At 41.1% G+C, this 228,264-nt stretch overlaps 6 protein-coding genes, 2 long non-coding RNA genes and 4 other non-coding genes across 15 annotated transcripts; 5 read left to right on the forward strand and 7 right to left on the reverse strand.

Annotated features, from left to right (window-relative positions):
* Nucleotides 1-9,107: 9,107 nt before the first annotated feature.
* On the forward strand, nt 9,108-89,018 carry LOC124277663 (RANBP2-like and GRIP domain-containing protein 8). Of its 3 annotated transcripts, none has more exons than XM_046713410.1 (16): nt 9,108-9,500; nt 13,307-13,374; nt 15,773-15,886; nt 16,136-16,179; nt 35,388-35,434; nt 36,004-36,063; nt 40,292-40,360; nt 41,511-41,672; nt 42,012-42,142; nt 55,167-55,296; nt 58,613-58,784; nt 76,353-76,555; nt 82,729-82,863; nt 83,491-83,554; nt 88,453-88,601; nt 88,902-89,018. In XM_046713410.1, the coding sequence occupies exons 1-16, from the start codon at nt 9,429-9,431 to the stop codon at nt 89,001-89,003; spliced, it is 1,722 nt and encodes a 573-aa protein (XP_046569366.1). In that variant the 5' UTR covers nt 9,108-9,428; the 3' UTR covers nt 89,004-89,018. The 3 variants fall into 3 exon arrangements, with proteins under 3 accessions (XP_046569366.1, XP_046569354.1, XP_046569362.1); XM_046713406.1 differs by having other exon boundaries at nt 9,112-9,500; nt 88,857-89,018; XM_046713398.1 differs by lacking the exons at nt 82,729-82,863; nt 83,491-83,554; nt 88,453-88,601; nt 88,902-89,018 and adding exons at nt 66,704-67,286; nt 67,764-67,997 and having other exon boundaries at nt 9,109-9,500; nt 76,353-76,496.
* Nucleotides 20,287-21,279, reverse strand: LOC124277704. Its single transcript, XR_006898897.1, has 2 exons — nt 20,768-21,279; nt 20,287-20,349 (listed from the first exon to the last, which is right to left on the reverse strand). It is a non-coding gene; the product is annotated as an uncharacterized LOC124277704 (long non-coding RNA).
* On the reverse strand, nt 26,438-27,162 carry LOC124277710. The gene is made up of 2 exons (XR_006898901.1): nt 26,919-27,162; nt 26,438-26,500 (listed from the first exon to the last, which is right to left on the reverse strand). It is a non-coding gene; the product is annotated as an uncharacterized LOC124277710 (long non-coding RNA).
* LOC124277686 lies at nt 31,205-32,047 on the reverse strand. 2 transcript variants are annotated; one of them, XM_046713425.1, is made up of 2 exons: nt 31,328-32,047; nt 31,205-31,286 (listed from the first exon to the last, which is right to left on the reverse strand). In XM_046713425.1, exon 1 carries the CDS (start codon nt 32,034-32,036, stop codon nt 31,344-31,346), a length of 693 nt encoding a protein of 230 aa, XP_046569381.1. In that variant the 5' UTR covers nt 32,037-32,047; the 3' UTR covers nt 31,205-31,286; nt 31,328-31,343. The 2 variants fall into 2 exon arrangements, with proteins under 2 accessions (XP_046569381.1, XP_046569376.1); XM_046713420.1 differs by having other exon boundaries at nt 31,205-31,275; nt 31,317-32,047.
* Nucleotides 89,019-89,725: 707 nt separating the features above from the next.
* On the forward strand, nt 89,726-94,080 carry LOC124277950 (E3 SUMO-protein ligase RanBP2-like). Its single transcript, XM_046713672.1, has 3 exons — nt 89,726-91,710; nt 92,396-92,754; nt 93,557-94,080. Exons 1-3 carry the CDS (start codon nt 89,786-89,788, stop codon nt 94,078-94,080), a joined length of 2,808 nt encoding a protein of 935 aa, XP_046569628.1. The 5' UTR covers nt 89,726-89,785.
* A 47-nt stretch (nt 94,081-94,127) lies between these two features.
* On the forward strand, nt 94,128-109,203 carry LOC124277958. Its single transcript, XM_046713683.1, has 10 exons — nt 94,128-94,236; nt 97,211-97,327; nt 97,697-97,872; nt 100,100-100,172; nt 100,392-100,522; nt 104,715-104,842; nt 105,853-105,982; nt 106,459-106,552; nt 107,979-108,197; nt 108,530-109,203. Exons 1-10 carry the CDS (start codon nt 94,128-94,130, stop codon nt 108,541-108,543), a joined length of 1,191 nt encoding a protein of 396 aa, XP_046569639.1. The 3' UTR covers nt 108,544-109,203.
* An 8,863-nt stretch (nt 109,204-118,066) lies between these two features.
* LOC124277968 lies at nt 118,067-119,047 on the forward strand. Its single transcript, XM_046713697.1, has 2 exons — nt 118,067-118,101; nt 118,237-119,047. The coding sequence occupies exons 1-2, from the start codon at nt 118,067-118,069 to the stop codon at nt 119,045-119,047; spliced, it is 846 nt and encodes a 281-aa protein (XP_046569653.1).
* A 1,887-nt stretch (nt 119,048-120,934) lies between these two features.
* LOC124277977 (RANBP2-like and GRIP domain-containing protein 8) lies at nt 120,935-176,955 on the forward strand. The gene is given in 41 exon segments (XM_046713708.1): nt 120,935-121,104; nt 122,358-122,425; nt 123,522-123,635; nt 123,987-124,030; nt 128,653-128,699; nt 129,269-129,328; nt 134,064-134,132; nt 134,898-135,059; nt 135,398-135,528; nt 136,284-136,413; nt 138,120-138,289; nt 140,032-140,045; nt 140,206-140,788; nt 141,266-141,499; nt 142,572-142,773; nt 143,116-143,250; nt 143,819-143,882; nt 144,733-144,881; nt 145,129-145,305; nt 146,004-147,508; nt 147,665-148,012; nt 148,014-148,125; nt 148,128-148,181; nt 148,183-148,647; nt 148,933-149,382; nt 149,384-149,409; nt 150,101-150,459; nt 163,332-163,429; nt 163,431-163,509; nt 163,691-163,756; nt 165,642-165,758; nt 166,282-166,446; nt 166,762-166,878; nt 167,362-167,537; nt 170,426-170,498; nt 170,713-170,885; nt 171,776-171,903; nt 172,889-173,018; nt 173,571-173,664; nt 175,710-175,928; nt 176,262-176,955. Coding segments are annotated over 41 exon segments (7,593 nt in total). The 5' UTR covers nt 120,935-121,032; the 3' UTR covers nt 176,276-176,955.
* A 27,441-nt stretch (nt 176,956-204,396) lies between these two features.
* Trnat-agu lies at nt 204,397-204,470 on the reverse strand. Its single transcript has one exon. It is a non-coding gene; the product is annotated as a tRNA-Thr (tRNA).
* A 1,845-nt stretch (nt 204,471-206,315) lies between these two features.
* Trnat-agu lies at nt 206,316-206,389 on the reverse strand. Its single transcript has one exon. It is a non-coding gene; the product is annotated as a tRNA-Thr (tRNA).
* Nucleotides 206,390-212,840: 6,451 nt separating this feature from the next.
* Nucleotides 212,841-212,914, reverse strand: Trnat-agu. Its single transcript has one exon. It is a non-coding gene; the product is annotated as a tRNA-Thr (tRNA).
* A 1,847-nt stretch (nt 212,915-214,761) lies between these two features.
* Nucleotides 214,762-214,835, reverse strand: Trnat-agu. Its single transcript has one exon. It is a non-coding gene; the product is annotated as a tRNA-Thr (tRNA).
* Nucleotides 214,836-228,264: the final 13,429 nt, after the last annotated feature.

A 228,264-nucleotide genomic window follows, 5' to 3' on the forward strand; every position in this document is an offset into this window, starting at 1 on the left:
CTCGGGCAATAGATTTCACAACTTTCAGATTGTCAGTGACCTGCTTAAGATGCTTCTCTGATTTCTCAACACGAATTGGCCTTGGCGCTAGTTTAGTCTCAAATGGTGGACACATTTCCAGCCAAAGAACACATTCCATCATCATTATGGGTGATTTTAATAAATGTTCTTTAAAATATGCACTTCCACACTATTTTCAACATGCAACGTGTCCATCCGGGCGAGACCAGACATTGGATCTTTGTTACGGCAATATTCGTGACGCTTACAAATCCTACGTTAAACCGCCTATCAGGAACATCAGATCATAACGCTACCCGTCTTGTGCCAACCTAAAAGCAGAAGCTGAAGTCGGATAAACCTGTTATCAAGCAGGTTAAATCATGGACCACTGAGTCACTGGATCAGCTGAGAGGGTGTTTTGAATGTACTAATAGGGATATTTTTGAAGGAGCATGTAATACTCTGGACGATCTAACCAACGCAGTGACAGACTACATTAAGTTTTGTGTTGATAATATACTCATGCCAATGATGGTTGTCACCCCCTCCCCACCCAACCCCACACACACCTCACACTCCCTCCCACACACCTTCTCCAATTAAAAAAGTTGAAGGGGGTGACAACCATTATTAGCATGAATATATTATTCCTCTTAGGACAATCAAAGTTTACCTTAATAATAAACCGTAGGTCACAAAGGAGTTAAAATCTTTATTGAATGAAAAGAAACGAGCATTTTGTTCAGGTAATATTCACAAAGTTAAAGAAATACAAAGGGATATTTTATGTCAAACGGCAAAATGTAAATATGAATATATAGTTAAAATTGAAAAAAAATTTACCACGAAGGATTTGAAACATGCTTGGCAAGGACTTAAGTCTGTAATTGGGATTAACAAACAAACAGCAGTGTATTGATGTTCAAGATAATCTTGTTTTAGCTAATGAATTGTTTTATGCCAGATTTGACTATCATGATTTTACCAACGATATTGATAACATGTATTCATCTTTACCCTCATCTGATGACTTAGTAATTTCAAGAAGTGATGTTCTGTTGTCATTTAAACAACTCAAAGTAGGCAAATCTTGCGGCCCTGATAACTTACCTGGTATTGTTTTGAAAGAATGTGGAGAGCAACTATGTGTCTTATTTCAGAAGATGTTTCAATGGTCAGTTAGTTCAACTGTAATCCCCACTCTCTGGAAAACTTCCAATATCATTCCTGTTCCGAAACGGAATAATCCCGCCGTATATAATGACTATCGCCCAGTTGCTTGGACATTGATAGCGATGAAGTGTTTAGAAAGGGTTATATACATTTTGTTAACCTATGTTATATTTGGGACTACACTTTCTTAGTAAAGTACAGATTCTAGTACTTTTTGGGTTGAGTCCCATCCGGGATTCGAACCCACACCCTCAGAGTCAGGCACCTAATCGTCAGCAGACAAAGTCAGACGCCTAGACCGCTCGGCCATCGCGTCTTCCACAAAAAAAGGAAGTCGGACAACTGGTAGTCTAGACTGCGACTTTGTGTACCCCTCTGATAAGTGTTAATTGGCACGGCTCCCACGGCGGAAGCTATGAAATACACAATGCCATTTCAGAACCCAACCCAAAAAGTACTAGAATCTGTACTTTACTAAGAAAGTGTAATCCCAAATATAACATATGTCACATTTGACTACTTTCTAAAATGGCATTGTGTATTTCATATAAAAAAGTGTTACTTGATGTAAGTCATTTGCTAGATCCTTTACAATTTGCATATAGACCAGGGCGTGGGACGAAGGACGCAACATTAACCCTCCTGTAAAATACTTTCATCTGGAGACTTGTAACAACTATGTAAGAATCCTCTTTATTGATTTTTCTTCCGCCTTCAAAACCATCCAACCACGCCTTTTGATGAGTAAACTGTTTAATCTAGGCGTTCATAGCAACATTATCAAATGGGGTAAAGCAGGGTATGAAACTCCCAAAAACTTCAGCCTGACCACAGGGCTGGTTAGATAAAAAAAATTGCCAGCCCTGACCAAAATTTAGCTGCCCACAACAAATACTAATTTACCTATATACTCTATTTTTACGAGTGAATTAACAATGATTTATAATCCTGAAATATGATGAATATCTTCATATACATGTATAAATTTTAACCCGATCGTCGGGCAGGTAGATTTGAGAATCTGGCAGTCCATGTTGAAAATATCCCGTCCCGGGCGGTGGGGCAGGCAGGTATTTAGTTTAGAAAGGTTTTACATTATTTATTGACACATGTAGCATAATATCAGCATAACATTAATAAAGCATGTAGCCAAGTTTTCATGTAATGGCAATACATATATCTAATCAACACAAGGTCACATAATTAACAAAAATAACATTATGGCAATTTACACAAGTTCATTCGTTCATAATTTACACAAGTTCATTCATTCATAATTCACACAAGTTCATTCGTTCATAATTCACACAAGTTCATTCATTCATAATTCACACAAGTTCATTCATAATTTACACAAGTTCATTCGTTCATAATTCACACAAGTGCATTCTTTCATAATTCACACAAGTTCATTCGTTCATAATTCACACAAGTTCATTCGTTCATAATTCACACAAGTTCATTCATTCATAATTCACACAAGTTCATTCGTTCATAATTCACACAGGTTAATTCATTCATAATTCACACAAGTTCATTCATTCATAATTCACACAAGTTCATTCGTTCATAATTCACACAAGTTCATTCGTTCATAATTCACACAAGTTCATTCATTCATAATTCACACAAGTTCATTCGTTCATAATTTACACAAGTTCATTCGTTCATAATTCACACAAGTTCATTCGTTCATAATTCACACAAGTTCATTCGTTCATAATTCACACAAGTTAATAATTCACACAAGTTCATTCATTCATAATTCACTCAATTTCATTCGTTCATAATTCACACAAGTTCATTCATTCATAATTCACACAAGTTCATTCGTTCATAATTCACACAAGTTCATTCATTCATAATTCACACAAGTTCATTCATTCATAATTTACACAAGTTCATTCATTCATAATTTACACAAGTTCATTCGTTCATAATTCACACAAGTTCATTCGTTCATAATTCACACGAGTTCATTCGTTCATAATTCACACAATTTTATTCGTTCATAATTCACACAAGTTCATTCATTCATAATTCACACAAGTTCATTCGTTCATAATTCACACAAGTTCATAATTCACACAAGTTCATTCGTTCATAATTCACACAAGTTCATTCTTTCATAATTCACACAAGTTCATTCATTCATAATTCACACAAGTTCATTCGTTCATAATTCACACAGGTTCATTCATTCATAATTCACACAAGTTCATTCATTCATAATTCACACAGGTTCATTCATTCATAATTCACACAAGTTCATTCGTTCATAATTCACACAAGTTCATTCATTCATAATTTACACAAGTTCATTCATTCATAATTCACACAAGTTCGTTCGTTCATAATTCACACAGGTTAATTCATTCATAATTCACACAAGTTCATTCGTTCATAATTCACACAAGTTCATTCTTTCATAATTCACACAAGTTCATTCGTTCATAATTCACACAAGTTCATTCATTCATAATTCACACAAGTTCATAATTCACACAATTTCATTCATTCATAATTCAAACAAGTTCATTCGTTCATAATTCACACAAGTTCATAATTCACACAAGTTCATTCATTCATAATTCACACAAGTTCATTCATTCATAATTCACACAAGTTCATTCATTCATAATTCACACAAGTTCATTCGTTCATAATTCACACAAGTTCATTCTTTCATAATTCACACAAGTTCATTCGTTCATAATTCACACAAGTTCATTCGTTCATAATTCACACAAGTTCATTCGTTCATAATTCACACAATTTCATTCATTCATAATTTACACAAGTTCATTCATTCATAATTCACACAAGTTCATTCGTTCATAATTCACACAAGTTCATTCGTTCATAATTCACACAAGTTCATTCATTCATAATTCAAACAAGTTCATTCATTCATAATTCACACAAGTTCATTCGTTCATAATTTACACAAGTTCATTCATTCATAATTCACACAAGTTCATTCGTTCATAATTTACACAAGTTCATTCGTTCGTAATTCACACAAGTTCATTCGTTCATAATTCACACAAGTTCATTCATTCATAATTCAAACAAGTTCATTCGTTCATAATTCACACAAGTTCATAATTCACACAAGTTCATTCATTCATAATTTACACAAGTTCATTCATTCATAATTCACACAAGTTCATTCGTTCATAATTCACACAAGTTCATTCGTTCGTAATTCACACAGGTTCATTCATTCATAATTCAAACAAGTTCATTCGTTCATAATTCACACAAGTTCATAATTCACACAAGTTCATTCGTTCATAATTTAGACAAGTTCATTCATTCATAATTCACACAAGTTCATTCGTTCATAATTCACACAAGTTCATTCGTTCGTAATTCACACAAGTTCATTCGTTCATAATTCACACAAGTTCATTCATTCATAATTCAAACAAGTTCATTCGTTCATAATTTACACAAGTTCATTCGTTCATAATTCACACAAGTTCATTCATTCATAATTCACACAAGTTCATTCGTTCATAATTTACACAAGTTCATTCATTCATAATTCACACAAGTTCATTCTTTCATAATTCACACAAGTTCATTCGTTCATAATTCACACAGGTTCATTCATTCATAATCCACACAAGTTCATTCGTTCATAATTTACACAAGTTCATTCGTTCATAATTCACACAAGTTCATTCGTTCATAATTCACACAAGTTCATTCGTTCATAATTCACACAAGTTCATTCATTCATAATTCACACAAGTTCATTCGTTCGTAATTCACACAAGTTCAAGCGTTCATAATTCACACAATTTCATTCGTTCATAATTTACACAAGTTCATAATTGGTGCGGACTGACTGGTTGAGTCACAGAGCTTCTGTGACGACGCTCTAAAGACAATAATAGGAACAGAAGATGACTTTGAAAAATGTGGCTATATGAATATGATGCTTATACGAATGAATGAATGTGTTCCTGGCAATGTCGCCAGATGGCTTGTGTAAGATGGAAAACACAGCCGCGTAGCTTGACATCGGGGAGGAGTCGATCAAATCAGTCCATGTGGCAGCTTCGAAATCCATCATAATGCATCGGACTTGGGGTGGACGGGGTAGGACGTGCAGCATCTTCGTATGACTTTCAAATTCCAATTTCAAATCTTTCGGATTCTTTGGCCGAAGTTTTTCTCTACACCTGTTGGCGATACGAGCTAAATATTCAGGGTTGTCTCTGCTCCCGGATGGCAGTATTGGATCTACCATATCGCTGGTGACATCCTCAGCTATTGACCTGGCAGACTTAAACATGTCTTGCGTTGCAGTCCTCTTCACCTATAACAACAAGGTTGATTGATCCAATTAAGAATCAATTCAATTCGTTAACATCTACCAATTAACAATTAAGGATGTTCAATTGACAATTTAACTAATCCTAATTAGGAATCAATCAATAGAAAGTACTACTCACCTGAGCTCTTACTTGAACTGAAACAATTTTGCCTGCCTCTGCTGTGTGGCTGTGGTTGTGTTTGCCTGGCACTCTGTCTCCTGTTGAATTGGTCTCGGCAACAGTTGCCTTACAGGGACGTTTGCTACATCTGTAGTAAATCTTATTCTGAGTGACCTCCTGAAAGATGTAATAATATAACGTTAATATAACGTCAAAAACAATAACATTAAATATAGAAATATCCAGGTATAGTATGGTTGATACAATAGGATTAAGATGTAACAATACCTTTATTACGTAGGTGAATCCATTCCTGTCTACCAGCTTGGGTTTTGATTTCTGTGAGCCGTCCGATACCAACGTGTATAGAGGATCTTCCACCTCCCGCTCCTCCGCAAGAATATCCTCCTCCATTGATCTGTTATGTCAATAGAAAATTGTGTTATTAAAATACATAAACTTGAAAATATATAATATATGGTGCGGTCCCAGTGGCGACCTCGGGAGCTCGACCGACTCGACCTCGCAAACTTCTCGACCGGTCTCGACCTGGGGGGTATCTCGACCTCAAAACGACCTCAAAACGACCTCATTACGACCTTTGTTCGATTTTAGTTCGACTTCAGTCGACCTATCTCGACTTAGGTCGGCTAAGTTGAGAAGACCTATACTCGAACAGCTAGACCTGTATATCGACTTAATTTCGAATTAATTTCGTCCTAAGTCGACCGGCCCGACTTCATCGCGACCTGTGTTCAACCGGAGCGACTGGTTCTCGAAGGAAATTCCATTTTTCTGCCGAGTAGACCCTTGGTTTCCAAATTGTATAAATTACAGGGTGCATTTTCACCACGTACCCATTCAATTAGAGGACTGCATAGTAGTACCATCACCATCAGGAACCTTGACGTAAACCTGACGAGCCCCGAGAAGCGAAGGCTGCTTACCATTTGGGTGCAGATAGCCTGGCACCTGCTTGAACTGGTGGATGACCTGGAGAATGCCAACCCTCATCCAAAGCCAAAGCCTCAGCCGTAAGCACATCAATCCTATCCTTGAAGCCTTCAAAGCTGAGTATTGGTCAGATGAGTGGGATCAGAGTAGATGGAATACTGTAGCCCGTGCTTTCAAGGAAAGGTGGCAATTTCCATATTGCACCGGTGCGTTTGATGGCAAGCACATACGCCTCAAGAAGCCCCCCAAAAGCGGGTCCCTCTTCTACCACTACAAGAACTTCTTCTCTATTGTCTTGCTGGAACTCGCGGATGCCGACTACAAGTTCCCGTGGGTCAACGTCGGGGCCAAGGGATCAGCATCAGACGCTGATGGTCTTCAACCATTCACGAGATCGGATGGAGGGCGATGACCTTGTATTCCCCGTATGGTGTGCCATACTTCATCATCGGAGACGATGCCTTTCCACTCCGGCCCTGGATGATGAAGTCCTTTTCCATGCGTCAGATGGACCCCGATCAGCAGATCTTCAACTGCAGGTAATTATTCTTTTCCATAAATACCTAAATCAAATTATAACTTAGTATCTTTGGGTGTTTGCAATGTTATCTCAAAGGTTTTGAATTTTGAATGCATTCGACTTAAAAATGTTAAATTTGTGACTTTTGCAGACTGTCTCGGGCCAGACGAGTGGTGGAGATTACCTCCGGGATTCTGGCTATAAGGTTCCCTAAACAGATATCCCAGGCCTGCGTCACTTTACACAACATGCTGAGAACGAGGAACCGGAACAGTCAGATGAACCTCATAGACCGGGGAATGGGGACTGTTCACTCACCCCAGGCAAGTGGCGCTCCTACACACAGCTGCTTGATGGGGATAACCGGGGTACGAGGAACGTTACCCCACTAAAGTGTACTCTATTATTTAGGACTACTTCATTTACAAAGGAACTCTTGTTTGTTTTTTATATACACTATTTACAATCGGTAAATGCGAAAAAAAACACAATCAAAACTAACTATATACATGATGAACAAAACAAACTTTATTACAATCGTACAAGATGTATTTACAGTTACACTTAGCAATGGATGGGAAATACAAAAAAATATCAGATAAAAAAGCTTTTAAATCTTGTATTGGAAACTCATTTAAATATTTTGAAGGTAACCTTTCACATCAGTATAAAGTGCTCATGACAATATATGAGTACCAAGTTCTACTTCTTAGTTTCACTGTCCTTGCTGAGAGTCCTGAACATGTGACTGATCCTCTGAGGTGTGTGTAGGGTCCAAGAGACCGCTTGGCAGGTACAGAGATATACCTGCTGCAGCACTGGAGTCAAAGCTGGGGAAGATACCAGCCTGTTTCGCTGCTTTGCGGCGTGTTGGAGAGGGTGGTGTGCTCAGGGTGGACCTCTGGGTGGCAGCAGGTTGGTGTGGAGATGATGTGCTACCACTGGCTGCCGTTTGGCTTTTATGAAGCATCTGGGAAGATGGCGACCATTTATGTGGTCGGCGCGGACTCGATTAGGTCGTGTTGAGGTCGAGATAGGTTGACTTCAGGTCGACTCGGTCGACTCCAGGTTGAGTCCAAGTCGAGTCCAGTTCGAGTTGGTCGACTCAAGGTCGAATCGAGGTCGAGTCGAGGCCGAGTACAGATCGACTCTAAGACGAACACAGATCGGCATGTCAGGCCAGCTCGACCTTCAACTCGACCAACTCGACCTAATGTCGACCTAAACTCGACCTTTTTTCGACCTACCTCGACCTATTCTCGACCCCATCTCGGACCGAAGGTCGAGGAGGAAGTCGTGGAAAATCTTTGACATGTCAAAAACATTTCAAAAACTTGGTAGACCTGATTCGATCTGACTCGACCTGACTCGACCTAACTCGTTCTGAAACTCGACCAACTCGACCCCCAATTTGGTGTAGCGTGAGGTCGGCACTGGGACCGCACCATTAACGCCACAACTAGTTGAGCAGTTTTTACTTGGTCACTTGCAAGAAGAAGTAATTTAATACTTTAGCATTTCTTTGTGTATATTTCGCAACAAGATTGTATTGCTGCTCTAATTGTGACGTGTGCTATTTAGGAACATGAATCCTCTCAAGATGAACGGCATCAAAACAGATTTGACATTGAACTGTCCGCTGGAAAGTTTTCGTAATTTGGGGCTGGTGCTTCGGGTCCGATATCGACCGGAAATTCCCGAGGTTACACGAGTACCTACTACCGTAAAGTGGTTCGCAATTCACTTTACAACATCCAACAGCTACGGTAATAAAACATATTAAGAGGTGAACACTGAACAGTTAGTTAGTATATAACCCTAAGGATCGTAAAGGGTGCCATACCCTAACCCTAAACCCTAACCCTAAGGATCGTAAAGGGAGCAGCGAGGGCTGCGCCCGGTAGAGCATTCTAGCCAGTATATATAACTGTGTCTAATAGAAACCGATATTAGCAAGTTCCATCACACACTGTTCCGTAATAAACTGTCGTAAATAGGTCCAGTGCGAGGGTGGAAACCGGTGCGCAACGTGCGAGCGGAACGCTGTCCAATTCAAACACAAGTACGAGTCGAATGTCAATATTCACAGCGCTAGTAATCTATTTATATCCAAACACATAAAAGGAAAATGTGTTTCGTGTTTAATTAGTCATCGTTGAGATTTCGCTCTTTCAGACGCTCTATACACTACAGTGTGAAGCCATACACGTTGGTTGAGGGCCTCATTCGTGGAAAACCGTTAGTGATCACAAGAAAAATGGCGGAAAATTAAATGCGCCGCATACTCACATGTTCTGAAGAAAATAGTTGAAAGTGAGAAGCCTGAGACCATGTTTCGAACGAAGCAAGACGTCGATGGACATGCTGCAAATGTGCTGGGAAGAATCAAGAATGAAAAGGAGGTGAGAAAGAGAATAAGTTATGTCATCAAGTTTTACATATCTACGCTCTTAGAAGTCTCGAGATACCAAATAGGCCTACTTTCCATTTCATTACTTTAACTACAGTCTAATCCCGATGAGTCGAATCGCTGGGGACCAAGTAAAAGATTCGGCTTATCGATGTATTCGAGACATAGGTATGTCTATGAGGGTAGAAAAAAAAGATGATTCAATATTGAACAATTCCTTTATTCAGCACATCATATCTAAATATAGCACAACAATACATTAGGTGACATAGATAATGGATAATAATGGATAATGGAAACAAACAGTATACAAATGAGAACACATTTCAATACTAGCACAATCAAACACAAAATATATTTACCTCTTAAAATCCATGAACAAAATCTATCGGCAATCGATAGATATACGTACATGTACATGCCGCCATCTTGAATCTTATTAGCAGCACCAATTAACTTCTCATTGACTGACTTCGGCTTATGTATACAAGATTACTATTGTTTGAATCTCATGGGACCAAATTTCCATTTCGAGTCATCGTGTGTATTTATGAGACGAATAGTGTAACCGGAAATCAAATGATGACAACAATAGCAGGGAATGGTCGGGACCGACAGATACTTCGTGTTATGCATAATATTCGAGACACCGGCATTCGACTCATCGGGATTTGACTGTACTTTCAATCTTTATTATTTACTCTAAATGTAACACGTTATTCATTTATCATAGTATTACAGTATTATGATGTAGTGGAGTAGTACGAACAATAACAACAAAATTGAGAGGACTGGTGCTTCAAAAATGCGAAGTTTTGTGGACTATATTGAACATACTGAGGAATTAATAAGTTCGGATTGGTTAATTTTTCAAGAACTTTGAACGTTTGTGATAGTGGTAAAAGGAGTACTGCACTTTACCAGGTGCACTATTTCAGATTATTGTAACCCCTAACCCTAAGGATCGTAAAGGGTGTCTAACCCTAAGGATCGTAAAGGGTGCCTAACCCTAAGGATAGTAAAGGGTGCCATACCTAACCCTAAACCCAAACCCTAAGGATTGTAAAGGAGCAATTAACGCGATATAGCAAGACATCGCTGGAGACGCTGCGGGATTGCGCCCCCGTAAAGTGCATTCTAGCCGTGGTAAGAGTTCCTCCCGATCCCCCATCCCAAATGATATTTGTAAATATACTAAAATTATTAAAAAAACAACAATTACTAGAGAACTCACAAAATGACTAAAAGTCCAAAATTTATGTTAGGTTTAGGGTTGGGGGAACGAAAGGAACTGTTTCCGTGATAGTGAATGGCCTGGTTTCAATCACATCTGGTGAAAGGAAGGGAATATGGACAGGTAAATACAAAGGGAGATACAATACAATGTACTGTACATTTTTGAAGACTTGCACCTGATGTATCTAATCGGTGGGATGATTCCACACTAAAAAGTGTTTGGGGGGCTTGTAGAAATTGCAGATTCCTTCCAATTTTAGATATATCCTATTGAAATCGTGTGGTTACTGGTCTTAATACACGACTTCGTCTAGCTGATAATTTTGTGAGGCCTCCTCTTTGTTGAGAAGTAGAGACCTCACTTTAAGATGGGGAATTGTGTTGTTGGGGAACCTTGAATAGAGAAGGAAACCGTGAGCACAGAATTGTGACGTGATCCGTTTATTTCTGGAGTGCAAGTGATGCATTACAGAACAATCAATAAGATTGTATAATAACATAATATTTATAAGAATTCATATACCGTGCAATGTATCAAATAAATGAAACGGAAGTTTGATAATGTAAGATATTCATACACAGTAAGTACTTTTAAACATTAGAATTATTGCGGTAATGGCTTAACAACATTTTACAGTAAGTATGGTGTCACATGTTTTCTTATTCATAATAAACTCATACAATGAAACACATGTGACATAAAGACAATTATACATGAGTACAGGTTAATGATACACAATGTAAACAAAAGGGGCTCCTGGTGGATAGAGAGTGAGTGTGGCCGGAGGCTACTAAAAGCAATGTTCCACGAAATATCTCAATTAACTCCAGGTTTACATATATAAAAGGTAGTTTGCGTGATACGCTGCACCTAGCCTATAGTTTAACATTGTCCATTAATGACTTGATAATTAAATCAAACAACACATTACACAATATACATTACAATATGAACTCTACAAATCTGACACATTACATATTGTAAGGGGTGGTAATCATTTAGATGCGTCGCTTGTAATGAAGGGAGACAAGGTCATGTCTTAACATACCAGTCGCAAAGGCGATACAATGATTACTTTTGTGAAATACTATTTGCCATAGCAATTCTATATTGCAGTTTACAATATAGTTTAACGTAATTGACCTAAACATTGCATACAAGTCTGGAAATACACCTTGTACACATTGGTCAGAGTAACGCTTATGTTACATTATAATAAAATAACTAATTACAATAATACACCCGTATTGCATATAACCAAACACATGTATACATCAATAAGAATTAGTGAGCTGCTTACCTTGAATAGAGAAGGAAACCGTGAGCACGGAATTGTGACGTGATCCGTTTATTTCTGGAGTGCAAGTGATGGTTAGGACCTACACCTGCCCTCCATATATACCCCTTAACCCGGAACACAGTCATCTCGTGCCACGCACACAGTTTCCATACAAGATGACCAGCTCGCATGCCAAACATAAACCATCTTTGTTTTAACTGCCTATGTCCATCGTATTGACAGCTATGACCGGAGGGAAGAGTTACCTGTGCACAATAGCCCCACTGACTTTTCACATTTTATTGCACCGCAGTGCAGGCATAGATTTTCCGTGCAGTGACATGTTTGCCTAAAGCGATCACTGCGTATAATAAACCAAATGTATTGAGGGAGCATATGTTTGTACCCAAAAGAATTTAATATTATATCTATACGATCGCAAACCAAATATTTACAATAAAGCTAAATTAATCAATTATATTTTATATATATTTGCTTAATTTTAGCACGATAACACTATTTTGTGGGTTTTAAGAAACCTTCGTTGTTCCTTTGCTAATTGCATGAACACAATATATCCCATTAACTTATGAATGACAACTTTATCTTAAACACAAGCAATCATCCAATATTTAAAATTTACCAGTACATTGTGTATGAGCGTGAGTAGACATTCCCTTAAAAAATATAAACCTGTGGTATTTGCTTCTACTTAGTTCTAGTCATATCTTGCAGAGCTCCAGATAAGCTGCATATTTGCGTATAATACGCTATGGAAAATTTGAAATAAACAATAATCCTAAAAAATTTACCTTGCCAATTGAACATTTAAATCTCAGACTTTTATTCATCTCAGAATGAAACTTGTTTAACAAACGATCATAGTTTCAAATCACTATTATTGGTTTGTATTACAAGGGGGTAAGCGCAGTAGTTGGAACAGTGAAACAAATGCTTGTGCAGTACGTGATCAGTGTTAACTCAGGCCAACCCAACTTGCTCTCGGTGTTTCATTTAATGTACATTCCCCCTTGTAATACAAACTAATAATAGCGATTTGAAACTATGATCGTTTGTTAAACAACTTTTATCCTCAGTTGAATAAAATTCTGAGATTTAAATGTTCAGTTGGCAAGGTAAAATTATGAGGATTCGCAATCTTAATTTCACTTTATTTGATTTACTTTTTTGTTTAAAGTGAAATTCATCGGTACGTTTTCACTGCAAACAGACTATAAGAAGTTAATTGATAATGATTTGATCTATGTATTTTTGTTGACAGAAAAACTCAAGAGGCTACCAGATAGCAAGGCTGTATTTTTCTGTGTCTGAATATGAGGTTGCTAAAAGGTACATATGAAATGAAAGGCCTATAGTTATGAGCAAGTTATCATTGATCATTTTCATTTGTTGTATTTAGATATGTCAGGCTATAAAAAATAAATGTTATGGTTCCGATTTCCTACATTTCAGAACTAGGGTAGGTAGGTTATTTTATTTTATTTTTTTGTTTTGCAAAATATTTTTACATTACTCATGTGTCAGAAAATAAATTGAATTTATTATGTCGTGAGTAAAATTGTTAGGCTCGGTGGGAATATTTAGGGTCGATCGGGAAATCGGAACCACAAGCTTTTTTTTTTAGGCCTCAGTGTAATATATGGCCACTAGGGGTGAAGCGGTACAGTACGTATTGCGGTACAAGGCCTTCGGTCTGGACCGTTTCGGTTTGATATACTGTAATATACTGCAGTTCTACATACTGCGACTGTCTCCGTGGTGTAGTGGTTAGAGCGTCCGTCCAGAGAGCGGAAGGTTGCGGGTTCGATCCCCGACCGCGTCATACCAAAAGACGTTAAGACATGGTACTTGTTGGTCCCTGCCTGGTGCTCGGCATTAATGGGTACAACAAGGACTGGTCGGCTCGGAGTCAGTATAATGTGTCTAGGTGGGGTATTCCTGCTTCACTGCGGCATGGTATCTCAGTGGGCTAGCACTATAATACCAGCTCAAGTCTGGGCTAGTATAAGCAGCCGCACATACACACACATGCACATCGCCATATGAGCGAAATATTCTCAAGCACGACGTTAAACCCAATTTCACCTCACTTCACAAATACTGTGGTTCTACTAATACCACGATATACAGAATTTACCGTTTCACCCCTAGTGTCCACATTGCACTGGTGGTTTGAGAGTTGAGGGTTCCATCTAAGTCCCCAGCTACAGGTATGTAGAAAGGGGTCAATCAATGAATGATGTGGTCAGACTGACTGAGTTATTGATTGCATGTCTTCATGTTAATATTTTCATTGTAGGACTAATGATGTATGTCAATGATATACGATAAATATACAAAATAACAAAGCAAAGAGTGTATTTGTCTGTAAAAACATTTAATGGGCAGATTGCGTGCTGTCTTTGGCACAAGTTCGTTTTGGTAAATGTTAACATTGCTTTTGTCACAGTAGTTAACTTAAGATATTATTAATGACACAATTTTCATTTTGATAATCTTTAAAAGTTCTTCCCATCAACATTATCCAACTATCGATTTGTTTAGCCTGCACTGTTGCTTGGATATTCTATTATGGATGATGATCAGCATGTGGTCAGTTGTGTCTGTATTGTTAAAGGTCACATGCAACGTAAAACACAACTTTGCAGATTCTGATACCTTTCGGTATGGACTTACCGAAACAAAGCGTCAAAAATGCAAATTCAACTTATAAAGTTGAAAAATAACGCGATGAAAAAAAACGCGCGAAATCGGAGTTCAAACGTTTCACTAATTTTCCCCAGATTTTTCTGGGGAATACGGGTTTCAACAGCTGGGCTGCGCTCATAGCACGTGCGCAGTGAAATAGGTTCGCGCACCTTTGAAGCGGGCTGTCTGGTGAATACTCGGTGAAGGCTTTGGTGTGAGCTATTTTCATAATGTTTTGTTGATATCTCACAGGCGCGAGCTTTTTATATGTTATGACAGTAAATAAACTGTTTATATAATTTCATTTGTCTATTTCACCACACGTTCTTCTTACCGAGTCACTTTCTCAGTTCGATACTTAAAAGCAATGTCATTATTTAGCGTTGACAGAATTTCTAACTGTGATATAGATATGTCGCTGTCACAGACAAAACTCAATGTCTTGTTTTATTGACACCTGTGTGTCTGCCTGCCTGTCTGCTAATGACAATATTCAATACACAACTGCGATCACTGACCACATGCAATTTGAACTTAACACCAATCAGGCTATACACCATAAACAAAACGCATTGATTTATGGCCCGAGTTCGGTCTCTGTCACATTATGTAAGTACACAGACAGGCAGGTGTGATACTTGAACAAATGACATGTTATGATGTCTGTTGATTGCAAAATGTTATACACAAAAAATGAGCATGTACTAGTATTTACAAAACCCAACATCTCTATATATACACACACAATGAGCCGTGAAGGAGGCATCTGCTAATGAACCAGCCGTTACACTTGAGTGCACACCCACCCGCTCTGACTGGGTTCGGTATCCCGGCTGCTTCGTTTCGAGGGAGGTAAACCCAAGTACAAAATATTGCACTTTTGATTTGCGATTATACGCTTATAATTTTGTTTATTTGTTTTTTCATAATCAGCAATGCATATTATATGTCATGAAGAAGTGATAATTGTGTTTTAATTATGTTTGATTTTTTGGTTGCATGTGACCTTTAACAACGAATTGCCGCTTCTCCCCTCCAGGTACCTGTCATCATTCCTGAGTGTGAGGGAGACGGTGCCTCAGGCACACAAGCTCATGGGACACATCTTCCTTAAGACAAATGAAAAGGAAAAGGCTTTGGAATGTTACAAGAGGTAGTGCCATGTAGCATCCGTTTTGTTTCATTACAGTCTTCTTAGTTATGGACATTCTATTCTTTTAATGTCAGATGATATTTACGAGTCGCCAGTTCTTGTCACTTTACCCATACATATTGCATAACTTGGGTTTCTTATAATACTTTTCATTACACCACTATGTCCCACTTAGCAAATGACAGCAGTATTAACTTTTCAACACTGATTTAGTCAGCATGAGTGCATCTCACCACTGTATATTTTCAGGGCCCTGGAGCTTGATGGCACTCAGAAAGATTTGATCATCAAAAGTGAGTTAATTTTCAAACTTTTATCGGATTTATTAAGTTTTAGGTGTTAGCTTTGGTGGGGATTCCAACAGGCAAGACCAAGTCAGTTTATGGTCTAGCTGACTTGTCTGCTGATCCAGTGCTATATGTGTTAGACCACCAGTATTGCTGTGTTGTTCAATTTCAAAGATACTGGGCCCTATTCTCGAAAGGATCCTAGCCCTAGGATATCCTAACTTTGATCCTAAGGTCTAGGATAGGTGTCCTACCTTATTCCCGAAAAGTATCATAGCGCTAGGATATCCTAACTTAGGACAAATAATAGGATAGGTTCTGACTTGTCCTAAGTCTATCTTAGTGGAAGTCAACATGGTGTGGTTCTTGTTTGTTCACCAATTTTGACGTTGTCAAACAAAATAACTCGCCTAAATTACATTTGAATTTACAACAGCACACAGTTTGGATGAGTTAAGAAGAGTTTTTTTAGTTTATATTATCAATTTATTGGTAAAGAATAAACACACTTGTTGCAATGCACATATTCTTTAGATCTTCAAAAGAGATTTGTTCAATTCTTACCTATTCTCGGCCATTTAATCACAACATTGCTCTTTTCTGTCACATTGCCGTGAAATGTCAAGCTCAACTGTTTATAACTATAATTAATTATAATTTCTTCTAGATCTACGAAGTCCACCAAAAGCTGAATTTCACCGCTTTCAAGCTTTTTACTTCGATTTCTAGTCTTACCATTTATCTTGTAAACGAGAATGTAGTTGGGTTTTTATGGAATGAATCATGGGTAATATTTAGGTGAATCCGCAACTCAGTGAATGTTTTTCTATCTCACCTACTGAAGAGCTCGCTATCCTAGCTAGGATCGGTAGCTCAAATTAGGACAGGGATAGGATCGTTTCGAGAATGGGTCTTATCCTAACGGTATCCTAACTCCTGTCCTAACTAGTTAGGATCTGTCTTAGCTAGTACACTTTCGAGAATAGGCACCCCGTATTTTACCTTTTGAGTGAGAAACGAATATTACTGAGTGCGGCGTCAAACTAAACTCCCTCATTCCCTGAGTGAGAAACGTTTTGATATTTCATTTACTTGTGAGGGATATAGTATTCGACTCTGTCCGTCCGAACCGTTGACTAGATTCTGTTCATATTTGGCACCTGGGTCCCAGTCAGGTTTGGTGACCTTGACCTTTATTTCAAGGTCACAAGGGGTGTTTAAAGTCTTGCCCTTGTCAGCGAGATACCTCAGGAACCATTCTCTGGATTGACTTCATATTTGACACCAAGCTTCATCTGGGGACGGCACAGGGCCCAGTTAATTTTGGTGACCGTCACATGATTTTTCAAGGTCACGGTGACACTTCGAAGATTTCAGCATGTGTTTGTTAACCTGCATGTTAAGATTGTCAGCAAGATATGTCAAGAACGGTTCACTGGATTTTTTAATAGACTTTCAAGACTTCTCTTGAATGTTTTTTGATAAGCAATTTCATTATCATTATCTTTGCATATTTCATACACCACGACATTCATGTCATGGTCAAAGTGAGTCTTGAATATGTTTGTGTGTTTGAACAGCTACAGAGCAAGATATCAAGAGAGGTTGACTCATGTTTTTGTTGACATTTAACTTCATTTTAAACTAACCGACCTTCACTTTCATTACTTTTTTAGTTTGATTTGATAATTTGCGGCAGGGGATTATGTCGCCTTAGTGACGTCTGCTCGTTCATATTTGAACTTACCTAGTAATGTGTGATTGTTGTGAAGTACTAGTGATGGACGGAGGAAACAAGGTCCTATATATTGTTACTACAGTCGTGACCCGTTTATCCGGGCGCTTATGGTTTTCTTGAAATTGTCCGGTTAAACGAATTTCCGGATATCTGAACCACGGAAGATATGTAAAAAGACATACAAAGAAACGAACTTAATAGACCTCAGAGGTAATCATCAACAAATAAACATAAACATACATCTTGTAAACATCTTGTCAAATAAAGTATTCAAGTCAATAACATGTGCGAACATACCTGTACATGCATCTGTCTGTCAAATGCTAGCAACCAATCACGAAACAGTTCTGATGTCCTCCACGCGTTCGCCTTGTTCCTGTACCTAACATAAACTCCCGGATTAAAGTCACAACCAAAACAACGGGGACGTCTTGCCTTGCCAATCACAACTGTTAGGGTGCGCAATTCCACTCAGTAAAATACGTGTGTAAACTTTACTGACAGCTGCTCAGCCATCCTGATATACGAGAAAAAAATGCATATAATTTAGCGTTTTGTATTTGAAAATGACCGTCAGGTTATCTTTGCTATATGAGATGTGTCAGCTCCCTAAGGATCTGAAAGGTTGCCATACCCTAACCCTAAGGATTGGAACTCAATATTTACTGTCTTTACTAACAAAGTCATCTTCTCTTGTTCGTTCATGCAAAGTGATATGTAATGTCATTTTCTTACCCCTGAAAAAAAGTTTCACGAAAGTGTAACCCGTAGATAAGCCAACACCAAAACTGGACCTCAAAGATACTGCTTATCTACAGTAATATATGGTATCCAGAAAGTTTGACAATTGCACGACGTGAAAATAACCTACCGAAATTGTGGATAGTAAGCACAGGGCTCGAAAATTCCACTCGTCCGCTCGTATTGACGAGTAAAAATTTGTTTCAGGCAAGTGAAAAACATAATTTGCCTACAGGACGAGTACGTTTTCTGACCCAACTATTTTTCAAAACAATAAGTTTAACATAGTATAATTCCCGATTAGCAGTATTTTCAAATTCTCCGAAAACTAACCGCAAAGTTTAAGTCTTGATGTTCGTTTGGTATCCTTTTTCAACATATCGCGTGGTTTTGTAACCTAAGTGCTCCGAATATCCTGACTGGCTATAATTAATAAACTGACCAATGAGAAAAATCGTCACAACATGAATGTTGTCGGATCAGCTTGAAAATTGGGAATTCCCTACTTGTTATTACCGTAATCAAAGTAACGATGTTTCGAGATAATAATTAAACAAATTTAATAAACCGAAGAATAAAATCAATAACAGTACTCATAAAAGTTGTCTACAGAACAGAACATTTTATTCTCTAAAAACCCACCCACGGTGGTACATGAGAATATAAAGATATACAATTTAACATAAGTATACAATCAAGATGGCGGATAATAGAGTAGTTAGATAGAGTATTATTATCACAATTCGTTTACAATTTCAGGGCATTTGACAAGGCATTTAAAAATTTAGCTAGGTTTTTCAAATGCTTTGGTTTCTTTATTGAAAATAGTCGTTTCAGTTTGAACAGATTAGGCCATTCGTAGTAATAATTTGGAATATACATTATCTGCTGTTGGAGAAGAGCTTCGCATTTAAAAAGGTAATGGAATTCGTCCCCAACAGACGGAGAGTCGCAAAGTTTACAGAGTCTATTTTCTCTAAGAGTGTTGTACCAGCGTCCTGTTGTCACAATGCGAGATAAACCAAAGGTGGTGTTGAAATAAATATAATTTATTTCAAAACAAAATGAAATGGAAAATCAAGAAAAGTTAAAATATTCAGCTTGCACACCCCTTTCTCACCTCAAATACATTCATCCAAACATCTCAGTCATATATCACTCAAATACACCTTCAGTACATCACTCAAATACACACTCAGTACTCCATTACACCAGCGGTACCCAATACACTCATACTCCTATACACAATACACAAATCAAATATAGGCATACAAATGAAACATTTACAAAAATGTAATATTCCAGTCCATATCTATTTGACGATCGGCTCCTATACAGGAGGTTGCACAGATTAATGGTATGTACAGTTCACGTCCTCACGAACACGGTCACACCCTGTCTGACGATACCCTGAGGCTACCCTGCCCTCCATACTTGTCACTGGACAACGTCCGGTCACAACACTGGTGAGAGGCACTGGTGAGAGGCATCGCTTAGCTGGTCAGCATACTTGGAGTTGACCCGCCACACTCAACCGGCAATACCTTGAGGCTACCCTGCCCTCCATACTTGGCACTGGACAACGTCCGGTCACAACACTGGTGAGAGGCATCACTTCGCTGGTCAGCATACTTGGTGTTGACCCGCCACACTCAACTAGCCAGCACACAGGCCGTCAAGCCAATACGGCCCCGACACTACACAAAGACAAAGTACTTGTTACACACACTTGTTTACGTCTTGAGCGTCACATACTCAATGTACACTAATCATTCAATTCACAATTCGAATGATTATACACACTTACTACTCGAGTGTAATATACTCAATACACAATCATTCAACACAATACAGAGTATTAAATACTAAGAATGATAATACACAGAGCAATGTCAGCATAATTACACTTAGAATAACATACACGTGTTATTCAACACAGACAAGTGATTATGCCTATACATACTCACTACAGTGACCAACAATTGCCATGTTTACATTTCGCCTGAGTGATGTTTAAATATCAACCTATGACCGACACTGTGCTATTCAATTCAACATTATGGACATAAAAATACAATCTAACAATTTCCATAATTAAATGCAAAATTTACTCACGCCATGATAATTTTCCTGGCTCAGCTTTCACACCGTCGCTCCGCTCTATCATATCACGATTGCACCCGTCACATCAAACCGTCCACTTTTATGACTAAGTCGCAGAAACTGCCTGCTTTTCACGTGCAATATCACTTCGCACACAGCCCAACTGCACGTACACTCACTCAACCGACACATACAGTTCAACCACACTATAAGAAACATCCAACGTATATACAGCTCAACCACATGTGATCTTGACACACCTCCCATCCTTGATAATTATTTGCAAAATAATTATATACACTAGGACAGATCACATTGGAGTTTTGAATACAGGAAAATAAACTCACGGTGGACACCGGCTCATGAGATCGGCCCCGACATTCTCCACACCCTTCACCGCTCTGATACAGAATCTGTACGGCTGCAAAGCTAAGGCCCACCTCATAACTCGCCCGTTTGCCAACTTAGCCTTGGTCATCCACACTAGAGGCTGGTGATCTGTCTCTAACAGAAATTCCCTCCCATACAAAACCGGCTCAATTTCTGTACACCCCACACAATAGCCAAACACTCTTTCTCAATGGTAGAATATGCCTTCTCTCGGTCCAGCAACTTCCGACTGACATACATAATGGGAAACTTCTCACCCTCATGTTCTTGTAATAGCACTGCTCCAATGCCAACATCTGATGCATCTGTCCGCAACAGAAATGTCTTTTCCAAATCCGGCAACTTTAGAATTGGTGCACTTGCCATGAGCTTCTTCAACGTCTGGAATGCCTGTTCCTGACTATCAGTCCAAACAACAACATTAGGCTTACCCTTCTTTGTCAAATCTGTCAGTGGAACTGCAATGGCTGCAAAGTTTGGAATAAACCGCCTGTAGTAACCAGTTAAACCAATCAAAGATCTCACCTGTTTCTTTGTGGTTGGTCGTGACAATTCCAAGATTGCTGCTAACTTCTTACTGTCAGGAGAAATATTACCTTGACCGACAATATGTCCCAGGAATGGTATAGTATGGTACCCAATCATCACTTTTGAGGGTCTGGCAGTGATATTGTACTGACGTAACCGACTGAAAATAGCTCTCAGACTTACCATGTGATCTGCCCATCTATCAGTTCATTCAATCACATCATCAATGTAACTGTCTACATGATCTACCCCTCTAAGGACTTTCCTCATTAACCTTGTGAAGACTGCTGAAGCATTAACCATACCAAACGGCATAACTGTCCACTGATATAGCCCATCTGGAGTGATAAACGCTGTATATGCCTTACTTTCCTCCTCCATCGGAATCTGCCAATAAGCTTTACTGATATCAAACTTAGACAGATACTGACACTTACTAAGCCTTGCAAAGAGACTTTCTGCCAAAGTGACTGGTTCTGAATCAAAAACCGTGATACGATTAATGGCTCTGTAATCTGAACAAAATCTGTAACTACCATCTGGTTTCTTCACTAGCACAATTGGAGAAGCATAAGGTGAATCTGAAGGTTCAATAACACCTAAGTCCAACATAGTCTGTATCTCTGCTGCAACAGTCTCTCTCATATGATGAGGTATTGGATAAGGACGTGACCTAACTGGATCTGAAGAAGTCAACCTGACCTTATATTCCATACAGTTGGTCCTCCCCGGCAAATCTGTCAAAACATCTGAAAATTCTGCCAACAACTCCTAACGTCTGTCTTCTGCACATCCGACAAATCTTGAGAAATGTTCACATCAAGATAAGTTTCCTTAGCCGTCAAAGGTGGAGAAACAATCTCAGGCAAATCCTTCTACATCTGACTCCACATTGTCATCTCCCACATCAACAATGCCTGTACAAACATACTGTGGTAAACTCACACTCACATCACTGACCACTGTACTACAGCTACTAGATTCCCTGTCAATATACTTCTTGAGTAAGTTAGCATGATAAGTCTTCAACTTATCCCCAACTCTAACGCGATAATTGTCAGAACCAAAACTCTCCTCTATCACAAAAGGACCTTTCCATTGTAACAATAACTTGTTGTGATTGGTAGGTAACAGAATTAACACCTTATCACCCGCTTTCATCTGGCGTACCTTCACCTTGCGATTGAAATGCTTCCTGTACCTGCCTGATGCCTTAACCAAAGATTGATGAGCTACCTCAATTGTCTCCTCTAACCTATTCTGTAAGTCCAACACATACTCATAGGTTGTCCTAGTCTCTGGATCTGGAATATCTTTTGTCCACAATTCCCTCAACACCTGAACAGGCCCTCTCACTTTCCTGCCATACAACAACTCGAATGGAGAAAAATCCTAGACTTTCCTGAGGTACTTCCCTGTAAGCAAAAGCAAAGCTGATAAATAACGATCCCAATCAGTTGGTTTTTCAGCACTTAGCCGCTTTAACATCAACTTCAGAGTGCCATTAAACCTCTCAACTAACCCATTACACATAGGATGGTATGGAGTGGTGGTTAACTGCTTGAGGGACAACAATCTACTAACCTCCTTCATGACTGATGACGTAAATTGAGCACCCATATCAGACAACATCTCCTTGGGGACACCTACCCGACTAAATATCTCCAAAAGAGCCTCTGCAACATACTCAGTTTCTATCCTCGGAAGAGCTACAGCTTCAGGATACCTAGTCGCATAGTCAACAACTGTTAGGATGTACCGATTGCCTCTATCAGTTACTGGATATAAAGGACCAATCAAGTCTACGGCTATCCTTTCGAAAGGTGTAGAAATTAATGGCATCTGACCTAAAGGAACCTTGCCAACCTTCCCCTTTGGAATCGTACGCTGACAAACATCACAAGACAAACAGTGCCTCCTAACATCACCTTGCACACCTGGCCAATAAAATTGTGAAATAACCCTGTCCAGCGTTTTCTTCACACCCATGTGACCACCCATCAAAGATTCATGACACACTTTCATAACCTCTGACCTCAACTCTGTAGGAACAACAGCCTGAACAACAGCCAAACCATCATGACTCACATACTCACGATACAACATCTCATTCTCACTGAAATATCGTGACACACCCTTCTCCGTCATCTTCTGTCTACCATCTTGCACCAACTTCCGGACTTTGTCTAACCCAGAATCCTCCTTCTGTTTCTGAATAAACTCTAGCCTACTCAAGGAAATGCCAACAGACTGAAATGTTTTCATTGGTTTCATACCTTGCTCCCTAACCTTCCTCTGACGCCTAGTCTCTACAGCACCAACAGCTTCAACAACCTCTACTACTTCCTCTTCAGGTAATGGATCCTCAGGAGCCCTTGCACCTGGAATATTCCCTAACATAACATCAAACAAAGGAGTCTCCAAACATGCTGCCTTAACTGTGCCCTTGTAAAATGGTGAATCTATAGGAACCCATGCTACTGGTACAGTACAAACCCTACCATCACCCATGGTACAGTTATGAAGCTCACCTTCCACAAAGCAATCCTCATCCACAAGAGATCTCTTGACAACAACTCCATTACAGCCAGAATCACGCAAGACATTCACTGAATGGCCACACAGTTTACCAACACGCACTGGCATAGTCCCACACATATCACACATCGTACCTGACGTTGTACCTGACGTCACTAGAGCGTCATCCTCACCTGAATGATCTGTAACACTAGTATCACTTCCTTCCACACCTTGAGAATCTATCTCACTCTTCTCTCCTACTTCTACAACTGGCTCACCGGACACATCACTGACACTCTCAATGACAACACTACCAGCACCTGTATTGCCCTTAAGTTTGGACTTCCACTTAGAACAAGAAGATGCCATATGTCCCAAATCACCACAGCCATAACATTTCCGCTCATGCATCGGCACAAACGTTCTGGAATCCCTCTTCTCACTCTGTACTGACTTCTTCACCTGACTATCTGAGCCCTTCTTGAACCTATCACCACCCTGACTAACTGGATGAACAGATCTACCCGTAACACCTTCCCTAGCCTCCACAAAATGTTCTGCTAACCTAGCCATTTCCCCAACAGACTCTGGCTTCCTCTCCTTCAAGAAAATACAAAGGCCTGTACTAACACCATGCAAGAGCTGCTCCCTCAACAACAAATCTCTAATTCCCTCCCAAGTCCTAGCACTGCCACTAAGATCTACCCACCTATCAAAATAATTCCCAACTCTAACTAAGAACTGAGTAAAAGTCTCACCCATCTCTATCCGAGCTGTCCTGAACTTCTGTCGGAACCCTTCCTCAGTCATCTCATACCGCTTCAGCAATGCTTGCTTTACCTCCTTGTAGACCTCCACCTTGTCGGGGTCTAATCGAGAGTAAACGTCAAGTGCCTTACCCTTCAATAAGGTGCTGAGAAAGGTTGCCCACCGAACCTCTGGCCATGCCTGTGACTTGGCTACACGCTCAAACCTTTGTAAATAAGCATCGATGTTATCTCTCTGATCATCAAAAGGTGGCATCTTAGGCACATAAGTAACAAATGGTGGCTTACCTTCCTGCTTTATACCTTCACCTACAGTACCCTTCTCCCCCCTCTAACTGCAGCTTCTTCTCCTCTAAGTCTAACTTCATGCTCTCTAACTTCATAACCCTTTCCTTTTCCTTGTCCTCATTCTCCAATCTAAGTTTCTCTATCTCTAGTTTCTTCATCTCCCGAACCCTTTCCCGGTCATCCCGTTCTAATCTATCCTTCTCCCTCTCCCTCTCTAAATCTGTCTGTTCCCTTACAAACTGCTGTAAATTCTCCCCTGTATAACCTAACTCCTTGCCCAATTTACATATGCCCACTAAATCCATAGTGAAACTAAGCAAAGTATCTACAGGTAAAAATGTATACTATCTAATACAAGGTAAGGTTTGAACAAAGGGACCCGTTATACCTCAGCACCCTACAGCCACTAGTACCAAGCAATGAAAAATGTGAAGGAAACCAGGCGCACGACACCCAATATACGAGCGTACCACACTCATACGAAAAGTAATTTGGAAATGACTAAATGAACCTACATATCTCACATGTGACAAAAAATCCCACCGCTGCCACCAAAATGTCACAATGCGAGATAAACCAAAGGTGGTGTTGAAATAAATATAATTTATTTCAAAACAAAATGAAATGGAAAATCAAGAAAAGTTCAAATATTCAGCTTGCACACCCCTTTCTCACCTCAAATACATTCATCCAAACATATCAGTCATATATCACTCAAATACACCTTCAGTACATCACTCAAATACACACTCAGTACTCCATTACACCAGCGGTACCCAATACACTCATACTCCTATACACAATACACAAATCAAATATAGGCATACAAATGAAACATTTACAAAAATGTAATATTCCAGTCCATATCTATTTGACGATCGGCTCCTATACAGGAGGTTGCACAGATTAATGGTATGTACAGTTCACGTCCTCACGAACACGGTCACACCCTGTCTGACGATACCCTGAGGCTACCCTGCCCTCCATACTTGTCACTGGACAACGTCCGGTCACAACACTGGTGAGAGGCACTGGTGAGAGGCATCGCTTAGCTGGTCAGCATACTTGGAGTTGACCCGCCACACTCAACCGGCAATACCTTGAGGCTACCCTGCCCTCCATACTTGGCACTGGACAACGTCCGGTCACAACACTGGTGAGAGGCATCACTTCGCTGGTCAGCATACTTGGTGTTGACCCGCCACACTCAACTAGCCAGCACACAGGCCGTCAAGCCAATACGGCCCCGACACTACACAAAGACAAAGTACTTGTTACACACACTTGTTTACGTCTTGAGCGTCACATACTCAATGTACACTAATCATTCAATTCACAATTCGAATGATAATACACACTTACTACTCGAGTGTAATATACTCAATACACAATCATTCAACACAATACAGAGTATTAAATACTCAGAATGATAATACACAGAGCAATGTCAGCATAATTACACTTAGAATAACATACACGTGTTATTCAACACAGACAAGTGATTATGCCTATACATACCCACTACAGTGACCAACAATTGCCATGTTTACATTTCGCCTGAGTGATGTTTAAATATCAACCTATGACCGACACTGTGCTATTCAATTCAACATTATGGACATAAAAATACAATCTAACAATTTCCATAATTAAATGCAAAATTTACTCACGCCATGATAATTTTCCTGGCTCAGCTTTCACACCGTCGCTCCGCTCTATCATATCACGACTGCACCCGTCACATCAAACCGTCCACTTTTATGACTAAGTCGCAGAAACTGCCTGCTTTTCACGTGCAATATCACTTCGCACACAGCCCAACTGCACGTACACTCACTCAACCGACACATACAGTTCAACCACACTATAAGAAACATCCAACGTATATACAGCTCAACCACATGTGATCTTGACACTGTTTCTATCGGTAAATTGTGGTTTGATAACTTAAATCTAAGAATTGGATTATGTATAGATTTGGGAAGGAAGAGGTAGTTTTCAAAGCATAGATTGTCTTTAACATTTTGGTAAAATTTTCCTTTCGGACTAGACGCTAGTTCACATCGCCGTGGTTGTAAATATTGATCTTTGAGTACTGTTTCTACTTTTGAAACCAAAAATTCTGATGAACATAGGAACGGGTAATCATACATTTCTGAGAGTCCGCAATCATCTAAGATCCGTTTGACAAATTTAAACCATTTCAATTTAGGTAAAGTGTTTGAAGAAGAAGGTATAATGAAATTGAATAAAAGGGTCGATAATTTCGTTTCAAGAGTGTTTGTAGCTAGTTTATGCCAGTATGATATTATTCTTTTATATATTTTAATATATAGCGGATATCTTCCTAATTCCCCATAAAGCATGATACTGGGGGGTTGAGTTTCGAAGACCACAAGCATATTTTAGAAATTTTAAGTGAGTTTTCTCTATTGTCGATAGACATTCAAAACCCCATATTTCTGAATCATATATTAGTATAGGGACTATCATAGTATCGAAGGCTGATATCAGACAATCTAGAGGTAAATTCAAATTGCGGGCTTTTTTCAACAGCGAAAACATTGCTTTAGTTGAATTTTCCACTAAACTTTTAATTGCTGTTACAAACCTTCCATTTCGATGAAGCTTGATACCAAGATAAGTATAACTATCAGCAATTTCAATGCGCTTGTCCCCATAAGTAAAACATAATTTATTCTTTGGATGTTCAGAGGGCCCACTTCCAAAGACAACTATTTTGGTTTTAGACAGATTAACTTTCAACTTCCACTGGGTACAATAGTCATGGAAAGCATTTAGGGACAGTTGTAGATCATTTGGGGTTTCACTTATGAGGACAGCATCGTCTGCATATAAGAGGAGTATGGGCCTTATCATGTTTGTTATACTATTTTCATCTACTTGTTGTAAGTTAATTCCAAGACAACCTTTGCTATAAAGAAACGATTCCACATCATTTATGAAAAGTAAGAATAATAAAGGGGAGAGGTTTTCACCTTGTCTCACTCCTGTGTTACATGGAAAGTAAGATGAAATATGGTTATCTAACATAATGGTAGATTTTATATTATGATACATATTTTTAATGAGGGACAAAATTTTCCCACTTATACCATATTTGAATAATTTATGCCATAAACCAGCTCGCCATACAGTGTCAAAAGCTTTTGTGTAATCAATGAAAACACAATATAGTTTTCGTTTGGAAAGTTTAAGAATTTCAAATAACACATGTATTACAAATAGGTTGTCGCAAGCAGAGAAACCTTTTCGAAAACCTGACTGGGACGGGGATAAAATATTGTTTATCTCCACGAAATGTGAAAGTCTTATATTAAGAATACTAGTGAATAGTTTTCCAAAACAACTTAATATGGTAATGGGTCTATAGGAGTTTGGGTCCATGGGGTCACCTTTCTTTTTATAAACAGGTTTAATTGTGCCTTTAAGCCAACAACCAGGAACAATTCCGGAAGTTAGTATCAGGTTGAAAAAAGTAGTCAGAAGTGGGATTATCTTTTCTGAAGCGTCAATTATAAAATTATTTTCTACCAAATCTATTCCAGATGCCTTATTTCTTTTTAGGTTCTTTATGGCAGAGGCAATTTCATCACTTTGTAATGGTATCGTTGAGAATATTTGTATCGAATGCAAAGTTATCGCTATCGTCATTCTCAATGACTTCATCCTCACATTTCGTTTCATTTACCTTTTTAAAATATTCATAAAAGTCACCAATGCTTGGTGACTGGTTTGTTTTTTTACACTCCCGCTTATTTAGTATTTTCCAGTATTCTTTCGCTGAATGCTTTTTTTTGTTACGAAACTGTTTAGTTGTCTCTTTAGAAAATATTTTAATACATTTATCCATACATTTTTTATAAGCACGGGACGTTTCACAAAACTTCTGTCTGTGTAACGTAGTTTTAAATTTTCGAAAGTCATTTTTAGATTTATGAAATTTTTTACGCATATTTCTACATTCAGTGTTGAACCAAGGCTTGTTGATTCTACCAGCTTTCGATTTGGGAAGTTTAGCATGAGTCTTCCTTACACCGAATGTTTCACGTGCAGCATCAACTAGCACGTGCGCTATGTCAGAAGCGATGTCATCTACCGTATCTGGGTCAACCCCTGACTCACACGCTAACTCTGTGCGTCTTTGAATGACTGATAGCTTTTCAATTTTCAAGTTTTGACAGAACGTAGCAGATTTTTCAATATCATAATGGTTTGGCTTACTAGTTTGGAGGATTTGCTCTTGTACCGGATTACTAACGGACTGTGAAGTACTGCTGCACGTGGCGGTTTTTATTGTAAAGTGGACAGGGCAATGGACATCAGAATATAGAGGTGAGAAGTCAAATAGTTCGAAGTCTTTAGATTTTTACATAGTTCGATCAGTTTAAATCCAAAATTGTTGCCTTTATCATCGTCTTGAGAAATTCTATCACGAGAAAGGTTTAGATCATCAAGGATAAATTCAGGGTTTATTTCAGTGTTCATTTCATCTAGGTCCATATCGAACTCATCGACAATATGTTTGTCTAATGATAGGAAGTCCTTCATATTATTAGTTCGTGCATTGAAGTCACCCATTAGGGTAGCATAATCACTAAGAGATAGGTAGTACAAAAGTGACTGTTCTATTTCATTAAAAGCATCATTATTTACATATTTTGAACCTTCGGGTGGTAGGTATACTATGCCAATATACATATCTTGGTCTATATGAAACATATTTTTATCTATTTGTATCCATAATATATATCTGTAATCATTTTTTAATATTGTGACATATTTTTCATATTCAAGTTTTATGGCAACTCCAATTCCACCAGACTTTCTAGCTGCATTCGCTCTGTGCTGTATATATATTTCATAACCGTCTATTTTTATGTCATCAAAACAATCTGTTTTAGTTTCTTGAAAACCTATGATATCATGGTCTTCTATGAGGCTAACAAATTCATTATATTCAAGTCTTTTTCTAAGACCACACACATTCAGGTTAAAAAAATGTATTACACTGTTACAATCATCATCATCATCATCATCATCATCATCATCATCATCATCAACAACCTTCTCAGCTTTATTAACATCAACTTCATTATCAAGAGCATTGCTATTAACAACAGCATCTTCATCTTCATCCCCATCATGACCATTTACAGTTACTTCTACTGCTTTATCTACTTCAGACAAGTTGTCGATAACAGCATAAATTTTCTCATCATCAGGAATTGGATTGATATACATGTAACACCTTTCATAACTTGCATCATTTTTTGTGATATTCTTATGAGAAGAGTTATTGCTGGTATTGCTGAAAGTATCAGCAGATATGTTTGTGCTTCGGCTTGTCTCCAAATTTGGTTCAACTAGGTCTATATCAGCATTATGAATGCACACATTTGATGTCACAGAGGAGGTTATAATATGAGATGGACTAGGGGGTTTATATGCAACATATGTTATGGTATTCTCTGAAGTATTAATGTCACTTGCATTGTTGTCAATTGTCATGACTGGTCCTTTGTACATATTTGTAATGTCACATTGTGCAAATGGCCTTTTTGGGCTTTCATTCGATAAAATTATAGAAGATGGGTGCGTTACTAGGAAGTCATTGGTTATATCCTTATCAACATGTACTGGTGACATGGGATGGTTATCCGCTTGAAACGAACGAGTTATATTTGAATTCTTACATATGAATCAGGTACATTGTTGTCAGAGTTGTAAGTTGGGTTGTTTTTGTATGTGTCTATGTCCGTTGGAGACCTGTCTTCAGCTACGCACTGATCAGTATGCAGGTTTTGACCACCGTGCCTGTCCTAGGGGATCCTTCGGGTGGATGTTACAGTTGGGCGTCTGTAAGGAGGTGGGGTGGATACCTCTTGTAGTTTCCTGTCTACATATAGTTTATCTATGACCATGTAGGCCTGTTTACCTTGTCTCCTGGCATCTCTCAGCAGGGGCATGAGCACCTCCCTTCGGTATTGGGCGACCTCATCTGGAAACTGCTCCATGACACTGTAGGGTTTACCTTTTAGGCGACGAGCTGCTCCCTTTACCGTGTCTCTGTCTCATGTGTATATAAACTTTGCGATGAGGGCGCGCGGTCTCATTGTTCCTCCATGTTGTTGTTTAGCTCCGATCCTGTGAACACGTTTGAACTTCATGATATCACAGTCTACTTGGAGGTGCTCCTTAATGAATCCCTTCAGCACATTCTCGCAATGCTCCAGGGTAGGCTGGGGTTCTGTTTCGCGGATACCAGTAAATATAAGGTTGTCCCGCATGGACCTACACCTGAGATCAACTGTGTACTCTCTCAGAGCGAGGTGGTCTTCCTTTAGGCGCGATATGTCGGGTGCACATGCATCCACCTTACCCCTCAGTGATTGTAGATCCGCTTCTAAAACTGCTTTATCTGCGTTCCATCTATCGAAACCATCACTGATGAATCGTGTGCTTGCTTCGACTTCAGTTATACGTGTTTTAATCCCATCGATCTCCTGAACTTTCAACTCAAGCCTAGCCATATTTGCCTTAATAGAACTCACATCATGTTCAATAGCATCGAGCTTAGCGAGTTTGGCATCCATCTGCTCCAACTCTGCTAAAATGGCTGCCGTGTCGGGATTGTGTTGAGTTTGCTGAGATTGGTGGTAAAGGTTTTGTTGGTACTGACCTTGGCTTTGCATATACACTGGGGGGAATGGTGGTTGTGTGTAGACCGTGTCCAGGGAACTTCTCACAGCTTCGCCTACGTTCATATCGACGGGGCGTTTACTTGCCGAGTCAGACTCGGTAGCACTAGTCGAGGATGATGATGTTTAATGCTAAAAATGCATGAAGCATTTTTGTCAATGGTTATAGCCTAGCACGATACGTCCACGAAGTTCCATTATATACGTATAGGTGGTGATTCTTTGCGTAACACGTTCAGAATAGCATGCTTTTACCCAAAATTTCGTCTGAATCTAAAAGTTTTCGTTTACGAGGATACTATCCATTGCTGCAATATGATTGGCTGCCTTAGGTCACATGCATAATTTTGTCCAATCACGATCCTCATAGCAGACTGTGGCAGAAAAGCGTCATTAGAAACCAATCTTTATCCAATAAAATCGCTTCTTACAACTGCGAAAATACTCTTGGCAAGGGTGCAGTGATATTTGTTGGATGTTCAGAGCTTTCGAGCGATGCCTGCCATCAAATGAATTGCCTCACATGTTATCCGTACGAAGCTTCCAAAACGGAGGTATTTCACGCTGTTGTATCACGTTACCGAGTGGAAAGCCACTGAAATCGGGAAATAGACAACCATACATATTATTTCAGAAATCTTTTTATTATTCCCCGCAACGCGTTTTGCGGGGGGTATTAAAATGGACTCCGTGCGTGTGTGCGTCCGTCTGTGCACATTTGTCTTTTCCGGTACAGAACTCTAAAACCGTTCAATATTTCTTCACCTAACTTGGCACATAGATAGATCTGGTGGAGTACTGGTGCCTTTTGGTAGTTTTGGAATTCTGAATAAAACTTTTTTGGCGTTTCCATGGCAACAAGTTCGACTTAGAATGAAATTAGTGGTAGTGCTCTTTTCCGGAGCTGAACTCTAAAACCGTTCACTATTTCTTCACCAAACTTGGCACATAGATAGATCTGGTGGTGTACTGGTGCCTTTTGGTAGTTTTGGATTTCTGAATAAAATATTTTTGGCATTTACATGGCAACAAGTTTGACATAGACTGAAATTGGTGATAGTGCTATTTTCTGGAGCAGAACTTTCAATACTCTCCTTCCACTTTTCTATATACACACCTAAATATTTGACATAATCATAACTCGCAGACATAATCATGAAGAGTATTTTGCCATTGCTGGGGATATTGATGACTTTGTCTTCTTGTAATAATTTTCCGATTACGTAAAAATGAATATATAAAAGAAAAGGTAAGGGGATAGTATGACATGTTACATATGGAAAAAAATCGCCGCATCGTGGTTTATCTGGAAAGTAAGATTGCATTTTCATTAAATATTAACTTATTTACGTTGTAGTTGTATTATTTGAATAATATGATAAAAACTATATTTCATATTTATTAACAGAAGTATTAGACCTTTCAAATGGTGTATAATATGTAGTCGCAGTAATGTTTTACAAGCTGATATTTTCCTTGGTAAACACAGGCTTCCTCTAAGATCTCAGGGTCTCTGGGAACTCGGTGTCATGGTAGAAAATGCCTCTGGTCGATTGATGTTGAAAGAGTTAAACGGATGAGGTGGAAATTTCAATTTAATCTAATGTTTTAAAAATCCTGTCATTTATTAAACGCACTTGCCAGGTGTCATTGATATTTTCAACCAGGTAATATAGTTCACTATTTCATCCTTTGTTGTTCCCCGCCTCAACGCGGAACGGGGGACTATGTATTCAGCGGTGTTCCGTACGTCCCGATTCTTGTTAACGCGATATCTGATGAACTGTTGTAACCAATGTCTTCAAATTTGGTGACAGCCTACATTGGGAGATTATGCAGACACCAGTCGATTTGGGTGACCCTGACCTTATTTTCAAGGTCACCACAACACTTTGACCACTTTTGAAACTGTTGTTAATGTGATATCTCATGAAATGTTGTACCCAATGTCTTCAAATTTGGTGACAGCATACATTGGGGGATTACCCAGACACTAGTTGATTTTGGGTGACCTTGACCTTATCTTCAAGGTCACCACGACACTTTTCACACTGTTAACTCTTGTTAACGCGAAATCTCATGGACTGTTATACCCAATGTCTTCAAATTTGTTGACAGTTTACATTTGGGTATTACACACACACCAGTTTTTTTGGGTGACCTTGACCTTATCTTGAAGGTCACCACGATACTTTGACCGCTTTTTAAAGGCGACCCAAAAATAAAAAGTAGTAAATATAGATATTCCATTCTTTAGCGGCGGGGAACATTGCCATATCAGTGGCAAACACTTGTTGGGTATACAATATCCACTACGTTGATTTGTAATCCGCTAGTTTTTCTCAGATATTTCAAATCTGAACTGTGTATCGTCTGTAAAGCCAAGGGAAGTAACATTTTTCTTTTTCTTTGAAGTTCAGCTATCTTAAATGGTGAGCGAATTAGCAGACAAAGTAAATAATGTTTATTGTAGTTCTATTCCTAGCAAACATTTTGAAATAAAATAATTTTAATTTACTTTCATTATGTTGCATAGGGCAAGTACAATTTTGGTAGGACGAGTGGAAATTTCATATATCTCGCCCTGCAGGGCGAGTGCAGACTTTTAAATTTTTCGAGCCCTGAAGCATCAACAAGGCTCACGTTTCTGTTGTAAGGATAAATACCAATCTTTAGTCAATATTTGATCCCCTCTGCTTGGTGTCCGGTCCTCCTCTTTTGTAAGAGTTAAGGGGGATTTCCCCATTAATCCCAAATTCCTGAATGCAACACTGGATTACTAATAAGACGGTATAACATGTACACTCAGCACTCCGGTACTGTTACTGAACACACCTCTCGAACCGATTCTAGGAAACCAGTGGGCAGTTTCGCTAAATTCCAGGAACGGCTAATGGGTGCTAACAAATTGGAATGAATTTTCTGATTCTGCAATTCGAAATTATACACTGAACTAGTACAAGTGTGATTTATTACGTGTAAAATTGTTTTGAATTGAAAGTGTATCGGTTTATTAACATTTTTGATCAGTAAAAACACAAACTGTGTTTAAATTAGAGATTTATAGAACACCTCGTTTTCTTAATTAACTGCATGGTCACATGGCTCCTAATTTGCTACAGCTATGTTCATTGGTCATTGCCAAAATACAAAGATACCAAGTATCATTGGCTGAAATTTCATTTTGCATAATTCAAGTGTATATTATAAAGAGAAATTTCACCTGAGAGACAAATTCTGCCTGATTAAGGGGTTGGAGGCGCAAACCAATAACAATCAGTACAGCAATATTTCAGTCTAAATTTGGTAACTATCTGGACATTATATTTTATTTTGTTTTGTTGAATGGATATAGTATTTATATTACTTAGTGAGTAATTATTAAAGATGAATCAGCAGTGTTTTGTTCTGTTACAGTTTGTGAGCTGTGTACACAGGTAGCAATGGATCCAGAGCGAACTCGGGTGAGTTTTCTACAGGCAGCTTGCAGGAAATATCCCTCTCAATACAACGGATGTAAAGACAGGCAATGTTCAGGGATGAGAACTTTCTGTGGAATTCCATGGATTTGATCGCGCTGGGGTCATTCTTGTTAATTGTCAAAAGCTGCGGCCCCCAAGATCCCCGGCTCATTTTCCTTGTTTTCACTCGTACCCATTCTCATCCCTGTATGTTTCAAATAGTTCCTGTCATTAGCCAGTTAACCTTGCTGTTACATGCCACAGGGTATCCAGATCACGTTACCATATGAAGGATGACTTCACTAGATACAGACAGCACTGGGACATTCTCATTGCTGAACACGGGCTTTCCTCTTTCTCCAATAATATATTTGTACAATTACGTCATGACAATTTCAAAGACAGTGATTGTCCTGGAAAATGATGCATTTTAAAACATTGTAGGATCTCTGCAAAGTTGTGGATATTGTTTCGAAAATTTCTCATATGTTCCAAATGTATGAGAAAAAACTAGGTAAACCTGCTTGGTGAGTGAGTTAACATGTGTTATTTCATGTTTCTGTTTGCTATAGTTCTGGCTGGAGAAGGCAGAGCAAACCTGCCCCGGAAATGATGTTATCTTCAGACTGAGGGTGAGTTGGGACAAATAGCCACTCTCAGCGATTTTTGCTACCACTTGACAGCTGAGTCGTGTATTTAATTGTTTCGGGATTTTGGTAAGCTAATATTATCCTTATGATATGACTATCATCTTATGCCAATAACGTAAAGCAACAAGGCAAGTAGTTGTTAAACATTTCTTACACAACCAAACCTATTTGTTATGTGTCACTGGGATGACCACCCAAGCAATTAGCACCCGTGAAGGTCTGGGTTAGAATATTGATCTTCAGTACCCCATGCTTGTCGTAAGAAGCAACTAACGAGATCGGGTGGTCAGGCTCGCTGATTTTTGGTTGACACATGTCATTGGTTCCCAATTGTGCAAATCGGTGCTCATGGTGTTGATCACTGGATTGTCTGGTCCTGACTTGATTATTTTCAGACACCCGCCGCCGCGTTAGGGCGGTGGGGTAGTCTAGTGGTTAAAGCGTTGGCTCGTCACGCCGAAGACCCGGGTTCGAATCCCCACATGAGTACAATGAGTGAAGCCCATTTGTGGTGTCCCCCGCCGTGATATTGCTGGAATATTGCTAAAAGCGGCGTAAAACCAAACTCAGTCAGTCAGACAGACCGCCGCCATATTGCTGAGTGTGGCGTAAAACTAAACTCACTCTCTCACTCACTCACCCAAGCAAATATCTGGTGGTAAGTTGCAAAAGGTGGAGTGGTGGATTGGTTTACTGTGTGTCAATGTACCCCTGATGGGATGGATCGTTGTCATTGTACCCCTGATGGGATGGATCGTTGTCATTGTACCCCTGATGGGATGGAGCGTTGTCATTGTACCCCTGATGGGATGGAGCGTTGTCATTGTACCCCTGATGGGATGGAGCGTTGTCATTGTACCCCTGATGGGATGGAGCGTTGTCATTGTACCCCTGATGGGATGGATCGTTGTCATTGTACCCCTGATGGGACGGATCGTTGTTATTGTACCCCTGATGGGATGGATCGTTGTCATTGTACCCCTGATGGGACGGATCGTTGTCATTGTACATCTGGGATGGATCGTTGTCATTGTACCCCTGATGGGATGGATCATTGTCATTGTACCCCTGATGGGACTGATCGTTGTCATTGTACATCTGGGATGGATCGTTGTTATTGTACCCCTGATGGGACGGATCGTTGTCATTGTACATCTGGGATGGATCGTTGTCATTGTACCCCTGATGGGATGGATCGTTGTCATTGTACCCCTGATGGGACTGATCGTTGTCATTGTACCCCTGATGGGATTGATCGTTGTCATTGTACCCCTGATGGGACGGATCGTTGTCATTGTACATCTGGGATGGATCGTTGTTATTGTACCCCTGATGGGATGGATCGTTGTCATTGTACCCCTGATGGGATGGATCGTTGTCATTGTACATCTGGGATGGATCGTTGTCATTGTACCCCTGATGGGATGGATCGTTGTCATTGTACCCCTGATGGGACGGATCGTTGTCATTGTACATCTGGGATGGATCGTTGTCATTGTACCCCTGATGGGATGGATCGTTGTCATTGTACCCCTGATGGGACTGATCATTGTCATTGTACCCCTGACGGGACTGATCGTTGTCATTGTACCCCTGATGGGACGGATCGTTGTCATTGTACCCCTGATGGGACGGATCGTTGTCATTGTACATCTGGGATGGATCGTTGTCATTGTACCCCTGATGGGACGGATCGTTGTCATTGTACATCTGGGATGGATCGTTGTCATTGTACCCCTGATGGGACGGATCGTTGTCATTGTACATCTGGGATGGATCGTTGTCATTGTACCCCTGATGGGATGGATCGTTGTCATTGTACCCCTGATGGGACTGATCATTGTCATTGTACCCCTGACGGGACTGATCGTTGTCATTGTACCCCTGATGGGATGGATCGTTGTCATTGTACCCCTGATGGGACGGATCGTTGTCATTGTACATCTGGGATGGATCGTTGTCATTGTACCCCTGATGGGATGGATCGTTGTCATTGTACCCCTGATGGGATGGATCGTTGTCATTGTACCCCTGATGGGACGGATCGTTGTCATTGTACCCCTGATGGGATGGATCGTTGTCATTGTACCCCTGATGGGACGGATCGTTGTCATTGTACATCTGGGATGGATCGTTGTCATTGTACCCTGATGGGATGGATCATTGTCATTGTACCCTGATGGGACGGATCGTTGTCATTGTACATCTGGGATGGATCGTTGTCATTGTACCCGGATCTGGGGATGGATCGTTGTCATTATACCCTGATGGACGGATCGTCGTTGTCATTGTACATCTGGGATGGATCGTTGTCATTGTACCCTGATGGGATGGATCATTGTCATTGTACCCTGATGGGACTGATCGTTGTCATTGTACCCTGATGGGATGGATCGTTGTCATTGTACCCTGATGGGACGGATGTTGTCATTGTACATCTGGGATGGATCGTTGTCATTGTACCCTGATGGGATGGATCGTTGTCATTGTACCCCTGATGGGACGGATCGTTGTCATTGTACATCTGGGATGGATCGTTGTCATTGTACCCCTGATGGGATGGATCGTTGTCATTGTACCCCTGATGGGACGGATCGTTGTCATTGTACATCTGGGATGGATCGTTGTCATTGTACCCCTGATGGGATGGATCGTTGTCATTGTACCCCTGATGGAACTGATCATTGTCATTGTACCCCTGACGGACTGATCGTTGTCATTGTACGATGGGATGGATCGTTGTCATTGTACCCTGATGGGATGGATCGTTGTCATTGTACCCTGATGGGACTGATCGTTGTCATTGTACATCTGGGATGGATCGTTGTCATTGTACCCTGATGGACGGATCGTTGTCATTGTACCCTTGTACCCTGATGGGATGGATCGTTGTCATTGTACCCCTGATGGGACGGATCGTTGTCATTGTACATCTGGGATGGATCGTTGTCATTGTACCCCTGATGGGATGGATCGTTGTCATTGTACCCCTGATGGGACTGATCATTGTCATTGTACCCCTGACGGGACTGATCGTTGTTATTGTACCCCTGATGGGATGGATCGTTGTCATTGTACCCCTGATGGGACGGATCGTTGTCATTGTACATCTGGGATGGATCGTTGTCATTGTACCCCTGATGGGATGGAGCGTTGTCATTGTACCCCTGATGGGACTGATCGTTGTCATTGTACATCTGGGATGGATCGTTGTCATTGTACCCCTGATGGGATAGATCATTGTCATTGTACCCCTGATGGGACTGATCGTTGTCATTGTACCCCTGATGGGATGGACCGTTGTCATTGTACCCCTGATGGGACGGATCGTTGTCATTGTACATCTGGGATGGATCGTTGTTATTGTACCCCTGATGGGATGGATCGTTGCCATTGTACCACTGATGGGACGGATCGTTGTCATTGTACATCTGGGATGGATCGTTGTCATTGTACCCCTGATGGGATGGATCGTTGTCATTGTACCCCTGATGGGACGGATCGTTGTCATTGTACATCTGGGATGGATCATTGTCATTGTACCCCTGATGGGACTGATCGTTGTCATTGTACATCTGGGATGGATCGTTGTCATTGTACCCCTGATGGGATGGATCGTTACTCACTGTGCCAGAGTTTTTGGATTGTCTGATTCAGACTCCGATATTTTACAGGCCACCCTATTATATAACATATGTAATATTTGGGATTACACTTTCTCAGTAAAGTACGGATTGTAGTACTTTTTGGGGGGTTGAGCCCCATCCGGGATTCGAACACCACACCCAATCGCCAGCACACAAAGTCAGACGCCTAATCGCCAGCACACAATGTCAGCCGCCTAGACCGCTCAGGCTGGAAGCCGCGGTGGCTGAGCGGTCTAGGCGTTTGACTTTGTGTGCTGGCGATTGGGTGTGGTGTTCGAATCCCGGATTGGACTCAACCCCCCAAAAGTACTAGAATCTGTACTTTACTGAGAAAGTGTAATCCCAAATATAACATATGTTACATTTGACCACTTTCTAAAATTGCATTGTGTATTTCACACCCTTATATAGCTTGAATGTTGGGTTGAACAACAAGCAAATGAAAAAACATGAGCAAACGTAATTGGGTCACCATATATTTTGTTTGTTTTTATGATTTATTCATAGGAATCACATGTAGACACAACTATTGCCCTTAGTTGCAATGCTATATTCTTCTGCAGGAGATGATAGCCCAGAACAGCGGTGATGAAAACTTCAAGGAACTAGAAAAGCTCATCATAACAGAATTGGTAAGAGCCTCTATACAATCATGTAAATGATAGTGTCACCTTCAAATAGTACCCAGCATCAAAGCCTGTCCATCATCTTTGTATGAGTTACATGTGTCAATAGTAGTATTAGCTTCATTCCTACAATGTCAGTTCAGTTGGTATTCTCTACATGAGAATTCCAACTGAACTGACATTGTAGGAAAATAAATGTAGAGAATACCAACTGAACTGACATTGTGGGAATGAAGCTAAGTTGACTTGTGTTTATATTGTAACTACCAGTTATTGGACAACATTAACAAAATATTCTATTTATTATATTTTGATCATTGTTTATAAATGACCTAGACATCGAGTAAGTCTGCATTTTATTACAGAACCCAACAACAGTCTAGCCCTTGAGTTCCAGGCCCAAAAGTGATATTCTACTCAGTCAAAATACCATTTGTATTTTCACCAATATTTACAGTATTTCACCCTTAAGAATATAATAATATATTGTAACTACCAGTTGACCCTCAGTATTTCACTGTCTGAATTGAGAGACTTGTGATGTGAGATTTAGTTCTGAACAATGTGTTGATGTTGTTATTGAGGTGGCAACAAGGCAATCAAATAAACAAACTCAAGCGAATGATGATAATAAATTTAGGAGGCCCCTAAAAGTATTTTATGTGCTATTTTGCAGTGTTTTGGGGAAAAAGTATGTTCGGATAAACTAAGAAAGGTAAAAGGTTAAATGTAAATAAGGTTAAATGTTGATGATCATCCTTAAATAATGGACTGACCGCCTCCGTGGTGTAGTGGTTAAAGCGGAAGGTCGCGGGTTGGATCCCCGACCGCGTCATACCAAAAGAAGTTAAAATATGGTACTTGTTGGTCCCTGCCTGGCGCTCGGCATTAATGGGTACATCAAGGACTGGTCGGCTCGGAGTCAGTATAATGTGTCTGAGTGGGGTATTTATGCTTCACTGCGGCATGGTATCTCAGTGGGTTAGTACTATAAAACCAGCTTCCGTCTGGGCTAGTACAAGCAGCCGCACCTACACATACACACGCATGCACGTCGTCATATGAGCGAAATATTCTCAAGTACGACGTTAAACCCAATTTCACCTAACCTCACCTTGAATAATGTTGTTTCAAAGAGCACTGTTTGTTGTTGCAGACACAACGCCCAGACGATGTAAGTCTACGAGTGAAGCTGCTACACTTGTACCTGAAGTCAGGGAGGCTTGACCATGCTTACAATGTGGCTGTCCAGACTGACCGCACCATGGCTTTCACAGACAGTCCGGAGTGGTATGAAACTCTTCTGGATGTCTACTATGTAAGTAGCTTGTGTTTGCAAACAAAGGGATATGGCAATAGTTCTGAAATATGTCAGTTTGGAAGCACCTTTTGTTTTTCGATGTTGCTAGATGATCAGTGTGTTTTACTAGTGAAATATGTAAAACCTATTCACTGTATCTGTTTTTGGGGGTGTCAGTTGTCTAAGGCAGAGCTAATGATTTTGATTGCAGTGCACATGATATGTGAAATTAATTAACAGTTAGATCATATGATTCAAGGAGTTGTAATAAATAATGGTAATTTTTTATCTACCAGCTGTTTTGGAAATTTTTTGTTTGTAATTTATGTGTAATCACTTTTCATTTCCAACTATTAGGCGTACAAAGGGAAGAATGGTTGCCGTGGAGACCTTGGGTTCTACACTCAGTTCCTGCACACTCTGAGGAATGTTGTGTACCTGCGTCTTTGTTACAGAGAACTTATTGCTTGTGCTGAGATTCTACACCAGTAAGTTACATTATTTTTCCTTATCCTGACTCATGCTTATTTGCTTGTCTCCTTCCTCTTGCGAACACCAGTGGAACACTTGTATCTCCTATTGAAGCTCCCTTCTATAAAAACAGACGTAAAATCACCACTCACCAAGAGTTATCTGTCTGACCGTTTTGGCGGGAAAGCGGCGCCACCGTACTCCCATGCTTCACTCTCTCCTTCTTCGCCCTGTGGGCAGGTTGTGAGAGCGCCTGTGTCTCCTATACGGCACTATATCCTTTAATTACTTAAGTTATTCTCCTCTATTCTACTTTAATAGAGGTTTAGTTAGTATTCTTCAACAATATGGTTTGATATTTAATCGTATTTAGCACTGTTTATTCACGGAATTGTCCGTGTTTGTTCAGTTGTTTACATTTCATGAAAACCTATTTTCGTTGTAGGTTTAGATTCGCTGCTGCAAACCCGCATTGATTGTGCCCTAGCTGCACAACAACATGTACTTCCAGCTACAGCTGTAATATTTATCAGCATTTGATAGAAATTCAAATTAATAAATATTTTTTCTCTGTACTTAGACGTACTACCGACAAATCCAGGTGACTTTACAAGTCATGGATAAACTGGCTGAGTCCCTCACGAGCTGTCTACTGCTGCCAGACGACTTACTATGTTGGCTTCTACAGCGTACAACCCCTCAACGCAGACGTAGAAGAAGAAGCCATCCTCTACGCAGAATGAAGCCTCACAGACATCGTCCCGATGGCAGTGAGATGACTTCATGATGAGCCGCTGCTGATCATCCCAGAGATACAGCACGCAGTCCGAGGTCGGCAGATGAGCGATCCCTGAACCATATCGCTATCAACGCAGAGAGGGCAGCTCTACAATCATCGCGGACGATGAAAGGGAAGCCATACTCTACCCAGAGAAGGCTTCACACCCCTCAGATGACGACCAACTCTACGGGGACGTCTGCGCAGACTACAAGGACTTTCTCTGCTGAGATTGTCCCGATGACGGAACAGGGACTCTACGTTGATCAACCGATCATCATCCCAGAGGTTCATCCCAAGAAAAGACCAGTCTCAGCTACGGTGACTTCAGCGCAGATCTCCACTCAACCCGAGGTATCTACACTGACAACAGATGAGCGTCCTGTGGGCCTAGTCGCTATCACCGTAGAAAGGGCAGCGCTGCTACCACCGCAGACCTTCAACCCAGGGGACGTTATGCAGCAGTTCTCCCAACATATCATGGAGATGATGGAGCAGCGTTACGGCCTGGACAAAGAGGTCCCGAGCCTTCGCGAAGGCTCCAACGCAGACGTCGTCTCTGAGGGACCCTCCGTCATCGTGACATCTGGCAGCAGATCTACACTGCAGGACCAGCCTGCGCGAAGGTCGACTCAAACATCCCCTGCAGCGGACATGGACGATCAGCATTCGCGAAGGACGACTCGGTCATCACCTGCTACGGATTCGGACGATAAGCATTCGCGAAGGAGGAATCGCCCATCCCTGGATACAGAATCGGACGACCAGCGTTTCGCGAAGGCGTTCACGAAGGACCAGTCGCCATTCCCCAGATGCGGAATCAGATAATCAGCGTTCGCGAAGGCATTCGCGAAGGACTTCAGATACAGTATCCAAGACATCTTCCGCATCACGCAGATTGTCGAGGGATGCGCCGAGACATTCGCGAACCCACAGTCGCTTATCTCCACGCAGGTCACCCTACAGACGCAGCTCCCCGGGCCACTCGCCACTCCGATCTCCACGCCGCACGCAGGTCGTCACGCAGGTCTCCACGCAGATCCCCAACGAAGCAGAGACATCGCAGTACTCAGTCCCTCAACTGAACTCTACATGCCGTCAACAAGCCTGCGCGAAGGCATTCGTGCAGGCCATCTACAACACAGAGACAACGCAGTACTTAGATTCTCAACAGAACGCTACATGCCTTCACCGAGCCTGCGCGAAGGCATTCGTGCAGGCCATCTACAACACAGAGACAACGCAGTACTTAGATTCTCAACAGAACGCTACATGCCGTCACCGAGCCTGCGCGAAGGCATTCGCACAGGCCATCTACAACGCAGAGACGTCGCAGTACTTAGCTTCTTAACAGAACGCTACATGTCGTCACCGAGCCTGCGCGAAGGCATTCGCACAGGCCATCTACAACGCAGAGACGTTGCAGTACTTCGCTTCTTAACAGAACGCTACATGTCGTCTACAACTTGCGCGAAGGACGGCGCTATCCTCAGAGACCGTCAACAGATGATGAACCTAATAAAGGATCTTCAGGCCGACTACCTACATCAAGGGCATCAAATACGCCTCGCAGATCATCACGGGAATCACCATTTCGGAATATATTGCCAGGAAGGCAATCCCGGACTACGAGATGATTACCTACACGCAAGGCGCCATACAGTCACACCACGCCGACCACCATGCAGATTGCTACGCAGATCTTCAAGGTTATTAACGACTGGACCTAGCGTCACCCTAGAAGAGAAAGATCTTCGTCGGTACACAGAGTGAAGGGCATGTCATAAAGTTCAAGAGGGGTACTCTTGTCCGAATTCATAACCGGCACGGATCTTCAGACTGAATCCAGGACGGGATTCACATAGATTGATATATCTACTTTAGAAGACTCATGACCTTATAGAGATCTTCACTTCCGTACAGATCTGCAAATATTCTCACTGGCATGGTTCAACAGCAGCCTTGCTAAGGCTAGGTAACTACATACTCGTCAACGATTCCCTGAGTAGAATTTCCAACAAAGTTCAGCATTAATTCTACAATTACGACGCTTCATTGAGATAGATGTATGCAGTCTACAAAAGCAGCACTTACAACGTGCAGATTTCAGCTGATCATCTGTATAAAGGGCGACGACATTATCTTCAGAACTGAAGTAACAGTCACAGCAGCCAGGAAAACAGCCTACCTACATCGGTATTACGCGGCGAAATATTTCGCGCTTTTACCATTCAACCCTTGATACAGGTGGTCACTCGTGTAACTCCGGAAGGCTACGGACAAGACCGAGAGGTGATCAGATATTAACGGCGGCACTAGATTCTACAAGGATCTTTTTCCTGCTACACCGGTGACGTCACAACACAGCAAGCCAAAGGAATCAAAATGCTTTATTTTGATTGGACCACGAGAGACAACGCCCTGCGCAGAGGTCGGCTGTAGTTCACAGGTCAAGAAGTGGGTTACACGTGACAACAACCTGTCAGCGAGAGAGGAAGGCCTCAATTACAGTGCAGTTAGGCGGGACCTACGTGATTTGGCTGTCTTCACGAGGTAAGAGACCTTCCCTGTCATCATTGCAGCAATTCATCAAACGAATTGCAGTAATATACGTTGGACAGGCGTGGGTGTCGGAAGCCAGACGACTTTATATAGACTTCACACCGATGGCAGTCACGGAGCTGGACATCGCTTCATTTCCCTTACGGACACGGCAAGGGTTTCAAGATCGTAGGATATAGATACAAGTCCTTGTATCTCAAGCACTGCGCTCTCCGTTATTACTACGAAGTGGCAGAGTCTGTTGGTTCTTCTCACGTCAGCACAAGACATGATACACAGAGGGAGTCTACCACTACACCCACTACAGGTCTTCGCGAATGTATGACTGGATGATCCGGACCCCTTCGGACTCCCGGACAGATTAAATCCATATCTAATATGGTGGACTCAGAGATCGGTGGGTCGCAGACGCACCAATTTAGCAGAGCCGGAGTATAAGACGCATTTCTATGTGGACGCATCTCTCCAAGATTGGGGAGCACACCTCGACAACGATGTGTCAGCTGGGATATAGACCAGAGCAGAGAAGATCTGCACTTCCACATGCTGGGAATGAAAGCAGTGATAAACGCCATACTCCACTGGACCAGCATTTTGTAGAATGCTCATCTGACGGTACATACAGTCACCTCCTCAGTGGCGTTCTACATCCACAGAAGGATCAACAAGGTCGGCGAACCATCTGGACCTCTGCTTTCCACTGGCTAGCATAACAGTCAACCTGAATGTCCACATCAGAGCATGCCACATTCTAAGAGCCAAGATGCACTATCCTGTCCAACGCAGCCATTCTCAACAGACTGGATGCTACATCCAGAGATCTTCAAACAGATCATACGAGAGATGGGAGCACCATTAATAGACCTCTTCGCCACAAAGGTCAACTGAGAACTTTCGTCTCACCAATACCAGATCCACGGGCATGGGCAACGGACACGCTAAGCATCTCCTGGCAAGGACTAAACGCTTAAGCGTTTCCACCACCAGCTCTAATACCGAGGGTGTTGCAGAAAATCAGTCAGAGACCTACAACTACTTGAGGGGCGTCTTACTGGCCAGCGAGAATATGGTTCCCTATTCTCATACAAGACCTAGGACTGCCTCAACTGCAACTACCAGATTGGACGAATCTACTAGTACATCCTCACACAAAGAAGGCGCACGGCAACCCAGAGGTGTTCCGGCTACACGTGTGGACTGTATCAAGGCATGCTTGAACAAGAGAGGATATTCCGCCAGGGCAGCGAAAGCAGTCACACTAGCTTTACGCAAGTCTACACAACTTGTACGATGACAAGTGGCGAAACTTCGAGACATACGCTTCGAGGACCGGCTTCACAGCCATGAAAGTGACACATCCTCAAGTGGCGGACTACCTTTGTCACCTAGACAAACGAAGCGGTTAAAAGGGTCAACACTCTCAACATACCTAGCGCCATTGAGCTCAGTTATCGCTATGAGGACGAGTGCAACTGACGAAAGTACCAGAGTTACTGGCCTTACTACGCCCTTTTAATTGGAGGACCAACAACAGAGATTTAAAACTCTGACGTGGGACCTCAACGTAGTTCTACGACATCTCACTAGTGACATCTACGAACCATCACAAAGAACATCATTTGAGTTCTTGACGCAGAAGACGCTGTTCCTGATAGCTTTAGCAACAGCAGCAAGGATGTCGGAAATCCATGCTCTGGACTTCGAGAGAACACGATTTGATGGAAATCAAAACATCGTGCATATGGGACTGAGATGGGACTTCATAGCAAGAATCAACTGCCAGGTCATCCAGACAGACAGTTCCACGTCCCAACACTATCATCAGTCCTTGGCCCACAGGATACGCAGGACCTATCCTTGTGGCCAGTGAGAGCATTTCAAGTCTACCTACAAGATCTAGGTCCAGGAGACGGAAATTCAAGCGTCTTTTCGTCCCGATATCGACAGCAACACAGACGGAGGTCTTCCGCACTAAGATATCAAGCTGGATCAGAACTGTCATACTTCGGGCCTACAAAGCAGCCTCCAACCCACATGAAGTTAGAGCTCTGGCGTCAACGCTCGCTCTACATGGGAATCGCTCTATCAAGACGATAATGGAGGGCCGCTTCTGGAAATGGGACATGGTGTTTATCACCCACTACCTGAGGGACATCGCCACCGAGGACGGCTCTGGCATTCACCATTTCGGCCCTCTTGTTGTAGCACAACAACTGACAGTCCCACAAAGGCGCTGAGACGGAGTCTCGCCCTTTTATCACATGACTTGCAAAAAGCCTACACTCAGGAGAGTTCAGCTTTAGAGTCTATATGCACGTCTAGAACAGACTAGCATAAGTGATATGACCCAGTACTTGTAAATTTTTCCTTATCCTGACTAATTAGTACTCACCACGAGTAACCTCCCTTCCTGCAAGCGCGGGAACGAGGGCGCCACCTCCCACCATGTGCCTCACTCTCTCCTTCTTCGCCCAGTGAGCTGGACGTGAGAGCACCTGTGTCTCCCTACACACTATATCCTTTATTTATATTTAGTTTAGTACCTCTTATATTCATCTAAAGAGGTGTAACTAGTATCCTTATTCAACATGCATTGATAATTATTCGTGTTTCTGCTGCTTTATTCACGGTTCGCCGTGTTTGCTCAGCAGTTTGCGTTAATGAAAATCTGCACTGTTTGTAAATTACGTTACTCTGCTACCGATCCGCATTTAAGATGCCCTAGTTGCATTACTCCATGCTCTATTGTTTCACGCTGTAAATTATGTATTAATTTGTCTAATTCTGCCTTTGATAAATATTTATATTCCGTCTTAAGACAGACGGCAGATAGATCTCGGAAACAATCTTCAGTCATGGCTAATAGATCGGAGTCAGATATACCCTATCAACTGTTGGCGGACGACCCTCTACCGTCTGGTGTTCCGCCTGAGTTTCCTTCGGGGGATAAACGTGGGACGCAGTCCGCTATATCCAAGAAGCGACCTGCATCCCAGGACGTTCCTTCATCACAGTCTAAGACTAGAAGAGCTTCCAAGTCGTCTCAACGTACGCTCCGAACCCCCAGGTCTACAGCTTTGTCAAAAGGGAAATCCACGAAGGCTACAAAAAACTTTGCTTCTGATATTCTACCTGTTTCAGAATTATGTTATATGATGATGACATTCCGATTATCCTTCCAGATGTACGTCATAAGAAGCGACCAGTATCGGCTACCGTCACTTCAGCGCAGATCAACACGCAACCAGAGATGCCTATGCTGACGCCGGAGATTATAACTGAGGGTCCCGTCACTATCACAGAGAGGACACCCTCAACGCCAGCGCAGACTGTCCCAGATGACCTGGTTAACCAAATCATGAGATTGATGGAAGACCAATACGGTTTACAAAGGCCCCAGAGCCACGGGCCCCAGAGCCCAACCCATAATAAGTCATACAGGGCCCCAGAGCCCGCCTTGACTTCGCGTAGGGCCCCAGAGCCCACAAACGCGCCTCCACGAAGGGCAACCCAGCCCGTAGCGAAGCCTTCGCGAAGAACGTCCCAGGCCGAGGAGCGCTTCGCCGAGCCCACACCCTGTAGAACACAGAGGTCGTTCGCGAAGCAGGCGCTCATATAATGATTTGGACTCTGACTCGATACCTTCCCGAAGGCCTTCACAAAGGTTAAGTGGCTCCAAGTCAGCTTCACCCAGAAGATCTAGAAAGGATACTTAGAGAGCTTCGCGAAGCCTCCAGCGTTCGCCGAGGAAGTCTCCTCCAAGGTCTCCATATACTAGCCACTCGTCAGTCCGTTCACCACAATCTTCTCGTCGATCTTCCTACAGATCTAGGACTCCACCTCACTCTATTATATGTGATCCTACGTCAGAAGAGGAAGAAGGTATCGTATTCTCAGATGCAGAAATTAGATACTGGATGGTGAATGGATTAGAACTTGCTTCCCCGTCTAAGAACGAGAATTCACCTCATACTTACTTGATGAAGGATGATGATGCAGACACTATCACCTTACCTCCTATTGACCCGATTGCAGCGGTCCCAGCTAATCTGGATACAGCCTTTTCCAAATCTACGAAAGTTCAATCTACACATTTCCCGGTTTTCAACGCCAAGAAATTTGCAGGGCACAATATGGACTCCTTTTTCAAGGCCCAAGATATTGATGACAACTTTAAGTTAATCAGTGATGCAAAGTCCAGGAATTACAGAATAGACGATCGCAAATTAGCTCAGTTGGATACCATCTCTTGGAGAATGTTTTTTGGATTGAATAGATCTAGAACTGTTAATGAAACTCTCATCACCAAGTTCAAGGATTCTACAGAGGAGGAAGATAGAATGATCTACTCGGCTCTACTCATGCAGAAAAGAGACCATCAATTTCTTACAGAGCACTTGTCAGCGCTTACTGAAGCTACTACCATGGCTCGTCGTCAGGGTCTACTAGCCTCCTGCTCTTGGGATAAGCAATTTACGGAATCTCTCTACGCAGCTCCATGGTCATCGCCCTTACTTTTTGGTGGTAACATAGACAAGGTCTCCAAAGAAGTGTCTAAGGACTCGAGAGAGGTGCTTATGATCAGGTCCATGTATACCTTAGCGAACGTCATTAAGCAATCATCCCTGAGATACTCTGGCAACTCTAAATTCTCTGGACTACAGAAAGCACGGGACAAGAAATTAGCTACAGCAAAAGGTCCCAGGGATTCTTTTCGTCGCCCATACAGCAATTTCAGAGGAGGATCAGCAAGAGGCAGATCATCCAGAGGTTCCCGCGGATTTAGACAATGAAATTCAGGTTCGGAACGACTGGAGTCTTCCACCCCCAGCCGTTCCAGTACAACCTTCTCAAGTGGGTGGACGCCTTCAGCTGCACTGGGAAAACTGGGGAATACTACAAGATCCTTATGTATCCAACATCCTAGAGGACGGATATCTAATACAACTCAAGGCCACACCTCCGTTAACAGTCAACCCTTCAGGGTTTGACGTTCAACCGGCACAACTACCTATGTTAAGAGAAACAGTAGCTACTCTGCTAAGCAAACAGGCCTTAGAAGTTCTGGATCAACGAAACATCGTACCAGGTTTCTACTCCCCAGTTTTCCTAGTGCCAAAGAAAAATTCCAAGGAAAAGTTTCATCTCATATACAACATGAGCATCTTCAACAGAGAATATCTAAGCAAACCACCAGCGTTTCGCATGATACACTTACCGCAACTTCGGCACTTAATTCGTCCCAAAGATTACATGGCCAGCATAGATTTGCAAGACGCATATCTACACATTCCGATTCATCCCAACTCAAGGAAATATCTAAGATTTATCCTAGACGGGAAACATTACCAATGGAAGGTACTTCTCTTCGGAATCTCATCGGCCCCTTGGGTATTCACAAGAGTGACCAAGCCTATTGTCTCATACCTACATCGTCAAGGTCTTCGCAGCGCATTTTACCTAGACGACGGTATACAAGTGGATCCAGATCCACAGCGTCTCAGACTACAGCTGAACTTTATAATCAAGTTACTAACTCAACTAGGATGGTTAGTAAATCTACTCAAGTCGGACCTAGAACCAACGCAAGATCTGCAATTTCTAGGTATACGATTTCTAACTGCCCAGAATCGTATAGTAGTCCCGGAGGACAGATGGATCAAGATCCAACAATTAATCCCTCAAGCCTTACTCTCTCCGCTACCACTACGACAGTGGCAGAGCCTATTGGGACTACTCACATCAGCTCAAGACTTGACAGTCAGAGGCAGGCTTCAATTACGTCCGTTGCAAGTCCTCATCAATGCGCATCTCGAGGACCCTCTACCATTCAGTCTACCAGATTACGTCAAACCTCATCTACTCTGGTGGACCGAGAGATTGAATGTTTGCACAGGCGTCTTCTTAGTAGAGCCGGTATCGAAAACACATCTCTACGTAGACGCGTCACTCCAAGGTTGGGGAGCCCACCTTGCCGGCAAGACAGCGTCAGGCCTATGGAGCAATCAAGAGAGCAAATGTCACATAAATCTGCTAGAGATGCAAGCAGTGATAAACGCCATAAGTCACTGGAGCAACCTACTACAGAACGCTCAGTTGATGATTCACACAGACAATTCAACAGTGGCGTTTTATGTGAACAAACAAGGCTCAACAAGGTCACAGAACCTACTGGCTCGATGTCTCAGATTATTCGATCTAATCGACAATCTAAACATACATATCAGAGCTTGCCACATTCCAGGAGCAAAGAATGTATTAGCAGACGCTCTCTCTCGGCCACACCTACCGTCGCCGACAGAATGGATGCTCCACACAGAGATATTCAATCAAATAATCATGGAAATAGGATCTCCACTAGTAGACCTATTCGCCACTCGATTCAACAAACAACTGACAACATTCGTATCACCAGTTCCAGACCCACTAGCATGGGCAACGGATGCACTAAGCATATCGTGGGAGGGACTCAACGCGTACGCTTTCCTGCCACCAGCGTTAATCCCACAAGTCTTACAAAAAATCAGTCAAACGCAGAGCCTCCATCTGATTTTGGTCGCGCCCTACTGGCCAGCGAGAACGTGGTTTCCAGATCTCATTCAAGGAATCGGACAACCAATTCTTCAACTTCCACAACGCTCCAATCTATTGATACATCTGCACACCAAACTAGTGCACAAAAATCCAGAAGTATTCCAACTTCACGTATGGATTGTATCAAGGCATGTATGAATAAGAGACGTTATTCTGCCAGAGCGGCTAAAGCAGTCAAGCTTGCCCTGCGTAACTCAACTCGCAACTTATACGATGACAAATGGCACAGTTTTGTCAATTATGCTGCAAAGAAAGGATTTACAGCCAGATATGCTACACATCCTCAAGTGGCGGACTACTTATGTTATCTACGACAAACTAAGAATCTAAAAGGCTCAACCTTGTCCACTTATCTTGCAGCTATAAGCTCTGTCATAACTATGAGAACGGGCGTCAAGTTAACAAAAAACCCTGAGTTACTCGCTTTGTTACGAGCTTTCCGATTGGAGGATCAGAAACGGAAGTTTCACGCTCCAGCCTGGGATCTAAATATAGTGCTCCAACACCTCACAAGTGAGGCTTATGAACCGTTAGAATCTACATCGTTTGAATCACTGACCCAGATAACCTTGTTCCTGTTAGCACTAGCTACGGCTGCCAGGATGTCAGAGATTCATGCATTGGATTATGAGAGAACACGCTTTGATGATATTCATAACATCTATCATCTGGGACTACGATGGGATTTTATAGCTAAGAACCAATTGCCAGGTCAACCAGACAGATTATTCCACGTCCCAGCTCTCTCATCCATACTTGGACCTCATGATACGATGGATCTATCACTTTGCCCAGTAAGAGCACTGAAAATATATCTCCAACGATCCAAACAGAGGAGAGCTAAATTCAAGAGATTATTTATCCCTCTATCTACAGCTACGCAGACGGAAGTCTCACGTACTACTATCTCCATTTGGATCAGAACTGTCATACTACGTGCCTACAAGGCTGCAGGACTCGACCCTCCAAGAGCTTCTAATCCTCATGAAATTAGAGCGCTAGCCTCAACTCTTGCTCTACACAGGAACTGCTCGTTGAATACCATAATGGAGGGTTGTTTCTGGAGATCCGATATGGTGTTTGCCAACAATTATCTGAGAGATATCACCACCGAGGACGTCTCAGGTATCCACCATTTCGGTCCCATGGTCCTCGCTCAACAGTTGACAGTTCCACGGAGAAGATAAGTCTACGGAGTTTGCTATTATATATATTTAGCTTAAGTATCATCAATTCTTAAGCTCAGTAATATGGTCACATTTTATAAATGAATTAGCTAACAAACTCTACGGAGTTGGTTACTATTATATAGCTTAAGTTAAAATATATCTAAAGCACAGTACTATACTCATATAGCTTAAGTTTATGCATATCTTAGCCTTAGTACTTTGGTTATTCCATAAAAGTATTTCACTATATACTCTCAGAAGTTTATACTATCACATTAATAACTTCAGCTTATATTAATGTTGTATATACTTTTATCATAATAATTATATCGTAATAACCCATATATGGCAGCTGATAAGTTAGCAGCAGGAATTCATCAGTTCAGTGCCTTTATGAAGTTCCCATAGGGTTATTACAATCATTACAGTTCAAATCACTAATTATCAAAATCGAAAGTATTATATATTCCCACCTCCGTTTCCGTCGGATTCTACAAGCAAATAAGCATGAGTCAGGATAAGGAAAAATATGTAATTTTCTGAGTAAAATTGATATTTTATACTTATCCTGACTCATGAGGTAAGCCCTCCCGTCCTCCCCACATAACACTTTGGATTTCTTCGGAAAAATAAAGTGTTGGGCTCGAAATATAAGGAGAGAGTGAGGTGGGAGGTGGCGCCCTCGTTCCCGCGCTTGCAGGAAGGGAGGTAACTCGTGGTGAGTACTAATTAGTGATTTTTTATTGAAGGGAACTTCAATTGGGAGATACAAGTGTTCCACTATGTTCGCAAAGAAGAAGAAGACAAGCAAATAAGCATGAGTCAGGATAAGTATAAAATATCAATTTTACTCAGAAAATTACATTTTTCTGAATAAAATTGATATTTTATACTTATCCTGACTCATGAGGTAAGCCCTCCCAACCTCCCCGCTAGACACTTTGGATTTCCCTGTAAATTAAAGTGTCGGGATCATAATTCGGAGAGAGTCAAGCATGGGAGTACGGTGGCGCCGCTTTCCCGCCAAAACGGTCAGACAGATAACTCTTGGTGAGTGGTGATTTTACGTCTGTTTTTATTGAAGGGAGCTTCAATAGGAGATACAAGTGTTCCACTGGTGTTCGCAAGAGGAAGGAGACAAGCAAATAAGCATGAGTCAGGATAAGTATAAAATATCAATTTTATTCAGAAAATTACATCCTTTTGTGTTTAGCTGGAACAGGAGTAAATTTGTTTGAAGTCTATTAAAGATGGAGTAGTCACATATTTTCTTAGGTATTATCATTATTTGTAGCAAAATATTTTTTTGATAACTTTTTATCACTCCTGTTTTCTATTGTATTCTTGTGTGTTTTTTGAACGAATTTATTTTATAAAGTATACAATTGTTTGAATACAGTTCCAACAGTGCAGCAGAAAGATAAATATCATTGGTGCATCATCCAGTTCCTCACTGTATGGAATGTCTGTTTGTGATGCAAACTTTTGTTATCATCTAAACGGACGTTTATCCTGGTAAGGTAAATTTACGTGACAGACAGACTTTGCTGAGGACTGCTGATGGAGATTTGCCTAAACCTGCCCAGAGGCTGGTATTTGGTGTTTGAAACATTTCCATGTGTGGAATTAAAATGTTCCCCATTGATGTTAATATAGTGTCACCTTATGTGATGGGTCGGTAGGTTGGTAGACTGACTTGTATGTTAGTTATGTCATGACCAATAGGGACGACAAGATACTTAGGTTTACATTAATGCCTGTAAGGAAAATATGCAATGTTGGAAGGTGTTCTAAATTTTAGGGAAAAAAATTTGAACAAGAATGCCTCTCCACTTTGATTGCCATGTTTTCTTAGTTTGGAATCATTGATATGTCCTGGAGTGGAATCAGGTCAAGATGGTGTAGGATCATGGAATATGATTTGTTCCTTGTGCCCAGGTTTGACCAAGTGCTTCAGGAAGCTGTACAGATTCCTAAGCAGCAGGATGACTGGATGTCATTCCTAACTGAGATGACCGGCCAGTTCTTCTTCTCCTGTGGCACACTGTTGCTGAAAAGAGCCCAGAAGGTAACTTGTCTTTTCATTGGGTTCCCTCCAGTTTTCATAGCAAAAATATGATCATCGATGGAAAGAATGAATGAAATAGTGGAACCGGTACAATCGTTCATAAACTTTTGTGAGGAAATAGTTTTTGTTTGCTCACACATAAGCTGTTTCTATATTATGTTCACGGCGCTGTTTTGGTAGTCATCCATGCCTAAATATGTCATTGCTCACCTGTGATGTGAAACATGTTGATTTCTTTCAGACGTTTTAACATTTATTGATAATATACTGAACCGTATAAAAATCGCAAGTTTTTCAAAATGAATAAATATTCGATAGAACATTGTTAAATATTATAGTGTAACTATACATTGGTTACCTTTGTTGTGAAAAAACAGTTTGTTAATGTTCAGGTTCTGTTTGGTGATTTCTCTTGGATATTGCACATCGCCAAAACGCAGCAATTGAATTGGCCGTGGGATGTGGTTGCAGAAGTTTTTCATGAAAATCATGATGCGCATTATGTAACGGACATATAGGGGTATAAATATGCCCTCAAATCAGTTTGAAATCACTCCCGACAAACGCCCACCAAGAATGCCAAGGTTAACGACGCAACAGAGGGAACAAGCCATCGGCCGTCTTGAAGCTGGACAGAGTGTTGCAGATGTTGCCAATGCATTCCATTTGCACATAACGACCATCTACCGTCTTCAGGAACGTTTTGCTGCTACACAGACAACTGCTGACCGCCAACGTCCTGGACGTCCGAGAGTCACAACACCATGGCAAGATCGACACATTCAACGTTCGCACATCGGGGATCGATTCTTATCTGCCAACGAGACTGCCCGACAGACTATTGGACGTCACAACCAAGCAATTAGCGGAGATACAGTTCGGCGCAGACTCAGAGCAGTCCACCTCCATTGTCGTCGTCCAGCTCGACGTCCTATCCTCACACCGAGACATCGTCAGAATCGTCTGCAGTGGGCTACGTTGCATCGAAACTGGCGTCATCAACAGTGGAGACTGGTATTGTTCTCTGATGAAAGTCGGTTTTGCATTTCTCATGCTGACGGCCGAGTTCGAATATGGCGAAGACGAGGTGAACGCTTTGCTGACGAATGTGTAATGCAAGTTGATGCATGGGGAGGTCCGAGCGTTATGGTATGGGCAGCGATTGGCCTGAATCAGAGATTAGGGCCAGTATTCTTCCAGAATATTGGGCCAGGTCGGGGAAATGGAGTCACTGCCCAACGTTATATCGACCAGATCCTCCGACCCCAGGTTGTGCCATTTTTCGTCCGACACCAGCAACACATTTTCCAGCAAGATAATGCAAGGCCCCACACTGCTAGAGTCACTCAGGCATTTTTCCAGCAGCATAACATCCGACTCCTGCCATGGCCTGCTGTCAGTCCCGATTTAAACCCGATCGAACATTTTTGGGACGAGCTGCAGAGACGACTGAATGAAGTCCGACCACGTCCGACAACTGCAGCAGAACTCCAGGCAGCCATCATCCGGACATGTGCGGCAATCCCTAGGGCCTTTGTCAACCGTCTGATTCACTCCATGTTCAGACGGTGCACAGCTGTAGTGAACGCACGAGGTGGACATACGCGCTACTGACTTGTCGGATCAATTTCGATTTTGTCTTCAAGGCAAAGTAAACCAACAGTGTTTCCATGCATTGACTGACGTGTCCCATTCATCATGCAAAAAGTGTTGATTGTTTTTATGTACCTGTTTTCATGTATTATCTGTCAAAAGTAAAGTTTTTCAACATCTGGATTTTGACTTGCGTTTCTTTTGCGGTTCAGTTTAGATCAATATTTAGTCAACAATCATCAATCTCTGTATCGACAGCCAGACCTAACACTAAGTTGCATGTACAAAATGTATGATGAAAGCAGTGTCAACTGTGACCTTCTCTTTGAACATATTAAACATATGTACTGTTAAACATTTGAACAAATTTTGGAGAGTTTTTCATGTTAACTAATTTCTGCTTATAATTTTGTGAACATAATACAGTTAGAGACCTTTTCTTGATGTATAAGAAACGTTCATCGGTGACCTTATCCACATAGACTAGAAGCAAGACTCGTATCACAAATCGAGACAAAGTCCAGAGGGCAAAGAAACTTGTTATTTAGAAAATCTGAGGCCATGTTAGTAATGCCGGTGCAGTTTGTGATGTCATAGTTATAGTACAAGGTCACAAAAGTACAAAAGACATATGTAGAGACATGATCATACTTCAAAATGACAGTCGATCTAGGTTTAAAATGCAAATATTAAGAAATATCAAATCCCTTTGCTGTTAATGTACCAGTGTATCTTTGGGCAGTGCTGTAACTTTGTTTAATTATTGTGCTTTTTATGAAAAACTGGCTTAGACTTTGAGGCGTCAATATAAATCCAATATGAAACTTGTTCTTCAGCTAATGTTGGAGTTGAGGCTTCGGTGAGCTTGCGTTTAGTGAAGTCCGTTTGGTTGTTGGCGAGAATGGTGAAGTCGGACCACTCCATTTGATGATTGGGGTTTGCTTTGATGTGGTCAGAGATAGCTGTCAACAACAACAACCCGAAATGTGTTATTTATAAAATGAACTGTGATTGTGGACAACGCTACATAGGTGAAACATCCCGACCCATCAACACCCGAGTCAAAGAACATCGCACCTCTGTTGCTAATTCCGACACCAAATGAGCTATCTCTGACCACATCAAAGCAAACCCCAATTATCAAATAGAGTGGTCCGACTTCACCATTCTCGCCAACAACCAAACGGACTTCACTAAACGCAAGCTCACCGAAGCCATTCACATCAAACGCCAGAAGCCCACCATTAACCGTGACCAAGGATACTTCATTCCATCAGCTTATGATCCACTCCTCCACCAAGCCCAATCTATTGTATAAACATCGCACCTATTGTATAAACATCTCCTTCATTGTAACTACTCCTGTATTTATACATATCTGGCTTCCATTCACTATCCTTTGTGTACTCACTGGCTTCTTCAGCTTACCGCTTAACCAATTATGGCAATTATGTTGTTTCCTTTGTCAATTACAATGTATGTAGTTTCATTGTTATACACAGTATATATATGCAGCTCCTCCACTTCATGTATCACTCTTGCTTGACAACGGTACAAGAATCTGTATCGAAATGTCGCACTCACGAAATAAAGAAGTTGTTATCCATAACAACTTGTTCCATATCGTATTGTGCATGTTTTTTATCCGTACATACGTCGATGCGGCCCTTATCTGGAAACCCTGGTATTAGTTACTCCTCTGAATCAGATGTTTGTATTTCAGGGTGTACTGTCGTGGAAGGATGTGATCCCCCAGGCTTCAGTGTGCTATCTTCTCAACAACTCCATCCTCACCATAGACTCACGATCTGAGTGGTTTGTGTCAGCGAGCATGGATAAGAAAAGCATGTATGATCATCTGCACATGATCAGCAACTTCCGGCGCAGCCAGGGAGGTGAGGGAATTACTCAGTAATCACTAGTACTGGTTATCTCTCACAATATCAATCGGGGCGGTGGGGTTAGCCTAGAGGTTAAAGTGTTTGCTCGTCACGCCAAAGACCCGGGCTCGATTTGCCACATAGGTACAATGTCTGGTCCATTTCTGGTGTCCCCTGTCGTGATATTGCTGGACTTTTGCTAAAAGTGGCGTAAAACCAAACTCACTACAATATCAATCGATCAATAATAGATTGTAATTTTTTCCTTATCCTGACTCATGATGTTTTGCTTCAATCAATGCAATATCTACAACGCAAGGTGGAAGAGCATGGATTAATGCATGACGGGCATTGGGGGTGAGGATCAGCCACTGATAGCCGGAACCTGCAAACACTGAAAGATTTCATCAAATGTAAACAACTACATAACGATGAAATAAGTCACAAAATACAAATAATTTCTTCATTTTTTTTACATATAATGCAAGCTAGTTACAACCGAAAACCAAACACAGCGCAATTTGGATAAAAGGATCTACATGTAAAGGATATAATGCCGTATACGGGACTCCAGTGCTCGCCCAACCATCCGCTTGGGCGATGAAGGAGAAAGTGGCAAGTATGGCTGGTCTAATTGATTGTTTGCGCGGGAAAAGGGAGGTAACTTGTGGGTGAGTGAACTTTTTACGTCCGCTTAAGGGAACTACAAGGGATTCAAATGTTCCACTAACATTCGCATAGAAGGAGATAAGCAAGAGATCATGAGTCAGGATAGGTATAAAATATCAATTTTACTTTAAAAATTACAATTTTTCCTTATCCTGACTCATGCTATTTGCTTGTCTTCTTCTTGCGAACACAGTGGAACACTTGTATCTCCCAATTGAAGTTCCCTTCAATATAAAATCACTAATTAGTACTCACGAGTTATCTGTCCCCTCAAAAGCGCGGGAACGAGGGCGCCACCTCCTGCCATGTGCCTCACTCTCTCCTTCTTCGCCCAGTGAGCAGGATGTGAGAGCACCTGTGTCTCCCTACACATTATATCCTTTATTTATTCTTAGTTATTTACCTCTTATAGTCTTCTATAGAGGTGTAACTAGTATCCTTCTACATAATGCATTGATATTTAATTGTGTTTCTACTGTTTTATTCACGGTTCGCAGTGTTTGCTCAGTAGATTGCGTTGATGAAAATCTGCACTATTTGTAAATTACGTTTCTCTGCTGCTGATCCGCATTTTATATGCCCTAGTTGTACTACGCCATGCTCTACTGTTTCACGTTGCAATTATTGTATTATATTATCTAATTCTGCCTTTGATAAATATTTATTTTGCGTCTTGAGACGCGTAGCAGATAGATCACGGAAACAGACCTCAGTCATGGCTAATACACCAGAGCCTGATATACCCTGTCAACTGTTGGCGGACGACCCCCTGCCGTCTGGTGTTCCGCTTGAGTTACCCTCGGGGGAGAGTTATCTCCAAGAAGCGACCTGCATCCCAGGACATCCCGTCGTCCCAGCCTAAGACCAGGAGGGCTTCCACGTCGTCACAACGTAGTCTCCGCACCCCCAAGGCTACATCTTCGTCGAAAGGAAAACCTACGAAGACTAGCGTTATTTTTTCAACTGACATACTTCCTGTTTCAGAGTTGGGCCTATATGATGACGACCAACTGATCATCATTCCAGATGTGCAGCGAAAGAAGCGACCAGTATCGGCTACCGTCACCTCAGCGCAGATCAGCACTCAGTCGGAGATGCCTACACTGACGGCAGAGAATCTACCTGAGGGTCCCGTCGCTACCATAGAGAAAGCAGCGTCTACATCAGCGCAGACCGTCCCAGACGACCTGGTCAACCACATCAAGAAGCTGATGGAAGATCGATACGGTCTACAGAGGCCTTTGAGCCACGGGCCTTTGAGCCCACCCCACTTACAGTGGTGTAGGGCCTTTGAGCCCGCTGGCATGACTTCGCGTAGGGCCTTTGAGCCCACAGACACGCCTCCACAAAGGACATCCCAGCCCGCCTCCACGAAGGACCTTGATCCTCACCATTCGTGAAAGGCTTCATGGAGGAGGAGTGCTTCACCGAGCTCAGACCTTGAGGAACACAGAGGTCGTTCGCGAAGCAAGATCCTATCTCATGATTCGGACTCAGACTCGCAACCTTCACAAAGGCCTTCACGAAGGTTAAGTGGCTCCAAGTCATCTTCATCCCGAAGATCTATAAGGGATTCACCGAGAGCTTCACGTAGCCACCATCGTTCGCCAAGGAAGTCTCCACGAAGGTCTCCTTATAGAAGCCACTCGTCAGTCCGTTCAAGACATCTTCGTCCTATAGTTCGTCGAGGGATTCATTAGGACCTTAGCGAAGCTACAGGTCACCCTACAAGCACAGTTCGTTAGGCTATTCACCACGTCGATCCCCTCGCCGATTTAGACACAAGTATCCAGCAAAGCAGAGACATTGCAGTACTTTTCTATCAACTGTATGCCACATGCCGTCTACAAGCCTACGCGAAGGCATTCGCACAGGCTATTTACAACACAGAACGTCGCTGTATTTATATTATCAACAGAACGCTATATGTCATTACCGAGCCTGCGAGAAGGTATTCGCACAGACATCCACAAGACAGAGATGTCGCAGTACTTAACTTTTTAACTTGAACGTTACATAGTTACGCGAAGTACTATTTACAGATGAAGAGCCTAATTAAGGATCTTCAGGCCGACTACCTACATCAAGGGCATCAACGACGTTTCGCAGATCATCTCAGGAATCACCATTTCTGTATATATTGCTAGGTATGCAATCCCGGACTACGATATGATTATCTACATGCAAGGTGCGATACAGTCACACCAAGTTGACCACTATGCAGATCACTACGCAGATCGTCAAGATCATACAAATAGGACATGATATAGCATCATCCTAGAATGGAAATATCTTCTTCGGTACACAGACAGAAGATAGATATTACACTACAAGAAGATACTTGGTATCATAATTCATCACTAGCATGGACCATCAGTCGGAATCCAGGATGGGATACACATAGATTGATATATGACATCATAGAGATCCTCACCTTTGGACAGATCTGCAGACAATTCAATAACGAAATTGAGCAGCAGCCTTGTTACAGCGAGTAAAACACATAATCGTCAACGATTTCCTGAGAAGAAATATATACAACAAGTTCAGCATTAATTCTCCAATTATGACGCTGCATTGATGTATGCAGTTTACAAGCTGACAACTTGCAAGTTTTATTGAGCCTATATATAAGGACGACGGCATTATCTTCAAGACTGAAGTTACATTCACAGCAGCCAGGAAAATAACTTACCAAGCATTAATATTACAGGGCGAGGTAATTCGCGGCGAAAGATTCGCGCGTTTACCATTAACCCTCGAAACACGTGGTCACTCGTGTAACTTCGGGAAGTTACGGACAAGACTGACGATTGATCAAATATCAACGACGGCACTAGATTATACGAGGTTCCTTTTCCTGCTACACCGGTGACATCACAGCGTGGGTACACTACAGAATCAGAATGCCTTGTTCTAATTGGACCGCGAGGGACAACACCCTATGCAGAGGTCGATAATAGTTCACAGTTCAAGACATAGGTTGCAAGTGACAACAACATATCAGTGAACGAGCAAAGCCTCCATTACAGTCCAGTTAAACTGAACCTTCATGATTGGGCTGCCTTCATGAGGTTAGAGACCTCCCCTGTCAAGTAAGGACGAGGGCACGGCAGTCAGGCGATTTTTACATAAAGTTCAACGATGGCAGTCACCCCTGGTTATTCACAAGAGTGACGAAACCTATCATCTCATACCTACATCGTCAAGGACTTCGCAGCGCATTTTACCTCGATGACGGGATACAAGTGGATCCAGATCCACAGCGTCTCAGACTACAGTTGAAATTCATCATCAAGCTACTAACACAACTAGGATGGTTAGTAAATCTACTCAAGTTAGACCTAGAACCAACGCAAGATCTGCAATTTCTAGGTACACGATTTCTAACAGCTCTGAATCGTATAGTTGTACCGGAGGACAGATGGATCAAGATCCAACAGTCACTTCCTCAAGCCTTACTCTCTCCGCTACCACAACGACAGTGGCAGAGCCTATTGGGGGTTACTCACGTCAGCTCAAGACATGACAGTCAGAGGCAGACTACAATTAAGTCCGTTGCAAGTCCTCATCAATTCACATCTCGACGACTCTCTACCGTTCAATCTACCGGATCACGTCAAACCTCACCTACTATGGTGGACCAAGAGATCGAATGTTTGCGTAGGCGTCACCTTAATAGAGCCGGAATCGAAAACACATCTCTACGTAGACGCGTCACTACAAGGTTGGGGAGCCCATCTCGCCAACAGGACGGCATCAGGGCTATGGAGCAAGCAAGAGAAGCAAGAGAGCAAATTACACATAAATCTGCTAGAGATGCAAGCAGTGATAAACGCCATAAGACACTGGAGCAACTTACTACAGAATGCTCAGTTGATGATTCACACAGACAATTCAACAGTGGCGTTTGTGAAGAAACAAGGCTCAACCAGGTCCCCGAACCTATTGACTCTATGTTTTCAATTGTTCGATTTAATCGACAATCTCAACATACAGGTCAGAGCATGTCACATTCCAGGAGCAAAGAATGTAATAGCAGACGCTCTCTCTCGGCCACACTTACCATCGCCAACAGAATGGATGCTCCATACAGAGATATTCGCACAAATTATCAAGGAAATAGGAACTCCACTAATAGACCTATTTGCCACTCGCTTCAACAACCAACTGACAACATTCGTATCACCAGTTCCAGACCCACTGGCATGGGCAACGGATGCACTAAGCATATCGTGGGAAGGACTCAACGCGTACGCGTTCCCACCGCCAGCGTTAATCCCACAAGTGTTACTCAAAATCAAGCAAACTCAGAACCTCCAACTGATTTTGGTCGCGCCCTACTGGCCAGCGAGAACGTGGTTTCCAACTCTTATTCAAGAAATCGGACAACCAATACTACAACTTCCAAAGTGCCCGAATCTGTTAATACATCTGTTAATACATGCGCACACAAGCGCACGGAAAGCCAGAAGCATTCCAACTTCACGTATGGACTGTATTAAGTCGTGTCTAAATATAAGAGGTTATTCAGCAAGAGCGGCAAAAGCAGTCACGCTTGCCTTGCGTAACTCCACTCGCAACTTGTACGATGTCAAGTGGCACAGTTTTGTAAATTATGCTGCAAAGAAAGGATTTACAGCTAGATATGCTACTCATCCTCAAGTGGCTGACTACTTATGTTATCTACGTCAGACTAAAAATCTAAAAGGCTCCACCTTATCTATTTATCTTGCAGCAATAAGCTCTGTCATAACTATGAGAACGGGTGTCAAGCTAACCAAGACCCCAGAGTTACTGGCCTCACTACGTGCATTCCGACTGGAGGATCAGAAACGCAGATTTCACGCTCCAGCTGGGGACCTAAATGTAGTGCTCCAACACCTCACAAGTGAGGCATATGAACCATTAGAATTTACATCGTTCGAATTTTTGACTCAGAAAACTTTGTTCCTGTTATCTCTAGCTACGTCTGCCAGGATGTCAGAGATTCACGCATTAGATTACGAGAGAACACGCTTTGATGACATTCATAACATCGTGCATTTGGGACTACGTTGGGATTTTATCTCCAAGAACCAATAACCAGGCCAACCAGACAGGTTATTTCACGTCCCAGCTCTCTCATCTATTCTTGGACCTCATGATACGATGGATCTATCACTATGCCCAGTGAGAGCACTGAAAATATATGTCCAACGATCCAAACAGAGGAGACTAAAATTCAAGAGATTATTTATTCCTCTAACAACAGCTACGCAGACTGAAGTCTCACGTACTACTATCTCCATTTGGATCAGAACTGTCATACTACGTGCCTACAAGGCTGCAGGACTCGACCCCCAAGAGCATCTAATCCTCATGAAATTAGAGCGCTAGCATCTACACTTGCTCTTCACGGCAACTGCTCTTTGAATACCATAATGGAGGGTTGTTTTTTGGAGATCCGATATGGTGTTTGCCAACCGTTATCTGAGAGATATCACCACCGAGGACGTCTCAGGTATTCACCATTTCGGTCCCATGGTCCTCGCACAACAGTTGACAGTTCCTCGGAGAAGATAAGTCAATCTTACAGATTTTACTACTTATCTCATAACAGTACTACATAGCTAAAAACTCAAGGAAGTTTATGCTATATATATTTTGCTTAAGTTCATTTATTATCTTAAGCGCAGTACTATGGATGTTATATCATAACAGTATATTAGCTAACAATTTTGTACTGTAATGACTGTAATAACCCTTATGGGAACTTCATAAAGGCACTGAATTGATGAATTCCTGCTGCTAACTTATCAACTGCCATATATGGGTTATTACGATATAAATATTATGATAAAAGTATATACAACATGAATACTATGCTTAAGACTAAATAGACTTAAGCTTGACAATATGATAGCATAAACTTCATAGAGTTTGTTAGCTAATATACTTTTATGATATAACCATAGTACTGAGCTTAAGATATGATTAGACTTAAGCTAAATATATAATAGCAAAAAACTCCATAGAGTTTGTTAGCTAATATACTGTTATGATATAACAACCATAGTACTGCGCTTAAGATAATAAATGAGCTTAAGCAAAATATATATAGCATAAACTTTTTTAGCATAAACGTTTTTAGCTATGTAGTACTGTTATGAGATAAGTAGTATCAAATTTACTTTAAAAAATACATTTTTAAATACCACCACAAAACTCAATCATAACATTGTGCAAACAAGACAGGCACCAATTGATACCGAGATCAAGACAATCAAGGACACTTCCTGTTGAGACATGTACACGTGTATGTTGTTTACATTGCAGTTTTGTTTATGTCTTGATTTATCAAACATATTAAGAAACATACATTCTAAAATTTAATTTGGTGTTTCATTTTTAAGAATATCGAGCCCATTGATACTCCCTGGCGTAAGTGAGATTGATTGATTCCAGCTCACGTGATCACAGTATCAGATGAAATTTTTGTGATGGTTCATGTCTTATTCTGATGTTGGTTTAAAGCATAATGACAATTTATGATTAATCTCATGATGAGGCATGCAAAATATTGGTTATTTGAAAGATTATAACAAATGTCATCAGTTCTTGTAGGGAAATCATCTAACTCTAAAGAATACCCATAAAAGAGACATGAATAATAATGTGAGATTAAACATTAACTCATTTTATTGTTTTTTATGTAACAGATGTAACTTAGCTGAAACAGATACTATCCCAAAATGTGATAAGATCCACTCCTAAACTCTATTAGCCCTCAGGATATCTTTAGCATTAGCTAATCTGACCAGGGCTAGTGGGCTTGTGCATGTCTCATTATCCAATACATTGATTTGAAAGAAGCTGTTTTTTCCAGGGTTTAATGTGACTGAGAAATGTGTATCCTGTTCACAAAAATCGATAGGGTGGCTATGGAAAGAATATGCATTGCAACCCTGTGGATGCACAATAATTCTTCTTGACTGTAAATCTAATTTTCCTGTTGTTAAATTAAGAAAGTCTTACAGCATTTCCTTACTTTACAACATCCCAGGTTTTTCTGTAAGGATCATGGAGATTTGTAATTGAAGAACCTCTGGACCTCTAGTTTTGAAGGTCAAGGTAAACCCTGGTTTTCTGTTGCAAGCTTGAGACAAGGATGAAATTTGAAAAGGGTTATTAAGTGCTACATTATTAATCGAGGATAGTTTGTTTTGTGTTCACTGTTATGCCAAATTGACTACAGTACCATCATATTTCAACTTCTTCCACAGGCCACACCTTACATGCACTGGGTAAAGGAGACACGGCAACATGGGCTCAGAAACTGAGACAGCAATATTGCACACAACAAGGTCGAGAGAAGCTTTACGACACCCTCTTTACCCAGCCGGATATGAGAGCAAAGAAAGATAGTTCCTACCTGATGAAGAACCAGATCTACGAGGAAAGTGTACTCTTGTTTCCCACCCGGCCCCAGATGCGATCCTTTGACTTAGGCTGCTACAGGCTCCACCCACACAGTCTTACCAGCTTCATCTGGCTAGCCCTCCAACGGTACTCCTGTAAAGACAAGGCTCAGCCTTACTACGGCTTTGACATCTTTGAGAATTGTGTGTACAGTGTAAAAAACATGTTTGTTGGTGGCGCCGAGTCCCTGTGTCAGCTGGACACAGATGTGTTTCTGATTGCTTCAGTTCGCTGTGCAGCATTGAGACACCAGGAGATGATTCACATGGGTCACACTGACCCCACACAGCCGGACTTTCTACCCCTGTGTCTGACAAAACCACTTTGTTCTCAGGAGCAGGCAGACTGGTGGCTGGCAGCTTATAAATTCCATATAAACACAGTCAAGTAGGTTTCATGTAGCTTGTATTCAGCACTCTCTCATTCATTCTCATAACTGTGTTCTTGCAAACTGTTACAAATATACCTGATGCTCATAATATTGTTTTACTGTTTTCTCTGGTCCAGATTTGAATATTTGCTTGTCCAGTTACTGTTACATTGAATTGGTATTGCTGATTGCAACACATTAAAAAATGTTCACAATTTTTAGGTGCATTATTAATAAGTGCACTAAAATTGTTTATGAAAGGAGATTGCAGTATTTACCATTCGATAATCTGCTAGGTATTTGTCCCATGCATAAGAATGAGCGTGTTCTGCATTGTTACCAGTATACTTGACTAATCTGCTTTGGACACTCTCCCCCCTATACCTTTTCATCCTCTCCCTGCCCAATTGTAGTCCTATTTTTGTTTCTTATGTATTATGTATGGATCGAAAAGTGTTCACATGATTTAGGACATCTATTTTATTTGACAATAGGGACAACTTTTCCAAGATGCGTCACACCCTGCAGAGAGGGATAGAAACTGTCCGTCTAGTGGCTAGTCACGGGATGTCCGTCAACCTGATCATCCACATAGCCAGATCACTAGAGGTGAAGGCCACGGAGATGAAGCAGTTGGGGTCGGAGTTGACAGTGAAGGCAACTGACACTGAGACCAGAGCAGAGTTCTACTGGGGACAGGCACTGGAAATGTTGAACAGACTCGAAAAGTAAGGGCAAGGATGTGTATTTGTAGAATTCTAAGTGTCTTAAATGTGGTCCATCTCATTTAAATCAGAGTGTTTACAGATATATATCTTACTGCATGAAGATTGGACACTTGCCTTGTGGGTTGTATCAGATGAACCCTGTTTACAGAGATATATCTTACTGCTTGATGATTGGACACTTGCCTTGTGGGTTGTATCAGATGAACCCTGTTTACAGAGATATATCTTACTGCATGATGATTGGACACTTGCCTTGTGGGTTGTATCAGATGAACCCTGTTTACAGATATATATCTTACTGCATGAAGATTGGACACTTGCCTTGTGGGTTGTATCAGGTGAACCCTGTTTACAGAGATATATCTTACTGCATGAAGATTGGACACTTGCCTTGTGGGTTGTATCAGGTGAACCCTGTTTACAGATATATATCTTACTGCATGATGATTGGACACTTGCCTTGTGGGTTGTATCAGGTGAACCCTGTTTACAGATATATATCTTACTGCATGAAGACTGGACACTTGCCTTGTGGGTTGTATCAGATGAACCCTGTTTACAGAGATATATCTTACTGCATGATGATTGGACACTTGCCTTGTGGGTTGTATCAGGTGAACCCTGTTTACAGAGATATATCTTACTGCATGACGATTGGACATTTGCCTTGTGGGTTGTATCAGATGAACCCTGTGTAACAGTTTAGTTGAAGTAAAGCATGAATGGGTTTCACCAAGGAGATGTCTGTTTCTAAAAACACTCAACTTCATTTGTTTTACTGCCCAGATTTGAAAATGCAGGGATAGAATTTTTTTTTTCTAAGTGTGCCTTAGGGCACCAGGCAAATATTTTAGGTGTGCCTTTCAGAAATCAAGTGTGCCCACATGTATTTAGAACAATGACTGTAGCAAGGATGATGATCTATTGAAATATATTGTCAGAAAACAACAAATGTACCGGTAACCAGTTTTTGTTGATGTCTTCTGTTTAAGATGGCTTTCTTATGTTTCATTTGTTCTGCTTTCCGAACACCTTTAATAGCTAAGAATCGTGTGAGAGGGTCACTTTTTTCAATATGTCTAACATACACAATTTACTCTTCATTAACTGAACTATCAGTACTCACAACACTCTCAATAGAAAAACAACCAGATTTCTTTACATCATCCATCATAATTCCAGTGATTTCCTGGGCGAAAAGTCAATAAATGTTTTTGCTTGTTTGTCATTTGCTTAAGTGTTTTGTTTGGGGATTACATGACTACAGGTGTGCTATGTCTCTAAAAAATTAGGCGTGCCATAAGGGCACCGAGAACATTTTTTATCTGTGCCATTTCGATATTTACCATGCCATGGCACGCTAATACATAGGGCATTTCGAACCCTGAAATGCCTCTGTTAAGATGAACACTGTACAGAACACAGGTAAATTGTTCCTTATCCTGACTCATGCTATTTGCTTGTCTTCTTTTTCTTGCGAACACAGTGGAACACTTGTATCTCCCAATTGAATTTCCCTTCAATGTAAAATCACTAATTAGTACTCACCACGAGTTATCTGTCCCCTCAAAAGCGCGGGAACGAGGGCGCCACCTCCTGCCATGTGCCTCACTCTCTCCTTCTTCGCCCAGTGAGCAGGACGTGAGAGCACCTGTGTCTCCCTACACATTATATCCTTTATTTATTCTTAGTTATTTACCTCTTATAATCTTCTATAGAGGTGTAACTAGTATCCTTCTACATAATGCATTGATATTTATTCGTGTTTCTACTGTTTTATTCACGGTTCGCCGTGTTTGCTCAGTAGATTGCGTTGATGAAAATCTGCACTGTTTGTAAATTACGTTTCTCTGCTGCTGATCCGCATTTTATATGCCCTAGTTGTACTACGCCATGCTCTACTGTTTCACGTTGCAATTATTGTATTAAATTATCTAATTCTGCCTTTGATAAATATTTATTTTGCGTCTTGAGACGCGTAGCAGATAGATCACGGAAACAGACCTCAGTCATGGCTAATACACCAGAGTCTGATATACCCTGTCAACTGTTGGCGGACGACCCCCTGCCGTCTGGTGTTCCGCTTGAGTTACCCTCGGGGGAGAGGCGTGGGATGCAGTCCGCTATCTCCAAGAAGCGACCTGCATCCCAGGACATCCCGTCGTCCCAGTCTAAGACCAGGAGGGCTTCCACGTCATCACAACGTACACTCCGCACCCCCAAGGCTACATCTTCGTCGAAAGGGAAACCTACGAAGACTAGTAATATTTTTTCAACTGACATACTTCCTGTATCAGAGTTGGGCCTATATGATGACGACCAACCGATCATCATTCCAGATGTATGGCGTAAGAAGCGACCAGTATCGGCTACCGTCACCTCAGCGCAGATCAGCACTCAGTCGGAGATGCCTACACTGACGGCAGAGAATCTACCTGAGGGTCCCGTCGCTACCATAGAGAAGGCAGCGTCTACAACAGCGCAGACCGTCCAGACGACCTGGTCAACCACATCATGAAGCTGATGGAAGATCGATACGGTCTACAGAGGCCTTTGAGCCACGGGCCTTTGAGCCCACCCCACTTATAGTCGTGTAGGGCCTTTGAGCCCGCTGGCATGACTTCACGTATGGCCTCTGAGCCCACGAAGGACCTTGATCCTCACCATTCGCGAAAGGCTTCATGGAGGAGGAGTGCTTCACCGAGCTCAGACCTTGAGAACACAGAGGTCATTCGCGAAGCAAGATCCTATCTAATGATTCGGACTCAGACTCACAACCTTCACGAAGGCCTTCACGAAGGTTAAGTGGCTCCAAGTTATCTTCATCCCGAAGATCTATAAGGGATTCACCGAGAGCTTCACGTAGCCACCATCGTTCGCCAAGGAAGTCTCCACGAAGGTCTCCCTATAGAAGCCACTCGTCGGTCTGTTCACCACATTCTTCTTGTCGATCCTCATACAGATCTAGGACTCCACCTCAGTCTATATTGGATGAACAGCAACATATTCTCTGTGAACCGACGTCAGAAGAGGAAGTGGTATCGTATTTTCGGATGCAGAAATTAGATACTGGATGGTGAATGGTTTCCTCCCCGTCTAAGAACGAGAACTCAGCCCATACTTATCTGATGAAGGAAGATGATGCTGACACTATTTCCTTACCTCCTATTGACCCGATAGCAGCGGTTCCATCTAATCTGGATGCAGCGTTTAGTAAAGCTACGAAGTCTCAGACAGCACATTTGCCGTATTTCAACTCTAAGAAGTTTGCGAGTCACAATATGGACTCCTTTTTCAAGGCTCAAGATATTGATGAGAACTTTAAGTTAATCAGTGATGTCAAGTCCAGGAATTACAGAATAGATGACCGCAAGCTAGCCCAGTTGGAAACCACTTCAAGGAGAATGTTTTTTGGACTGAACAGATCTAGAACTGTCAATGAAACTCTCCTCACTAAGTTCAGAGACTCTACAGACGAAGAAGATAGGTTGATTTACTCGGCTCTCCTCATGCAGAAAAGAGACTAGCAGTTCCTAACAGATTACTTGACAGCTCTTTCTGCAGCTACTACTATGGCTCGTCGTCAAGGTCTCCTAGCCTTCTGTAATTGGGGTGATCAATTTACTGAATCTCTCTACTCTGCCCCCGTGGTCATCTCCATATCTCTTTGGTGGTAACATAGACAAGGTCTCCAAAGAAGTCTCTAAGGACTCTAGAGAGGTGCTTATGATTAAGTCCATGGATGCGTTAGCTAATGTCATTAAGCAAACGTCTATGAGATATTCAGGCAAGTCGAAATTCTCGGGACTACAGAAAGCACGGGACAAGAAAATGGCTACAGTAAAAGGTTCTAAGGAGTCTTTTCGTCGCCCATACAGCAATTACAGAGGAGGATCAGCAAGAGGCAGGTCATCCAGAGGTTCCCGCACTTATAAACGATGAAGAACAGGTTCGGAACGACTGGAGTCTTCCACCCCCCAGCCGTTCGAGTACAACCATCTCAAGTGGGTGGACGCCTTCATCTGCACTGGGAAAGAGATCGATATGTATCCAACAACCTACAGGACGGATATCAAATACAACTCAAGGCCAGACCTCCATTGACAGTCATCCCTCCAAGGTTCGACTTCCATCCATTACAACTACCAAAGTTAAGAGAAGCAGTAGCTACAATTTTAACCAAGCAGGCCTTAGAAGTTCTGGATCAAGTAAAGATTGAACCAGGTTTCTACTCCCAAGTTTTCCTAGTGCCCAAGGAAAATTCCAAGGAAAAGTTTCGTCTCATCTACAATATGAGCACATTCAACAGAGACTATCTAAGCAAACCGCCAGCGTTTCGCATGATACACCTACCGCAACTACGGCACTTAATTCGTCCCAGAGACTACATGGCCAGCATAGATCTGCAAGACGCATATCTACACATTCCGATTCATCCAGATTCAAGGAAATACCTGCGATTTATCCCAGACGGAATACACTACCAATGGAAAGTGCTTCCTTTTGGAATCTCATTGGCCCCCCTGGTTATTCACAAGAGTGACGAAACCTATCATCTCATACCTACATCGTCAAGGTCTTCGCAGCGCGTTTTACGTAGAGGACGGGATACAAGTGGATCCAGTTCCACAGCGTCTCAGACTACAGCTGAACTTTATTATCAAGTTACTAACACAACTAGGATGGTTAGTACATCTACTCAAGTCAGACCTAGAGCCAACGCAAGATCTGCAATTTCTAGGTATACGATTTCTAACAGCACAGAATCGTATAGTTGTACCGGAGGACCGATGGATCAAGATCCAACAGTCAATCCCACAAGCCTTACTCTCTCCGCTACCACTACGACAGTGGAAGAACCTATTGGGGTTACTCACGTCAGCTCAAGACATGACAGTCAGAGGCAGACTACAATTACGTCCGTTGCAAGTCCTCATCAATTCGCATCTTGACGACTCTCTACCGTTCAATCTACCGGATCACGTCAAACCTCACCTACTATGGTGGACCAAGAGATCAAATGTTTGCGAAGCGTCTTCTTAATAGAGCCGGAATTGAAAACACATCTCTACGTAGACGCGTCACTACAAGGTTGGGGAGCCCATCTCGCCAACAGGACGGCATCAGGGCTATGGAGCAAGCAAGAGAGCAAATTACACATAAATCTGCTAGAGATGCAAGCAGTGATAAACGCCATAAGACACTGGAGCAACTTACTACAGAATGCTCAGTTGATGATTCACACAGACAATTCAACAGTGGCGTTTTATGTGAACAAACAAGGCTCAACCAGGTCCCCGAACCTATTGACTCTATGTTTTCAATTGTTCGATTTAATCGACAATCTCAACATACATGTCAGAGCATGTCACATTCCAGGAGCAAAGAATGTAATAGCAGACGCTCTCTCTCAGCCACACCTACCATCGCCGACAGAATGGATGCTCCATACAGAGATATTCGCACAAATTATCAAGGAAATAGGAACTCCACTAATAGACCTATTTGCCACTCGCTTCAACAACCAACTGACAACATTCGTATCACCAGTTCCAGACCCACTAGCATGGGCAACGGACGCACTAAGCATATCGTGGGAAGGACTCAACGCGTACGCGCTCCCACCGCCAGCGTTAATCCCACAAGTGTTACACAAAATCAAGCAAACTCAGAACCTCCAACTGATTTTGGTCGCGCCCTACTGGCCAGTGAGAACGTGGTTTCCTACTCCTATTCAAGAAATCGGACAACCAATACTACAACTTCCAAAGTGCCCGAATCTGTTAATACATCCGCACACCAAACAAACGCACGGAAAGCCAGAAGCATTCCAACTTCATGTATGGACTGTATTAAGTCGTGTCTAAATATAAGAGGTTATTCAGCAAGAGCGGCGAAAGCAGTCACGCTTGCCTTGCGTAACTCCACTCGCAACTTGTACGATGACAAGTGGCACAGTTTTGTAAATTATGCTGCAAAGAAAGGATTTACAGCTAGATATGCTACTCATCCTCAAGTGGCTAACTACTTATGTTATCTACGTCAGACTAAAAATCTAAAAGGCTCCACCTTATGTACATATCTTGCAGCAATAAGCTCTGTCATAACTATGAGAACGGGTGTCAAGCTAACCAAGACCCCTGAGTTACTGGCCTTACTACGTGCATTCCGATTGGAGGATCAGAAACGCAGATTTCACACTCAAGCTTGGGACCTAAATGTAGTGCTCCAACACCTCACAAGTGAGGCATATGAACCATTAGAATCAACACCGTTCGAATTTTTGACTCAGAAAACTTTGTTCCTGTTATCTCTAGCTACGGCTGCCAGGATGTCAGAGATTCACGCATTAGATTACGAGAGAACACGCTTTGATGACATTCATAGCATCGTGCATATGGGACTACGTTGGGATTTTATCGCCAAGAACCAATTACCAGGCCAACCAGACAGGTTATTTCACGTCCCAGCTCTCTCATCTATTCTTGGACCTCATGATACGATGGATCTATCACTATGCCCAGTGAGAGCACTGAAAATATATCTACACCGATCCAAACAGAGGAGACATAAATTCAAGAGATTATTTATTCCTCTATCGACAGCTACGCAGACTGAAGTCTCTATCTCCATTTGGATCAGAACTGTCATACTACGTGCCTACAGAGCTGCAGGACTCGACCCTCCAAGAGCATCTAATCCTCATGAAATTAGAGCGCTAGCATCTACACTTGCTCTTCACGGCAACTGCTCTTTGAATACCATAATGAAGGGTTGTGTTTGGAGATCCGATATGGTGTTTGCCAACCGTTATCTGAGAGATATCACCACCGAGGACGTCTCAGGTATTCACCATTTCGGTCCCATGGTCCTCGCACAACAGTTGACAGTTCCTCGGAAAAGATAAGTCAATCTTATAGATTTTACTACTTATCTCATAACAGTACTACATAGCTAAAAACTCTAGGAAGTTTATGCTATATATATTTTGCTTAAGTTCATTTATTATCTTAAGCGCAGTACTATGGTTGTTATATCATAACAGTATATTAGCTAACAAACTCTATGGAGTTTTTGCTATTATATATATTTAGCTTAAGTTTAATCATATCTTAAGCTCAGTACTATGGTTATATCATAAAAGTATATTAGCTAACAAACTCTATGAAGTTTATGCTATCATATTGTCAAGCTTAAGTCTATTTAGTCTTAAGCATAGTATTCATGTTGTAATTCATAATAATTATATTGTAATAACCCATATATGGCAGCTGATAAGTTAGCAGACGGAATTCATCAATTCAGTGCCTTTATGAAGTTCCCATAAGGGTTATTACAGTCATTACAGTACAAAATCACTAATTATCTAAATCTAAAGTATTCTGTATTCCCACCTCCATTTCCGTCGGATTCTACAAGCAAATAGCATGAGTCAGGATAAGGAAAAATATGTAATTTTCTGAATAAAATTGATATTTTATACTTATCCTGACTCATGAGGTAAGCCCTCCCGTCCTCGTTCCCGCACTTTTGAGGGGACAGATAACTCGTGGTGAGTACTAATTAGTTATTTTACATTGAAGGGAACTTCAATTGGGAGATACAAGTGTTCCACTATGTTCGCAAGAAGAAGAAGACAAGCAAATAGCATGAGTCAGGATAAGTATAAAATATCAATTTTATTCAGAAAATAACATTTCTCCAATGTATTTCACTTCAAGCCATGGGGTTTGTTAATAACAATTTCTTATCCTCCAAAGTTTAGAATTCACCCTGATAATGAGTCTTCGTTTACAGAAATAGTAATCATCTTTGACGTGCATCAGATTTTGCTTTCTTCCCAAATTGGACTGTCATCCATTGATTGTGTAGACATTATTGAAGTACTGTCTTAATAATGTTCTGCACGTTTTGAGATTCAGGCACACCAAAATCAATAATAGCCCTCATAAACATTTTTTGTGGATGCATTCATATGCAATATCAACACACAAAGCAATGATTTTGCTTCATCTACTTGTACTAGATGAAAATGTGTACCATGTTTCATTTTTGGTAAGTTTTGTTCGTTCCAACTGATAGCAAAAGTGAAGCAAAGCATTGAGAGCAGGCCAAAAGTTATATCCCTCAAATGGTGCTACTCAGTGAGGCTACCATCTTTGAATATGTACTGTTTCTCAGCATAATTTAGAAGCCTTTTGGCAACCTGGCATGGAATTTGATGACTGTTTATCTTAACAACTTTGAAAGCAATTCTTCAGGATTTATTGGGTGACAAGTAAATCTAGTCTAAGACCCTACTTAGTATTTTATGTCTGACAGAACATGGAGTGTTAGTGTGCTGTTTGTTGCCAGGAACCGGAACCCCCCCAGTGCCAAAGCACCGACTGTTCAAGGATGACACAGACCAGGACCTGGATGAAGCCATCACCAAAGTGTTGATGTCTGAGGTCCAGTATGCCGTTGGTTGTTCAGCCATGAAGAAGCACAAGCATGAGGAAGCTATCAACATATTTGACAAACTACACACACCATATGCTTCACTCAACTCAGCAAAGGTAAGTGATGTTATGATGGATTAACAAACATGATTATTGATGTGTGAAATGTATTTGTTGCTTGTAACGTGTATGGACAGATTTATAGATTTATTTTGATAACACAGACAAAAATTTTCCTTATCCTGACTCATGCTATTTGCTTGTCTTCTTCTTCTTGCGAACACAGTGGAACACTTGTATCTCCCAATTGAATTTCCCTTCAATGTAAAATCACTAATTAGTACTCACCACGAGTTATCTGTCCCCTCAAAAGCGCGGGAACGAGGACGCCACCTCCTGCCATGTGCCTCACTCTCTCCTTCTTCGCCCAGTGAGCAGGATGTGAGAGCGCCTGTGTCTCCCTACACATTATATCCTTTGTTTATTATTAGTTATTCACCTCTTATAGGCTTCTATAGAGGTGTAGCTAGTATCCTTCAACATAATGCATTGATATTTATTCGTGTTTCTACTGTTTTATTCACGGTTCGCCGTGTTTGCTCAGTAGATTGCGTTGATGAAAATCTGCACTGTTTGTAAATTACGTTTCTCTGCTGCTGATCCGCATTTAATATGCCCTAGTTGTACTACGCCATGCTCTACAGTTTCACGTTGCAATTATTGTATTAAATTATCTAATTCTGCCTTTGATAAATATTTTGCGTCTTGAGACGCGCAGCAGATAGATCACGGAAACAGACCTCAGTCATGGCTAATACACCAGAGTCTGATATACCCTGTCAACTGTTGGCGGACGACCCCCTGCCGTCTGGTGTTCCGCTTGAGTTACCCTCGGGGGAGAGGCGTGGGATGCAGTCCGCTATCTCCAAGAAGCGACCTGCATCCCGGACATCCTGTCGTCCCAGCCTAAGACCAGGAGGGCTTCCACGTCATCACAACGTACACTCCGCACCCCCAAGGCTACATCTTCGTCGAAAGGAAAACCTACGAAGACTAGCAGTATTTTTTTCAACTGACATACTTCCTGTATCAGAGTTGGGCCTATATGATGACGACCAACCGATCATCATTCCAGATGTGCGGCGAAAGAAGCGACCAGTATCGGCTACCGTCACCTCAACGCAGATCAGCACTCAGTCGGGGTTGCCTACACTGACGGCAGAGAATCTACCTGAGGGTCCCGTCGCTACCATAGAGAAGGCAGCGTCTACATCAGCGCAGACTGTCCCAGACGACCTGGTCAACCACATCATGAAGCTGATGGAAGATCGATATGGTCTACAGAGGCCTTTGAGCCACGGGCCTTTGAGCCCACCCCACTTACAGTCGTGTAGGGCCTTTGAACCCGCTGGCATGACTTCGCGTACGGCCTCTGAGCCCACAGACGCACCTCCACGAAGGGCAACCCAGTCGTATGGAAGCCTTCGCGAAGGATGTCCCAGCCCGCCTCCACGAAGGACCTTGATCCTCACCATTCGCGAAAGGCTTCATGGAGGAGGAGTGCTTCACCGAGCTCAGACCTTGAGGAACACAGAGGTCGTTCGCGAAGCAGATCCTATCTAATGATTCGGACTCAGACTCACAACCTTCACGAAGGTTAAGTGGCTCCAAGTCATCTTCATCCCGAAGATCTATAAGGGATTCACCGAGAGCTTCACGTAGCCACCATCGTTCGCCAAGGAAGTCTCCACGAAGGTCTCCTTATAGAAGCCACTCGTCAGTCCGTTCAAGACATCTTCGTCCTATAGTTCGTCGAGGGATTCATTAGGACCTTAGCGAAGCTACAGGTCACCCTACAAGCACAGTTCGTTAGGCTATTCACCACGTCGATCCCCCTCGCCGATTTACACACAAGTATCCAGCAAAGCAGAGACATTGCAGTACTTTTCTATCAACTGTATGCCACATGCCGTCTACAAGCCTACGTGAAGGCATTCGCACAGGCTATTTACACAGAAGGTCGCTGTATTTATATTATCAACAGAACGCTATATGTCATTACCGAGCCTGCGAGAAGGTATTCGCACAGACATCCACAAGACAGAGATGTCGCAGTACTTAACTTTTTAACTTGAACGTTATATAGTTACGCGAAGTACTATTTACAGATGAAGAGCCTAATTAAGGATCTTCAGGCCGACTACCTACATCAAGGGCATCAACGATGTTTCGCAGATCATCACAGGAATCACCATTTCTGTATATATTGCTAGGTATGCAATCCCAGATTACGATACGATTATCTACATGCAAGACGCCATACAGTCACACCAAGTTGACCACTATGCAGATCACTACGCAGATCGTCAAGATCATACAACTAGGACACGAAATAGCATCATCTTGGGAATGGAAATATCTTCTTCGGTACACAGACGGAAGATAGATAATACACTACAAGAAAGATACTTGGTATCATAATTCATCACTAGCATGGACCATCAGTCGGAATCCAGGATGGGATTCACCTAGATTGATATATCTACATTAGTAGATTTATGACATCATAGAGATCTTCACCTTCGGACAGATCTGCAGACAATTCAATAACGAAATTGAGCAGCAGCCTTGTTACAGCGAGTAAAACACATAATCGTCAACGATTTCCTGAGAAGAAATATGTACAACAAGTTCAGCATTAATTCTCCAATTATGACGCTGCATTGATGTATGCAGTCTACAAGCTGACAACTTGCAAGTTTTATTGAGCCTATATATAAGGACGACGGCATTATCTTCAAGACTGAAGTTTCATTCACAGCAGCCAGGAAAACAACCTACCCAGCATTAATATTACAGGGCGAGGTAATTCGCGGCGAAAGATTCGCGTGTTTACCATTAACCCTCGAAACACGTGGTCACTCGTGTAACTTCGGGAAGTTACGGACTAGACCGATGATTGATCAAATATCAATGACGGCACTAGATTATACGAGGTTCCTTTTCCTGCTACACCGGTGACATCACAGCGTGGGTACACTACAGAATCAAAATGCCTTGTTCTGATTGGACCGCGAGGGACAACGCCCTACGCAGAGGTCGATCATAGTTCACAGTTCAAGACATAGGTTGCAAGTGACAACAACATATCAGTGAACGAGCAAAGCCTCCATTACAGTCCAGTTAAACTGAACCTTCATGATTGGGCTGCCTTCATGAGGTTAGAGACCTCCCCTGTCAAGGACGAGGGCACGGCAGTCAGGCGATTTTTACATAAAGTTCAACGATGGCAGTCACCCCTGGTTGTTCACAAGAGTGACGAAACCTATCATCTCATACCTAAATCGTCAAGGACTTCGCAGCGCGTTTTACCTCGATGACGGGATACAAGTGGATCCAGATCCACAGCGTCTCAGACTACAGTTGAACTTCATCATCAAGCTACTAACACAACTAGGATGGTTAGTAAATCTACTTAAGTCGGACCTAGAACCAACGCAAGATCTGCAATTTCTAGGTATTCGATCTGTAATGGCGCAGAATCGTATAGTTGTACCGGAGGACCGATGGATCAAGATCCAACAGTCAATCCCACAAGCCTTACTCTCTCCATCACCACTACGACAGTGGCAGAGCCTGTTGGGGTTACTCACGTCAGCTCAAGACATGACAGTCAGAGGCAGACTACAGCTAAGTCCGTTGCAAGTCCTCATCAATTCACATCTCGACGACCATCTACCGTTCAGTCTACCGGATCACGTCAAACTTCACCTACTATGGTGGACCAAGAGATCGAATGTTTGCGAAGGCGTCTCTTTAATAGAGCCGGAATTGAAAACACATCTCTACGTAGACGCGTTACTACAAGGAAGGACTCAACGCGTACGCGTTCCCTCCACCAGCGTTAATCCCACAAGTGTTACTCAAAATCAAGCAAACTCAGAGCCTCCAACTGATTTTGGTCGCGCCCTACTGGCCAGCGAAAACGTGGTTTCCAACTCTTATTCAAGAAATCGGACAACCAATACTACAACTTCCAAAGTGCCCGAATCTGTTAATACATCCGCACACCAAACAAGCACACGGAAAGCCAGAAGCATTCCAACTTCACGTATGGACTGTATTAGGTCGTGTCTAAATAAAAGAGGTTATTCAGCAAGAGCGGCGAAAGCAGTCACGCTTGCCTTGTGTAACTCCACTCGCAACTTGTATGATGACAAGTGGCACAGTTTTGTAAATTATGCTGCAAAGAAAGGATTTACAGCTAGATATGCTACTCATCCACAAGTAGCTGACTACTTATGTTATCTACGTCAGACTAAAAATCTAAAAGGCTTCACCTTATCCTCATATCTTGCAGCAATAAGCTCTGTCATAACTATGAGAACGGGTGTCAAGCTAACCAAGACCCAGAGTTACTGGCCTTACTACGTGCATTCCGATTGGAGGATCAGAAACGCAGATTTCAGGCTCAAGCTCGGGACCTAAATGTAGTGCTCCAACACCTCACAAGTGAGGCATATGAACCATTAGAATCTACATCGTTCGAAATTTTACTCAGAAAACTTTGTTCCTGTTATCTCTAGTTACAGCTGCCAGGATGTCAGAGATTCACGCATTAGATTACGAGAGAACACGCTTTGATGACATTCATAACATCGTGCATATGGGACTACGTTGGGATTTTATCGCCAAGAACCAATTACCAGGCCAACCAGACAGGTTATTTCACGTCCCAGCTCTCTCATCTATTCTTGGACCTCATGATACGATGGATCTATCACTTTGCCCAGTAAGAGCACTGAAAATATATGTCCAACGATCCAAACAGAGGAGACTAAAATTCAAGAGATTATTTATTCCTCTATCGACAGCTACGCAGACTGAAGTCTCACGTACTACTATCTCCATTTGGATCAGTACTGTCATACTACGTGCCTACAAGGCTGCAGGACTCGACCCTCCAAGAGCATCTAATCCTCATGAAATTAGAGCGCTAGCATCTACACTTGCTCTTCACGGCAACTGCTCTTTGAATACTATAATGGAGGGTTGTTTTTGGAGATCCGATATGGTGTTTGCCAACCATTATCTGAGAGATATCACCACCGAGGACGTCTCAGGTATTCACCATTTCGGTCCCATGGTCTTCGCTCAACAGTTGACAGTTCCTCGGAGAAGATAAGTGAATCTTACAGATTTTATTACTTATCTCATAACAGTACTACATAGCTAAAAGCTCTAGGAAGTTTATGCTATATATATTTTGCTTAAGTTCATTTATTATCTTAAGCGCAGTACTATGGTTGTTATATCATAACAGTATATTAGCTAACAAACTCTATGGAGTTTTTGCTATTATATATATTTTAGCTTAAGTTTAATCATATCTTAAGCTCAGTACTATGGTTATATCATAAAAGTATGTTTGCTAACAAACTCTATGAAGTTTATGCTATCATATTGTCAAGCTTAAGTCTATTTAGTCTTAAGCATAGTATTCATGTTGTATATACTTTTATCATAATAATTATATTGTAATAACCCATATATGGCAGCTGATAAGTTAGCAGCAGGAATTCATCAATTCAGTGCCTTTATGAAGTTCCCATAAGGGTTATTACAGTCATTACAGTACAAAATCACTAATTATCTAAATCCAAAGTATTCTGTATTCCCACCTCCGTTTCCGTCGGATTCTACAAGCAAATAGCATGAGTCAGGATAAGGAAAAATATGTAATTTTCTGAATAAAATTGATATTTTATACTTATCCTGACTCATGAGGTAAGCCCTCCCGTCCTCCCCACGTAACACTTTGGATTTCCCTGAAAATTCAAGTGTTGGGCTCACTATATAAGGAGAGAGTGAGGCACATGGCAGGAGGTGGCGCCCTCGTTCCCGCGCTTTTGAGGTGACAGATAACTCGTGGTGAGTACTAATTAGTGATTTTACATTGAAGGGAACTTCAATTGGGAGATACAAGTGTTCCACTATGTTCGCAAGAAGAAGAAGACAAGCAAATAGCATGAGTCAGGATAAGTATAAAATATCAATTTTATTCAGAAAATTACATTTCAATTGTCATACACTTGGTCATGTTGCCTCATCGTATTGTTACAACTCATCGTATCGTTACAAATCTCATGCTTAATTTCAAACACAGAATAGATTCATTATGTGCTTTGTGGATTATGCATCAAAACTTAACTGCAGTAAGCTTCGTGCAGTAAACTTGTGGTTGAGGTTGCTTTAAAACGAAACTGTTTGACAGTGTTCTCCTGTTGTAGATATACAAGGTTCTAGCAGAGCAGGAGCGATCTCGGGACGCTCCTGAAGGACGGGAACACCACCAGATTCTCTTAACAAAAGCTCGGGATGCCATTTTCCGTACTTTTGACCTTCTGCAAGGAGATAAGAAACACGTGAGTGTATACTGATCAGTCCTCATTGAACCTATACTTCTTGATGACACCAGCCTACTTTAATTTCCCATATCCTGTCCGAACATGTGTCTTTTTTAAATATCTGCACGGCATGAATCTCATTTTCATAAATGTCTTGGATACAACTAATACCTCCTTGAATGCTAGCACAATGCCACTGTATATATCACTAAAAGGTGACAGTTGAAAATAAGCAGAGAGCAGTTGAAAGCATCATGAAATTGCCATTTACATGAAGCTACACATTTTAGATCATTTGGATTTCTATAGTAGTGTTTCAGTTTCAAAACAAAACATTTGCAGATCATCTTAAAATTAAGACAGGATATTATTTTTGAAAAAGGCATATTAAATGAAAATATGTTGTGTGTAATTTATTTAATGCGTATTTCATATTGTGCTTATCATGCCGATAGTTTGTTGTTGATACAAGATATTCTTATGGTCAGATGTGTTAAAAGTAAATAAAGTTTGAGTATTAAGTGATCTTACCAGGTATACAGCTTGAACTTGGCATGAGAAATTGGACATCATTATTATATGGTTTGTAAGGCCTGATTTGCTCTGTTTGATTATACTGTGCTAAGGGTGTTGATTATTTTCCAGGAACTGAACAAGTCAGTGCAGCAGCTTCTGGATGATGTTGAGTCACAGTTGCAGTGTGTGTCAGGTAGGTGAACGTGTTATTAATTCCTACTTGAGTGTCACATTAAGTATTGTAACAGAATTGTATCCCATGCATATGGCATGAGCTTGCCTTAACTGGGTATATAGCTGTAATGGATGAACCGGGTGTTTTGTATTGAGTTAGTTCTTGTACTGTTTATGGTTTTACTGGACACTTAAATATGAAATTCTTTGAGCACACACATTGTGCACGGATGTCAATACTGTTCATTACAGGTCTTGGGGGATGCAAGTACTTGGCTATTTGAATCATTTAAAATAATTCAAACTGTAGATTTCTTTGGAACCCAAAATTGTGACTGAGAGCTCTTGCACTGAGACATAACAAGGTTGTCAGTCCCGGGTCTGATTTGTCAAGATGAGATTTTCAACACTACACAGTATAGCTTGATTGTTGCTGGTAGTATCATAAAACAGCAATCAGACTTTTTTAAGTATTGCCATGGAAATATTAGAGTGGCAAGGTGGCTTTCACAGCACTATTTCAGCAATATCAAGGTGGGAGATAGTAATGGGGAATTGTACTCAAGACATGTCCCCCTCATGTCATAATATCACTTATCTACTGACATCAATTGAGAATTAGAACTTGGCAGTGGGGTAGCCTAGTGGTTAAAGTGTTTGCTCGTCTCGCCAAAGACCCGGGTTCGATACATCGCATGGGTACAATGTGTGAAGCCCATTTCTGGTGTCCGCGATGTATTGCTGGAATATTGCTAAAAGCGGCATAAAACTAAACTCATTCACTCACTCACTCACTCACTCACTCACTGAGAATTAGAATTTTTCCTTATCCTGCTCTTTTGCTTGTCTTCTTCTTCTTGCGAACATAGTGGAACACTTGTATCTCCTATTTAAGCTCCCTTCAATAAAGAATAGACGTAAAATCACTCCTACCAAGAGTTATCTCTCCAGCCGTTTAGGCTGGAAACTGTGGCGCCACCGTGCCCTCATGCCTCACTCTCTCCTTCTTCGCCCTGTGGGCAGGTTGTGAGAGCGCCTGTGTCTCCTATACGGCACTATATCCTTTAACTTATTAGTTATTTTCCTCTATTCTACTTTTATAGAGGTTTAGTTAGTATCCTACTACAATATGGTTGGATATTTAATCGTATTTAGCACTGTTTATTCACGGTATTGTCCGTATTTGTTCAGTTGTTTACATTTCATGATAAACTAATTTCGCTGCTGCAGACCCACGTTGATTGTGCCCTAGCTGCACAACTATATGTACTTCCAGCTATAGCTGTAATCTTTATCAGCTTTTAATTGAAATTCAAATTAATATGTAATTTTTCTCCGTACTTAGTCGTACTATCATCTATCCAGGTGACTTCCAAGTCTTTGGTTAACTGGCTGAGTCCCTCATGAGCTGTCTACTGCGGTTAGACGACTTACTACCATCAAGTGAGCTGCCGGAGGTGTACTCGGGAGGATGGGCGTGGGATGTTGTCCGCCTTACTTCGAAGACGTTGGCTTCTACATCGGACAACCCCTCAACACAGACGTAGAAGACGCCATCCTCTACGCAGAATGAAGCCTCATCCTGATGCCAGCAAGAGGGCTTCATGTTAAGCCACTGCTGATCTTCCCAGAGATACAGCACAGTCCGAGGGTGACAGATGAGCGATCTCCGGACCATATCGCTATCAACGCAGAGATGGCAGCTCTACAATCATCGCAGACGATGTATAGACGCCATCCTCTACACAGAGAAGGCTACACACCCCTTACCTGACGACAACTCTACGGGGACGTCTACGCAGACTACAAGGACTTTGTCTGCCGAGATTGTTCCGTTGAGGGTACAGGGACTCTCCAATGATCAACCGATCATCTTCCCAGAGGTTCATCACAAGTAACGACCAGTCAGCTACGGTGACTTCAGCGCAGATCTCCACGGTACCAGAGGTATCTACGATGACAACAGATGAGCGTCCTGTGGGCCACGTCGCTATCAACGCAGAAAGGGCAGCGCTACTACCACCGCAGACCTTCAAACCGGGGGAACCGTATGCAGGAGATGAACAACATTACGGCCTGGAGTAGAAGTCACAGCCCACAACGAGGTCCCGAGCCTTCGCGAAGGTTCCAACGCAGACGTCGTCTCTGAGGGACCCTCCATCAATGTGACATCTGGCAGCAGATCTACACTACAGGCCAGCCTGCACGAAGGTCTACTCAACCATCCCCTTGCGGCGGACACGAACGATCAGCATTCGCGAAGGCGTTCGCGAAGGAGGAATCGCCATCCCCGGACTCAGATGAAGCTTCGCGAAGGACAAGACGTCATTCCCCAGATGCGGACTCAGATGAAGCTTCACGAAGGTATTCGCGAAGGAACAGTCGCCATCCCCCCAGAAAAATTCTTCCATCCCTGGCTACAGAACCGGACCACCAGCGTTGCGAAGACGTTCGCGAAGGACCAGTTGCCATCCTCCACATGCGGAATCAGCGTTCGCGAAGGCATTCGCGAAGGAAAATTCTTCCATTCCCGGATACAGAATCGGACGAACAGCGTTCGCGTAGGCATTCGCAAAGCACCAGTCGCCACTCCCCAAGTACGGATTCAGTTGAGCCTTCACGAAGGACGTCAGCTACAGTATACAAGCATCTTCGTCCCAAAGATCGTCGAGGGATTCACCAGGACCTTCGCGTACCTACAGGTCACCCTACAGGCACAGTTCGTCGGGCTATTTACCACATCGATCTCCTCGCCGACTTCCACGCAGATCCCCATACAGATCTCCAGCGAAGCAGAGACATCGCAGTACTTAGTCTCTCTACTGTACAATCTACAACGCAGAAACACTGCAGAACGCTACATGTCATCACCGAGCCTGCGCGAAGGCATTAATATGAATTCCTATTCCCATACAAGATCTAGGACTGCTTCTACTGCTGCAACTACCAGAGTGTACGAATCTACTAGTACATCCTCACACAATGCAGGCGCTGGGCAACCCAGAGGTGTTCCGACTACACGTGTGGACTGCATCAGACATGCTTGAACAAGAGAAGATATTTCGCCAGAGCAGCGAAAACGGTCACACACTAGCTTTACGCAAGTCTTCACGCAACTTGTCTGACGACAAGTAGTGACGCTTTGAAACAAAAGATATGCTTCAAGGATCGGCTTCACAGCCATGAAAGTGACACATCCTCAAGTGGCGGACTACCTTTGTCACGTAGACAAAGGAAGCGGTAAAATGGGTCAACACTCTCAACATACCTAGCGGCATTGAGAACAGTTATCGTCATGAGGACGAGTGCAACTAACTAAAGTATCAGAGTTACTGGCCTTACTATGCCCTTTAATTGGAGGACCAACATCAGAGATTTAAAGCTCCGGTATGAGACCTCAGCGTTGTTCTACGACATCTCACTAGTGACATCTGCGAACCATTACAGAGAACATCATTAGAGTTCTTGACACAGAAGGCGCTGTTCCTGATAACCTTAGTAACAGCAGCAAGGATGTCAGAAATACATGCTCTGGATTGAGAGAACACGATTTAATGCAACTCAAACATCGTGCATATGGGACTGAGATGGGACTTCATAGCAAAGAATTAACTGCCAGGTCATCCAGACAGACAGTTCCACGTCCCAACACTATCATCAGCCCTTGGACCACAGGATACGCAGGGTCCACAGTAAGAGCATGGAAAGTCTACCTACAATGATCCAGGTCCATGAGACGGAAATTCAAGTGTCTTTTGTCTCAATATCAACAGCGGCACAGACGAAGGTCTTCCGCACTACAATATCAAGCTGGATCAGAACTGTCATACTACGGGCCTACAAAGCAGCAGGACTGGATCCTCCAAGAGCCTCCGACCCACATTAAGTGAGAGCTCTAGCGCAACGCTCTCTATACTTGGAAATCGCTCTATCAGGACGATAATGGAGGGCTGCTTCTGGAAATGGGACATGGTGGTTGCCAACCATCACTTGAAGAACATCGCCACTGAGGACGGCTTTTACATTCACCATTTCGGCACACTTATTGTAACACAACAATTGACAGTCCCACTAAGGCGCTGAGACGGAGTCTCGCCCTTTTGTTGCATAACTTACTAAGTTTTCACTCAGCGGAGTTCTGCTTAAGTCATATGCACGTCTAACAACTAGCATAAGTAATATGACCCAGTACTTGTAAGGATACTGGTACAGGAATGGGTCGCTTCTCCACTTGGTGCTTGCATCAAAAGTTAGAGTCGCAAAATCCACATACAATGTTAACACATGAAAAGACCAAAAGTTAACTTTTGTGGTCCCCCCATTTTAAGGCTGCTGGAAGGTTAGGGTCGCAACAGCAGCAGAGTTTACTAGCAAATACAGTGCCATTACGAAGTTCCCATAGGGGGGTATATAATGACCTAAATTCACTAAAGAAATCCTAAAGTGCTTTTCCCACCGGCTTTTCCGTAGGATTCTACAAGCAAAAGAGCATGAGTCAGGATAAGGAAAAATATGTAATTTTCTTAATAAAATTGATATTTTATACTTATCCTGACTCATGAGGTAAGCCCACCCATCTTCCCCTCTAGACACTTTGGATTTCCCTGCAAATTCAAGTGTCGGGCTCATAATCAGGAGAGAGTGAGGCATGAGGGCACGGTGGCGCCACAGTTTCCCGCCTAAACGGCTGGAGAGATAACTCTTGGTAGGAGTGATTTTACGTCTATTCTTTATTGAAGGGAGCTTAAATAGGAGATACAAGTGTTCCACTATGTTCGCAAGAAAATAAGACAAGCAAAAGAGCATGAGTCAGGATAAGTATAAAATATCAATTTTATTCAGAAAATTACATATTTGATATTATCCCTGGAGATGTAACAGTTTAGAGAAAATTGAAAACCCTGCCATGTTTGACAGAGTGGGATGAGGATGAGGAGCCAAGTCAGTATCACACTCCTACAGCCATCCAGCTGGATGGAGACGTGTCATCCCCTGACCACAGCACGCCCAGGGAGAAATCCAGGACCAAGTCTCCAGCAGCTCAAGTCAGCTTCAACACATCTGATGTAAGTAGCGAAAAATAACAAGTGATAATCATCTAACAATACATGATACCTCACATCAAAGGAACATAAATTTATCTTACCAATGAAATGGCCCTACAAGCTTGTCCATATACTAATTTGAATTGAGGCATTTCTATTTTTACCATTAAGCATTAGGGCTCAGCTTAACTTTAGCTGGTTTGTATGTGTGGGTTGTTTCACCTGGTAACTCCGTTGGTGAGTTGACAACCGACAACATTTCCTATTCTTCCATAGGCTAGCCGACACATCCGACCAAGTCCAGAGCACATGGATGCCAAGATCCGTTCCTTGGCCTACTCCCAAGAGTCCTTGGTTAAGATGGTGCTTGCCCGCGCAATGAGGAGCTGGTCAAGATCAACAGCCAGCTTGTGGAGGCCCTGAGGGAGAACAGGGAGCTTAAGGTCCAGTTTGTAGTTGTGTAGTGATAATTCCTGTAATTTGGATGTGTCACATTGATTGTAATTGTTACATCACATCACATGTTAGAACAGTTGTATGTCCATTTTCGTCTTATTGCCAAAGGATTTATCAAGTCTCTTGCTCAGTGTTATATTACCTACCTACTAAAGAAGGCTACTTCAGAATGTTCATGATCTCAAGCCCACATGGGTACAATGTGTGAACCCCATTTCCGGTGTCCCCCTGCCATGATCTTGCTGGAATATTGCTAAAATCTAAACTCACTCACTCACTCACTCAGGATCTCAACTGTTGGTTTACCTTGCTGAGACAGGCTAACACTATGTCAGTTTCTCTCTTAACTCTATGGATATTTTTTTATCAAATGTTTTTACAGTGGGGGATATTTGGTTAGAATAGATCCCCTGCAACCAATGCTACTTGAACGAGCCAGCCAAGTGGATTGGGTGGTCAGATTAGATGACTTAGTTGATAACTGTTGTTGTTTCCTGACAGTATTGCTTACAATATTGATCACTGTTTGTCTGATCCCGAAACATTTATTTGAGAGTATCTGTCATATAGCAGGAATACTGCTGGGTTTGGCATAAGAACACAATAGACTGAAATACTTCTCATAATACTTGTGTATCAACCTCGTTACCAACATGATTTTATAACAGAAAACAATTTCCTGTTTTCAGTCCCAACTTAACTTGAGCCAGAAGTACAACTACTCCAGCCAGTCTACCCCAGGACCTCACATGGCCTCACCCTACCATCCTCCATACCCCCCTCATCAAGGAATGGGTCCACCTCAGTTTGGATACCAGATGCCTAGTCCAGCAGGCTTACCTGGCTATAGACCTCCATCCCCTCGTTCACGCAGTAGGACCAATCTCATGGGACACACTGGCTTCATAGGCAAGGATGAGTCCAATGTTGTTGAAGGGGATGATGATGATGAAAATCCTTACTTCATCGATGGAGAATTCTTTGAGGAAAGTTTAGCCCACCCTCATGGGCAGTACTATGTGCCAGACTCACATCTTGAATGGCCGTATGGAAACAGGGCGGGCATTGAGGGAAGTTCCACAGTAACCAATGCACCCCAGAACAGACCTCCCATGCCTCAAAGTGACTTCTTTGCCTCATCTCTGAGGGGACAGTCGATACAGTATGGTCAATCTAACATAGCTACATCAATGCCAGGTCCAGGATACTTCTCCTCACCCCATGGCCTTACTACAGCATCTGCAATGAACCAGACACCAGACACTTTATATGCTGCCATCCTGGGCAAGGATTCTCCTCACAACATAGGAGGAATACCTGCACAGATTCAGTCAGGAGTACCAAGTCCTGCTGCTCAAGCTATTCCTCAGTATCTGGGCCAGCCAGCGGCACCACAGCCCCAGCCTCCACCTCAGCATCACCCTCAACCTCAACCTCAGCCTCAGCCTGCTACAACCCTTGCATCACAGATGGCTCAGAAGCCAATCTTCACATCAGGAAACTTCGGGGCTGGTGTTAAGACTGCTTCAGCACCTCTTACCAAGGGGACTAGTTCTCAGGCAGTCCCTACTCCACCTCAACCTTTTAGTCAGATACCACAAGCGCAGGCTCAGAATCCTGTGACATCAACCATTTCCCCCAGTGCGTCCACTGCTGAAGTTGTTTGCATTTTCCAAGGAAAAGCAACCTACACATCGAAGATTGGTGCCAAGCAGGAAGGAAATGTCAAAGTGTTTTTCTTCGGTGCCGAGAAGGGTGGTCGGGTGAGGATGGAGACTCTATCAACAAACCAGATTATTCTCAACCATGATATTAATACACTGAAGCTGGTGGCGTCCTTCACCCCACAGCTAGTCACATGGAAGAGACCCCAGCTTGATGGGAAGGGAGAGGAGACTGTTAACCTGAACTTTGATAATGCTGAACTAGCTCAGAAATTGAAGTCAGTTCTTCAGAAAATCCAGGAAGCTGGCAAGAAGTCTGAAGCTTCACCTCCAAAACCAGCTGTGGCAACTCCATCACCATTCACCACATCAGGGTCTCAGGCCTTTAAACCTACTACGACACAGACCCCTACTGGATCTTCACCTGCAGTGTTTGGCCAGGCTGAGACAGGAATGCCTGCATCAGCTGCCCTTGCAGCCCTGTCTGCCAAACAAGGAGAGGAGAAGACTGTCCAGTCTGGAGAAACACCAAAGCCATCTTTTGGTGGCTTCACATTCAGTGCTACCCCAGTGATAAAGACTCCGGAAGACAAGTCAAAAGCATCACCAACAGTCAAACTGAAGGAAAGTCCAGTTGAAAGTGGAACTGTTGCAGCAAATCAGCCCAAGCCTTTTGCTGGGTTTACTGCTTCTGCAGCTGATTCTGCCAAGAAGGATGGAGGCTTCCAGTTAAATCTTGGAAAGGTCTCAACTCCAGTCAAGAACCAAGAAAAGAAAGAAATCGGCTCCCCATTTCAGTTCACCTCCAGCCTTACCCCATCAAAGACTCCTCAATCCAAGGCCACTGTGACATCACCCAAGTCTCCAGAGGGGGACTACTATGTCAATAAGGAAGGAGAGGACTCCCACATCTATTTTGAACCTATTGTGTCTTTACCTGAAAAAGTGGATGTGAAGACTGGGGAAGAGGAGGAAGTTACCCGGTTTGAACAGAGGGCAAAACTCTTCAGGTGTGTAGCTCTTTTGTGGATTCCTGAGTAGGTTAGGTTCTTAAGCGACTTAATGGATCTTGTGATCAATCTTATGTGATAGTTTGTCATGGTAAATGATGGTGTCGATTGTTGTGTACAACAATGGTCACTTCATAGTCATGTTCAGACTGGAATATGGCTGAGTATGCATTAAACAAGCAACAAATCTTCAGTGTATAACAATGACATAGTCATCTTCTGCTTACTGTGTTGTATCCTGCTCCTCAGAATTGTTGGACACACGGAGACAAATCTTACTTAAATAGACCATGGCTCAAGAGCTGGTTTTGATGTACCCCCAATTCCACCTTGTAAGGATGGGAAAGACGCAATAACTTGGTGCTCCTATTGGCTGAAAGAGTTGTACGCTCCCCAGGGAGTTGAGATTGATAATATGATGTGCCGTTGAGATTGACATCCAATGATCGAGGGGGATAAAACAGCGTCTTGAGCATGTATGAGTTGTGTGGACATTTAAGCTATAAAAGTGTCTTATAATAAATATATAAATAATGACACATTTCAAGATTTTTTTTCTCAGAGATAGGGGATATATCATTTATGACTTTGTCTTATGCTAGGGGGTCAAGGTATTTCATAAATAAATGTTTGTATGGCATATTATGAAGCTATCATACACTTGTTGTTTCTTTTACCTGTTCAGGTTCAGTGAGGGTGAGTGGAAGGAGAGAGGTCTTGGCACTATGAAGATTCTGGAACACAAAACTTCCCACCGCTACCGACTTCTGATGAGGCGAGAACAAATCTTCAAAGTGTGCTGCAATCATGTGATTACCCCTGAACTGGAACTCAAGCCAATGGGCTCAGGTGATGGAAAGTCATGGGTTTGGTATGCCAAGGACTTCTCTGAGGAAGAGGGCAAGGTGGAACAACTGGCTATCAAGTTTAAGAACAAGGAGATAGCTGACCAGTTTAAGAAAGAGTTTGATGATGGAAAAGCTGGTGGTGAAAAAGGTGCCTCTGCAGCTACTGAAGGGGATGTGTCAGCCAAGCACATTGAGGGTGAGTTTGTGACATTTACTTTTGGAGTAGGTAAAAACACAGACCTCTTGTATGAGGCAGCTTAATCTGATTTCCAGAATTTTAACTTTGATTGAATTTGTTGTTGTTTCACCTTTTGTTAACAATGGATTCCCTGTGATAAATTGCTCGGTACTCTCTTCTATCATTTATTTACTGACATATGTCAAGGTCATGAGGGGTTACAGCAATAGTGATGCCTTGGAAAGGCCTTCATGAACACTGTCATTCTCATGGCAAGTTCATTCATTCACTTAAGTCAGGGTACAGTTTCAAAACAGTTAATATAAGTTTTTGAGATGCCAATTTGTTGTAGTTTTGTTCACCAGTAAGTTGACCAGTGATAATATGACTTTGTGGTCATAATGCCAAAATGACTCAATCATAACATTTTGTCATCACCGGCCTCTCCTTAAGCTTCTTTTACAATGAAAGTGTTGTGTTCAGTAACCATTTCCCAATACCTGAAAGAAAGAAAGAGTAATGGTAAGACCTTTAATGATTGTTATTGAGGGTTAATATGTACATGTGGGCTGATATGGTAATGTACTGCAATGATTCCCTCTGGTCTGTTTAGTTGAAACTCTGATGACAAGCTCAACCAAGCAGGTTTCTGGTGATAGTGGCAATCCTTATTACAAAGCTGAGCTTGAGTTGCTTAGCGTAGAGCCCTTACAGTCCAGTAGGTATGGTCTGTCAACAGGGGACATGGGAAATCCTTACTATAAGGAAGCTCTGGATACATCGGAGGTTGAGGAACATATGTCTTCTGTGACTGTTCAAGGAACCGGCGACAAAGGAACACTATATTACAGACAGCATCTTGATGACTCTGAGAAAGTGGAAGCTACAATTATACATGGTACTGGTGAAAAGGGCAATCCATATTATAAATACGGGCTTGATTTGTCCAGTGTGGAGCCTTTGATGTCCAGTTCAAATGTTCAAGGTCAAGGTGATAAAGGCAATCCATACCATGAGGCTGAGCTAGAGAAATCAGGGATTGAATCTCTGATGACAAGTGTAGACATTCAAGGTACTGGGAACAAGGGCAATCCATATTACAAGACTCAGTTAGAGCAGTCCAGCGTAGAACCCCTGATGAAAGCTGCAAATATACTAGAGACAAAGGCAATCCATATTGTACAGCAAAGTTTGGACAGACAGTTGTCACAGAATCCATGTCAGCTACCAAGCTTGCACACAGCACTGGTGGTGAGGGCAATCCCTACTACAGCTCAGAACTGGACAGACTTGTGGGCGAACCACTTCTGTCTAGGTCCAGATCTGGAGAAACAGGTGACCTAGGCAATCCATATTATTCATCTCAGCTTGACCAGACAGGTGTAGAGCCAATGATACACAGCAGTAGCACCCAACGGACAGGGAGCAAGGGCAACCGTTACTACACAGACCACTTAGACAGCTCAGTGGTTGTGGAGACTGTCAAATCCGTCACTGTCAGTCAGGGCACTGGGGGAGGGTGGCAACCCGTATTATAGTTCTGCACTGGACAAGTTGATCGATGAACCCAGGATGTCATGTTCTAGCAGTCAGGGGACTCGTTATGATCACGTGACTAATAGATTAAACAATGTAAAATGTTATTCTTTCATGATTAAAATGTTGTATTGTCTTTGAAGATTGAGACATAAATTACAGTCCCCTGTTTTGAATATAATACATGGTTAAGATATTGAAAAACTCAATTTTGGCCACCAATCTGAAGAATATATTGCCATTTCTTACAAATTTGATGTCAGGAATTAACATAACGGGTATTAGGGTAGGGAAATAGAGGGTGGGTTGCCCGGGTAGAAAATTTGGACCCATCCCAGCCCTAGTACCAAGTGTTTTGGTTGAAAGTGGATCGACATATATATGTAATGTCACTGTGTACAGTAGGTGTCACGTGGCGAAAATGACTTGGCTGATATTGTGTCATCATACCCTGACTGTGGATTGTTGCTCATGATATCAGCCACTGGGTTGTTCTACCTTGACTTGATTACGCACATGCCTTCATCGTGTAGCTGAATCATTGCTGACTGTCATAGGGCTAGGTTTTAAACACATTGTGCCCTGAACGTGGATTAGGAATGATCGCGGTCGTCATTCAGTAAAACTAGACAGTCTTCGCTTCAATAGAGACTAGCAACACTATTCGAATTCTTAAGATCAGATGTGTAAGACTGAAACAATATTCTGACTGGTTTGGTTTACACATGTAAACAACATCTGACTTTTTATGAGTGTATCTGAATTATCCATGCATATTTTATCTTATCTGGAGCCCTGGATCTGTTTATGTAATTTTCACCACTGTTTTGAATTTCGTGGCGAATGGAATTGTTTATGGCAGATAATTCTCTAGTTTATAGAATGTTTATACTAAACTTGTTAACAGTGACTAATTGGTCGGGCTGGCCTTCAGTATAGATCAGAGATTAATGATCTTTGACTAAATATATAGTAATGAAATATGTTTTAATTTACTCACACAATCCACAAAGTTAGGTCTTCATGAGATACTTCTATGTAATGTTCAGGATACTGTCTTTTGCAGGTAATCCATGGATAATGTGTCACCACACACATCAGTGATATGAAATATGTTGATTTTCAGATGTTTTAGCATTATTGCTCAAGATTACTTCAGTGATATTAAACAATAATCGTTCAAGTTTATATGCGATGTTATCAAAGACAATATTCACATTGATTATCAGTCCTTTTAGCCAGCCTAACTAATTGGCTACATTGTTCTTAAGCATCATGTATGATCATGGCAAGTATGTAGTGTGCCTCTGTTTGAAAGTGTAAGTGTCCCAGAACACTATGATCACAGGGATGTTGATGAAGAATATAGAGACTGTTTGTGTATGTGAAGTTTTACAATGTTTACATAGCAACTAAACACAGGAACATTACAAGATTTTCAATTTAACTTCATCATGATTATCATTGCCCTCGTAGGCAAGTGGAGAATCAGGACATGTGTCCATGGAAAACACTTAGCCAGTGTTACTATCTCAGTGACACTTAATCCTCTCAATGCTGCTGTCGTACCCACGTGACAGTGTGTGTCACTAGCTGTCCTGCTGGTGTCAAACCCATTCAACAGGCTGATGACACAAGACACCTTCAAATACAGCTCGCAAAAACTATTTACCAAGTAGGATTTAGCAGGGTATGTGGATTGTCACACACAACACTGGTCTTCTGGTAACTTGAGATGTAATGTGCAGAGCTACAGATAACTTTTTGGGTCATTGAGTTATGTACTCCCTTGTCTTCATCTCAATTGGGTATCCTAATTTTCCTTTGAGTAATGAAATAATTTGTACTCACCTCACTCAAACTCAATTGGGTATTTTGCAATTTTCCATTAATTTTAAAAATATAATAGAGTTAAAATGTTAGTGTTTGTGATTTACATTTGATCTGCAATATGGGAAACGATAAGAAAGACTGCAAGTTGTCAAGTTCACGTCCTGAAATAGAACCTCTCAATATACTTGAGTTATTTTATCTATCCACTGGTACGCAAGCAACGATTTGACATTTTTGTGTGTACGCATGTAAGATCACATTTATTGAGTATTTACAAAAATTCAAGCGTACTTGTACGCAATAGACTTAATAGGAATTGAGTTTTCATATAAGTATTTGCGTAATTTACGCAGATACACAAAAAATGAAACATACCACTTTATGGATGACCACTTCTTGTTTATTGCATAGAGCAACGATTAGATGTAGATTCTTACACCGTTAACAAGCTAAAAGTCGCTGTATGCAATAAACAAGAAGTTGACATCCATAAAGTGGCATGTTTCGTGTACAATGAACATCACTGCCAAAAAAATCTTTTCAAGAGAAATGTATCAATTATTCTCCCTATAAATAAAACATTCTGGAACTGCTAATGTGATGCCCATTAACCTGTTTCTGACTATTTGTGTATATTAAAGCTAATATTGAGAATGTTCCATACAAATTCTGTCACTCAGTATATTTCTCACTTTTGATCTGTTATTTTCATGATATGGATGTTGTTGGTGTGCATTGTGTTGAAAGCACATGAATTGAAATATCCCTTGGAAGATAAACGTTTATTTTGTCTGTTTTGTGGAGCCAGTACTTTCTTCAACCAGATGGAAAGTGCTAGCCCCAGTACTTGTCCCTATATATGTTTGTGCGACTGACAATACCCTGATAATACAAATGTAGTATTGTTGTCTTTCCCAATTAATTTGTATGCAGCATCATAGCTTGCCCTTAAGTTTTTAGCCTGTCTTGATTTGAATAAGGTTGGTGGGTATTTCTTTTAATTCTTTTGATAGAAGTTGTGTTTCTGATGTTGCTATTCTCTTGCCAGCATTAAAAACACAATATTGTTACAATGTTACTAATTTGGGTTTTAATGTTCTCACAGGTGAAGAAGGCTGGGAGGTGGTGTACTGTCAGAGGTCGACGTTGCTCCGATTTGTGCACGATTCCAACCAGTGGAAGGAGAGAGCTGTGGGAGACATGAAGATCCTCAAACAAGATGGTGAGTCTGGCTTCTCATTGATTGGCATGCCTTGTCGTGGTCCAGACTTTACCATATACATGCTGCCATCATACACTTTACAATACCAACTGACAGTCTATGGATGTGCCTCTGAAGAATTTCAGATCCCCAGTAAGCCATGCTTGTCACAGGCATGATTAGGGCATGGTTCAATGTACAGTCCACTGTTCCACTGAAAGAGTTGACCCGTGAAGGGTCTGGGTTAGAATATTGATCTTCAGTAACCCATGCTTGTCGTAACCCAGAAATTTTGTTCAATGTTTATTTCTAATGGCCCAAGAATGTATTCAGATAAGTACAATGTTCCTCATTTATGTATGTTTTTCATTCTGTTGTAAACCATTGCAGACAAATATCGAATGCTGATGAGGCGAGATCAAGTACATAAAGTGGCCTGTAATCATCTGATAGCTCCCAACATGATCCTGTCTCCCATGGCAACATCAGAGACAGCCTGGTGCTGGACTGCTCAAGACTATGCTGAAAACGAGGCAAAGATTGAACAGTTTGCCCTCAGGTTCAAGGTCAGTCACCAGAGATAACATATGTCTGGGGCATAGTTGCGTTTCGATGCATCAGCGTAGATGACACTTCAGTGATTGGTTAACTTTTCTGTAATGAAAGGATGTACGTTTTAAAGGGTTTGGGGGTATCATGTATCCTCGGGGCTGTCTCTCCCTCTCTCTTTCCCCTTCCTTCTTTTCCCCTACTTTACTCTCTCTCTTTCTCCCTCTCTTACTCTCTCTCTCTCTCTCTTTTACTCTCTCTCTCTCTTTCTCTCTCCCTCTCTCTTACTCTGCCCTCTCTTTTACTCTCACCAAATTCATTCTTAAAAAACTTGTGGATAATTAATACCGAACGATTAAAAGGTGCAAAAAAAGTCGCCTGCTTCACTCTCGCCCACCAACGAAACCACAGACAGGTTATGTAACTCTGTCGCCAGAGCACTGCAGTGACGTCATGTGAGGAAGGATTTTCAGTTAGTTGTATATAAAGTGTGTAGCAAGCTCGTCATTTTGATGATTTCTCGACATCAATGAAGACATGCTGAATCATTGCGTTGTCGTCAATTGCTGCTAGGAGTCAGGCGATTGTGTCACCATACACAGATTTTCACAGGATCCTGCAGTTCGTGCTAAATGGGTTATGTTTGTGAGTGCGAAGCGAGCGTTGTGGAAGCCTGGAACGGTATTTTACTTGTGTTCAGATCACTTCACGGAAGTTAAAGAATCAAAACTACTTACTAGTCGTAGTAAAGTATGTATATGATTGATGACCATAAAGATTTTCCATGACACAACTTGTAACATAACGATTTCTTCCTCGGAAGCGAGGTTGTGGTCGAAGTGACAATCATATTGTAAGTAGTATTATATTGGCACCCAACTCGCTTTCACGAGAGAAATTGTTATGTTATAAGCTATGTCATGCAAAATCCTATTGGCCATCAATCAAATACATATTTTACTACCAGTAGAAAGTAGTTTTGATTTTGTAACTCGTTCATAACAAACCTTAATAGCATTTATCCTCAGACTAGCGGATGTTCGTGACAGGTCGCCGCCATTTTTGAAAATCGTGAAGTCACGGGATAAAGTCTGTTAGAATGAATGAGATTATGGTTTGTTTTCATCAAGCTAGAAAATCAAACCTACTTTCTACTCGTAGTTAAATATGTATTTGAATCATGACCAAAAGGATTTTGCATGACACAACTTAATTGTAACATAACGGTGTCTTCCACAGAAGCGAGGTGGGGGTCGAAGTGACAATACTGCGCAATAAATTTCTTTACAGTATTAATTGCTGTATTGCATGCAGTTTTAATTGCATGTGAAAACTTATGGGCCGACACTTTGAGAATACGAACAGAACTTCATTGTTGCATAAGAAATACATATAAGCATTTGCTGTGTGCTATAACTATGTACCTATTTACCTAAGTAAATTTTCAGATTCTTCTAGCAATGGCAAAGTAGGGTTGTTTAGTTTACGGATTCAAATAAATCAAATGTCATTTTTTAATATCATGCGTAATAGACGTCATATTTTTACATGACATGATTAAATATCGAGGTAAAAAAACCAGAAATGGGATCAATTTGGATCAGTCATACCATCCAGGCATTAGAAAACTTGAAAGAGCCCACACTGCTTTGATACTTTATTACAATCAGACAAGAACTACTGGGGATATTTTCAAATAACTGGCCTCCACCCTTCTTAATGTCGCACTGTTTAGGTTGAAGAAATTAACCGTAACCGTGATGAGCGAGGCTGATCATCGTTTTCACTATCACTAGCGTCTGGCTCGAACAAATAAGGCCTAGCGACAACAAGCGATTTTGACAGAATCGCCTATGAAAGCAAGTTGTAACTCGGAAACTAGGCAAAGCAGGAGACAAAATTAAATGACAGTAGATTGTGAAAACATATAGCTTTCATTTTTCACAAAAGTTGTCACGATTTCAGGTTTATACAAACCAGTAAACAAGATAATTTACCCCCTGAAATGTAGATGAATTCTGGATCGACCCTCATATCTATTCCTCACGACGTCACAGACGTGCCGCTCTGATTGGTTGAAAGAATAAATATCCCCTTTGAAAGAAAACATAGTGGGCTCCCTCCAGAATATCCAATCATGGGTTTGTAAGGAAGGCTCTACATTTAAATATTTGTTGTACATTCGTCGTTAAAATTGGATGCATGGTGTATATCATCACCTCATGTGTGAGTCATGTATTGCAGACGGAAGAGCTGGCCAGACAGTTCAAGAAGAAGATTGAAGAGGTTCAGGAGCAGGTCAGACAAACAGAAGCTGGTATGTGTCGGACTACCATTTTCCCCAGTGAACCAAAGTAATTAAATCTAAACCTGAACGATCATAAATAACATCATACAGAATGTTGTGTTTCTTATTCAGACTGCAACTAATGGCATATATGTCATCTGATTTTAGTAGATTCTTAGATAAATATGACCATATTGCTCCTCTCAGTTTATCTATCACCTGAAAGAGGAACTGATATTGTATTTCCAGCAGCCCCAGCTAAGAATGCCAACAACTCGGCAACTGAATCCAAAAGTCAGGATGTCTCTGTGACAGAGGAAGAAAGCATTGTGTTTGAGAAGAGAGCTACGTTGACATATTTGGAGAATGATGAGTTGAAGGTGAGATATTGATGCTATGTTGTGTCTCACACAATGTAGGTATGAAGAAGAGGAATGGCTATACAGGAGCCCAGTGTTGATGCACTAGAGTAAGAAAGTACACACATTGGGCACATCCATACATGGGAAGAGATTTGTAAACAGTTTCAAAGTCCAGCTGTTGCATTACTACAAGACTGTTAGGGTCGAGTCCTGTCATCTTGAAGCTAGCGGGACTGTGGTGTAACTGAGACATATCAGGACATTCAAGATAATAAGTGAAGGACATCCAGAGAACTCAAGATTAACAGTAACAGTGATGAAATTAGAGATAAGCGGGCATTTTGTTAGGTATTTAGGTTGTGAATCAGTCGAGAGGGGATAATATGTCCGAGATATTGTTACATTTGAGAGAGTGTAGTTTGAGACAGATTGTGTTGACTATTTAAGCACACAACATTATATCAATTGATGTTCATGACACCATTATCAAAGGCACTAAACTTCTGTATGCAAGGTGGCCTCCATTAAATGGGACGGGAAACCAGTGATTTTGTGTTGTGGTCCCTTCGTTTCCAGGGTTATGAGCACTTTACCACAGCTTTAGGGGTATACTGAACTGGTAGACTTCTGAAAAAACATCTGTTCTGGCTTTCTTTCCACGTTAACTCATTAAGGCCGAGAGCCGCATATATGGGGCAAATTAATCAGCTCCTCACAGCGAGTGACGTGTTTATTGGACCGGTAATTGGCAGTTTCTCACAGCGAGAGCCACATATATTCGTCAACAGAAAGCACCTCTTATTCAGCGAGAGACGCACATGTGTGTTGTACTTTTAAAAATCGCACTGTATCTATTATGTCAACCAATATAGTAGTACTGAGCAAATATTAGCTTTTCTTGCGATAGATGCTACCTTTAGTGTCAATCAGAAGAAGTATTTAAAGTGTTTTGATAGCAATTGCTGATCATTATGATTGGCTTGTACAGCGTTTGGCAAATGAACACATGTCGGCGAGAAAAGGGATTATGATGTTTTACAGAGGTAAGTGTCTGGTATTCTTCATACTAATTACTAATTAGATGTAATGGTTTAGAGGTTACTGAGGTCAACTTCCTTATAAATAGGAAACAATATACGAAATGTCAAGGACATACAAAGAATTCAAACACAATAGAATAGTTTGAATTTATATTTTAGGTATTATTACGTTGTCATGTTTCATATAATGAAACATAATGTATGAACACAAATAATTATACATAGATTAGACATAATTTAACTTACTAATTTGAAGCTTACTGAATTGTAACTAGTTATTTTCCATAATCTAAAGTTGATAATGTTACCTAATCGAATATCGCGCCTTTGCATCGAATATATATACATGCCAGTGTTATTACAACAATGAAATCTTTTACTACGTTTGTTACAAAACACAGTAAGTTGGTAATTCAAAAATATCTCACACATAGGCAGCAGTAATATCATAAGTTATTACATATAAACCACATTGTGCAGCACTAGTTGTTGTGCTGCAGTGAACTGTTTAGCCAAAGAAATAGCATGTATGAACGATTGTTCGATATCTTGCCACTAGAAACATACATCAATCTGGAGAGTAGCTCTGATGACTCGAGAGTTATCACTCTACTTGGCGGCATCAACCCTATCGTGGACAACATGGACATCCACATGTGGGCCCAGTTCATTGACATTGTAGCCAGGAACATTAGTTTGTGGAACCTACAGAGCAGGATCTACCTATGATTCGTATTCCATTCAGCGACGCTCCAGTGTATTATATATACATATGCTTAACTTTCTTTCCCATTGTAATATGATTTGTACATAATCATGTATTTTGTATTCATTTAATAATTCATTGTACTCTCCGACATTATTGGAGGAAAAAAAGACAATTCATTCATTCATTCATGAGCATTGTGTAAAACCTTTGTATTTGATCTCTGTAATTATCAAATCCGGTGTAATTATCACGTGTATCAATGAACTCAGTCTCTATTGATCCATCATCAATAAAAGCTGGATAGTATATCACCTACGGTATCGATACACATGCGTATAATCATTTAAACAGATTACAGTAATGAGATAATTGAAACCTCTTTCGACCTTGAAATAACAGCCTCCGGTAGAATGTATATGTAGTTACGTCCTTGTTGAAAGGTTTGTCCCGTGACAAGTGTTAAATAAACAGATGCGCTGTTATATCATGGGACGACTTGCTTTATGGAGTCACGCCCCTCTCTGATATGTTTATACATGCATGCACATCTATAATCTTATGAACCTCGTTTGCATTCAGTATAAGTAATATAGGCACGCCCTCCTTCATAAATATTTGGAGGGGGGCTTCAACTGCAAGTATATACACTAGTAGTGTTCCGATTAATTGAAATAATCGAAGATTGGTCGCAGTGACCAAACGACCAAGCAATCGATCACATTTTCTCATAATGGAACAAAAACGATTTTGGAACTACTGTTTTAGTCTTTGAAATACTTGACAATGGAACATATCTTAGAAGTTGTCAGGGCCTGAAAACATGTTTATTTCTTAGAAAACTCACTCCACTAACTGAAAAGTCATGACTAAATATTTCTCTAAGACTCCAGGAAGTTTATGTTCATGATATAGTAGTCATCACTTTAATGTAGCAAGTTGCAACATTTTATACTTTTCTGCATTAACAACCTGGATAGGAAAATCTGAAAAATGACGCTAACCAATTTTTTTCGATGATTGTTCGTTGGTAATGAAGCAATCATCAATTATGAGATTTCAACCAATTCCCAACACTAATATACACTATAATAATTCAGTATAGTGTCATTTCGTGAATTCTGTAATAGTGTACTTTAGTTTGGATATTCATTCATATCAAGGTGAAGATTATATTTACATGTACAGGAAACCATTATGGTTTATGTACTAGTTGTGTGCGTAAAATCTATATGAAAATAAATACTATCTCTACTCAATGGTTGGATTTCAATCGCTTTGTTTTACTTATCGAAAAACACTAAAATGAGGACAAATAATCTCACCAAAGTGTCTATCTACTCCTATTTGTCTTATGTGTATATTTCATACATCGTTACCACTGTGTATGTTTACAATACACAAACTGTTACATGATAGCTTGGGTTGATAAAGCCGAAACCCAGCATATCGACTGGTCTACGATATAGCCAATAACCAATCTCTATCCAAGCTGTTGAGTGACCAAACGTGCTCTTCAGAAATTTCGCCCACGCCCCATCACCTGTCCTTTCCTCTGTGACAGGTATCTCATGATACGATTGGTCACAGATAACATATAACCAGCCACTATATTGAACAGTTGAGATACCAAACGTTCTATTCGGGAAATTTGATGACGCCCTATCACGTGACTCTTTTTTCTATTTCTATGCAAGGAATATGTAGTATATATTTTTTAAATGTATGTTTGTATGGTCATGTATGTTTTCTGCATTAAATCTAGATGAAAGAAAATGCCAAGCTATGAATGTGCTCTATGTTAGTCACAGAATAGTGTAATAGTACTTTCATTAAAATAATTCGTATACGCTAGAAATGTATCGGCAAAAACGCTATTTTCGTCGAAGATGGTAAAGTATGTAAGTAAATTCTTCTTTACAGTATGTCATTGTCATAGATGTTTTGTAAACTTAACCCTCACACAATGATATGAGAGGGAGAATTTGTTTATGTGTGTCTCATCTCTTACATACAAAGAATACATGCAAATGGTGATAAAATATAATGTACAAGCCGCCAAAGGTCTACAAGAGAAGCTTGCAATAAAATTACGTAGAACTTTGCAATACGCGATATGTATTCACACCTGCTTTCTTCCAACATATATCTATACGACACAAATAAACAATCAGGACGTGTTTGTACAACTAGAAAACCTGCCAGGGAAATCAGGTGTGATTATCACTAATTTGTCTCGACACAGCGAGTGGGCAATCAGCAAGGGGTTCGAGGTGTTGAGTAGTGAGGTGGCTCTCGGGCTCAATGTGTTAATCTGAAATGGTGTTATATAATACTGTTTAATAACAATCGAAACCAAATTAAGTACACTGCATCTACATACTTACAACACATTCACAGATTCACTGATACATTGATGTATACCTTGTATTTGGAGTTTCATTGAGAATTATCTTCTTTCTAGAAACTTGGAATGGGCAACCTGAAGATCCTGTACATTAAAGATCTGAATGGAAACCAAATTGACATGGACACAGATGACAAACTGAAAATCTGCAACCATATCATTTGCCAGGAACACTCAATAAGACTGTAAGTCAGTTGAGATTACTTCACCTTAAAAAGATATTGCATGTCGTGCAAATATGTTTTTGTGTGTGAATGAATGTGTACGTGCTTGCCCTTGTCTGGACTTACTAATGTTAAGAATTATATGAAATAAAACATAAGTCACGTCAAAGTGGTGTGTTTGATGGTCAGAGAGTCATTCTCGTCAGTTGTGTGTTCCAATCATTCTTAAGAGGCTGCTGATGGAGGCCATGCTTGATACTGAAATGTCATTTCCCATAACTCGTAAGTGACGCTACTAAATGCCGCAATCTAACAATGTCTCATTGAATTCATTTGTGTGTTTACGTTTTGGACTCGCATTGGTTTTTTTGCATGTTTTAATAAACGAACATCGGTCTCTATTCACCACTGTATCACAGGTTTACGTGATTCGCATTTTTGGAAACTCAGTTTCTATATAGTATTTGTGAAATTCCAGTCTGATGAGAAGATAATGGCAAGTTCTTTAGTTAACATAAGCTTATGACAGTCAAGTTACCAAAGTCTTTGCAGTGTGTAGATGCATACCTATGATATTGACAGGGGTTCAAAAATTCCATCGCCCGACGCCCAGGACAAGTCAGTTTTCATTTCCGGCAATCAAATAATGGTAATTTCCACTTATGGTTTCAAACTGCAAATAAACTTGGATTTAATTTCATATCTGCTCAAAATGTAGCTATTAAATTTCTCAATGATAATAAAGTAGAGTTATCTTTCTTTGCAATTAATCACTTTTCAATAAATAGTCCAGTAAACATAAACATCAAATACCATGTCGAGTTATTCTTTCATAATTACATCATCATGATTATGTCATAAAATCAGGGCAAGTGGAAAATTAGTCAGGACAAGTTACTTTCTTAAAGTCACTTGCCCTGTGGCAAGTGGCTTTTAAAAAAATTGAACCCCTGATTGACCCTGGTTTGTCGTGTCATGTTGCTGATATTGCAAACTTGATGTCATCCCTCCGTGATTGTTTATACATCCAGAGAGATGCCGAAGAGAGCATGTATGTGGAGTGCCCAAGACTTCTCAACAGACGAGCCGGTCAGGAGGAACTTCAAGGCATCTTTCAGCTCAGTAGCTGCTGCAGAGGAGTTTGCTAAATCTTTTATGGAGGTAAGACATGCTTGTATTTGTTACCCATTCTCATGCTTAGCCCTTTCCAAGAAGTCAAGCTCTCTCATTGCCTATTTGTCATACATCTGTCATCCATCATCCATAATAAACATCATCTCATCCGTGAAGATCCGGATTAGAATTGGTCTTCAGCAATCCATGCTTGTCATAAGACAATTTATTACGAATCTGTCTTTTTCATTATAGTTTTAACATGGATGCAGCCGTGATTGTGGCACTAATTTTCTTCAGTATTCATCATGAGCATTTCTTTGAATGTAACATTACAAAATGCGAATGGCTTCACTGATGAGATTATTCAGGGATTCATGTTAAAATCATAGATACCTTTTGTTACATTAAATAATGATTTTATGCAGATACTGTTAATGCATGGTTGTACTGAATGTATTTCAATTGAATTGGGTGTCAGTGTTGTGAACAACTGAAAAGTTTGTTGTTTCTGATGATTTTAGGGTGTGAGCTTGGCCCGAGATTCTGAGTTGTCCGATCAGACTTCACATGAAATGGATACCCCAGTTATATTTTCTCATGGTGATGCTACAGGAGGTAAGTTTAGATTGAAGACATTATGACCTGTTGGTGTGCAATAACATGTGTGATCTAACCATGTTACTTCAGAGGAGTCTCTAAATCTTGACAGAAATGCTTTTATTAGTAATGTTTATCAAGATGAATAAGACATATATTGGTCACTTTCGTAAGGTTGAACAGGAACAATTATTTCCACAAGGACCTTCACTTACTGATTTACATACTGATATGTCTTATTATTGACCACAGCTGTGTTTGAAGGATGAATCGTGCGTTTCAACTCCAGAAACAGATGTTCACTGACATAGCACCTTGGACTCAGTAGCTGCCTAACTTGAACATGCATTGCTCACCTTGAACTTTCATTGCAGTCCTTCAACTTGCATTGCACTCTTTGAACTTGCATTGCACTCTTTGAACTTGGAACTTGTATTGCATGGCTCTAACTTACATTCCTCTGGGGGTTGGATTTTGTGTGTGTAGTACTGAGCTATATACTAACATACATTAGTGAGTGGGTGAAGAGATTTATGTGTAGGATAAAGCACGACTCCGATGTTATGGTTGGGAAAGTAAGACCCGAGACCGGAGGGTGGGGAGAAGTAAGACCGAGAGCGCGTAGCAGTATGCAGTTTTGTCAATAATCACTATGGAAAAGTTCAGTGTGAATGAAAGATTTTAACTTAACCCATAGAGATGATCACAAAACTTCATATATTTTATTACCCAAATATACTGTTTCTGAGAAAAAAAATCATTGCAATATGTATCGACTGAAATCTGTATTCAGATACCGGTAACACTGTGCAGTCGTACCTCTGAGACTAAAGATGCAAAAATTGAAAGCCGTACAACCCTAAGCACTTTTCAAAACAGCAAGCAACTCACAAACTAACCATGCAGTAGATAGAGAGGTTGGAGACATCTCACTCACTCACTCACGTTTGTTTGGTGGTGATGGTAAACCTTTACTTTGACATGCTAGTCCTTTTACCTTCTAACTGAATGTTTGATAAGGGTCAAACAGTAGTTTTATAGACATATGACAATGCATTTAATGTTAATTCTGAATTCTTTTCAACCTGTTTGTATGTGGCTGCCATTATTGACTAACATTGTAGTAACTGAGCTTGTGTAGTGATTAGTACCATTCTTACTGTACATTATCTTCACCTGTAATCACGGGGTATGGCAACCCCATGTCAGGGAGCATACTACCCCTTTGGATGCTGCTTGAGCCCTTCCACCCTTGCTTGCTCTGTGTGACCTCATACCCCTGCTTCTTGTGTTTCAGTGGGACGGAAGTTCATGCTCCAGTTGTTCAATATGTTTGTGTACATAGCATTAGCTGTCACTAGCCCTAGCACTGTTTCTGGACTTGAATTGAATGATTCTCCTGATTTGAATTCATACTTATCCCCAATTCCTGCCCAACGACCAGGTCAATCCCGAATCCTTGTTTGTCAATCCGAAGCAAGCTCTGCAACCTCAATGGGTGGCAGTAGCCAATGTGAGACGAGGATACAGCCAGGTTATTGTGAGGGCAGCGAATCAGCAGCCTCATCACAAACAGGGGAGGGTGTGTCAGCCACTGATGCTACCTCTGTTGTTTCATGTTCGCCTGAGCTGTCTGCTCTCTTAAGTTCATTCTTAGAGGAAGGTAATTAAATGTGTTGCCTTAAAATGACCATACTTTTGAAAGGGATGTTCTATAAAATGCCTTTCTATCCCATCAAGTACTGAAAGATAATCATCTGAAGGTTTCTGACATATATGCAATATTATATCTGTAACTATTCGTGTCTTCTTTCCTGAATCCTCCTTGTTAATACCCATGTCCCTGGTATGCTAACCATAGTAGGATAGCCATAAGATAAGAATTAACAAGTACAAGAGATTTAATGCAATAGATTCTTCTGTTGCAAATGAATATCTAATTGAAACAGTATTTGCTCAAATTTTGTTAACTAATCATTTTTTTGATGTTTTCAGACCAGAAAAGATGAAGAAATAGGAAAGTGGAATATGTGTGTGCTAAATGGATTCATAATTCTGGACTATAAATGAAAGATGTTTCTTGATGTTTGACAACCTGGTGAAAAAGTTGGTTTTTAGTTTCAGAGCAACTCGTGTACATACTTAGTTGCTACGCAGTAATGACAAATCATGACATGTGGTGCCTGCGTCCATAACTGTGTGTGGAATGTTTTGAAACTGAACATGCAGGTACTTTGCCCTTACTGTACATGCTAAAAAGGATAATTATTTAAGAATTATTTACATCTCTCAGTGTTATTACATCAGTGTCTCAAATGTAATGTCCCCACATGGGCACAAAGTATGAAGCCCATTTCTGGTGTCCCCCCACCATGATATTGCTGGAATATTGCTAAAAGTGGCGTAAAACTAAAAACACCCTCAAATATAGATAAGCAAGATGTAGTATTTCAAATAGATTCATTTGTCTTTTAATAGTTTCGTTCATTGTCCTTAAAAGATACATAGTGCTAGTTCAAGAATGGTATATCTGGCTAAACGTTTGAATTTGATACATAGAATTATTGGAAATTACTGTAAATATCGGGTCACCATCCTTATTAACATTTGTACTGCTTTGAAAGAACATTGTTGTAAATACATGAATAAACATCCCTGTTGTTACTGTTTACTGAATCATGTTTTGTTATTCTATTAAGGCGGTCATTCATTTCCAATCTAATATCATCATCTGTGGAAAGCATGAGAAAGCATGCCTATCTCAACCTAACACCAGTTTCTAGCACCAAACCTGAAGCAATGGCATGACTAGAAGGACATATTACTTTGTTGTTAAGGAAGCTTGATTCACCCTTTCAAAGTTGATCGCCTCAGTGGTCCAGTTGACAGAGCACCTGCCGCCAAGAGGAAGATTGTTGGTCCTAACCGAAGACGTTAAAAAATTGTTATTACCTTGCCTGGCACGCGACCTAAGGGGGCTATATCAAGGAAGCATTGTATACTGGGTATTTGAGGTATCTCGTGAACTAACACTTTAAAACTTGCTCTCACACACATGCATACACATAGCACATACAGTGGAAACCTGATAAGTAAAATTTCAAGGGACTCGCCAAAATTGTTTACTTATCAGGTATTTTACTTATCCAAACTTTTAAAAACCTGCAAATGACAACCATATGCATTTATATGTATGCATATGTAATAATGAACAACTTATCGGTGCTGTCAGTGTATTGTCAACTGCTTGACGCCAGCGAGCTGTAAGTAGGATGTTTGTTTGACTGGAGACTAACACGACTGCCCCTCATGTCGGATTATGTGTTGATCGCTAATTTAGTTATCCAGTCTCTTTTGTTAAGTAATTTACTTCCATGGACCGTGAGAAGACGTTTAGTTAAGCGGTATTGTTTACTTATCCGACTTTAGTTAACCGGACTCTAATAGTTATAATTAATGAAGAAAGTTGCCCTGTCCAAAGAAAAGTGTTTACTTATCAAGACTGTTTAGTTAAGCGGTCTTTACTTAGGCGGTTTCCACTGTACATGTCTCACATGCATGCACCTATAATACAATCAAGTCTCCACCACACAATCCAGTGACAGGCATCCTTGCATTGTGTAGACAAGAGTTGATTATTGACAGACCCATGTCATACTGTTGAGTGCATCATTATACATCGAACTAACAAAACATAAGGATGGTGTGAGGTTTTGGATGATTATAATTGCACTAGCAAAGCTTTTAAATAAGCTAACTGGATAAGAATACTTCGTCTTGAATATCTTTGGACCTCAGTTTGACTCAATGCCTGATTATGTTCAGTTTGAAACATGGGTACTATAGATTTATCCACTTTTATTACTCACCCGTTGAAGATATCACTGTTTAATAATTTTACCATGTTATTACACAGTGTCACCTGGCTTTATTTTTGCAATAAATGACATTGTGTAATAACATCGCGTGATGTTGTACGTATGACGCCAAAGTGGTTTACAGTTATGACGTCACAATGCTAATACCTCTGTCCCAATAGTATTAGACCTTGCTTGACTCGCGGAAAGGTGAGAGTCATCACACTCGTTGAATTCTTAGGAAAAAGGTACTTTGCTCGATATTATTTTGCTAATGTTGGGTGAGTAATAAATAAAATACTAAACTATGTCCCGTGCAATACCATATTTATGAAACTCGTGAATGGTATTGGTATCTAACTTGCTTTCGCCAGTTAGATACCAAATCATTCACTCGTTTCATAAATAGGGTATTACACGGGACATCGTTTGGTATTCTCTGTATATAGAACCATGAAATGTGGCTGATAATAAGTAACAAATATAACTGAATGTGTGCTAATAATTATAAGGGCGGCATTTTTATACCCCTGCTACGAAGTAACGGGGTATATAGCGTTCATTCTGTCCGTCCGTCTGTCCGGAAACTTTGTCCATAGCATATCTCTACATCTTTACATGCTTGGTTCACCAAACTTCACACACATGTTCATCATTACCCATTGATGTGCCTTTTGCTATTTAATTTTTTTCAGAATTTTTTTTTTTTTCTGTTTCCATGGAAACACGACTTGGTGCAAAATGTGTTTGATGGTTACCTGGCCACAGCATATCATCGAAACTATACATGGTAGGTTCACTAAACTTAATACACAAGTTAATCATGACCCACAGATATGCCATTTGCTAAAAAATAACAATCTTCATCTACGTCCACTCATTGCGTTCAACATGAGACAGTCAAGTTCAATTGTATGTCAGGTTTTGAGTTTTCTTCCGCCTTCAAAACCATCCAACCACGCCTTTTGATGAGTAAACTGTTTAATCTAGGCGTTCATAGCAACATTATCAAATGGGGTAAAGCAGGGTATGAAACTCCCAAACATTTCAGCCAGCCCTGACCAAAATTTACCTGCCCACAACAAATACTAATTTACTTATTTACTCTATTTTTACGAGTGAATTAACAATGATTTATAATCCTGAAATATGATGAATATCTTCATATACATGTATAAATTTTAACCCGATCGTCGGGCAGGTAGATTTGAGAATCTGGTAGTCCATGTTGAAAATAACCCGTACCGGGCGGTGGGGCAGGCAGGTATTTCGAACGCTGGTTAAAGAGTTCATGGTACATAGAACTCAGTATGTCAGTGTCAGTGGCTATCAATGTTCTTTTCTCTCAACCTCTACTGGAGCTCCACAGGGCTGTGTTCTTTCACCCTTACTCTTCATTTTGTATACCAATGACTGTTACTTGGCATTAAATGACGTGTTTACTGTGAAATTCGCAGATGACTGGCCTAATTTCTTATTCTGAACATAATTATCGTCAAAGCATTGAAAACTTTCTATCTTGGTGTAAAGACAATTTTCTTTTTCTGAATGTACAGAAAACAAACTAAAGAGTGGTGGTTGATTTTCGGAGAAATAAGGAACCTCTACATCCTCTTATAATTGATAATGCAGAAATTGAAAGAGTGGAAATGTCTCGGTGTTATTTTAGATTCAAAACTTTCGTTTTCAAAACGCATAGATCACATTTACAAAAAAGGCCAACAGCGACTTTATTTTCTTCGCCGCTTAAGAAACCTTTCTAGACAAAACCATAATGACCGTTTTTTTATGAAACCTTTATTCAAGTGTGGTGACCTACAATTTCTATGTTGGTATGGGGGTCTGTCTGCTGGCAACAAAAACAAACTTTTCAAAATTGTTAACTGCCAGCAAAATTACTGGAGTGTCTTTCGAGTATATTCCCTTCATTTATGAGCGCCAGATTGTCAAAAAGGCAACTAAAATTAGAATTGATAGTTCACATGTTTTATCTCACCATTTCAACCACTTTCATCTGGACGCCGCTTTCGATCACCTTCGCTTAAAACAGAGCTCGACTGTCCTTCATACCATCCAGTATTTGTGTTATTAATGCAACTGATGTTTTTGAATAGTCATCATGTATGCGATAACTACTAACCCAGCCTCTTTACCTATATGGTTAATTGTATGGAATCATCAACATTCATTTTGTGCATGTTATTATTGTGTATATTTTTGTGAATTTTGTACACATATATATTCATTTTGATGCCGTTTTTTTATATAAAAAGAAATTCTTCCGGGATAATAAAGTTATATCTTATCTTATCTTATTGTGTGGTGAGAAACATGATGACTGACATGAGAACACACGGAAGAAAGAGCCCACTTGGACTGGTCAGGCTTACAGTAAGGACTGGTCAGGCTTACAGTAAGGACAGTAAGGACTAGTCAGGCTTACAGTAAGGACCGGTCAGGCTTACAGTAAGGACAGTAAGGACTAGTCAGGCTTACAGTAGGACTGGTCAGGCTTACAGTAAGGACCGGTCAGGCTTACAGTAGGACTGGTCAGGCTTACAGTAAGGACCGGTCAGGCTTACAGTAAGGACCGGTCAGGCATAGTAAGGACCGATCAGGCTTACAGTAAGGACCGGTCAGGCATACAGTAAGGACCAGTCAGGCTTACAGTAAGGACCGGTCAGGCTTACAGTAGGGCTGGTCAGGCTTACAGTAAGGACCGGTCAGGCTTACACCATGCCCGAAGACCTCATTAAAGGGCTTTGTTGTCATATCCACAGCATCTTGGGTTTGCAATGGGAACGCTTCAACCAAGAATGAGTTCACAGCTACAAGAACATACCTATGCTCATCCAATGTTCGAGGAAGACGCCAAAAACATCACCATGTCACCTGGAAAAGTTGTCTTCAATAGGCATAGGTACAACTTGAACTGGGTGGGAATGGGCCCAATGTTTTGGAGGTTTTGTTTGTACATTCTTCACAAGATTTGATGTATGTTTCAACAGTGGTACTTGGTTCATATGGACTGGCGGGTAGCATCACGACCAAAGTGGCATCCACTTGCTTTTGAATCACGTTGAGCATAAAGAAGGGAGTTCCTTCCCGTAATAAGAACTGCTCGTTGTGTGACCATTTTGGTGGCGGCCGTCCTTGAGTCATCTGTGCTTTGGCATGTAGAAATGATATAATATGCCATCACATAGACCTGGAGGCCTCTGACTTGAGAATCGGTGTAATGAGGGGAAACAGGTTCTGTGATCTGTGCAGGATATGAATGCGAGAGAGAGGGCATCAGTATTTCTATTAGCTTAACTGTTCTATGTTCCATATAATGTACCAAAATAATATTCCGAATGCATGGGAGACTGTTTTGCAACATTACCTGTTTGGTGTATGTATACCATTTGAGGGCATGACAATCTATGTGTGAGGTGTGAGGTCCACCCTGAAAGGTCTTTAATGCCTTCTAGTACAGCCATACGTTCCAAGAGTAGTGACGCGTCATGTGCATCCACCAAGCCTACAGACTTTAATCCATCATATAGGTGATCTGTGAGGTTGGAGAGATCAACTTTGATCTGGTTTGACTGGAAAATATCTAAACCAAAAATTATGGTATCATGCAATGAAGTGAAGACCTGAAAACTGTGTGAACGTGAAGCATGACCAATGTTAGGTTGTAGACTTATTACACCTAGCACTGGTTGTCGTTCTCGTCCTACGCCCAACAATCTCTGCCCGATAGGATTCTGTAGGTGAGGCTCAGTAAGTCCTATTTTCTTCTGAAATTTCATATGAGCACATCTGATTGTAGATCCGGTATCAATGCTGTGTTTCAGACTTGCCTGACCTTAACATTAATTGTGGTTTTTTTAAATAATGGGACCCAAAGAGGTACTTGGTGTTTATTAGGGCTGGAAGAGGATGGGATGGCGGGGGTAGCAAGGGTAGATGTTTTGGGACGTTTGCTTGGCCCGATTCTAGGTGGATCCTTGGAATGAGGCACATGTCCTTATTTTGTTGTTCGCCTTTCACAGATAAACCTGATTACATACTGGCGTATTGTGACCATACTTTCTACAAAAATGGTATGTGAATGGCGATAATATTTATGCTGAGAACAATACTAACCGCACTCTGAGCATCTCTGCTGTTTCTGCTGGATGGATGATGTTGCTCTCGACTGTTGCCCAGAGTTAGATGACAGAAACCTTGTCTGGAACTGTAGTCATCATGTTGAGGTTGTGACGGGAACCTGACTCTTTGTTGGCAGTCATCTTGAGTGTCTCCAGACATCACAGCTGCATGGGTCTTCGTTGGTTCTTCATTAGGGACATCACATGTGTTAACAGCTTCGTGTCTTGGTCTGTGAGGCTAGCTTCATCTGGCTGCTGGATACTGAGGTATGACTTGGCTGTATGTTCACCTTGCTGACGCACTTCTTGTAATATACTGGGCTCTTTGTTTTAGACCCATTGCCTGACGGAAGGTTTCAGCCCATTTACTAAGGAGTCCATTGGTATAGACATCCTAGAAGTAGCCTGTTCTAGTCTGCTGATATAATCAGATGCTAAATGTGACACACCTGAAATTGTTGTAGACGTTGGTGCTTATGCTGACCTCGATGTCGAAGTTGATGTTGAGATTGCCGTTACTACTGTTGACGTTGACGCTCACGTTGAGGTTGATAATGCTGTTGATGTTGATATTGTAGATGTTATGGTTAGAGCTAGAGTTGATGATGATCTCCGTTAACCTCAGTGTTTCAAAGGACTTGAAGTGTACTGGTAGTCTGTCGTACAGACCCTGAAGCAAATATATCCAAGAAAGCCCACGCAAGTCTAGAAAATGTGGCAAGTCTAGATTTCCTCAGCTTCTGAAAATGAAGAAAGTCTCAGGGCTCCTTTCCATGATATATATATTTTTTTACTATGAACTTTTTTCAGTAAAATATGTTCATTTCAGAGACTAGTTGTTAGTCTAGTGTACTGGGTAAAAGCTGATTACTTGGCGATCATCGTGAAAACAGAAAGTATGCTGCTGAGAATCTTTATTCATTTTGTATTGAAAACTATTAGAGGCCAAACTTTAATTGCAAACTATTTAAGGGTTTTTGTAAACAAAATTAAAAACGACAGCTCACTATCTGTGCTCATGGATATTGGGTTGACAGGTAACGGGTTATTTCACCCTAAACACGTTCACCCAAGCACAGTTTCAACCCAGGTTGTTTCACCCCACACAGTTTCGCCTCATTTAGAGGTTTCACCCCAGCAAATAATAATAATTATTATTATCAACTATAAACTTGTTTCAGTATTTTATTCATCTTTGTGCATAGTGTCGAAACAGCATATACAGATTGTTTGAATAATTATATCAGTTCATATTGGCTGTGTAGCTGCAAGTAGCTGCCTTGGACAGGAATGGACTTGTTCCTTGTCTCTGTACTGTGTCCAGAGGTTAAGAAGCTTCTCGTGGGTCTTCTTGAGTTTCTGCCTATTGTATCTTGATAGAAGACCATTCTGAACCAGGCGCACTTAGGTTTTCACTTGGTCAGCCTCACTTCTAAAGAGTGGCACAAGAACATAAAATGGCAATCCAGCACCACCAGAAAGTTACTCATTGGGTATTTAAAAGGTATGAGTTAAACATTAGTTATCAAATGGGTATTAAGTATGTAAGGGATGGGTCCATACGAGCACTGTGTACTAACATGCATGCAACATTCTTATCAAACAGTTGTTATGACCGTATTACCTGTCTGGTGTGCCACCGTGATATTCTGTTTCACAGTTTCACAGTTTCACACTGCAGTCCATCTTGACGCGGTCTTACGCTCTTCTTGCAACTGAAGCAGATCTCCAAACATGCAGTTGCCTTGGCAGAAATGCAAGTGTAATGTTGAACAAAATGTTGACTTATTTAAATGTTCATTTAAGTTTTAAGCGTGAAGAGATGAGATTTTATGAGATCAATACCATTCTCCATGAATACTAAATTAGTTGGGTAAAACAACTCTTGGTGAACTGACCTATAGTTTGGAATGGTGTCGGCCCGATTCCGCGAAGATCTCAACTTACAGGGTCCCGAAACCGCGAAAAAAGCATCATAGTTGGGACATACAAAAAGATAATGAGGGGTGTCATCGAAGGCTTCAATGATTTGCTTCTTGTTATCGACATTGTTTTAATATTGCTTGGTCGGGATAAAGAGGTGTCCTCTCTATGTTTTTGATATAGCCCCGATAGCGCGTGTGATACCGTGCGGAACCAACTCCCCCTCCTTATGGACCGACTGAGCGGACACCTTTTTCCGTAGTTGAAGAAGGATTTTCGCTGACTCGGCCATAAACCTTTGGGATTGGGATGAAACAACCCGGGTGAAACGACCCGGAAGCGGGTTGACATTAGTTCGGAACGGATTTTGAATGGGAACGCATCCTACTTGCAAAACTAATTGTGACGTTTCGGATTATATCGTAAACATATACAATAATGCAAAGTAATTACACTGGGTTTACACAAAAAAGTGGCAGTAAAATATTGTGTAAAAATGTTCCAAGTGAAACACATTGTACATATGGAAAGTCAGGGAGAGTCAGTGGGGTGCTATGTTTAGACTTGTGTTGTGTTTAGACAGAGTTCTAGAAGGTACTACAACCCTATATGGGCCTTTCCATTATATTCTGATGCTGGGAGTTGAATTTTGTCCTTATGTTTATATGTGCAGCTAACTCTTGCCTCTCATCTCACATTACATCTCAAGTTACAAGAAGACCAGTAATCGTGTGGAGATTACAGCTGGGATGGGTCCAAATTTTCTACCCGGGTAACCCACCCCTTAGCTATTACCCTACCCTACCCTGATACCCGTTATGTTAATTCCTGACATCAAATTTGTAAGAAATGTCAATATATTCTTCAACTCGAAGGCTAAAATTTCGAGTTTTTCAATATCTTAACCATGTATTATATTCAAAACAGGTGGCTGTAAATTATGTCTAAATCTGCAAAGACAATACAACATTTAATCATGAAAGAATAACATTTTACATTGTTTAATCTATTAGTCACATGATCACAACGGGTCCGGGTATTGAGGCGGGTACCCGGGTCCAACTCATTACCCACCCGTCCCGGGTATCCGGGTTACCCGTCCCAGCCCTAGTGGAGATCACTGTTGCCCTGGATACTCATATTTTCGGAAACTTGACCATTGTTGCCGTGAGGTGGATATTATCATCTCTTTCATTATTGTTCTAATTACTGGTATTTATTTGAAGTGGCTCTCTATCTGGTTCAGCCACAGTAATGTCTTTGCAGTGATTTGTATTTACTTGTAAACCTAGTTAGGCCCTCATGTTGAAATACAATTGCAAATCATATCACATTGCTTTCACTTTGTAATTCAGAATTACCAAAACTAAGAAACACAAACATCAGCCTTTAACATTACATCTATATACGTGGGGGCAGTGGTTAAAGCGTTCGCTCGTCCCCGGGTTGGTTTCCGGTAAACGCTGGTGTTGAGCTTCTTGTCATCTCTGTGGACCAGGACATCTAGGAAGGGAAGCTGGTTGTCTCTTTCTAATTCCATAGTAAACTGCATCCGGGGGTGTTGGGAGTTCAGGTGTTGGAGAAGGACGTTGGGGTCGTCAGATGGAGGAAGGATGACAAAGTATCATCTACTTTACGGAACCAGCAGGTGGGTTGGATTGGGGACGTTTCAAGGGCGGTTTCTTCTAGATGGGTCATGTAGATCTCGGTAATGAGGGGGGATAGTGGTGAACCCATAGGAAGGCTATGGGTCTGTTGCACTATTTTATCTTTCCATGTGAAGTAGAGATGATAAGAAGCTCAACATCAGCGTTTACCGGAAACCAACACATACAGACCAGTATCTCCATTTCTCCCCCAGTCACCCTATCCAAGCCAAGAGAGGGATAATTTCAATCCTGACCAGACGAGCCAAGAACATCTGCTCCACAGCCGCATCACTAGACACCGAGTTGGACCACCTGAGACACGTCTTCACCAACTACAACAAATATCCTGCATCGTTCGTCGACCAGACCATCAACAACACCCTCGACCCTGACTATAAACCTCCCCGACAGCAAGCAGCCCCCTTCACCATCAGCCACCCCTTCATCGGACCAACTAGCCACCACATCCGACGACTCCTCAAACAGCAAGCCAACACTGATGTCATCTTCCAAAGAGGCAACACTATACAGAACCTCCTGCAGGCCACAGGCAGACCCACCCCGGCAAAGAAGCCAGATCCTGCAGATGTCGTCTACCAGATAGAATGCGACTGCGGCGAATCCTATATTGGTGAAACATCAAGAACAGTCACCATTAGGATCAAACAACACCAGGCCTCAGTAAGAAAGAAAGACTCTAAATCCGCCATAACCGACCACCTTAAAGCCAACCCAAACCACAACATCAGTTGGAACACCACCAAAGTCATCGAAAGGAACCGGCCCGATTTCAAAACCCGAAAACTACTTGAAGATGTCCACATAAAGAAGATTTGCCCAGCCATCAACAGAGATGAAGGATATTTCATCCCCAAGGCCTATCATCACTTGCCCAATAAACTTCATGTAACCCTACTCAACCATTGTACATTATCCATTGTGTAAACATCACTTCACCACTGGCTTCCCAACAGTCCCTTTACCACTTATGTAAACAACCTATGTATATCATTCCCTACTGGCTGCCCATCAACATCCTTAATCCCTTATGTATACAACTATGTACATGTTCTTTACTGGCTTCCTATCAACCTACTTAATCCTGGGTTATCAACCTATTCTATTGTATAAACAACTCATTTTCGCCCCATCCCCCATTGAATTGTACAAACATCTCATTATATAAATCACCCAAAATACTTCCCATGTACCACTTGCTTGACAACGACATTAGAATGTATGTCGAAACGTCGTCTATATAGAATAAAGAAGTTGTATATCCATAAAAATAGTCCTCATTCTTCATCTACCCAACTTCTAGAATGCCAATCAAAGAAGAAATCCACTTTGGTATATAATCCTTATAATCTACAGATTAGTCGGGCCTATAGCTTCTATCCGTTTGTATTCTGTATAGTGGACGGTCCTGATATGTGAATTCAGTAGAAATTAAGTTGTTTCACTAAAAGATGCGTGAGTCAATTAGTAAATATTCCCCTTACAATATTGTCTGTTGTATTAACTGAATGTAAAATCAAAACCTATTGTGTTCAATTAATACATGTGTAATTAACTTTACTGAATTAGAATTACGGCTATATTGAACGTGTATGAGTAAGCTACTTATTAACACATCAGTGCTGGGGCATAAGGCCTTTATTAGTGTAGTCCTCTTGCTACAATTCTTATAATTGCACATTTCTATGTAACAATCCGTGTAACCTACTAACCTTTATTTCACTTTTACTGTTGAGTAGTATAACTATTTGTTTGTAGCCTGTCTGTATTGAGCACATTTATATCAATGAGAAGTTTTTTAAAATGTAAAAATTCTACAGTTCAGAAGATAGAAGATTATCCCTGGTCTACGAGAAAGTTCAGAAATATTGTGACGGTGTGTTACAGATCGCGTTATCATGCCACACCCAATGCTTCTCTGACTTGGTACACTTGTCATCGTTTCCCGGTTGCGTAGATCGATGCTCCTGCTGTTGACCACTGGATTGTCTGGTCCAGACTCGATTATTTACAAACCGCCGCCATATAGCTGGAATATTGCTGAGTGTGGCGTTAAACAACAAACCAACCAATCACACCCAAACCTGGTGGGTTGTAGAACCTGCTTCCCTTTCTAACGTCGAGGTTGTTTGGTAGTTTAACGCCACAACTAGTTGAGAAGTTTTTACTTGGTCACTTGCAAGAAGAAGTAATTTCATATTTTAGCATTTCTTTGTGTATGTTTCGCAACACTTTACTGTTGATCAAGATTGTATTGCTGCTCTAATTGTGACGTGTACTATTTAGGAACAATTATTTAGGCATCAAAACACATTTGACATTGAACTGTCCGCTGGAAAGTTTTCGTAATTTGGGGCTGGTGCTTCGGGTTCGATATCGGCCGGAAATTCCCGAGGTTACACGAGTACCTACTACCGTAAAGTGGTTCGCAATTCACTTTACAACATCCAACCGCTACGTTAATAAAACATATTAAGAGCTGATCACTGAACAGTTTGTTAGTATATATTACTGTGTCTAATAGAAACCGATATTAGCAAGTTCCATCACCCACTGTTCCGTAATAAACTGTCGTAAATAAGTCCGGTGCAAGGGTGGAAACCGGTGCGCAACGTGCGAGCGGAACGCTGTCCAATTCAAAGACAAGTACGAGTCGAATGTCAATATTCACAGCGCTAGTAATCTATGTATATCCCAACACATAAAAGGAAAATGTGTTTCGTGTTTAATTAGTCATCGTTGAGATTTCGCTCTTTCAGACGCTCTGTACACTACAGTGTGAAGCCATACACGTTGGTTGAGGGCCTCATTCGTTGAAAACCGTTTGTGATCAAGAAAAATGGCGGAAAATTAAATGCGCCGCATACTCACATGTTCTGAAGAAAATAGTTGAAAGTGAGAAGCCTGAGACCATGTTTCGAACGAAGCAAGACGTCGATAGACATGCTGCAAATGTGCTGGGAAGAATCAAGAATGAAAAGGAGGTGAGAAAGAGAATAAGTTATGTCATCAAGTTTTACACATCTATGGAAGTCTCGAAATACCAAATAGGCTTACTTTAACTACTTTCAATCTTTATTATTTACTATAAATGTAACACGTTATTCATTTAGTATTACAGTATTAGGATGTAGTGGAGTAGTACGAACAATAACAACATAATTGAGAGGACTGGTGCTTCAAAAATGCGAAGTTTTGTGGACTATATTGAACATACTGAGGAATTAATAAGTTCGGATTGGTTAATTTTTCAAGAACTTTGAACGTTTGTGATAGTGGTAAGGGGAGTACTGCACTTTACCTGGCACACTTTTTCAGATTATTGTAACCCCTAACCCTAAGGATTGTAAAGGGTGCCTAACCCCTAACCCTAAGGATAGTAAAGGGTGCCATACCTAACCCTAAACCCTAACCCTAAGGATCGTAAAGGGTTGTTTAAAAATTAACAAAAGATGCAAGTGAAGGGAGACGGAGCACTTACTGCGATATAGCAAGACATCGCTGGAGACAGTGCGGGCTGTGGGGCTACGCCCGGTAAAGTGCATTCTAGCCGTGGTAAGAATTCCTCCCGGTCCCCCATCCCAAATAATATTTATAAATATACTAAAATTATTAACAAAACTTAACACAACAATTACTAGAGAACTCACAAAAGGACTAAAAGTCCACGATTTATGTTAGGTTTAGGGTTTGGTGAACGAAAGGAACTGTTTCCATGATAGTGAATGGCCCGGTTTAAATCACATCTGGTGAAAGGAAGGGAATATGGACAGGTCAATGCAAAGGGAGATTCAAACAATGTACTGTACATTTTTGTAGACCTGCACCTGATGTATCTAATCGGTGGGATGGTTCCACACTAAAAAGTGTTTGGGGGCTTGTAGACATTGCAGATTCCTTCCAATTTTAGATATATCCTATTTTATGGGTTTTAAGAAACCTTCGCTGTTCTTTTGCTAATTGCATGAACAACAATATATCCCATTAACTTATGAATGACAACTTTATCTTAAACACAAGCAATCATCCAATATTTATAATTTACCAGTACATAAGTTGAATAAAATTCTGAGATTTAAATGTTCAGTTGGCAAGGTAAAATTATGAGGATTCGCGATCTTAATTTCACTTTGCTTTACTTTTTTGTTTAAAGTGAAATTCATCGGTATGTTTTCACTGCAAACAGACTATAAGAAGTGAATTGATAATGATTTGATCTATGTATTTTTGTTGACAGAAAAACTCAAGAGGCTACCAGATAGCAAGGCTGTATTTTGATGTGTCTGAATATGAGATTGCTAAAAGGTACATGTGAAATGAAAGGCCTGTAGTTATGAGCAAGTTATCATTGATCATTATCATTTGTTGTATATAGATACGTCAGTGTAATATGTGGCCACTAGGGGTGAAGCGGTACGGTACGTATTGCGGTACAAGGCCTTCGGTCTGGACCGTTTCGGTTTGATATACTGCAGTTCTACAAATACTGCGACTGTCTCCGTGATGTAGTGGTTAGAGCCTCCCTCCGGAGAGCGGAAGGTCGCGGGTTCGATCCCCGACCGCGTCATACCAAAAGACGTTAAAACATGGTACTTGTTGGTCCCAGTCTGGCGCTCGGCATTAATAGGTACAACAAGGACTGGTCGGCTCGGAGTCAGTATAATGTGTCTGAGTGGGGTATTCATGCTTCACTGCGGCATGGTATCTCAGTGGGCTAGCACTGTAAAACCAGCTTAAGTCTGGGCTAGTACAAGCAGCCCAAATACACACGCATGCACATCGTCATATGAGCGAAATGTTCTCAAGCACGACATTAAACTCAATTTCACCTCACTTCACAAATACTGCGGTTCTACTAATCCCACGATATACGGAATTTACCGTTTCACCCCTAGTGTCCACATTGCACTGGTGGTGTGTGAATTGAGGGTTCCATCTAAGTCCCCAGCTACAGGTATGTAGCAAGGGGTCAATCAATGAATGATGTGGTCAGGCTGAATGAGTTGTTGATTGCATGTCTTCATGTTAATATTTTCATGGTAGGACTAATGATGTATGTCAATGATTGTTAACTAAATATTGATCGATTATTGATAAATATACAAAATAACAAAGCAAAGAGTGTATTTGTCTGTAAAACATTTAATGGGCAGATTGCGTGCTGTCTTTGGCACAAGTTCGTTTTGGTAAATGTTAACATTGTCACAATCGTTAACTTAAGATATTGTTAATGACACAATTTTCATTTTGATAATCTTTACAAGTTCTTCCCATCAACATTATCCAACTGTCGATTTGTTTAGCCTGCACTGTTGCTTGGATATTTTATTATAGATGGTGATCAGCATGTGGTCAGTTGTGTCTATATTATTAACATAAAAGTGCCGCTTCTCCCCTCCAGGTACCTGTCATCATTCCTGAGTGTGAGGGAGACGGTGCCTCAGGCACACAAGCTCATGGGACATATCTTCCTTAAGACAAATGAAAAGGAAAAGGCTTTGGAATGTTACAAGAGGTAGTGTCATGTAGCATCCATTTTGTTTCATTACCAGAGCTCGAGATAACTTTTTGGATCATTGAATAGGAATTGTGTTTTCTCATAAACATTTGTGTAATTTACGCAGATACGCAGCTTATCTGTACCTCTGCATTACAGTCTTCTTAGTTATGGACATTCTATTCTTTTAATGTCAGATGATATTTACGAGTCGCCAGTTCTTGTCACTTTACCAATACATATTGCATAACTTGGGTTTCTTATAATACCTTTTCATTACACCACGATGTGCCACTAAATGACAGCAGTATTAACTTTTCAACATTGATTTAGTCAGTATCAGTGCATTTCACCACTGTATATTTTCAGGGCCCTGGAGCTTGATGGCACTCAGAAAGATTTGATCATCAAAAGTGAGTTACTTGAAGATTAATTTTCAAACTTTCATCAGATTTATTAAGTTTTAGGTGTTAGCTTTTGTGGGGATTCCAACAGGCAAGACCAAGTCAGTTTATGGTCTAGCTGACTTGTCTGTTGATCCTGTGCTATATGTATTAGACCACCAGTATTGCTGTGTTGTTCAATTTCAAAGATACTGGGCACCTCTTCTCGAAAGGATCCTAGCCCTAGGATATCCTAACTTTGATCCTAGGGTCTAGGATAGGTGTCCTACCTTATTCTCGAAAACTATCCTAGCACTAGGATATCCTAACTTAGGACAAATACTAGGATAGTTTCTGACTTGTCCTAAGTCTATCTTAGTGGAAGTCAACATGGTGTGGTTCTTGTTTGTTCACCAATTTTGACGTCAAACAAAATAACTCGCCTAAATTACGTTTGAATTTACAACAGCACACAGTTTGGATGAGTTAAGAAGAGTTGTTTTAGTTAATATTATCAATTTATTGGTAAAGAATAGACACACTTGTTGCAATGCACGTATTCTTTCGATCTACAAAAGAGATTTGTTCAATTCTTACCTATTCTCTGCCATTTAATCACAACATTGCTCTTTTCTGTCACATTGCCGTGAAATGTCAATGTCAAGGCCAACTTGATAGGGGGAGTAACTCCTGTTTATTTCCTAGGTGAATTTTCAGTTTGCGAGATTTTCATAAAAAAACAAATAAAATGAAAATATTTTTTGCACATATCTTATTGCTTTTTTGGCAGACTTTCAAACTCCTAAGTAAAAATGTTATCTCATTGTCAAATAAATGAATTTTCAAAAACTTCAAAACTACTATAATGTGATGAAAATATCAAATATAAAATACTGAGTATATTAACAATACTTTTTTCTGGAAGTATGGTAATTCGAACAAATAGATATAAAAAAATCTCATTAAATATTTTGAATATGTTCAAGTACTAATTCACTCTATTTTTCTGGATACAAGATGTGTATTTTATATAATTAATTATAATTTCTTCTAGATCTACTAAGTCCACCAAAAGCTGAATTTCACCGCTTTTAAGCTTTTTACTTCGATTTCTAGTCTTACCATTTATCTTGTAAACGAGAATGTAGTTGGGTTTTTATGGAATGAATCATGGGTAATATTTAGGTGAATCCCCAACTCAATGAATGTTTTTCTATCTCACCTACTGAAGAGCTCGCTATCCTAGTTAGGATCGGTAGCTCAAATTAGGACAGGGATAGGATCGTTTCGAGAATGGGTCTTATCCTAACGGTATCCTAACTCCTGTCCTAACTAGTTAGGATCTGTCTTAGCTAGTTCACTCTGTAGATTCTGTTCATATTTGGCACCTGGGTCCCAGTCAGGTTTGGTGACCTTGACCTTTATTTCAAGGTCACAAGGGGTGTTTAAAGTCTTGCCCTTGTCAGCGAGATACCTCAGGAACCATTCTCTGGATTTTCTTCATATTTGACACCAAGCTTCATCTGGGGAAGGTACAGGGCCCAGTTGATTTTGGTGACCGTCACATGATTTTTCAAGGTCACGGTGACACTTTTAAGATTTCAGCATGTTTTTGTTAACCTGCATGTTAAGATTGTCAGCAAGATATCTCAAGAACGGTTCACTGGATTTTTTAATTGACTTTCAAGACTTCTCTTGAATGTTTTTTGATAAGCAATATCATAATTATTATTTTTGCGTATTTCATACACCATGATATTCATGTCATGGTCAGAGTGAGTCTTGAATATATTTGTGTGTTTGAACAGCTACAGAGCAAGATATCAAGAGAGGTTGACTCATGTTTTTGTTGACATTTAACTTCATTTTAAACTACGACCTTCACTTTCATTACTTTTTTAGTTTGATTTGATAATTTGCGGCAGGGGATTATGTCATCTTAGTGACATCTGCTCGTTCATATTTGAACTTACCTAGTAATGTGTGATTGTTGTGAAGTTCTAGTGACGGACGGAGGAAACAAGGTCCTATATATTGTTACTAAAGTCGTGACCCGTTTATCCGGACACTTGTGGTTTTCTTGAAATTGTCCGGATAAACGAATTTCCGGATATCTGAACCACGGAAGATATGTAAAAGGTCATACAAAGAAACGAACATAATAGACCTCAGATGTAATCTTTTTTGAAAAGACAACAACAAATAACTGTGCATCCACAAATATCATCTTGTCAAATAAAGTATTCAAGTCAATAACACGTGCGAACATACCTGTACATGCATCTGTCTGTCAAATGCTAGCAACCAATCGGGAAACAGTTTGGATGTCATCCACGCGTTTGCATTGTTCCTGTACCTAACATAAACTCCCGGATTTAAGTCACTACCAAAACAACGGGGATGTCTTGCCTTGCCAATCACAACTCAAAATTAACTCAGTGTCTTCTTGCTAATTACAGGTAGTTAATCCTCTCACGCTTCAAAGACTGCAGACTTCTTTTATGTTAGGGCACGCAAGTCCACTCGGTAAAATGCGTGTGTAAACTTTACTGACAGCTGCTCAGCCATCCTGATATACGAGAAAATAATGCATATAATTTTCTATGTGAAAATGACTGTCCGGTTACGGAAACCAGATTTCCGGATAAGTGCGTAATTTTACAACATTGTGAATTCGTTTTGAGGAATTTTTGTTCGGAAGGCGAGTTTTCCGGATATCTGAGGTTCGGAGAAACGGGGCACGACTGTATTTTATGGCGGATGGTAATGAGTCATCAGTGATGACATATCACCCGGGTCCCCGCTTATTTGCAAAGGTCAAGTGAATCCGTAACCCTTTAAGGATTGAACGGGTTCTTTGCTATTAAAGATGTGTCAGCTCCCTAAGGACCTGAAAGGTTGCCATACCCTAACCCTAAGGATTAGAACTGAATATTTACTGTCTATACTAACAAAGTCATCTTCTCTTGTTCGTTCATGCAAAGTGATATGTAATGTCATTTTCTTACCCCCTGAAAAAAAGTTTCAGGAAAGTGTAACCTGTAGATAAGCCGACACCAAAACTGGACCTCAAAGATACTGCGTATCTACAGTAATATATGGTATCCAGAAAGTTTGACAATTGCATGACGTGAATATAACTTACCGTAATTGTGGATAGTAATCACAGGGCTCGAAAATTCCACTTGTTCGCTCGTATTGACGAGTAAAATTTGTTTCAGGCAAGTGAAAAACATAATTTGCCTACAGGACGAGTACGTTTTCTGACCCAACTATTTTTCAAAACAATAAGTTTAAGTTTTAACATCGTCATTCCCGATTAGCAGTATTTTTAAATCCTCCGAAAACTAACCGCAAAGTTTAAGTCTTGATGTTCGTTTGGTATCCTTTTTCAACAGATATCACGCAGCGTGGTTTTGTAACCTAAGTGCTCCGAATATCCTGATTGGCTATAATTAATAAACTGACCAATGAGAAAAATCGTCACAACATGAATGTTGTTGGATCAGCTTGAAAATTGGGAATTCCCTACTTGTTATATCCACTACATTGATTTGTAATCTGCTAGTTTTCTCAAATATTTCAAATCTGAACTGTGTATTGTCTTACAAAGCCAAGGGAAGTAACATTTTTATTTTTCTTTGAAGTTCAGCTATCTTAAATAGTGAGCGAATTAGCAGACAAAGTAAATAATGTTTATTGTAGTTCTATTCCTAGCAAACATTTTGAAATAAGATAATTTAAAGTTACTTTCATTATGTTGCATAGGACGAGTGGAAATTTCATATTACTGGGCGAGGGCAGATTTTTTAATTTTTCGAGCCCTGAAGCATCAACAAGGCTCACGTTTCTGTTGTAAGGATAAATACCAATCTTTAGTCAATATTTGATAACCTCTGCTTGGTGTCAGGTCCTCCTCTTTTGTAAGAGTTAAGGGGGATTTCCCCATTAATCCCAAATTCCTGAATGCAACACTGGATTACTAATAAGACGTTATAACATGTACACTCAGCACTCCGGTACTGTTACTGAACACACCTCTTGAACCGATTCCAGGAAACCAGTCGGCTGTTTCGCAAAATTCCAGGAAAGGCTAATGGGTGCTAATAATTTGGAATGAATTTTCTGATTCTGCAATTCGAAATTATGCACTGAACTGGTACAAGTGTGCTCTGTTACGTGTAAAATTGTTTTGAATTGAAAGTGTATCGGTTTATTAACATTTTTTATCAGTAAAAACACAAACTGTGTTTAAATTGGAGATTTATAGAAAACCTCGTTTTTTTAATTAACTGCATGGTCACATGGCTCCTAATTTGCTACAGCTATGTTCATTGGTCATTTGGAATTGCCAAAATACAAAGATACCAAATATCATTGGCTGAAAGTTCATTTTGAATATTACAGAGAGAAATTTCACCTGAGAGACGAATTCTGCCTGATTAAGGGTTGGAGGCGAAAACCAATAACAATCAGTACAGCAATATTTCAGCCTAAATTTTGTAACTATCTGGACATTTTATTTTGTTTTGTTTTGTTGAATGGATAGAGTTTTTATATTACTTAGTGAGTAATTATTAAAGCTGAATCAGCAGTGTTTAGTTTCGAGATTTTATTTCTTGTTTTAACACAATCTTTTGTTTCTGTTACAGTTTGTGAGCTGTGTACACAGGTGGCAATGGATCCAGAGCGAGCTCGGGTGAGTTTTCTACAGGCACCTTTCAGGAAATATCCCTCTCAATACAACGAATGTAAAGACAGGCAATGTTCAGGGATGAGAACTTTCTGTGGAATTCCACGGATTTGATCGCGCTGGGGTCATTCTTGTTAATTGTCAAAAGCTGCGGCCCTCAAGATCCCCGGCTCATTTTCCTTGTTTTCACTCGTACCCATTCTCATCCCTGTATGTTTCAAATAGTTCCTGTCATTAACCAGATAACTTTGCTGTTACATGCCGCAGGGTATCCAGATCACGTAACCATATGAAGGATGACTTCACTAGATACAGACAGCACTGGGACATTCTCATTGCTGAACACGGGCTTTCCTCTTTCTCCAATAATATATTTGTACAATTACGTCATGACAATTTCAAAGACAGTGATTGTCCTGGAAAATGATGCATTTTAAAACATTGTAGGATCTCTGCAAAGTTGTGGATATTCTTTCGAAAATTCTCATATGTTCCAAATGTATGAGAAAAAAACTAGGTAAACCTGCTTGGTGAGTGAGTTAACATGTGTTATTTCATGTTTCTGTTTGCTGTAGTTCTGGCTGGAGAAGGCAGAGCAAACCTGCCCCGGAAATGATGTTATCTTCAGACTGAGGGTGAGTTGGGACAAATAGCCACTCTCAGCGATTTTAGTTATCACTTGAGAGCTGAGTCGTGTATTTAATTGTTTCGAGATTTTGGTAGTAGTTTTTGTTTGGTCACGTAAGCTCAGCTAATATTATCCTTATGATATCTTATGCCAATAACGTAAAGCAACAAGGCAAGTTGTTGTTAAACATTTCTTACACAACCAAACCTATTTGTTATGTGTCACTGGGATGACCACCCAAGCAATTAGCACCCGTGAAGGTCTGGGTTAGAATATTGATCTTCAGTACCACATGCTTGTCGTAAGAGGCAACTAACGAGATCAGGTGGTCAGGCTCGCTGATTTTTGGTTGACACATGTCATTGGTTCCCAATTGTGCAAATCGGTGCTCATGCTGTTGATCACAGGATTGTCTGGTCGAGAGTTGATTATTTACAGACTGCCGCCGCGGTGGGGTTGTCTAGTGGTTAAAGCGTTGGCTCGTCACGCCGAAGACCCGGGTTTGAATCCCCACATGAGTACAATGAGTGAAGCCCATTTCTGGTGTCCCCCGCCGTGATATTGCTGGAATATTGCTAAAAGCGGCATAAAACCAAACTCAGTCAGTCAGACCGCTGCCATATTGCTGAGTGTGGCGTAAAACTAAACTCACTCACTCACCCAAGCAAATATCTGGTGGTAAGAAGCAAAAGGTGGAGTGGTGGATTGGTTTACTGTGTGTCATTGTACGCTGGTTCGTTGTCATTGTACCCCTGATGGGATGGAGCGTTGTCATTGTACCCCTGATGGGATGGAGCGTTGTCATTGTACCCCTGATGGGATGGAGCGTTGTCATTGTATCCCTGATGGGATGGATCGTTGTCATTGTACCCCTGATGGGATGGATGGATGGTTGTCATTGTACCCTGATGGGATGGATACCCTGATGGATTGATACGTTGTCATTGTACCCTGATGGGATGGATGCGTTGTCATTGTACCCCTGATGGGATGGATCGTTGTCATTGTACCCCTGTGGGATGGAGCGTTGTCATTGTACCCCTGATGGGATGGATCGTTGTCATGATGGGATGGACCCTACCCTGATGGGATGGATCGTTGTCATTGTACCCTGATGGGATGGATGGTTGTCATTGTACCCTGATGGGATGGATGCGTTGTCATTGTACCCTGATGGGATGGATCGTTGTCATTGTCATTGTACCCCCTGATGGGATGGATCGTTGTCATTGTACCCCTGATGGGATGGATGGTTGTCATTGTACCCTGATGGATGGATCGTTGTCATTGTACGTTGTCATTGTACCCCTGATGGGATGGATCGTTGTCATTGTACCCTGATTGGATGGATGCGTTGTCATTGTACCCTGATGGGATGGAGCGTTGTCATTGTACCCCTGATGGGATGGATCGTTGTCATTGTACCCCTGATGGGATGGATGGTTGTCATTGTACCCCTGATGGGATGGAGCGTTGTCATTGTACCCCTGATGGGATGGATCGTTGTCATTGTACCCCTGATGGGATGGATCGTTGTCATTGTACCCCTGATGGGATGGATCGTTGTCATTGTACCCTGATGGGATGGATCGTTGTCATTGTACCCCCTGATGGGATGGATCGTTGTCATTGTACCCTGATGGGATGGAGCGTTGTCATTGTACCCTGATGGGATGGAGCTGCGTTGTCATTGTACCCCTGATGGGATGGATCGTTGTCATTGTACCCTGATGGGATGGATGGTTGTCATTGTACCCTGATGGGATGGATGTCATTGTACTGTTGTCATTGTACCCCTGATGGGATGGATGTTCATTGAGCTGGATGGATCGTTGTCATTGTACCCCTGATGGGATGGATCGTTGTCATTGTACCCTGATGGGATGGATCGTTGTCATTGTACCCTGATGGGATGGATCGTTGTCATTGTACCCTGATGGGATGGATCGCTGTTTGTACATCGATGTACCCTGATGGGATGGATCGTTGTCATTGTACCCTGATGGGATGGATCGTTGTCATTGTACCCTGATGGGATGGATCGTTATCATTGTACCCTGATGGGATGGAGGTTGTCATTGTACCCCTGATGGGATTGATGTTGTCATTGTACCCTGATGGGATGGATCGTTGTCATTGTACCCTGATGGATGGAGATCATCATTGTACCCTGATGGGATGGATCGTTGTCATTGTACCCTGATGGGATGGATGGTTGTCATTGTACCCTGATGGGATGGAATTGTACCCCTGATGGGATGGATCGTTTGTACCCTGATGGGATGGATGGATGTTGTCATTGTACCCTGATGGGATGGATGGATTGTACCCTGATGGGATGGAGCGTTGTCATTGTACCCCTGATGGGATGGATCGTTGTCATTGTACCCCTGATGGGATGGAGCGTTGTCATTGTACCCCTGATGGGATGGATCGTTGTCATTGTACCCCTGATGGGATGGAGATGGTCATTGTACCCTGATGGGATGGATCGTTGTCATTGTACCCTGATGGATGGATCGTTGTCATTGTCACCCCTGATGGGATGGATCGTTGTCATTGTACCCTGATGGGATGGATTGTCATTTGTACCCCTGATGGGATGGATGGTCATTGTACCTTGATGGGATGGATGTTGTCATTGTACCCCTGATGGGATGGATGGAGCGTTGTCATTGTACCCCTGATGGGATGGTACCCTGTTGTCATTGTACCCCTGATGGATGGATCGTTGTCATTGTACCCCTGATGGGATGGAGCGTTGTCATTGTACCCTGATGGGATGGGCGTTGTCATTGATGATGGGATGGAAGCGTTGTCATGGGATGGATGGGTCGTTGTCATTGTACCCCTGATGGGATGGATCGTTGTCATTGTACCCCTGATGGGATGGAGCGTTGTCATTGTACCCCTGATGGGATGGATCGTTGTCATTGTACCCCTGATGGGATGGATCGTTGTCATTGTACCCCTGATGGGATGGAGCGTTGTCATTGTACCACTGATGGGATGGATCGTTGTCATTGTACCCCTGATGGGATGGATCGTTGTCATTGTACCCCTGATGGGATGGATGGAGCGTTGTCATTGTACCACTGATGGGATGGATCGTTGTCATTGTACCCTGATGGATGGATCGTTGTCATTGTACATTGTACCCCTGATGGGATGGAGCGTTGTCATTGTACCCCTGATGGGATGGATCGTTGTCATTGTACCCTGATGGGATGGATCGTTGTCATTGTACCCCCTGATGGGATGGATCGTTGTCATTGTACCCCTGATGGGATGGATCGTTGTCATTGTACCCCTGATGGGATGGATCGTTGTCATTGTACCCCTGATGGGATGGATCGTTGTCATTGTACCCCTGATGGGATGGATCGTTGTCATTGTACCCCTGATGGGATGGATCGTTGTCATTGTACCCCTGATGGGATGGAGCGTTGTCATTGTACCCCTGATGGGATGGATCGTTGTCATTGTACCCCTGATGGGATGGAGCGTTGTCATTGTACCCCTGATGGGATGGATCGGCGTTGTCATGGTATTCCGTGATGGGATGGAGCGTTGTCATTGTACCCTGATGGGATGGATCATTGTCATTGATGGGATGGATCATTGATGGTACCCTGATGGATCTGATCTTGTCATTGTACCTGATGATGGATGGATCCTTGTCATTGTACCCTGATGGATGGAGTGTTGTCATTGTACCCTGATGGGATTGAGCGTTGTCATTGTACCCCTGATGGGATGGAGCGTTGTCATTCTACCCCTGATGGGATGGATCGTTGTCATTGTACCCCTGATGGGATGGATCATGGTCATTGTACCCCTGATGGGATGGATCATGGTCATTGTACCCCTGATGGGATGGATTGTTGTCATTGTACCCCTGATGGGATGGTTCGTTGTCATTGTACCCCTGATGGTATGGATCGTTGTCATTGTACCCCTGATGGGATTGAGCGTTGTCATTGTACCCCTGATGGGATGGAGCGTTGTCATTGTACCCCTGATGGGATGGATCGTTGTCATCGTACCCCTGATGGGATGGATCGTTGTCATTGTACCCCTGATGAGATGGATGGGATGGATGGTTGACATTGTACCCCTGATGGGATGGAGCGTTGTCATTGTATCCCTGATGGGATGGATCGTTGCTCACTGTGTCAGTGTTTTGGGATTGTCTGATTCAGACTCTGATATTTTTACAGGCCACCCTTATATATAACATATGTAATATTTGGGATTACACTTTCTCAGTAAAGTACCGATTGTAGTACTTTTTGGGGGGTTGAGCCCCATCCGGGATTCGAACACCACATCCAATCGCGAGCACACAATGTCAGACGCCTAGACCGCTCAGACTGGAAGCCGCGGTGGCTGAGCAGTCTAGGCGTTTGACTTCGTGTGCTGGCAATTAGGTGCCTGACCTGAGGGTGTGGGTTCGAATCCCGGATGGGACTCAACCCCAAAAAAGTACTAGAATCTGTACTTTACTGAGAAAGTGTAATCCCAAATATAACATGTATTACATTTGACCACTTTCTAAAATGGCATTGTGTATTTCACACCCTTATATAGCTTGAATGTTGGGTTGAGCAACAAGCAAACGAAAAAACATGAGCAAACGTAATTGGGTCACCATATGTTTTGTTTGTTTTTATGATTTATTCGTAGGAATTACATGTAGACACAACTATTGCCCTTAGTTGCAAACCTATATTCTTCTGCAGGAGATGATAGCCCAGAACAGCGGTGATGAAAACTTCCAGGAACTTGAAAAGCTCATCACAGCAGAATTGGTAAGAGCCTCTATACAATCATGTAAATGATAGTGTCACCTTCAAATAGTACCCAGCATCAAAGCCTGTCCATCATCTTTGTATGAGTTACATGTGTCAATAGTAGTATGTACATGAGAATACCAACTGAACTGACGTTGTAGGAATGAAGCTAATTTGACTTGTGCTTATATTGTGTCTGACAGTATTATATTGTAACTACCAGTTATATGACAACAATAACAAAATATTCTGTTTATTATATTTTGATCATTGTTTATAAAATGATCGAGACATCGAGTAGGTCTGCATTTTATTACGCAACCCAACTACAGTCTAGTCCTTGAGTTCCAGGCAAAAGTGATATTCTACTCAGTGAAATACCATGTTATTCTACTCAGTCAAAATACCATTTGTATTTTTTACCAATATTTACAGTATTTTTTTAACCCTTAAGAATATAATAATATATTGTAACTACCAGTTGACCCTCAGTATTTCACTGTCTGAATTGAGAGACTTGTGATGTGAGATTTAGTTCTGAACAATGTGTTGAGGTTGTTAGTGAGGTGGCAACGAGGTAGTCACATAAACAAACTCAAGCGAATGATGATAATAAATTTAGGAGGCCCCTAAAATTATTTTATGTGCTATTTTGCAGTGTTTTTGGGGAAAAATATGTTTGGATAAACTAAGAAACGTAAAAAGTTTCATGTAAATAAGGTTAAATGTTGATGATCGTCCTTGAATAATGTTGTTTCAATAGAGCACTGTTTGTTGTTGCAGACACAACGCCCAGACGATGTAAGTCTACGAGTGAAGCTGCTACACTTGTACCTGAAGTCAGGGAGGCTTGACCATGCTTACAATGTGGCTGTCCAGACTGACCGCACCATGGCTTTCACAGACAGTCTGGAGTGGTATGAAACTCTTCTGGATGTCTACTATGTAAGTAGCTTGTGTTAACAAACAAAGGGATATGGCAATAGTTCTGAAATATGTCAGTTTGGAAGCACCTTTGGTCTTTGATGTTGTTACTATGTTAGTGTGTTTTACTAGTGAAATATGTAAAACCTATTCACTGTATCTGTTCTTGGGGGTGTCAGTTGTCTAAGGCAGAGCTAATGATTTTGATTGCAGTGCACATGATATGTGAAATTAATTAACAGTTAGATGATATGATTCAAGGAGTTGTAATAAATAATGGTATTTTTAAATCTACCAGCTGTTTTTGAAATTTTTTGTTTGTAATTTATTTGTAATCACTTTTCATTTCCAACTTTTAGGCGTACAAAGGGAAGAATGGTTGCCGTGGAGACCTTGAGTTCTATACTCAGTTCCTGCACACTGTGAGGAATGTTGTGTACCTGCGTCTTTGTTACAGAGAACTTATTGCTTGTGCTGAGATTCTACACCAGTAAGTTACATTCCTTTTGTGTTTAGCTGGAACAGGACTAAATTTGTTTGAAGTCTATTAAAGATGGAGTAGTCACATATTTTCTTAGGTATTATCTTTATTTGTAGCAAAATATTTTTTTGATATCAAGTTTTAATCACTCCTGTTTTCTATTGTATTCTTGTGTGTTTTTTTAACGAATTTAGTTTATGAAGTTCAATCCCAATTGTTTGAATACTGTTCCCACAGTGCAACAAAGATAAATATCATTGGTGCATCATCCAGTTCCTCAATGTATGGAATGTCTGTTTGTGATGCAAACTTTTGTTATCATCTTAACGGACGTTTATCCTGGTAAGGTAAATTACGTGACAGACAGACTTTGCTGAGGACTGCTGATGGAGATTTGCCTAAACCTGCCCAGAGGCTGGTATTTGGTGTTTGAAACATTTCCATGAGTGGAATTAAAATGTTCCCCATTGATGTTAATATAGTGTCACCTTATGTGATGGGTCGGTAGGTTGGTAGACTGACTTGTATGTTAGTTATGTCATGACCAATAGAGACGACAAGATACTTAGGTTTACATTAATGCCTGTAAGGAAAATATGCAATGTTGGAAGGTGTTCTAAATTTTAGAGAAAAAAATTTGAACAAGAATGCCTCTCCACTTTGATTGCCATGTTTTCTTAGTTTGGAATCATTGATATGTCCTGGAGTGGAATCAGGTCAAGATGGTGTAGGATCATGGAGTGAGATTTGTTCCTTGTGCCCAGGTTTGACCAAGTGCTTCAGGAAGCTGTACAGATTCCTAAGCAGCAGGATGACTGGATGTCATTCCTAACTGAGATGACCGGCCAGTTCTTCTTCTCCTGTGGCACACTGTTGCTGAAAAGAGCCCAGAAGGTAACTTGTCTTCTCATTGGGTTCCCTCCAGTTTTCATAGCAAAAATATGATCATCGATGGAAAGAATGAATGAAATAGTGGAACCGGTACAATCGTTCATAAACTTTTGTGAGGAAATAGTTTTTGTTTGCTCACACATAAGCTGTTTCTATATTATGTTCACGGCGTTTTCTTGGTAGTCATCCATGCCTAAATATGTCATTGCTCACCTGTGATGTGAAACATGTTGATTTCTTTCAGACATTTTGACATTTATTGATAATCAATATTTAGTCAACAATCATCAATCTCTGTATCGACAGCCAGACCTAACACTAAGTTGCATGTATGATGAAAACAGTGTCAACTGTGACCTTCTCTTTAAACATATTAAACATATGTACTGTTAAACATTTGAACAAATTTTGGAGAGTTTTTCATGTTAACTAATTTCTGCTTATAATTTTGTGAACATAATACAGTTCTTGATGTATAAGAAACGTTCATCGGTGACCTTATCCACTTAGACTAGAAGCAAGACTCGTATCACAAAGCGAGACAAAGTCCAGAGGGCAAAGAAACTTGTTATTTAGAAAATCTGAGGCCATGTTAGTAATGTCGGTGCAGTTTGTGATGTCATAGTTATAGTACAAGGTCACAAAAGTACAAAAGACATATGTAGAGACATGATCATACTACAAAATGACAGTCGATCTAGGTTTAAAATGCAAATATTAAGCAATATCAAATCCTTTTGTACCAGTGTATCTTTGGGCAGTGCTGTAACTTTGTTTAATTATTGTGCTTTTTATGAAAAACTGGCTTAGACTTTGAGGCGTCAATATAAATCCAATATGAAACTTGTTCTTCAGCTAATGTTGGAGTTAAGGCTTCGGTGAGCTTGCGTTTAGTGAAGTCCGTTTGGTTGTTGGCGAGAATGGTGAAGTCGGACCACTCCATTTGATGATTGGGGATTGGGGTTTGCTTTGATGTGGTCAGAGATAGCTGTCAACAACAACAACCCGAAATGTGTTATTTATAAAATAAACTGTGATTGTGGACAAAGCTACATAGGTGAAACATCCCGACCCATCAACACCCGAGTCAAAGAACATCGCACCTCTGTTGCTAATTCCGACACCAAATGAGCTATCTCTGACCACATCAAAGCAAACCCCAATCATCAAATAGAGTGGTCCGACTTCACAATTCTCGCCAACAACCAAACGGACTTCACTAAACGCAAGCTCACCGAAGCCATTCACATCAAACGCCATAAGCCCACCATCAACCGTGACCAAGGATACTTCATTCCCTCAGCTTATGTTCCACCAAGCCCAATCTATTGTATAAACATCGCACCTATTGTATAAACATCTCCTTCATTGTAACTACTCCTGTATTTATACATCTCTGGCTTCCATTCACTATCCTTTGTGTACTCACTGGCTTCTTCAGCTTACTGCTTAACCAATTATGGCAATTATGTTGTTTCATTGTTATATACAGTATATATATATGCAGCTCCTCCACTTCATGTATCACTCTTGCTTGACAACGGTACAAGAATCTGTATCGAAATGTCGCACTCACGAAATAAAGAAGTTGTTATCCATAAAAACCCCTATCGTATTGTGCATGTTTTTTATCCGTACATACGTCGATGCGGCCCTTATCTGGAGCCCTGGTATTAGTTACTCCTCTGAATCAGATGTTTGTATTTCAGGGTGTACTGTCGTGGAAGGATGTGATCCCCCAGGCTTCAGTGTGCTATCTTCTTAACAACTCCATCCTCACCATAGACTCACGATCTGAGTGGTTTGTGTCAGCCAGCATGGACAAGAAAAGCATGTATGATCATCTGCACATGATCAGCAACTTCCGGCAGCCAGGGAGGTGAGGGAATTACTCAGTAATCACTAGTACTGGTTATCTCTCACAATATCAATCGGGGCGGTGGGGTTAGCCTAGAGGTTAAAGTGTTTGCTCGTCACGCCAAAGACCCGGGCTCGATTTGCCACATAGGTACAATGTCTGGTCCATTTCTGGTGTCCCCTGTCGTGATATTGCTGGACTTTTGCTAAAAGTGGCGTAAAACCAAACTCACTCACAATATCAATCGATCAATAATAGATTGTAAATTCTTTCCTGATCCTGACTTATGATCTTTTGCTTCAATCAATGCAATATCTACAACGCAAGGTGGAAGAGCATGGATTAATGCATGACGGGCATTGGGGGTGAGGATCAGCCACTGATAGCCGGAACCTGCAAACACTGCAAGATTTCATCAAATGTAAACAACTACATAACGATGAAATAAGTCACAAAATACAAATAATTTCTTCAAATTTTTTACATATAATGCAAGCTAGTTACAACCGAAAACCATACACAACACAATTTGGATAAAAGGATCTACATGTAAAGGATATAATGCCGTATACGGGACTCCAGTGCTTGCCCAACCATCCGCTTGGGCGATGAAGGAGAGAGTGGCAAGTATGGCTGGTCGCATGACTTTGCGCGGGAAAAGGGAGGTAACTTGTGGGTGAGTGAACTTTTATGTCCGCTTAAGGGAACTACAAGGGATTCAAGTGTTCCACTACCATTCGCATAGAAGAAGGAGATAAGCAAAAGATCATGAGTCAGGATAAGTATAAAATATCAATTTTACTTAAAAAATTACATTTTGAGTGTAGATTGTGATTATTTCTGTGTTTTCTGTGTTTTTATATTAACTAGATCCAATAGAAGATAGACTTCCCTGTCTTGTGTGGTAACTCAGTACATGTAAACCATTGAAGAATCAGGATTGATATTCTCTATGTTCACTCATGGCAGTTATGCATAGGTCATGAAATACAATCCTTGTTTTAACTATTTAAAGCAGTTCTTTATCTCAGTTTGGTAAGGAATGGCAAAAGATCATGAGTCAGGATAAGTATAAAATATCAAATTTTCTTAAAAAATTACATTTTTAAATACCACCACAAAACTCAATCATAACATTGTGTAAACAAGACAGGCACCAATTGATACCGAGATCAAGACAATCAAGGACACTTCCTGTTGAGACATGTGCACGTTTATGTTGTTTATGTTGCAGTTTTGTTTATGTCTTGATTTATCAAACATATTAAGAAACATACATTCTAAAATTTAATTTGGTGTTTCATTTTAAAGAATATCGAGCCCATTGATACTCCCTGGCGTAAGTGAGATTGATTGATTCCAGCACACGTGATCACAGTATCAGATGAAATTTTTGTGATGGTTCATGTCTTATTCTGATGTTGGTTTAAAGCATAATGACAATTTATGATTAATCTCATGATGAGGCATGCAAAATATTGGTTATTTGAAAGATTATCACAAATGTCATCAGTTCTTGTAGGGAAATCATCTAACACTAAAGAATTCCCTTAAAAAAGACATGAATAATAATGTGAGATTAACCGTTAACTCAGTTTATTGTTTTTTATGTAACAGATGTAACTTAGCTGAAAAATTCTTCTTGACTATAAATCTAATGTTCCTGTTGTTAAATTTAGAAAGTCTTACAGCATTTCACAACATCCCAGGTTTTTCTGTAAGGATCATGGAGATTTGTAGTTGAAGAACCTCTGGACCTGTAGTTTTGAAGGTCAAGGTAAACCCTGGTTTTCTGTTGGAAGCTTGAGACAAGGATGAAATTTGAAAAGGGTTATTAAGTGCTACATTATTAATCGAGGATAGTTTGTTTAGTGTTCACTGTTATGCCAAATTGACTACGGGAGATCAGTACCATCATATTTCAACTTCTTCCACAGGCCACACCCTACATGCACTGGGTAAAGGAGACACGGCAACATGGACTCAGAAACTGAGACAGCAATATTGCACACAACAAGGTCGAGAGAAGCTTTACGACACCCTCTTTACCCAGCCGGATATGAGAGCAAAGAAAGATAGTTCCTACCTGATGAAGAACCAGATCTACGAGGAAAGTGTACTCTTGTTTCCCACCCGGCCCCAGATGCGATCCTTTGACTTAGGCTGCTACAGGCTCCACCCACACAGTCTTACCAGCTTCATTTGGCTAGCACTCCAACGGTACTCCTGTAAAGACAAGGCTCAGCCTTACTACGGCTTTGACATCTTTGAGAATTGTGTGTACAGTGTTAAAAACATGTCTGTTGGTGGGGCCGAGTCCCTGTGTCAGCTGGACACAGATGTGTTTCTGATTGCTTCAGTTCGCTGTGCAGCATTGAGACACCAGGAGATGATTCACATGGGTCACACTGACCCCACACAGCCGGACTTTCTACCCCTGTGTCTGACAAAACCACTTTGTTCTCAGGAGCAGGCAGACTGGTGGCTGGCAGCTTATAAATTCCATACAAACACAGTCAAGTAGGTTTCATGTAGCTTGTATACAGCACTCTCTCATTCATTCTCATAACTGTGTTCTTGCAAACTGTTACAAGTATACCTGATGCTCATAATATTGTTTTACTGTTTTCTCTGGTCCAGATTTGAATATTTGCTTGTCCAGTTACTGTTACATGGAATTGGTATTGCTGATTGCAACACATTAAAAAATGTTCACAATTTTTAGGTGCATTATTAATAAGTGCACTAAAATTGTTTATGAAAGGAGATTGCAGTATTTACTATTCGATAATCTGCTAGGTATTTGTTCCATGCATAAGAATGAGCATGTTCTGCATTGTTACCAGTATACTTGACTAATCTGCTTTGGACACTCTCCCCCCTATCACCTTTTCATCCTCTCCCTGCCCAATTGTAGTCCTATTTTTATTTCTGATGTATTATGTATGGATCAAAAGTGTTCACATGATTTAGGACATCTATTTTATTTGACCATAGGGACAACTTTTCCAAGATGCGTCACACCCTGCAGAGAGGGATAGAAACTGTCCGTCTAGTGGCTAGTCACGGGATGTCCGTCAACCTGATCATCCACATAGCCAGATCACTAGAGGTGAAGGCCACGGAGATGAAGCAGTTGGGGTCGGAGTTGACAGTGAAGGCAACTGACACTGAGACCAGAGCAGAGTTCTACTGGGAGCAGGCACTGGAAATGTTGAGCCGACTCGAAAAGTAAGGGCAAGGATGTGTATTTGTAGAATTCTAAGTGTCTTAAATGTGGTCCATCTCATTTAAATCAGAGTGTTTACAGAGATATATCTTACTGCATGAAGATTGGACACTTGCCTTGTGGGTTGTATCAAGTGAACCCTGTTTACAGAGATATATCTTACTGCATGAAGATTGGACACTTTCCTTGTGGGTTGTATCAGATGAACCCTGTTTACAGATATATATCTTACTGCATGAAGATTGGACACTTGCCTTGTGGGTTGTATCAGATGAACCCTGTGTAACAGTTTAGTTGAAATAAAACATGAATGGGTTTCACCAAGGAGATGTCTGTTTCTAAAAACACTCAACTTCATTTGTTTTACTGCCTAGATTTGAAAATGTCTGTGTTAAGATGAACACTGCACATAACGCAGGTAATTCTCCAATGTATTTCATTTCAAGCCTTGGGGTTTGATAATAACAATTTCTTATCCTCCACAGTTTAGAATTCACCCTGAGTCTTTGTTTACAGAAGTGGTAATCATCTTTGACGTGCATGAGATTTTGCTTTCTTCCCAAATTGGACTGTCATCCATTGATTGTGTTGATATTATTGAAGTACTGTCTTAATAATGTTCTGCACTTTTTGAGATTCAGGTACACCAATATCAATAATAGCCCTCATAAACATTTTTTGTGGATGCATTCATATGCAATATCAACACACAAAGCAATGATTTTGCTTCGTCTACTTGTACTAGATGAAAATGTGTACCATGTTTCATTTTTTGTGCGTTTTGTTCGTTCCAATTAATAGAAAAAGTGAAGCAAAGCATTTAGAGCAGACCAAAAGTTATATCCCTCAAATGGTGCTACTCAGTGAGGCTACCATCTTTGAATATGTACTGTTTCTCAGCATAATTTAGAAGCCTTTTGGCAACCTGGCAGGAAATTTGATGACTGTTTATCTTAACAACTTTGAAAGCAATTCTTCAGGATTTATTGGGTGACAAGTAAAGCTAGTCTAAGACCCTAGTTAGCATTTTATGTCTGACAGAACATGGAGTGTTAGTGTGCTGTTTGTTGCCAGGAACCGGAACCCCCCAGTGCCAAAGCACCGACTGTTCAAGGATGACACAGACCAGGACCTGGATGAAGCCATCATCAAAGTGCTGATGTCCGAGGTCCAGTATGCCGTTGGTTGTTCAGCCATGAAGAAGCACAAGCATGAGGAAGCTATCAACATATTTGACAAACTACACACACCATATGCTTCACTCAACTCAGCAAAGGTAAGTGATGTTATGATGGATTAACAAACATGATTATTGATGTGTGAAAGAGGACACAGTTCCTGCTGTGAAATGTATTTGTTGTTTATAACGTGTATGGACAGATTTATAGATTTATTTTGAGAACACAGACACACTCAATTGTCATAACTTGGTCCTGCTGCCTCATCGTATCGTTACAACTTGCATGCTTAATTTCAAACACTGAATAGATTCATAATGTGCTTTGTGGATTATGCATCAAAACCAAGTTTAAATTTAACTGCAGTAGGCTTCGTGCAGTAAACTTGTGGTTGAGGTTGCTGTAAAACGAAACTGTTTGACAGTGTTCTCCTGTTGTAGATATACAAGGTTCTAGCAGAGCAGGAGCGATCTCGGGACGCTCCTGTAGGACGGGAACAACACCAGATTCTCTTAACAAAAGCTCGGGATGCCATTTTCCGTACTTTTGACCTTCTGCAAGGAGATAAGAAACACGTGAGTGTATACTGATCAGTCCACATTGAACCTATACTTCTTGATGACACCAGCCTACTTTTAATTTCCCATATCCTGTCCGAACAGAATACCTCCTTGAATGCCAGTACAATGCCACTGTATATATCACTAAAAGGTGACAGTTGAAAATAAGCAGAGAGCAGTTGAAAGCATCATGAAATTGCCATTTACATGTAGCTACACATTTTAGATAATTTGGATTTCTGTAGTAGTGTTCCAGGTTCAAAACAAAAACATTTGCAGTTCATCTTAAAATTAAGACAAGGATATTATTTTTGAAAAAGGCATATTAAATGAAAATATGTTGTGTGTAATTTATTTAATGTGTATTTCATATTGTGCTTATCATGCCGATAGTTTGTTGTTGATACAAGATATTCTTATGGTCAGATGTGTTAAAAGTAAATAAAGTTTGAGTGTTAAGTGATCTTACCAGGTATACAGCTTGAACTTGGCATGAGAAATTGGATAGCACTATTATATGGTTTGTATGGTCTGATTTGCTCTGTTTGATTATACTGTGCTAAGGGTGTTGATTATTTTCCAGGAACTGAACAAGTCAGTGCAGCGGCTTCTGGATGATGTTGAGTCACAGTTGCAGTGTGTGTCAGGTAGGTGAACGTGTTATTAATTCCTACTTGAGTGTCACATTAAGTATTGTAACAGAATTGTTCCCAATGCATGTGGCATGAGCTTACCTTAACTGGGTATATAGCTGTAATGGATGAACCGGCTGTTTTGTATTGAGTCAGTTCTTGTACTGTTTATGGTTTTACTGGACACTTAAATATGAAATTCTTTGAGCACACACATTGTGCATGGATGTCAGTACTGTGCTTTCCAGGATTGGGGGATGCAAGTACTTGGCTATTTGAATCATTTAAAATAATTCAAACTGTAGATTGCTTTGGAACCCAAAATTGTGACTGAGAGCTCTTGCACTGAGACATAACAAGGTTGTCAGTCCCGGGTCTGATTTGTCAAGATGGGATTTTCAACACTACACAGTATAGCTTGATTTTTGCTGGTAGTATCATAAAACAGCAATCAGACTTTTTTAAGTATTGCCATGGAAATATTAGAGTGGCAAGGTGGCTTTCACAGCAGTATTTCAGCACTATCAAGGTGGGAGATAGTAATGGGGAATTGTACTCAAGACATGTCCCCCTCATGTCATAATATCACGTATATACTGACATCAATTGAGAATTAGAAATTGGCAGTGGGGTAGCCTAGTGGTTAAAGTGTTTGCTCGTCTCACCAAAGACCCGGGTTCGATTCATTGCATGGGTACAATGTGTCAAGCCCATTTCTGGTGTCCGCGATATAATGCTGGAAATTGCTAAAAGCGGTGTAAAACTAAGCTCATTCACTCACTCACTCGCTGAGAATTAGAATTTGATATTATCCCTGGAGATGTAACAGTTTAGAGAAAATTGAAAACCCTGCCATGTTTGACAGAGTGGGATGAGGATGAGGAGCCAAGTCAGTATCACACTCCTACAGCCATCCAGCTGGATGGAGACGTGTCATCCCCTGACCACAGCACGCCCAGGGAGAAATCCAGGACCAAGTCTCCAGCAGCTCAAGTCAGCTTCAACACATCTGATGTAAGTAGCAAAAAATAACAAGTGATAATCATCTAACAATACATGATACCTCACATCAAAGGAACATATATTTATCTTACCAATGAAATGGCCCTTCAAGCTTGTCCATATACTAATTTGAATTTCTATTTTTACTATTAAGCATTAGGGCTCAGCTTAACTTTAGCTGATTTGTATGTGTGGGTTGTTTCACCTGGTAATTCCGTTGGTGAGTTGACAACCGACAACATTTCCTATTCTTCCATAGGCTAGCCGACACATCCGACCAAGTCCAGAGCACATGGATGCCAAGATCCGCTCCTTGGCCTACTCCCAAGAGTCCTTGGTTAAGATGGTGCTTGCCCGCAATGAGGAGCTGGTCAAGATCAACAGCCAGCTTGTGGAGGCCCTGAGGGAGAACAGGGAGGTTATCACACAGCTTAAGGTGCAGTTTGTAGTTGTGTAGTGATAATTCCTGTAATTTGGGATGTGCCACATTGATTGTAATTGTTACATCACATCAGTTGTATGTCCATTTTCGTCTTATTGCCAAAGCATTTATCAAGTCTCTTGCTCAATGTTATATTTGAACTACCTACTAAAGAAGGCTACTTCAGAATGTTCATGATCTCAAGCCCACATGGCTGCAATGTGTGAAGCCCATTTCCGGTGTCCCCTCGCCGTGATATTGCTGGAATATTGCTAAAATCAGCGTAAAACTAAACTCACTTACTCACTCATTCATGATCTCAACTATTGGTTTACCTTGGTTAGACAGGCTAACACCATGTCAGTTTCTCTCTTAACTCTATGGATATTTTTTGATCAAATGTTTTTACAGTGGGGGGATATTTGGTTAGAATAGATCCCCTGCAACCAATGCTACTAGAACGAGCCAGCCAAGTGGATTGGGTGGTCAGCTTAGATGACTTAGTTGATAACTGTTTCCTGACAGTATTGCTTACAATATTGATCACTGTTTGTCTGATCCCGAAACAGTCATGTGAGAGTATCTGTCATATAGCAGGAATACTGCTGGGTTTGGCATAAAAACACAATAGACTGAAATACTTCTCATAATACTTGTGTATCAACCTCGTTACCAACATGATTTTATAACAGAAAACAATTTCCTGTTTTCAGTCCCAACTTAACTTGAGCCAGAAGTACAACTACTCCAGCCTGTCTACCCCAGGACCTCACATGGCCTCACCCTACCATCCTCAATACCCCCCTCCTCAAGGAATGGGTCCACCTCAGTTTGGATACCAGATGCCTAGTCCAGCAGGCTTACCTGGCTACAGACCTCCATCCCCTCGTTCACGCAGTAGGACCAATCTCATGGGACACACTGGCTTCATAGGCAAGGATGAGTCCAATGTTGTTGAAGGGGATGATGATGATGAAAATCCTTACTTCATCGATGGAGAGTTCTTTGAGGAAAGTTTAGCCCACCCTCATGGGCAGTATTATGTGCCAGACTCACATCTTGAATGGCCGTATGGAAACAGGGCGGGCATTGAGGGAAGTTCCACAGTAACCTATGCACCCCAGAACAGACCTCCGATGCCTCAAAGTGGCTTCTTTGCCTCATCTCTGAGGGGACAGTCGATACAGTATGGTCAATCTAACATAGCTACATCGATGCCAGGTCCAGGATACTTTTCCTCACCCCATGGCCTTACTACAGCATCTGCAATGAACCAGACACCTTCCTTATATGCTGCCATCATGGGCAAGGATTCTCCTCACAACATAGGAGGAATACCTGCACAGATTCAGTCAGGAGTACCAAGTCCTGCTGCTCAAGCTATTCCTCAGTATCTGGGCCAGCCAGCAGCACCACAGCCCCAGCCTCCACCTCAGCATCAACCTCAACCTCAACCTCAACCTCAGCCTCAGCCTGCTACAACCCTTGCATCACAGATGGCTCAGAAGCCAATCTTCACATCAGGAAACTTCGGGGCTGGTGTTAAGACTGCTTCAACACCTCTTACCAAGGGGACTAGTTCTCAGGCAGTCCCTACTCCACCTCAACCTTTTAGTCAGATACCACAAGCGCAGGCTCAGAATCTTGTTAACAGGGCTGTGACATCAACCATTTCCCCCAGTGCGTCCACTGCTGAAGTTGTTTGCATTTTCCAAGGAAAAGCAACCTACACATCGAAGATTGGTGCCAAGCAGGAAGGAAATGTCAAAGTGTTTTTCTTCGGTGCCGAGAAGGGTGGTCGGGTGAGGATGGAGACTCTATCAACAAACCAGATTATTCTCAACCATGATATCAATACACTGAAGCTGGTGGCATCCTTCACCCCAACGCTAGTCACATGGAAGAGACCCCAGCATGACGGGAAGGGAGAGGAGACTGTTAACCTGAATTTTGATAATGCTGAACTAGCTCAGAAATTGAAGTCAGTTCTTCAGAAAATCCAGGAAGCTGGCAAGAAGTCTGAAGCTTCACCTCCAAAACCAGCTGTGGCAACTCCATCACCATTCACCATATCAGGGTCTCAGGCCTTTAAACCTACTACGACACAGACCCCTACTGGATCTTCACCTGCAGTGTTTGGCCAGGCTCAGACAGGAATGCCTGCATCAGCTGCCCTTGCAGCCCTGTCTGCCAAACAAGGAGAGGAGAAGACTGTCCAGTCTGGAGAAACACCAAAGCCATCTTTGGTGGCTTCACATTCAGTGGTACCCCAGTGATAAAGACTCCGAAGACAAGTCAAAAGCATCACCAACAGTCAAACTGAAGGAAAGCTCCCTCAAGGTAACCAGTCCAGTTGAAAGTGGAACTGTTGCAGCAAATCAGCCCAAGCCTTTGCTGGGTTTACCTTTACACAAACCAAACCCATGACTCAACAAGCTCCAGTTACAGTTGGACCCTCATCTGCTTCAGCTGCTAGCTCTATTTTCACTCTTGGACAAAACATTGGAAGCCCCATGCCTAGTTTTTCTAATCTTGCTGCCAATACTTCAGCAACAGGATTCTCTGGATTAAAGACAACCCATGACTCCCCAAGCAAGGGAGAAGATGAGGAAAGGGTTGAGGAATATGAACCCAATGTGGACTTTAAGCCAGTTATTGATCTGCCAGACTTAGTGGAAATGAAGACAGGGAAGAAGATGAGGAGAAGTTGTTTGGGAGAGGGCCAGGCTGTTTAGGTTTGATGCTGATACCAATCAGTGGAAGGAAAGGGGCATTGGTGAGGTAAAGATTCTGTACAATAAGGCTGCCAAACGCTAATACCTAATTCTGATGAGACGGAGCAAGTTTTGAAGATTTGTGCTAATCACAACATAACAAAAGACATGAAACTGACACTCAATGACCAGCTCTGACAGAGCTTGGTGTTGGTCTGCAATGGACTTTGCAGAGGAGGAAATGAAAATGGAAAAATTGGCCATCAAGTTCAAGACTCCAGAACTGGCTTGTCAATTCAAAGAATGTTTTGAGAAATACCAAAATATGTTAGAAGACTCACCAGTAAAACCAATACCTGAAGCTATAGGAAGCAGTGAGGTAGCTGAGAAAAAGAGGACCCTAAGGGGAAAGAAGTCTTTAGCAGACATGTTCAAGCCTAAAACTGGAAGCTGGGAATGTCAAGGATGCTACTGTGTGAACAAGGGTGAGCAGCTGAAATGTCCAGCATGCAATACAATCAAGCCAGGTGCTGAAGAGGAAGTTAAGAAAGCAGAAACAGCCAAACCCATGCAGGTATCTCCAGTGGAGGCTTTAAAATTGGTGAGGGAGGATTCCAGATTGGTGGAGCAGCAGGAGGGGAGGGTTCAGTCTTGGCAAGAAGCAAGAAGGTGGAGGATTTAGTTTTGGTTCTGCATCATCAGGTGGTGGATTTTCATTTGCTTCAAAACCAGCACAAGAGGCTGAGCCTACCAGTAAAGACTCTCCAAAGGAAACTGCAGTTGATCCGGGTAGAGAGGCTGCCAAAACATACTTAAGTCAAGTGCATCCACAATAGGGACCCGGAGGATTTAGTCTTGGAGGAGGTGGATTCAAGCTGGATGGTGTTGATAGTGATGGATTCAGTTTCTTCTGCCGCATCCACTCCAGCAAAACCAGCTAAAAGTGAGCCAGCAGATTCTACCACTGGAGGCCTCCTGGCAGAGATGCTACAGTCAAATGATCCTCAGCCTAAGACAACTGCAGCATCTTCAGCAGCTACATCCGGTTTTCCTTACTCCCAAATCATCAGGATTCAACTTTGCTTCTGCAGCTGATTCTGCCAAGAAGGATGGAGGCTTCCAGTTCAATCTTGGAAAGGTCTCAACTCCAGTCAAGAACCAAGAAAAGAAAGAAATCGGCTCCCCATTTCAGTTCACCTTCAGCCTTACCCCATCAAAGACTCCTCAATCCAAGACCACTGTGACATCACCCAAGTCTCCAGAGGGGGACTACTATGTCAATAAGGAAGGAGAGGACTCCCACATCTATTTTGAACCTATTGTGTCTTTACCTGACAAAGTGGATGTGAAGACTGGGGAAGAGGAGGAAGTTACCCGGGTTTGAACAGAGGGCAAAACTCTTCAGGTGTGTAGCTCTTTTTGTGGATTCCTGAGTAGGTTAGGTTCTTAGGCTTAATTTAATGGATCTTGTGATCAATCTTATGTGATAGTTTGTCATGGTAAATGATGGTGTCGATTGTTGTGTACAACAATGGTCACTTCATAGGCATGTTCAGACTGGAATATGGCTGAGTATGCATGAAACAAGCAACAAATCTTCAGTGTATAACAAATGAGATAGTCATCTTCTGCTTACTGTGTTTGTATCCTGCTCCTCAGAATTGTTGGACACACGGAGACAAATCTTCCTTAAATAGACCATGGCTCAAGAGCTGGTTTTGATGTACCCCAATTCCACCTTGTAAGGATGGGAAAGACGCGCAATAACTTGGGTGCTCCTATTAGCTGCAAGAGTTGTATGCTCCCCAGGAGTTGAGAATGATAATATGATGTGCTGTTGAGATTGACATCCAATGATCGAGGGGATAAAACAGCCGCCTTGAGCATGTATGAGTTGTGTGGACATTTACGCTATAAAAGTGTCTTATAATAAATATATAAATAATGACACATTTCAAGATTTTTTTTCTCAGAGATAGGGGATATATCATTTATGACTTTGTCTTATGCCAGGGGGTCAAGGTTATTCATAAATAAATGTTTGTATGGCATACTATGAAGCTATCATACACTTGTTGTTTCTTTTACCTGTTCAGGTTCAGTGAGGGTGAGTGGAAGGAGAGAGGTCTTGGCACTATGAAGATTCTGGAACACAAAACTTCCCACCGCTACCGACTTCTGATGAGGCGAGAACAGATCTTCAAAGTGTGCTGCAATCATGTGATTACCCCTGAACTGGAACTCAAGCCAATGGGCTCAGGTGATGGAAAGTCATGGGTTTGGTATGCCAAGGACTTCTCTGAGGGAGAGGGCAAGGTGGAACAACTAGCTATTAAGTTTAAGAACAAGGAGATAGCTGACCAGTTTAAGAAAGTGTTCGATGATGGAAAAGCTGGTGGTGAAAAAGGTGCCTCTGCAGCTACTGAAGGGGATGTGTCAGCCAAGCACATTGAGGGTGAGTTTGTGACATTTACTTTTGGAGTAGGTAAAAACACAGACCTGTTGTATGAGGCAGCTTAATCTGATTTCCAGAATTTTAACTTTGATTGAATTTGTTGTTGTTTCACCTTTTGTTAACAGTGGATTCCCTGTGATAAATTGCTCGGTACTCTCTTCTATCATTTATTTACTGACATATGTCAAGGTCATGAGGGGTTAAACGAGGATTGCCATATACAGCCATAGTGATGCCTTGGAAAGGCCTTCATGAACACTGTCATTCTCATGGCAAGTTCATTCATTCGCTTAAGTCAGGGTACAGTTTCAAAACAGTTAATATAAGTTTTTGAGATCCCAATTTGTTGTAGTTTTGTTCACCAATAAGTTGACCAGTGATAATATGACTCAATCATAACATTTTGTCATCATCCTGACTCATGCTCTTTGCTTGTCTTCTTCTTCTTGCAACATAGTGGAACACTTGTATCTCCTTATTTGAAGCCCCTTCAAAAATAAAATCACTAATTGGTACTCACCACGAAGTTGCTCCCCTTTGTCTCCCTGGCGGAAAAGGTGTCGCCACCCTCTGGCCATGTGCTCCACTCTCCTTCTTCTTCCCAGTGAGCAGGATGTGAGAGCCTTGTGTCTCCTTACACACATATCCTTTGATAATCTCTTAGTTTTACCTCCCTCATAGGTTACTATAGAGGTATAGCTAGTATCCTTTACTATTTGTATTGATTAATTCATCGTGATTTCTACCGTTTATTCAATGCAGTATTCGTGGATTGTTCAGCTAGCTTTACGCTCATGAAAATCTGTACGATTTGTAGATTACGCTTTTCTGCCTCCTCATCCACATGTAATATGCCCTAGTTGTTCTACTGCCGTGCGCTTAATTCACGCTGCAGTTACTGCATTAATTTATCTCATTCTGCATTTAATAAATATCATCTTTATGCCTTTAAGACGCGGCTGCAGATAGATCACGCAAAACAAGGGCAAAACATGGCAGAGAGTCCAGATATTCCTTCCAGTCAGCTGCTAGCGATCGACCCTCTCCCGCCTGGTGTTCTGCTAGAGACCCCGCGGCAGAGGAACGCGGACGCAGTCCGTTATCCTCGAAGAAACGACCGCCTCCCCAGACATCCCGGCCATTGCAGACTAAGTCTAAGAGGGTCTTCATCGCTGCCTCAACGCAGATTGAGGACACCCAGGGCAGCGACTTCCAAAGGGAAATCCCACGTAAGACAGCAAGAACTTTCTCAGCCGAGATCGCTCCAGCAGCAGAGTTGGGCTCTACGCATGATCAGCCGATAATCATCCCCGACTTACGCAGAAGAAGAAGCGACCGCGTCAGCGACTGTGACTTCTGCAGAGATCTCCATGCAGCCTGATGCTCTACACCGACGCCAGACGCCATTGATGTGAACCCCATCGCAGAAAAGACGCTCGACGACTTCGGCCACAGATCATCCCAGAAGACATGATGCGAGATTATGAACATCATGGAGGACCACTACAAACTGCGCAAGCAGGGTCCGAAGCCTCGCTAAGGCTCCAACGAGACAGCACCCCTAGAGGCACCCCCACAACGAAGTGCTAAGACGATGTCACCTTCGCCAAGGAAGTCCCGCACCACCTTGACGGCGACTCTAGATGTACAGTCTTCGCGAAGGCCTTCGCTGGCGGAGAGATCATCACCATCTTCGATTTCATCTCTAGATATGGACTCAGACCATCAGACATCACGAAGCCTTCGGCTAAGTCATATCATCGATCCCCTCGGACCGACGCGAATGAAGCTTCGCTAAGGCATTCGCGAAAGACATATGATTCCAGATCTTCATCGCCTAGAAGAACATCGAGGGACTGCCGGAAGAGCTTCGCTGGGTTATCAACATTCACCTCACAAGTCTCCGAAGATCATCCCATAGACGACTCTCCACTGCGCTCATCACCAGGTCGACCACCCATCAGATCTCCACATAGAGCGCGCGATTGTCAATTAGATCGCCACAAACCTCATCAGATATTCAGATAGCTACACGCAGTCCCGAAGAGCATCTACAATTTATTAATGATGATGGTTTTGAGGATGATGGAGGAATCATATTTTCTGGATGCAGAGATACGGCATTGGATGGTCAATAACCTAGATCTCACATCACCATCTAAAAGTGGCAATACAGCTCAGACGATTTGATGAAGGAAGATGATCCAGATGCAATCACTCTACCCCGGATCGAATTCGGACATGCAGTGCCACAGAATCTAGATGCAGCTTCCAGAAAGCTACGAAAGTTCAGATACCACATCTACCCAACTTTCAAGCCAAGAAGTTCTCCACGATAACATGGACTCCTTCTACAAGGCTCCAGGACATCGATGAGAACTATAAGATCATCAGCTTCATGTAAAGAACAAGATTTCCACAAGATGGATGATCGCAAGTTGGCTCATATAGAAACCATGACGACGACGATGTTCTTTTGGGTTAAATAGGATCTAGGACGATCAATGAGACTCTTATTACTAGATTCCGGATTCCACTGACGGAAGATGATAGAATGATTTATTCTGCCTTACTTATGCAAAAAGAAAGATCAGCAGTTTTAACGGATCATCTTACATCTGTTTCAGCAGCACTGACCTTAGCTCTCGTCAGTCAAGGCCTCCTCGGCCTCTGTAATTGGGGAGAACTTTTACAGCCCCACTTTATACAGCCCCTGGTCCACAACATCCATCTTTGACGGAGAAATCGACAAGGTCGCCAAGGAAGTCTCTAAGGATTCCAGGGAAGTCCTTATGATTAGATCGATGGACACACTAGCTAAAGCCATTCGTCAGGACTTCAAAAAGATACTCAGGCAGATCTAAGTTCACGGGCCTACAAAGAGCAAGAGACAGGAAGATAGCCAGCTCTAGAGGTAAGATTCTTTCACGCCCATATGGCAACTATAGAGGAGGATCAGGAAGAGGCAGGACACCCAGAGGTTCCCGCAATTATAGACGCTTCTGAAACACAGGTTCGAACGACTGGAGTCTTCCACCCCAGCCAAGCTTCCAGTACAACCAGCCTCAAGTGGGTGGACGCCCAACAACTACTGGGAAAACTGGGGAATACTGCAAGATCCTTACTGCCTCCAACATTATTCAACACGGATTTCGTGATCCCTCTACAGGACAAGCCTCCGCTGACAATCAAACCCCCAAGTTCGATTTTTACAAGCCTAACAACTACCAAAGATAAAAGAGGCTGTCTCATCACTCCTATCCAAACAGGCCATAGAAGTAATAGATCAAGCAAACGGGCCGAACCAGGTTTCTACTCCCCAGTTTTCCTAGTTCCCAAGAAAACTCCACGGAGAAATACAACATGAGCTTTTTCAACAAGAACTATCTCCACGCGAAACCAATCGGGTTTCAAGATGATACATTTTACCTCAGTTACGCCAGATGATTCGTCCCCTATGGACTACATGGGCAGCATAGATCTACAGGATGCCTACTTGCACATCCCTATTCATCCCGATTCCAGGAAATACCTACGATTTACTTTCTAGAAGGGCTACATTACCAGTGGAAAGTAATTCCCATCTCGAATATCATCAGCCCCTGGCTATTCACGAGGATAATCTAAACCGACATCAAATTTCTACATCGCAGCCGCGGGCTACGCAGCGCTTTTACCTCGACGACGGGATACAAGTAGATCAAGATCCACCATGCCTCAAACTACAGTTAAATTACATCATAAAGCTACTAACACAACTAGGTTGGTTAGTAAACTTACGCTAAGTCGGACCTAGTACCATCGCAAGACCTACAGTTCCTAGGTATTCGATCTCATCACAAATGGCAACCGTATTTATGGTACCAGAAGACCGCTATTCAAGATACAACAGACCATTCCACCAGCTCTACTCTCGCTAACCACCGCGAATAATGGCAGAGCCTACTAGGTCTTCTCACATCAGCCCAAGACATGACTGTCACAGGTAGATTACAGTTACGCCCCTCACAGGTCCTCATCAACGACATCTCAACGATGTACAACCATTCAGTCTACCGAAACATCTCAGACCACATCTACTATGGTGGACCAAGAAATCGAATGTCTGCGAAGGGATTTGTTTAGCAGAGCAGGAATACAAAACCCATCTGTATGTAGACGCCATTACTCCAAGGTTGGGGAGCTCATCTCACCAACCACACGATATCAGGGTTATGGAATCAGCAAGAATGCAAACTCCATATAAACAGTCTAGAAATGAAAGCTGTAATCAACGCCATTCTACATTGGAGCACATTTCTACAAAATGCTACTTAATGATCCATACAGACAATTCGACAGTGGCGCTTCTATTATAAACAAGCAAGGCTCAACGAGATCGATGAACCTTTTGAACCTAAGCTTTCAACTGTTCGATTTAATACAAGATCTAAATCTACATGTCAAAGCAGTGCACATTCCCCGAGCCAGAAATATACTAGTAGGCAGACTCTCTCGCCCTCATCTACCATCACCGACAGAGTGGATGATCAACCGGGAAATTTTGCACAGATAATCAAGCAATTAGGAGCCACTTAATAGACCTATTCGGCCACGCTGATTCAACAATCAGCTACCGACATTCGTGTCACCAGTCCCAGACCCCAAGCTTGGGCAACGGACTCTTCCAAGTCTATCATGGAAGGCCTCAATGCGTGCACGCTGCTTTCCAGCAAGCAATAATACCTCAAGTATTACAGAAAATCAGACAAACACAGAGCCTACAACTCACTTTGGTCGCAGCTACTGGCCGGGTTGCCAGAACGTGGTTTCCCATACTAATTCAAGAAATCGGTCAACCAACACTGGAGCTACCCAAGCGCCAAGAAACCTGTTAATTCATCCTCACACCAAACAAGTGCACGGAAACCCAGCAATGTTCCAACTACACGTGATGGACTGTATACAAATGTGTTTAAACAAGAGAGGATATTCTGCCAGGGCGGCAAAAGCAGTCACGCTTTGCTTTACGCTACTCAACTCGTGAACTTGTACGGAATGCACAAGTGGCACAGTTTCAAAATTATGCAACAAAGAAAGGGTTTACAGCAAGAGAGGCTTCACAACCTCAAGTGGCAGACTATTTGTGTTACCTACCAAAACAAACATTTAAAAGGTTCAACGATATCAACATATCTTGCCGCTTTAGCTCTGTAATCACCATGAGAACGGGTGTCAAATTGACAAGATCTCCAGAGTTACTGGCCTTACTTAATGAGCTCCATTGGGAGGACCAAAAGCGGAAGTTCCACGCCCAGCTTGGGATCTGAATGTAGTGTTACAACACCTCACGAAAGTGAGGTCTATGAACCCTTTGAATCGACAAACTTTGAATTTCTCTCACAGAAAAACATTGTTTCTGCTATCGCTAGCCACAGCAGCAAGAATGTCTGAAATTCACGCCTGGATTACGAGAGGATACAGTTTGATGACAATCATAAACACAGCACCTCTCGGATTAAGATGGGATTTCATTGCAAAGAATCAACTGCCAGGTCAACCAGACAGATTATTCCACATCCCGGGCGCTTATCCTCTATTCTCGGATCACAAGATACACAAGACCTATCACTGTGTCCCGTAAGAGCTTCAAAGTTTATTTACGACGATCCAAAACAAGGAGAAGATTTCTCAAACGCTTATTCATCCCATTATCGCCACTTAATCAAACAGAAGTGTCACGGACCACAATATCTATTTGGATAAGGACTGTCATTCTCCGCGCCTACAAGGCAGCAGGCTTGGACCCACCAACAGCATCAAATCCACATGAGATCAGGGCACTGGCCTCTACCCCTCAGCCCTCCCACACGTAACTGTTCCTTGAACACGACATTATGGAAGGATGCTATTGGAAATCTAACATGGTATTTGCTAATCACTACCTAAGAGACATCACTACAGAAGATGTCTCTGGCATTCACCATTTCGACCACTGGTCCCTCGCTCAGCAACTGACAGTCCCTCAGAGGCTGCTTAAAATATTAGCCTCTCACAAGATTAATATGCATTTTATACATACTCATCTAGCTTATAACTCTAAGGAGTTTTAGGGCTATGTATATATGTTCAGCTTAAGTATTCTACCTTAAGCATATACTTGGATATAGTCAATTTCAGTGCCTCTATCAGAGTCACCTATATATATATATATATATAATTTTATATGTATTGTTCAATATATTCATAATGTAATTCCCCTTTAATGGCTTTATATAACCTATGGTTTTCTTTATACAGGATACATCCTAAATCTAAGACTTCATGAAGTTCCGTGAGATATTACAGTATATCTATACAAAATCACTAATTATAAATCCAAAGTATTCTGTTACCCACCTCCGTCCAGAGGATGCTACAAGCAAAAGAGAAGCATGAGTCAGGATAAGGAAAAATATGTAATTTTTAGAGTAAAATTGATATTTTATACTTATCCTGACTCATGAGGTTAGCTCCTCCCATCCTCCCCACATAACACTTTGGATTTCCCTGTAAATTCAAGTGTTGGGCTCAAGCTAAATCAGGAGAGAGTGGAGCACATGGCCAGAGGGTGGCTTACACCTTTCCGCCAGGGGGAGACAAAGGGGAGCAACCTCGTGGTGAGTACCAATTAGTGATTTTATTTTGAAGGGAGCTTCAAATAAGGAGATACAAGTGTTCCACTATGTTCGCAAAGAAGAAGAAGACAAGCAAAAGAGCATGAGTCAGGATAAGTATAAAATATCAATTTTACTCTAAAATTACATTTTGTCATCACCTGCCTCTCCTTAAGCTTCTTTTATAATGAAAGTGTTGTGTTCAGTAACCATTTCCCAATACCTGAAAGAAAGAAAGAGTAATGGTAAGACCTTTAATGATTGTTATGGAGGGTTAATATGTACATGTGGGCTGATATGGTAATGTACTGCAATGATTCCCTCTGGTCTGTTTAGTTGAAACTCTGATGACAAGCTCAACCAAGCAGGTTTCTGGTGATAGTGGCAATCCTTATTACAAAGCTGAGCTTGAGTTGCTTAGCTGAGAGCCCTTACAGTCCAGTAGGTATGGTCTGTCAACAGGGGACATGGGAAATCCTTACTATAAGGAAGCTCTGGATACATCGGAGGTTGAGGAACATATGTCTTCTGTAACTGTTCAAGGAACCGCACAAAGGAACACTATATTACAGACAGCATCTTGATGACTCTGAGAAAGTGGAAGCTACAATTATACATGGTACTGGTGAAAAGGGCAATCCATATTATAAATCGGGCTTGATTTGTCCAGTGTGGAGCCTTTGATGTCCAGTTCAAATGTTCAAGGTCAAGGTGATAAAGGCAATCCATACCATGAGGCTGAGCTTGAGAAATCAAGGATTGAATCTCTGATGACAAGTGTAGACATTCAAGGTACTGGGAACAAGGGCAATCCATATTACAAGACTCAGTTAGAGCAGTCCAGCTAGAACCCCTGATGAAAGCTGCAAATATACAAGGTACTGGAGACAAAGGCAATCCATATTGTACAGCAAAGTTTGGACAGACAGTTATCACAGAATCCATGTCAGCTACCAAGCTTGCACACAGCACTGGTGATGAGGGCAATCCCTACTACAGCTCCGAACTGGACAGACTTGTGGGCGAACCACTTCTGTCTAGGTCCAGATCTGGAGAAACAGGTGACCTAGGCAATCCATATTATTCATCTCAACTTGACCAGACAGGTGTAGAGCCAGTGATACACAGCAGTAGCACCCAACGGACAGGGAGCAAGGGCAACCGTTACTACACAGACCACTTAGACAGCTCAGTGGTTGTGGAGACTGTCAAATCCGTCACTGTCAGTCAGGGCACTGGGGAGGGTGGCAACCCGTATTATAGTTCTGCACTGGACAAGTTGATCGATGAACCCAGGATGTCATGTTCTAGCAGTCAGGGGACTGGTAATCTTGGCAACCCCTACTACTCCTCCAAGCTGAATGGTGAGGCCAGTACACCAGTACGCCAGTACGCCAGTACACTCCTCCACTTGTAGTTCTGTCTCCATACTCACTGTTTGCTTTGCATACTTGCATCCCTCCAGGTTAAGTCAAACGTTTGATATTAGCTTCTCCTACACAGTTGAAGAGTGTACATGCTTAAGTGTCGGTATGCTTTTTAAAAAAAACCCATTTATTTAATTTTCTAAATTTTATATTTTGCGTTTTACTTCTTCAGTTCAGAAAATATTTTTGGCATTTGTTACACTTTTTTTATTTTGAACTGGTACTACCACTTATTTGTTATCCATAATAATTACAAAAGACATACAGTGCTATTCACTTTATATGACCAGGGTGTCACGAGTTTATCAGTCTATAAGGTTGGTGCTGTTTCAGTTTAAATATATCAAACCTTTGACATCACCTGCATACCTCTCTATACTCAAATATTTATCAATGTTTGTTGTTGGTAACCTATAACAAAACACCTTACTTTGAACAGATATCTCAAGAAATATTGTATGGTTTGAACCTGTACTGATTCTACCAGACTGCCATTCAAGCAAATTCTGTGTCACCTGCAGTAACAAAAGATAAAAATGATGTGTAATTGTGAATTCATGTACCAAGTAGGGCTGGGACGGGTAACCTGGATACTTTCGGACGGGTGGATAATGAGTTGGACCCGGTACCAGTCTCAATACCCGGACCCGTTATGATCACGTGACTAATAGATTAAACAATGTAAAATGTTATTCGTTCATGATTAAAATGTTGTATTGTCTTTGAAGATTGAGACATAAATTACAGTCACCTGTTTTGAATATAATACATGGTTAAGATATTGAAAAACTCAAAATTTTAGCCACCAATCTGAAGAATATCTTGCCATTTCTTACAAATTTGATGTCAGGAATTAACATAACGGGTATTAGGGTAGGGAAATAGAGGGTGGGCTGCCTGGGTAGAAAATTTGGACCCATCCCAGCCCTAGTACCAAGTGTTTTGGTTGAAAGTGGATCGACATATATGTTATGTCACTGTGTACAGTAGGTGTCACGTGGCCAAAGAGACTTGGCTGATATTGTGTCATCATACCCTGACTGTGGATTGTTGCTCATGATATCAGCCACTGGGTTGTTCAACCTTGACTTGATTACGCACATGCCTTCATCGTGTAGCTGAATCATTGCTGAGTGTGATAGCAGACAACAAAACAAACTTGTCCAGCAAATCTCCATATGAGTTGTTCAGTTTTTCCTTATGCAAGTATATCATTTTGCCAGCAAATAGTGCCGTCACAGATTTCAGTGATCCACAGATTTCAGATAATTATTGACTCGATAAAATTGCAAAAATACCAAATGGAAATAAAGGAGGAGTATTTCACAGGTTGCATGGCTGACACACAACACTTGGTCTGCATTTACCATCGTAGTTTCACTTTTCGTGTTTCTTACAGATTTTAGCTACATTGTCAATTAAATTGTTGATAATATCAAACACTAACTTTTCCTTGCTAATTGAATCAGTTTTCCTTTAAAAAACTCGACGAGTTTCTTTTGGTGAGCCATTCTGACTGCAGACGACAGGAAATAAATGAGCTATTGCACATTAAATGTTTTCCTATGCTGGTTTAGGGCCATCATGTAATCTACAGTAGCACTAAAGCTGTATTATGGCTGATAAGGACCGGAAACGTAATAGAAATGCTGTTTAAGGGCTAGGTTTTAAACAAATTGTGCCCCGAACGTGGATTAGGAATGATAGCGGTCGTCATTCAGAAAAACTAGACAGTCTTCGCTTCAATAGAGACTAGCAACACTATTCGAATTCTTAAGATCAGATGTGTAAGACTGAAACAATATTTTGACAGGTTTGGTTTACACATGTAAACAAAATCTGACTCGTATTCTGAGAAAGTTACGAGTATATTTCACTCATTGACTTGACTTTTAATGCTTATATCTGAATTACCCATGCATATTTTACTCAGATGCGCATCTTATCTGGAGCCCTGGATCTGTTTATGTAATTTTCACCACTGTTTTGAATTTTGTGGCAAATGGAATTGTTTATGGCAGATAATTCTCTAGTTTATAGAATGTTTATACTAAACATGTTAACAGTGACTAATTGGTCGGGCTGGCCTTCAGTATAGATCACAGAGATTAATAATCTTGGACTAAATATATAGTAATGAAATATGTTTTAATTTACTCTCACAATCCACAAAGTTAGGTCTTCATGAGATACTTCTATGTAATGTTCAGGATACTGTCTTTTGCAGGTAATCCATGGATAATGTGTCACCACACACATCAGTGATATGAAATATGTTGATTTTCAGATGTTTTAGCATTATTGCTCAAGGTTACTTCAGTGATATTAATCAATAATCGTTCAAGTTTATATGCGATGTTATTAAAGACAATATTCACATTGATTATCAGTCCTTTTAGCCAGCCTAACTAATTGGCTACATTGTTCTTATGCATCATGTATGATCATGGCAAGTATCTAGTGTGCCTCTGTTTGAGAGTGTAAGTGTCCCAGAACACTATGATCACAGGGATGTTGATGAAGAATAGAGACTGTTTGTGTATGTGAAGTTTTACAATGTTTACATAGCAACTAAACACAGGAACATTACAAGATTTTCAATTTAACTTCATCATGATTATCATTGCCCTCGTATGCAAGTGGAGAATCATGATGTGTGTCCATGGAAAAGACTTAGCTAGTCTTACTATCTCAGTGACACTTAATCCTCTCAATGCTGGTGTCATACCCACGTGACAGTGTGTGTCACTAGCTGTCCTGCTGGTGTCAAACCCATTCAACAGGCTGATGACACAAGACACCTTCAAATACAGCTCGCAAAAACTATTTACCAAGTAGGATTTAGCAGGGTATGTGGATCGTCACACACAACACTGGTCTTCTGGTAACTTGAGATGTAATGTGCAGAGCTACAGATAACTTTTTGGGTCATTGAGTTATGTACTCCCTTGTCTTCATCTCAATTGGGTCACATCCTAATTTTCCTTTGAGTAACGAAATAAATTGTACTCACCCCACTCAAACTGAATTGGGTATTTTGCAATTTTCCATTAATTTTAAAAATATAATAAAGTTAAAATGTTAGTGTTTGTGATTTACATTTGATCTGCAATATGGGAAACAATAAGCAAGACTGCAAGTTGTCAAGTTCACGTCCTGAAATAGAACCTCTCAATATACTTCAGTTATTTTATCTATCCACCGGTACGCAAGCAACGATTTGACGTTTTTGTGTGTACGCATGTAAGATCACATTTATTGAGTATTTACAAAAATTCAAGCGTACTTGTACGCAATAGACTATAGGAATTGAGTTTTCATATAAATATTTGCGTAATTTACGCAGATACACAAAAAATGAAACATACCACTTTATGGATGACCACTTCTTGTTTATTGCATAGAGAACGATTAGATGTAGATTCTTACACCGTTATCAAGCTAAAAGTCGCTGTATGCAATAAACAAGAAGTTGACATCCATAAAGTGGTATGTTTCGTGTACAATGAACATCACTGCCAAAAAATCTTTTCAAGTGAACTGTATCAATTATTCGCCCTATAAATAAAACATTCTGGAACTGCTAATGTGATGCCCATTAACCTGTTTCTGACTCTGTGCTACTGAATGTTCCATACAAATTCTGTCACTCAGTATATTTCTCACTTTTGATCTGTTATTTTCATGATATGGATGTTGTTGGTGTGCATTGTGTTGAAAGCACATGAATTGAAATATCCCTTGGAAGATAAAATTTTATTTTGTGCCTGTTTTGTGGAGCCAGTACTTTCTTCAACCAGATGGAAAGTGCTAGCCCCAGTACTTTTCCCTATATATGTTTATGCGACTGACAATACCCTGATAATAGAAATGTAGTATTGTTGTCTTTCCCAATTAATTTGTATGCATCATAGCTTGCCCTTAAGTTTTTAGCCTGTCTTGATTTGAATAAGGTTGATGGATTTTTCTTTAAATTCTTGTGAAAGTGGTGGTGTTTCTGATGTTGCTATTCTCTTGCCAGCATTAAAAACACAATATTGTTACAATGGCAACTCTTTTGAGCATTGGCCTACCTCTGTTTATGAAATAGAATTTGAAGATTATATTGGAATTGAGTTTTTGATGCTGGATTAGTAAGTGTAGCAAAGCAATCTTATTTATGCTTTAGGATTTTAGTTCTTTTGCCACGGGATTAGAATTTGGTGGCACTTGTGCTATGCACTAGTACGGAGCAGTTTGCCAGTTGCATGCTGAAACCTAATGAACTTGAAACTAAGCTAAATTATATACTTATGTGGCCATTCACATTGTGGAAACCAGGCCTGTAGGTGTTATGCTCACCTTCACTACAAAATGAATGTTGTGTTTCAAAGAAGTTATACTTCCATCCACAGTTTAATTTTTGCCCAGCTGTTGTCTTCTGTTGTTGTCATTGTGTAATGTTGTTGATGGGAGTTTGCAGTGAGAAAAATAATAACAGATTGTTGTGTTGTATTTTGGTTAATATAACATTCAGAAAATCATCAACTTGCAACTAATTATTATAACGACATAGACTCTAGGGTACATTTGGTGGGATGGGAAGTGTCTCCCTGGAATTTCTGTCCAAAAAAAATTCATTCAAAAAATTCTGAAGGCTGTGGTTCACCACCTTCATCATCCATAAATTATATTTTCATTTATGACCTTACAGTTCGGAAAAATAATATGTCTTTCACTAACTGATTTAAAAATATGGACTTTGCCAGTGATGAATGAATCCAGTTTTATTTCATGTCTGACTGTTGGTTCTGTCTCTCAGACACTTCAGATGTGCAGTTCCTGTATATTGAGGAGGCAACAGAGGAACAGAAGGCCAGAGCCAGAAAGTACCTGCTGCCAGAGTCATTCTACCTCTATGAAAACAAACCCCCCCTGTCCGGGCTGTATTGGCTGCGAGGACTATGACCCCAGTAAAGTCAATGTTCCCGGCAAGGTCAAAGCAAAATGTGAGTCTTATCTTCATGAGGTTATGTCTAACAGGATGAAGATGTGGTTCTTGAACAAGAATATAAAGCCTGTGTAATGGAGAGCTTTTCCTCTTCTTGCAACTGAGCACATGTGATATTATTACTTTATTTCAAAGTTTAGTATTTCCAAAGTTAATTTAGTATTCATTTATCATTACAGCAAAATCTGAGGAGACAAGTCCAGCACCTAGAACAACTTCAGTTAAAGTGTCAAGCAGTGCCAGCAGTAAGTGGATATTGCTAGATAGTATTTATCAACGCCATCAAGCAATCAGTATTGCAACAACTTTATTTATTCAACAGCTATGTGCAAACTGTGAGCAAACAAATCACTGCCTAATGTTTTTAACATGTTTCTGTATCAAATGGATTGTATGTTTATGTGTATCCTACATTCAATGCATGAACAAAACTAAAAATGTTCCCAAAGAAATAGACAGTTCCAGCACAAGTGTATATGTAAAACACCAATTATAAGTAAACATGGAATTCTACCACATAAAAGGAAGTAATATCAAAATGGATGGTTGTATCTAATATATATTTGTCCTATTATTCCCATATTCACCTCATTGTGTAAGTGTCATTTGATTCAGAGATCATGGACATAAAAGAAATCAGAAACATTCTGACAACCTGTGTATTATTGATTTTAAAGAGAAATGGTCAAAAACACTGATAAAACTATTGTCCTTGTGCATAATTTTCCTTCTGACATGGTGGCACACACTGTTGAATTTGCCAAATCTTTGTAGAGTATCTATATGTAATTCTCTAATTCTTGCTACTGCAATCTTCCCAAGAATATCCTGAAAACATAGACAACTTGACCTCTGAAAATAAGACAAAATGCTCCTGGGTTTGTGTTTGCATATCATTATCCCCCGCCTCGCGTTTAGCGCAAAGCGGGGGATATAGTATTAGGCTCCGTCCGTCCGTCTGTACGAATTGGAATATCTTAAGAACCGTTGACTAGATTTCATATTTGGTACCGACGTTCATCACAGTATAAGAAAGGTCCCAGTCAGGTTTGGTGACCTTGACCTTCATTTCAAGGTCACAAGGGGACTTAAACGTTTTACTCTTGTCAGCGAGATATCTCAAAAACCGTTTACTAGATTTTCTTCATATTCAACACCAAGCTTTATCTAGGGAAGGCGCAAGGCACAGTTGATTTTGGTGACCTTCACTTAATTTTCAAGGTCATGGTGACACTTTGAAGATTTCAGCATATTAACCTGCATGTTATGCTTGTCAGCGAGATACCTCAAGAACCATTCACTGGATTTTCTTCATATTTGACACCTAGCTTCATCTAGGGAAAGTGCAAGGCCCAGTCGATTTTGGTGACCGTCATTTAATTTTCAAGGTCACAAAGACACTTTGAAGATTTCAGCATGTTAACCTGAATTCACTGGATTTTCTTCATAGACTTTCAAGACTTCCCTTGAATGTTTTTCAATAAGCAATTTCTTTAGTACCATTTTTGCATATTTCATACACTTACATTCATGTCAAGGTCAAAGTCAGTCTTGAAAATGTTTGTGTGTTTGAACAACTAAAGAGCAAGATATCAAGAGAGGTTGACATTTAACTTCATCTTAAACTTTCATTACTTTTTAAGTTTGATTTGATAATTTGCGGCAGGGGATTATGTCACCTTAGTGACAATGCTTGTTCTAAATGATTCTGGGGTTCTTGGCAATGTTACAGAATGATCATGAGTGATTAGATACTATACAGATATTTGTGATCACTGATATGCTCTTTTTTTGATTAAATTCTCTGATTAAATATCTGATTATTAGATTTACAAACATACATTTGATAGGTAATTTTTTTTAGAAAGGCTTCCACTGTACCTTAAATTCAGAGGTCGTTTTCAGTGATATTGCTTTCCTTGAAATGACAGTGGATGATAGAGAACCAGAAATTCCTTGCAGAATTCCAAACTCTCATGTGTATTTGTGTTCATGATCTATGTTCAATCATATTTGACATAAAGTGAGGGTTGAAAGGGGGGACATAATGCTGCTTTGGCGTCCAGGGGGATAAGTAACAAGCTCACCAGAACACAGTGCTGTTTGCATTATTGACATATCTACCACCAGGTGTTGCAGGCAGTGTTGGTGCCAGTGAAGGGTTCTCTATGTTCGGTCACGCTTCAGGGATGTCCTTCTCTACCCTAGCTGCACAGGGGGATGCAGTTGGATTTGCTTTCAAGAAAGGCAAGTAAATAGTTACCTTCATATGTCTTAGAATTATTTGCGACTGTTGAACTATCTGACCATTTGATTTATATTCTGTATTGATATAGCTAGAGTAAATATTATCCCCAAATGTAATTCCCAGCAGGTAGTCTGCATTAATTCTGAAGGAAACATCTTAAATTGGAATTAAAGTGTTTGTAATTCTTGTTCAGACAGTTATATATTATGATATTAGAGAGGAAGAAGCTTTATTGTTTCACATTATTGAATGTAAAGTTGAAGGAGATAGGAACATAAAAACTAGGTGGGGAATATAGGATCAAAATTGTCTGTTTTCAGTCCACTTCTCATTGATTACAAATCTTCTCGAAACTGTTTAAGTTAAAGCAATGAAATCTGACAAACTGATGTAACTGGTCACTATCTCAAATGAGTTGTAATAATGGTGTCTTAAATTTATTTAGAGATTTTCCTGCTCCATACTTTCCCACTCATATTTGTCAAAATGCTTGGACTGACACTCCATGTTTATCTATCTCAGATGAAAACAGACCATTCCAGTGGTCAGGAGCAGGTCAACAGATCTTTGGGTCATCTCCAGGTGGCAACAGGACCAATGATGGTGATGATGATGAGGTTGCGCAGGGTGATGACATTGACTTTAAACCCATCATTGAACTTCCAGAACTAGTTGAAGTCAAAACAGGTGAGGTCAAAGCCAGACTGTGCTTTCTTGTTCATAGAATGTTTGTCCTTGTGTGTGAAGTAAATGTGAATGTTGATTCATTTTTGTCCTAATTTGTCTATATCATATGTTATATTTGGAATTACACTGTCTGAGTAAGTACAGATTCTAGTACTTTTGTTAGGTTGATACCCATCCAGGATTCGAACCCACACTCTCAAGAGTCAGGCACCTAATTGCCAGCACACAATATCAGCCATCTAACCCACTTACCCAGTGTGGCTTCCACTTATTATTTTGTCTGCATGTCTAATTTGGGTTTTAATGTTCTCACAGGTGAAGAAGGCTGGGAGGTGGTGTACTGTCAGAGGTCGAAGTTGTTCCGATTTGTGCGCGATTCCAACCAGTGGAAGGAGAGAGCTGTGGGAGACATGAAGATCCTCAAACAAGATGGTGAGTCTGGCTTCTCATGGATTGGCATGCCCTGTCGTAGTCCAGACTGGACCATATACATGCTTCCATCATACAACTTACAATACCAACTGACAGTCTATGGATGTGCCTCTGAAGAATTTCAGATCCCCAGTAACACATGCTTGTTGTAACCTAGGCTCGCTGACTTGGTTGACACATGTCATTGGTTCCCAATTGCGCAGATCGATGCTCATGCTGTTGATCACTGGATTGGCTGGTCCAGACTCGGTTATTTACAGACTGCTGCCATGTAGCTGGAATATTGCTGAGTGCGGCGTAAAACTAAGCTCACTCTCACTCACTGAAAGAAGTCGAAGAACCGTACTGTAATGTTCATCAATGGTAGACTTGTTGATATTTTTTTTAATGTTTTCTTTATTTCTAATGGCCCAAGAATGTATTCACATAAATACATTGTTCCTCATTTATGTATGTTTTTCATTCTGTTGTAAACCATTGCAGACAAATATCGAATGCTGATGAGGCGAGATCAAGTACATAAAGTGGCCTGTAATCATCTGATAGCTCCCAACATGATCCTGTCTCCCATGGCAACATCAGAGACAGCCTGGTGCTGGACTGCTCAAGACTATGCTGAAAACGAGGCAAAGATTGAACAGTTTGCCCTCAGGTTCAAGGTCAGTCACCAGAGATAACAGATATGTCTGGGGCATACTTGCGTTTCGATGCATCAGCGTAGATGACACTTCAGTGATTGGTTAATTTTTCTGTTAAGAAAGGATGTACGTTTTAAAGGGTTTGGGAGGTATCATGTATCTTCGGGGCTGTCTCTCCCTCTCTCTTTCCCCCACTTTCCTTTTCCTTCCTCTCTCTCTCTCTCTCTCTCTCTCCCCTCTCTCCTCTCTCCTCTCTCTCTCTCTCTCTCTCTCTCTCTCTCTCTCTCTCTCTTCTTTCTCCATTACATATGAAAGATTTAGGTTATCCCTCTCCCTCTCTCTCTTTTAACGCTTTTATGGGTATGAAAATGTGACTCCGCCCTTTTGGGGTATGAAAATGGACTCCGTCCGTGCGTGCGTGCGTCCGTCCGTCCGTCCGTGCATATTTGTCTTTTCCGGAGAACTTTAAAACCGTTCAATATTTCTTCACCAAACTTGGCACATACATGGATCTGGTGGTGTACTGGTGCCTTTTGGAATTTTGAATTAAATGCTTTTGGCGTTTCCATGGCAACAAGTTCGACTTTGACTGAAATTGGTGGTAGTGCTCTTTTCTGGAGCAGAACTCTAAAACCATTCACTATCTCTTCACAAAACTTGGCACATAGATAGATCTGGTGGTGTACTGGTGCCTTTTGGTAGTTTTGGAATTCTGAATAAAATATTTTTGGCGTTTCCATGGCAACAAGTTTGACTTAGACTGAAATTGGTGATAGTGCTCCTTTCTGGAGCAGAACTTTCAAAACCTTTCAATACTCTCCTTCCACTTTTCTATATACACACCTAAATATTTGACATAATCATAACTCGTAGACATAATCATGAAGAGTATTTTGCCATTGCGGGGGATATTGAAGACTTTGTCTTCTTGTTAGTCTTATGGGGAACACCAAATTCATTCTTAAAAAACTTTGGTTAATTAATACCGAGCGATTAAAAGTTGCCAAAAGTCGCCTACTTCACTCTCGCCCGCCAACGAAACCACAGACAGGTTATGTAACTCTGTCGCCAGAGCACTGCAGTGACGTCATGTGAGGAAGGATTTTCAGTTAGTTGTATATAAAGTGTGTAGCAAGCTTGTCATTTTGATGATTTCTCGACATCAATGAAGACATGCCGAATCGTTGCGTTGTCGTCAATTGCTCCTAGGGGTCGGGCGATGGTGTCACCATGCACAGATTTCCACAGGACCCTGCAGTTCGTGCTAAATGGGTTATGTTTGTGAGTGTGATGCGAGCGTTGTGGAAGCCTGGAACGATATCTTACTTGTGTTCAGATTGCTTCACGGAAGTTAAAGAATCAAAACTACTTACTAGTTGTAGTAAAATATGTATATGATTGATGACCATAAAGATTTTCCATGACACAACTTGTAACATAACGATTTCTTCCTCGGAAGCGAGGTTGTGGTCGAAGTGACAATCATATTGTAAGTAGTATTATATTGACACCCAACTCGCTTCCACGAGAGAAATTGTTATTTTATAAGCTATGTCATGCAAAATCCTATTGGCCATCAATCAAATACATATTTTACTACCAGTAGAAACTAGTTTTGATTTTGTAACTCGTTGATAACAAACCTTAATAGCTTTATCCTCAGACTAGCGGATGTTCGTGACAGGGCGCTGCCATTTTTGAAAATCGTGAAGTCACGGGCTAAAGTCTGTTAGAATGAATGAGATTATGGTTTGTTTTCATCAAGTTAGAAAATCAAACCTACTTTCTACTCGTAGTTAAATATGTATTTGAATCATGACCAAAAGGATTTTGCATGACACAACTTAATTGTAACATAAGGATGTCTTCCACAGAAGCGAGGTGGGGGTCGAAGTGACAATACTGCGCAATAAATTTCTTTACAGTATTAATTGCTGTATTGCATGCAGTTTTAATTGCATGTGAAAACTTATGGGCCGACACTTTGAGAATACTTAACAGAACTTCATTGTTGCATAAGAAATACATATAAGCATTTGCTGTGTGCTATAACTATGTACCTATTTACCTAAGTAAATTTTCAGATTCTTCTAGCAATGGCAAAACAAACTTGTAGGGTTGTTTAGTTTACGGATTCAAATAAATCAAATGTCATTTTTAATATCATACGTAATAGACGCGAGGACTGATTACCTTGTTTTTTCATATTTTTACATGACATGATTAAATATCGAGGTAAAACCCAGAAATGGGATCAATTTGGATCAGTCATACCATCCAGGCATTAGAAAACTTGAAAGAGCCCACACTGCTTTGATACTTTTATTACAATCAGACAAGAACTACTGGGGATATTTTCAAATAACTGGCCTCCACCCTTCTTAATGTCGCACTGTTTAGGTTGAAGAAATTAACCGTAACCGTGATGAGCGAGGCTGATCATCGTTTTCACTATCACTAGCGCCTGGCTCGAACAAATAAGGCCTAGTGACAACAAGCGATTTTGACAGAATCGTCTATGAAAGCAAGTTGTAACTCGGAAACTAGGCAAAGCAGGAGACAAAATTAAATGACAGTAGATTGTGAAAACATATAGCTTTCATTTTTCACAAAAGTTGTCACGATTTCAGGTTTATACAAACCAGTAAACAAGATAATTTACCCCCTGAAATGTAGATGAATTCTGCATCGGCCCTCATATCTATTCCTCACGACGTCACAGACGTGCCGCTCTGATTGGTTGAAAGAATAAATATCCCCTTTGAAAGAAAACATAGTGGGCTCCCTCCAGAATATCCAATCATGGGTTTGTAAGGAAGGCTCTACATTTAAATATTTGTTGTACATTCGTCGTTAAAATTGGATGCATGGTGTATATCATCACCTCATGTGTGAGTCATGTATTGCAGACGGAAGAGCTGGCCAGACAGTTCAAGAAGAAGTTTGAAGAGGTTCAGGAGCTGGTCAGACAAACAGAAGCTGGTATGTGTCAGACTACCTCTTTCCCCAGTGAACCAAAGTAATTAAATCTAAACCTGAACGATCATAAATAACATCATACAGAATGGTGTGTTTCTTATTCAGACAGCAACTAATGGCATATATGCCATTTGATTTTAGTAGATTCTTAGATAAACCATTTTGCTCCTCTCAGTTTATCTATCACCTGAAAGAGGAACTGATATTGTATTACCAGCAGCCCCAGCTAAGAATGCCAACAACTCGGCAACTGAGTCCAAAAGTCAGGAAGTCTCTGTGACAGAGGAAGAAGAAGATGATGACGAGGATGATGATGATGATTCTGAGGAAGAAAGCATTGTGTTTGAGAAGAGAGCTACGTTGACATATTTTGAGGATGATGAGTGGAAGGTGAGATATTGATGCTATGTTGTGTCTCACACAATGTAGGTATGAAGAAGATGAATGGCTATACAGGAGCCCTGTGTTGATGCACTGGCGAAAGAAACACACATTGGGCACATCCATACATGGGAAGAGATTTGTAAACAGTTTCAAAATCCAGCTGTTGCATTACTACAAGACTGTTAGGGTCGAACCCTGTCATCTTGAACCTAGCGGGACTGTGGTGTAACTGAGACATATCAGGACGTACAAGATGATAAACGAAGGACATCCAGAGAACTCAAGATTAACAGTAACAGTGATGAAATTAGAGATAAGCAGGCGTTTTGTTAGGTATTTAGGTTGTGAATCAGTCGGGAGGGGATAATATGTCCGAGATATTGTTACATTTGAGAGAGTGTAGTTTGAGACAGATTGTGTTGACTATTTAAGCACACAACATTATATCAGTTGATGTTCATGACACCATTATCAAAGGCACTAAACTTCTGTATGCAAGGTGTCCTCCATTAAATGGGATGGAAACCAGTAATGTTGTGTTGTGGTCACTTTGTTTCAGGTTTATCAGCACCGTACCACAGCTTTAGGGGTTCACTGAACTAGTAAACATCACTTCTGGCTTTCCTTCCACGTTAATCTGAAATAGTGTTATATAACTGAAAACACTGTTGAATAACAATAGAAACCAAATTAAGCACATTGCATCTACATACTTACAACACATTCACAGATTCACTGATACATTGATGTATACGTCTGTTGATTAACGCCACTGAGCATCTGAAAGGTGGATATTAGGCGCTTTACAAATGAATTATTATTATTTTTATTATTATTATTATTATTATTATACCACCTTGTACTTGGAGCTTTATTGAGAATTATCTTCTTTCTAGAAACTTGGAATGGGCAACCTGAAGATCCTGTACAATGAAGATCTGAATGGAAACCAAATTGACATGGACACAGATGACAAATTAAAAATCTGCAACCATATCATTTGCCGGGAACACTCAATAAGACTGTAAGTCAGTTGAGATTACTTCACCTTAAAGATATTGCTTGTTAGGAAAACTGTTTTGTGTGTGTGGATGTGTGCTTGCCCTTGTCTGGACTTAAGTTTGATGTGCAGAGATGGCATGCTGCAGTTTGATATGGATACCCAACTTGAATTGAATACTGACACTCAGCCAACTGTTGTTGTTTTGGGGCATCAAGAGGCCAGTGATTGAACCACCTCTCTTGCTGTTTTCTCATGGAAGGACTCTGTATCCACTTGCAGGGATTGGGAAAGGCAGGGGCCATGGGCCATTTTGTCACATTAGAATATTAAATGGCCCATTAAAAGTTTGAAGTTTACTATTGATACAAGGGCAGTGGCCCATTCTAAATTCAGAAAGTGGCTAATAATCCTGAAAATGGCCCATTGTCAAAGTTCTCTGTCCCAATCCCTGCACTTTAACAAGGATTTGGAGGGAAAATGTAAAAGGCCCAAAAAATGTGACTTACTAATGTTTGAAATTATATGAAATATGACATAAGTCAAGTGTTTGATGCTCAGAGACTCATTCTTGTCAGTTGTGTGTTCCGGTGAGACTTAAGAGGTGCTTCTGGAGGCCATGCTCGATACTGAAACGTCATTTCCCATGACTCTTTAAGTGATGCTACCAAATACCGCAATCTAACAATGTCTTATTGACATCATTTGTGTGTTTAGTTGGTTTATTTTGCATGTTTTCATTAACGAACATCAGTTGCTATTCACCACTGTATCACAGGCTTATGTGATTCGCATTTTTGGGAACTTGAGTTTCTATATAGTATTTGTGAAATTCCTGTCTGAGAAGATAATGGCAAGTTCTTTAGTTAACATAAGACTATGGCAGTCAAGTTACCAAAGTCTTTGCAGTGTGTACATACATACCTATACTATTGGCCCTTGTCTGTCGTGTCATGTTGCTGATATTCCAAACTTGATGTCATCCCTCCGTGATTGTTCATACATCCAGAGAGATGCCGAAGAGAGCATGTATGTGGAGTGCCCAAGACTTCTCAACAGATGAGCCAGTCAAGAGGAACTTCAAGGCATCTTTCAGCTCAGTAGCTGCTGCGGAGGAGTTTGCTAAATCTTTTATGGAGGTAAGACATGCTTGTTTTTGTTACCCATTCTTATGTTTAGCACTTTCCCAAGAAGTCAATGTCTCTTATGTCATCGCCTGTTTGTCATACATCTGTCATCCATCATCCATAATAAACATCATCTCACCCGCGAAGATCCAGATTAGAATTGGTCTTCAGCAATCCACGCTTGTCATTCTAGGCGGGATCGGGTGGTCAGGCTGGTTGACACGTCATTGTGTCCCAATTGCATGGATCGATGCTCATGCTGCTGATCAGTGGATTGTCTGGTCCAAAATTGATTATTTACAGACTGCCGTCATATAGCTGGAATGTTGCTGAGTGCGCCGTTAAGCAATAAATCAACCAGCCATTTTACACATCGCCTTAATATGAATAGCTTCATTGTTTAGATTATTAATGGATTCATGATAAATTCGCAGATACCTCTCGTTACATTATATAATGATTTTATGCAGAAAAAGTCAATGCATGGTTGTACTGAATGTATTTCAATTGAATTGGGTGTTGGTGTTGTGAACAACTGAAAAGTTTGTTGTTTGGTTATTTTAGGGTGTGAGCTTGGCCCGAGATTCTGAGTTGTCCGAGCAGATTTCACATGAAATGGATACCCCAGTTATATTTTCTCATGGTGATGCCACAGGAGGTAAGTTTAGATTGAAGATATTATGACCTGTTTGTGTGCAATAACATGTGTGATCTAACCATGTTACTTCAGAGGAGTCTCTAAATCTTGACAGAAATGCTTTTATAAGTTTATCAAGATGCATAAGACATATATTGGTCACTTTCGTAAGGTTGACCAGGAACCATTATTTCCACAAGGACATTCACTTACTGATTTACATACTGATATGTGTGTTTAATTACCATTAGCTGTGTTCGAAGGAAGAATCATGCGTTTCAACTCCAGAAACAGATGTTCACTGACATAGCACCTTTGACTCAGTAGCTGCCTAACTTGAACATGCATTGCTCACCTTGAACTTGCATTTCAGTCCTTCAACTTGCATTGCACTCTTTAAACTTGCATTGCACTCTTTGAACTTGCACCATTGCATGGCTCTAACTTACGTTCCACTTGGGGGCTGGATTTTGTGGGTGTAGTGCTGAGCTTTATACTAACATACATTAGTGAGTGGGTGAAGAGATAAATGTGGATATCATGTTAATATCTTTGCATCAGACACTAAAAGAGCTTTATGAATCATTTCCATGCAAGTCTAAGGAGCCATGTATATTCCTGTGCCCTTGTAATTATGGACACAGTGGAGAAGCATTGAACTGCAGTGCCCACTTCCTGAAGGAAATGTGTAGTCTGTTTGTGTTGCCTAGGCTGAAAAATGTGGCATGGACAACAGAATTTTGTCATTAACATCAGCTGAGCAAAGGTTTTATACAGTCCTGACCCTTGTTCTGGTAGTATTTCAGTCTCAAAATGGAATTCCATGTTTTTGTTTTATATCTCTGTTCATAAGTTTTGTTGAAAATAATCTGAGATTTAAAAGGTTTAGAAGCTCTGGGCTGATCAGTCATGTTTCTCACCCTTGAATGATATGCCTTTTTTAACATCATACCTGTAGTCAAGGCAAGTATACCTTTCCTCTGAGTAGGGCTGTGTATAGGAAAATAAATTGTTTTACAGTATGTTGAGATACTAGTACCCATATTCCGATAAGTATTGCGATATAGTGGGAGCTTCAGATTTTGACAGTAAATGACATTGATTGTACACACATAGCCTATTTTCTCCATACTAAAGCCCTAAAAATAAATGTTATGGTTGTGATAACTGAAATCTTGAATTTCGATTTGATTTTGAGGGATTGTATTCTCTTCTTTTTTATAAAATCTTTGGTATGGAAAGTATGCTGTTTTGTCAGTAATCACTATGGAAAACTTCAGTGTGAATGAAAGATTTTAACTTAACCCATAGAGATGATCACAAAACTTCATATATTTTTATTACCCAATATACTGTTTCTGAGAAAAAAACATTGCAATATGTATCGATTGAAAGCCGTCTTGCGATACCGGTAACACTATGCAGTCGTACCTCTGAGACTAAAGATGCAAAAATACAACCCTAAGCACTTTTCAAAACAGCAAGCAACTCACAAACTAACCATGCAATAGAGAGGTTGGGGACATCTCACTCACTCACTCACTCACTCACTCTCATATTTGTTAAGTGGTGATGGTAAATCTTTTACTTTGACATGCTAGTCCTCTTACCTTCTAACTGAATGTTTGATAAGGGTCAAACAGTAATTTTATAGACATATGACAATGCATTTAAGACTGTTAATTCTGCATTCTTTTCTACCTGTTTGTATGTGGCTGCCATTATTGACTAACATTGTAGTAACTGAGCTTGTGTAGTGGTAGTACCATTCTTACTGTACATTATCTTCACCTGTAATCACGGGTATGGCAACCCCATGTCAGGGAGCATACTTCTACCTACCTCCTTTGGATGCTGCTTGAGCCCTTCCACCCTTGCTTGCTCTGTGTGACCTCATACCCCTGCTTCTTGTGTTTCAGTGGGACGGAAGTTCATGCTCCAGTTGTTCAATATGTTTGTGTACATAGCATTAGCTGTCACTAGCCCTAGCACTGTTTCTGGACTTGAATTGAATGATTCTCCTGATTTGAATTCATACTTATCCCCAATTCCTGCCCAACGACCAGGTCAATCCCGAATCCTTGTTTGTCAATCCGAAGCAAGCTCTGCAACCTCAATGGGTGGCAGTAGCCAATGTGAGACGAGGATACAGCCAGGTTATAGTGAGGGCAGCGAATCAGCAGCCTCATCACAAACAGGGGAGGGTGTGTCAGCCACTGATGCTACCTCTGTTGTTTCATGTTCGCCTGAGCTGTCTGCTCTCTTAAGTTCATTCTTAGAGGAAGGTAATTAAATGTGTTGCCTTAAAATGACCATACTTTTGAAAGGGATGTTCTATAAAATGCCTTTCTATCCCATCAAGTACTGAAAGATAATCATCTGAAGGTTTCTGACATATATGCAATATTATATCTGTAACTATTCGTGTCTTCTTTCCTGAATCCTCCTTGTTAATACCCATGTCCCTGGTATGCTAACCATAGTATGATAGCCAGAAGATAAGAATTAACAAGTACAAGAGATTTAATGCAGTAGATTCTTCTGTTGCAAATGAATATCTAATTGAAACAGTATTTGCTCAAATTTTGTTAACTAATCATTTTTTTTTATGTTTTCAGACCAGAAAAGATGAAGAAATAGGAAATTGGAATATGTGTGTGCTAAATGGATTCATAATTCTGGACTATAAATGAAAGATATTTCTTGATGTTTGACAACCTGGTGAAAAAGTTGGTTTTTAGTTGCAGAGCAACTCATGTACATTCTTAGTTGCTACGCAGTAATGACAAATCATGATATGTGGTGCCTGCGTCCATAACTGTGTGTGGAATGTTTTGAAACTGAACATGCAGGTACTTTGCCCTTACTGTACATGCTAAAAAGGATAATTATTTAAGAATTATTTACATCTCTCAGTGTTATTACACCAGTGTCTCAAATGTAAAGTCCCCGCATGGGCACAAAGTATGAAGCCCATTTCTGGTGTCCCCCCACCATGATATTGCTGGAATATTGCTAAAAGTGGCGTAAAACTAAAAACTCACTCAAATATAAATAATTACATAAGCAAGATGTAGTATTTCAAATAGATTCATTTGTCATCTTTTAATAGAGTTTCGTTCATTGTCCTTAAAAGATACATAGTGCTAATTCAAGAATGGTATATCTGGCTAAACATTTGAAATTGATACATAGAATTATTGGAAATTACTGTAAATATCAGGTCACCATCCTTATTAACATTTGTACTGCTTTGAAAGAACATTGTTGTAAATACATCAATAAACATCCCTGTTGTTACTGTTTACTGAATCATGTTTTGTTGTTCTAGTAAGGCGGTCATTCATTTCCAATCTAATATCATCATCTGTGGAAAGCATGCCTATCTCAACCTAACACCAGTTTCTAGCACCAAACCTGAAGCAATGGCATGACTAGAAGGACATATTACTTTGTTGTTAAGGAAGCTTGATTCACCCTTTCAAAGTTGATCGCCTCAGTGGTCCAGTTGACAGAGCACCTGCCGCCAAGAGGAAGATTGTTGGTCCTACCCGAAGACGTTAAAAAATAGTTATTACCTTGCCCGGCATGCGACCTAAGGGGGCTATATCAAGGAAGCAATGTATACTGGGTATTTGAGGTATCTCGTGAACTAACACTTTAAAACTTGCTCTCACACACATGCATACACATAGCACATACATGTCTCACATGCATGCACCTATAATACAATCAAGTCTCCACCACACAATCCAGTGACAGGCATCCTTGCATTGTGTAGACAAGAGTTGATTATTGACAGACCCATGTCATACTGTTGAGTGCGTCATTAAACATCGAACAGACAAAACATAAGGATTGTGTGAGGTTTTGGATGATTATAATTGCACTAGCAAAGCTTTTAAATAAGCTAACTGGATAAGAATACTTCGTCTTGAATATCTTTGGACCTCAGTTTGACTCAATGCCTGATTATGTTCAGTTTGAAACATGGGTACTATAGATCTATCCACTTTAATTACTCACCCGTTGAAGATGTCACTGTTTAATAATTTTACCATGTTATTACACATTGTCACCTGGCTTTATTTTTGCAATAAATGACATTGTGTAATAACATCGCATGATGTTGTACGTATGACGCGAAAGTGGTTTACAGTTATGACGTCACAATGCTAATACCTCTGTCCCAATAGTATTAGACTTTGCTTGACTCGCGGAAAGGTGAGTCATCACACTCGTTGAATTCTTAGGAAAATGGTACTTTGCTCGATATTATTTTGCTAATGTTGGGTGAGTAATAAATAAAATACTAAACTATGTCCCGTGCAATACCATATTTATGAAACTCGTGAATGGTATTGGTATCTAACTCGCTTTCGCCAGTTAGATACCAAATCATTCACTCGTTTCATAAATATGGTATTACACGGGACATCGTTTGGTATTCTCTGTATATAGAACCATGAAATGAGGCTGATAATAAGTAACAAATATAACTGAATGTGTGCTAATAATTATAAGGGCAGCATTTTTATAACCCCGCTAGGAAGTAATGGGGGTATATAGCGTTCATTCTGTCCGTCAGGAAACTTTGTCCGTAGCATATCTCTTAAAGTTTACATGCTAGGTTCACCAAACTTCACACACATGTTCATCATTACCCATTGATGTGCCTTTTGCTATTTTAAAGTTTTTTCAGAATTTAGTTTTTTTGCTGTTTCCATGGAAACACGACTTGGTGCAAAATGTGTTTGATGGTTACCTGGCCACAGCATATCATCCAAACTATACATGGTAGGTTCACTAAACTTAATACACAAGTTAATCATGACCCACAGATATGCCATGTGCTAAAAAATAACAATCTTCATCAGTCAAGTTCAATTATATGTCAGGTTTCCACGGAAAACACAAAAAAATAATATTTCCATAAATTATTACTGTAATCAGTACATGGCAAAACTATTATCTAACATGTATATAAAGTTTAGTATAGTCAAGGAGAAAGTCTTGTGAGCTGCTGATCCTTGTCACATTATATATATCAATATCAGTCATTTCCATGTCCCAAAGTGGGAAGCGGGGATATGTGAGCTGTGCTCACTTCTACTCATGTTATTTTGTCTTTCTCATTGCTCGACCGACCCTTCTAATTTTATTACCGGGGAACACGCACGCATACACACAAAAGGATGCTGACGTACCCGATATTCACTCGGTAAAGTAGCAAGAAGAAAACAATGTTCAAACGGTAAAAGAACGCACTAGAATAGTTGCTTCACTCAGAAAACACTATGTAATTACACACATAAGACAACTTGCATTAACCACTTTCTAAATGGCGTGCATTAATAGTTTTCGGCCAACAGGTTTGTGCCAAATTATTTATGATAAAGTTAATATTTATATAGCGACTGTTCCAACAAATTGCTAAGACGAGATTAGGCAAAGCACTGTCAAAAAGCTGGAAAGAATGATAGAAAATGTTAAATGTGAAAAGGAAATTGAACTTTGCAAAAGGAAGTGATGAACACAAGTGGTAGCCGATGTGAAAAAGAAGGCTCCAGGGGGAGTGGAACCCTCGACCTTCTGCTTACTAGGCAGACGCTCTAACCAACTGAGCTATAGAGCCGATGGGATAGAAAAAGCTACAATAGTGTAAACTGCCTTTATGATTCACCTGAGTTAAAAGAATCGGTTTATGTCTGTTCGGGAGGCCTGTGACATGCGATTCAAATAATACCTATTCCTACACACGCTCTGACACCAGTGTCATTTTGCTGGAAACAATGACAGCAATTAAGAAAAGGAAATTGAACTTTGCAAAAGGAAGTGATGAACACAAGTGGTAACCGATGTGAAAAGAAGGCTCCAGGGGAGTCGAACCCTCGACCTTCTGCTTACTAGGCAGACGCTCTAACCAACTGAGCTATAGAGCCGATGGGACAGACGAATCTACAATAGACCATACTCCATTTATGTTTCACCTGGCTTTAAAACGAGCATGAAAATGTAATCGTTTATGTCTGTTTTGGAGGCCTGTGACATGGATACAAATAATACCTATTCCTACACACGCTCTGACACCAGTGTCATTTTGCTGGAAACAATGACAGCAATGTTAAATGTGAAAAGGAAATTGAACTTTGCAAAAGGAAGTGATGAACACAAGTGGTAACCGATGTGAAAAAGAAGGCTCCAGGGGGAGTCGAACCCTCGACCTTCTGCTTACTAGGCAGACGCTCTAACCAACTGAGCTATAGAGCCGATGGGACAAACGAATCTACAATAGACTATACTCCATTTATGTTTCACCTGGCTTTAAAACGAGCATGAAAATGTAATCGTTTATGTCTGTTTTGGAGGCCTGTGACATGCGATTCAAATAATACCCATTCCTACACACGCTCTGACACCAGTGTCAAACAATGACAGCAATGTTAAATGTGAAAAGGAAATTGAACTTTGCAAAAGGAAGTGATGAACACAAGTGGTAGCCGATGTGAAAAAGAAGGCTCCAGGGGGAGTCGAACCCTCGACCTTCTGCTTACTAGGCAGACGCTCTAACCAACTGAGCTATAGAGCCGATGGGACAGACGAATCTACAATAGACTATACTCCATTTATGTTTCACCTGGCTTTAAAACGAGCATGAAAATGTAATCGTTTATGTCTGTTTTGGAGGCCTGTGACATGCGATTCAAATAATACCCATTCCTACACACGCTCTGACACCAGTGTCAAAACAATGACAGCAATGTTAAATGTGAAAAGGAAATTGAACTTTGCAAAAGGAAGTGATGAACACAAGTGGTAGCCGATGTGAAAAAGAAGGCTCCAGGGGGAGTCGAACCCTCGACCTTCTGCTTACTAGGCAGACGCTCTAACCAACTGAGCTATAGAGCCGATGGGACAGACGAATCTACAATAGACTATACTCCATTTATGTTTCACCTGGCTTTAAAACGAGCATGAAAATGTAATCGTTTATGTCTGTTTTGGAGGCCTGTGACATGCGATTCAAATAATACCCATTCCTACACACGCTCTGACACCAGTGTCAAACAATGACAGCAATGTTAAGTGTGAAAAGGAAATTGAACTTTGCAAAAGGAAGTGATGAACACAAGTGGTAGCCGATGTGAAAAAGAAGGCTCCAGGGGGAGTCGAACCCTCGACCTTCTGCTTACTAGGCAGACGCTCTAACCAACTGAGCTATAGAGCCGATGGGATAGACGAATCTACAATAGACTATACTCCATTTATGATTCACCAGGCTTTAAAAATCGTTTATGTCTGTTCGGGAGACCTGTGACATGCCATTCAAATAATACCTATTCCTACACACGTTCTGACACCAGTGTCATTTTGCTGGAAACAATGACAGCAATTGTGAAAAGGAAATTGAACTTTGCAAAAGGATGTGATGAACACAAGTGGTATCCGATGTGAAAAAGAAGGCTCCAGGGGGAGTCGAACCCTCGACCTTCTGCTTACTAGGCAGACGCTCTAACCAACTGAGCTATAGAGCCGATGGGATAGACAAAGCTACAATAGTGTAAACTCCCTTTATGATTCACCTGAGTTAAAAGAATCGGTTTATGTCTGTTCGGGAGGCCTGTGACATGCCATTCAAATAATACCTAATCCTACACACGCTCTCACACCAGTGTCATTTTGCTGGAAACAATGACAGCAATTGTGAAAAGGAAATTGAACTTTGCAAAAGGAAGTGATGAACACAAGTGGTAGCCGATGTGAAAAAGAAGGCTCCAGGGGGAGTCGAACCCTCGACCTTCTGCTTACTAGGCAGACGCTCTAACCAACTGAGCTATAGAGCCGATGGGATAGAAAACGCTACAATAGTGTAAACTGCCTTTATGATTCACCTGAGTTAAAAGAATCGGTTTATGTCTGTTCGGGAGGCCTGTGACATGCGATTCAAATAATACCTATTCCTACACACGCTCTGACACCAGTGTCATTTTGCTGGAAACAATGACAGCAATTAAGAAAAGGAAATTGAACTTTGCAAAAGGAAGTGATGAACACAAGTGGTAACCGATGTGAAAAAGAAGGCTCCAGGGGGAGTCGAACCCTCGACCTTCTGCTTACTAGGCAGACGCTCTAACCAACTGAGCTATAGAGCCGATGGGACAGACGAATCTACAATAGACCATACTCCATTTATGTTTCACCTGGCTTTAAAACGAGCATGAAAATGTAATCGTTTATGTCTGTTTTGGAGGCCTGTGACATGGATACAAATAATACCTATTCCTACACACGCTCTGACACCAGTGTCATTTTGCTGGAAACAATGACAGCAATGTTAAATGTGAAAAGGAAATTGAACTTTGCAAAAGGAAGTGATGAACACAAGTGGTAACCGATGTGAAAAAGAAGGCTCCAGGGGGAGTCGAACCCTCGACCTTCTGCTTACTAGGCCGACGCTCTAACCAACTGAGCTATAGAGCCGATGGGACAAACGAATCTACAATAGACTATACTCCATTTATGTTTCACCTGGCTTTAAAACGAGCATGAAAATGTAATCGTTTATGTCTGTTTTGGAGGCCTGTGACATGCGATTCAAATAATACCCATTCCTACACACGCTCTGACACCAGTGTCAAACAATGACAGCAATGTTAAATGTGAAAAGGAAATTGAACTTTGCAAAAGGAAGTGATGAACACAAGTGGTAGCCGATGTGAAAAAGAAGGCTCCAGGGGGAGTCGAACCCTCGACCTTCTGCTTACTAGGCAGACGCTCTAACCAACTGAGCTATAGAGCCGATGGGACAGACGAATCTACAATAGACTATACTCCATTTATGTTTCACCTGGCTTTAAAACGAGCATGAAAATGTAATCGTTTATGTCTGTTTTGGAGGCCTGTGACATGCGATTCAAATAATACCCATTCCTACACACGCTCTGACACCAGTGTCAAACAATGACAGCAATGTTAAATGTGAAAAGGAAATTGAACTTTGCAAAAGGAAGTGATGAACACAAGTGGTAGCCGATGTGAAAAAGAAGGCTCCAGGGGGAGTCGAACCCTCGACCTTCTGCTTACTAGGCAGACGCTCTAACCAACTGAGCTATAGAGCCGATGGGACAGACGAATCTACAATAGACTATACTCCATTTATGTTTCACCTGGCTTTAAAACGAGCATGAAAATGTAATCGTTTATGTCTGTTTTGGAGGCCTGTGACATGCGATTCAAATAATACCCATTCCTACACACGCTCTGACACCAGTGTCAAACAATGACAGCAATGTTAAGTGTGAAAAGGAAATTGAACTTTGCAAAAGGAAGTGATGAACACAAGTGGTAGCCGATGTGAAAAAAGAAGGCTCCAGGGGAGTCGAACCCTCGACCTTCTGCTTACTAGGCAGACGCTCTAACCAACTGAGCTATAGAGCCGATGGGATAGACGAATCTACAATAGACTATACTCCATTTATGATTCACCAGGCTTTAAAATCGTTTATGTCTGTTCGGGAGACCTGTGACATGCCATTCAAATAATACCTATTCCTACACACGTTCTGACACCAGTGTCATTTTGCTGGAAACAATGACAGCAATTGTGAAAAGGAAATTGAACTTTGCAAAAGGATGTGATGAACACAAGTGGTATCCGATGTGAAAAAGAAGGCTCCAGGGGGAGTCGAACCCTCGACCTTCTGCTTACTAGGCAGACGCTCTAACCAACTGAGCTATAGAGCCGATGGGATAGACAAAGCTACAATAGTGTAAACTCCCTTTATGATTCACCTGAGTTAAAAGAATCGGTTTATGTCTGTTCGGGAGGCCTGTGACATGCCATTCAAATAATACCTAATCCTACACACGCTCTCACACCAGTGTCATTTTGCTGGAAACAATGACAGCAATTGTGAAAAGGAAATTGAACTTTGCAAAAGGAAGTGATGAACACAAGTGGTAGCCGATGTGAAAAAGAAGGCTCCAGGGGGAGTGGAACCCTCGACCTTCTGCTTACTAGGCAGACGCTCTAACCAACTGAGCTATAGAGCCGATGGGACAAACGAATCTACAATAGACTACTCCATTTATGTTTCACCTGGCTTTAAAACGAGCATGAAAATGTAATCGTTTATGTCTGTTTTGGAGGCCTGTGACATGCGATTCAAATAATACCCATTCCTACACACGCTCTGACACCAGTGTCAAACAATGACAGCAATGTTAAGTGTGAAAAGGAAATTGAACTTTGCAAAAGGAAGTGATGAACACAAGTGGTAGCCGATGTGAAAAAGAAGGCTCCAGGGGGAGTGGAACCCTCGACCTTCTGCTTACTAGGCAGACGCTCTAATCAACTGAGCTATAGAACCGATGGGATAGACAAAGCTACAATAGTGTAAACTGCCTTTATGATTCACCTGAGTTAAAAGAATCGGTTTATGTCTGTTCGGGAGGCCTGTGACATGCCATTCAAATAATACCTATTCCTACACACGCTCTGACACCAGTGTCATTTTGCTGGAAGCAATTACAGCAATTGTGAAAAGGAAATTGAACTTTGCAAAAGGAAGTGATGAACACAAGTGGTAGCCGATGTGAAAAAGAAGGCTCCAGGGGGAGTCGAACCCTCGACCTTCTGCTTACTAGGCAGACGCTCTAGGCAACTGAGCTATAGAGCCGATGGGATAGACGAATCTACAATAGACTATACTCCATTTATGATTCACCTGGCTTTAAAAATCGTTTATGTCTGTTTTGGAGACCTGTGACATGCGATTCAAATAATACCTATTCCTACACACGCTCTGACCCCAGTGTCAAACAATGACAGCAATGTTAAGTGTGAAAAGGAAATTGAACTTTGCAAAAGGAAGTGATGAACACAAGTGGTAGCCGATGTGAAAAAGAAGGCTCCAGGGGGAGTGGAACCCTCGACCTTCTGCTTACTAGGCAGACGCTCTAACCAACTGAGCTATAGAACCGATGGGATAGACAAAGCTACAATAGTGTAAACTGCCTTTATGATTCACCTGAGTTAAAAGAATCGGTTTATGTCTGTTCGGGAGGCCTGTGACATGCCATTCAAATAATACCTATTCCTACACACGCTCTGACACCAGTGTCATTTTGCTGGAACAATTACAGCAATTGTGAAAAGGAAATTGAACTTTGCAAAAGGAAGTGATGAACACAAGTGGTAGCCGATGTGAAAAAGAAGGCTCCAGGGGGAGTGGAACCCTCGACCTTCTGCTTACTAGGCAGACGCTCTAGCCAACTGAGCTATAGAGCCGATGTGATAGACGAATCTACAATAGACTATACTCCATTTATGATTCACCAGGCTTTAAAAATCGTTTATGTCTGTTTTGGAGACCTGTGACATGCCATTCAAATAATACCTATTCCTACACACGTTCTGACACCAGTGTCATTTTGCTGGAAACAATGACAGCAATTGTGAAAAGGAAATTGAACTTTGCAAAAGGATGTGATGAACACAAGTGGTAGCCGATGTGAAAAAGAAGGCTCCAGGGGGAGTCGAACCCTCGACCTTCTGCTTACTAGGCAGACGCTCTAACCAACTGAGCTAAAGAGCCGATGGGATAGACAAAGCTACAATAGTGTAAACTGCCTTTATGATTCACCTGAGTTAAAAGAATCGGTTTATGTCTGTTCGGGAGGCCTGTGACATGCCATTCAAATAATACCTATTCCTACACACGCTCTCACACCAGTGTCATTTTGCTGGAAGCAATTACAGCAATTGTGAAAAGGAAATTGAACTTTGCAAAAGGAAGTGATGAACACAAGTGGTAGCCGATGTGAAAAAGAAGGCTCCAGGGGGAGTCGAACCCTCGACCTTCTGCTTACTAGGCAGACGCTCTAGGCAACTGAGCTATAGAGCCGATGGGATAGACGAATCTACAATAGACTATACTCCATTTATGATTCACCAGGCTTTAAAAATCGTTTATGTCTGTTTTGGAGACCTGTGACATGCGATTCAAATAATACCTATTCCTACACACGCTCTGACCCCAGTGTCAAACAATGACAGCAATGTTAAGTGTGAAAAGGAAATTGAACTTTGCAAAAGGAAGTGATGAACACAAGTGGTAGCCGATGTGAAAAAGAAGGCTCCAGGGGGAGTCGAACCCTCGACCTTCTGCTTACTAGGCAGACGCTCTAACCAACTGAGCTATAGAACCGATGGGATAGACAAAGCTACAATAGTGTAAACTGCCTTTATGATTCACCTGAGTTAAAAGAATCGGTTTATGTCTGTTCGGGAGGCCTGTGACATGCCATTCAAATAATACCTATTCCTACACACGCTCTGACACCAGTGTCATTTTGCTGGAAGCAATTACAGCAATTGTGAAAAGGAAATTGAACTTTGCAAAAGGAAGTGATGAACACAAGCGGTAGCCGATGTGAAAAAGAAGGCTCCAGGGGGAGTGGAACCCTCGACCTTCTGCTTACTAGGCAGACGCTCTAGCCAACTGAGCTATAGAGCCGATGGGATAGACGAATCTACAATAGACTATACTCCATTTATGATTCACCAGGCTTTAAAAATCGTTTATGTCTGTTTTGGAGACCTGTGACATGCCATTCAAATAATACCTATTCCTACACACGTTCTGACACCAGTGTCATTTTGCTGGAAACAATGACAGCAATTGTGAAAAGGAAATTGAACTTTGCAAAAGGATGTGATGAACACAAGTGGTAGCCGATGTGAAAAAGAAGGCTCCAGGGGGAGTCGAACCCTCGAACTTCTGCTTACTAGGCAGACGCTCTAACCAACTGAGCTAAAGAGCCGATGGGATAGACAAAGCTACAATAGTGTAAACTCCCTTTATGATTCACCTGAGTTAAAAGAATCGGTTTATGTGTGTTCGGGAGGCCTGTGACATGCAATTCAAATAATACCTATTCCTACACACGCTCTGACACCAGTGTCATTTTGCTGGAAACAATGACAGCAATTGTGAAAAGGAAATTGAACTTTGCAAAAGGAAGTGATGAACACAAGTGGTAGCCGATGTGAAAAAGAAGGCTCCAGGGGGAGTCGAACCCTCGACCTTCTGCTTACTAGGCCGACGCTCTAACCAACTGAGCTATAGAGCCGATGGGACAAACGAATCTACAATAGACTATACTCCATTTATGTTTCACCTGGCTTTAAAACGAGCATGAAAATGTAATCGTTTATGTCTGTTTTGGAGGCCTGTGACATGCGATTCAAATAATACCTATTCCTACACACGCTCTGACCCCAGTGTCAAACAATGACAGCAATGTTAAGTGTGAAAAGGAAATTGAACTTTGCAAAAGGAAGTGATGAACACAAGTGGTAGCCGATGTGAAAAAGAAGGCTCCAGGGGGAGTCGAACCCTCGACCTTCTGCTTACTAGGCAGACGCTCTAACCAACTGAGCTATAGAGCCGATGGGATAGAAAAAGCTACAATAGTGTAAACTGCCTTTATGATTCACCTGAGTTAAAAGAATCGGTTTATGTCTGTTCGGGAGGCCTGTGACATGCGATTCAAATAATACCTATTCCTACACACGCTCTGACACCAGTGTCATTTTGCTGGAAACAATGACAGCAATTAAGAAAAGGAAATTGAACTTTGCAAAAGGAAGTGATGAACACAAGTGGTAGCCGATGTGAAAAAGAAGGCTCCAGGGGAGTCGAACCCTCGACCTTCTGCTTACTAGGCAGACGCTCTAACCAACTGAGCTATAGAGCCGATGGGATAGACGAATCTACAATAGACCATACTCCATTTATGTTTCACCTGGCTTTAAAACGAGCATGAAAATGTAATCGTTTATGTCTGTTTTGGGAGGCCTGTGACATGCCATACAAATAATACCTATTCCTACACACGCTCTGACACCAGTGTCATTTTGCTGGAAACAATGACAGCAATGTTAAATGTGAAAAGGAAATTGAACTTTGCAAAAGGAAGTGATGAACACAAGTGGTAGCCGATGTGAAAAAGAAGGCTCCAGGGGGAGTCGAACCCTCGACCTTCTGCTTACTAGGCAGACGCTCTAACCAACTGAGCTATAGAGCCGATGGGACAAACGAATCTACAATAGACTATACTCCATTTATGTTTCACCTGGCTTTAAAACGAGCATGAAAATGTAATCGTTTATGTCTGTTTTGGAGGCCTGTGACATGCGATTCAAATAATACCCATTCCTACACACGCTCTGACACCAGTGTCAAACAATGACAGCAATGTTAAATGTGAAAAGGAAATTGAACTTTGCAAAAGGAAGTGATGAACACAAGTGGTAGCCGATGTGAAAAAGAAGGCTCCAGGGGGAGTCGAACCCTCGACCTTCTGCTTACTAGGCAGACGCTCTAACCAACTGAGCTATAGAGCCGATGGGACAGACGAATCTACAATAGACTATACTCCATTTATGTTTCACCTGGCTTTAAAACGAGCATGAAAATGTAATCGTTTATGTCTGTTTTGGAGGCCTGTGACATGCGATTCAAATAATACCCATTCCTACACACGCTCTGACACCAGTGTCAAACAATGACAGCAATGTTAAATGTGAAAAGGAAATTGAACTTTGCAAAAGGAAGTGATGAACACAAGTGGTAGCCGATGTGAAAAAGAAGGCTCCAGGGGGAGTCGAACCCTCGACCTTCTGCTTACTAGGCAGACGCTCTAACCAACTGAGCTATAGAGCCGATGGGACAGACGAATCTACAATAGACTATACTCCATTTATGTTTCACCTGGCTTTAAAACGAGCATGAAAATGTAATCGTTTATGTCTGTTTTGGAGGCCTGTGACATGCGATTCAAATAATACCCATTCCTACACACGCTCTGACACCAGTGTCAAACAATGACAGCAATGTTAAGTGTGAAAAGGAAATTGAACTTTGCAAAAGGAAGTGATGAACACAAGTGGTAGCCGATGTGAAAAAGAAGGCTCCAGGGGGAGTCGAACCCTCGACCTTCTGCTTACTAGGCAGACGCTCTAACCAACTGAGCTATAGAGCCGATGGGATAGACGAATCTACAATAGACTATACTCCATTTATGATTCACCAGGCTTTAAAAATCGTTTATGTCTGTTCGGGAGACCTGTGACATGCCATTCAAATAATACCTATTCCTACACACGTTCTGACACCAGTGTCATTTTGCTGGAAACAATGACAGCAATTGTGAAAAGGAAATTGAACTTTGCAAAAGGATGTGATGAACACAAGTGGTATCCGATGTGAAAAAGAAGGCTCCAGGGGGAGTCGAACCCTCGACCTTCTGCTTACTAGGCAGACGCTCTAACCAACTGAGCTATAGAGCCGATGGGATAGACAAAGCTACAATAGTGTAAACTCCCTTTATGATTCACCTGAGTTAAAAGAATCGGTTTATGTCTGTTCGGGAGGCCTGTGACATGCCATTCAAATAATACCTAATCCTACACACGCTCTCACACCAGTGTCATTTTGCTGGAAACAATGACAGCAATTGTGAAAAGGAAATTGAACTTTGCAAAAGGAAGTGATGAACACAAGTGGTAGCCGATGTGAAAAAGAAGGCTCCAGGGGAGTGGAACCTCGACCTTCTGCTTACTAGGCAGACGCTCTAACCAACTGAGCTATAGAGCCGATGGGACAAACGAATCTACAATAGACTACTCCATTTATGTTTCACCTGGCTTTAAAACGAGCATGAAAATGTAATCGTTTATGTCTGTTTTGGAGGCCTGTGACATGCGATTCAAATAATACCCATTCCTACACACGCTCTGACACCAGTGTCAAACAATGACAGCAATGTTAAGTGTGAAAAGGAAATTGAACTTTGCAAAAGGAAGTGATGAACACAAGTGGTAGCCGATGTGAAAAAGAAGGCTCCAGGGGGAGTGGAACCCTCGACCTTCTGCTTACTAGGCAGACGCTCTAATCAACTGAGCTATAGAACCGATGGGATAGACAAAGCTACAATAGTGTAAACTGCCTTTATGATTCACCTGAGTTAAAAGAATCGGTTTATGTCTGTTCGGGAGGCCTGTGACATGCCATTCAAATAATACCTATTCCTACACACGCTCTGACACCAGTGTCATTTTGCTGGAAGCAATTACAGCAATTGTGAAAAGGAAATTGAACTTTGCAAAAGGAAGTGATGAACACAAGTGGTAGCCGATGTGAAAAAGAAGGCTCCAGGGGGAGTCGAACCCTCGACCTTCTGCTTACTAGGCAGACGCTCTAGGCAACTGAGCTATAGAGCCGATGGGATAGACGAATCTACAATAGACTATACTCCATTTATGATTCACCAGGCTTTAAAACGAGCATGAAAATGTAATCGTTTATGTCTGTTTTGGAGACCTGTGACATGCGATTCAAATAATACCTATTCCTACACACGCTCTGACCCCAGTGTCAAACAATGACAGCAATGTTAAGTGTGAAAAGGAAATTGAACTTTGCAAAAGGAAGTGATGAACACAAGTGGTAGCCGATGTGAAAAAAGAAGGCTCCAGGGGGAGTGGAACCCTCGACCTTCTGCTTACTAGGCAGACGCTCTAACCAACTGAGCTATAGAACCGATGGGATAGACAAAGCTACAATAGTGTAAACTGCCTTTATGATTCACCTGAGTTAAAAGAATCGGTTTATGTCTGTTCGGGAGGCCTGTGACATGCCATTCAAATAATACCTATTCCTACACACGCTCTGACACCAGTGTCATTTTGCTGGAAGCAATTACAGCAATTGTGAAAAGGAAATTGAACTTTGCAAAAGGAAGTGATGAACACAAGTGGTAGCCGATGTGAAAAAGAAGGCTCCAGGGGGAGTCGAACCCTCGACCTTCTGCTTACTAGGCAGACGCTCTAACCAACTGAGCTATAGAGCCGATGGGATAGACGAATCTACAATAGACTATACTCCATTTATGATTCACCAGGCTTTAAAAATCGTTTATGTCTGTTTTGGAGACCTGTGACATGCCATTCAAATAATACCTATTCCTACACACGTTCTGACACCAGTGTCATTTTGCTGGAAACAATGACAGCAATTGTGAAAAGGAAATTGAACTTTGCAAAAGGAAGTGATGAACACAAGTGGTAGCCGATGTGAAAAAGAAGGCTCCAGGGGGAGTCGAACCCTCGACCTTCTGCTTACTAGGCAGACGCTCTAACCAACTGAGCTAATAGAGCCGATGGGATAGACAAAGCTACAATAGTGTAAACTGCCTTTATGATTCACCTGAGTTAAAAGAATCGGTTTATGTCTGTTCGGGAGGCCTGTGACATGCCATTCAAATAATACCTATTCCTACACACGCTCTGACACCAGTGTCATTTTGCTGGAAACAATGACAGCAATTGTGAAAAGGAAATTGAACTTTGCAAAAGGAAGTGATGAACACAAGTGGTAGCCGATGTGAAAAAGAAGGCTCCAGGGGGAGTCGAACCCTCGACCTTCTGCTTACTAGGCAGACGCTCTAACCAACTGAGCTATAGAGCCGATGGGACAGACGAATCTACAATAGACTATACTCCATTTATGTTTCACCTGGCTTTAAAACGAGCATGAAAATGTAATCGTTTATGTCTGTTTTGGAGGCCTGTGACATGCGATTCAAATAATACCCATTCCTACACACGCTCTGACACCAGTGTCAAACAATGACAGCAATGTTAAATGTGAAAAGGAAATTGAACTTTGCAAAAGGAAGTGATGAACACAAGTGGTAGCCGATGTAAAAAGAAGGCTCCAGGGGGAGTCGAACCCTCGACCTTCTGCTTACTAGGCAGACGCTCTAACCAACTGAGCTATAGAGCCGATGGGACAGACGAATCTACAATAGACTATACTCCATTTATGTTTCACCTGGCTTTAAAACGAGCATGAAAATGTAATCGTTTATGTCTGTTTTGGAGGCCTGTGACATGCGATTCAAATAATACCCATTCCTACACACGCTCTGACACCAGTGTCAAAACAATGACAGCAATGTTAAGTGTGAAAAGGAAATTGAACTTTGCAAAAGGAAGTGATGAACACAAGTGGTAGCCGATGTGAAAAGAAGGCTCCAGGGGGAGTCGAACCCTCGACCTTCTGCTTACTAGGCAGACGCTCTAACCAACTGAGCTATAGAGCCGATGGGATAGACGAATCTACAATAGACTATACTCCATTTATGATTCACCAGGCTTTAAAAATCGTTTATGTCTGTTCGGGAGGCCTGTGACATGCCATTCAAATAATACCTATTCCTACACACGCTCTGACACCAGTGTCATTTTGCTGGAAACAATGACAGCAATTGTGAAAAGGAAATTGAACTTTGCAAAAGGATGTGATGAACACAAGTGGTAGCCGATGTGAAAAAGAAGGCTCCAGGGGGAGTCGAACCCTCGACCTTCTGCTTACTAGGCAGACGCTCTAACCAACTGAGCTATAGAGCCGATGGGATAGACAAAGCTACAATAGTGTAAACTCCCTTTATGATTCACCTGAGTTAAAAGAATCGGTTTATGTCTGTTCGGGAGGCCTGTGACATGCCATTCAAATAATACCTATTCCTACACACGCTCTGACACCAGTGTCATTTTGCTGGAAACAATGACAGCAATTGTGAAAAGGAAATTGAACTTTGCAAAAGGAAGTGATGAACACAAGTGGTAGCCGATGTGAAAAAGAAGGCTCCAGGGGGAGTCGAACCCTCGACCTTCTGCTTACTAGGCAGACGCTCTAACCAACTGAGCTATAGAGCCGATGGGACAAACGAATCTACAATAGACTATACTCCATTTATGTTTCACCTGGCTTTAAAACGAGCATGAAAATGTAATCGTTTATGTCTGTTTTGGAGGCCTGTGACATGCGATTCAAATAATACCCATTCCTACACACGCTCTGACACCAGTGTCAAAAACAATGACAGCAATGTTAAATGTGAAAAGGAAATTGAACTTTGCAAAAGGAAGTGATGAACACAAGTGGTAGCCGATGTGAAAAGAAGGCTCCAGGGGAGTCGAACCCTCGACCTTCTGCTTACTAGGCAGACGCTCTAACCAACTGAGCTATAGAACCGATGGGATAGACAAATCTACAATAGTGTAAACTGCCTTTATGATTCACCTGAGTTAAAAAATGAATCGGTTTATGTCTGTTCGGGAGGCCTGTGACATGCCATTCAAATAATACCTATTCCTACACACGCTCTGACACCAGTGTCATTTTGCTGGAAACAATGACAGCAATTGTGAAAAGGAAATTGAACTTTGCAAAAGGAAGTGATGAACACAAGTGGTAGCCGATGTGAAAAAGAAGGCTCCAGGGGGAGTCGAACCCTCGACCTTCTGCTTACTAGGCAGACGCTCTAACCAACTGAGCTATAGAGCCGATGGGATAGACGAATCTACAATAGTCTATACTCCATTTATGTTTCACCTGGCTTTAAAAAATGTAATCGTTTATGTCTGTTTTGGAGGCCTGTGACATGCGATTCAAATAATACCTATTCCTACACACGCTCTGACACCAGTGTCATTTTGCTGGAAACAATGACAGCAATGTTAAATGTGAAAAGGAAATTGAACTTTGCAAAAGGAAGTGATGAACACAAGTGGTAGCCGATGTGAAAAAGAAGGCTCCAGGGGAGTGGAACCCTCGACCTTCTGCTTACTAGGCAGACGCTCTTTTTTTCTGAGCTATAAAATATTTATTCACATGATTGAATAATTTACAGGCGCAGACAGTGCTCACACTACCACCTCAAAAATAAAATATTTATCACAGAGTTTGGGTGGTAGTGGTTAACATATCAATTGTAAAGAGAGAAAGCATATTCATAAGTATTTTACAATTTACAATCCACATGTGTACATGAATAAATATGCAATGTATTTCATTCAGCTCTAATACATGCACTTCTACAGATGTAATGAACTACGTATTGTTCTAATCTAAAGGTGGATTGAGAATAATCTCATTTCCATCTAACGATATGAATGCATTGCTCATGACATATTTTTGAGTGAAAATGTGTGTGATTGATTTGTTTTCGAATATTTATACAACAACAGGTTAAAATGGCGTTTTATCAATGATTTGAAAAATGCCCTCATGTGAAATGAGATTGTGTTTTGGCTCAATATAACTCTCCTTTTAAATGCAGCAAGACGATAAATTGACAATACAATGTCCATGAATGATTTACATGACAACTTCTTTTCTGGTAAGAATCCAAACAATAACCAGAGGGATAACTGTCCAAAACTAAATCCTGTATCCCTGGCACACATCTGTCAACATTTCAGTCACCAGTTCTTGCAAGGAAGATAACTCTTTGCAGAAGATGAATAGATGTAAAATGTCTTCTGTTTCACTTTGACACACTGGACAAACATCAGTGTTTGACAGTCCAATTTTAGGAGTTTATCATATGTGAAGACAATATTATGAGCAATTTTAAAATCTAACTGTACGGAATCTGTTGATTTATCTTTTCCCCCATACATTCAGCCAAATATCTTTCCAATTGATATCTAAAGCAATTTGATTCCACCAAGAGATAGCTACTGGTTTCTTGAAATGTTTTTTCCTGAGAACTTCATAACAAAATTTTGTTTGTAAATAAATCAACAGACAGATCCTGTTCATCAACAGTGCATATTTATGTTCCCTGAGGGGGCTTTGTGGCAACCTCTGATAAAATTATCTTTTTCCACTCTGATGGAAGCGCTAATAAAATAACCCCATAACATTGTTGTATGGTACTAATATCCATCTCAGGAAAGGTGTCATGGACTATTTTCACAATAATGTGTCCAGACATGAATTTTGGAATGACTTCAAAACAAATATGTTTGATACAAATAATTCCACTTGAAATAAACGATTGAAACATGAGAGTTTTTCCATTAAATGTAATTAATGGATTTTTAATTAGTGGCTGATTCATGATGTCTTCTACATTTTTAGTAATAATGGTCTTTTTCCTACGTTCAATTCATTCCATGCAGCTAATAGTTCAGCATAAAATGGGCTTATATTCTGTAAATAGGTTTTATCATATTCAAGAGATAAGGCATAAATTCCTAAGTTCATTGTCAAAGATGTGACATAAAAATATACAATGGTTTGTTTCCAAATACAATTGAGCTGGCAATTGACAAAGACTCTCAGCAATTTCAGCCTCAATGTATATTTTCGTAAACGTAAATTTGGTATATTAAGACCTCCATCTAAAAACAAACACCAATGCATGTATTGTATGCTATTTTGGCAGTTTTATTGTGCCACAAAAATTCCTAAACAATTGAGTGAATTTATTCTCAACCCAATACGGAAACAGGTAGTACAGTGAACATATACCACAAACGAGAGCTCATCAAGATATTATTAATAACAATGGCTCTGCCTTGTAAAGTAAGCTGTCTGCGTAGCCATGAATTTAACAGTGCTTGTATTTTGTCTATTTTCTTTCCCCACTTTAATGTTTCACACATTGCTTTGTCCATGCCAAATAAATGCCCAGTATTTCTATACAATCCCTCTTAACTTTAACTGAAATTTTTGATTGAAAAATCACTAAACCTATTTTTACCCAATAACAAAATTTCAGATTTTTCAATGTTGATTTTTGCACCTGTTGCCCTCACAATATAGGTTAACTGTATTAAATGTTTCAAGGACAGAGTTAACATCTGAGACAGTAATTGTAGTGTCATCAGCATGTTGGTATATTAAAGAGTTAATATCATTGCTGATGCTAATTCCATGAATATCAGGATTATTTCTGATGATTAAATTCAGTGGCTCTGATATCAAAGGCGTATAGCATAGAACTCATTGGATCCCCTTTGCCGAACTCCACGGGTTAGTGTGAAATACGGTGTCAAATGGCCATTGCACTTCACAGAACTCTTTATATCAGTATATAAGATCTTAATCCATGAAATGAATAAATCTCCAAAGTTAAATTTCCTAAGAATTTGAAATAAATATTGGTGTGAAACCCTGTCAAAAAAGCTTTTCTTGATCTATTTTATGAGATATGAGTCATCATTACGATTATTGATAACATCAATAACATCTCGAACAGAGTGAAGGGTTGTTGGCTATGTCCTCTTCCTGGTACACAACAAGATTGTTCAGGGGAGACAATTGAAGCCATGACATTTCTCAATCTCAACGATAACACTCTTGATATGAGTTTAGAATCTACATTAATCAATGAAATAGGTCTGTAACACTTAATGTCTCTCTTGTCTCCTTTCTTTTTATAAAACAAACTGATAATACTCTTTTCATGGAACGAGAAAGATTATGTTCTTTGTGTGTATACCATCCACAACTTCTAAAAGAAGGGACATAAAATATCCCAAAACTTTAAATAAAACTCAACAGTTAGCCCGTCCGGGCCAGGTGATTTATTCTTTTCATTCCTTTGAGTGCCACTGTAAGCTCACTCTGAGAAATAGGTAGGTCACATGAATTTTTTCTTCCTCAGAAAGTTTTTTTCAATGTTATCAATGAGGCCCTGTTGTTTTACTAAATTACATTGCTCGGCATTAAATAAGGATGAGTAAAATTGCTGAGCAGTATCTAAAATATCCTCTGTGCTCCTGGCTATCGTACCATCTTCCTTGAAGAGTGATGTTATTGAATTAGCCTGTTGTTTAGTTTTTTCAAGATTCAGAAAGTAACTGGTGTTTCTATCTGAATCCAGCGTGCACTGTGCTTTTGACCTGAGAATGGCACCCCTTGCATTTATTATTGTCATATATCTCAAGTTCATTTTCCAATGATTGTAAATCAGTAGATGTATAGCCAGGAATGGAGGATATTTTATGATATTCAATTCTAAGCTTATTTTGAATTTTGTAATAATCAGCTTTTGCTTGGTTGCCTTTTTAGATGCATAAAATCTGGAAAATGTTTTGAACTTGTATTTTAAGTTATCCCACCATATCAATGGCTCTGTTTTTAAGTAAAGGGCACTGTTTTGCCTCCTCTATTAATGCAATAATTCTTAGGTAGAATGTAAAATCTTCCAGAAAGCTGATTATTAAAAATCCATACCCCAGGACCTCTTTTCTACTGAAGAAAAGTCCAACCTCAGTGCAACTATGCTGTGATCACTCACAGAGGAGTATCTAAATGTAACTGTTTATAGCGCTTGTAATAAGATCTCTTGAAACAATTATGAGATCAATTCTAGATTGTTTAAGAACTCCTAACACATACTGCATTCTAGTAAACTCTTTTTGTCATAGTTTTATACCTCCATATATCAACAAAGTTGTTATTGGTGAGAAAATTGTTTAAAAACGTTGCTACTTTGAATGTTAAACGATGTATTATTTATGCCCCTATCAAGTAAAGGATTTATTATCTCATTAAAATCCCCAGCACAAATTAAATGTTCTTTTTTTCAATCCATTTTCTTAAATTGTTGAAGAAATGTATTCTCTCCTTAATCTCATTTTGGGGCATACACATTTAATAAACTCACTGTTCTATCTTCAATAGATAAAGAAGCCTTTATTATTCTTCCATCTTCATCTTTTTTTGAAGCATCGTAACTTTTTTTGCTCAAAACCAGTTGAGACTAATATCGCTACACCTCTTCTGTCATTTTTCTGCATTAGAATATAAAATAGTTCCTGGCCATAAATGTTTATATTTTTCTATATATTCATCTGACCAAAAGGTTTCCTGCAAAAAATGCAATATCAACGTGCGAATTCTGAATTAGTGCAAATACATTTTGCATTTTAGTTATATCACGGAGTCCATTTACATTCCATGACCATATTGTGACCATTACAATAAAGAGAAATAGATGGATAATAAACAACATTATGAGGGTTTCCATAACACTTTTCGACACACCTGATAGTTCTCTTCTGTCGTTGACCTTTTCTGCTTTCTTTTTCTTTTGTTGGTCTTTTTGCTTTCTCTCACTTTATTTTTTTTCAAGTCATTGCTATGTATTACTGTGTCTGTTAACTTTGGCTGTAGTTTGTGCCTTCTTGCACGTTTACGTGAAGAAATTGTCCACTTAGCAGGTGTCACAAGTGTTTGTTGAATGTCTTTATCATCTTCTGTTATGTCAAGTCTATCTTGAGACAAAGCGTTCTTGTCCGTGCTATCATTGTCCTTCTCCTTGTCACAACTAGGAATGATCTCAGAAGACGGAACTGCACGTGGATGTGCTTCCTCAGCCTTTCTTTTCCTTTTCTTCTCCTTTTGTCTCTTCCTCTTCATTGTCTTTTTTCTTCTTCTGGTCCATCTGTATGGTTCTCATTTGACTCATGGTCCAGAGGAACCTCATCCCAAGATTTCGTTGGGGCTAGCTCTCTCTCCAGCTCAGAATCAGAAACACTGCTCTGATCATTATCTTCAACATCAGAGAAACAGTTGCAAATATCAATTGACGAAAACATATATCGCAATTGCGTTCCTGTTTTCTTTCTGCATTGCAATTTCTGGCTATATGCCCTTGTCCATTGCATTTAAAGCATTTGGTATTTGGGCAATCTTTGACCATGTGGCCCCAGAATTGCACTTGAAACATAAACGCTCTTTGATTGTTATGTATAACTCTAAAGTACCTATATCCATCTAGGGTGTTAAATCCCATAGAATATGGTAATGAGGGTGCACTGAGGGGGAAATACAACCCGCACATATCGTGTTCCGTCAAAAATGTTTGTGCCTTTCAGAGTCCTGTGTTTGATATCACTTTTCATTGTTATTCCTCTTTTTGATGAAGCCTTCAATTTCTACATCATCAATGTAAGGCGGGAGATGTAAAAATGATACCACCACGCTGTCACTGTGAAGAAGTCTAAATGAGATGTGTTGATCTCCTATGACCAAGTCATCGGTTTCTGCAAGAATCCTTGCTTCGGTAGTATCTGGGACTGTTACGTCATAGCAATCGGTGCCTTTCAACACACATGCCCACACATCAGATACATATTCCACCAATGCATTGGATAGCATAGTTGCACTTATAACTTTATTATCTCCAACATGAACTTCAATTGTGCAGTCTTTCTGATACTTTCTTTTTGATTTGATGTCCGCCATTTTGTATCCAGTCGGCAAGATATCAACAAGAAAGACAAAGTCTTGAGCACGCACCAAAGTGCTTGCTAATACGGCAGGTTCACCTACAATTACATTGTGAATGTTCTCCTACCTTCTAAGCACCGAATTGAAATCCAGACGCAAGTATAAACGATGATATCCGAGAAAATCTATCACTCTCTCGTCAACACGTCCACACACCTCCGAATCAAGGGAGGTCTCAGACGCTCTAACCAACTGGAGCTATAGAGCCGATGGGATAGACGAATCTACAATAGTGAAAACTCCTCTATGATTCACCTGAGTTAAAAAGTGGTTTATGTCTCTTTGGGAGGCCTGTGACATGCGATTCATATAATACCCATTCCTACACACGCTCTGACACCAGTGTCATTTTGCTGGAAACAATGACAGCAAATGTTAAATGTGAAAAGGAAATTGAACTTTGCAAAAGGAAGGAATGAACACAAGTGGTAGCCGATGTGAAAAAGAAGGCTCCAGGGGAGTCGAACCCTCGACCTTCTGCTTACTAGGGCAGACGCTCTAACCAACTGATCTATAGAGCCGATAGGATAGACGAATCTACAATAGTCTTTACTCCATTTATGTTTCACCTGGCTTTAAAACGAAAGGCATGAAAATGTAATCGTTTATGTCTGTTCGGGAGGCCTGTGACATGCGATTCAAATAACTATTCCTACACACGCTCTGACACCAGTGTCATTTTGCTGGAAACAATGACAGCAATGTTAAATGTGAAAAGGAAATTGAACTTTGCAAAAGGAAGGGATGAACACAAGTGGTAGCCGATGTGAAAAAGAAGGCTCCAGGGGAGTCGAACCCTCGACCTTCTGCTTACTAGGCAGACGCTCTAACCAACTGAGCTATAGAGCCGATGGGATAGACGAATCTCAATAGTCTATACTCCATTTATGTTTCACCTGGCTTTAAAACGAGCATGAAAATGTAATCGTTTATGTCTGTTCGGGAGGCCTGTGACATGCGATTCAAATAACTATTCCTACACACGCTCTGACACCAGTGTCATTTTGCTGGAAACAATGACAGCAATGTTAAATGTGAAAAGGAAATTGAACTTTGCAAAAGGAAGTGATGAACACAAGTGGTAGCCGATGTGAAAAGAAGGCTCCAGGGGAGTCGAACCCTCGACCTTCTGCTTACTAGGCAGACGCTCTAACCAACTGAGCTATAGAGCCGATGGGATAGACGAATCTACAATAGTCTATACTCCATTTATGTTTCACCTGGCTTTAAAACGAGCATGAAAATGTAATCGTTTATGTCTGTTCGGGAGGCCTGTGACATGCGATTCAAATAACTATTCCTACACACGCTCTGACACCAGTGTCATTTTGCTGGAAACAATGACAGCATTGTTAAATGTGAAAAGGAAATTGAACTTTGCAAAGGAAGTGATGAACACAAGTGGTAGCCGATGTGAAAAAGAAGGCTCCAGGGGAAGTCGAACCCTCGACCTTCTGCTTACTGGGCAGACGCTCTAACCAACTGAGCTATAGAGCCGATGGGATAGACGAATCTACAATAGTCTATACTCCATTTATGTTTCACCTGGCTTTAAAACGAGCATGAAATGTAATCGTTTATGTCTGTTCGGGGAGGCCTGTGACATGCGATTCAAATAACTATTCCTACACACGCTCTGACACCAGTGTCATTTTGCTGGAAACAATGACAGCAATGTTAAATGTGAAAAGGAAATTGAACTTTGCAAAAGGAAGGGATGAACACAAGTGGTAGCCGATGTGAAAAAGAAGGCTCCAGGGGAGTCGAAACCCTCGACCTTCTGCTTACTAGGCAGACGCTCTAACCAACTGAGCTATAGAGCCGATGGGATAGCCGAAGCTACAATAGTGAAAACTCCCTTTATGATTCACCTGAATTAAGAAAATCGTTAATGTCTGTTCGGGAGGCCTGTGACATGCGATTCAAATAATACCCATTCCTACACACGCTCTGACACCAGTGTCATTTTGCTGGAAACAATGACAGCAAATGTTAAATGTGAAAAGGAAATTGAACTTTGCAAAAGGAAGGAATGAACACAAGTGGTAGCCGATGTGAAAAGAAGGCTCCAGGGAGAGTCGAATCCTCGACCTTCTGCTTACTAGGCAGACGCTCTAACCAACTGAGCTATAGAGCCGATGGGATAGACGAAGCTACAATAGTGTAAACTTCCTTTATGATTCACCTGAGTTAAAAGAACCGTTTATGTCTGTTTTGGAGGCCTGTGACATGCGATTCAAATAATACCCATTCCTACACACGCTCTGACACCAGTGTCATTTTGCTGGAAACAATGACAGCAAATGTTAAATGTGAAAAGGAAATTGAACTTTGCAAAAGGAAGGAATGAACACAAGTGGTAGCCGATGTGAAAAGAAGGCTCCAGGGGAGTCGAACCCTCGACCTTCTGCTTACTAGGCAGACGCTCTAACCAACTGATCTATAGAGCCGATAGGATAGACGAATCTACAATAGTCTTTACTCCATTTATGTTTCACCTGGCTTTAAAACGAGCATGAAAATGTAATCGTTTATGTCTGTTCGGGAGGCCTGTGACATGCGATTCAAATAACTATTCCTACACACGCTCTGACACCAGTGTCATTTTGCTGGAAACAATGACAGCAATGTTAAATGTGAAAAGGAAATTGAACTTTGCAAAAGGAAGGGATGAACACAAGTGGTAGCCGATGTGAAAAGAAGGCTCCAGGGGAGTCGAACCCTCGACCTTCTGCTTACTAGGCAGACGCTCTAACCAACTGAGCTATAGAGCCGATGGGATAGACGAATCTCCAATAGTCTATACTCCATTTATGTTTCACCTGGCTTTAAAACGAGCATGAAAATGTAATCGTTTATATGTCTGTTCAGGAGGCCTGTGACATGCGATTCAAATAACTATTCCTACACACGCTCTCTGACACCAGTGTCATTTTGCTGGAAACAATGACAGCAATGTTAAATGTGAAAAGGAAATTGAACTTTGCAAAAGGAAGTGATGAACACAAGTGGTAGCCGATGTGAAAAGAAGAAGGCTCCAGGGGAGTCGAACCCTCGACCTTCTGCTTACTAGGCAGACGCTCTAACCAACTGAGCTATAGAGCCGATGGGATAGACGAATCTACAATAGTCTATACTCCATTTATGTTTCACCTGGCTTTAAAACGAGCATGAAAATGTAATCGTTTATGTCTGTTCGGGAGGCCTGTGACATGCGATTCAAATAACTATTCCTACACACGCTCTGACACCAGTGTCATTTTGCTGGAAACAATGACAGCATTGTTAAATGTGAAAAGGAAATTGAACTTTGCAAAAGGAAGTGATGAACACAAGTGGTAGCCGATGTGAAAAGAAGGCTCCAGGGGAAGTCGAACCCTCGACCTTCTGCTTACTGGGCAGACGCTCTAACCAACTGAGCTATAGAGCCGATGGGATAGACGAATCTACAATAGTCTATACTCCATTTATGTTTCACCTGGCTTTAAAACGAGCATGAAATGTAATCGTTTATGTCTGTTCGGGAGGCCTGTGACATGCGATTCAAATAACTATTCCTACACACGCTCTGACACCAGTGTCATTTTGCTGGAAACAATGACAGCAATGTTAAATGTGAAAAGGAAATTGAACTTTGCAAAAGGAAGGGATGAACACAAGTGGTAGCCGATGTGAAAAAGAAGGCTCCAGGGGAGTCGAAACCCTCGACCTTCTGCTTACTAGGCAGACGCTCTAACCAACTGAGCTATAGAGCCGATGGGATAGCGGAAGCTACAATAGTGAAAACTCCCTTTATGATTCACCTGAATTAAGAAAATCGTTAATGTCTGTTCGGGGAGGCCTGTGACATGCGATTCAAATAATACCCATTCCTACACACGCTCTGACACCAGTGTCATTTTGCTGGAAACAATGACAGCAAATGTTAAATGTGAAAAGGAAATTGAACTTTGCAAAAGGAAGGAATGAACACAAGTGGTAGCCGATGTGAAAAAGAAGGCTCCAGGGAGAGTCGAATCCTCGACCTTCTGCTTACTAGGCAGACGCTCTAACCAACTGAGCTATAGAGCCGATGGGATAGACGAAGCTACAATAGTGTAAACTTCCTTTATGATTCACCTGAGTTAAAAGAACCGTTTATGTCTGTTTTGGAGGCCTGTGACATGCGATTCAAATAATACCCATTCCTACACACGCTCTGACACCAGTGTCATTTTGCTGGAAAACAATGACAGCAAATGTTCAATGTGAAAAGGAAATTGAACTTTGCAAAAGGAAGGAATGAACACAAGTGGTAGCCGATGTGAAAAGAAGGCTCCAGAGGAGTCGAACCCTCGACCTTCTGCTTACTAGGCAGACGCTCTAACCAACTGAGCTATAGAGCCGATGGGATAGACGAATCTACAATAGTCTATACTCCATTTATGTTTCACCTGGCTTTAAAACGAGCATGAAAATGTAATCGTTTATGTCTGTTCGGGAGGCCTGTGACATGCGATTCAAATAACTATTCCTACACACGCTCTGACACCAGTGTCATTTTGCTGGAAACAATGACAGCATTGTTAAATGTGAAAAGGAAATTGAACTTTGCAAAAGGAAGTGATGAACACAAGTGGTAGCCGATGTGAAAAGAAGGCTCCAGGGGAAGTCGAACCCTCGACCTTCTGCTTACTGGGCAGACGCTCTAACCAACTGAGCTATAGAGCCGATGGGATAGACGAATCTACAATAGTCTATACTCCATTTATGTTTCACCTGGCTTTAAAACGAGCATGAAATGTAATCGTTTATGTCTGTTCGGGAGGCCTGTGACATGCGATTCAAATAACTATTCCTACACACGCTCTGACACCAGTGTCATTTTGCTGGAAACAATGACAGCAATGTTAAATGTGAAAAGGAAATTGAACTTTGCAAAAGGAAGGGATGAACACAAGTGGTAGCCGATGTGAAAAAGAAGGCTCCAGGGGAGTCGAAACCCTCGACCTTCTGCTTACTAGGGCAGACGCTCTAACCAACTGAGCTATAGAGCCGATGGGATAGCCGAAGCTACAATGGTGAAAACTCCTTTATGATTCACCTGAATTAAGAAAATCGTTAATGTCTGTTCGGGAGGCCTGTGACATGCGATTCAAATAATACCCATTCCTACACACGCTCTGACACCAGTGTCATTTTGCTGGAAACAATGACAGCAAATGTTAAATGTGAAAAGGAAATTGAACTTTGCAAAAGGAAGGAATGAACACAAGTGGTAGCCGATGTGAAAAAGAAGGCTCCAGGGAGAGTCGAATCCTCGACCTTCTGCTTACTAGGCAGACGCTCTAACCAACTGAGCTATAGAGCCGATGGGATAGACGAAGCTACAATAGTGTAAACTTCCTTTATGATTCACCTGAGTTAAAGAACCGTTTATGTCTGTTTTGGAGGCCTGTGACATGCGATTCAAATAATACCCATTCCTACACACGCTCTGACACCAGTGTCATTTTGCTTGAAATAAATGACAGCAAATGTTCAATGTGAAAAGGAAATTGAACTTTGCAAAAGGAAGGAATGAACACAAGTGGTAGCCGATGTGAAAAGAAGGCTCCAGAGGGAGTCGAACCCTCGACCTTCTGCTTACTAGGCAGACGCTCTAACCAACTGAGCTATAGAGCCGATGGGATAGACGAATCTACAATAGTCTATACTCCATTTATGTTTCACCTGGCTTTAAAACGAGCATGAAAATGTAATCGTCTATGTCTGTTCGGGGAGGCCTGTGACATGCGATTCAAATAACTATTCCTACACGCTCTGACACCAGTGTCATTTTGCTGGAAACAATGACAGCAATGTTAAATGTGAAAAGAAAATTGAACTTTGCAAAAGGAAGGGATGAACACAAGTGGTAGCCGATGTGAAAAAGAAGGCTCCAGGGGAGTCGAACCCTCGACCTTCTGCTTACTAGGCAGACGCTCTAACCAACTGAGCTATAGAGCCGATGGGATAGACGAATCTCCAATAGTCTATACTCCATTTATATTTTTCACCTGGCTTTAAAACGAGCATGAAAATGTAATCGTTTATGTCTGTTCAGGAGGCCTGTGACATGCGATTCAAATAACTATTCCTACACACGCTCTGACACCAGTGTCATTTTGCTGGAAACAATGAGCGCAATGTTAAATGTGAAAAGGAAATTGAACTTTGCAAAAGGAAGTGATGAACACAAGTGGTAGCCGATGTGAAAAAGAAGGCTCCAGGGGAGTCGAACCCTCGACCTTCTGCCTACTAGGCAGACGCTCTAACCAACTGAGCTATAGAGCCGATGGGATAGCCGAAGCTACAATAGTGTAAACTCCTTTATGATTCACCTGAGTTAAGAAAATCGTTAATGTCTGTTCGGGAGGCCTGTGACATACGATTCAAATAATACCCATTCCTACACACGCTCTGACACCAGTGTCATTTTGCTGGAAACAATGACAGCAAATGTTAAATGTGAAAAGGAAATTGAACTTTGCAAAAGGAAGGAATGAACACAAGTGGTAGCCGATGTGAAAAAGAAGGCTCCAGGGAGAGTCGAATCCTCGACCTTCTGCTTACTAGGCAGACGCTCTAACCAACTGAGCTATAGAGCCGATGGGATAGACGAAGCTACAATAGTGTAAACTCCCTTTATGATTCACCTGAGTTAAAGAGAACCGTTAATGTCTGTTTTGGGAGGCCTGTGACATGCGATTCAAATAATACCCATTCCTACACACGCTCTGACACCAGTGTCATTTTGCTGGAAACAATGACAGCAAATGTTCAATGTGAAAAGGAAATTGAACTTTGCAAAAGGAAGGAATGAACACAAGTGGTAGCCGATGTGAAAAGAAGGCTCCAGGGGAGTCGAACCCTCGACCTTCTGCTTACTAGGCAGACGCTCTAACCAACTGATCTATAGAGCCGATGGGATAGCCGAATCTCCAATAGTCTATACTCCATTTATGTTTCACCTGGCTTTAAAACGAGCATGAAAATGTAATCGTTTATGTCTGTTCGGGAGGCCTGTGACATGCGATTCAAATAACTATTCCTACACACGCTCTGACACCAGTGTCATTTTGCTGGAAACAATGACAGCAATGTTAAATGTGAAAAGGAAATTGAACTTTGCAAAAGGAAGGGATGAACACAAGTGGTAGCCGATGTGAAAAAGAAGGCTCCAGGGGAGTCGAACCCTCGACCTTCTGCTTACTAGGCAGACGCTCTAACCAACTGAGCTATAGAGCCGATGGGATAGACGAATCTACAATAGTGAAAACTCCCTCTATGATTCACCTGAGTTAAAAAGTGGTTTATGTCTCTTTGGGAGGCCTGTGACATGCGATTCAAATAATACCCATTCCTACACACGCTCTGACACCAGTGTCATTTTGCTGGAAACAATGACAGCAAATGTTCAATGTGAAAAGGAAATTGAACTTTGCAAAAGGAAGGAATGAACACAAGTGGTAGCCGATGTGAAAAAGAAGGCTCCAGAGGGAGTCGAACCCTCGACCTTCTGCTTACTAGGCAGACGCTCTAACCAACTGAGCTATAGAGCCGATGGGATAGACGAATCTACAATAGTCTATACTCCATTTATGTTTCACCTGGCTTTAAAACGAGCATGAAAATGTAATCGTTTATGTCTGTTCGGGAGGCCTGTGACATGCGATTCAAATAACTATTCCTACACACGCTCTGACACCAGTGTCATTTTGCTGGAAACAATGACAGCAATGTTAAATGTGAAAAGAAAATTGAACTTTGCAAAAGAAGGGATGAACACAAGTGGTAGCCGATGTGAAAAGAAGGCTCCAGGGGAGTCGAACCCTCGACCTTCTGCTTACTAGGCAGACGCTCTAACCAACTGAGCTATAGAGCCGATGGGATAGACGAATCTACAATAGTCTATACTCCATTTATGTTTCACCTGGCTTTAAAACGAGCATGAAAATGTAATCGTTTATGTCTGTTCAGGAGGCCTGTGACATGCGATTCAAATAACTATTCCTACACACGCTCTGACACCAGTGTCATTTTGCTGGAAACAATGAGCGCAATGTTAAATGTGAAAAGGAAATTGAACTTTGCAAAAGGAAGGGATGAACACAAGTGGTAGCCGATGTGAAAAAGAAGGCTCCAGGGGAGTCGAACCCTCGACCTTCTGCTTACTAGGCAGACGCTCTAACCAACTGAGCTATAGAGCCGATGGGATAGCCGAAGCTACAATAGTGTAAACTCCTTTATGATTCACCTGAGTTAAGAAAATCGTTAATGTCTGTTCGGGAGGCCTGTGACATGCGATTCAAATAATACCCATTCCTACACACGCTCTGACACCAGTGTCATTTTGCTGGAAACAATGACAGCAAATGTTAAATGTGAAAAGGAAATTGAACTTTGCAAAAGGAAGGAATGAACACAAGTGGTAGCCGATGTGAAAAAGAAGGCTCCAGGGAGAGTCGAATCCTCGACCTTCTGCTTACTAGGCAGACGCTCTAACCAACTGAGCTATAGAGCCGATGGGATAGACGAAGCTACAATAGTGTAAACTCCTTTATGATTCACCTGAGTTTGTTCCTACACACTGTCATTTTGCTGAATTGTCTGTGTCCCGTTCGCATTTAAGCTAACCTCCAATGAAAGATTCAAAACACAAGGCTGGTTGCTTGCTGCTCTCCACATCACGTGTAGACGTTTTTATTTTCAAACCCAGTTTCCTGTACAGACTGCGCATGTCCAGTTGTATGCAAATCGGGTTGACACAAAACCATATAACCCAAAACGGAATGAGATTGATCAGGTAAAACACTACATCCCTTTTTACCTTAAATAGAATAAACCTATTATCTATCTCAAGATTTTACCTTGCATACTATTCCTGAACATTTTATGGATATGGCAACAAGTTTCCAAATTATAATACCAATTAATAACTTGTCTTAAACAAACATAACAACCAACGGTTACCAGAACTATGTTACTTTAACAATTTGTTCTCACAAATAATTGTCCATCCAGAAATGTATTGAAACATATTGATATTACCTGTATCTTGAAACAATCGGAAGTAAAGTAAGTTTATCTAAAGTGTTTGTTACAGTACGTACATTTAACACTTTTTATAATACATTTAACACTCTGTATAATCCCACAAATCAAATATTTCAATCACCTTTTTGAAATACATCAAGAAACCAGTCAATGGTGTTTAGAAAATACTACAACACTCAGCTGATAGAATGATATTTCTAAAATACATTCTTGTTCAAAAGTAATTCAAATAATGAAAAACACAAAACTGTCTTTTCAAACTACCCAAAACTAATTAGTCCTTTGAATATATTAGTGTCCAAAATTCTTTGAAACATAATTCAACAGTTCAGATATCCAAGTACAAAATCCTTGTACTTGGTCGGCACAGACTTGAAACGCAGTGGCCTTGCACTAGGAATGTCAGTTGGTACAGTGTTGTCAGGCTGCACAATGGAAATGTCCTTCTCACCATTAGAACTTCTTGCATTATATTTCTTTACATGTGTCACATTTCTTCTGTATACCGGACCACTTTCAGTTCCCACTTCTACTGTATTGCCATACCTGTTGACAACAGTAAATGGTTCCTTGTGAAAACTTGTAGAAAGTTTATTGTCATGTACTTGTTTCTTCACCAGAACTTTTTCACCACACTCAATCGTTGACTGTGTCGCATTCCTTCTTCTGTCACTGTAGACTTTCCCTTTGTATTTCAGTTCATTATCATGGTCACGCACTTCACCATCCACATTGATGTTTTCGATTTCTGGCAGTTTCGTTCGCACTGTTCGTCTGAACAACAACTCACTGGGCGACTTTCCTGTTGTCGCTTGAGGGGTTGTCCGATACATAATGAGGAATGGAATTAATTCTGTTTTCCAGTCCTTTCCCTCCACCTGGGCAATCTTGATCCTTTTCAGTATCGTCTGATTCTGCCTTTCAACCTCGCCATTGGCTTGAGGCCAATATGGAGTGCTTGTTTTATGTTCTATGCCATTGTGGCGCAGATACTCTTTAAAGTTCTTGCTTGTAAATTGTGGACCATTATCTGTTTTCAAACTGAGGGGAAGTCCATGAGTTGTGAAAATTCTTGTCAAACAGTCTACAATAGATTCTGCAGTGGTGTTCTTGATCACATCAAGTTCGAAGTAACGACTATAATAGTCGACTACCACAAATACGTGTTCTCCCGTAGGTAGTGGTCCCATCAGGTCTGCAGCGAGATGTTGCCATGGAGATGTTGGCAATGGTGTACGGCACATAGGCGGAGGAGAGTTTGGCAAAGCCACCACTTGACATCCATGACACGATCTGCAGAATTTCTCAGCATCGGCATCTATTCCCGGCCACCATACCTTGCTACGTAAACGCTGTTTCATCCGTACAATACCCGGATGACCTTCGTGAGCCAATTGAAGCACATTCTTTCTCAACAGCTTGGGAATCACTATTCTGGTACCACGCAACACAATTTTCCCAATAGCAGACAGTTCATTTCTCACTGGTACATACTTTGTGTTGCCCACTGTATACCATTTCCCTGACAACAAACACCCCCTCACATTACACAATTCTTCATCCTCATCTGATGATTTCTCTGTGGTTTGCGTCGTCAACGCCACAGGTGTAGATTCAATTGTCACGAACCGTACATACAGGTCAGCCTCCTGTGATGCGGCTGTGCTCACTTCCTCTGTTGCTCCCAACAGTCTCGACAGACAATCAGCAATGTTATTGTGACCTTGGATATATTTCACGGTATAATCATATCCTTGTAGTCTCAACACCCATCGTTCCACTCGGGCACAAGGTTTCCCTCTTTTTGCATATATGAATTGCAGCGGTCGATGATCCGTCAACAACTCGAATGGTGCACCATATAAGTATTGGTGAAAGCGTTCACATGCCCACACAAGAGCCAATGCCTCCTTTTCGGTTTGAGAATACCGTCTCTCAATGTCTGATAAACTCTTGCTTGCATAAGATATGACTCTATGCAAACCTCGTTGTTCTTGAACTAGTACAGCCCCGATTCCAACAGGACTTGCGTCTGCAATCACTTGTGTTGGTGCGTTCTTATCAAAGTATCCCAGTACGTTGGCACTAGTCAAACATTTCTTCAGCTGATTGAAAGAAGCCTGTTGTTCAGGTCCCCAAACAAACTTCACATTGCTTCTTGTCAGACGTCTTAAAGGTTCTGACACTGTCGAAAGGTTTTTTATGTACCTCCCATTGAAGTTGACTAGCCCCAAGAAGCTTCTGATTTCTTTTGTGTTGCTTGGTTCTCTAGCCTCGAGAACTGCTCTGACTTTATCTTCTGCTGGACTCACTCCCTGCTCGGATAAGACATGTCCAAGAAATTGTAGATTTTCCATTCTAAATTGACACTTTCCAGCATTCAATGTCAGTCCTTTTTCTTGCAGCACAGACAGGACATTCGCCATTCTCCTGTCATGCTCTTCAGTAGTAGCACCGTGAACGATAATGTCATCCATAATGTTACTCACACCTTCACATCCCTGTAATACTTGCTGGAGAGTCTTTTGATACATTTCAGGAGCACAACAAATACTAAACATCAGTCTTTTGTACCTGTAAAGACCTTTGTGAGTGCTGAATGTTGTAATGTGACGAGATTCTGTAGAAAGTTCGATCTGATGATACGCCCATTTTACATCAAGTTTACTGAACACTGCACTTTGGTTGAGATCTTGTAACACATCATCAATAGTAGGCATTTGATGTCTTACGCGTCTCACTGCATCGTTTGCTGTCCTCATATCCACGCATACACGAATGTCTTTACCTCCAGGTTTCGGTACAATGACTATTGGTGACACCCAATCACTTGGTCCTGAAACCTTCTCTATGATGTCAAGTTCTTCCAATTCCGTTAACTTCTCTTCCAGTTTGCCCTGGAGATAATACGGAACTCTACGTAGTGGCTGTACAACTGGTTCCACAGTCTCATCAATAGGAATTGTCATTTGATCATTCTTGAGCTTTCCAAATCCAGTAAACAGGTCCGGAAAGTCTTTTACAAAGTCTCATGGAGATTCTAGCTTGTTAACGTTTTGTCCAAGAGCCAAAACTCCTAGTTCTTGAGATAGATTCCTTCCCAGGAGAGGAGGTCCGTTATGTTTCACAACGATAAATTCAGCTTGGTCGACTGTTGTTTCACCTACTGAAATGTCAGTGGTAAACATACCTAACACTGGCAACGGTTCTTTTACCCCATATGGATAAATATCCCGCGTAGTCCTCTCCGATGTGCACTTGATATGCTCATTCTTCAAAATGTTCCATGTTTTCTGTCCCACAATGTTGCATGTCGACCCACTGTCGATTAACATATTCAAAGATACTCCCCCAACAGTGACTGTAACTGTTCCATCATGCATTTCCCTAGCACGAGTATCAATGCCAAATACAAAATCTTTGTCTTTAGAATCTTCATCCTTGGGTGTCTCATCTCTTACTTGTCTTACTTTGCCATGTTCTGTTCTCTTTCTCCCTGTTTGTAATTTTGTCTTGCACATTTTCTCATAATGTCCTACAAACTTGCATCGATTACACATCCTCTTGAGTGCAGGACAACTCTCATCTTTAGACCAGTGTCCCTTGTTACCACATCTGTAACAAGTTATGTCACTCCTGTTTTTCTTCACATTAAAGTTTCCTTTCTTCCCAGACTTTCTCCCGTCTGACTGTTTGGAACTCCTCATAGCTTTCACGACACTTGGACCTTCAATAGTTTTTGCTTGCATTTCAGATTCCTCCAGTGCTCTCGCAGTCGACACCAAAATGTCCAGTGTTAAGTCACCCCCTTTTTCCAGTAACTTCATCCTATACCTGTGAGAGGAACACTTTTCAATGACCTGGTCTCGAATTCGTTCGTCAACAGCTCCTATATTGCCGAATTCACAATTGTCAGCTTGCTGTCGCAGACGAGTTATGAATTGAGAAACAGTCTCATCCGTCTGACCCATGGCACGAAAAACATGCCGCTCATATGCCACATTCACACGTGGTTGGAAATATTCATTTAGTGCATACTTCGTTTTCTCGTAAGCGTCACCCTCACCTGTCGGTACTAGCGTGTAGAATATGTCTTGCACTTCCATTCCAGCCGTATGAAGTAACAGTGCCTTTTTCTGCGCTGCATTCTTGACCCCCTTTCCATCTGAATAAAGTTCGAAGGCACGCAACCATCTCCGCCATTTGGGCGCGAGACTGGCCGTCTCGGAACAGTGGAAAACCGGAACACCAGCAATGTCGGTCAATTTGACAGAAGACATCATGTAGTCCATTCACCTCGTCGCCAATTGTACTGTGTGCAAATGTCTGTGTCCCGTTCGCATTTAAGCTAACCTCCAATGAAAGATTCAAAACACAAGGCTGGTTGCTTGCTGCTCTCCACATCACGTGTAGACGTTTTTATTTTCAAACCCAGTTTTCTGTACAGACTGCGCATGTCCAGTTGTATGCAAATCGGGTTGACACAAAACCATATAACCCAAAACGGAATGACATTGATCAGGTTCGGGAAACACCAGTGTCATTTTGCTTGGAAACAATGACAGCAATGTTAAATGTGAAAAGGAAATTGAACTTTGCAAAAGGAAGGGATGAACACAAGTGGTAGCCGATGTGAAAAAGAAGGCTCCAGGGGAGTTGAACCCTCGACCTTCTGCTTACTAGGCAGACGCTCTAACAAACTGAGCTATAGAGCCGATGGGATAGACGAATCTACAATAGTGAAAACTCCCTCTATGATTCACCTGAGTTAAAAAAGTGGTTTATGTCTCTTTGGGAGGCCTGTGACATGCGATTCAAATAATACCCATTCCTACACACGCTCTGACACCAGTGTCATTTTGTTGGAAACAATGACAGCAAATGTTCAATGTGAAAAGGAAATTGAACTTTGCAAAAGGAAGGAATGAACACAAGTGGTAGCCGATGTGAAAAAGAAGGCTCCAGAGGGAGTCGAACCCTCGACCTTCTGCTTACTAGGCAGACGCTCTAACCAACTGAGCTATAGAGCCGATGGGATAGACGAATCTACAATAGTCTATACTCCATTTATGTTTCACCTGGCTTTAAAACGAGCATGAAAATGTAATCGTTTATGTCTGTTCGGGAGGCCTGTGACATGCGATTCAAATAACTATTCCTACACACGCTCTGACACCAGTGTCATTTTGCTGGAAACAATGACAGCAATGTTAAATGTGAAAAGAAAATTGAACTTTGCAAAAGGAAGGGATGAACACAAGTGGTAGCCGATGTGAAAAAGAAGGCTCCAGGGGAGTCGAACCCTCGACCTTCTGCTTACTAGGCAGACGCTCTAACCAACTGAGCTTATAGAGCCGATGGGATAGACGAATCTACAATAGTCTATACTCCATTTATGTTTCACCTGGCTTTAAAACGAGCATGAAAATGTAATCGTTTATGTCTGTTCGGGAGGCCTGTGACATGCGATTCAAATAACTATTCCTACACACGCTCTGACACCAGTGTCATTTTGCTGGAAACAATGACAGCAATGTTAAATGTGAAAAGGAAATTGAACTTTGCAAAAGGAAGGAATGAACACAAGTGGTAGCCGATGTGAAAAGAAGGCTCCAGGGGAGTCGAACCCTCGACCTTCTGCTTACTAGGCAGACGCTCTAACCAACTGAGCTATAGAGCCGATGGGATAGACGAAGCTACAATAGTGTAAACTCCCTTTATGATTCACCTGAGTTAAAAAACCGTTAATGTCTGTTCGGGAGGCCTGTGACATGCGATTCAAATAATACCCATTCCTACACACGCTCTGACACCAGTGTCATTTTGCTGGAAACAATGACAGCAAATGTTAAATGTGAAAAGGAAATTGAACTTTGCAAAAGGAAGGAATGAACACAAGTGGTAGCCGATGTGAAAAAGAAGGCTCCAGGGAGAGTCGAATCCTCGACCTTCTGCTTACTAGGCAGACGCTCTAACCAACTGAGCTATAGAGCCGATGGGATAGACGAAGCTACAATAGTGTAAACTCCCTTTATGATTCACCTGAGAGTTAAAAAGAACCGTTTATGTCTGTTTTGGAGGCCTGTGACATGCGATTCAAATAATACCCATTCCTACACACGCTCTGACACCAGTGTCATTTTGCTGGAAACAATGACAGCAAATGTTAAATGTGAAAAGGAAATTGAACTTTGCAAAAGGAAGGAATGAACACAAGTGGTAGCCGATGTGAAAAAGAAGGCTCCAGGGGAGTCGAACCCTCGACCTTCTGCTTACTAGGCAGACGCTCTAACCAACTGAGCTATAGAGCCGATGGGATAGACGAATCTACAATAGTCTATACTCCATTTATGTTTCACCTGGCTTTAAAACGAGCATGAAAATGTAATCGTTTATGTCTGTTCGGGAGGCCTGTGACATGCGATTCAAATAACTATTCCTACACACGCTCTGACACCAGTGTCATTTTGCTGGAAACAATGACAGCAATGTTAAATGTGAAAAGGAAATTGAACTTTGCAAAAGGAAGGGATGAACACAAGTGGTAGCCGATGTGAAAAAAGAAGGCTCCAGGGGAGTCGAACCCTCGACCTTCTGCTTACTAGGCAGACGCTCTAACCAACTGAGCTATAGAGCCGATGGGATAGACGAATCTACAATAGTGAAAAACTCCCTATGATTCACCTGAGTTAAAAAAGTGGTTTATGTCTCTTTGGGAGGCCTGTGACATGCGATTCAAATAATACCCATTCCTACACACGCTCTGACACCAGTGTCATTTTGCTGGAAACAATGACAGCAAATGTTAAATGTGAAAAGGAAATTGAACTTTGCAAAAGGAAGGAATGAACACAAGTGGTAGCCGATGTGAAAAAGAAGGCTCCAGAGGGAGTCGAACCCTCGACCTTCTGCTTACTAGGCAGACGCTCTAACCAACTGAGCTATAGAGCCGATGGGATAGACGAATCTACAATAGTCTATACTCCATTTATGTTTCACCTGGCTTTAAAACGAGCATGAAAATGTAATCGTTTATGTCTGTTCGGGAGGCCTGTGACATGCGATTCAAATAACTATTCCTACACACGCTCTGACACCAGTGTCATTTTGCTGGAAACAATGACAGCAATGTTAAATGTGAAAAGGAAATTGAACTTTGCAAAAGGAAGGGATGAACACAAGTGGTAGCCGATGTGAAAAAGAAGGCTCCAGGGGAGTCGAACCCTCGACCTTCTGCTTACTAGGCAGACGCTCTAACCAACTGAGCTATAGAGCCGATGGGATAGACGAATCTACAATAGTCTATACTCCATTTATGTTTCACCTGGCTTTAAAACGAGCATGAAAATGTAATCGTTTATGTCTGTTCGGGAGGCCTGTGACATGCGATTCAAATAACTATTCCTACACACGCTCTGACACCAGTGTCATTTTGCTGGAAACAATGACAGCAATGTTAAATGTGAAAAGGAAATTGAACTTTGCAAAAGGAAGGAATGAACACAAGTGGTAGCCGATGTGAAAAAGAAGGCTCCAGGGGAGTCGAACCCTCGACCTTCTGCTTACTAGGCAGACGCTCTAACCAACTGAGCTATAGAGCCGATGGGATAGACGAAGCTACAATAGTGTAAACTCCCTTTATGATTCACCTGAGTTAAGAAAATCGTTAATGTCTGTTTTGGGAGGCCTGTGACATGCGATTCAAATAATACCCATTCCTACACACGCTCTGACACCAGTGTCATTTTGCTGGAAACAATGACAGCAAATGTTAAATGTGAAAAGGAAATTGAACTTTGCAAAAGGAAGGAATGAACACAAGTGGTAGCCGATGTGAAAAGAGAAGGCTCCAGGGGAGTCGAACCCTCGACCTTCTGCTTACTAGGCAGACGCTCTAACCAACTGAGCTATAGAGCCGATGGGATAGACGAAGCTACAATAGTGTAAACTCCCTTTATGATTCACCTGAGTTAAAAGAACCGTTTATGTCTGTTTTGGAGGCCTGTGACATGCGATTCAAATAATACCCATTCCTACACACGCTCTGACACCAGTGTCATTTTGCTGGAAACAATGACAGCAAATGTTAAATGTGAAAAGGAAATTGAACTTTGCAAAAGGAAGGAATGAACACAAGTGGTAGCCGATGTGAAAAAGAAGGCTCCAGGGGAGTCGAACCCTCGACCTTCTGCTTACTAGGCAGACGCTCTAACCAACTGAGCTATAGAGCCGATGGGATAGACGAATCTACAATAGTCTATACTCCATTTATGTTTCACCTGGCTTTAAAACGAGCATGAAAATGTAATCGTTTATGTCTGTTTGGGAGGCCTGTGACATGCGATTCAAATAACTATTCCTACACACGCTCTGACACCAGTGTCATTTTGCTGGAAACAATGACAGCAATGTTAAATGTGAAAAGGAAATTGAACTTTGCAAAAGGAAGGAATGAACACAAGTGGTAGCCGATGTGAAAAAGAAGGCTCCAGGGGAGTCGAACCCTCGACCTTCTGCTTACTAGGCAGACGCTCTAACCAACTGAGCTATAGAGCCGATGGGATAGACGAATCTACAATAGTGAAAACTCCCTTTATGAATCACCTGAGTTAAAAAGAAAAGAACCGTTTATGTCTGCTTTGGAGGCCTTTGACATGCGATTCAAATAATACCCATTCCTACACACGCTCTGACACCAGTGTCATTTTGCTGGAAACAATGACAGCAAATGTTAAATGTGAAAAGGAAATTGAACTTTGCAAAAGGAAGGAATGAACACAAGTGGTAGCCGATGTGAAAAAGAAGGCTCCAGGGGAGTCGAACCCTCGACCTTCTGCTTACTAGGCAGACGCTCTAACCAACTGAGCTATAGAGCCGATGGGATAGACGAATCTACAATAGTCTATACTCCATTTATGTTTCACCTGGCTTTAAAACGAGCATGAAAATGTAATCGTTTATGTCTGTTCGGGAGGCCTGTGACATGCGATTCAAATAACTATTCCTACACACGCTCTGACACCAGTGTCATTTTGCTGGAAACAATGACAGCAAATGTTAAATGTGAAAAGGAAATTGAACTTTGCAAAAGGAAGGATGAACACAAGTGGTAGCCGATGTGAAAAAGAAGGCTCCAGGGGAGTCGAACCCTCGACCTTCTGCTTACTAGGCAGACGCTCTAACCAACTGAGCTATAGAGCCGATGGGATAGACGAATCTACAATAGTCTATACTCCATTTATGTTTCACCTGGCTTTAAAACGAGCATGAAAATGTAATCGTTTATGTCTGTTCGGGAGGCCTGTGACATGCGATTCAAATAACTATTCCTACACACGCTCTGACACCAGTGTCATTTTGCTGGAAACAATGACAGCAATGTTAAATGTGAAAAGGAAATTGAACTTTGCAAAAGGAAGGAATGAACACAAGTGGTAGCCGATGTGAAAAAGAAGGCTCCAGGGGAGTCGAACCCTCGACCTTCTGCTTACTAGGCAGACGCTCTAACCAACTGAGCTATAGAGCCGATGGGATAGACGAAGCTACAATAGTCTAAACTCCCTTTATGAATCACCTGAGTTAAAAGAACCGTTTATGTCTGTTTTGGAGGCCTGTGACATGCGATTCAAATAATACCCATTCCTACACACGCTCTGACACCAGTGTCATTTTGCTGGAAACAATGACAGCAATGTTAAATGTGAAAAGGAAATTGAACTTTGCAAAAGGAAGGAATGAACACAAGTGGTAGCCGATGTGAAAAAGAAGGGTCCAGGGGAGTCGAACCCTCGACCTTCTGCTTACTAGGCAGACGCTCTAACCAACTGAGCTATAGAGCCGATGGGATAGACGAAGCTACAATAGTCTAAACTCCCTTTATGAATCACCTGAGTTAAAAGAACCGTTTATGTCTGTTTTGGAGGCCTGTGACATGCGATTCAAATAATACCCATTCCTAAACACGCTCTGACACCAGTGTCATTTTGCTGGAAACAATGACAGCAATGTTAAATGTGAAAAGGAAATTGAACTTTGCAAAAGGAAGGAATGAACACAAGTGGTAGCCGATGTGAAAAAGAAGGGTCCAGGGGGAGTCGAACCCTCGACCTTCTGCTTACTAGGCAGACGCTCTAACCAACTGAGCTATAGAGCCGATGGGATACACGAAGCTACAATAGTGCAAACTCCCTTTATGAATCACCTGAGTTAAAAAGAACCGTTCATGTCTGCTTTGGGAGGCCTTTGACATGCGATTCAAATAATACCCATTCCTACACACGCTCTGACACCAGTGTCATTTTGCTGGAAACAATGACAGCAAATGTTAAATGTGAAAAGGAAATTGAACTTTGCAAAAGGAAGGAATGAACACAAGTGGTAGCCGATGTGAAGAAGAAGGCTCCAGGGGAGTTGAACCCTCGACCTTCTGCTTACTAGGCAGACGCTCTAACCAACTGAGCTATAGAGCCGATGGGATAGACGAATCTACAATAGTCTATACTCCATTTATGTTTCACCTGGCTTTAAAACGAGCATGAAAATGTAATCGTTTATGTCTCTTTGGGAGGCCTGTGACATGCGATTCAATTAAACCTATTCCTACACACGCTCTGACACCAGTGTCAAACAATGACAGCAAATGTTAAATGTGAAAAGGAAATTGAACTTTGCAAAAGGAAGGAATGAACACAAGTGGTAGCCGATGTGAAAAAGAAGGCTCCAGGGGAGTCGAACCCTCGACCTTCTGCTTACTAGGCAGACGCTCTAACCAACTGAGCTATAGAGCCGATGGGATAGACGAATCTACAATAGTCTATACTCCATTTATGTTTCACCTGGCTTTAAAACGAGCATGAAAATGTAATCGTTTATGTCTGTCTTTGGAGGCCTGTGACATGCGATTCAAATAATACCCATTCCTACACACGCTCTGACACCAGTGTCATTTTGCTGGAAACAATGACAGCAAATGTTAAATGTGAAAAGGAAATTGAACTTTGCAAAAGGAAGGAATGAACACAAGTGGTAGCCGATGTGAAAAGAAGGCTCCAGGGGAGTTGAACCCTCGACCTTCTGCTTACTAGGCAGACGCTCTAACCAACTGAGCTATAGAGCCGATGGGATAGACGAATCTACAATAGTCTATACTCCATTTATGTTTCACCTGGCTTTAAAACGAGCATGAAAATGTAATCGTTTATGTCTGTTCGGGGAGGCCTGTGACATGCGATTCAAATAACTATTCCTACACACGCTCTGACACCAGTGTCATTTTGCTGGAAACAATGACAGCAATGTTAAATGTGAAAAGGAAATTGAACTTTGCAAAGGAAGTGATGAACACAAGTGGTAGCCGATGTGAAAAGAAGGCTCCAGGGGAGTCGAACCCTCGACCTTCTGCTTACTAGGCAGACGCTCTAACCAACTGAGCTATAGAGCCGATGGGATAGACGAATCTACAATAGTCTATACTCCATTTATGTTTCACCTGGCTTTAAAACGAGCATGAAAATGTAATCGTTTATGTCTGTTTTGGAGGCCTGTGACATGCGATTCAAATAATACCCATTCCTACACACGCTCTGACACCAGTGTCATTTTGCTGGAAACAATGACAGCAATGTTAAATGTGAAAAGGAAATTGAACTTTGCAAAAGGAAGGAATGAACACAAGTGGTAGCCGATGTGAAAAGAAGGCTCCAGGGGAGTCGAACCCTCGACCTTCTGCTTACTAGGCAGACGCTCTAACCAACTGAGCTATAGAGCCGATGGGATAGACGAATCTACAATAGTCTAAACTCCCTTTATGAATCACCTGAGTTAAAAAGAACCGTTTATGTCTGTTTTGGAGGCCTGTGACATGCGATTCAAATAATACCCATTCCTACACACGCTCTGACACCAGTGTCATTTTGCTGGAAACAATGACAGCAATGTTAAATGTGAAAAGGAAATTGAACTTTGCAAAAGGAAGGAATGAACACAAGTGGTAGCCGATGTGAAAAAGAAGGCTCCAGGGGAGTCGAACCCTCGACCTTCTGCTTACTAGGCAGACGCTCTAACCAACTGAGCTATAGAGCCGATGGGATAGACGAATCTACAATAGTCTATACTCCCTTTATGTTTCACCTGGCTTTAAAAGAGCCGTTTATGTCTGTTTTCGGGAGGCCTGTGACATGCGATTCAAATACCTATTCCTACACACGCTCTGACACCAGTGTCATTTTGCTGGAAACAATGACAGCAATGTTAAATGTGAAAAGGAAATTGAACTTTGCAAAAGGAAGGAATGAACACAAGTGGTAGCCGATGTGAAAAAGAAGGCTCCAGGGGAGTCGAACCCTCGACCTTCTGCTTACTAGGCAGACGCTCTAACCAACTGAGCTATAGAGCCGATGGGATAGACGAAGCTACAATAGTCTAAACTCCCTTTTATGAATCACCTGAGTTAAAAGAACCGTTTATGTCTGTTTTGGAGGCCTGTGACATGCGATTCAAATAATACCCATTCCTACACACGCTCTGACACCAGTGTCATTTTGCTGGAAACAATGACAGCAATGTTAAATGTGAAAAGGAAATTGAACTTTGCAAAAGGAAGGAATGAACACAAGTGGTAGCCGATGTGAAAAAGAAGGGTCCAGGGGAGTCGAACCCTCGACCTTCTGCTTACTACTAGGCAGACGCTCTAACCAACTGAGCTATAGAGCCGATGGGATAGACGAAGCTACAATAGTGTAAACTCCCTTTATGAATCACCTGAGTTAAAAGAACCGTTCATGTCTGTTTTGGAGGCCTGTGACATGCGATTCAAATAATACCCATTCCTACACACGCTCTGACACCAGTGTCATTTTGCTGGAAACAATGACAGCAAATGTTAAATGTGAAAAGGAAATTGAACTTTGCAAAAGGAAGGAATGAACACAAGTGGTAGCCGATGTGAAAAAGAAGGCTCCAGGGGGAGTCGAACCCTCGACCTTCTGCTTACTAGGCAGACGCTCTAACCAACTGAGCTATAGAGCCGATGGGATAGACGAATCTACAACAGTCTATACTCCATTTATGTTTCACCTGGCTTTAAAACGAGCATGAAAATGTAATCGTTTATGTCTCTTTGGGAGGCCTGTGACATGCGATTCAAATAAACCTATTCCTACACACGCTCTGACACCAGTGTCAAACAATGACAGCAATGTTAAATGTGAAAAGGAAATTGAACTTTGCAAAAGGAAGTGATGAACACAAGTGGTAGCCGATGTGAAAAAGAAGGCTCCAGGGGAGTTGAACCCTCGACCTTCTGCTTACTAGGCAGACGCTCTAACCAACTGAGCTATAGAGCCGATGGGATAGACGAATCTACAATAGTCTATACTCCATTTATGTTTCACCTGGCTTTTAAAACGAGCATGAAAAATGTAATCGTTTATGTCTGTTCGGGGAGGCCTGTGACATGCGATTCAAATAACTATTCCTACACACGCTCTGACACCAGTGTCATTTTGCTGGAAACAATGACAGCAAATGTTAAATGTGAAAAGGAAATTGAACTTTGCAAAAGGAAGTGATGAACACAAGTGGTAGCCGATGTGAAAAAGAAGGCTCCAGGGGAGTCGAACCCTCGACCTTCTGCTTACTAGGCAGACGCTCTAACCAACTGAGCTATAGAGCCGATGGGATAGACGAATCTACAATAGTCTATACTCCATTTATGTTTTCACCTGGCTTTAAAACGAGCATGAAAATGTAATCGTTTATGTCTGTTCGGGAGGCCTGTGACATGCGATTCAAATAACTATTCCTACACATCACGCTCTGACACCAGTGTCATTTTGCTGGAAACAATGACAGCAATGTTAAATGTGAAAAGGAAATTGAACTTTGCAAAGGAAGGAATGAACACAAGTGGTAGCCGATGTGAAAAAAGAAGGCTCCAGGGGAGTCGAACCCTCGACCTTCTGCTTACTAGGCAGACGCTCTAACCAACTGAGCTATAGAGCCGATGGGATAGACGAAGCTACAATAGTCTAAACTCCCTTTATGAATCACCTGAGTTAAAAGAACCGTTTATGTCTGTTTTGGAGGCCTGTGACATGCGATTCAAATAATACCCATTCCTACACACGCTCTGACACCAGTGTCATTTTGCTGGAAACAATGACAGCAATGTTAAATGTGAAAAGGAAATTGAACTTTGCAAAAGGAAGGAATGAACACAAGTGGTAGCCGATGTGAAAAAAGAAGGGTCCAGGGGAGTCGAACCCTCGACCTTCTGCTTACTAGGCAGACGCTCTAACCAACTGAGCTATAGAGCCGATGGGATAGACGAAGCTACAATAGTGTAAACTCCCTTTATGATTCACCTGAGTTAAAAAGAACCGTTTATGTCTGTTTTGGAGGCCTGTGACATGCGATTCAAATAATACCCATTCCTACACACGCTCTGGACACCAGTGTCATTTTGCTGGAAACAATGACAGCAATGTTAAATGTGAAAAGGAAATTGAACTTTGCAAAAGGAAGTGATGAACACAAGTGGTAGCCGATGTGAAAAGAAGGCTCCAGGGGAGTCGAACCCTCGACCTTCTGCTTACTAGGCAGACGCTCTAACCAACTGAGCTATAGAGCCGATGGGATAGACGAATCTACAACAGACTATACTCCATTTATGTTTCACCTGGCTTTAAACGAGCATGAAAATGTAATCGTTTATGTCTCTTTGGGAGGCCTGTGACATGCGATTCAAATACGTATTCCTACACACGCTCTGACACCAGTGTCATTTTGTTGGAAACAATGACAGCAATGTTAAATGTGAAAAGGAAATTGAACTTTGCAAAAGGAAGGAATGAACACAAGTGGTAGCCGATGTGAAAAAGAAGGCTCCAGGGGAGTCGAACCCTTGACCTTCTGCTTACTAGGCAGGCGCTCTAACCAACTGAGCAATAGAGCCGATGGGATAGACGAATCTACAATAGTGTAAACTCCCTTTCTGTTTCACCTGAGTTAAAAAGTGGTTTATGTCTGTTTCGGAGGCCTGTGACATGCGATTCAAGTAATACCCATTCCTACACACGCTCTGATACCAGTGTCATTTTGCTGGAAAGAATGACAGCAAATGTTAAATGTGAAAAGAAAAATTAAACTTTGCAAAAGGAAGTGATGAGCACAAGTGGTAGCAGATGTGAAAAAAAAAAAAAAGAAGGCTCCAGGGGAGTCGAACCCTTGACCTTCTGTTTACTAGGCAGACGCTCTAACCAACTGAGCCATAGAGCCGATGGGGATAGACGAAGCTGAAAATAATGTAAACTCCCTTTAAGATTCACCTGGCTTTAAAACGAGCATGAAAATGTAATCGTTTAAGTCTGTTTTGGAGGCCTGTGACATGCGATTCAAATTACTATTCCTACACACGCTCTGACACCAGTGTCATTTTGCTGGAAACAATGACAGCATTGTTTAAATGAAAAGGAAATTGAACTTTGCAAAAGGAAGGAATGAACACAAGTGGTAGCCGATGTGAAAAAGAAGGCTCCAGGGGAGTCGAACCCTCGACCTTCTGTTTACTAGGCAGACGCTCTAACCAACTGAGCTATAGAGCCGATGGGATAGACGAAGCTACAATAGTCTAAACTCCATTTATGTTTCAATCACCTGAGTTAAAAATGTAACCGTTTATGTCTGTTTTGGAGGCCTGTGACATGCGATTCAAATAATACCCATTCCTACACACGCTCTGACACCAGTGTCATTTTGTTGGAAACAATGACAGCAATGTTAAATGTGAAAAGGAAATTAAACTTTGCAAAAGGAAGTGATAAACACAAGTGGTAGCCGATGCGGAAAAAGAAGGCTCCAGGGGAGTCGAACCCACGACCTTCTGCTTACTAGGCAGACGCTCTAACCAACTGACCTATAGAGCCGATGGGATAGACGAATCTACAATAGTCTATACTCCATTTATGTTTCACCTGGCTTTAAAACGAGTATGAAAATGTAATCGTTTATGATTCTTTGGGAGGCCTGTGACATGCGATTCAATTAAACCTATTCCTACACACGCTCTGACACCAGTGTCAAACAATGACAGCAAATGTTAAATGTGAAAAGAAATTAAACTTTGCAAAAGGAAGTGATGAGCACAAGTGGTAGCAGATGTGAAAAAAGAAGGCTCCAGGGGAGTCGAACCTCGACCTTCTGCTTACTAGGCAGACGCTCTAACCAACTGAGCTATAGAGCCGATGGGGATAGACGAAGCCAAAATAGTGTAAACTCCCCTTTAAGATTCACCTGGCTTTAAAACGAGCATGAAAATGTAATCGATTATGTCTGTTTTTGGAGGCCAGTGACATGCCATTCAAATAATACCCCGTTCCTACACACGCTCTGACACCAGTGTGATTTTGCTGGAAACAATGACAGCAAATGTTAAATGTGAAAAGAAAATTGAACTTTGCAAAAGGAAGTAGATGAACACAAGTGGTAGCCGATGTGAAAAGAGGCTCCAGGGGAGTCGATTCCTCGCCCTTCTGCTTACTAGGCAGACGCTCTAACCAACTGAGCTATAGAGCCGATGGGATACAGGAATCTGCAATTAGTGAAAACTCCGTCTATGATTCACCTGAGTTAAAGAGAAGTGGTTTATGTCTGTTTGGGAGGCCTGTGACATACGATTCAAAATAATACCCATTCCTACACGCGCTCTCTGACACCAGTGTGATTTTGCTGGAAACAATGACAGCAATTGTTAAATGTGAAAGGACATTGAAATTTGCAAAAGGAAGGAATGAACACAAGTGGTAGCCGATGTGAAAAGAAGGCTCGAGGGGAGTCGGACCCTCGACCTTCTGCTAATACTAGGCAGACGCTCTAACCAACTGAGCTATAGAGCCGATGGGATACACGAAGCTACAATAGTAGAAAACTCCCTTCATGATTCACCTGAGTTAAAAGAATCGTTTATGTCTGTTTGTGAGGCCTGTGACATGCGATTCAAATAGCTACTATATCTACACAATGCTGTGACACCAGTGTCATTTTGCTGGAAATAATGACAGCAAATGTTTAATGTGAAAAGGAAATTGAACTTTGCAAAAGGAAGTGGATGAACACAAGTGGTAGCCGATGTGAAAAAGAAGGCTCGAGGGGAGTCGGACCCTCGACCTTCTGCTTACTAGGCAGACGCTCCTAACCAACTGAGCTATAGAGCCGATGGGATAGACAGATCTTACAACAGACTATACTCCATTTATGTTTCACCTGGCTTTAAAAACGAGCATGAAAATGTAATCGTTTATGTCTCTTTGGGAGGCCTGTGACATGCGATTCAAATACGTATTCCTACACACGCTCTGACAGCAGTGTCAAACAATGACAGCAATGTTGAAATGTGAAAAGGGAAATTGAACTTTGCAAAAGGAAGTGATGAACACAAGTGGTAGCCGATGTGAAAAAGAAGGCTCCAGGGGGAAGTCAGACCCTCGACCTTCTGCTTACTAGGCAGACGCTCTAACCAACTGAGCTATAGAGCCGATGGGATACACGAATCTACAATAGTGTAAACTCCATTTATGAATCACCTGAGTTAAAGAACCGTTCATGTCTGCTTTTGGAGGCCTTTGACATGCGATTCAAATATTACCATTCCTACGCACACTCTGACACCGGTGTCATTTTTGCTGAGAAACAATGACAGCAATGTTAAATGTGAAAAGGAAATTGAACTTTGCAAAGGAAGTGATGAACACAAGTGGTAGCCGATGTGAAAAGAAGGCTCCAGGGGGAAGTCTGAACCCTCGACCTTCTCGCTTACTAGGCAGACGCTCTAACCAACTGAGCTATAGAGCCGATGGGATACACACGAATCTACAATAGTGTAAACTCCCTTTATGAATCACCTGAGTTAAAAGAACCGTTCATGTCTGCTTTGGAGGCCTTTGACATGCGATTCAAAATAATACCCATTCCTACACACGCTCTGACACCAGTGTCATTTTGCTGGAAACAATGACAGCAAGTATTAAATGTGAAAAGGAAATTGAACTTTGCAAAAGGAAGGAATGAACACAAGTGGTAGCCGATGTGAAAAAGAAGGCTCCAGGGGAGTCGAACCCTCGACCTTCTGCTTACTAGGCAGACGCTCTAACCAACTGAGCTATAGAGCCGATGGGATACACGAATCTACAATAGTGTAAACTCCCTTTATGAATCACCTGGGTTAAAAGAACCGTTCATGTCTGCTTTGGAGGCCTTTGACATGCGATTCAAATAATACCCATTCCTACACACGCTCTGACACCAGTGTCATTTTGCTGGATACAATGACAGCAATGTTAAATGTGAAAAAGGGAAATTAAACTTTGCAAAAGGAAGTGATAAACACAAGTGGTAGCCGATGTGAAAAGAAGGCTCCAGGGGAAGTCGAACCCCTCGACCTTCTGCTTACTAGGCAGACGCTCTAACCAACTGACCTATAGAGCCGATGGGATAGACGAATCTACAATAGTCTATACTCCATTTATGTTTCACCTGGCTTTAAAACAGAGCATGAAAATGTAATCGTTTATGTCTGTTCGGGAGGCCTGTGACATGCGATTCAAATAATACCTATTCCTACACATCGCTCTGACACCAGTGTCAAACAATGACAACAATGTTAAATGTGAAAAGGAAATTGAACTTTGCAAAGGGAAGTGATAAAGCACAAGTGGTAGCCGAGTGTGAAAAGAAGACTCCAGGGGGAAGTCGAACCTCTTCTGCAGCCTCACACTTACTAGGCAGACGCTCTAACCAACTGAGCTATAGGAGCTGATGGGATAAAACAGAAATTGATACAATAGTGTCATTTTGCTGGAAACAATGACAGCAAATGTTAAATGTGATTCATGGTAGTTTCATATCATGTACACATCTCAGATTCATGGTAGTTTCATATCATGTACTGGTCTCAGATTCATGACAGTTTCTAAATATGTACAAGTCTCAGATTGATGACAGTTTCTAGTCATGTACTGGTCTCAGATTCATGACAGTTTCTAGTCATGTACTGGTCTCAGATTGATGACAGTTTCTAGACATGTACTGGTCTCTAGATTGATGATAGTTTCTAGTCATGTACAAGTCTCAGATTCATGACAGTTTCTAGTCATGTATACTGGTCTCTCAGATTGATGACAGTTTCTAGTCATGTACAAGTCTCAGATTGATGACAGTTTCTAGTCATGTACTGGTCTCAGATTGATGACAGTTTCTAGTCGTGTACTGGTCTCAGATTCTTAACAGTTTCTAGTCATGTACAAGTCTCCGATTCATGACAGTTTCTAGTCATGTACTGGTCTCCAGATTCATGACAGTTTCTAGTCATGTCCTGGTCTCAGATTCATGACAGTTTCTAGTTATGTACTGGTCTCAGATTGATGAGTTTCTAGTCATGTACTGGTCTCAGATTCATGACAGTTTCTAGGCATGTACTGGTCTCAGATTGATGACAGTTTCTAGTCATGTACAAGTCTCAGATTCATGACAGTTTCTAGTCATGTACTGGTCTCAGATTCATGACAGTTTCTAGTCATGTACTTGTCTCAGATTCATGACAGTTTCAGTCTCAGGTTTACTCCAGATGCTAGTCGTGGGTCCCTTTACAGACTCAAACCCACAGAATAGCATGAGATGAATTAAACATTCTAGTTACACCTCTCTAAGATTTTCCACAGATCACAGGCTTGCCTAGTTTTATTGCACTTATTATAATCATGAATATACTTATAGTCCAGCAGCACTGCGTACATATATTGCGTTTTTCCTCATGTATGGGGTGTGTGTGTAGGGTATTATGTGTGGTGGGGTGTGTGTGTGTGTGTGTGTGGGGGTAGTCTAGTGGTTAAAGCGTTTGCTCGTCACGCCGAAGATCCGGGTTCGAGTCACCCCTGGGGTACAATGTGTGAAGTCAATTTCTGCAGTCCCCCGACGCGATATTGCTGGAATATTACTAGAAAACTAACTCACTCACTCCCTCATGTATTGGAGATAAAATAAACACAAACGACGTCAACGTAGTGCTGAATCTACTAGTGCATCTCTTCTGGAATTCTATAAATATTTGATTAGTCATATGATTCCGTACTAATTCAGCAGTCAGGATGTCAAAAATTGGAACACATTCCTATCGTTTCTAAATACATCCCTCATTATGTTTGTAATAGTTCCGTAAAACCTCTGTGGGGCACATGTATAGCATAATTGTGGAAGTCCATGCATTTCACATTTGGATCCAATTGTCTGTGACAATCCAGTTTTGCGGTATGTGTGTTTCACATATTATTGCTATACTAGTAGTTGTTTTTAAGTGGCAGTGTTATTCACTGTGTAACTATGTACCAAA

Source organism: Haliotis rubra, unplaced genomic scaffold (genome assembly GCF_003918875.1).
Source record: "Haliotis rubra isolate DU_JTF1 unplaced genomic scaffold, ASM391887v1 Scf106, whole genome shotgun sequence".
NCBI classification, from domain to species: domain Eukaryota; kingdom Metazoa; phylum Mollusca; class Gastropoda; order Lepetellida; family Haliotidae; genus Haliotis; species Haliotis rubra.

What these genes read in the sequence shown, in the direction of transcription:
- LOC124277663 (XM_046713398.1), top strand. Translation starts at nt 9,429, where the DNA reads ATGTTTCGAACGAAGCAAGACGTCGATGGACATGCTGCAAATGTGCTG. An exon ending in TGGATCCAGAGCGAACTCGG is followed by an intron (nt 35,435 to 36,003) that starts GTGAGTTTTCTA and finishes TGTTTGCTATAG; the next exon opens with TTCTGGCTGGAGAAGGCAGA. An exon ending in TGCTGAAAAGAGCCCAGAAG is followed by an intron (nt 55,297 to 58,612) that starts GTAACTTGTCTT and finishes TTTGTATTTCAG; the next exon opens with GGTGTACTGTCGTGGAAGGA.
- LOC124277686 (XM_046713425.1), bottom strand. Translation starts at nt 32,036, where the DNA reads ATGAACGTAGGCGAAGCTGTGAGAAGTTCCCTGGACACGGTCTACACA.
- LOC124277950 (XM_046713672.1), top strand. Translation starts at nt 89,786, where the DNA reads ATGGCCTCACCCTACCATCCTCCATACCCCCCTCATCAAGGAATGGGT. An exon ending in CAGAGGGCAAAACTCTTCAG is followed by an intron (nt 91,711 to 92,395) that starts GTGTGTAGCTCT and finishes TTACCTGTTCAG; the next exon opens with GTTCAGTGAGGGTGAGTGGA. An exon ending in GTCAGCCAAGCACATTGAGG is followed by an intron (nt 92,755 to 93,556) that starts GTGAGTTTGTGA and finishes TGACTGTTCAAG; the next exon opens with GAACCGGCGACAAAGGAACA.
- LOC124277958 (XM_046713683.1), top strand. Translation starts at nt 94,128, where the DNA reads ATGATACACAGCAGTAGCACCCAACGGACAGGGAGCAAGGGCAACCGT. An exon ending in AGTTTGCCCTCAGGTTCAAG is followed by an intron (nt 97,873 to 100,099) that starts GTCAGTCACCAG and finishes CATGTATTGCAG; the next exon opens with ACGGAAGAGCTGGCCAGACA. An exon ending in GGTCAGACAAACAGAAGCTG is followed by an intron (nt 100,173 to 100,391) that starts GTATGTGTCGGA and finishes TTGTATTTCCAG; the next exon opens with CAGCCCCAGCTAAGAATGCC.
- LOC124277968 (XM_046713697.1), top strand. Translation starts at nt 118,067, where the DNA reads ATGACAAAGTATCATCTACTTTACGGAACCAGCAG. An exon ending in CTACTTTACGGAACCAGCAG is followed by an intron (nt 118,102 to 118,236) that starts GTGGGTTGGATT and finishes TTCCATGTGAAG; the next exon opens with TAGAGATGATAAGAAGCTCA.